This window comes from Apodemus sylvaticus, chromosome 6 (assembly GCF_947179515.1).
Source record: "Apodemus sylvaticus chromosome 6, mApoSyl1.1, whole genome shotgun sequence".
Taxonomy (NCBI): Eukaryota; Metazoa; Chordata; class Mammalia; order Rodentia; family Muridae; genus Apodemus; species Apodemus sylvaticus.
In genome coordinates, this window is record NC_067477.1 from 63,553,824 (window position 1) to 63,787,256 (window position 233,433).

Genomic DNA, 233,433 nt, shown 5'->3' on the forward strand with positions numbered 1-233,433 from the left:
TATTTTACTTGACTTCAGGTGATTCAGATTCTGTGTGGCAAAGTGATTCAGCCATGGCCTTATCTAAGAGCACTGCGATCTCATGGCATGGGGCTAGAAGGAAGCCACTGGCGTGCAGGCGTTGGCCACAGTGCCAGTAAATATCTTCAGCAGCAACGCCATCACAGCACTGGTTCACTGTGAACCAGGAGCCAGGCTTCGACAGGAGGTGGAACCCCACACCAGTGGTTTAGCAGGAAGGAAAAGAAAGCACTTGCCTTAAAACTCTGGCCTGTGCTCTGTCCAGAGTCCTCTAAAAGAAGCTTGAGAAGCTATGGCCAATTCCAGAACCCACATGGCGTCTCACAATTAGCTGTAATTGCTAACAATTAGCAGGGACCACCTTACATGTGGTGCACGTGATGCACCTATATTCTCTCTCACACACACACACACACACACACAGAAATAAAAAATTTTTTTCTGTGTTAGGGCATTTGCCTCTATTCTTGTTAGTAACTTAATGCACGTAAATTGTAAGGCCTAATGTAAATTTTTTAAAGACTTATTTATCTTATTTTTATGAGTACATTGTAGGTGTCTTCAGACACACCAGAAGAGGGCATCAGATCCTATTATAGATGGTTGTGAGCCACCATGTGGTTGCTGGGAATCGAACTCAGGACCTGTGGAAGAGCAGTCAATGATCTTAATGACTGAGCCATCTCTCCAGCCCCAGGAATAAAATCTTAATAAATAAATAAATAAATACATACATACATACATACATACATACATACATACATACATAAATACATAAATACATAAATAAAATAAAGAGTATCCATCTGTTTTGTTTGATTTCTTTCTTTTTTTTTTTTTGGTTTTTTTTGGGGGGGGGGTTGGGGTTTTTTTGTTGTTGTTTTTTTCAAGACAGGGTTTCTCTATGAATCCTTGGCTGCCCTGGAACTCAGTAGACCAGGCTGTCCTGGAATTCAGAGATCCTCCTGACTCTGCTGGGAGAAGTCAGAGACCTCAAACCAGACCAAGGACTCACTGCAAAAAGCATTTGCAAGTAAAGCAATTGGAGCAAAATGGTATATACACTGTGTGATTCACTGTGACTCATCACAGCTTCCATGGTGAGATGTTTTTGTTGTTGCTGATGCTGTTGTGCTATGCTTTGTTTTGTTTTGCAGGGGAGATTGCAAGGACAGAGGGCAGACATGGTGGGACAGGGAAATAAGTGGGATTGGAATTCATTATGTAAAATTCACAAAGAATCAATAAAAAGTTTTTAAAAGGTAGGGGGTTGCATGGTGGACTTACCTTGAAATACTTTCCCCCAAAGTCTGACACCCTGAGTTCAATCCCTGGAAACTATTCAAAGGTGAAATGAGAGAACTGATTCCACACAGCCATCTTCTGACCCCCAACACACAAGCCACAGAGCACGCACGTCAAGCACGTATAATGATGATAACTTAAAAACAGTTGTAAACTACTACTCAACTTTCTATTTAAACTCGATTTATCCCTGAAGTTCCTCAGACAGAATCAGTCTCTCTCCTAACTGAAATGTTCCCCTCTATATTCTTTATTTTCTACCTTGTAAATAACTGGATGTGTACTTCAACTCTAATAGATTGGCATATATTTGATGTATAATATCAAATGTAATATATTTGATTCAGTGGGTTATGTATCTGCCCATTAGTATTGATTTCTTTTAAATCAATTAATGAAAGTAGAAAATCAGTCAAGGTATGGTGGCACACACCTGTAGTTCCAGCCCTTGGAAGAGGAGGAAAGAGCATTTCCATTGTTACTAGGGTCAGATCCTGGACCCTAATAACCCTGACAAGCCAGGCTTGGCCATTTTTCTCAGTAATCCAGTTAATAATAGTAAATACCAGAGACAGAAGTTTCATTCAATGTAGTTATGTTGAAAAGAAGAACAAAAGTCAAGTTGTTATGGGGAAACTATACTTCCCTCTGTGGAAGTGCTTATTTCATTAATTAAAATTTTTGAATATGCACGCAGAAGGAAGCAACCACATTCAACCCTATTAAAAAATGGGGTACAGAGTTAAACAAAGAATTCTCACCTGAAGAACTTCGGATGGCAGAGAAGCATCTTAAAAAATGCTCCACTTCATTAGTCATTAGGGAAATGCAAATCAAAACAACCCTAAGATTTCATCTTACACCAGTCAGAATGGCTAAGATTAAAAATTCAGGAGACAGCAGGTGTTGGAGAGGGTGCGGAGAAAGAGGAACACTCCTCCACTGCTGGTGGGGTTGCAAATTGGTACAACCACTCTGGAAAGCAGTCTGGCGGTTCCTCCGAAAACTGGGCACCTCACTTCCAGAAGATCCTGCTATACCACTCCTGGGCATATACCCAGAGGATTCCCCACCATGTAATAAGGATACATGCTCTACTATGTTCATAGCAGCCCTATTTATAATTGCCAGATGCTGGAAAGAACCCAGGTATCCCTCAACAGAAGAGTGGATACAAAAAATGTGGTATATCTACACAATGGAGTACTATTCAGCCATTAGAAACAATGAATTCATGAAATTCTTAGGCAAATGGATGGAGCTAGAGAACATCATACTAAGTGAGGTAACCCAGACTCAAAAGGTGAATCATGGTATGCACTCACTAATAAGTGGTTATTAACCTAGAAAACTGGAATACCCAAAACATAATCCACACATCAAATGAGATACAAGAAGAAAGCAGGAGTGGTCCCTGGTTCTGGAAAGACTCAGTGAAACAGTATTTGGCAAAACCAGAACGGGGAATTGGGAAGGGGTGGGAGGGAGGACAGGGGAAGAGAAGGGGGCTTACGGGACTTTCGGGGAGTGGGGGGGGCTAGAAAAGGGGAAATCATTTGAAATGTAAATAAATTATATCAAATAAAAAAAATACTCAAAAAAAAAAAAAAAAAAAAAAAAAAAAAAAAAAAAAAACAACAGAGCAGACAAAATGTAACTTTCTGCAGTCGCTGGGAGAAGGGAGATGGGAGAGAGAAAGAGAGAGAACCAGGTTTGGAGTTAAGCCGGCATGTTCAGCAGTGGAGGTCGGCACGAAGGCAAGTAGAGGAAGTTCCTGGTGGTTGCTTTAGAGAGTGTGGCGGAAAGCTCAGAATGCCCAGAAAAGCACACCTGGCTTTGGCCAATACTTGAAAGAAACAGATGGAAAGAAGGAAGCCTGTATGGTAAATGCTTTCTGCAAGCCACTTCAGATAACTGCATCAAGGAGAAGGGCTTTTGGGGAAGGAAAAGTATGTTATCTCACTAAGGAAATAATTATTCCTCCCCTCACCCCAATGTGTCTTCAGATGAAGCAGATTTCCTGGTGTGAAGAGGGCAGAGTGCATTCCTGGACAGGCTTAGCTGTGTTAACTCTTTTTTTTAAGATTTATTTATTTATTTTATGTATATGAGTACCCTGTAGCTGTACAGACGGTTGTGAACCTTCATGTGGTTGCTGGACTTGAATTTAGGACCTCCGCTCTCACTCTGGTCAAACCTGCTTGCTCTGGTTGACCCCTCTCACTCCGGTTACCTTGCTTTCTCTGACCCAAAGATTTAGTTATTATTATATGTAAGTGCACTGTAGTTGTCTTCAGACACACCAGAAGAGGGTGTGAGATGGTATGAGCAACCATGTGGTTGTTGGGATTTGAACTCAGGACCTTCAGAAGAGCAGTCAGTGCTCTTAACCACTAAGCCATCTCTCCAACCCTGTGTTAGCTCTTTTTTCCTTTTTTCTTCCGTACTTGTTTTTTTTTTATTTACTACGTCAAGAAGAATTAGGACTCTTATGGTGATCAAATAAACGATGGCTTATATAATTCTTTTAAATGCTGCATTACATTAGATACTCCTGTATTTAATCATTCACTTCTTCAGTCAACAATTGCCCATATGGGCTTTCTGTGTTTTAGGTACTAATACTACAGCAATCAAGAAACCCATCTCTTTGCCCTTCTAGACCTGTCTTCCTCCTAGAACCAGATAATACCTAGGAGTTCTAGAAAGTGAGAATGATGAATAGAGAAGATACTTTGATCCTTATTGGAAGGTGGATCAAAATACCCATTGCTCACAACCAAACATTGGAGACTAACCATAGGATCCCCAATGGAGCAGCTAGAGAAAGGACCCAAGGACCCGTGTTAACTCTTAAAAGGAGGAGACCAAAGTATAAATGCTTTTAAGTAGTTTGAAAAGTCAGGTCCAATTTGGGTTTTATTCTCTGGCCAGGAAGAAGTAGCTTTGCCTTAATAAAGCCCCAATCCCCCTACCTTTTAACATGCTAAATTAAATCCTGAGGAGGAACTTCCACTTCCAACCAGAAAGGGTAGGTAAGGCCCATCCTCAATGGACTCTTGGCCTCCTAACACCTGTCGAGCTGCCTAACAGTGACCATCATTGAGGTCACGTCCTGAGGGCTAGGTTTAAGCGGAGGGCAACAAGTATGCATGACTAACAATCCTGGTTCCCACTGGCACACCACTCTCATGCTTCTGGTGTTGTCTGCCAGGCTTCTAACAAGTTATCAGCACTATGTGGAATCCCTCAGTGCTGGGAGAATCAGGGCCCCAGGGTTTTCCTTCTCCTAGTACAGGAGTCCCAAGCAAATTCCAATTTCTTTTTCTTTTATTCAATAAATTATTTAGTTACAGTTCAAATGATATCCCCTTTCCTTGATTCCCCCTCCCCAAAAGTCCCATAAGCCCTCTTCTCTCCCCCTGTTCCCCCATCCACCCCTTCCCACTTCCCTGTTCTGGTAATCCCCTACATTGCTGCACTGACCCTCTCCAGAACCAGGGGCCACTCCTTCCTTCTTCTTGGACATCATTTGATATGTGGATTGTGTCTTGGGTATTCTAAGCTTCTAAGCTAATATCCACTTATCAGTGAGTGCATACCATGAGTGTTCTTTTGAGACTGGGTTACCTCACTTAGGATGATGTTCTCCAGCTCCATCCATTTGTCTAAGAATTTCATGAATTTATTGTTTCACTATTATGGCTGAATAGTACTCCATTGTGTGTGTGTGTGTGTGTGTGTGTGTGTGTGTGTGTGTGTGTGTCTGTGTATATCCACATATATATATCACATTATTTGGTATCCATTCCTCCATTGAGGGACATCTGGGTTCTTTCCAGCTTCTAGCTATTATAAATAGGGCTGCTATGAACATAGTGGAGCATGTATCCTTATTACATGGTGGGGAATCCTCTGGGTATATGCCCAGGAGTGGTATAGCAGGGTCCTCAGGAAGTGTCATGCCCAGCTTTCTGAGGAACCGCCAGACTGATTTCTAGAGTGGTTGTACCAGCTTGCAATCCCACCAGCAATGGAGGAGTGTTCCTCTTTCTCCACATCCTTTCCAATACCTGCTGTCTCCTGAGTTTTTAATCTTAGCCATTCTGACTGATGTGAGGTGAAATCTCAGGTTTGTTTTGATTTGCATTTCCCTAATGACTAATGATGTTGGACATTTCTTAAGGTGCTTCTCAGCCATCTGAAGTTCTTCAGGTGAAAAGTCTTTGTTTATCTCTGTACCCCATTTGTAATATGGTTTTTTGGTTTTCTGGGGTCTAACTTCTTGAGTTCTTTGTATATATTGGATATTAGTCCTCTGTCAGATGTAGGGTTGGTGAAGATCTTTTCCCAATTTGTTGGTTGCCAATTTGTCCTTTTAATGGTGTCCTTTGTCTTACAGAAACTTTACAATTTTGTGAGGTCCCATTTGTCAATTCTTGATCTTAGAGCATTAACTATTGGTGTTCTGTTCAGGAACTTTCCCCCTATGCCCATGTCCTCAAGGATCTTCCCCAGTTTCTTTTCTATTAGTTCCAGTGTGTCTGGCTTTATATGGAGGTCCTTGATCCACTTGGAGTTGAGCTTAGACAAGGAGATAAGAATGGATGAATTCGAATTCTTCTGCATACTGACCTCCAGTTGAACCAGCACCATTTGTTGAAAAGGCTTTTTTCCACTGGATGTTTTCAGCTCCTTTGTCAAAGATCAAGAGACCATAGGTGTGTGGGTTCATTTCTAGGTCTTCAATCCTATTCCATTGATCCACCTGTACCAATACTATGCAGTTTTTAACACTATTGCTCTGTAGTATTGCTTGAGGTCTGGGGTAGTGATTCCCCCAGAAGCTCTTTTACTGTTGAGAATAGTTTTAGTTATCCTGGGTTTTTTGTTATTCCAGATGAATTTGAGAATTGCTCTTTCTAACTCTATGAAGAACTGAGTTGGGATTTTGATGGAAATTGCGTTGAATCTGTATATTGCTTTTGGCAAGATGGCCATTTTAACTATATTAATCCTGCCAATCCATGAGCATGGAAGATTTTTCCATTTTCTGAGGTCTTCTATGATTTCCTTCCTAAGAGACCTGAAGTTCTTCTCATACAGATCTTTCACTTGCTTGGTTAGAGTCACACCAAGATACTTTATATTGTTTGTGGCTATTATGAAGGGTGTTATTTCCCTAATTTCTTTCTCAGCCTACCTATGCTTTGAGTATAGGAAGGCTACTGATTTGCTTGAGTTTACTTTATAACCAGCCACTTCGCTGAAGTTGTTTATCTGCTGTAGGAGTTCTCTGGTGGAGTTTTGTGGGTCACTTAAATATACTATCATATAATCTTCTTCCTTTCCGATTTGTATCCCTTTGACCTCCTTATGTTGTCTAATTGCTCTAGCTAGTACCTCAAGTACTATATTGAAAAGATATGGAGAGAGGGGGCAGCCTTGTCTAGTCCCTGAACTTCAGACCAATTTCCCTTATGAACATCGATGCAAAAATACTCAATAAAATTCTTGCCAGCCAAGTCCAAGAACACATCAGAACCATCATTCACTATGATCAAATAAGCTTCATCCCAGGGATGGTTCAATATATGGAAATCCATCAATGCAATCTACTACATAAACAAACTCAAAGAAAAAAACCACATGGTCATTTCATTAGATGCTGAAAAAGCATTTGACAAAATTCAGCATCCTTTCATGCTAAAAGTCTTAGAAAGGACAGGAATTCCAGGCCCATACCTAAACATAGTAAAAGCAATATACAGCAAACCGGTAGCCAGCATCAAACTAAATGGAGAGAAACTTGAAGGAATTCCAATTTCTTAGAGTTTGTTTTCTCAATAGTCTGACAGCATAAGGGAGGACACAGTGGCTGCTGTCAGGAAGGTTACAGGTAGATCAGGATTTCAAGGTCATCCTCTACTATGGGGTTAGTTTCTTGGAGTGACAACACACTTGACTAAAACAACTTAAATAGGGAAAGGTTTACTTGAGCTCACTGTTCCATGGTCCAGTCCATCATGGCAAGGAAGACATAGTAAGAGGAGCCTGAGGCAGCTGGTGACCTGTGTCCCCAGCCAAGAACCAGAGAGTGACTAATGCTGACATTCAGCTCACAAGCTCATTTTTATTCAGCCCAGGGCCTCAGCTCATAAAATGATGCTACATACATTTAGGGTGAAAGACTCTGCTTCAGTTAACATACTCCATTACAGACTTGCCCAGAAGTGATTCTAAATTCTATCAAGTTGACAAGATTAACCATCAAAGCTACATGGTGAGTTTTGATACTAGCTTGGGCTATAGGAGACCATATCCCCAAATACGAGGGAAAGGGTGGGGGTACAGGAAGGAAGGAGGGAAGGAGGAAGAAAGGGAAGATGGAAGGGAGAAAGGATGGGAAGAAGGAAAGAAAGAGAGAAAAGAAAGGAAGGAAGATGGAAGGGAGGGAGAGAAGGAGGAAGGGAGGGACAGAGGGAGGGAGGGAGGGAGACCATGTGGAAGTCCATGATTCATGTCACCACCAGAGGTTATGGTCAAGGAAGCTTCTTTTGCAGGGGCATCAGTGACTGCAGACTCATAGCTGAAAGTGAGAGGCATTGAAAGCTTCTGTGACAACCCTCTAACTCCCCCCACAAAAAAAGAGAAGCAGTCTAGATGTGAAGTCATTGACGAGAGTCATTAAAATTGTGATAGAGATGCTGAGGTGTAGCTCTCCACAGCTGATGGCTTCTGGCGGAGGCACAGAGGGAGGACTCAGTTCTCATTAAGGGTTGGCCACTGGGAGTTTGACCAACTCCAGTAAGCATATGGGCAACACAAATTGGACTTAGTGTGTTTTTTTTCTTTGCGGGAAGTACACGGATGGGAGGGTAGACCTGAGAGAAATGGGAGCAAGTGTGATCGAGGTACACTGAGTGAAATTCCCAAATAAATAATAAATATACTGCACTGGAAATAAAAAAATACGTGCACCACCACACCCAACAAGAATAAAATAAAACTTTTAAAAATGGCCATAATAATAGTATTTAACTAGTGAGACTTAATATTTATAAGACATGAATGATGTGTTTTATATAGTGAGACAATCACTGTGCTTCATGCAAGTGTTCTTAAGAAATAAATAGTAGATGTTTCCAGTAGATACCAGACTTGGTATACATTCTAACTCTATACATTCAATAACTTGGTATACGATGCTGGGGCTAAAGAGCTGAAGATTGCTTCCCACTGCCTTGCTCCCATGGTGTGGCCCGGCACTGTGGCAGTGTAATCTGCTAGAGCAGCAGCAACAGGAGCTCCCTAACTTGCTAGACTATGCAGAAGCTGGCAGGTGTCCTGCTGTCCCTGTGTAACCTGCCTCACCCTGATTGTGGCAAAGGCATAATCACTTAATAGTGGCTTTAAGAACCAGTCCTAGCGGCAGGAGAGCAGCACAGTGGGTAGAGGAGAGATAACTCAGCAGTTAAGAGCAGCTGTTGCTCTTACAGAGGATCTGGTTCAATTCTCAGCACCCTGTAACTCTAGGTTTAGGGAATCTGATACTCTCTTCTGATCCCTGTGGGTTCCTACACACATATGAAGTACATACATGCACTCAACACACACACACACACACACACACACACACACACACACACACACGAAAAACAAAGTAAATGTTTTTAATTATTTACATCCCAAATGCTGCTCCCCCTCCCAATCCCTCTCTCACAGAGTCCCTCCCCCATCCCCTCCTCTCCTCCTCTGAGAGGGTAGCCCTCCATCCCCCCTCAGTATCTGCCCACCCACCCTGGAACTTTTAGTCTCTGCCATATTGGGCACATGGTCTCCCACGGAGGCCAGACAAGGCATCCATGAAGACTGAGCTGCCATCTGCTACGTAAGTGCTGGGGACCTTGTTTCAGCCCGTCTATAATTTCTGGTTGGTGGGTAGACTCTGAGAGCTCCCAAGGGGTCCCCCTTTGTTGACTCTGTTGGTCTTCCTGTGGGGTTCCCACCCCCTTCATCTACTTCAGTCTTTCTCCTCACTCTTCCATAAGTGTCCCTGACTTCCACCGTCTAAGGCTTGGCTGTGCGCATCTGCATCTGCTTCAGTCTGCTGCTGAGTAGTAGATCCTCTCAGAAGACAGTAAATGTTTCTTAGGAAAAATTAATCCTGGAAGTTCAACCTGGAATCTGTAAGCCTCTAAACACTCCATAGTGAGTATTTGCTTATACACTGTGTTTAATTCTCCACAACTGAATACCAAGTAAAATTCTATTGTCACTATTCTTCTGAGGAAATTTATAGCTGGGTAGATGGCAACTGAGAGGCAGCTTGAACCCTGAATATTTTAATTAAGGTAACTGTAATAGAAAGGCACCAAGCAAACTGATTATGGAGGTGTTAAAATTTGACATCATAATTTAAATGAATGTATTTATTGTATGTATATGAGTGTTTTGCCTGTGTGTGTGTCTGTTCACCACATACATGCCTCATGACTGAGGAAGCCAGAAAAAGAAACTGATAGATTCCCTAGAACTGGAGTTAGAAGTGGCTGAACCACCATTTGAGTGCAGGGAACTGAACATAGATACGCTGCAAGAGCAGAAAGAGCTCTTAACCACTCAGCCATCTCCCCAGCTCCCTGATACCCCTATTTTAAAACTTGCATAAAATCCTTCAGACTTAGATTAATAAAGTCTCATGCCACTGCTTTGCTAGATAGACTTTGTTATAAGTATACATCCGGATTTTTTCCTTATAAACATTTTCAAGGAATACTGTGTGTCTACATGCGTTTACAGGTCCTGGATGGTCAAGTGCTGGGTCGAAAGTCCACAAGCACAGGTGAGAGGACTCAGGCTTGATGCTGTTCTGCGTGAATTAGCTGTTCTTTTTCCTCTCTTCACTCTGCACGATGAAGTTCTCTGGAGGGTGCCCTCCACCTTTAATCCTATTTCAAGCCTGGCCTTCAGCAGTACACAGCAGATAGACCCTGTGTGCCCTCTCCATGGTTCTGACCTCGATCATCCTGTGATTATTTAGGTGAACATACAATAGCCATAAAATAGACTCTGTAAAATTTTTGTGACAGATTGTCTGGTGGCAGAAAATATTTATTGAGTGCCAGAGGTATAAAGCATGCCAGGTTTTTCAGATACACATCAAAAAAATAAAAAAGGGGGAAAAAGAATCTGGTTCTGCTCTTAACTCACAGGCGGCCATTCCACTTCTGAGTGTTTCTGCTCACTTGTAATGTCACTGGGATCAAACTAAACAACAAAAAGGCAGACACAGACCTTAATCTGAGATTGGTTTCTAAACCTATAACACAAAACCCATCTAAAGTCCTGGTTCATATAATAAGTACGTACACACACACACACACCAGAATAAAATAAACTTCCTGTGGACATTTTTCTGACAAAAACAAGTACTATACTATACTTTGGATCTTAGCCAAAGGACCAGGACGCAATCCCATGGAAAACATCTACAGCTAATATCTGCAGTCGATTTAGGTAATCCAGGTGGAGCCCCTAGTCAAAATGAATCTAAGCTGCTTGGGTGGGGGCCTCTAGGGGAAGGTGGGGTCATGGGGGACTAGATCTAAAGAAAACTGTATATGCGTGAAGTGCTCAAAGAATAAATAAATAAAATTTATTTTTTAATGTCTAATGGTACACTTAAGATTTGGATTTCTCCAAATGTAAATGCTGCAGACGGTGGCTGGAGAGATGGCTCAGTAGTTAAGAGCGCTCACTGGTCTTTCAGGGGATGCAGGTTTGGTTCCCAGTACCCGTATCAGGTGACTCATAAGCACCTACAACTACAGTTCCAGGGGATCTGATATCCTTTGTCCTCTGTGGTATCTGCGGGAATATGTTACACATAAACACTCTAAGGTACACATACATACAAATAAAGATAACAACTGAAAACAAACACTAAATGCCACTAAAGTCATCAGGTAATAAGTATTTGGTGGTTAAAGCCTCCTTTCTTTCTTTCTTTCTTTCTTTCTTTCTTTCTTTTAAAAGATTTATTTACTTATTTTATGTATGTGAGTACACTGTCACTATCTTCAGACGTGCCAGAAGAGGGCATCAGATCCCATTACAGATGGTCGTGAGCCACCATGTGGGTGCTGGGAATTGATCTCTGGGAGAGCATCCCTCCAGCCCCTGCACCCTCCTCTCTAATACTTGAAAACACAGGTTACGTGAGTGAGGCAAATACAGCACAATGCCAATAAGACTAAAATCTAAGTGACGGATTCCATTTTCTTTCTTTATATTGAATTTTTTCTAAATAAAAGATTGGGGCAAAGGGAAGATCCCTGGTAGCAGACAGTCACAATTTACAAATTGGCAGAAATCTTAAGACCACATTTAAGTCACACAGTCGAAGGACCATGAAGGAAAAGACAAATATAGATGTCATCGATGATAGAGATATGCAAATAAGAGACTTGCAACAGGTCTTCGAGTGAATTTGGACTCGTTTTCGAGGAGCACAGAAGATAAATGGAAGTGTGCAGAACATTAACAAACACTACTATTATAATTCAGAAACACACTTGCAGCCATTAGCTGCAACCAGCACTGCCGCCGTGGATGAAGAGTGGGGAGTCTTTATAAAAGTATTAATTGTTGGCATTTCTTCTAGGCTCCACCCCAGTTACCTGGCAACAGCCAAGTGTGCCTGGACTCACTATAAAAGGGGCTGCTTGCCCCCTCCTCACTCTCTTGCCCTTGCTCTTCCTCTCCTATCCTCTTCCCTCTCTGTCCCTTCTCTCCATTCTCCTCCCTGCCCCCTACTCCTCCCCGCCCCCCCCCCGTTCCTCCCCTGCCCCCACTGTTCATGGCCAGTCTCTCCTCCCTCCCCTCCTCCCCCTCCTCCTCTCCCTCCTCTTCCTCTTCCCTCTTCCTCCTCTCTCCTCTCTCCTTCTCTCTCTCTCTCTCTCTCTCACTCTCTCTCTCTCTTCCTCCCTGTCTCTGTCTCTGTCTCTGTCTCTACTACGCCCTCAGCTACCCTCCCCATACCCTCTAAATAAACTCTACTCTATACTCTACCATCCTCCTGTGGCTGGTCCCTCAGGTGGAAGGGATGCCTCAGCACGGCCCAGAGGCACCGCCTCCCCCACACCCCACCCCCCTCCGTACCCTATCGCGCCTTCACCAAACATATCCCTGGCTTTTTTGTTTCCCCCTTTTTTATAAAACACAGCATTAGTTAGGAAAACAATTGTTTTGATTTGTGTTTCAAAGTAATAAACTAAGACCACTGCCATCCAGAGAGGAAGGACTGTGCTACCTATGGGGCCCTCTGCCTCAGAGCACCTTGGCTTTGGGAAGAAAACCAGGGAAAGACAGAGAGGAAAGGAGAGAGGAGGGGCCTGAGAAAAGGCCAGGAAGAGAAAGGTGGGTGAGGGAGGGGTGGGAAAAGGAAAATCTAAGTTCCTTGGCGGAGCAGTGGGAAAGAGGAGATATCCAGACAAAGACTGAAAGAGAAGAATGTAATAAAACTCGGTGGTGACAGGTGACTTAGGACCAGGAGAGTGGCGGGGCCGCGCAGTCCATTAGAGGCTGCTTCTCGCTGCTGTGAAATCGCTGCCGCTATCCTTTTCCCAAATCTGCACAGAAGGCATTTACACTCATGAATGTTTTATGTGAAAGGGCTTTTAGCGGACATCAAGCAGGGAGCTCAGTATGGTTTCTGGGTTAGAGCAGTGCAGAAATCTTGAGAAGGGCTTCAGAGTCCCCACAGGACTTAGAATGGGGCTGTCCAGGCCAGTTTTTTGCGGCTCTCTTGGGAACCCAGGAAGAATGAGAAGCGAGCGGGGTGGGGGGGGGGGGGGGTTGGAATCAGACATCACCTTATTCTAGGAAAGGCTGATTTGCAGAGAGGAGAATTTCAAAAGCTCTTTTTCTTATCCATCTTTAACCCAGAGGACCCTCGTTACCAGGCTTGGAATTTTCAGAAAAGCCGGGCCCGGCTTTTTCCGTGAGGTCACATTGCCACCTGCTGGTGTTTGTAAAGCAGTACTACCGCCTTCCTCCTTTCTATAGGAACACAGATTTGCCCATTTTATCATCATATGCTGAGGTCTGATTCTTCCCCGCTTCTCATTCTTCCTGGGCTCCCAAGAGAGCCGCATAAAACTGGCCTGGACAGCCCCATTCCAAGTCCTGTGGGGACTCTGGAGCTCTTCTCAAGATGTCTGCACTGCTCTGACCCAATAACCATGCTAACAACAACCTTTTTCCTTTATATATATTTTAATAAAAATAGGGTTTTGCCACTTCTCGAACCCTTCCCTACAGTCCTTCCAACCCCTCTCACACCTCCCTCCCTCTCAAATTGGTGGCTTTTTCCTTTGATTATTATTGTTACATATATTATATATTCATTCACAAACATGTAACCACATACTGCTGAGTCATTTTCTCTCATTTATGCGTCTATGATTTCAGGTCTGAGCACTTTGTATTGAAAAACCAATTAGGCTTCCGGTCTGGGCCAGTGCCCTGAGCAGACTTGGGCACAAACTATGCAGCCAGTCCCATAACACCCAGAGGAAGCTCCACTCCCAGGTGTTCTAACACGCCCAGGATCATAGGATCAGAGGTGAGGAGAACCCAACTTCTGTCCCATCCCTGGGAGTAACTTGGACCAGCAGGACTCAGGCACACATGAACTCCACCAGACCAGTGGCATGGGTTCCTTCGGGTCTGGGCCGGTGCCCTGAGCAGACCTTGGGCACAAACGATGCAGTCAGTCCCACATTGCCCAGAGGACGCTCCACTCCCAGGCACTTTAACATGCTCAGGACCACGTGGGAGTTTGGTCACACTAAGATCTCAGGGTCTCAGAGGCAGCTTGACTCCTAGGGGCTCAGACACACCCGGGGTTTCAGGATCACAGGATCCTAGAATCACAGGATCACAGAGATAGCTTGACTCCAAGGAGTTCTGACACAACTGGAACACAGGAAAGACAGGATCCAGTCAGATATAGTGAGGGCAGGTAGCACTAAAGATAACCAGATGGCAGGAGACAAGTTTAAGAATATATATCATCCTAAGTGAGATAACCCAATCACAAAAGAACACACTTGGAATACAGTCACTGATAAGTGGATATTAGCTCAGAAACTCTGAATACCCACGACACAATTCACATATCAAATGACTCCTAAGAAGGAGAAAAGAGAGGTCCCTGGTCCTGAAAAGGCTTGTTCCAGCATTGTAGGGGAGTACCAGGACAGAGAAGTAGGAGGCTGGGTGATAGGAGAATGGGCAGAGGGAAGAGGGCTTAGGGAACTTATGGGGAGGGGGGACCGGGAAAGGGAAAATCATTTTGAATGTAAACAAAGAATATTGAAAATAAAAAGTTAAAAAAAGAAAAAGAAAAAGAATATAAGCAACAGAAACCAAGGTCACTTGGCATCATCAGAACCCAATTCTCCCACCATAGCAAGTCCTGGATCACACTGAAAAAGCAAGATTCAAATCTAAAATCACTTCTCATGATGAAGGACATAAATAGCCCCTTAAAGAAATAGAGGAGAACACAGGTAAATAGGTAGAAGCCCTTAAAGAGGAAACACAAATATTCATTAAAGAATTACAGGAAAACACAATCAAAGAGGCAAAGGAAATAACCAAAACCATCCAGGATCAAAAATGGAACTAGAAACAATAAAGAAATCACAAAGGGAGACAACCCTGGAGTTAGAAAACCTAGAAAAGAGATCAGGAGTCATAGATGCAAGCATAAACGACAGAATACAAGAGATAGAAGAAAGAATCTCAGGGGCAGAAGATACCATAGAAAACATTGACACAACAGTTAAAGAAAATGCAAAAAGCAAAAGTTCCTGACCCAAAACATCCAGGAAATCCAGTACACAATGATAGGACCAAACCTAAGGATAATAGGTATAGAAGAGAGTGAAGATTCCCAACTTAAAGGGTCAGTAAATATCTTCAACAACATTATAGAAGAAAACTTTCCTAACCTAAAGAAAGACATTCCCATGAACATACAAGAAGCCTACAGAACTCCAAATACACTTGACCAGAAAAGAAATTCTTCCCATATAATAATCAAAACACCAAATGCACTAAACAAAGAAAGAATATTAAAAGCAGTAAGGGAAAGGGGCAAGTAACTTCTAAAGGCAGACCTATCACAATTACACCAGACTTCTCATCAGACACTATGAAAGCTAGAAGATCCTGGGAAGACCTCATACAGACCCTAAGAGAACATAAATGCCAGCCCAGGCTACTATACCCAGCAAAACTCTCAATTACTATAGACAGAGAAAACAAAATATTCCATGACAAAACCAAATTTACACAATATCTTTCTACAAATCCAGCCCTACAAAGGATAATAGATGGAAACAACAACACAAAGAGGGAAACTACACCTTAGAAAAAGCAAGAAAGTAATCTTTCAACAAACCCAAAAGAAGATAGCTACACAAACATAATTCCACCTCTAACAACAAAAATAACTGCAAACAACAATCACTTTTCTTAATATCTCTTAATATGAAAATTAATATTACCAACATATCCTAATCGATTGAAATTTAAAAATATGAGGAATTAGAAATTTGTGGGATGTCACCCAGTGGCCTCTCTAATTTGGTAATTGGAGAGATATGTCCAATATTGTACAATCCATATACACTTTCTGCCTGTTTGTACTTGACAGTGTCATACTGTATACCACATAATGGTCTTGAAATCATGCTTCTCCTATCTCAGCCTAAGTAGGATTATTTATTTGTGGGGTTTTTTTGTGAGACAGTGTTTCTCTGTGTATCCCTGGCTGTCCTGAAACTCACTCTGTAAACCAGGCTGGCCTCAAACTCAGAAATCTGCCTGCCTTTGCCTCCCAAGTGCTGGGATTAAAGGCGGGTACCACCACCGCCAGGCAGGATTATTTAATTGATATTTTTACGCTATGCTGTGGCTTTCAGAACAACTTACATATTTCAAATTTATTTATACATCCAAAAGAAACACAGACAATTAATTTGGGAAGTGGCTTGTAAGAGAACAATAAAGAGTAAGGCTGCATGTTTTGCTTGATATTTATAGTCATTGAATCAACTTTAATGAATATGACTTTATAAGTTACTCTTTTTCTGAGATGAATGCTTTTCAAAATCATTACAGTCAAAGAACCAGAATTTTACCCTTACCTAATGTCTGTGCCACCCTCCAAGCAGAACCATTGTTCATTGAAACAGTCGATGAATGACTTCATGGATAGGCCATCTTAATACACACACCGTTTCTTAAATGAATGTAACCTGTTTCCTGTGGTCTGAGAATGATGATAATGGCAGGAAATCTGTGTCCAAATAATTGTAGAATTAATGAATTGATGCAGTAGAACTGTCAACTCTTAACTTAGCTACTATGGAGGTAAAATCTGTTGGCGATATGAGGGACATTGAAGCACAACCCTATTACAATGAACTCCAATGTCTAAAAATTGTTCTTAATTTGGGTTTGTGCCACAGTAAGAACCAAGATTTTAAGCTTTACTACAAAACAAACAAACAAAAAGGCTTTATCTTTTTATGTTCATTTAATAACATGTCCATCATTTTTATGATTGGCAGAAAAAATAAATATTGTGTTGAATATTATAATAAAATAAATTTAAAAAAGGAAAACCAATTAGGGGACTGTAATCCCTCCTCTCTCTCTCTCGGCAGTCATTAGATGACTACAGGTCTGTGTCTAGAAGTTGGACCCCTTGAGACTTCCCCCACTTCAGTGCTAGCATGTCTAATGGTATTGTCATTGTCCGGGTCCTGTTTAGGCAGCTATTTCTAGAAGACACAGTCTCATAGGAGAGTCCCTGGTCCTTTTGGGTCTTACATTCTTTCTGCACAAATTTCTTAGTGTTCTTTTGGCCTTAGATTCAGGATCTGTGATGTAGACATGTCAGTTGGAACTCAACTCCCCAGAGTCCATTGGTCTCTGCATTGTGTCCTGTTGTGGTTTTCTGCATTGATCTCCATGTTCTATAAAGAGAAGTATATTTGATGAGAGACAAGAAGTACACTTACCTGTGGGCATAAGGTTAAGTTTTAAGATAGGTTCTCTTCTAAGATCCATGACCTCACCATCCCGGGGTTGGTTAGCTAGGTTTCTAATACAGGGAAATATTTCTCTCCCATAAAGTACTATACAAGCTGACAAAGTGGAAGAGAAATTAATAATCCTATCCAGTTCTGAAGCCTATGAATTACAATGACCAGCAAGGCAGGAAAGCCCTAAAGGTACAATACTGGTCTGCATGTGTTGGCTGTAACCAACAACTGAGTGTAAGGTCTACTACAGCAATCTTTTTTTCCTAAAAGTTTTGTTTCATTTTGTTTTGTTTTGTTTTTGAGACAGGGTCTCTCTATGACCTGGGTATCCTTGAATTCACTGTGTAAAACAGGCTGACAACAAACTGTCTCCATATGACTACCTCTGTCTCCAGAACACATGCACCACTGTACCTGGCCACTAACAGCTATATTAACACCTTGGCTTTCAGTATTCAGGGACCATTTCACTCACCCCTGGACAAGTGGCTCCATCGGCCACTGTGAGCCTTACTCGATCCCCTGCTTACGGCTCCTTTAGTCCATGCAGTATACTATACTATACTTTATTACAGTGCCTGCCTCCCATAACTGGCTCATAAACTCCTTAATATTCTGATTGTACTTTTTCTGCATATACATCCCTCACCATCTCCACAAAACATGCATATGGAAGCTGGCGAATAAGTATCTAATAAATAAAAAAATGAGTAACATTGAATTAGAGCTTAAATTGGCTATGCAAACTCTATTAATAAAATGTTAAATTAATTTTTTATTTTCTGTTGAAAAAATTCACACATTATAGTCTCAACACAGTTTTGTGGACCCCTACTCCTCCCAGATCCTTCTGACCTGCTGGCCCACCCACCCCACTCACCTCCTCTCTCTCTCAAACAGGCAAGAAAACAAAACAAAACAAAAAAATGGGATAATAAAAATCCCCTGTGTACACAGTAGCTTTTGCCCTATATACATTTTACAAAATCTTTATACATAAACTCAGAATAAAGGACAAATATGGACTCATCTTTGTTGCCTTTTTCCTATTAACGTATGACTGTATGTATGCTGGTTCAAGTGTCGTTGTGTGCATGCTCATAGAGGCCGGAACACACCTTGGCTGTCCATCTTTACGCTTGTCTTCTCAGTGGGCTGAGTAAGCATGACTGTCCGCCGGGCGAGCGCTAGGAATCTACCTGCCTGTCTCTTCCTCTTTTTCCCTGAGATCCTCGGAGATGCTACTATGAAAGCTTTTATTCTGCACGGATTCTGAGGGTAGAAACTGGGTCCTGGTGGTTACATGGCTAGCATTTTACCAACTGGGTCATCTCCAGCTGCTATTAGCATATAGCTTATAAGCTCTTAATTATCACAAGACACTCTAAAACAAAACATTGATACAGTCTGATGTCAGTTTTCAGAAGAAATAGACTAAGTAAATCAAATTTATTTGATAATGCATCGGTATCATTCAGATTCAAATGAACATTAGAGGTATATTATTGGATTTATTCATATTATTTGCATAACACAGGATCACAAATAGAGTCAAAGGTGTGATCTACTGAAATCCCCATGTTGATCCTAATGAATGTTAGGGTCCCCAGGCATCTCTTAAATATGATTTCCCAGTATGGAAAAAAAACATATGTGACTTCAAACCAACCTCCTGCCTGCTTTAAACGATTTGGGCTGACATGGTCTCTTCCTCAGAGCCATGCGCAGTGATCAAGTAAGAGCAAGGATGGTGGGCAAGAAATGCAGGAGGTGGGAAGCCAGACTTTGTGAGGCAACATGTTAAGCAAGGCAGACAACCTATAACAACTACTACAAAGGAGCAAAACCTGAGTCCTTCATATTCTTCTATCTGCCACAGACTCTGCTTTCTGTCCTTCCCACTTTCTTAAGGTGAATTTCATCAATTGCCAGGTGGGTTCTGAGACCTTAATGCATAATACATAACCCATCTCCTGCACTCTTCCTTTTTTCTCCTCTACATAAATGTGACATACCAATTTTGTTCTGTCTTAGGGGGTCAAATCATGTTTCTGAGGAGTCCAGGGATATATCCTAATTTCTTCTTCCCTTTACCACCAACCTTCATTTAAAACACCACACACACACACACACACACACACACACATACTCTCATGTACACACATACTCATACACACACATTCACAGACACATGCACACACACATTTTCATACACTCACATACACACACACACAATTCTGGTGCCACAATTCTCTTCTCCCTTTATGGCATAATTCTGTGAAATTTTCACTCTTCTGGGTTCCTATCACTTTCCCCTAAGTTAATAACTTCAATTTACCATATTCGGCTAGTTCTTGCTCAGTTCCTGGAGTTTGGGGGAACAGTGACTGCCTCAATTCACAGTCCTATCAGGTCCAAAGCTTCACATTCTTCTTGAATTACAGATCTTCTCGATTCCTTCCCTGGAGTCACTTCTGCCTTCCACATTTAAAACAGAAGTAGATGTACCAACCAGCTCAACACTCATCTCATTCTCTCTTGACATGTTCTTCCCTGGAGAGCTCATTCATTATTTTTATCCTTCCTCCCTTGACTGATGTAGCAAAGACTGATTAGAGGACACCGGTATGACAGGTACTTCCTTAGAGCTTGGGACTCTGCGGTGGATGACATTGACAGCATCCCCATTATCAAAAGCTACCATTCTGGTGTGTGTATCTGTTAGCGGAAGGGTGGGAAATGACAGACTAAACAAATCGAAAGGAAAATAAGCAAAAAGTTATCAAAATAAGCTTTACAACCGATCCTTGTCATTAGAAGGTAATAGAAAGTGAGCTTCCCCACAGCTGGCATCTACCAGCCGCAGAGCGTCTAGACGGGGAGCTTGCCAATTGAACTTTCTGTGTGGAGTAAGCTCCGAGACTCCAGGGAAGACCCCTAGCCTGAGTGGGCTCTACCTCACAGCCAGATTGTACAGGGTTCTCAAAAGCCAGAGGCCTTTAAAGCGAGGAATCATAACTGGGAGGAAAAAAAAAATCTAGCAATCTACATGCTGCAAGGAGAACAGCAACCAGCAAAAGACATCACCATGGCAACCAGAAGAGCCTTGGGACAATATGCAAAATTGAGAATCTTGCCTTCCTCCAGTCATAAAGAAATAGAAACAGCCTTAAACCACGATCCCAGATGCTGTCTAAGGAACAGAAGCTATCTGAGAGTCTGAACAGGCACTAGGCATTCATGACAGGAAATGTTTACATTATCTTATGAGGCTAAATTTCAAACCTGATTAAATGAACTTCCTGGTATGCTTATGCTGTTACTATTTTTTTTAATCTCCCATGTTTCCAATGCTCTAGCAGTTTGAAAATTGTAAGTGGCTTAGAGCAGCAGTAGCAAATTTCCCCACATGTAAGAGTTTTAAGACAAAAAGGCTTATGGTATGTGTCAGTCTCTAAACCGGACCCATATCTTGAGTTTCTTATCAACATTTCTAACAAACTGCTGGTTTAAAATACATCTCTCAAACTTACAGAGACTGTCCCCTAAATTCTATGCCTCAATTAAAATGATCTTTAGCCCTAAATGATGATATTCACCTATAACCTCAACACTTCAAGAAGCTGAGACAAAAGGATTATGAGTTCAAGGCTACCCGGGGATGTATATTGATAATCATATGTCAAAAAAAAAAGATAACAAAACAAGTGCATCCATGAGCCATTTAATCAGATTAGCAACAAAGTTAGAATCTTCAAAATGTCACAAACCTGGCCTGACTTTACACATAGATACTATTTACATACCTTCTCACCAATACGCTGCTAATTAAGAAGCCTTAATTCTGTCATAATTCCAGGCTTCTTAACAAGAGGGTGGCTTGTGGAGGCAAATACAAAGTAAGAGGATCACTTTATCACAGGTTCACACTCACCAGAGAGCATCCTGCCGGGAAAGCAGAAGGCATTTACTTAGAATATCAACCAATTGACTTCATCCACTTCTGTAATTGGCCACTGTAGTGCCAGCATAACGAACAACGTGGCCATGATGACAGGGATGACGTCTACGCAAGGACCCCAACATAATGAGCCCCCCTCAGGAAAGATGGACTAGCTCTTAGTATGGCATATTAGCCATCCTATCAGTAACAGAATCCAAAATTTACCACCCCACAGGACCCATTCCTTCAAAGAGAACATACAGTTAATGGGAAATGTATTTTACTGGGCACTTTTCCACTCTGGAAGGGGCAGCGGTTCATCTTGACAAAAAAAAAAATATCAGTACATATTACAATATGAATTTGCATTTATAGCCTACAGAGACTTAATCAACACTACCATCTGGAAACTTACTAGTTCACTTTAACCACACCTCATATAACCTTGCCTCAAATCAAGATAGTCTATTGGTAGCAAGGGAAATGTGAATACTTGAAGACAGGTCCCACTGGTCCCATCTCACTCAGCCATTCAGAAGATGTCAGCACGGCACAGCAATGAGAGAGCATCCTGATAGCATGATAAGGCACCTCCCAGGAGATGCCATATGAGAACACAAGGCCCTTATCCAACACAAAGTCATAACCCCAAGCAATAACCATAACATAGTGACTACTTCTGCAACAAAGAAAGTGCATGGAGCCAGGAAATGAAAGGGAGAAGCATGAGTGTCCCCAGAGCTGTCATCCTCAGAAACCCACATCATCCCTATCTCTTTTGCCATGAATGAATCCTGATCAATCCCACCAAAGAAAAGAGCCCATTAATATTTACCACTGTTACTTGATCATGTCAAGAACCAGAGCCAAGAAACCAGCCAAGTGACTCAGTCACTGTTTAGTCTGCATAACTAGCTTGATTGTTAGAAAGAGGCCAGGTTCTGTTACCCAGTGAGTGCAGAAAAAATAAACATTGTATCACCCAGCTGATGAACATAGTGTTTGTCACATGAGGATGTGTACAAAGAGTATCTTATTACACTCTTTTGCCAGGAAGCCATTAAACAAGGATGGACTCAAATTCACAGAGATCAACCTGCTTCTTTCTCCCAAATGCTGGGATTTTGCCCTGCTTTCACCTGATTTTGACAACAAATGAAGAAAGTTAACAGTTAAGAGTCTTTGGAAAGCGAACAAGAGTCTCAGTTATCCAACATGTGAATCACCTGGACCAGTAAAGATAAATTTACAGCCAGTCAACATAAATAACAAGTACTATATTCATGGCCCCGAGATGGACGTGTACTGAAAGATTGAAGTAAGTCCTTAACTTCCACTTGTATTTCCAGAAAGAGACTGATAAGGCTTGAATATGGTTTGAGTACCCTCACCTCAGTGTTAAAATCTAATATCCATTGTAAGATACTTAGGCTTTAGAAACTGTGTTGAAAAGATGGCCACTCAGTAGAGTTCTTGCATATAAACATGAGGACCTGAGATTGATACCTAGACTCCACATGAATAAAAATACCAGTCATGGTGACATGTGGTTTTAATCCCAGATCAGGATAGGCAGAGGCAGGTATATACCAAGAACTCATTGGCCATCCACTTATGCATGCATACACACACACACAGAGAGAAAGAGAGAGAGAGAGAGAGAGAGAGAGAGAGAGAGAGAGAGAGAGAGAGAGAGAGAGCACTCACACACACAGGCACACACACACACACATGCACACACAAATGTTCACTTGAACACATGCTAAATCCTGGTGTCTGTAGGAAGAGGTCAAGAGACTAGACAGTTAAATATGTACACCTTGTCCCATGCTGTATGATCCTCTGTAGTACCCCAGGATTCTGTCAACAAGATGTAGCCCTGAACTTCTAGAACTGTGAACCAAAATGAACCTCTTTTCTTTATAAATTACCATGCCTCCAGTATTTCATGGTAACCATGGGAAACAAAGACAGATCAAGCAAAATTTGGGGGGGGGGGGGGGTCTGTTCCCAGATGGAGTGAATATATTTTGTAAAACAGGCAGATAATGGCAAGAGTGTACCATCTAAGGGACTCTTTCTTGGTGGCAAAAATATTATGTGTGACCTGGGCGGTGGTGGTGCACACCTGTAATCCCAGCACTCTGGGAGGCAGAGGCAGGCGGATTTCTGAGTTCGAGGCCAGCCTGGTCTACAGAGTGAGTTCCAGGACAGCCGGTGCTATACAGAGAAACCCTGTCTCAAAAAAATCAAATCCAAAAAATCAAACCAAAAAAAAAAAATTATTATGTGTGAAAGCTCACAACTTATACTGTTCCCCATTAAAATAGGGACATTAAAAGTGCCTTCCATTAAAAGGAGTTTCCACAGAAAAGTTAAAGTCCCCCTTTTTAGGGGAGGTCCACATCAGTGAGGGATACCAGAGCCCAACCTCCTTGCCTCCATTTGCAACAGCTTGGGATGCTCAGCCACAGATCCCCACGGCCTGCTGTGTCACACTCAGTGTACTGCCTGCCAGCCCTGCCTTGCTATGCTCCTCAGGTGTTTTTCTCTGAAAAGTGAGCCCCAGGAAATGCCCACATGCACGCTCTTCCTGTCCATTCGGCATGCTCCGTTCATCTTTGAGCGTGTTCTTGCTTTCTGTCACATGAAAACAATGAGCATCGTCTTCTTGTCTTGCCCTAGAATGGGACATTTTTGAAGTAGTGCCCCTGAGTTAAAAGAAAAATAACGTAAGGGAAATTGTTGAATGTAGGTGAAAGTCCTTTTTTTTTTTTCTTTGCTTGAAAGTTCAAATTTGAAGAGTAAAGGGAAAAAACAGCTTCTTTACGGTTTATAATAAACATTTGCTAGTGGTAAGTCACTAACCAAAGACTTAAAACAGCGTACATATTTTCTACAACTATTTCCTCTTTTTATCTTCATATAGTCTACACTAACTACTAAATAAACCCTTTCCTCAAGAAGTTGCTTTTGACCGGGCAGTGGTGGCACATGCCTTGAATCCCAGTACTTGGGAGGCAGAGGCAGGAGGATTTCTGAGTTCGAGGCCAGCCTGGACTACAGAGTGAGTTCCAGGACAGCCAGGGCTATACAGAGAAAACCCTGTCTTGAAAAACAAAACAAAACAAAAAAACAAAAAAACAAAAACAAAAACAAAAAACAAAAAGAGAAGTTGCTTTTGGTCATGGAGTTTTATCACAGTGATAGAAACCCTAAGATGCTCCATATACATAAGCAGTAGAATATAATTCAGTGTTAAAAAGAAAAGCTACACAGCCGTGGAAAGACAAGGAGGAAAACTAAGCACATCTTGCTAATGGAAGTAAGGCTCAAAGACAGAACAGTGCACGATGCCAAGCGCTCTGGGAAATGCCAAATATGGAGACAATGAAAACATCTGTAGTTGCCAGACTAAAATCCAAGCATGAGCCCTGTGGGTTTACTGTGATAACATGTCTGGATAAGAAAACATATCACTCTAGTGAGTACTGTTGATATTGTGGAACTCTAGGGAAACAATGAGGTCATGGGGTATATTAAGAAATTATCTGTACTTTAAGCTCAGCCTTGTTGGGAACCTAAAATGTTCGTTGCAGATAAATGCATGGAACTAGGAGGGAAAAAAATAGATGAATGAGGAAAGCCAAATAGCAGAAACAAATGTCCCATGTGCTCTCTCTCTAGTAGAGCCTAACTTTGAATCCTGAAATGCACATGTTTAACCGGAAGCACCTATAAACACCAAAAACAAAAAGTAAAAGTAAAACTAAATATCAGGCATCTGGCAGGGTGCTGCAAATAAGGGGTATACAGAACATAGGCGTCAGGCAAAGGAGTGGGGCATGGAGGTGGGGCACACACCTCGTGTCCCCAGGCTGCTTTGCTAGAGGAATTCTTCAACTGAGGTTCCCTCTTCCCAGGCTTGTCAAGTCAACAACCAAGATTAGCCATCCCACATGCTGTTCCCTAAACATCTGTTTTTAAGATTTATTTTTATTATTTTTAAGTGTGTATGTGGGTTTGTGCTGTGTGTGTGTGTGTGTGTGTACATGAGTGCAGGTAACCACAGAAGCCAGGGGTGTTGGAGCTCACTGGAGCTACAGGGTCCTCATGGTTATGAACCACCTGACCTGGGTTCAGAGAACCAAACTAGGGTCCTCTGAAAGAGCAATGCATGCTCTCAACGTCTGAGCCACCGGTCCCGACCCTCCCTTCACATCTTCTCACATCTGGGTGAGGCCTTAACTAAAGGCTTACAATCACCCTCTCAGCTTCCTACTATGCCATAATTTCCTGACAACACCATAGCTTAGATCTTCCACAGCCTTTTCTTAATTTTAGAATTGTCTTGCCATCTGGAGGAACTGGAAAATAGAAAGTTTTATTTTCAAACCCCACCAAGTCCTAGCTCCTTTATATTTAACAATTCCTTCTTTAGCTCATCCCTCTCTTCCTTGGCGCATCTCTTCCCTATATTTCTCTGTAAGCAGCAAGAAGTCAGACCCCTTACACTCTTTCCCTGGAAAGAACCTTAAGAAATGTAGTGTAGCCACGCCCTCTTGTCACAGCACCATGTCGGGAATGGGAATGTCGCTGAGCCTTCTGCTTTGGCATAGTCACCTGCTTTTCTTTACGCTTCTCCACTTCATTCTAGTCCTTTCCAACAGCCTCACCAAGGCCGCTCAAGTTCCCTGTCTCCCTAATGCTGCCTCACTTCTGCCCGCACTCTTGTCCTGTCCAGCCTCTGCCTGCCTTGAGTTCAGGCATTCCAACACAGAGCATTCCAATTCCAGTTTCTGTGTCTACATGAAATTTTTCTTCCAAAATTTAATAGCTGCAGTAGTTACTTTTCACCTCCTTGTAGCTCTAATATCTGATAGGAACAACGTAGTGTAACCAAACAACCCTATTAAAAAATGGGGTACAGAATTAAACAAAGAATTCTCACCTGAAGAATATCGGATGGTGGAGAAACATCTTAAAAAATGCTCAACTTCATTAGTCATTAGGGAAATGCAAATCAAAACAACCCTGAGATTTCACCTTACACCAGTCAGAATGGCTAAGATTAAAAATTCAGGAGACAGCAGGTGTTGGCGAGGATGTGGAGAAAGAGGAACACTCCTCCACTGCTGGTGGGGTTACAAATTGGTACAACCACTCTGGAAATCAGTCTGGCGGTGCCTCTGAAAACTGGGCACCTCGCTGCCAGAAGATCCTGCTATACCACTCCTGGGCATATTCCCAAAAGATTCCCCAGCATGTAATAAGGATACATGTTCTACTATGTTCATAGCAGCCCTATTTATAATTGCCAGAAGTTGGAAAGAACCCAGGTATCCCTCAACAGAAGAGTGGATGCAAAAAAATGTGATATATATACACAATGGAGTACTATTCAGCCATTAGAAACAATGAATTCATGAAATTCTTAGGCAAATGGATGGAGCTAGAGAACATCATACTAAGTGAGGTAACCCAGACTCAAAAGGTGAATCATGGTATGCACTCACTAATAAGTGGATATTAACCTAGAAAACTGGAATACCCAAAACATAATCCATACATCAAATGAGGTACAAGAAGAATGGAGGAGTGGCCCCTTGTTCTGGAAAGACTCAGTGAAGCAGTATAGAACAAAATCAGAACAGGGAATTGGGAAGGATTAGGTGGGAAAACAGGGGGAGGGAAGGGGGCTGATGGGACTTTCGGGGAGTGGGGGTCCAGAAAAGGGGAAATCATTTGAAATGTAAATAAATATATCAATAAATTTTAAAAAAAGAAAAAAAGAAAAAAAGAAAGAAACAACGTAGTGGGGTGGAGGTGGTGTAGGAGAGATGGCTCAGCAGTTAAGAGCATGTGCTGCTCTTTCAGAAGACCAGGTTCTGTTCCCAGCACCTACACAATGGCTCACGACCACCTGTAACTCCAGTGCCAGGAGATCCAATGCCGTCTTCTAGTTTCTATGGATACCAGGCATTCACATGGTACTCAAACAAACATGCAGGGCCTCACAAAAATAAAAAAATAAAGCCTTCTTAAGAATTGAGCAAAAAGGTTTATTTGTCTAATGGGTTCATAAGGTCCTTTGTAGTCAGAGAAACAGAGTGGAGCAGCAGCAGTCGTGGGTGGTAGGTGGCCGGAAGCATGTAGAAGTGGATTATCCACATTACAGCATGCAGGACGCAGAGGAAGCAAGCTAGAATCTCCGAGGACCCAAGTGACCTGTTGCCACCTGCTAGCCTCATCTACCAAACGACAAACAGTAAAATAGCTGGGGAGCAAGCGTTCAGAACCATGAGCCTGCGAAAGACATTTCATACTCAAACCATGACCACAGCTCAAAGAAGTCCTATTTCTTAAGTTGAGGATCTGCAATTTCTTTACTCCAAAAGTCCACTTCAGTACCAGAGTTGTGACTACAGCAGTCCTAGATCCCACAGCGGCCTAGAATGTGGCCCACAGGGGTCCAGAGTTTATGGAGGGACTGAGGTTTTTACTTAAATGGCCCAGAGTTTTCCAAAAGTTCTGACTCCAGCCCCCGCCAGTACACAAAGTTCAACATGTAACTAGGGTTTGCCTCCTCAACTTCCCTAGTGATTCGTGCACACCTCTGCTCATGATTCCAGGGTCACCTAGCCAACATCAGATCACCCTCACCACAGAATCAGTGATGAGCCTCTCCAGTCTTCACAGATGAACTTCACAAGACTTCCCTGTGGGAAGACTCACAGGAAACAAAGCAACCAACCAGAGCAGAAGAAGTTAAAACCGAAGACAAATCAATCCCAGCAGATGCACAAAACATAAAAGAAACACAACTGCCCACCAGACCCATCCTCAACGTCCCAAATCCCCTCTAACAGAATTACCTTATTGTTGAGTGTAGTTTTTTGCTACCCCACCTTAACTCCATGGACAGACCGTGCTACCAGCTCCTACCCAGAGAACATTGGATCTGCAGATGAAAAACACACACATTCACAGCTGTTAATTTCAACTTGCCTTATTGACACAATTGCTGGGCACCCCGAATCTTCCTTGGCTAGAGTGCCCTTCCCAGAACTCCCAGATCAGCACCCAAAATCTGCCCTCAACTTCAGTTGCTCAGTCACCTTCAGTCCCAGCTCAGCATCCCCGACCTTCCACCTGTAGAAGCCGTTCATGGCCATGCCACACGAGGCCTTACATATCTCACACACAACATCTTATATAGCCTCTAGTGGATAACCCACAGTTCTTTCTTCCTTCACCTTCTATTTAACTTGTATTAGAGGGATTTCCTAACCACCCTTCTCAAACAAGCAACTAAGCCCCAAGCACCCACCGTGATCTGCCTCCTCCATACTTGGTACCTCGCATGCCTTTGCTTTCTGTCTGCGCTCAGTGGAGAAACACTCTGTGAGGGCAAGAATGTCTATTTGTTGGACAGTCACTAACTCTTTGTCTTTAAAATGAGAGAAACAGAAGTTCTAAAAACTAAAAAAGATGAATGGGATGTTGAACAAGGACACAGTCTTTCAAGCAAGAATACCATTAATGCCCCTGTGTCCATTTCCCATTTATCTCTTGGAATGTTCTTACTATAAACCCATTACTTACCTCCTTTTAAAATGATGTTCTTTGTGATTAATGTACTACGTTGCAGGTCAGTGATATCTACACACAATGCACTGATCAAATTCTGCATCCCCTTGTCCATCCTCCCCAGCACACAGATACTTTCCCGATCTCTAGTAATTGCTTATATCATATTGACTTTTCCTGCCCACATGAGAAAAATAGAAGTGATACTTATCATCCCCCGCCTGGTTTATTTCACCTGATATAATGTCTTCCAGGCTCCTCCATTACTGCCAAGAACGGGGTTCTCTATGATGGGATAATCTTTCCTTGTGAGTATATGTCTCAGAACTGAGCACAATCTGTCATTCTCCTGGTATATTTATCACAGTTCATCCGTTTTATAGTTTTTTCCATGTGATCTTCACAAAAACGTGAGGAAGTAGACATCAAGCTTATCAGTCAATGTTCCCCAGCTATATCAGTTGAATTCAAAGAGTTAAGTCACCCAGTGTCCTGGCCACCACTTCTCTACCACTCCAGGTATTTTTAATTACCTGTGGAGCCAAAAACCCACACAGCCGTGTTTCAGCCCGTAATTTCTAAGTCATACAATCTGAATGAGAATATAGCACTGTTATATCCTACAAGGTTGGCAGAGGATCCTCATACACACACCAATTAATGATTACTTCATTACAAAGTTCTACCAAATATCATTTCCTTGCCTGGAATGTTGTGATGGGTTTCAAAGGTATGCAGGATGCTGTTTGCCATTCAAAGCCTTTGATCAATGGTCCCATGTCGTCTTTCCAGTCACTAAACACAGACAAAGCTGGGCTGGACTGCCCTGGCTCCTGGGCCAGGTCCCGTCCTTCTGCTCCTGCGGCTCCAAGTGAGGTAACGCCCATTCCTCCCCCACACCTCAGTCCAGGATCACATTCCTCCAGGGGTCAAAGGCCAGATCAGAATCAGGACATCCAGAAACACTATACATAATTTCTCCTGCCCTGTGTTTGAGGAGCTAATGTTTCTGTCACATCCACTGTCTCGCCTCACTCAACCAGCGAGAGAAGACGCAACACACGAACTCTTCCTTAAGCAGTTTATTCAGGAACCTTGAACAATCTTCTGACTTCTGACTTCTTCTGACTTCTGACCCCCGGGAAACACCCATGCAAAGCTGAAGAACCCCCTAGGCAGCCAACCCATGTGAGCCACGTGGCGGAAGCAGATAGGTCCACATATGCGGAAACAACTGTAGATCAACAGCCACAACCAAATAAGGAGTTGTTTACCACAGAGAACTCTCTCTGTGGCACAGGAGAAGGCGGAAACGGGCACCATCTTTAAGGTGCAGTACTGCACAGCTCTCCACAGTTCTCCCTTTTTGTTTATAAAGCACAACAGGCAAGAGTAGAGGTCTGATCTCTGAAAATCGTGTCTAGGACATTGTGCAGATGCCTACTCAGATGTCATCCATCCAGCAGTCATCAGACCCGCCCAACACCTTTTCTCAGAGTTTAGGTGTTGACCTGCATGCAATCAGACATGCTCTTCTCTGACCATAAGCCATTGGCCGAGAGTGCAGTGCTTAGCCTCGCATCCTGAGCATGTAGATCAGGCTTTCATGGTGGCTAACCATGCCTGCGGGGACTGTCCTGCCTCAATGGCTGTAAAGGCTTGAATGATCATAGATGTGTAGCGTTTTCGTGTGACTCTAATCTTACAAAGACACCACAGGCAGACAAGGGAGACTAGCACTAGGAGTCCTGCCAAAGCCCCCATGCCCACCCATTCCTTCAGATGATTCATAGCAGAGGCCATCCATGCCGATGTTCCCGATGCAAAGGAGATGACCACTCTGGTTCAATTCACATAAGTCACTGCCAATCTCAACTCCTTCAAGGTATCTTCAAATTCAAGTGACCAATTCTGCAGAAGAAAGCTGGACAGAGACTTAGACAAGTTTGCTACTCTTATAAAATTACTGTATTGTAATCCCTGCATTTTCCACTCACAGCCCAATTGAGCCAGTTGCCAAAGAGTATCAACTTGCTCTTGCACCAGATCAATGCGCTGACACGCGGTCATCAAGCCGCCCTTGACCTGTGCATTAAGAGACGTTTGCAAGTCCAAGGCATGAGCTATATTAGCAGATAAATTATTTAGAGTGGATGCTGTCTGAATCGAGCTTGATAATGCCACAGCTGAGACAGTAGCTCCAACCGCTGCCGTTGTAATGTCAGCAACTATGGCAGCGGTGATGCCAAAGTCTCTTTTTGGTCTCAGCAAGGCCATACTGCTAGGTGCCTCCACCAGAACAGGTACGTACCGAGGCATCCGTGTGACTATAGCTAAGGGATGCGAGCTAGCATTCCAGCAAAGTGTATTAAAGCACGTACTATTGGTGCAGTTCAACCATTCTCTGTGCAACTACCATTTATACCACACAACAGCCAGGAATCAAAAGAATTAGTAGTATGCATATAAACAGGGTCTTGATTGGTAAAATTAATCCTGGGAAAAGTGCTGTTAAAGCAAGTACTTATAGAAGGAGAAAAGGAAAAACAATCTGCCACTACCCACACTACATCTCTGCTTTGACAACCCATCCAGGGAAACCCGCCGTCTCCCCCAATATCTCCCGTACAAAAGGGGGCCCACATAGGCTGCAATGGGACTGAAGTATTTCCAACTTTGCTAGGACACCATCCTGATATCCAAGAGGCATTTACTGAAAATTGGCTGGGAGACCAGGGAGCCTCAAACCACCCTGCTGACTGATTATAAAGCTGTATACAAGCAAATGTTTCAGAAATATTACCAACCAGGGCAAAACATAGGCTTCCCTTCAATCTCAAATGTCTATCTCTTTCAATGGGGCTAATCTGCCTATCCAAAGGTAAATATCTAAAGGTAAATACGGCCTGCCTAAGCTTCTATTATTAGCAAAAAAGCGAGGGAAAACACCAGCATTATACATCACCGGTATTGACTTCGGGAATACCGATAGGATTCCCCATCTCGGCTCCGTCGTCCCCATCTGTATCAGTAGTGGGAGGATCTGGAGGGCCACGAGCAGGGCTATCCTCATGGTGAACTCTCCTAGTCAGACGCTCTGGCACCCACACGGGATCTTAAGGGGAAGCAACCCACGGGGGTTGACTCCAAGGCCAGGAGGATGATGGTGAATAATGCATTGAGGGCAGTCAAGAACCACCTGCCGAGCATCTGCTCGAGAAATGTCAAACACCTGTGCAGGATATCCTGTCTGCTGATTTGCAAATCTGCCCTGTCCTAGCAGCATGTCTCTATCCCAAGCTTGATTACAGGATGCTTGATTGGCGGCAGCTTGCTCATTAGCATACTCAATTAAAAAAGCTTTCCAGTCCAGATATTGTCCCGAACTCAGACATGCACGAGCCAAGTTGCTCCAATCGCCGGGCATCATGCAATGTCTGTTGAGGGCTTCAACCTGGGCCATTGTAAAAGAAGCCGTGATGCCATAAGTATGAACTGACTCAGCCAACGACTTAATAGTCTTAAACTCCAAGGGCTCGTGATACCTCTGCCCTTGGGAATCTTGAAACACAGGGTATGCAAGCTGAAACTCGATGCAGACTTGCTTCCAGGTCCCTGGACAAAAGGACCACCCCGAACATGTAGCCTGGGGCGGGTTGCTCCACCTCCGAATATGGCGGCGGAGCAGTGGGTACACAAACATTCGCCACCCCGGCATCTGTCCAAGATTTTTCTTTCTCCTTTTTCCTTTCCTTCTTCCTGATCTTAGTCCTCTCTATTCGTTCAATGAGGGCCTGAATTTCCTCATCAGAGTCTGTAGCTTCCGCGCTCTCCAGATCTTCGAGATCCGGGTAAAGCTTAGCCTTCTGCTTTTCTCCCTTCTCACTGTTGGTCCTTTCTGATCTCTCTTCCTGTAACATCTCTAAGGCCGTCTGCCCGTTCTCAACTGCCTCACTGCACTTTTGATCCTTGAGACAGCCTTTTATTAACCTCCAAACCAGGCAGACACCACCTTTTAATGTCTCCTGGCTCCATGCAAAATCAACATCTCTTCCCAACTTATCCCAGCAAGCAATCATTAGGTTTCCAGATACAGCGAAACAGGGTGCAACAGTATCACATTCATTCAAGAATGTCTCCAAAGTACTTCTTTTCAGCTTCAAATTCTTAGAGCGAAGCAGCTATTTCATGGGACCATTTGCTTGGAAAATTGTTTTCCAACCTTTGACTCTTAAATAGTGACTGTCTTTGTCACTGAAGAAGGTTTCTTGTATGCAGCAAAACCTTGGGTCCTGTTTACGTATCCAGTCTGTTAGTCTATGTCTTTTTATAGGGGAATTGAGACCATTGATATTAAGAGATATTAAGGAAAAGTGATTGTTGCTTACTGTTATTGTCTTAGTTAAAGGTGAAATTCTGGTTGTGTATCTTCTATTGGGTTTGTTGAAAGATTACCTTGTTGATTTTTCTATGGTGTGGTTTGCTGCCTTGTGTTGGTATTTTTCACCTATTATCCTTTGCAGAGCTGGATTTGTGGAAAGATATTGTGTAAATTTGCTTTTGTCATGGAATGTCTTGTTTTCTCTGTCTTTGGTAATTGAAAGTTTTGCTGGGTATAGTAATCTGGGCTGACATTTATGTTCTCTTAGGGTCTGTATGACATCTGTCCAGGCTCTTCTGGCTTTCATAGTCTCTGGTGAGAAGTCTGGTGTAATTCTGATAGGTCTGCCTTTATATGTTACTTGACCTTTTTCTCTCACTGCTTTTAATATTCTTTCTTTGTTTAGTGCATTTGGTGTTTTATTATGTGTCGGGAGGTATTTCTGCTCTTGTCCAATCTATTTGGAGTTCTGTAGGCTTCTTGTATGTTCATGGGCATCTCTTTCTTTAGGTTAGAGAAGTTTTCATCTATAATTTTGTTGAAGATATTTACTGGGCCTTTAAGATGTAAATCCTTGCTTTCTTCTACACCTATAATCCTTAGGTTTGGTCTTCTCATTGTGTCCTGGATTTCCTGGATGTTTTGGGCTACAAGATTTTTACATTTTGCATTTTCTTTGACTGTTGGGTCAATGTTTTCTAAGGAATCTTCAGCATCTGAGATTCTTTCTTCTATCTCTTGTATTCTGTTGTTGATGCTTGCATCTATGACTCCTGAATTCTTTCCAAGGTTTTCTATATTCAAAGATGTCTCACTTTGTGATTTCTTTATTGATTCTATTTCCAGTTTCAGATCCTGGATAGTTTTGTTCATTTCCTTTACTTATTTGTTTGCTTTTGTTCCTGAAATTCTTTAAGGAATTTTTGTGATTCCTCTTTAAGGGCTTCTACCTGTTGACCCATATTCTCCTATGTTTCTTTCAGGGATTTTTGTGATTCCTCTTTAAGGGTTTCTGCATGTTGACCCATGTTCTCCCATAATTCCCTATGGGATTTTTGTATTGCCTCTTTAAGACAATACCTGTTGACCCATGTTCTCCTGTATTTCTTTAAGAGATTTTTGTGTGTCCTCTTTAAGGGCTTCTACCTTTTGATCAATATTCTCTTGTCTTTCTTTAAGGGATTTTTGTATTTCTACCTGCTGACCCATGTTCTCCTGTATTTCTTTAAGGGAATTATTCATGTCCTTCTTGAAGTCCTCCATTAACAAGATGAGATATGATTTTAAATCTAGCTCTTGCTTTTCTGATGTGATGGGGTACGCAGGATTTGCAATTGTGGGAGAACTGGGTTCTGATGGTGCCATGTTGCCATGGTGCCTTGTGCCTTGTTGTTGATAATGATCTTGTGTTTGCCTTTGGCCCTATCATTATATCTGGTGTTAGCTGGTCTTGCTGTCTCTATCTTCTCTGTCGTGCTGGCCTGTGTTTCTGTACTCCTGGGATTCCTTTTCTCTCCAATGCTCTGAAAACAGCTGGTTCTCCAGGAAGTATCAGGTGATGGGGTTTTTCCTTTGGCAGACTTGGCAAGGATCGAATGCCCTGCAGGCTACTATTTCTCAAATGTTCTGCTGCTGCCGGATTTCAAATGCTCTTCTGATGCTGGTTCTCGAATGCCCTGCTTCTACTAGTTCGAACGCACCTACTGGTGCCAGTTCTTGAATGACCTGCTCCTGCCAGTTCTTGAATGCCGTGCTCCTGCCCGTTCTCTAGAAAGTATCAGGAGGTAGGCTCTTCCCCATGTCATAAGGGACACAGTTCAAATAATCTGCTCCTGCCAGTTCTTCAGAGAGTATCGGGAAGCAGGATCTTACCTGTGTCAGATGTGGCACGGGTCTCTGAGAACAGGACTCCCACTAAGCGCGGGACTCCCTGCAGATCAAATGCTCCCTTGCAGGATAGGTGCCCAGGCATCTATAGAGCTGCCCAGCTCCTATGTGCAGAAGGAACCCAGGTGGACTCAGTCAACAAATTCTTACCTGGCAGGTCCTATGCTTGCGTTGAACATAAACCAAAAACAAAACAAAACAACAACAAAAAAAGACAATCAACCAACATCTATAAGTTGCAATAGAAAGGATCTGGGGGAGATTTAGTTGTTTGTTTTTTAAAGTGAGAAGGAAAAAATGTTTCATATGATCCTGAGAGAGGTGAATGCATGGTGTATGACTGGAAAGGGTATCACTGTGATAGCCAGAGGGAGTTCCCCCAGTATTCTGTATTTCTAAGTCACAGCCACACCTTAGAGGAAGAAGGATTGACCCTACTGTCTAGGAAGTCTACCAAAACTCAGTGAGTGAGGCCTGCAGTTTTATGAAGAGATTGGAATGGTGGACAAAAGAAGAACTCAGTCTCAGTCTCTGTCTCTGTCTCTGTCTCTGTCTCTGTCTCTCTCTCTCTGTGTGTCTGTGTGTCTCTCTCTCCTCTTCTCTCCTCTCCTCTCCTCTCCTCTCCGCTCCTCTCCTCTTCTTCTCCCTCTCCCTCTCTCCAGCCCTGCTCCTCACTTGACCATACGTTAATCTTAATTTCTTAGTCCAAAACACCAAATGCCAACAATATGACCTCTGTATTAAAACTACTACGTTCTCTGCTTGAAGAAACTTTATTTCACATTAGCGCTTTTTAGAAGAGATGGAGACAACATTTAAGGAAAGATTATTACTCTATAAAATAAATTTTCACACCAAGTCTTTCTTTGCTGTCAGATAAATCTAATGGGACTCCCATGTCTGAAAGAGTCACAACAGTGACAGAAGGTGCCATCAGTCACTATGACTCAAGCTTCCAATAGAATCACACAGAGAGGATTTCAAGCAGACACATGCATAGATAATTGGGGGAAGTAACGGTTTCTCACAAACAAATAAACCCTAAACATTATTCCCAATCACATAAACCTTTCTCATATCTAGAAAACAAGCTTGATGAAACTTGAACGTAATCTGGTTTGGTCTGGGTTCAGGCAGCTGTAGCTGAGTTCCTGGTTCTCTCCTTTAGTGTTTCAAGGCTGACATGACTACTATTCATGACTGGTTTTCTGATTTTTACTCCTACATTCAACCACCTGCCTGTCTTTCTGTATCTGGTAGATACAAGACAACAACCTGTAAGAATCTCATCATTGAACAAACAGCCCCTGCATCTAGGCAGACAAAAAGGAAGCTTTCCGGAGGAAACCAGCCTGGCTACAGCTAGAATGAGAGCACACATTCCATAATCCGAAATTCTCGGAGCACCAGCAACATGTCACATGGAGTTGCACAGACCCACCATTTATAAGGTTGCCACATGCTTCACACAGAAGGAACAGCATCCCTCTTTAGACTTTTCAGAACTAATGTACATCATTCTCAGCTCAGAGACCTGAGTCCAGAATTAGAGGAAACAGCAAAGTCTTACTTCTCAATTTGCTTCATTAGGCTATTTTTGAAATTTGAAGAACCACATTTTTATTATTTATTTCTGTAGCTTCATTTGAGATACTTTTTAAATAAACATGTTTTTAAAATCTCGATACGGAAGGGAATGTTTAATGTTTGTTGTAGTGGTAAATGCTAGCTCCAACCTTGCATTCTAATAAGCCTCAAATCCCATTTTCTTTTTGTTCTGGTGAGACAGAGACTCCTCTGAAGTGATGGTTAGCAGCAGAAAGGAGGTCCATTTTGTCTCACTCCGTGACTCAGTGAGTTCCAGCTTGATCCGGAGATTCTTATGATTTGAAAATGTAAAGTTCCCCACAGGCTCGTTTTAAAATGATTAGTGCCCAGCTAGTGATGCTGTGTTGGGAGATTATGCAATCTTTAAGGCTAGCCTAACCTTTAATCCCAGCACTAGGAAGGCAAAGGCAGGTGGAGCTCAGTGAGTTCAAGGCCAGACTGGTCTACCAAGCTCCAAAGCCAGGCTACACGGAAAAACTCTAGATAGATAAATAGATAGATAGATAGATAGATAGATAGATAGATAGATAGATCCTGGCTGGAGAATGTGGGTCACTGGAGGGCATGCCTTGTAACCTGGCCAGGGATGCAGACCAATAGCTCAATAACTCCAGTCAGTCCAGCCCATGGGTCCCAAGGCCAATTTTCCCAATTGTGATAGACATTATCCCATCAACCATGAGCCAAAAGAAGTCCTTCTTTAAGATTTCAAACTGAGCCTCCTTTGGGACCTATGATCAAGAACCAATCACAAGACATACAAGACTAGACGCTAGGTTAGCAGACAGAGGCAGTAAGCTTCAGAGACAATTACTTCAGTTGAGTAAAAGATACTTAAACTAGTCATGGTAGATAGTCATGGAACAAGAGGACCAGACAGAGGCGAACTTAGAAGAGCAGGTGACTAGAAGCTCAGCTGAGAGAGTCTACCAGGAGGAAGCTACACCCTCTGGAGCTGATGTGTTCAGTGGTAACCAGAAGAAAAAGTCCCAGGACTGGACAGATGAAGGCTCAGCAGTTAAGAACACTGGCTGCTCTTCCAGAGGACCTGAGTTCAAGTCCCAGCACCCACATAACAGACCAAAACTGTAATTGTAGTTCCAGGTTATCTGATTCCCACTTCTGGACTCCATGGGTACATGTACACATGTGGTTCACAAATATGTATGTATACCAGCAGGAGACTCATACACATAAAAAAATTTAAAGGAAAAAAATTATTAAAAAAAAAAGAGAGACAGTGTTACAAATCAAATCAATAGTGAGCTAACCAGATACCAGATAACCCAAACATTTCCTTTTTGTTTGGGAACTGCTTAAATGAAGTCAGGCTCAAAAACTTCATGTCTCGAATATTCATGGTGTATTCTCTCTCTACAAGCCTGGTCATTGCAAGTGCCATTTAAATTTTTCATGCTTGAACTTTGCTTTTGTTATAGGATATTTTATCTCCCTATGAACACCAAGGTTATGTTATTTTACTGGAAAGCTCTGTTTTTCATTGTGGTGTGGCTCAGCGTTAGCATCCATCTTGATTCCAAAAGCTTTTTGCTTGAATATTTTAAACAGGATTAAATAAAGTCGACCATAGGTGAGGCAGAGCAAGAAGCCGGTGACGGGCAGTGAACATAGCATTATTGAGAAAAAAAAATTGAGAGTATGAGGGGATCAGTAGGGGGATAGGGAGACACACAGGAAGCAGAAGGGACATTTAGTTGGAAGGAAATTTTCTGAGTTGATGTGAGAGAGAAGAAAGTGGGGGGGGGGGGGCGGCTTTCTCTGCCTCTCTGAGCTAGCAGGCTTTTACCCAGCATCTGGCTCCTGAGTCTTCATTAGTAAAGTTGAACAACTGAGATTTTGTTGAAAAAAATAAAAAACATGTTTTAAGATTTAGATTTTGAAATTAGTTTGCTGACTAATATGCTATTGCCAACTATATCCTTAATAAGAAACCAAATTAGATAAAAAGTACAATAGAGAATAACTAATGAAAGCAATTATTTTTAAAAAGAACTGTCTTCATCCTGTTCTCTACTTTCCCCTGTCAGTATCATCTTAGGCTTAACCTACTTTTCCCACCTCATTATTAAATTTCAGGCATGAATTCAGAGACCTAAGACTAAAATAAAATTGATATAGTCATTGTTCCTGGGAAGTAACTCTTATTTTACATTATAAACTGTTAGTTGTGACAATGTATACATAAGACTACTATTTCAACTATCGCAAGTGCACTGTGTATACTGTTTCAGCGCTATTTATAGAAACCTGCGCATCTTCCCAAACTGAAACTGAGAGCACTCACCAAATACCAAATCCTCATTCCCCCCTCCTCCATGAACTAATTACTTAAAAGCTGTCCCTTCCATGAATTACTGTTAAGTTACTATTTCTATATTCTCTAACTTATTCAATTTGCTACCAGTGTAAATAAATATGGATTGGATGTTCCTTTTATATATGGAACTAGCCCAGATGCCAAGCAGGGTTGACGCATATTTATAAAGAAGGCTGCACGATTTTCCATGATATCAGTTGGTTTCCTGGGTGACAGAGTCTTGTTGCATCATATTCTTTATCTTTCATCCAAATTCCAATTAAATGTGCAAAAGGACACAAGCTGTATTTTCATCTCAGAGGTTATTGGAAAGATATGTCAGTCTGACAATTTAAAATAAAGATTGAAATGAAATGTTGCTTTCTTTCATTTCATCTCAGATTTTGAGGACTTAAATGAATATATTTGAAAAATTATTAAATATGAAAGTGATGGTAGCTTGATTATTCTTAAGACCTGAGTAAATTCGTACGGCTCTATCTACTTAGGGCTGTCCTGATTTTCTTTCTTTCTCTCTGTCGTGCTCATTTTCACTTCTCTCTTCCCCTGACCTGTAAGTTCACAAGTTTCCTATGGTTTTCTCCATTACCCTTTTGTTTGGAAATCTCACTTTTTACTGTCTCAATTATCTCTCTGTGGGAGAAAAGTATTTTTATAAGTCAACATTTCTTAGCTTTTGACTCACAATTCTGCGTTTTAAAAGTCCTCAGATATGATCTACTATTACCTAAAACAAAATGCTTATTATTATACTCAATTGTTTTTCTATTAACTCTGTGCCCAACCCATCCACTGATTGATGGATGATGGGCTGGCTAGTCTTATGTCAACTTGACACACAAACTAGAGTTCTCAAAACAGAGGAAAACTCAGATGAAGAAATGCCTCCATAAGATCCAGCTGTAAGGCATTTTTCTTAATTAGTGATTGACGAGAAATGCCCATGCCCATTGTAAGTGGTGCCATCCCTGGGTTCTCTAAGAAAGCAGACCAAGCAAGCCATGGGGAGCAAGCCAGTAAGCAGCACCCCTCCATGGCCTCTGCATCAGCTCCTGCCTCCAGGTTCCTGCCCTGCTTGAGTCCCTGTCCTGACTTCCTTTAATGGTGAGCAGCAACATAGAAGTGTAAGCCAAACAAACCTTTTCCTCTACAACTTGCTTTTTGGTATTTTGTCACAGCAATAGAAATCCTATCAAAGACAGATGGAAGGATGAATGGTTGACTAATACTTGGGATGGGCTCAGAGCCTGACACACACTAAGCCTACGCTCTCTTACCACTGAGCTCCTGAGACCACCCCCTTCCATAACGCTCCCTGTCATTATCCACGTTTTACGCTTCATGGCAATTCTCTTCTATTCAAAGGGCCACCAAATCCTTTTCTTGCCCATTTCCACAATATTTTGCAATGTTAAGTAAAAAAGTTGCTCATTACAGCCAGAAGATAATAGTAAAAAACAGCACTTAGGTGAAGTTCTCAAAGCAGAGCCCTCCCTGTAATGATCAAAGCAAAGAGTTTTGATTAGAGATCTCGTACATAACCATATGAGAAAGATGTCACATGATAGAGAGGCGCATTCCTCAGTACTCACAGCTGGAAGTCATGCTAACCCCTACATAGGTTTTTCAAAAAAAGCAGGCAGACCTGTCCCAGAGCAATCAAATGGACCATCCCAATGATAACAGTGAGTAAATGTTACTTAGATCGCCAAGAAGGAATGAGTTTGGGAACTGTTTTAAAGAAGTTCTTTGAGGTTTTCTCAGGAAGGCCTTATCTGAGACAGAAAAGTGATAAAGGACTATTAATGATTAACAGTAATTCTAAAATGTGAAGCTGTTCTCTTCCCCCATGGCACAAACATACATAATTGCCCATAAAAGTACCTGGCTAGTTGCTACCACCATCCTCCCCACAACCTTTACAGGGCCTGGAGGCTCATGTCTAGCCCATTGCAACAGTTGTCTACCAACATAATGTTTTCTTTCTAAAATATTTTTATATACTTATTTTATGCTATGTGCGAGTGTGCCTGAGTGTGTGTGTATATATATATATATATATATGGGCACCACATATGTTCAGGAGATCTTGGAGGTCAAAAGAGGCATCAGACCCCCCAGAAGTAGAATTGCAGACAGTTGTAAGCCATTGCGTGGGTGCTAGGAACCAAATGAAGGTCTTCTGCAAGAGCCACAAGGACTCCTAACCGCTGAGCTGCCTCTTCAGCCCAACAAAATTATTATTTAGCACTTACAGCACTTTCTTACAATTCTTATATGAAAGTTTATCTTAGAATATAGTTGATTTGTATTTCATCAATGTCTATTTCACGTTTGTTACCTTCCCTCCCCCCACAAAAGCCATGTATCAGTAGTTGGTACTCAATTTATTGTGTATATGTGCCAATAATAGTATTTTAACCATCATCTCTTTCATGTCTATGTACTTTGTACAACATTGCCAGGTTCTTTCATCATTAAGCAAATATTTGAGTGCTCATCACGGGCGTCAAGGACTCTTGACATTAAGGATATAGCAATCAAGAAATACAAAGTTATGACCTCTGCTTGCCTGTATTTTAGCGAAACAGAGGACTGATAAACTGGCAAAATACATGGTGTCCTAGGTGATGACAACTAGAAAAGAAAAATAAATGAAGCGATTTGCAGGGGATGTAGCTAGAGGTAGAAAGCTTCCTTCCCTAGGATGCACAAGCTCCTGGATTTGGTCTCCAGCACCTCAGACACTCAACACATAGGCTGTGTCAAGGGCAGGGGTGTGATATTCTTATCAGGTAGTACAGAAAAGCCCTTCTGCACAGATGGCATTTACATGAAAGCATGGACGAAGAGTTCAGTAGATTGTGGGGGAAGAGTCTTCCAAGCAAATTGTCAATGTAGTTGAAGAAAAGCTTTTGTGAAATCCATGTGGACACATTCTCAGAGCTGGAACAAGTTTTAGAAATGTGATTATCTCTTGATGTTTTGTAGCATGGTTAGATTCACCTGGTAGAAAGTCTTTGCCCTCCAGGCTGAAGAAGTTCTTTGATCTGGTTTGTTTTCTCTTCAATTCCTCTGGTCTTGAACTGTTCTATTCATTTTTCATCCACTGCTTGAGTCTTCAGAGATTTCTTTAAGGGATGTATTCATTTCCTCTTTAAGGACCTCCGTCATAGTCATAAAGGCTTGTTTAAGGTCGTTGTCTTGTACTTCAGCTGTTTTGCAATAGTTGGGACTTAATGAAGACATTGTCCTGGCTGTTAATGATTGCCTTTCATGCTGATATCTAGGCATCTGGATGTGAGATTATCCTTATCTAGGTGCTGATCTCTGATCTTGAATTTGTTGTGTGAGTGTTTGTGCCGTGGTTTCTGTTTCCTCTCTGGTTCTTAGGAAAGTATGGTGGCTGTGTGCTACCTGATATGGAATTCTTCTGAGATTCTGATAGGTGTTGCCACCGTGGGTTCCAGATAAAATGTGATTTTGGATAATGAGAGATACTTAGGAATGGGGATGGCCTGTGTGTGTGTGTGTGTGTGTGTGTGTGTGTGTGTGTGTGTGTGTGTGACAAAAGTAAATGCTAATGTATTGTCACATAAAATGACCATTAAGCTAGACTAGGGATAGAAAATACATGTCATTCATATGACAAGTTTCTTTTTTTATTTTTTAACCACGATTACAAGTCAGACACAATAAGGAAAAAAACACACCTCAAAACCTTCCTCAACATAGTACTATTGCTGGAAATTACCAGGGACTTTCATCTGGGGTGTCTGTCTTATGTTATTTGGAGTTCCTTCTTAGGATTCCTACTCTGCTTAATATAATAATTTAAAAACATATTCAAAAGGAAGCTTGAGGACAATCTTATTGAAGTTAAAAATAAAAACTATAGGGACAGCTCAGCAGCTGCCTGGGGACTGAAGGGGGGAAGAGAAAACATGGGTTTTGAGCTAGGCGTGGATGCTAGCAATGGAGTCAGAGCAATCACCACAAGGCAGAAACAGAGGGTGGAAAGGAGAATTTGGAAGGAGAGTGAAAAATGCCAGTGTCCAATAAAGCATGCCCAGGATATGGCAAGTAGTTAAAAGAGAAAGAGGAAAAAGAGCAAAGAAAGAAGATTAAATATATGTTGGGAAGAGGAGCAATTAAGGGTCCAGTATGTCCATGTTTGTCTTCAGGGTATTCACACAAACTTTGGTCTTAAATAGAAAAATAATTAGGATGGGAGAGAGAATGCATAATTAAATAGTCCTGGTCAAGGTGTGGTCCTCACTTTCACTATATTAACTCAGGTCCTGCCAGGTGGCCCAGAAGTTACTAATCACAGATATGCCCACAGGAACTAACTTAGCTTCTTTCCTGTTCCTGCACCAGAGATGCCGTGAGGTACAGTTCAAAGTATAGTTCATCATAGTGAGGAAGTTGAGGCAACAAGGGCCTGAAGCAGCTAATCGTCGTAATGTCAGTCAACACAAAGCCAAGAATGCTTTCAGTACTCAGTTCGCTTTCTCCATTTTACATCGTCCAAGATTCAAGCTAGGCAATGATGCTGCCTAGAGTGGACAGGTCTCCCTGCTTCAGTTAATGTAATGACAATTCTCCCAGAGGGCCATCTCTAGGGATTCAAGAATCTGTCAAGTTGAAATTAACAGAACAACACAGGCACCAATCCAGTTCTGCCAAGATGATCTGCCCCAGGGTGGCCTGTTAAGGCCATATTTGTTCAATATAGAATTATAGGCATCTTTGCTTAAAAAATAACTGAGCCATAGTATCTACTGTGAAAGAAGGATTTCAGAGTGACTGTAAGGCCTCACAGTATCAGTTCCGGAAAAAAAGCCCTTGTTCTCTCTCTCTCTTTTTTTTTTTTAAGATTTATTTATTTATTATATGTAAGTACACTGTAGCTGTTTTCAGACACCGGAAGAGGGCCTCAGATCTCTTTTCGGGTGGTTGTGAGCCACCATGTGGTTGCTGGGATTTGAACTCATGACCTTTGGAAGAGCAGTCGGTGCTCTTACCCACTGAGCCATCTCCCCAGCCCAAGCCCTTGTTCTCTTAATCTTTATTTCTATGTCCATCTATCCAAAGAACTGCATAACGATCAAATGTTCTAAGTTCAGCTTATTAGACAAAACCAGAAATATATAGATCTAAAGTATCCAACCAAATCAATTAATGATTTGTGACCTATGTAGTCCTAAGATAACTGGAACAGATTCCCTCAGCAATTTCAACCAAGGCATAGAAGAAATTTGCTCATGAAATTAGAAACTGTAGCTAGATCTAAGAGAGTTGGAGTTGGACCAGCAGTTAAAGAGTCCTATGTAAAATAAATTAGGTAAATTGTTTGAAGAGGAAACAGAAAAGCTCTGGTACACTGAGAGTTGGACAGAGAGTGGTTGCTATGAACCAGTAGCAGCATGGGGATGTTCTCAAAGCTTCCTATTGTATCCAGGAGAAAAAGAAAGAGGAGAGGATGAGCACAGAGCGGAGGGAGGGAATATTTTCAATACTTCAACTCATTTAGCAACCAAAGAAATCAAATTGAAGTGACTACTTCGAGACCCACCCTTGTTAACCAAAATCATTAATTTTTAATTATGTATCAAAAATTCTTTGTGGTTTAATAGGAGACCTTAAAAATAGTGAAATTTGGGTTTTAACTATATATATATATATATATATATATATATATATATATTAGATATTTAATCAATAAAATGTACCTCTGAAGCTGGGCGGTGGTGGTGCATGCCTGTAATCCCAGCACTCTGGGAGGCAGAAGCAGGCGGCTTTCTGAGTTCAAGGCCAGTCTGTTCTACAGAGTAAGTTCCAGGACAACCAGGGCTATACAGAGAAACCCTGTCTTGAAAAAAACAAATCCAAAAAACAAAAAGCAAACAAACAAAAAATGTACCTCTGAAAGTATCTATCCTTCTCAGTACAAGGTTCAAAATCAACATATTTGAAAATAGTCATACAAGATAAACTTTTTTTTTCTTTAAATTGAGTGTGGAGGGTGGAAAATTATCTCTGGAGTGAACTTAAATGTAGGAATAAGCCAGACAGAAGAATAAAAAGGCATGCCACCCACAGGCTTCACAATGCTAGGAATTTGTAATTCAATGTCCTAAAGACCAACTCTTGTATGTCTGCAGAATATTTTTAATGTGAATCAAGCATCAATCAAAAGATTTCATCTCTTTAATTTTTTTAATTACTCCTGAAAAACTATGAAACCTGGTGTGGTAGCTTGAATAAAAATGGTCCCCAGCAGCCCAGAAGGAGTGGACTGATTAGGAGTTGTAGCCTTGGGGTGTAGCCATAGCCTTGTTGGAGGATTTGTGTCACTGGGGGCAGGCTCTTAGAGTGGCTCACTGTCTCTTCCTTCTGCCTGCAGATGCAGATGTACAACTCTCAGTTACCTCTCCAGCACCATGTCTGCCTGCATGCTACCAGCTTCTTCCCCTGATGATAATGGACTAAATTTCTGAACTGTAAGCCAGCCCCAATTAAATGTTTTCCTTAATAAGAGTTGCCTTGATCATGGTGTCTCTTCACAACAATATAAGCCCTAACTATGACCCCTGGGAACCCAGAGGTTGCCTCATTACTAGTAAAATTCCCTTCCAAAAAACAACAGCTTCACATCCCGTATAGGACTCAGTTCCCTCAATGCTTCTGCCCAGATTTTTTTTTTGGGATACAAGATACCAATCCCTGTTTTGTTAATGTAGACCTTCTAATTTCCAAATGTGTGCAACCAACTCATAAGTGGCTTACACGGGGCAGGTTCAGTTACATAGCAGCAACCAGAAATTCGCTATACCCAAACCAAAATACAAGCTGTGGGGCTTTTAACGAAAATGAGAATGGTTCCCACATGTTCATATATTCTAATGTGTAGTCACTAGGGAGCAGAATTGTTTGAAAAGGATTAGAAATGGCAGTCTTGTTAGAGGAAGTGTGTCACTAAAAATGAGCTTTGAGCCTCTCTCTGTATGTGTTTCTGTCTCTGTCCCTGTCTCTGTCTCTGTCTCTGTCTCTCCCTAACTCTGCTTCCCACCATAATAATCATAGACTATGCCTCTAAAACTGTAAGCAAGCCCTGAATCAAAAGCTTTCTAGGAGTTACCCTTGTCCTAGTACAGCCATACCCTACTACGGCTGTGTTTCATCACAGCTGTAGTAATTGTTAAGACACCAGCTATAGGCCGTTTGTCCTATTTAGCTAACCACTCTCTAAAGGCAAGTTCTCTTCAACTCTTCATTTATTTTCCCTGTAATAGAATCTTACTAAAAAACTGTTTCCATCTTACAGACTAGGGAAGACAGCATATTCAAATTGTAAGATCTACTTTCACGGAAGATCCCTGTGCTTGTGAGTCTTGCAATTGGGCAGGGTCTTATTATGTAGTCCTGGCTGGCTAACACTGAGGTTCAAACTCACAGAGTTCCACCTGCTTCTACCTCCAAGTATTAAAATTCTTTTTTTATTAATTATTTTATTTATTTACATTCTAAATGTTGCCCCCCTTCCTAGTTCCCCCCTTCCAAAGTTCTTCACCCCATCCACCCTCTCCTTTGCTTTTGAAAGGGTGCACACACACACACACACACCTCACCCCCACTAGCATCTCCCTTCCCTGGGGCATCAAGTTTCTACAGGATTAAGCACATTCTCTCCCACTGAGGTCACACAGGGCAGTCCTCTGCTACATATGTGCCAGAGGCCAGTCCATGTATGCTCTTTGGTTGGTGGCTTGGTCTCTGGGAGCTCTGAGGGGTCCAGGTTAGTTGATACTGTTGTTCTTCCTATGAGGTTGCAAGCCCCTTCAGCCCCTTCAATCCTTCCCCTAACCCTTCTATAGGGGTCCCCAACCTCAGTCCAATAGCTGACTGTGAGCATCTGCATCTGTCTCAGTCAGCTGCTGGTAGAGCTTCCCAAGAGGACAGCCATGCTAGGCTCCTGTCTGCAAGTAGACTATGTCATCAGTAATAGTGTCAGGGTTTGGTGCCTGCCCCTGGGATAGATCATAATATTATGAGTTGTGCCATAATAATAATAATAACTCATAATAATATTATATAATATTATGATATTATGGACTGGGTCACTGGATGGCCTTTCCTTCAGTCTCTGCTCCATTTTTGTTCCCACATTTCTTTTATACAGAAACAATTCTGGGTCAAACATTTTGAAGACAGGTGGGTAACCCCATGCTTTAACTGGGCATATGCCTGGCTACCTCTGGGTAAATTTATTAATGCACTAAGAGATAATTTGGAAGAGAGTCATGTTGTCTTCACCTGCCAACATCATCTAAGATGATAAACTTGCTCAGGGGAAAAAAAAATTTCAAAAAATGCTTGAATTTCGGGAATTATTTTATCAGTAACATATCATAAAATGAATTCTGTCACAGCCAGTTTTTTTCTGTTATAAAATTTCCCATGATTCAGTAGTGTGAGAATTATATTTAGCTTAAAACAAGTTGCCAAATTTAACCAATAATGGGGAGAAAATCCTAATTACCTAACTGGGAAAAAAAAAAGCACTAAACTTAGCATGATTTAAAAAGAAGCATATAAAATCCCTGAATTCTAAAATTGTCTTATGGAAAAATAAGACAAAACAACTAACTAATGCATCTCTACAAAAGTTACAAGAAAAAAATAGACCCACTGTCTGCCAACAGACAGGTAATTCAATCCAACCAATCTACCTGGATAAGACGGCCCTAACAACCACTGGTTGCCTGGGATTCAAATCCAAATAAGCATGTGGTTGCCATGGTGACGATATGCCTCTTTTGGAACCTGGAACTCAGTAGTACTAGGTATTTATGAGCTTCATAACACCAGTGCCTCCTCCCACACTCTGAATCATAGCACAGGCTTTATAACTTCACGAAATCTGATTTTATACTGACTTCTGTAACTCAACAGTGTTCCTTTAGCAATATAATGAGTACATAAATGTCAAAAAAAGATCTAGTTCACTTAATGTGTTAAGTGCACATACTCAGCAGACAATTAATGTTAAGAGTATTGCCTTGATAAGTTCTGTGGCACTATTGGGAACTGCTATTTTCTTATTGCAACTGTGCATGATTATATCTTATTAATTCATCTCTTAGCTTATGATTATAGGTATTCTTATCTCTAGTAAGGTAATAGGTATTCCTATCTCTAGTAAGAAAGTAAAAATTCAAACATAACACCTAGAGGCACTTTTAAGCAAAATATCTTTTATTTAAATAGCATTCTTAATTATTAAAGCCTAACCCAAGAAGGCATCATATTGCTAGTAAAATACTAAGGAAAAAGATATCAATTACAAATCAGTATATTTGTGTTCACAGTTTTTTATTTATTTGTTTGTTTGTTTGTTTGTTTATTGAGACAGAGTTTCTCTGTGGAGTCCTAGCTGTTCTGGAACTCACTCTGTAGACCAGACTGACCTCCAATTCAGAGGTCTGCCTGCCTCTGCCTCCTGAGAACTGGGATGGAAGGTGTGTATCCCCACCACCCATGTTCACAATTATTTTATGTATTTTGGTGCTGTGCATCTACTAGCAGCCAATAATACTGTGCTGCTACTTCTGAATGTTCTTTCGCTCAGTTGCTAGTTTGAATTGAAGAATAGCATATTCTAAACTGAACTGGAAACAATCTAAACATCTATCAGTTACTGAATGGACATAACCAAAAACATGCAGAAAGGAATACTACTTACAACGCAAAGGGATGTGTGGCATATTATGAGTGAACTTCAAAATATTGTGCTAAGTTAAAGAAACCTGAGAGTCATATATTGTATAATTCCATCTGAAATGTCCAAAACAGGCAATGTAGACAAAAAAATGTACACAATGGTCTGGGAAATGGTTGAAGTGAGGATTAGCCAAATATGGAACCTTATTAGTGGAATGAAAATATTATGAGTCATTTATGGTAATGGCTGTATCATTTGACAAAATTACTAAAGATCGTCCAGTTATATACACTTGGAATAGAAAGTTTTAGGGCATGTAAAATATATCTCAATGAAAAGGTAGGTGTATGTTTTTAAGAGCTGAGGACCAGAGCTGCAGAAATCCCTTCCTGGATAAAAAAGCAAAGACCAAACAGGTTAAGCAACATGTTTAAAGTTCACCCAGTTCCATCACAACAGCAAACTCAGAAAAAGAAGGCTGAAACTCAGTCTCACCTTTCCACTCATTTTACTGAGACTGCTCAAGGATTTTTTTTTTAATTTACTCCTGCGGAATGAATTTGTTCTTTCATATATATTTTAATTCATTGCTCTGTGTGTGTGTGTGTGTGTCTGTGTCTGTCTCTCTGTGTCTGCCTCTGTGTCTGTCTCTCTGTCTCTGTCTCTCTCCTTCTTTCTTTTCTTTCTCCATAATCCCTCCTGTTCTTTGCAGATGACCTTCCAAAATACATGCTCTTTGGTTTGGTTTTGTCATCACTGTAGCATGGTGGGCCCACTGTCTGTTATGCAACTGAAGGCAATAACTGTTCCTCCCCCAGAATCCATCAGTAGTCAAGGGTAGGATAGGGAGAGAAATAAAAAAATAAAAAAAATTATAATTACAAAGAAAAGTTTATTTGAAAGGCGATTCTGCAAGTATCAGAATTTGAGACTCAATGGTTGATTCAAATCTATAAAACATTCATGAATAAATTGTAATATGCAGAAAAACCAAATCCAAGAAAAATTCATCTGACATCTTCCAGGCCTCAAAATGGGCAATAAATGTAATTAAGCATTTTTCTGTCTTTTCAGTGTTAGCTACATTCAAGGTTGTTAATTGTTACTAATTTTGTTTTGGATCTTTTTTTTAATGTTACTAGTTTTTGTTTTTAGAGAAAGCTTCTTAAGTCTACAAAATAATACAAACTAATAACTGTAGATACAATGACAGAAAAGTATGTTACCACCATTTGAACAGTGATTTAGGCAAGAATCATGAATTGTTGTCAGACCTACTAAGTGTATGGCTAGAAGAAGAGAAGGACACTTAAACAAACAAAAATATTTCCCAGATTATTTAATGGAGGAAAATAAAATTTAAAATCACATAAAGAAATGCAAGTGTATATGTTCATAGCAGCCCTATTTATAATAGCCAGAAGCTGGAAAGAACCCAGGTATCCCTCAACAGAAGAATGAATGCAAAAAATGTGGTATATCTACACAATGGAGTATATTCAGCCATTAGAAACAATGAATTCATGAAATTCTTAGGCAAATGGATGGAGCTGGAGAACATCATACTAAGTGAGATAACCCAGTCTCAAAAGATCAATCATTGTATGCACTCACTAATAAGTGGATATTAGCCTGGAAAACTGGAATACCCAAAACATAATCCACACATCAAATAGGTACAAGAAGAACAGAGGAGTGGCCCCTGGGTCTGGAAAGACTCAGTGTAGCAGTATAAGGCAAAACCAGAACAGGGAAGTGGGAAGGGGTGGGTGGGAAAACAGGGGGAGGGAAAGGGGCTTATGTGACTTTCGGGGAGTCGGGGGCCAGAAAAGGGGAAATCATTTGAAATGTAAATAAAAAATATATCGAATTAAAAAAAAAAAAGAAATGCAAGTGTAGCCCTTAATTGGATCCTGGTTTGTGCAAAGCATCTATAAAACCTATTTTGGGAAATAATTATAATTTAAATATGGAATGTTAGTAAATACTCAAATATTTTTGCTACCTGTGATGTCACCTTTGCAATCTGTTTTTATAGAGGTTGTATTAGTTAGGGTTTTCTAGAGTCACAGAACTTGTATCTATTCCATATATAGGAATTTACTAGGATGAGTTACAGACTACAGTGTAACTAATCCAACAATGGCTAGCTGTGAATGCAAAGTCCAAGAATCTAGAAGTTGTTCAGTCCCACAAGGCTGGAAGTGTCTCAGCTGGTTGTCGGTATGCTCTGGAATTCCAAGGTAGGCTCCAAAACCAGTGAAGGAATGAATGCGCTAGCAAGAGAGAGCATTTAGCCAAAGAGCAGAACCTTCCTTCTTCCAAATTATGTAGATTCCAGCAGATGATGTGGCCCAGATTAAAGGTGTGACTTCCTGCCTCAAGATCCAACTCAGGTTTATCTTCTGCCTCAAAGGTCCCAACTAGAAATGAATTTAACCACTTCAAACCAAGCAGAGTATCTTTCACAAGTGTACTCTCCATTTCTGGATTGTATTTCATCCCAGATATAGTCACACTGGCATCCAAGAATAGCCAGAACAGAGGTGTGAACTAAAGTGAGGCTCCAGAAGTCTGTGGCTCTAATACTTCAATCCCTTTGAAACTGAAATTCAAATCCAAGTCTTAGTTTCCTAATGTACTGTTACCACTTAATGTTCATTGAATGCTTATAAAACAGTAATTACATAGAATTTTACAGACAAGGGTTCAAAGAAGTGACCTTGGTGGAATACATTTCTTATTCAAAGTACCGAGTTGATGTAAATTTAGAGGTAAAAGGACACTATTATCTGTAGCTTACTAGGTTCGTGACACCAAACTGTATAAAAAATGTGAACGGAAGGTCTGTTGTCCTATCATAGGGCTAAAACATTTAGAATAGCTAGTTCTTTAGTGTGTTCCAACGATTTGAAGCAGCAGACATAAAATCTCTTAACCCTTTAGATATCCCTGCTACTTACAATTTGAGTGAGCTACTTCACATGCTGAAAACTTGAAGGGCTATTTTTAAAATCCCTTTCTTTGAGGGCACCAAACTAAAGAAAAGCTGTCCTCTCCAACTTTTTTTAGGGATATCATATATTAAAATAGTCACTTTATTTAATTCATGTTACTTTTGTATACAGGGGTGTGTTTTTACAGACTACACTGATACACTGACGATCTGTGTCTACAGCTCTCTTCAAAAACACTTCAATGACCTTAAGAAACTGAAAATTAAAACCTGTCTTAACTTCCTAATTTGATGTTACCACTAAATGATCGTTAGCTATTAATAAAACATACTAATTATACAGAACTTTTTAAGACAAGGGTTCAGAGAGCCTTTAAGTCTGGGTACCAGCTCTAAAGATAAAAATCGTTAGCCATTTTTTTCCTGCCCCTCTAAATACGAAGGGTGGCGCTGTCGTCACTCGTTCCGCATTGGGGCGTGTGCGGCCTCTGCACGTCGGAAGAGGAAGGTCCGCGTGCTGCCACGACCCGCCTTTCGGTAGCCGATTTTGTCCAACTCTGAACAAGATGGTAAATGACCCGGCATGCGGGACCTCGGGCACCGCGACCACAGCCCAGCGAATGAGAAAGCGTCGGGACTTCGCGCAGCACGCCGAGGATCCGCCACGAGCACGCTGGAAGGTCCGGACCTACCCGGCAAGGGACGCCCTGAGTGGCTCCGCCCCCCACGCAGATAGCCCCGCCCCGGATCGCTGATGTCATGGATCACGTGCCACGCGATCCAGGCAACCAGGAGCTCCCCGGTTCCGGAAGTCTCGCAAAGCCGCGCCAGGCTCCGCCCGTCGCCGCTGACGTCACTCTCAGTCCCTACCACTACCGTGCCTCCGCGTCAGGGTACGGGGAGAGCCGCGGTTTCCTCAGAAGCAGCGCGGCCGTCTCCGGGCTTCTGGTCCGTTCGAGAGAGGATTTTGAGGTTGCTGAATGGGCTAGCTGGGGAACACTTGCGTGTGGTACAGAAAGTCGGCGGCGCGCTGGCTTCCCCGCCCAAGCTTTTCCCCCTCTCAGCCAGTCGTCCTGCACTTGGTTCCGCCGAGGTGCACGACGGTTCCGCCCCCTTCTTCCTTGTCATTGATGTTGTTGTTCTTGTCAGTGCCGCAGCCCCGACCGCCGGGAGCGCGAACCCGAGCCGGGGCCGCCCGGGTGGTGCGGTGGCGGCGGCGGCAGCGGCTGCGGCGGCGGCAGCTGCGCCGGCTTCGGGGGCTGCTGCGAGGACTGCGCGGGCGGCCGGGGACGAGCGGCCGGCGGCGGAGCCGGATGGCTCTGTGCGGGCAGGCGGCCGGCGCCGCGTCGCTGCCCAGCGAACTCATCGTGCACATCTTCTCCTTTCTGCCGGCGCCCGACCGGCTGCGGGCCTCGGCCTCCTGTTCGCACTGGCGGGAGTGCCTCTTCTACCCGGCGCTCTGGCCCCAGCTCCGCATCTGCCTCCGCGTCTCGCCGGCGGAGCAGCCGCGGCTAGAGTTCCTCATGCGCAAGTGCGGCTGGTTCGTGCGGGAGCTGCGGGTTGAGTTCGCCGCGGAGAATTATCTGAGCGGAGGCGGCGGCCCGGGCGACGGCAGCGGCGGCGGCGGCGGCACCGACACGGGCACCGGAGGGGAAGAAGGTGAGGCCCTGCAGCTCTCCTCCCGCTGGCTGGAAGTACTGCGCATCTACTTGGAGCTGGTGTTGTGCGTGCTGCTCAGCATCCGGAACAACAGGTAGGCTTGCGTGGGGACCTCGAGGGTCTCCTCTTCCGCTCGCCCTGGGAGGATCCTGTGGGGTGCGCTGGCCGGCTCATGGCCTTGTGTAGGTGCAGCTACCCGTCCTGGCCCGACTATTTCCGGAGACAAGAGGTGATAACGGGACTTGGCGAGACACTTTATCAAACGCCGGTCCTGGAGACTCTCGGGCGTGCTTTCATTCATCCGTTCTTAGCCATGGGATAGAGCTACTGGGCAATGGCATTATCTTATGCGTGGGAAAGTTGTGAGTTAAGACAAAATAAGATGGTTTTCTGATTCTGAATTTGACCAATGGTGATAAGTAATTCATAGTGACAAGGTGAGTAATTTTCCTGCTGATGTCCATGATTACAAGAATTAACCTTTAACAAGTCTTTAACAGTCCTTTCCTTACCTGAAACAGTTTTATTAGCCTGGGCCACTGCCTGAAGACTGGGAGGAGTGCTAGTTAAAATCATTGAGGAAGAAAACTGTCAGACTTGAAGCTGCATCCCATGTACCACCAGACTGAACTCATTCCCAATGAGTCACACAAAAGTAACACAACATAACTTGGGGTAGGGTAAAGGAGCTGGGCAGACTGTGGGGGGTAAGTATGAGACTATCATTTTGCATCAGGATTTTACTATAGATTTTTCTATAGTCCACCTAGAGGTTATAACCCGTATTTGGACTCCAGGGCAGACGCTGTATCCTAATCAGTATTTCCCTTTTTGTCCTATGAAAGTCTAATGCCTGGCAAACCGTATTTATATTTTCTGTATCTGGATATTTATTCCATCCTTACAATGACACTCTGAATTTGGAAGAAAAATAATTGCAGCAGTTTGCAAATAACTTAGTGATTTGACATTCCAACACTACTAGGGTCAAGGCAGAAAATATTGTCCCCCTTTAGAGACCAGAAATGGGTGCTTAATAGGTCAAGCGATATACACATTGTTCTATGGCACTGTTTTTCTCTAAGCAGTGTCCTTGCTTTTACAATCAATATCCCACCACTTTATGTTAAATAGGGTTGAGAATAGATTGTGATTAATGCTAAGCCATATGTCTTATTATAGATTACTTTTTTTCATGACCTATAATTAAATCAGGAGTTTAAGCAGGGTGGTGATGGCACATGCCTTTAATCCTAGCGCTTGAGAGGCATAGGCAGGGACATCTCTGACTTTGAGGACAGCCTGGACTACAGAGTGAGTTCCAGGACTCACAAGGGTTTCACAGAGAAACCCTGCTTTGGATAGGTTAAACTGTAAGTATTATAGCATCACATTGTGTGTGGAAGCCAGACATGCTACAGCTCTGGAATCCTAGTAAGTGGGAGCTAGAGGCAGGGAGCTTAGGGGCACAAGGTCATCCTCTTCAGCATAGCAGGTTCAAGGCCAGCATGAGCTCTGTCAACTCCTGTGTCAAAAACATTGTTTCTGGGAACATGGTTCTATTTTTCCAGGGCCCTGTTTCCTAAGCTTTCACATGAAGTCATTCTACTTCCTTGCTTTGATTTTATTTGTCAAGATAACTAAGGCTAAAATTTTTATTAATCATGTTGGGGGCTTTCTCCCAAAGTTGAGCATAGCTAGAGACCATCTGATTTGTTCTGGAATCAACCAGCCTTGCAAAACTTAAAATAAAAAAAATAAAGGCAGGGAGGGAGGTCATAGTGCCTTTGATTCAAGTAAGAACTTCTCACAGTGCCTAGTTCTTTTCAGTATTTTAATAACCTCTAATAGCATGTATACACAATAGTACAATAGTACATTTTATCTTTAATTCTTTTTCTTTTATCCTTACCATTTAAGTTTCTGTCCTGATGTACTTGTTTGTGAAGCCATATATGTCTGCTCTTGTGAGTCTGCTATCACTTCTCTGCTAACAACTGTCAGTTCTCCATGATTGTAAGGTTTTCCTATCATTTGCTATAGCACTTTGATGCTTTGGTAGCATGTTCATTATGTATGTTTACATTATTTGTACTAATGCTGTCTCTTTTAAAATTAAAACATGTTGGACTGGGGTGTAGCTTAGTTGATAGGTGCTTTTTCTGGTATACAGGAAGCCCTGGCTGGGTTTAGTTCCCAGCACCACTTAAATTGACATTGGTAACACACACTTGTACTTCAACACTCAGAAGAAGCAGAAAAATTTGAAGTTCAAGGTCAATCTTGGCTTTATAGCTAGTTTAAGGCCAGGGCAGAATATACAAGACCCTTTTTAAGACAAAAAACAAAAAAAGAGTTTATATGTTTGAAGATAAGTTAATAATCATCTTTATTTTTGGAACTGTCTAAATACTCTGATACTGGATGTATTCAAATGATAATATAAATAAGACTTTTTCTTAAAGCTTTATCAAATTAAAAACATTTTAAACTGACTTTCCTATTCACTAACTTTAGTAAAGCCTGTAGCTTTTTTTTTTTTTTAACTTTTAGTGACTCTTGTGATTCTATGATTAAAAACTCCAAACCTAGCCGGGCGGTGGTGGCGCACACCTGTAATCCCACCACTTGGGAGGCAGAAGCAAGCAGATTTCTGAGTTCAAGGACAGCCTGGTCTACAGAGTGAGCTCCAGGATAGCCAGGGCTATACAGAGAAACCCTGTCTGGAAAAAAACAAATCCAAAAAACCAAAACAAAACAAAAAAAACCAAACAAACAAATCCTCCAAACCTAAAACAGTGCATTAACAATGTCACTTAGTAGCTTTTGGTTGGTTTTTTTTAGTGTTGAAGTACAGGTGTGTTCTACCACTGCCAATTTAAATGCTGCTGGGAACAGAATTCAGCTTCCTGTATGCTAAAACTTAATAACTAATGAGAAGTACAAACATTTTATATTCTTTTATTTATAATGCTCTTGCTTTATGATTTCTGCCATTATTTAAGCAGAAGAATATGAATTATACTGTATCAGACATTCTGCTCCCAAGCCGTACACAGTTCATAGTTATTTTGAGTTTCTTCCATGTTTGTTCATGCCCCACAGGAAAAGAACTGAAATGTTGACATAGAGTTGTGAGGTATAATCAGTGTTACTGATCCTCTGAGAAAATAATGCTTGGTTTGGTTTGGTTTGGTTTAATTTGAATTATGAATACTGTCAGAATGATTATGACTGCCATACTGGTATTGAATGTGTTAAGAACAGATGATAATCAACAATAAAGAGTGCCTCTGCCAATAAAACACAGGGTTTCAGAAATCTGTCTCTAAAGGAGGCAAGACCTCCTGCTTGTCTAGAACTGCAGTAAGAGCTCATTAAAATGGTTTCTTTGGTTTTTTTGTTGTTGTTTGGGTTTTTGTTTTTCTTTTCTTTGGTGGTGGTGTTTTTTTCTTTGTTTTTGCTTTTCAAGACAGGGTTTCTCTCTATAAACCATGCTGGCCTCAGACTCGCAAGAGATCCGCTTGCTTCTGCCTCCAGAATGCAAGCAGAAGGGGTTAAATGTGAGCCCCACCACCTACAACTTAAAATGTGTGTTAAGTGGGTTAAAATTCTACCACATTCAAAACAAGTTCAGAAATACATTTGTAGCTTTTAGCCAAGGTGTCATATTTAGTCTTGAAATGCTATATTTTTACTTAAGAAAAATGAAAACTAAGTTATCTGTAAGGTTTGGGATAATATATAATAGGCTCACTAATTAAAAAATACTCTCTTTAGGAGCATTCCCTGAATCTCATGTATCCTGGGCAGGTGTAGTTTTTTAACAGTAGATGTTGACATGATATTGTATAATTAATGTTTATCTTCTCTGTTTACACATTGCATGTAAGCTTTTCTGAATTGGAACGGTGCTTTTTTTTTTTTAAAGACTAAACATTGCACCAGGCCAGAGAAGTTACATGAGTTTTGTTCTTTGCAATTCTAGGCTTTGCCGCTCCTTCCTAGTTGGTAGACTGGCTACTTCTCCTTCATTATCCTGTGTGGCAGACAGCTTCTCTTATTCCTATAACATATGTTTCAGTTAAATTAACTGATGAAAAGAAAGAGTTGTTAGACTTGGTGGTGTGTGTCTTTAATTCTAGCACTTGGAAAGTGGATGCATGTGGATCTCTGTGAGTTTGAGGCTAGCCTGGTCTATAGAGTGAATTCCAGGACAGTCAGGGCTACATAAAAAGAGCCTGTCAAAAAAATAATAATTTTGACTACTATTTTGAAGGTTTCAGTCTGTTAACCTATTTGTTGGCTCTAATATTGTTCTGTCTGTCCAATATGGTACCACTAGTCACATAAGTTTATTTAGAATTTAAATTAAGTAAAAACCATTCAAATGTTGACTCATCCCACCGTGCTCATGTAAGCAACCCTATTTAAATGCCTGTGGGCAGTTGTCCTGTTGCTTTCAGACCTATTCCATCTTTTAAATTTTCCACCACCATCCAGAATGAATGTTCAAGCCTACTTTAACCATGGACTTTGAGAATAATCAACATCTAAATTTCAGCACTATCTCATTAAAAAAAAAAAAGTCCTAATTCAGCAAACTTGAGCCTCACTTTTCTTGAAAGAAAATGTTCTCCAGCAACTAACAGATACTGTACGAGACAGCTTTCATTTTGATGAGCTCAGTGATTATATACTTGCTTTAAATGGCTCATTATAAAATAAATAGAATACGTAGGGACTGACCAATTCATACTGCCCAAGAAGTAGAGCTGATGGAGAAAATAGGTGAGTCTGTACATTCCCAAACAACTCCGTACCTTAAAATGATGCAGTAACGGAGTTCCCCAAAGATAACTTTAAGATGACTGTGAATAGAGGTTAATCAAACTTGCCAGGAGAGCTAAATGAGAGTAAATGCTCAACCTTGCTTTAATCCTTCTTCTACTTGATCTCATTTGCTAACTAACCTCTGGGACCATAGGCTCTGCCATCCACCGGGCAAAATTTGTTTTAAACTTGTTTCAAGCTTTGCTGAGCTTTTTCATTTTCAGAGTTTCCATAAGGGAGGGATAGTGTTGAGTGGTTTTTAGAATCTCCCTTGGCTGAATTTCTTATACAAGTTGTTGAAATTTTCATCCTGGTCTGGAATTGGCTTCCTTATTCCTGTTTGAGTCTTCTTTTCATCTTGAATATGTTTAAAACTAAATGCTTTTAATTCCTTAACATTTCAACCATTTTGTTATTTTTGACTCAATTATTGAGGAGTGAACTTTTAAAACATTTATATTGCCTTTATATTTTTTATGTTTCTTCACTGCAAATTTGTACATCTATTGGGATCTGTATCTTTTACATAAGGTCTTAGTCAAAGGTTTCTCTTGAGGAGTTAATCCTCAATGCCTCTCAGAGGAGAGAAAGCATAGTAACAGCAATTCAGAAGCAGCTGATACTTAATTAAAAGCATAGAAAAATAAAAACAAGGCCAAATGTTGAGAATTCTCTGTATCCCATTTTTAATTCTGTTTAGCTCTGTACCCCATTTTTAATAGGGTTATTTGGTTCTCTGGAGTCTTAACTTCTTGAGTTCTTTGTATATATTGGATATTAGCCCTCTATTAGATGTGGGTTTGGTAAAGATCTTTTCCCAGTCTGTTGGTTGCCATTTTGTCCAGTTGACAGTGGCCTTTGCCTTACAGAAGCTTCTCACTTTTATGACAACATTTGTCAATTGTTGATCTAAGAGCATAAGCCATTGATGTTCAGTTCAGGAAATTTTCCCCTGTGCACATGTGTTCGAGGTTCTTCCCCACTTTCTCCTCTGTTAGATTCAGTGTATCTGGTTTTATATGGAGGACCTAGATCCACTTGGACTTCAGCTTTGTACAGGGAGATAAGAATGGATCAATTTGCATTCTTCTACATGCTGACTCCAGTTGAATTAGCACCATTTGTTGAAAAAGCTGTCTTTAATCCCAGCACTTGGGAGGCAGAGGCAGGCAGATTTCTGAGTTCGAGGCCAGCCTGGTCTACAGAGTGAGTTCCAGGATAATCAGGGCTACACAGAGAAACCCTGTCTGGGAGGGTGGGGGGGAAAGAAAGAAAGGAAGGAAGGAAATGCTTTTTTCCACTGGATAAGTGTAGCTCCTTTGTCAAAGATCAAGTGACCATAGGTATGTGGGTTCATTTCTTTAATTCTATTGATCTTCCTGCCTATCTCAGTATCAATACCTTGTGGTTTTTATCACTGTTGCTCAATAGTATAGCTTGAGGTCAAAAATGGTGATTTCCCCCAGAAGTTCTTATATTGTTGAGAATGGTTTTTGCTATCCTGGGTTTTTGTTATTCCAAGTGAATTTGCAAATTCCTCTTTCTAACTCTATGAAAAATTGAGTTGGAATTTTGTTGGGGATTCCATTGAATCTGTAGATTGCTTTCAGCAGGATTACCATTTTACTAAATTAATCCTACCAATCCATGGGCATGGAAGATCTTTCCATCTTCTGAGGTCTTCTAAGGTCTTCGATTTCTTTCTTCAGGGACTTGAAGTTCTTATACAGACCTTTCACTTGGCTAGAACTTCAAGTACTATATTAAATAGGTAGGGAGAGTGTGGGCAGCCTTGTCTTGTCCCTGATTTTAATGGAATTGCTTTGAGTTTCTCTCCATTTAGTTTGATGTTGGTTTACTGTATGTTGCTTTTTATTATGTTTAGGTATGGGCCTTGAATTTCTGATCTCCAATACTTTTAACATGAAGGGATGTTGTATTTTGTCAAATACTTTTTCAGCATCTAATGAAATGATCATGTGGGTTTTTTCTTTCAGTTTGTTTATATAGTGGATTACTGTTTATATAGTGGATTACGTTGATGGATTTCTGTATATTGAACCATCCCTGCATCCCTGGGATGAAGCCTACTTGATCATGGTGAATGATTGTTTCTATGTGTTATGGATTTGGTTTGAGAGAATATTATTATACTTGCATTGATATTCATAAGGGAAATTGGTCTGAAGTTCTCTTTGTTGAGTCTTTGGGTGGTTTAGATATCAGTGTAACTGACTTCATGGAGAGAATTGAGTAGTGGTCCTTCTGTTTCTGTTTTGTGGAATAGTTTGAAGAGTATTGGTATTAGGTCTTCTTTGAAGGTCTGATAGAATTCTGCTCTAAAACCATTTGGCCCTGGACATTTTTGGTTGGGGGACTTCTGTTTTTGTTGTTTGTTTGTTTGTTTGTTTGTTTGTTTGTTTTTCAAGACAGGGTTTCTCTGTGTAGCCCTGGCTGTCCTGGAACTCACTTTGTAGACCAGGCTGGCCTCTTGAATTCAGAAATCCACCTGCCTCTGCCTCCCAAGTGCTGGGATTAAAGGTGTGCACCACCGCCGCCCCGCAGTTGGGAGACTTCTATTTCCCTAGGGGTTGTGGGACTGTTTAGATGGTTTATCTGATCCTGATTTAACTTTGATACCAGATATTTGTGTAGAAAATCATCCATTTCATCTAGATTTTACAGTTTTGTTGAATATAAACTTTTGTAGTAGGATCTGTTATTAAGTATCCCTTTTCATTCCTGATTTTATTAACTTAGATATTGTCTCTGTGCCCTCTAGTTAGTTTGGCTAAGGGTTTATCTATCTTGATTTTCTCAAAGAATCAGCTTCTAGTTTTGTTGATTCTTTGTATAATTCTCCATTTCTACTTGATTGATTTCAGTCCTGAGTTTGATTATTTCCTGCTGTCTACTCCTCTTGTGTGTATTTGCTTCTTTTTGTTCTAGAGCTTTCAGATGTGCTGTTAAGCTGCTAGTGTATGATCTCTCCAATTTCTTTATGGAGGCACTCAGGGCTATGAGTTTTTCCTTTTAGCACCAATTTCATTGTGTCGCATAAGTCTGGATATGTTGTGCCTTCATTTTCATTAAATTCTAAAAAGTCTAATTTGTTTATTTCTTCCCTGACCAAGTTTTCATTGAGTAGATAGTTGTTCACCTTCTTTGTGTATGTGTTCTTTCTGTTGTTTTTGTTGGTTTTGAAGACCAGCCTTAGTCCATGGTGGTGTGATACAATATGTGGGATTAATTCAATGTTCTTATGTCTGTTGGGGTTTGTGTCCAATTATATGGTCGTTTTTTGAGAAGGTACTATGAGGTTCAGAGAAGAAAGTATATTCTTTTGTTTTAGGATGAAATGTTCTGTAGATAACTCTTAAATCCATTTGGTTCCTAAGTTCTGTTAGGTTCACTGTGTCTCTGGTTACTTTCTGTTTCCATGATCTTTGGTGAAAGTGGAGTGTTAAAGTCTCCTAATATTATTGATGAGGTTCAATGTGTGCTTTGAGCTTTAATAAAGTTTCTTTTAAAAATGTGGGTGCCCTTGCATTTGGGTCATAGATGTTCAGAAATGAGAGTTCATCTTGGTGAATTTTTCCTTTGAATATGTATTATCCTTCCCATCTTTTTTTTTGGTAACTTTTGGTTGAAAGTCTATTTTATTCAATATTAGAATGGCTGCTCCCAATTGTTTCTTAGGACCATTTGCTTGGAAAAATTTTTTCCAGCCTTTTACTTTGAGGCAATATCTGTCTTTGTCACTGAAGTGTGTTTCCTGTATGCTTAATTTCCTCCACAACTTTGTTGTGGCTTAAATGTGAATGTCCCACAGAGGCTACTGATTTGTCTGAGTTAATTTTATATCCAGCCACTTTGCTGAAGTGGTTTATCAGGTTTAGGAGTTCTCTGGTGGAATTTTTGGGATCACTTAAGTATACGATCATATCATCTGCAAATAATGATATTTTGACTTCTTCCTTTCCAATTTGTATCCCTTTGACCTCCTTTTGTTGTCTAATTGCTATAGCTAGAACTTCAAGTACTTTATCGAATAGGTAGGGAGAGAGTGGGCAGCCTTGTCTAGTCCCTGATTTTTAGTGGGATTGCTTCAAGTTTCTCTCCATTTAGTTTGATGCTGGCTATTGGTTTGCTGTATATTGCTTTTACTAAGTTTAGGTATGGGCCTTGAATTCCTGATCTTTCCAAGACTTATCATGAAGGGGTATTGGAAAGCCAAATGCTTTCTCAGCATTTAATGAAATCATCATGTGGTTTTTCTGTTTATGTAGTGGATTACGTTGATGGATTTCCATATATTGAACCATCCCTGCATCCCTGGGATGAAGCCTACTTGATCACTGGGCCATGGGCAGCTCAGTGGCAGTGCACTTGGTTGAACACATGTGAGGCCCAAATTGAATTCCTAGTACTACAACAATTCAAAGCATAAGCCTGGGGGTGGGGGGGAGGCAATTAGATTTAAGCCACAACAAAGTTGTGGAGGAAATTAAGCATTTGACATACTTAGAAACATTTACACACAAGCCTTAGTCAAGAATAAAGAAATTCAGCCGGGCTGTGGTGGAACACGCAATTTAATCCCAGCCCTTGGGAGGCAGAGGCAGGCAGATTTCTGAGTTCGAGGCCAGCCTGGTCTGCAAAGTGAGCTCCAGGACAGCCAGGGCTACACAGAGAAACCCTGCCTAGGAAAACAAAAACAAAAACCAAAAAAGAAAAAGAAAAAAGAAAAAAGAATGAAGAAATTCTGGTAAAAGACTGTAGTTGAAGAAATGTTTAACAATTAATTCTGCTATGTGGCCATCAAATTCAGCATGTAGAATTTTTTTAGCAAAGAAATTCTACTCTGTTCACCATCTTTAGCCCTAAGGAAACAATGACCTGACCCTAGTTTGTAATTTTATTTCTATTATGAATAAAGTTGCTGTGGGCTTTTGAATCTAATTCTAGCATGAATATATGCTTTTATTTCTCTTGGGTAAGTTCTTCCAGTTGGAATTATTGACCTGTATTTTAACTCTAGCTAGTTGATAAACTATTTTCAGTGTATCATTTTGCACTCTCAGTAAAATGTGCACACTCAGTGTGAGATCCAGTTGTTCCATATCTTTGCACACACTTGGTGTTGTGAATCTTTGTAATTTTAGACATTCCGGGGCAAAACCACATTCTTACTGTGGTTTTAACTTCCTCCCTGATAAACATCTTTCATATGCAATTCATCTTTCATCTGTGTTGGTTGCAATGTTCCTTCAAATGGTTAGAAAAGTATTTTACAGCTGAAATTTAAAACTGTAAAGATTTTTACAGTTTTTTAAAAACAATTCTTTGACTTATCTATATGTGGTCACAGAACTGAGAAAGGTTTTCTTTATATTACTTAAGTATATTTCGTACAAAAATAACTTTGGGGCAGTCCCCATTTTTTTTTTAGCCAAGTTACCTAGTGAAGAGACACCATGACCACAGCAACTCTTATAAAGGAAAACATTCAATTGGGGCTGGCTGAGATGCTGAGAGTTCTGTATCTGGGTCAGCAGGCAACAGGAAGAAAGACTAGGTCTGGGGTGGGCTACTAAAGCCCCAAAGCCCACCCTCAGTGATATACTTACTCCAATAAGGCCACACCTAATCCGTGTCAAGTAGCTCTACTCCCTAAAGACCAACTCTTCAAATACATGAGCTTCTGGGGGCCATTCCTACATTCCTTTTGAGAAGTTTTGGTTGGTGGTGGTTGGTTTGGTTTGGTTTGGTTTGGTTTGGTTTGGTTTGGTGTGGTGTGGTGTTGTGTTGGGGTGTGGGTATGGGTGTGTTTTATGGGGGGGGGTGTTTTGGTTTGTTGGTTTGGTTTAGTTTAGTTTGTTTAGTATTGGAGTGTGGGGTTTGGGGGGTGTATTCGTGTGCGGATGTGTTTTATGGTTTTTGTTTTTTTGGTTGGTTGGTTGGCTGGTTGGTTGGTTGGTTGGTTGGATGTTTTTGCTTTTTGAGACAGTTTCTCTGTATAACAGCCCTGGTGGTTGTCCTAGGACTAGCTTTGAATACTAGGCTGGACTTGCATGCACAGCCTGCCTCTGCCTCTCTAGTGCTGAGACCAATGATATGCGCCACCACCTCCAGCTTATTTGAGTTCTTATGATTGACATCTCTTATAACTTAAAGTGTTTCTATTCCTAGTATGCATATTATTTGCACAAAAGGCCAATGTGAGCTGAGTATTTGGATTCAGTCACTGTTTTCTACAATCAGTAAAGCTTGAGTACAACAAGTTTTTTTACTAGGTCCACCTCCTTTAACATGTATGCTGTTTCTCCACACTGTAGCTGAATATGGATAGCAGTCGGAAGCACATTGAGATTCTAAGCAAGTCAGAAAGTGGAAGCTCTTCTAGATTGTCCTCTCTACATATTTTAGTATGAATATGTATTATTAAACATTTAGAAAATAATTTTAACCATTTTCTCCTATAGGAACCTCCAGAAGTTTAGTCTTTTTGGAGACATAAGTGTTGTACAGCAGCAAGGAAGTTTGTCCAGCACATACCTCAGCAAGGTAGATCCTGACGGCAAGAAGATTAAGCAGTAAGTTATACCGTCAGCTTTACCAGGCCTTGTGTGAATTATCTAGCTCCTTTCTAAAAATCACAAGATTGTGTTTGTTTTTCCTGCAAATATATGGTGCTTGGCAATTAAGTACTTAACCCATAACCATATGAATGCAGTATGGGCCTGGCAGACTACCTGTCATTCTAACCTTGGAAAGCAGAGAGACCCGGAATCCCCAGAGCAAGCTGAGCAGCTGACTAGTCCTTTCAACAAGCTCTGGTCTGACTGAGACACCCTCAGACTCACATGCACACATTCGCCCATACAGAGGAAGGGAGGGAGGGTGGGTAGGTGGGTGTTGGGGTAGACTATATGTCCTAGAAATGTCTTAGCCATACATTTTAGTGATAGTTACATGACACCATGTCATAAGTCTTTTAGAATAAATCATGTAGCTTGCTGGGTAATTATTGGGGTATAAATTCTTAATATTTCATGTTATATTTGAGTGTTTTGCCTGAATTTGTATATATGCAGCACATTTATGTCTGGTTCCCACAAAGCTCAGAAGAGGGAGTTAGATGCCCTGGAAATAGTTGTTGCAGGTGTTATAAGCCACTATGTGGGTGCTGGGAAATGAACCTGGATTCCTTGCAGAAGAAAGTTCTCTTGTACACAGTCCCTTACTGCTATTTTGAGGTGTTAATTTTTCACTTGCTTTTGTTATAAAATAAGTCATATATCATCAGTCTTTTCTTCCATAATATTAGTTAAAAAAATACTATTTTCCTAAGAAGCATTTCTACATTTTTAATATATCTTATTTATTATATTGTAATGTGAATTTTATTGCATTTGTAGGTTTAATTAATAGAAATCAATTATTAAGAAATATGTATCTCAACATTGAATGCCATGTATTGCCCATTTTTAAAAGTCACCATTAAAAAATTGATGCTGAGTACTAGTGACAAAATTGTGACATTTTCCTTGTAGAATTCAGCAGCTGTTTGAAGAAGTACTGAGCAATAGTAGGCAGCTAAAATGGCTCTCCTGTGGGTTTATGCTGGAAATAGTAACCCCAGCGTCGCTGTCGTCTCTGTCTAACGCAATTGCCAACTCCATGGAACACCTGAGTTTACTGGACAACAGCATTCCTGGCAACAGCACTCTGATCACTGCAGTCGAACTAGAGCGGTTTGTAAATCTGCGCTCACTCGCCCTGGATTTCTGTGACTTTACAGCTGAGATGGCAAGAATCTTGAGCGATAGCAACCATGTGCCTTTGCAGCGACTGTCTCTTCTGGTCCACAATGCTTCAGTGATGCTCAAGTCATTAGACAACATGCCAAACGATGAGCACTGGAAAGCCCTGTCACGAAAGAGCTCCAGCCTTCGGGTCTATCTAATGGTTTTTGACGTTAAAAGTGAAGACATGCTAAAGATTCTGAAACCCAATATACCACTTGAGAGGGTTCACTTTGACAGCTACGTCACTTGTGTCTCAGGGGCTATTGTTGATCTTATATCCAGGCAGTATGATAAGTTCCTCACCCATTTTATATTGATGAATGATATGATTGACACATCTGGTTTTCCAGATCTTAGTGACAACCGAAATGAAGACCCATTGGTTTTATTAGCATGGAGGTGCACAAAGCTCACCCTTTTGGCAATTCATGGTATGTGGTTTTGTTCACTATAATGTGATATTAACATCATGCCTAAAATATTTTATGCTAGGAAATATATCAAAAGTGGAAAGTTGTAGCTCAACCTTGCTCTGTCTGTGCATTCCTCTAATGCTTTCTCCTGCTACAGCTAAGGAAATAGTCGTATCTACCTGCCGTGGATCTATTTGTTCAGTCAGAAGATCCTAAATTACTTAGCACAGAAGGAGGGAAAGTATGGCTTTTATATGTACAGTCTCATCCTTTAGGTTCTAGCATTGGTATATTTACTATACTGTTGAAATAACTATTGGTTAGCTACATGTTTATTTCCTACATGTTATTCATCTTAGTGTGTGAACTATTCTCATTTGAATGGAATTACTATGTTGATAAATTAAGAGAATAGTTTACTTCAAAGGCAGTTAAAAAAATAATCTATGAAAATGACTTAGCCAGACATGGTATCACACATCATACACAATCTTACTTTTTGAGGATCTGGTGTAAGATTGTCATGAGTTTGAGAGGCCAACCTTGGCTACATAAGTGAGTTCTATCCCTTCCTGAGCTACATAGTGAGACCTTGTTTAAAAATAATAACAAAACAAGCAAAGAATATCTTAAACTCTCTATGCTATATCTCTTACATTGTTTTTGAAACCATTTTTCTTAGCTTACAGTTGTGATTTTTCACATCTTCATAATTGGGCCATGCATTACAGAGAGTAGCAAGAAACAGATGCATACTAAAAGCAGTAAGGGCTTCCTGGGGGGAAATGCTCACTGTGCAAATGTAGGACCAAAGTTTATATCCCACATAACAGCCAGCCACTTTGGTGGCAACCTCAAATCCCATAGTCGGGCAGGGAGAATCCCGGGGCAAGCTGACTAGCTAGACTCGCCACCTGAGCTCTGGCTCCGTTTCCAGATCCTGCCTCAACAAAGTATAGAGAACAACCAGGGGAGACTCCCAGTATCAGCATGGGGCCTCCATAGGCAGGCCTATTCATATTTACCCACAGACGTAAACACATATGCATACACGCTTATATAATACACACACACAAAAATGTATGAAATAAAATGGGGATCAGCAAACATCGAGTTATTTAAAAGTTAATTTAAACCTTTTATTACATTTTTTTCTTATTTAGAGATGATAGGTAAAGCTTGCCCATCATCTGTCCCACTTATCCTTTCCTTTCCCAGAAGTGACCTCTGTTCTGGAGAATTCCATAACTTCTAATAATGAACAGTTAACTTTAAAGTTTCAAGTGTCATAAACTTGAGACTATGACTGTGAGACACCATAAAGACTAGTCTTTACAATAATAAACGGCAGGCTACTATATATTGTTAATAGAGACTCATGTTGGAAATGAAATTTGTTCCTTGTGATATGTCATTATTCAAAGTTTAAAAAGTTTTATTTACATACTTTAAATGTTTTCTCTTTTGATGAATGTTATACATCACTTAGTAAGTCACAGTTCTGTGGTGTTCCTAAAGATAGCATACATGCCTAGATAATCGTGTTTCTTTATTCTCAGTGTGTTTTAAGGGGAAAAGACAACATGGTAAATAGAAATGTGACGCTTCACAGAAGTGCTTACTGAGCAAAGACTAACTTACCCGACAGAATGGGCCAGCCGAGAATGACAGAGCCTTTGCTTGTCTTTAAGGTTACACCGTGTGGGCACACAACCTCATTGCCATTGCTCGGCTTCGTGGCTCGGACCTCAAAGTGCTTGAAGTCACCGAAGAAAGCATTGATTTTGACCAAGGTGAACTGGCCGACCAGGACGTGGATCCAGTACATAACCTTATTGAGCAGGTATCACTGGGCCTTGGTCAGCCTTGGCACGCAGTCTTGGACATTGAATCACTCAGTGTCTTCACTGAACCAAATCGTCATTTTTACAGAGAGATGCAAAGCTTCAGCGAAGACGTTTAGCTTTTTTAAAATGTATAATTCCTGTGGCTACATATGCAAGTAGGGTCCCATTATGTTTGGTTTTTTTCATTAGTGGAAACTAATCCTTTTGTGCTGTGTTTAATCAGTATTAGCTTTATAGAACTATAAATGTATATTCTACTTCTTGATCAAAGAACGTAGTCGGGTATTGGTTTTAGAAGTTCAAAGTGACACTGTATAGGGCTTTCACGGTTAATGGGATTGTTAGCAAACCTTAAAGACATACAGCCAATGATTAGCTGAGGTTACTGGCTAACTGTTTTTCACTGAGTTACTCTGCCTTTTTGACATTTTTATTCTTTGTTTGTCAGAATCCAGAGCTCAGGAGCCAAATATTTTTATACGTATCTATATATATAAATATCCATAGCCTGGTGGATTTGTATGCAATGCACTGCATCTATGTATTCTGATAGCATCTCATTGATTTTTGTTTGAAATAGAAGGAAAGGTAGTATCCCAAATGAGTTATCTTTAACAGAAAGCTAAGTTTGACTTTTATTACCTATATAATAATTGATATTGCCAATTACCATTCTGAATTTCATATAGTATAAGTTAGACATTGCTTAACCCCTTTTAAATGTATTTACATAGACATGAACACGCAAATTGCTGGATTTTTTTAAAATATATCTGACATGATTTTTTTCATCTGTTACATTCAAGTTAGCTTGTTTAGCCCAGATTTCAAAATGGTAGAGGAAGAAAGGAACTGTATTCCAGGGAAACCTGAGGCTAGGTCAAAGCACCGAATTGTAAATGCACAGGCTTGCAAACTAACATTAGTCGTGAAATCCCTAACAAGTCACTGGATTCTCTCTGTCAGCGCAAGTGTCAGCTGCCAAAGAATAGATTTACATGAAGAAGTGCCCACATGCTGGCAGGGGCTGACCAGCTTTGGCCAGCCAGATACTGCTAGATTGTAATATTTAAGGTCGAATTTCGACCTGTGGTACACAGCTGTGCTGTGGCTCAGTCAGCAACCTCAGAACTCTGAAAAAAAAAACATAAAAAAAAGAAAAAAAAGAAAAAAAAACATGCACCTGTTTCACTGTGAATAGTGAATGTAAAGGAAAGAAAGGAAAACCAAAAGCTTGTTCCATCACAGGTATGAGCTGCTATGATACATGAAGAACATTCCATGAAGTATGTTTTAAAACCTTGTTATATCTGAGAGGCTTTAAAAGCCAACTTAACTGTTTCAGGGCAACCGCGGTACAGACGTGGTCTCTGTGAGACTTCCACCTGACCCAAGTTTTAAGTGGTACGAATGTTGTGCATTTAATGTTAAGGACAGTCTGCAATAATAAAGTAAGTAGCCAACGTGGGTGCCCAGCAGTGCTGAGACCTGGCTGCTCTAGTGTAAGCTTTGGAAACACAATTTATGCAACAGATGTCCAGATATGATTCTATTTATGGAAAAAGTTTATATGTTTTACAAATGGTTTTACCATCTTATATTAAATGACCTTTTGACAGGTGTGCACTGTTTTGTCTCCAGTGAGCACATACCATGCGGATTTTATATGTACATCAGTAGTGTGAATCCACTGGCACAGTGTGTGTAAATGCCAGATGTGGTGAGATTTTATCTTGTATATGTGATCAGATAAAATAACTCCTGACAGAAACTGTAAGGAAACCAGCTGAATGTTTGACCTGATGACTGATGTTGTATGGTTTATGTTAAATGTATATTCTTTTAATCAATGAATAAAGCATTAAAAAGTGACCATTGTCATCTAGTTTATTGTATACAAAATGCTCAAAGTGTCTATGTTTAAATAAAAAGCTTAGGCTGCATGGTTTAGAGATTTTTCTTTCACTTTTAGAAAATGCAAGCTTGCTGGGCAGTGGTGGCGCACGCCTTTAATCCCAGCACTTGAGAGGAAGAGGCAGGCGGATTTCTGAGTGTGAGGCCAGCCTGGTCTACAGAGTGAGTTCCAGGACAGCCAGGGATACACAGAGAAACCCTGTCTTGAGAAAAAAAAACAAAAAAACAAAAAGGCAAGCTTAAAAAGATAAAAACCCAAGCACTATGGCACACTCCTATAATCCCAACTCTTGGAAAGTGAAGATAGGAAGATCAAAAGTTCAAGCTCAATGTCTTAGTTACTTTTCAATTGCCCTGACAAAACTCCATGATAAAGGCCTTTTATTAAAGAAACTGTTTAATTGGTCTTAAGGTTTCAGAGGGTTAAAGTCCATGATGGTGGAGGAAAGGCAGGAACATCTGAGAATTCACACCTTGAACCACAAGTTGGAGACAGGGTTGCTGTGAGAATTAAGTAAGAGAATGCTTACCCAAGCACTTAAAGCAGTACTTCACACACAGTCAATAATGCATAGGTGTCCAGGATACTTCCTAGTCAGTTTTACCAGAATTTCTTCATTCTTGACTAAGGCCGTTCTTTTAAACACAAACTTGATCATCTTGTGTGTAAATGTTTCTAAGTATGTCCGAATGCTTAATTTCCTCCACAACTTTGTTATGGCTTAAATCTGAATGCCCCCCACCCCCAGGCTCATGCTTTGAATTGTTGTAGTACTAGGAATTCAATTTGGGCCTCACATGTGTTCAACCAAGTACACAGCCACTGAGCTGCCCATGGCCCAGTGATCAAGTAGGCTTCATCCCAGGGATGCAGGGATGGTTCAATATATGGAAATCTATCAACGTAATCCACTACATAAACAGAGAAAAACCACATGATGATTTCATTAGATGCTGAGAAAGTATTTGGCTTTCCAACACCCCTTCATGATAAGTCTTGGAAAGATCAGGAATTCAAGGCCCATACCTATACATAGTAAAAGCAATATACAGCAAACCAATAGCCAGCATCAAACTAAATGGAGAGAAACTTGAACCAATCCCACTAAAAATCAGGGACTAGACAAGGCTGCTCACTCCCCACCTGTTCAATATTGGGAATGAAGTAGCTTTTTCGTTTATGCTGAACTCTTGAGCTTCAGTTTTGGTTCTAAAAAGCAAATTACAAAGACATGCTTCCTGAAAACAAAAATGAAAACACCAGCTGTAACTGCTTTTTAGGGTTATTTTGAAAAAGTAGGAAATAATCATATGCAAAAATAACTTTCTCCTTACATCCAGAGATGACCGCTAGAGGTATCGGTAATCCTGGTTACCACTCCAGCCTCACGTGGCATAAGCATCTGTCCAACAGTTAACCAATGCCCCTGTGGCTTCTGAGCTCTGACAGGAAGAAGGCAGCTTCCAACTGCTTACTATTTGCATGCAAGACAAATCCTCTAGGGATAAAACTCTTTGCTTTAATCAAGACATGTGCTTCACAGGTGTATGCATAAAGGAGTGTTACATCATTTTTAGTACATTTATAACCTAAGATTCTCCGATATCTTTTTTCCAAATAAAGACTGATTTTTTTCCCTAAATAAAACTAATCACAAGGCTAGACTTGACTCAGCATTTGAGAGCTCCCACAGCTCTTGTAGAGAACTCCAGTTTGGTTTCTGCAGCCTTATCTCACAAATGCCTCCAGATCCAGTTCCAGAGGATTCAACACCCTTTGGAGTCTGCAGGCACCTGCACATTCATGGTACACATAAATTAAAAAGAAAAAATGTACTATCAGTCACTTCGTGCACTTAACTGTCCCTTAGGTAAGAGCTCTAGCTCTCTGTCCAGTCACTTTGCCCATTTATACATTCAAATACTGCCAGAAAAGCAAGAGCCAACCTTGGGCCTACTAAAATTTAAAATAAAAATAAATGCGAGTGTTGGACATTATGCAGATGAAATACTGTGTAGCCTGAAAGTATGGCACCTTCTTGAGAAAATAATACACTTGAGGGGAACTTACAGAGGAAGGCAGGGTAAGGAGCAGCCCGGGAGACCAGCTTTGGGCAATACAGTTCATGCTACTACATGCTGGAAAGCTTTCAAATTCTTACAAGAATACTCTATTTTTCTCCACCGAGGCTAAATCTGTCTTAACAAGAGCCTCCTCCCCTTCCCCTCATCATAACACACAGTTTACGGTCTTCAAAGCTTGTTTGGGGAAGGGGGGCTCTCAAAAACAAAAACAAAAAAATTTTCTAACACTCCTACCAAGTTCTGTGAAAAGAGATATGAAAAAACCAGGTGGTTTAAATTCTGAAAACTACATCTAAAGTTTTTTCTAAACAGGCTTACGGTGAACCTGGGACTACTACTGCAGATGCAACAATTATCAACAAAGTTCACAAAACAATTTTATAGTTTCCTAATCATATATGTTCAGGATATTTGATTACACTGTGAATCCCAGGATTGCATTCTTTACTAAAAAAATTAATGTTTCTAGTTGTGTTGTGTCTCAGTCCTTAGCACACACCTTTAATCCCTCTGGCTGGAATACAGACTCACCTTTAGCACACATCTTTAATCCCAAACTGTGAAAAGTAGATAGTTTGTAAAAGGAAGTACCCATGTTTGAAAGTGATGTCTAATTAAGTGGCAAAAAAAGTGATGAATCAAAGAAAGATTTGATAGAACAGGATATTCCCAACTCTCAAGAGAGAGAAAGGAGGGGCTAGTTAAGAGAGAAGAGCACAGAGAAAGGGGATGAAGGCTATTTTACTGGGAGAGTTTTACAGAGACAGGTCGCAGAGACCAGGCTAGACACAGGTGAAGGAGCCAGAGAGTGAGACGGAGCCAGGAGATTGGAAGGGATGGCTGGAGTTAGAGTGAAGCCACGCAGAGCAGTCAGCTGAAAGAGAAACCAGACTACATCAGTCAGCTTTTGAGAGTTTGAGTCAGAATGTCTGTGTTGAACCAGCCAGCCAGAGATCAGAAAGAACAAGAGAAGATGAATGTATTCAGCACTAAGTATCAGAGGCCAAAAACATTCTTGGCCTAGACTAGATTACAGCGAGACTAGAAGCTTCCAGGACCAGCCCTAGGTTAGCAGACTGAGGCAAGAAGCTTCCAAGATGACAACCATAATCAGGCAAATTAAGATACCTTTACCCCTATCTACAAATAAACTTTTAAATGCTTTTCAGCAAACCTACTACCAAAGAATATAATTTTTTCTGACCCAAATTCTCACAGATTCCAAAAAGTCAATACAAAACACAAAGTGTACGTACAAAGTATTACCTCTTCTTTTTTTTTTAAATTTTTAATGGTGTGTATGTGTGTGTACATGCTCAAGGAGGCCAGAGAATCAGATCCTGCGGAACTGCAGTTAGAGAAGGTTGTGGATAAGATGACATGGACACTGAGGACCTAATTCAGGTTGTCTGCAAACGCAGCCTGCGTCTTTAACAGCTGAGCCATCTCTCCAGCCCTAGCTCCAAGAAAGGTTAATTACAACTGCCTTTACAAACTAATGTCACACCAAGCGGTGGTGGCACATGCCTGTAATCCCAGCACTCTGGGAGGCAAAGACAGGCAGATTTCTGAGTTCAAGATCAGCCTGGTCTACAGAGTGAGTTCCAGGACAGCCAGGGCTACACAGAGAAACCCTGTCTCAAAAAAAACCAAATCCAAAAATAAAAAAATTAAAAAAAAATAAAAAAAATAATGTCACACAACATGAAGCTTATAAAGACTATGTAACCAAAAAAAAATGTATAATGATCTAAACAAATATGTAGTATGGACCTAAATTCATGGATCTATATTCAAAATACATTTGAAAGATAAAGGCCAGAAGAACATCACCTTAAGGTGATGGAGGCACCACTCCTAACAAATGCTTCCTGTTGTTTCAGCCATTGTGGACCATTCTGCAAGGATTATATATTGCTTTTCTGTTTAATTTTTTAAAGTAAGGTTAATCAGAGAAAGTTACACATAAAATTATACATTCACACTGGTCAAAATAATGACCAATTCGATAGCTTGAGCTTTATCACTTCAATTAGTCTATGGATAAAAGAAACTAAAATGTGTCCCTGTTTTAAACTTTTGTTTGTTTTAAACCCTTGATACTTAAGATCAAACCTATAATTAGGCCAAAAATTATGTCACTGGGAGTCAGAGGAGGAAACAGAAACTTAGTATGTGATTTCCATTGTGCTGAATTAACACATAAATTATAGATTTCTTGACTTGCAAATTTTAGGTCAAATATGGAATAATTATGATATATTTTCTGCACAATAAATATAATAGCATACGTGAAAATATAAATACATAGCTAACAGAAAGTAAGATACCGGTCCAGGGGGAGAAAGAAGAAAAGTGGGTTTAAACAGATTCAAAGATATCAAGCTTACAAAGGTATCAACATAAAACTTAAATGATACTGAGCAGTGGAAGTGTGACGGAGAGAGGGGGGAAATGGAAGAGCAGTCGGTGCATGCACTGTGGAGAGGCGGGCCTGGAGAAGTGGCAGTGACAGATGCAGGTAACAGTGACAACTAAGGGCTGCATGGCTTGCAGTAGCCTAGAACTTACGCAGATGCAGGCTCAGCCCCACCCCAACCATCCCCAACACACTACAACACCACAGGATCACCTGGCTCTAGGCAGCTACAAAGGCCTGAGATGTGGATTTTGGATTTGACATTCCTTAAAGGATCACCATGACCTGAGATGCCACCAGATGGTGGTGGTCCATGCTGCTGCCTCAGGCCAAGATGAAGCCCAAGACCCATATGGCCAGTACTGACTAAAGGCTTGGTGGTGTGCAGAGGGTAGGAGGGAGTATTGATGTGAATGGCCTATGTAGCCACCTGTGGCCATGTGCAGGCCCAGAATCCATGCCATTGCTGGGGGATGTCAGTGAGCAGTCAGTGGTCCTGATACACGTTGCTATGGCACCACGAGGAAGTCCCTAACCCATGCCTCAGCATGAAGCCTGTTGAGGTCCTCGGGCTGTGCTGCTATGTTGACATGAGTGGCCTGCACTGCCACCTAGGGCCATGTTGATGACGGTGGTCAGTCAGGGCTGCCTCTGAGAGCCTTGCCTTGGTTCATGGTCCTGCCGCAGCTGGGTGTTATGTTCGTGTCTGTGCCGTTGCCAGAAACCATGTGACAGCCCACAATCCAGTGCTGCCACTGACAATAAAGTGCAAGGAAGCTACTTTTGTGGTGATATGGGTGACAGCACGGGGGCAGCTGTGAGCTGGGAAGTGGTGTGATGGGGTGTATGTTGTCAAATTCAAAATCGTACATTCTTACTCCACAGAAAGAACACACAAACTGGTAAGTGTGCTCAACTGAGTAATAAAGTGAGAATGATGAAGGAGAAGTATGTGTTCTTTTTTTTTTAATTTTTTTTATTCGATATAATTTTTTATTTACATTTCAAATGATTTCCCCTTTTCTAGCCCCCCCCCCACTCCCCGAAAGTCCCGTAAGCCCCCTTCTCTTCCCCTGTCCTCCCTCCCACCCCTTCCCACTTCCCCGTTCTGGTTTTGCCGAATACTGCTTCATTGAGTCTTTCCAGAACCAGGGGCCACTCTTTCTTTCTTCTTGTATCTCATTTGATGTGTGGATTATGTTTTGGGTATTCCAGTTTTCTAGGTTAATATCCACTTATTAGTGAGTGCATACCATGATTCACCTTTTGAGTCTGGGTTACCTCACTGAGTATGATATTCTCTAGCTCCATCCATTTGCCTAAGAATTTCATGAATTCGTTGTTTCTAATGGCTGAATAGTACTCCATTGTGTAGATATACCACATTTTTTGCATCCACTCTTCTGTTGAGGGATACCTGGGTTCTTTCCAGCATCTGGCAATTATAAATAGGGCTGCTATGAACATAGTAGAGCATGTATCCTTATTACATGGTGGGGAATCCTCTGGATATATGCCCAGGAGTGGTATAGCAGGATCTTCTGGAAGTGAGGTGCCCAGTTTTCGGAGGAACCGCCAGACTGCTTTCCAGAGTGGTTGTACCAATTTGCAACCCCACCAGCAGTGGAGGAGTGTTCCTCTTTCTCCACACCCTCTCCAACACCTGCTGTCTCCTGAATTTTTAATCTTAGAAGTATGTGTTCTAAAACTCCAGGATGAGAAGAACAGGGAAAACAGGACAGGCCATGCAAAGTCTTTCTCTACGGTCCAGAGAGCAGAAATACCTCACAACATTAATGTTCCCATTAGGATCACACTGCTTTGCCAGAGAATGTTTAAGGTGCTGACCTTTGACACTGAAGAAGCAACCCACCAAACAAGTGAAAGCCACAGCGGAGCACACCCGTGTGAGATGTGTCAGGGCCCACTCTCTCCTTTCACTGGCTCTCAAAGACCAAGATCTCAAACACAGCCTCTGAAGACTCTTGAACCCCGGCTCCGAGTACAGACTCACTGCCTAAACAGCTGTTACACCCTGGCAACTCTCTCAACACGGCCCTCAGAAAACAGTCACCATCTTACAAGTTAAGGGTAAAATGAGAGCCAGGCCTGGTGGGCCCTGCCTCTATTCCCAGGACGCCTTTCTTCCCAGCACTCAAGGGAGGACAAGAAGTAGGCGTTATCTCTGAGTTCAAGCCAGCCTGGTCTACAGGCCGAGTTCCAAGGCAGGCAGTGCTACACAGAAACCCTGTCTCAAATTCACTAATGAAAGAGACAGTTAAAATGAGAGAAATTAACCAAGGAAGCCAGTCAGTAGGGCCCGCATGGTGTGGGGGGGGGGGGGGCTTGCTCTGTGACCCTGACAACCTGAGCCCTCAGAGCATACAGCAGAAAGAGGTTAACCTTACAGTGCTCCGCTGCGTGACAGTGGATGCCTGCACACCGCCCTCCCCACATTGTTTTTAAACTGATAAAAAAGAAAACTAGTCAGTGGACCAAGTTTAAAAAAAAATGAAATTCAATATTAGACAATATCTGGTTTTTGTTTGTTTTTTTAAAACTATCCATATTTAAGTTTTTAAAGTCTAGTAATTTGTTTTGGGTTATTCATATCCAACTGCAAGAACTAGGGTACATATTTTTTAAGATAATCAAATCAGAAAGATCATCAAATGCTTTACTTTTTTAAATAAAATTTAATGCATGCAGGCGTTTTCTCTATATGCATGTCTGTACACTACATGCATACCTGGTACATGTTGAGGTCAGAAGAGGCCATTGAGCCGGGCAGTGGTGGTGCATGCCTGTAATCCCAGCACTCTGCAGAGGCAGGCAGATTTCTGAGTTCGAGGCCAGCCTGGTCTACAGAGTGAGTTCCAGGACAGCCAGGGCAATACAGAGAAACCCTGTCTCAAAAAAAAATTAAATCAAAAAAAAAAATTAAAACAGAAGAGGCCATTGAACCGCTGGAACTAGAGTTACAGAGGGTTGTACTGCCCAACTTGTGAACCAAATCCAAGTCCTCTGGAAGAGCAACCAGTGTTCTCAACTGTTGAGCCACTATCTCTCCAACCCCAAGTGTTTTATGTCTGAACCACTGAATTATTGGTACAGGTAAAAAGGCTAATTTATGGAACCATATTATGGACAACGGGCGAGTTTTATTAGTATCAATACCAAACAAGACTTTAAATCAATTAAAATTTTATTTGATTAAAGTTACTTTTACATTGTCTACAACCATGGTGAACACATTCCTGGTATAAAGACACAGCCTTTTGAGTTTGAGATATCCCCAACTATAAGATTACATATATAAAACTACCATAATTATTAATGAGGTAATCAAAGTAAAATAGTTATACTATCTAGAATAAAATAAAATGGAAATAATTTACTCATAAGATTCATATTTAAATCATCTTTATTTACAAAATACTATCCTGAGAATTATAATCCATTAAGCTTCAATTTGAGCAAAAATATAATCACATAAGTAACAGCAGTTACTTAAACTGAAAATGAGAAGGAAAAGACTGGCGGCGAGACCAAGGCTGTCAGGCCTCCTGTGTTCCCGGAGGGTCAGCTGCGGGCTCTTTTGAAGGCGGAACCAAGTGTGGGGGGAGCTCACTTCTACTTTCAGGATGTGGGGGAGGGGGAAAGAACCCAGCCCTTGGGGGAAGGTAAGGCGGAAAGCCCCTTGGTGCGTACACAGTTCTCCCTGTTCAGAGAGTAGAAAAAGATATTGCAAGTTTAACTGAGTGCTGCACACTTGTTAAACTACCAGCTCCAGGAGCTAGTATGACATTCAAACACTCACAGCAGAATACCTGATCTCGAGAATTAATTTTGCCACTGAAAAAGTATACTTCTTCAAAAACATAGGATTAATAAGAGGAGCATTAATTTCAGGTATGTTGGTTCTATCTTAGCAGCTACACAAGATTTTGATACACTCAAGACTTTAAAACCTTGATATTCTACTAAAAATATTTCCTGTAATGCCAAGGCCACCACAAAACTTCCCAAACACAGGTCATGCTGACTTGCCTTGACCTCGAACTTTAAAGCCAGTAATGAGGTCAGAGAGCACCTACCCAGGACAACTAAGTTGGTTCTTGTGTAGAACCTGAAAACAGGATTTACTGTGTCGGAACCTGGGTTCCAAATGGTAACGTATGTTGTAAAAGCAATAAATTACTTTTATTTTAAAATATAAGTGTATTAAGGAATTTTCATTAAGTTCAACAAATAACTAAACATGATCATAGATTTTTAAATAAGTATGATCACTTAGGAACTATTTATGAAAAAGACTTTACAACATTTTAGTCAGTAATCTTAAGACTAAAATATAAGTAATAATTTAACTAATCGCCACAATACATTTCTATTAAATGAAATACACATAATTTTAATCTTAAAACTGCTTGTAAATCCAGTGGTTTTCTGAACTATCACAATACAGTTAAAATTAAAAATTAGCTACGGTGGATGGAGCCCGGCTCCCTTTGATGCTGGACTAGAGCCTGGGAGCTATATGAACCCTCTCCTCCCCTGGTGGTTCTGGTTAGCGTGTGTCACAGCAACAGGGACCAAACTACATGTAAACCCCAGATAAACTGTCACATGCGTGAACTATCAAAACGCCTACCTGGGACCGCAGCAAGTGGTGGGCCAGGGAAGTCCCTTGGTAGAAAATAGTCTCGAGGAGCTGTATAGACGTTTCCTGGAGGCGGTGGGGGGAAAGAGGGACCCCTTCTCATGAACTGGCTCCTTGGATCCATTGGAAACAATGGGTCTCTGACTGGGGGAAAAGGTGGTGGGAGGAAGCCGCGGCCAGCTGCTTCGCTCTCAGCAGGAAGAGGAGAGTCAGGCACGTTAGAGTCCTGTAACACATTGTCAAGCTGCAGTCAGTAAAGTGTTCAATTCACAGCTCCTGTCCTGGGAACATTAGGCATAAAAGAAAGTTTGTAGGCGCCTCCGCTGAAGGTGGGCCAAGGCTCTCCCGAAAACTGCCAACAGACTCAGGTTCCAAGCCGGCTATGAGCTGCCTGCTAACATATATTTTTACCAACTCAACAGAAAACTGGTAGTTAGTAGTCTACCTAGCTCAACTAAACCTCAAGTATAGTACAAGCATATCAAAATAGACACTTAAAAAGATAAAAACATGGGCTGGAGAAACGGCTCAGTGGTTAAGAGCACTGGCTGCTCTTCCAGAGGTCCTGAGTTCAATTCCCAGCACCCACATGGTGGCTCACAACCATCTGAAATGGGATCTGATGCCCTCTTCTGGGGTGTCTGAAGACAGTTATGGTGTACTTACATATAATAAATAAATCTTAAAAAAAAAAGATAAAAACACTGTTGTCAAACACCCATGTAAAAGAAAATGTGAGATACTGATTATTTTGAAGATGAGGAGGGAAACAAAGGGGCGACGAGGTGTAGGAAGAACCAGCCAAGTGAACAGAACTGGGGTCGCGGAGAGCAGCTCTAGGACCTGCCAGAGACCTGGGAGAAAGGAGGCTCCAGGGAGTCTCTGAGGGGGGCTGTAGCAGAGACTCCTACCGTGGGGGATATGGAGCCTGAAGCGGCCACCTCCTGGAGCCAAGCAGGAACCCCAGGGATGGGATAAGGCCACCAACCAACCTGGCACAGAATGTGTCCTGCCTACAAGAAGTGCACAGATAAGGACTGAAAAGAGACTGAGGGAATGGCCAAACAATGACCAGCCCAACTTGAGACCCATCCCATGGGCAAGCACCAATCCCTGACATTATGCGTCATACAGGAACCCAGCACAACTATCCTCGGAGAGGATCCACTCAGCAGTGACCAAAACAGATGCAGAGACCCACAGGCAAACATTAGATGCAGCTTGGGAAGTCTTGTGGAAGAGTTGGGGGAGGACAGAGGGACCTGGAGGAACAGGGATTTCCCAAGTAAACCAACAGAATGAACTAACCTGGACCCTTGGGGGTTCCCAGAAACTGAACCACCAACCAAAGAGCAAACAAGGGCTGAACCTCCTCACACATGTAGCAGATGTGCAGCTTGGTCTTCACGTGGGTCCCCCCAAATTGGAGTAGGGGCTTTCCCTGCCTCCCTTGCCTGCCTGTGGATCCTGTCCCCTAACTGAACTGTCTTGTCTGGCCCCAGTGAGAGAGGATGTACCTAGTCCTGCAGTGACTTAAGGTACTAGGGTGGATTGGGCACCCAGTGGGGACCACTACTTTCTCAGAGATGGAGGAGAGGGGGGCTGTGGTGGGGTGAGGGGATTAGGAGGAGAGGGGTCCTGTGGTGTGATCACGATATAAAGTGAATAAACTAATGGGAAAAAAAAAGATACTGATATTTTCAAAATGACCAAAATCAATGTGCTATTTTAAAGCTAAAATGTACTTTAAGATTCAAATAAGATTTCAAGGAAGAAATTCTAAAATTATGTTCAGCTAGTAAGTAAGGTGGCTTAAAAATCCATCTGAAAGTCATGCTGTTGTTTTTTAAAGTAGGGGACCTGTCAGGTTTCTTCTTGTTTTTTTTAAATGTTTTATTCACCATATGTGTATAGGTATTTTGCCTTTATGTAGGTCATGCACAGCCATGTACAATTCATAGAGGATAAGAATGGGGCTTCAGGGGCTGGTGAGATGGCTCAGTGGTTAAGAGCACAGACTGCTCTTCCGAAGGTCCTGAGTTCAAATCCCAGCAACCACATCTGTATGAGATGACAACCATCTGTATGAGATCTGATGCCCTCTTCTGATGTGTCTGAAGACAGCTACAGGTATACTTGGATATAATAATAAATCTTTAAAAATAATAAAAGAATAGATCCCCTGGGACTGGAGTTAAGAATGGTTGTGAGATACCATGCAGTTGCTAGGAATCACACACAGATCCTCTAGGAGAACAGCCAGTGCTCTCAACCTGTCAGCCCTTCTCCAGTCCATTATCCAGTCTTTTGAGACATTTCCTTATATAGCCCACACTGACTTCAAATTCACAATCCTCCTGCCTCAGCCTGCCAAAATGTCAGGATTACATGCACCACCTGGCTTGTGATTTGTAATAATTCACCATAGGGGAAAGAAAACCATAGCCAGAAAGGGAACAGTGTTAATCCTAAGTAGAAGTATGGTCTACAGGCAGTGGTGGCGCACGCCTTTAGTACCAGCACTTGGAAGGCAAAGGCAGGTGGATTTCTGAGTTCGAGGCCAGCCTGGTCTACAGAGTGAGTTCCAGGACAGCCAGGGCTATAACGAGAAAACTTGTCTCGAAAAAACCAAATCCAAAAAAAAAACCCACCAAAGTATGTTCTGATAATATATTGATGTCACAAAGGAGAACAGTTCTAGCCTTATTCTACCAAGACCAAGAAACTGGTTATGACACATGGGTAGAATTCAATTTTCAATACTTACACCAAGATTATCTTTGGTATCGTTTCCACTGGATTCCATTTCTGAGGATACTGGCCCATCTAGGCCAAAAAAAAAAAAAAAAAAAAAAAAAAAAAAAAAAAAATTAAAGCAGGAGAACAATTCCTGAGTTCTTGCTTCCATTCCTAGACTATTTACAGAACCAGATGACACTGTTGTGTCCCCTCCCGTTGCTGGCCCAGGAGAACAACTTGATATGAGTATTCCATATTAGGGTCCCAAGAGCAGCCTGCGGCCTGTGGAAATTTCAATAGAACAGACATTCTTTTGCCGTGCTGTAATGACCTTTCCAGCTGGTTGCTCCCACAGCCTCCTAAGGGAACTTCTGGGGATGGCACCCAGCTTCCTGTCTTTGTGTTTGCCCTCCTTTCCCTCAGTATACAATATATATTTCTGTTGTAAAAGTACCCTTAAGGTACGCAGTGAATGCAAAATGAAATCTTAACTTCTGAATTTTGTTCTTTCTTGATGCTATGTGCTTTGGGCTAGTGTGTGTACACACACTTCCTAGCATCAATGAGCGCTACAGTGCTAATAGAAGAGGCCCCAACAAACAGATCCAATCTACTGAATACCAAATGGGTAAATGAGAACTGATTAAGGATATGAACCCAAAGTATTTTTCTGGTAATCTCTTATATATCTATCCACTGTCATCTGGCCACCTAATATCCTCGACTGCAAAACAGGCTATGTGTCAATGGACCAATAAGACATAGTTATGGAACAGAGACAGGTTTATATCACGGGGAGATACAGCAAACCCTTACCATGGAACCCAAACTAACCTTCAACATTTTTTTTCTGCTTGTTACTTATTTTTTATTTAATTTTTTTACTTATTCATTTGTATGGCATGACTGTAGTATGATACAACAAGGAAGGTGGAAAGATGGCTCAGCTGCTCTTCCGCAGGACCTGGGTTCAATTCCCAGCACCCACAGAGCAGCACTCAACCATCTTTAACTCCAGTTCTGGGAGATCTGATGGCTTGTTCTGGCCCTCCACGGGCTTCAGGCATGAATGTGATGCACAGAAATAAATGCAAGCAAAAACAACCTCACACATAACATAAAAATAAGTAAACTCTTTTTTAAAAAAGACAAAAGGAACTACAAACAGGGGAAATTCAGGAAAGAGATTCTGGCCTTCAGAGCTCTCTGAGGTGGTCACTCTATCAGCCTTCGGTCCAATGCCCAGTCCTCTAGACTGGCAGTTTAACCATACACAAGCATCCATTCACCTGCACACGCACACGCAAGCGCGCACACAATATTTCTTACCCACTTTATCCAAAGAAGGCATATTGTAACTTCTGAGTTCTGCTGGTCCAGAGAGTCTACCAGAATTAGAATAAAACCTATCTTGTCTTTGTGGAGCTTGATCAGAATATGGTTGGCCTAGAAAATATTTTTTTTAGAATATCTTCATTAATTTTATGTTTAGACATTAGACTTAGACATTTCCTCTGCATCCAAAAACTAAAAACAAAAACTGTGAACCTATATTACGGATAAGCACTAGTCAACAATTTAAGAAAAGTTACCCTTACATACTTTGACACGTTAGAATTTGAATATTTCAATTACTGAGTAAATGGCAAAGAAAATGCTGAGCAGACACTCAGTGAGAAGGAAAAGCAGAGAGTCACAGTTGTCACCGAGGGCAGAAAGCACTGCAGACATCATGTGTTCTCAGTTTCACTAAGTTCAGAATTTCCGTTTTAGCATTCGGATGGGGAAGGGGTTCGTGCACTGTGTATTCAGATGCTGATTTCTACGCCCGGACACCTGGCTGCAGTGCAGGAAGATGGCATGGCCAGGTCTTAAAGTTATGTACAAATTGTTTTCTATCACCTCTAATTGGTTAACAAAGAGCTGATCAACCACTTAGCTGGGCAGAAGAGACAGGGTGGGACTTCTGATCCTAGTCAGGGTGTCCTAAAGGTGACCAGAAAGGGACCACAAGAAAAAAAGGAATAGAGGTGGACCTGGGGAATTCGCCACGAGGTCTCGATGGAGAGCAGCCACAAGGACACACATGGAGCGGAGCAGGCCAGGGTAACGCCAGACGGCAGAGCAGGGCACACGCTGGGCAGGAGCAGCCAAGTCGGTTAGGCAGCTCAGAACCTGCCCAGCTTAGTGCTCCCAGCTTGATAATAAAAAATAAGTCTTTCCTTCAGGAGCTAAAATGGGCTACAATGGGCGTAAAACACACAGGGGTGAAGAGAATTCCCCCCAAAATTACATTTCTAGCATTTATTCCAAACTGAAGGAAGATGTTATCTCAACTGGTAAGCAGAAGATCACAGCTCAGATGAAGGGCATCTGCACACTCACATTTGTGCACTAACTACAAAACGAGGGCCTCTGCGGCCACGGTCCTTCAGTCACAGGGTGGTTTAAGACAAATGGTGATTTAGAATGGCAAAATGAACTCTTAATTCCTAGCGCAACTCAGCACTCTGAAAGAAACAACAAGGAGTCTATTTCAGTCCTGAGAGGTGATGGTAGACTTACTCAGAATGGTATGAAGATATCAACTCCAGACTTTGGAAACAAAGAAAGTGGGCTATGCAGTTCTCAGTGTGTACCCAGTAGTCTTATGCCAACCTGACACAGCTAAAGTCACCTGAGAGAAGGGGATCTTAGTCAAGAAAATGCTTCCATAAGATCTGACTGACAGCAAAGCTGTAGGGCATTTTCCTAATTCTGTGATCAATGGAGGAGGGCCCAGCCCACTCTGGGTAGGGCAGTCTCTGGCTAGTAGGCAGCACTCCCCTCGGCCTCTGCGTCAGCCTCCAGACTCCTTCCCTGTTTGGGCTCCTGTCCTGACTTCCTTCAGTGATGGACTATGGTGTGGAAGATAAAGCCAAATAAACCCTTTCCTCCCCAAGGTGCTTTTGGTCATGGTGTTTATCACAGCAGCAGAAACCCTAACTAAAATACTATCCTACTAGGACATCAACAAACAGTACCAATGGCCTCCCATGACCTCACTAGGCAGTGGTTCATAATATGAAGTCCTAGAACACAGCTTTGGCTTTGTCACTCCTCTTCTGATTTAACCACATGAGATGGCCTAAATCCTCTCTCCTGCACAAAGCCAAGGAAACCACTTAGATGAATCAGTCAGTAGAGAAAATGGTATTTAATGAGCTCCCAAGAGTAAGGGGAGGTGACTAAGGAACGGTCTAAACCCATTTATACTACCGTTCAGATCTTAGCAAACAGCTAATAGAGCCTTATATCTAAACAGAATGCCCCCATTTTCTTCAAACATGGGATTAATTAGACAGAAGAATTAAGTGGAGAAACCTAAAACAACTCATCCTTAATCAGGCCTCAAGAGAACACATAAGTGTTTTGCTCAAAATATCAGAAACTCAAGACTTTTTTTTTAACAAAATATATACATTTTGCCTTCTACTAACAAAAGCAATCTGTTCCTTAAATCTGGGGTCTATTGTGTGTGTGTGGTAGGTATTGAACAACATATTAGTCTTAATATAGTATATGATCTTAGAGTTCAATTGTGATAGCAATCAGTAAACACAATGTGGCTGATTCTTTTAAACATTCATTTAGTGTGTGTGTGTGTGTGTGTGTGTGTGTGTGTGGATTCAAAAGACAGTTTTCAGGAGTCAGCTCTCTCTCTCTACCATGTGGACTCCAAGGACTGAACTTGGATTCAGGCTTGTTGGCAGGCACCCTCAGCTCCTGAGCCATCTCACGGACTGTGTGGTTGGTGTTGTAATAAAGGAATATGCAAGTAACAGGAAAAGCAGATTACCAATCATAATGGGAATAATCATTCCATGGGGTCAGAGGGCTTTACTAAATTTTGTTGATTATGACAGCTAGATCATCATCAGCCCCTCTCACTGAAGGTGAGCAGAATCCTGCTGTAGGACAGAGAGAACTCAAACTGACCTAGAAGCCTTCCCCACAGGCTAGCTTTCATTGTGCTAGAGGTGCATGCAGTCCACAGGACAGGAAAAGTCACCAATGGAAGCACTCATGGCTTGTGCGTACTACAGGAATGGCCTTCCAGGGAAGATACACCCACTGGCCCAAAAGCGCCATGACTCCTTTGGGAATGACCAACCACTTCCTGGTTGAACTTAGGGCCTGCTTTACAGAAGGGAATTCATGAAAAGTACTGCTCAAAGGTTTGTGGCTGGGAAGGTCATGTCCCTAGACGGGACCTACAGATGTTTTGCTAAGTGGATAGGTTATCAAAAAGAGGCTAAGCCAAACATGGTTCCAGTCACATGGCTCTCTGGTGGGGTAAAGGGAAGCAGAAGCCTCATCCAAAACATTAGCCAGCCATCCCTGGTGAGAAGGGATTGTCCGTCTTAAACTAGGACAGACCTAGTGTTCACAAAAAAAAAAAAAAAAAACCAGAATTGCAGGTTTGGGGAGAGGGATTCTTAAGCAGAAGTCAGCAATATAAAGCAATCCTATTCTGCCACTCCCTAATGAGTTAGAGGGTGAAGGCTGAGCACCATCTTGAAAGGGAACCTACATAAAACAGAGCTAATTTGGGGGACCAACAACAGAGATCAACCCAAATCAAGAAGCCTGAATTCAATCAGCCACAACTAGTGTTAGAAATCCCTGGAGACAGCTGACAAGCTGAAAATCGCATAAGCAAAAGGCTCAGCGCAGGCCCACGTGGCAGGAAGCTCGGCCCCTGGGCCACAGTTGGCTCTTCAGAGCCGCAGTCTGAGCACCTGAAGGTGAGCTCTGTCCGTGCATCCACAGATGCAGCCTGTCTACAGGACTGTCCACAAGCCACACCTGGGAGATCTGGACGGGAGAAGCGGGGCCTGCACCTGCACATCGCTCAGGAAGGTGGCTGCTTCCTTCCCTCCCAAGGAGGAGACACCCGCCAGCCGGAACACTGGTCACCTCAGACAGTATCATCTGGGGAGTCTCAGGAAAGACGGGAGGACCTGCCCAGGCTGCAGAAGGACTGCTAAGAGTTCAAGCAGCAGCAGTAAGAGAAATTCAACAACTATGTTTGTGAACATGTATATATTTTTTGAAATCTCAAGATATATAACTAAATTCTGGGCAAGAAATGTTGGCTAAGATAACAATGGAAATTTTCACTTTTTAGCTATACATCCCCCACATTACTCAGACTTTCAAAAATAAGCATTATTACTTTTATAACCAACAAAAACAATTGGAAAAAACTTCTAATGTGAACCATCACCTCCTAATATTCTTTATAAAAGACTTATTTCTAAAACGTATATGACCTTTTAAGATAGGACTGTTGTTTTACACACCTGGTGGTGGATGGGCTGTCATCCTGCGATCTTGCTCCCATGGAGGTGACAGGGACCTGTCAGAAGGTGCTCTAGGAGCATCAGATAACCTGTCGTAGCTTGAGTCTCCTCTTTCAGTATTCATTTGATGGTCCAGAAGGTTCTCAGGGCCTCGTGAGCCTAATTAAACAAAATACAAATCTACCTTATCTCAAGAAGTGTCACCAAAGACCTACTGTCAAATAAAATCAAAGCACTTTTTAAAAGTAAATACTAATTCAAACAAAGTTTCCCTAATATACATTTAGATTATAACTATCAAAACCATTTCTAAGAAACAGGAAAAATAATTCTACAATTTACATAAACAAATGCTTATGAGCTGGGTGTGTAGCTCAGAGATTAGAGTAGTTGATTAGCTAACACAAGGCTACCATAGCATAAAATGAATAAATAAATAAATATCCAACAACACTTGCCTATAAAATGCATCTTTAAGCATTATCAACATCAGCACTTTATAATTACAGCTGGTGGTTAAATAAATACTAAATCTGAAAACTAAGGCAGAGAAAGGAACTTGTAAAGACTTACACTAAGCAAAAGGACAGAAGGTTCTGTAGCTCAGGCTTGTTATATAGCAGCTATCTTAGGCTGCACGGCTATCTCAGCCACTCTTCTACTAACCAAGCAGGTTCAGACAACTTCCTCGGAAGTGTACTACACTAAAAAACATTAAGAGGCCAAAACTTGTACTAGAAGTTGTAATCCGAATTTCTAATTCTAACCTACTATGATTATACATTCTAGAAAATTCCCACATCTTTTTTTCTAGCTTGTTCCCCCTCCCTGGTTCATGAGAAGACTAGGAAGGGAGAACACCCAGGAGTCCACCGGACTGAGCACATCTGGACTAAAGCACACAGACCTTAATGAGAGACTCAAAAGACTCTCTTCAGCACTTGCTACCAGAGGACCAAAGTCATAAGCCAAGAGTCTACCAGGTAGACATTGCAAACCTAAAAATACAAAAGCTTAAAGTGTTTAAGAACAAGTTATATACAATTCACTCTCTAAAAATAAATTGTTTTCCTTATACACAATCTTATTCAAGCTTTCAAATTTCAAGATACCAAGAGGAAGTAGAAGGAGTCACACTTTCCTTTCAATGGTCATAGGAACCCTGATCCAAATCAAGATTTTAAGCCTGTAGGTAACTTACCAAGAACTTCTGTAGCTTTTTGAATAGACAGGAAACAACTTTGCGAATAATCTAAACACACTGTCACTTAAAAGCAATTAAGTAGAAGAGGAAAGTACTTAAACAGGAAAAAAAAGAGGAAAAGTAATTTTTACTCTAATTTCAAACATGCATTTGACTACAAGCAATCCTTGACTTATGCAATTCAACTTCCAGTGAATTAGTTTAGCCAATTAAATCCTATTTCTAGGGCACTATGCTGCTACCCATATGTGTTGTGCAAAACTAACTTTGTCTTAATGAATATTCTTCTCTTAATGAAACGTGATAACACTGTACAGGAAATATCACAAACCACAAAAGTGCAATGGCAAATACGTTATGTGGCTGGCATCAGTTGTACTGCTATAGGTATGTAACATGACATGACATATATTTCTGTAAGTTGAAGTGTAAATGGTGGTGGCACTGACTGACAGCCCTAAGACCAAATCTTACTGTAGACTGTAAATTTCAAAACAAAGCCACATTCTGGAGCACTTAATACAACCTCCTAGGGCTCCGTGCTTATGGCACAGTCACTTTCCCTAGAATTTCCAGTTCAAAACCAACACAAGCAAAGCTCTTCCTTTTTTGTTTGTTTGTTTTTGTTTTTGTTTTGAGAAAGGGTTTCTCTGTGTAGCCCTGGCTGTCCTGGAACTTACTCTGTAGACCAGGCTGGCCACGAATTCAGAAGCCCACCTGCCTCTGCCTCCCAAGTGCTGGGATTAAAGGTGTGTGCCACCACCGCCTGGCTGGCAAAGCTCTTCCTGAGGTGAGCCATGGCTGGCACCCAATTCAAGAGCTGAGGCATGAAAACAATTCTACATGGAACAAACTGAGGGCCAAGAAGATAACAAAGAGGAAAAAGGCGGCTTCACCTGCATCACTGGACACTGGGAGCCTCGGAAACTGGTGCTCTCGCCAAATCCAAAGAATAACGTTCTAAAATATGTGCAATGGCGTTGGGTTCAGCAGAAGCCCTGTCGCCTGGGAGGCTCTGCAGATGCGTGGACTCAGTATGAAATGACATGTTTCGTTTAGCTTGCTGGGTTTTTTTTTCTCCTTTGTTTCTGCTTCACGTTTAGTTTGTTAAATCACTTACATAAATGGTTAGAGACATTCATTAGTAGTTCATGTACTTAATGTAGCTATGGAAATAAAGCAAGATGGTACGGGAACAATGCAGACAACCCTGGCTTAGACTCTTAAAGTGTTAATTAAAAGTTAGGTCTCCTGAAAAACACAATTTATGCTGGCTATACTACTATATCTTATGTCTGTGTGTGTGTGTGTGTGTGTGTGTGTGTGTGTGACTACAAACCTTCAGGGCTGAGCATTATAAATCTAAACTCTGCAATATACAATGCTTCGGAATTCACAATTTTTTAAATACTACACCCAAAGAGGCTGGCATTCGGAGTACTCTGAGATTTCTGTATTTTCAGAGTTGAAATGGCCACCTGCACTACACTGTTTGTTAGAGATGGGATGGTCATCTGCATAACACGGTGTGCTAGAGACAGGTGGCCACTGTGGTGGTTTGAGTATGCTTGGCCCAGAGAGTGGCACTATTAGGAGGTGTGGCCTTGTTGGAGTAGGTGTGGCCTTGCTGGAGGAAGTGTGTCACTCACTGTACGGGTGGGCTTTGAGACCCTCTTCCAAGTTGCTTAGAAGATAGCCTTTTCCTAGCTGCCTTTGGAACAAGATGCAGAACTCTCAGCTCCTTCCCCAGGGACCACATCCAAGTGGAACACTGCTGTGCTTCCTGCCTTGATAATAGACCAAACTTCTGAACCTTTAAGCCAGCCCCAATTAAATGCTGTCCTTTAAAAGAGTTGCTTTGGTCATGGTGTCTGTTCACAACAATGGAAACCCTAAGACAGCCACCTGCACTACACTGAAGTCAGTGTTGAGACGGTCATCTGCACTACACTGTGTAAGAGAAAAACATATCAGAATAAGGAGTTTTGTTTTTTGAAGCAGAATCTTATTATGCAGCTCTGAATAGCCTGGAAACTACTATGTACACCATGCTAGCCTCAAACTAACAGAGATCCTCCTGCTTCTGCCTCCCAACTGCTGGGATTAAAGGTGTGGTGCCACCATATCTGGTCAAATATTCTCTACCCAGTTTAAAAAAAAAAAAAAGCAAATCTCTGATAAGCACAAGGAATGCCTGTATGTTCCAAATGTCTATTTATAGATTTGAAAGGTAAGTTGAGATGAAAATATAAAGTAAGGAAGGAATTTAGAGTAGTAAAAATGTTTAAACAAATATACCTCTTCCTCCTCCCCCTGGAAGCAAAGGTGAGAGTCTGAGTGGACCTTCCAACAATGTTGGAGGAGAGAGAAAAGCTCTCGTTTCAGATGGAGGTCGGCCCAGTGGTGAGGGACCATATGGGGAGTGCTCTGGAATAATTAAAACAGGAGATATAAATGCATATCCAGTTAGCTGTACCAAAACGTGAGAGTCCCATTTGGCAACTGCCGTCAGGTTACCCTACTATCAGTGTAAGTCTAATATGTGCCCCAAACACTACACAGGATTAAATAAAATAAGGAGCCTGGTGCTTTTAAAGCTTTTCAACAAATTAAATATCAGTCAATTAAAAACATTAGATTGTATATCCAAATGCTCAAAACTTGAATTGTCACCTTTATAGTTATATATACAGGTAATATTATTCTGATGTTTTTAGAGGTTTTATTTTATTTTTAGCTTTACACATATGTTTGTCTGTGTGGGTGTGCACATGAAAGTGGCAACAGTACAAGGCCAGAGGCAGTGGGTCCCCTGGGCTGAAGGTAACCAGGACCATGAGTTAGTCGATGCTCATGTCCTCTGAAGAGAGCAGCACATGCTCTTAACAGCTGAGGCATCTCTTCAGTTCTGAGAGTTATGATTTTTAAAATGTGAAGGTGTTTCTGTCTGTGTTGAATGTCATTATTTTTATCTGTGCAATGCTGAGGGCAAGCTACTAGCTCCCAGAGAAATATTATGTGGTTAAATAGATGCCAATGTTCAGAACACATGGTGCATAAAAACCAACCAACAGACAAGTCCCAAACAAAACAAAACATTAGCTTATTGTAAGTAACAACACAGGTTATACAAGGATGCTAGCGGTCCTTAGGGTTACAGAAAGATTTAGGGAGCATGAAGTTGGAGTGCTTTTTTTGTTGTTTTGTTTTGTTCTGTTTTGTTTTTTGAAACAGTCTCATTATGTGACACTAGAACTGGATATGTAGCTCAGATTGGCCTTAGCCTCAGAGATTAGCCTGTCCTTTCCTCAGAGTGCTACACCCAGATGGCTTGGGATTTTGATATTCCTTCCCAATATTTCAAATGAGAAGACTTATAATATGCAAGTGCATGATTTATGTCAGAGCAAGACAGGCCATGTTCAACCATGAAACATTTTAGTAAAAGTCAGAATTCGAAAGTAAATAAACACATAAAATACTCCAAAGAATCAGAGTCACTTTTGTATTCTTATAAATAAAAGATTCCATTACATACTATCATGCATCCAATAAATTTCTCTGTATTCCGGATGACCAAGCTTAATCTTAATCACTATTTGTGGTTATGCTTCCAAAGGTCAAAAAACAGCAACAAAAAATGAACTTAAACCTCAAGAAATGCACACTTCAAAGTCTTATAAAGTGTACCTGTTACACCCTAATAGTTTACAGGAAGATCTCTCGCAGCACGGCTCACCCCCTCCGATGCCCGCACTGGGTCACACTAAAACCCCCTTACGTACTTGTCCCACTCCGAACTTTGCTATTACTTGAAATCTACATTAATCTGATATTTTAGAATGTAAGACATATTTACATTTTAATGAAAGTTGATTTGATGACTTCCAGAGGTTATTAAAAGTAGATTCCACCTATGAAGATTTCTTTTCATTACAACACGAATTTAATTCCGCTTCAATTAAAATTACTCTGAAAATGTTTAGCTCAATAATAAATGAGCAGAGATACCAACTGCCTCTTTAAAGGGCTAACCCTCCCTGGGATAATTATAGTAATGACACTTTAGGCTAAGGTTGCCCCAACTAAGTAAATACCTCAGGAATTTCTAGAAGAGCTAATTCTCACTTTAATCAAGCAAATTTCCAAGTATTGTTAATATGTAAACAGTCACAATGCCATCCACTTAAGTATTTTTCATTCATTGTCTCAAAAATTACTACTGGGAATTTTTATTAAGAGCACTGGGCTTTTCAAGGAGTTAACAACACTAAATATCTGTCATGAGATCTACTGAAAAAAGGGTGCTACCAATCATTTTCATTATTGCTAACAAAACAAAACCCAGAAACATAAGAGTTAATGAAATCGTTTCAAATAGAATACTGGCTACAAAATCCAAAATACTGTTAAGTGAAAATGTTAACTTACACTAATGTATACTATATATACAATATATATATATATAAAAGATATATAATATGTATTTCAAACAAGGGGTTTAAAAAAAAAAAAAGACTACCTCTGCCAAATGCTGTATTTGGAACATCAAGTGCATAAGGATCTTTTTCTAAAAGTTCAAATTTAAACTCTGTTTCAGTTAATCTGTAAACAAAGAACAAACATCTCTAAGTTACTCATCCAAGAGAAACACATTTTAAGCAAAGGCCACTTCACTTCCAACCAGCTACTCTCCTAAGCTCAACATCTGCAGACAGAGAGGGCCTGACAGTGCTCGCCCAGACGCCTGCCACAGCCCCGCGCTGACTTGGGGTGACTTGGTCTTGTCAGAGCCCTGATGTTGGGAATTATTTGGCTCTTTACAATTAGACTGGTGAGTGCTACCTTGAAGAGCCCACATTTCTGAAGCAGGAGAACCATTCAAGATGAACCAATGCAAATATATCATTTTATAACTAAGGAAACTGAGGCGGGGAGTTTAACTGACTCATTCTAGATGAAAAGGCCAGGGCTACAGCACAGAACCCTCCCCGAGTCACCTACACTGCCCTTGTGAAACTGGAAATCCCACTGAATGACTCTACTACTATTTCTAAACTTTGTGTCTTTAAATGTCACATTTTTAAACAAATGTTATTTAGTTCGCGAACCTTACACCTAGAGTAATACAACGTTGGGACTTTAATTTCTGAGCTACAAGCCAGCAAACAGAAACTAGTTTTTAATGATGTTAAAAGTACAGTTTGGCAGGCAAGTCCAACACTCCAGAACACTGCAGCCACCCTGAGAAAAGCATTACTTGTCCCCTTTATTCTTTCTTTCACTTTCTTTCTGTACAGCACGACTCCCATAAACCGCAACCCGAGGACTGAGACAATGAACACTTTATCCCTCTCACAGTGAAGAATGATGAGGAGCTCTAAGCATCACTGTGCCAGAGAGGCTTCCTTCCCTTCACCCACTCTCTTTTTCTGTCCACTCACACTGGTATAATTTTGTTTTATTGGATATTTTCTTTATTTACATTTCAAATATTATCTCCTTTCCTGGTCCCCCCCCTGACAAAACCCCCTATCCCATCCCCCCTCCCCTGCTTCTATGAGGGTGTTCTCCCACCCACCCACCCACCCTGACCTCCCTGCCCTAGCATTCCCCTACACTGGGGCATTGAGTCTTCTCAGGACCTCTCCTTCCATTAATGCCCGACACGGCCATCCTCTGCTACATATGCAGCTGGAGCCATGGATCCCTCCATGTGTACTCCTTGGTTGGTGGTTTAGGCCCTGGGAGGTCTTTAATTTTTTTTAAGTTATACTTTTTACAGTATAACTTGTAAACGTGTCTTGACAGTGCCACTGTAGTAGCCCAAAGAAGTATTTCAAACAAACAATAAATAAAACTTCACACCTAGTCAAACTAACTAGACACTTCATAACGTTCTGTGGGGACTACGATTTTTTATTTATTTTTATATACATATTATATAATATAGAAACTATTTCTGGCTTTTAGAGTATTCCCACAAAGATACTTACTTTTGTCTGTTGTGGGCATTTTCTTTTCTTAAATCATTGAGATTTCTTTCAAGAGTCCGAGCTGCCAGCTTGAAGAAAATAATACATTTGAAAATATTTCTAAATAAACTTAAATCCCAGAGCAACATAAATATCAGCATGGTAGCATATAATATCATAACTGGAAATAGATAGGAGTCTGTATCTATTAAACTCAATGCCAACCATTTTAAATTTGGAGAATTAATTCAAAAGTGGAATGAGTTTCATGCCAGCCAAACCATGAACCTGGAGCATTACCATACAAAGGTAGAAAAAAATCTAATAAATAGTCTATAACCACCAATCCTTTAAAAGAAAAAAAAAAAAAAAACCTCTAATTTCTTTTTTCTTTTCTTTTTTTTGGTTTTTCAGATTTTTTTTTTCCCCGAGACAGGGTTTCTATGAATAGCCCTGGCTGTCCTGGAGCTCACTCTGTAGACCAGGCTGGCCTCAAACTCAGAAATCCGCCTGCCTCTGCCTCCCAGAGTGCTGGGATTACAGGAGTGCGCTACCACTGCCCGGCTGAAACACTCTTTCAATTTTGCTTTACTTAAAAACTCTGAAACAACATTAGAACTGAGTGTAGCCAATGAACAAACTAAACATTCACAGAAAACAACACTTAAATATAATTTAGTACTAGCAACAAAGATTTTTGTGTAAATTATTTTCCAATATGTGATCATAAAATCAATTTTGAACAAAAATGATTACATCAATATATTACACCAATAACAACATTAGCTAGTAAAATGTAGCACTTCACTGAACTGTTTTCAAATTTTATTTAGATTTCTGTGTCTGAGCACTCTGGTTGAATGCAGCCTAAGTGGAATTCCTAGAATTAGGATCCGCTTGCTGTGTGTGCACGCATATGAGTGGAGGTGTACCAAGAACACAAGAGGACGTCGGATCACGGGAACCAGCACTACAGGCACCTGGGCGCCAGCTGACATGCTCGGAGCCAGATGCAGGTCAGGGCCTCCGGAAGGGCAGCAGTGCTCTTAACTGCTGGGCCACCTCTCCAAACCCTGGGATTCCATTACAAGGAGTTTATAATTTATGTGATTTTTATTACTAAGTGTATTCAGAAAGAAAAGTACAAATAAAATACAAAATAAAAGATAATCACTTCTCAGTGCATCCTGTGGTCTCTAATACCATTTTCATCACTGGTAAAATTAATAAAATTAATAGGAAGTGATTATTTTTTAAATACTGTCGGTATTTCTCCCTAATCTAAAATGACCAGTATATTTTCTGAAAGGAATTTGACAAAGGGTTTTAGGAGGACTTAAAACTTACCCAATTATCATGTGCTTTTTTTTCATGAGAAATAACCTAAAAAATAAAGTTATTAAAAAATTTTAAATTAAAAAAAAATTCATTCCCAGCACTAAAATTTAGTGCACAAGCTACAAGCTCAAGCTGCCCCAACATCTCTAAAGAAGTAGTTCAAGTATTTGAAAATACACTTTCATGCACACACATGATCTACTGAACTCTTAAAAACTCAATGTAAGTTTTTGTAAAGCCAGCAAACCACATGTGATAACTTGAGTTCCCAAGGAGCAGATAAGGAGGCCAGCATGTGGCAGCAAACATGACAGACATTTATTTGGACTATATAATCCTCATGCCCAAAGATAGAAAAAACAGTTCGTAATTTTGATTTCAAAATCTTTAGCTCCCTGGAACTCTATCACAGGCTCTTGAACTCCTACAGGGGGGGGGGGGGCGCGGGGGGGGGGGGGACGCTGTAGTCCTGCTTCAGTTCTAGAGTCAAACTGTTTTACTGTGTACACGACTGAAGTCCGGCACATACCTGCCCCTGGTAAGAATGAATTGTTCTCTCCAGCTCTTCTTCAAGATCCTTGGCACGCTGCCTATAAGGAACAAGTAATTACTCCACTATGGTAACATAAAGAAATGAGAACACGCGACTACAAACGTATAGACAGGAGTGGTAGTGTGCGCCTTTGATCCCAGCACTGGGGAGGCTGGCCTCAAACTTCTGCCTCCTGAGTGTGGGATCAAAGGCATGCCACCACCAAAGCAGGTTTCCTGCCTTAGTTTTAACCTCAGTTAAGCCTTGTGGGTACCACTGCTTGGGTGTGGCTAAAACAAAGTCACACGAGGATTTATACAAAAAACAAGGTCTCACCATGTATCCTAGCCTGGCCTTGAGCAAATTTATAATTTCCTCTCTCATCCCAAGTGCTGGAGCTACAGGCACATGCTTCCATTCTGGCCCTTAGGTTTTCATTTTCAGGATGTAAAATCCTGAGAGATGAACTCAGATGCCTGTAATCTTAGCAGAAGTCCCAGGAGATGAACTCTTAGAAGGCAAAATATGACTTACTGCCTTCATGAAACAAAGGAAATTTCTCTGTTAGACAAAATGCAAACTTACTCTTCCCAGAGTAACAAGAAGTCCCAATCCGATTCAGAGCACCGCTTTGCTTGCCTCTGTCTGCCAGACATCCTGTTTCCTTAGATCCACTGAGGACTGCACCGAAACGATAGCTAAGTAACGATGCTCAGGCATCTAGTATGACTGGCTCGCTTCATGGCTGACTGAATGCTAATCTGTGTATATTCTTCCCCATTTGAACAAAGCCATTTGAGCTTGAATTAACTGCTCTCTCCATTTTCCTTCTGCAAGAAGGGTCTCACGTAGGCCAAGGTGGCTTCAAACTCATTATTTAGCCAAGGCTGGCCTTAATGGTGTAATCATTCTGCTCCACCTCCCAGTACTGGGATTGCAGAGCAGGATAATGTGCATATGCCACCATGCTTGGCATTAATAACTATTTACAAACTTCCTGATAGTCACATAAATGTCTATATTCAATGTGAGACTTAAGGATCAAATCCCTGAAAAGAAAAATTTCCCTTCTTATTTTTTTGGATATCTGCAAAATACAAAAAAAACCTCAATAAAAAGTAATAAAATAAAAATATAAGCTGCTGTTGCTGGTGGTACATGCATGTAGTCCCAGCACTCGGGAAGCAGAGAAAGGTGAATCTCTGATTTTGAGGCCAGACTGGTCTATATAATGAATTGGAGGACAGCCAGGGCTACACAGAGAAATCCCATCTCAAACAAACAAACAAGCACCATCATTCTAGTTACTGCTTCCTGCTGCAGAGTTCCCTAACAAGAACACGTGCTTCACACCTGCATGTCTCCAGCTCCTCGGTCGCGTGGCTGATTTTCTCATCTACTTTGGAAAGTTTTTCTTCTTTCTCTAATCGGTAATTTTCTTCTACTGTTAATTTCCTTAAAACAAAGATAACAACCAAAAGTTATCAAGTGAGATGGGGAAGGACACTTCATATTCATCAAAGGAAAAACCCACCAAGAGGAAGTCTTAGTTCTAAACATCTCTGCCCTAAATGCAAGGCCACCCACATCCATAATAGAAACTTTACTAAAGCGCAAAACACACATTGACCCTCACACATCAATGGTAGGAGACTTCAACACCCCATTCTCACCAATAGACAGGTCATCAAATCAGAGACTAAACAGAGACACAGTGAAACTAACAGAAGTAATGAACCAAATGGATTTAACAGATATCTACAGAACATTTCACCACAAAACAAGAGAATATACCTTCTGCTCAGAACCTCATGGGACCTTCCCCAAAATTGTCCATATAATCAGACATAAAACAGGCCTCAACAGATACAAGAAGACTGGAACAATCCCATGGATTCTATCAAATCACCATGGACCAAGGCTGATCTTCAAAAATAACAAAAACAGCAGAAAGCCTACATACTCATGGTAAGTGAATAACTCTCTACTCAATGATAACTTGGTCAGGAAAGAAATAAAGAAATCAAACTTTATAAAATTTAATGAAAATGAAGACATAACATACCCAAACTTATGGAACACAATGAAAGCAGTGTTGAGAAGAAAACTCTTAGCACTAAGTACCTTCATAAGAAACTTGAGAGATCCCATACAAGCAACTTAACAGCACATCTGAGAGCTCTACAGCAGAAAGAAGCAAACACACCAGGTAGGATTGGTGGCAGGAATAGTCAATCTCAGGGCTGAAATCAACCAGTTAGAAACAAAGAGAATGATATAAAGAATCAACAAAACCAAGAGCTGATTCTTTGAGAAAATAGAAAAGACAGGTAAACCCTTAGCCAAACTAAGTAAAGGGCACAGAGACAGTATTCAAATTAACAAAATCAGAAATGAAGGGAGACCCAGCAACAAAAACTGAGGAAATATGAAAAAATCATGATATCTTACTACTAAAGCCTACACTCAACACAACTGGAAAATCTGAATGAATGGATGATTTCACCCAGAATGGGAAGGGGGAATAGGATGAGGAACTGTGGGAGGGGAGAGTGGAGGGAAGCCAATGGCTGGAATGTAAATAAATAAAATCATTTTAAAAACAAAAAAAAACTGAGTATTTTGTTTCCTTTAATGTAGCAATACATATGACCAACTACATTTTTAAAATCACACGAGAATTGATACATCCCACAATGCAATTGTCATACACTACTGCAAAGGCCACCTGCAAAAGGGTCTGTGTATTCTGACATAAAATTCAGCATTATAAACCGAAGATCATATTTTGTTCCTTACATTGCTACTACTATTAACAGTCTCAAGTGTTTTATCCAATATGAATATTAACTTGACGTTCTAGCTAGAAAAATTAGACAACAAAAGGAGGTCAAAAGGATACAAATTGGAAAGGAAGAAGTCAAACTCACTATCTGCAGATGATATGATAGTATACTTAAGTGGCCCAAAGAACTTCACCAGAGAACTCCTAGAGCTGATAAACTTCAGCAAAGTTATAAAATCAATTCAAGCAAATCAGTAGTCTTCCTATACTCAAAGGATAAGCAGGCTGAGAAAGAAATTAGGGAAATGACACCCTTCACAACAGCCACGAACAATAAAGTATCTTGGTGTGGCTCTAACCAGGCTGGCTTCTTAATTCACAAAGACTGGCCTGTCTCTGCTTCCTGGGGGCTGGGACTAAAGGTCTATGCAATCACACCTGCCCCATAGTTTTAACTGGTAGTAAAGCAAAGGCCTTGGCTCCAGGCCTTATGATTACGCTAACAGAATAAAGAACACCAGCAAAGACTGGACTATTTTTCCTGGGACACAAAAAGGGCATGAAGGACAGAGAACCTAACAGTCATATACTGTGTATCCACAGATTGCTGAGAAATACACCAAGAAGCCACTGCCTTACTCTGTGGACGTGTACTTACACAACCCAAGATGGCTAACAATCAGTGGGTGGCAGTGTCATAAAAGTGTCATCATGAGACAGGCAGTGGTAGTGCACGCCTTTAAACCCAGCACTTGGGAGGCAGAGGCGGCGGATTTCTGAGTTCAAGGCCACAGGGCCTATGTATTTAAATCTGAATCTAAAAAAAGAAATCCAAAAATTACTGAGCCAATATTATATCCTATACAGGCAAGACTCAAATCTACCATTTTAAAAGTTCTACCAACAGCCTCTTTCCTACCTTGAAGAACCAGTGACATAATTCAATTTAAGTAGTGAGTATCTTCAGAACAGAATATATAGTAATTGGGGATACAGAAGTTGTGATAGTTAGTTTTTTGTTAACTTCTCACGAGCTATAGATATTAGGGAAGGAACCCTCAACTGAGAAAATACTCCATAAGACTGAGCTGCAGCCAAGCCTGCGGCCTTTTCTTGACCAGTGACTGATGGCTCCATGTGAATGATGCAGTACAGCGGTTGGAGGTAAATGGGCGTGACCAACAATCCAGCATCATCTCAACAGACATTAATATCCTCTACCACTTTTCAAATATATAGCGTGGATTTTTGTTATCTGAGCTCATTTTATTCTAAGTGACCATAAATTGTTAATTAGCAAATACTGGGGCCACTTTTCCTGGGGATAATGTAAGCTTACCGTTCTGATAGCCTCTCTTCACAAAACAACTAAATAATACACAACTTTGTTTTATGTATGGATATTTTATTTAAAACTTGCCAGGGGCTAGAGAGATAGCTCAGTGCTTAAGAACACTCACTACTCTTGTATAGGCCCAGGTTGTTCCCAGCACCCACATTATCGACTCACAAACATCTATAACTCTAATTTCAAGGGACCCAATGCATCACCAGCCCTTAGAGGGCACCAGGCACACATGTGCCACACAGGCATACATATAGGAACTCACACATACACAGAAAATAGAAATAAATATTTATGGACTAGAGAGATTGTTCAGCAAATTAAGAAAGAGCCCACACTGTTCTTGGAGAGGATCTGAGTTCAGTTTCCAGAACCTATGTCTAGTAGCTCGTAACTGTGTATATCTACAGTTCCAGGAAGAATCCAACACTCTGGCCTCTGCAGGCACCAGCACTCATGTGCACAGACACACACACATCTGCATAATTTAAAATATTACACTCTAAAAAAATAAATGAATAAAAGCTACATCTGTGGCAAACCCCTGTAATCTACACACTTGGGAGTGAAAGCAGGAAGATCAGGAGTTGAATTGAAGTCATCTTGACTAGATACCAAGGTCAAGCCAGCATGTTGTCACATGAAACAGCCTCACAAAATAAAAGATGTCTTATTTTATATATATTGTAGATTTCTTAACATTAAACTCACAGACAACAGCACTGTAAGTTATGCCCAAACAGAATTTATCTGATACATGGTATTTTCTGCACAAAATACATCGTGGCCTTCTTACCATCAGGAACACTCAACAGCACTCAAGCACATGCTTGGCTCTATGCGAACAGTTAAGTCACCACATAAATGACTCTCAAGCACTGGGCACTCAGTAATTGCAAGAAGGGTACTAGTTTACGGACTGAGGACTGAAACAAGTTGCTGTGTTCTGCTTACACTGGAAAACTCAAATCCTTTATCATTCTCAGCATATCCATGAAAGGCCATGAAAGCTCTGTAGGAATAGGCTTTTTAAGGTTACAAACAAATTTAACAAGAGACCAACTTTACATCCAGAATGTATGAAGGATACGGACTTCCAACTTTCATTAACTTCCTAAAGGAAAATGAAAGTCTGCTAGGTTTCTCTTCCTGTCCCAGGCACTTCGGGAGCCTCGGTTTACCATGCAGACACAGACAAGTCCAAAAACCACACCACACACAACCAGTCCCACAAATGGCACAGAAATGGCATCAAGAAACCCCAGTCACAAAAATATGAATCTCTTAAGAGGGTTGACCCCTAGTTCCTGAAGAACATGCACTTTGCCAAGAAGCACAAGAAACGGCCTAGAGAAGATGCAGGCCAACAATGCAAAGGCAGTGAGTGCACATACAGAGGCCATCAAGGCCCTTATGAAGCCTCAGGCCATCAAGCCCAAGATGCCAAAGGCCCCCAGCTGCCTGGCTTTCAGTGCTCACCCCAAGCTTGGGAAGTAGATTCAAAGCTACATGGCCAAGGGGCATAGGCTCTGCCAGTCAAAGGCCAAGGTTCAAACCAAGGCAGAGGCCATAGCTCCAGCTAAGGCCCAGGCTTCAGCTCCAGCTCAGGCTCCCAAAGGTGCCCAAGCCCCTGGGAAGACCCCATGGAAAAGGCTCCTGCCAGTGTGAGGACAGATGGACTGCTGGGGCACACACCTACCTACACGCTATTTGCAAATGACCAGTGTTCTATGCTGTTCTTACAAATAAACTTGAGGCTAAAAAAAAAATAGTCTGCAAGGTTTCATAATGAAAAATCTGTGCTAAAATTTGTACTTGAAAATCTGCAGTCTCCGGATCAGTACCTAAAGAGTCTTCTCTCTATCTCCATCTGGGCACCATTATGAGCACTGAGGATACATATCTGTATGTTCAACAAATATCAATAGGAAACCTACCATTTTCCTCCCAGTTTAGGCACTGGGAATATATACAAAAATATGGTATTCCTCACAGAGTTTAAATTTATTAGCAGGTGGAGGACACACTTGATGCTCAGGTATTGCTTTAGTCAGGGCAGCCACAGAAGCAAGTCTAAGGTACAGCTGAACCTAGACCCAAATAAAACAAAGGCTCAAACCATACAAACACAGACACAGAACACCAACCACTGAAGGCAAAAGCATACAGAAAAAAACCTTAAAATACAGACGTGCTTGACACCCCCAAACTCAAGAAAGCCAGAGTCCACAGAGAGCAACAAAGAAGAGAGAAACAGAATAAGCTAAGAGGTAGCCAGAAGGCAAGTTACAGCAGGCACTGATAGGCAAGATGACGAATCGCAGTAAATCTGTTTAAATGTACTTAGGAGGATCCAAGGACAGGGTATGGAACCACAATTCATGTTTTCAGTTATTCTGTGATCACAGAGAAAAGACAGCATAGGAAGTTAAGGTGTAGAGATGACATTTATGAGGCCACTGTGACAATCCAACTACTGCCAATGGCACTTTAACCAGAGCACAGAGGGGGAATGCCATCACACCAAGGATAGAAAGGCTGAGATGATGAATATGGGATACAAAGATGGCACGTCAGGATGACTTGAGCAGCTGCCTTGAACACAAGGCAAATGACACTGTCATTTATTAACTAGAACAAGCACTGAGCAAGACTAATTTGCACAGGAGAAAGGAATCAGTTTTATACACATCAGGCAGTTCCATCCAAAGACATCACTCGGATTTCCCGAGCCCACTTATCAGTATTAGTTTAAGGCAATAATCTGATAACTGTTTACTAGGCATTAAGGAAGATTTTGTGAGATAGCTTGGAAATTCAAACATCATTTACACTTTCTTCCATGAAGAAAAACTTGTTTCAAGATCAAATAACATTCTTAAAAGTAAATAGTGCATAATTCCAATTGAATTAATAATTTCCAATAATCATAAGCTTTAATGCTATAAATACATACCACTTCAGAGCAGCACTTTTAAACATGTGGATCATGACCCCTTTGGGGGCCACACATCAGAGATTTACATTACAATTCATAACAGTAGCAAAATTACAGTTATCAAGTAGGAACAGGATACTGTGATGGTTGGGCCAGCACAGCACGGGAACTGCATGAAGGCCACGGCACTGAGAAGGCTGAGAACCATTACATCTTTACTTTACAGCCAATTCAATGGAGTTACCCAGCACTTCTTACCTGTGAAGTTTCATTTCATTTTCTTGGTACAGCTCAGTTATTACTTTCAGTTTCTGTTGAAGTTTCTGGCTCTCACTTTCAAACTGTGTCTTTTCTGACTGCAAAGATGCTTGTTTAGACTCAAGACTTTTGATATGCTCTAAAGAAATTATTGAAAAGTCATAAGGGAACAAAACTAAAAGAATTTCATAAAAATAAAACCTATTAGAAACAGACCAGACATTACTTCCCGCCCCTCCCCCAATGTGGCTGTAAACAATTACTAAAAAAAAAATAATAATAATAACAAACCAAACTTCCTCCAGCAACAACAGAAAACCTGTAGGATGTTTCTTTGCCAAATTGCTTTTCCCTATTTAACTGAGATGCTACACACTGTTTTAAATAGTTAATACTATTAATATGAAGTTCTCCAAAATCTTCAGCACTCTAATTCTAGCATTTGAATCTCAGTCTGAGAGGCAGTAGCTTCTGAAGGAAGGCTCTAAGGACGAGCGTTTCAAAGGCAAGCATTTCTGCTCAGCATTCCCTATTTCATATGCTGAATATCTGCTCTAATCTAATGAAAACATCACCTCAGTTACACTGAAGTTCAGGCTGGTGGAGACAGCTGAGTGGCAGAGCCCATGCCTAGAATGCACAAAGCCCTGGTGTGTGCAATCACAGTACCATAACCACCCAGCCCAAATGTTACACATGCTGTAACTCAAGCTAGCTGATAACAAATGCTCATCTCCAGTTTCGTGAGAGACCATCTCTCAAACAAGATTAAGACTGGAAAGAATAATAATGACTTTAACTTTATTTCAAGAGCTAAGCTACCTAAAAGAATGGCCATGAAAATGTGGAGATGGCAGAGAGTAAAGTACTGGCCACACGAGCCTGAGGACCAGAGTTGGGATCCCCAGTACCCACATAAGAAAGAGCAGGGCAGCAAACTGAGCCTGTAAGCCACAGGAGGAGGCAAAGCAGGATCCCTGGGGCAAGTCCCAGGGTTGCAGAGGGACCCTTTCTTCAACAAACAAGGTGGAAAGCAGCCAAAGAAAATACTGTGCATCAACCTTTGTCCTCCATACACACACACACAAGAACACATGTAAAAATGTAAAGGAACAAGCCAACTATACTATATAACTATATAAACTATATATCCTGTATAAATCAGCACACCACTACTTTTTCAATACAATTACTTCAATTCTGAACATCTCTAATATTAAGGGACCATGACGAGAACCTCAGTTCTAATTTCATCTAAGATCATTTTCCAAAACATGTGTGAATATACTCGGCCTCAAACGATTCAAACTGTAACAAACATGGAAGAGCTTAATAATTAAATGTGATGGTATGTAATTATTCTAAAACAACAGTTAATTATACATACATACCAAAAAAAAGTTTATGTAAATACACAAATAGTAAATGATACATGTATAGGGAAAACGTGAATCACTTTTCTGAAAATTTTTATTATCCATATCAGAAAAAAAAAATGTCCATCTATGCTATCAGCCAATTCTAAAGTCAGTCACTTAGGAAAGAAATCAATGTTGGGTATTCTATCCACTATAAATGAATCACAATACCAAAGAAATAGAAAAAAAACCCACAAATTCTTTTATTTTTATCTACTCTAGCTCATTTGTCTCATACTTTATTGTACTTAAAACTTAAAAAAAAAAATAGTGTGGTGGTGAGGGGCAGGGGGACATGCCTACATGGTCAAGGAGTCAAAGGTCAGAGGACAACTAGCAGGGGTCAGGGGTCAGTTCTGTCCTTCAATTGAGAACTGAACTCAGGTTGTCAGGCTCAGCAGAGAGGGCCGTACCCTCTGAGCTGCCTCACCATCCCACATATTTTTTATGAGGGTACTGTACAGTCTAGGCATAGTACTCATGAGCATATATACACCCTATCATATAGGAGGCTCGGAGAGAAGGGTCAGGACTTCAGGACAACCTGGGGTTACATAAAAACAACTCCAAAACAAAGATTGTTGTAAATGATTTCAGTGAGGCAGAGACTAGGAGAGAGAGACTATTAGAAGGAAATGCTCATACACAACAAAAATCAATTAATGAAAGTCTTCATGATACATTGAGTAGTTGGATTAAGAGGAACACCATGCACATTCACAGGTCTCCACTGGAGGACTAACAGACTGCGGGAACACGGGATGACTGGCGCTCCCTACGAAGGCACATTTGTGAGAGAGAGCACAAGGCCTCTCCTCTGCGGACCTTCCAGGCTCTCAGGAGTCTTTTGCTGATAGCAGCATTTTTTTCAAAAGTCAGACTACCATTTTTTCAGGTCAAATAAAAATGTAACTACTACAATCATTTTGTACAGAAATGGTAATTTTTTAGTAATTTTATATCCAGTAGTTTAATCTTTTCATATATTTTACTCGTTTAAAAAAGCTTTTGAAATTCAGACAAGGACCCATTTTGTCCCTTCCTCATCAGATCTCCGTGCAGGTCTTGACGGCTATAAAGGGACAAAAGGGTGCACTGATGCTGGCCTCCCAGCGATGTAGTCTCTCTCGTAGAGAGCACTGGTCCAGATTCAGACAGGTCTGACTGCTGTGTGTAAGACCGAATAAGCTGAGAATTAAAGAGAAAAGCTCAGGGCAGCTGGAGCAACGGCCGGCTAAATGCTCGGGTATTTCTTCCTTGTCCTCACTGAGCAGGAATTTTTGTTTGTTTCTGGTTTGTTTCATTTCAGCTATGTAACCAGTAAAGGGGCCCTTGTCAGCAGTCACTGGTCTACAGTTAGAAACATGCAAGGAAAGACCAGGCAGGAAGTAAGCAGAAACTTGGCTAGTGCTGCATGATTTACACACATGCAACTGGATCAATAAAGACAGTTTTAGAAAGTAAGAAGGAAAGAAAATATAGATTAGAAGAAATAAAATAAAAAACTGCCTGTGGCCCTATATTCTGAGTTAACCAGGGCAGGCATATGAATATGACCATACATTCTATCTAGATATAAAAAAATGAATTCTTTAACAAAGTAAGACATGACATGACATACTAAATTTTTAAACATTCCAAACATAACTGATAGAATTTACTTTTCAATGTGAACACTTACCAGCAACATTTCTTAATATTTTCAAAACAAAAAATTATTTTTATAGATTCAATATTACTCCTATACATGCTAATAAACTGTGTGTGTGTGTGTGTCTATGTCTGTGTGTATTACACATATTAAAGTAGTAGATCATACTAGTTCCACTACTGAAAATCAATTTCACAATTGAAAAAAAATCATAAATAAAAATGTTCAATTAACATTGGAGGGGCATTCAACACAGGTTCCTAGCTGTCCTGGAATCAACTTGAAACTTTTTAACAACTAAAACTATACCAAACCTCTAACACTATGTTTAATGAAAATGTTTAAATGAAAATGGCCCCACAGGCCCCCAAGCCCATAGGGAGTGGCACTATTAGGAGGTATGGCCATGTTGGAGTATGCATGTCACTGAGGGTGGGCTTTGAGGTTTCAGATGCTCAAGGCCAGGACCTCTGCCTCAGCCTCCTCCTGCTGCCCACCAATCCAGAAGCAGAACTCTTGCTCCTTCTCCAGCACCATGTCTACCTGTGCACTGCCATGCTTCCCACCATGATCACAGTGAATTAAACCTCTAAACTCTAAGCCAGCCCCAATTCAATGCTTTCCTTTACAAGAGCTGCCGTGGCCATGATGTCCCTTTCACAGCAATCTAACACTGACTAAGACACACTGTAACCCACAGTCTTACATGCTTTAAAAATTATTTCATAAGTATAAGAAACTGAAATGCCTTTAGCAATAACACAAAAACTCAGAAGCAATTCATTCTCTTTAGGAGGTATACACATTGAGAAGAATCTTACCTGTAAGGTCTTCTTTTATTTGATCCACTTCAGATAACTGAGTATAAATTTGATTTCTTTCTCCTTCCAAGGCTTTTAAAGAAGCATTTAACTTTAAAACAGGAATGAAGAAAAAGCAATAATCAATTACACACCACACACACGTCTCCCGACATACCCCACACTGCTCCGCAGTGTTTCCACTGGAGCTGACGTAAGCAGCCTTCACACTACATTATCTGGACTTCTCACACAGATTACCTAAGAACAGGTAGAGGAATAAACCAGAAAAAAACAAAGCTATTTACTTCACAAAATAGGACATGGAGCTATCGGGGTAAGAAAATAATAAAACCAGAAGAAAAACAACACACAAATATGAAATTAATAAACATTTAAAAATATTTTTAACTGAAGGAATTACTGTAGAACTTGAAATTTTCTAAATTCTAAAATTATGTGAATTTCTAAAGCTAATATAAAAGCAATTAATAAAGAAAATCCTGCCTGGCAGTGGTGGCGCACACCTTTAATCCTAACACTTAGGAGCCAAAGGCAGGTGGATTTCTGAGTTTGAAGCCAGCCTGGTCTTACAGAGTGAGTTCCAGGACAGCCAGGGCTACACAGAAAAACCCTGTCTTGAAAAAAAAAAAATCCTAATTTCTCAAAAAACCTTATATGGCAAAAAGTAAAACCAATCTTTAAATTAGTTACTAAGGAAATATAGATTTAATCCCTACACCAGGGCCTCTTTCCCATCTTTGTATTTACACAATACAAACCTTAGCTGCATAAATCAGCTTCTTCAAAGCTCCCTTTGGCTGATTATCTAAGTGAAAAATGAAACCATAATTACTGAAGATATCCAAATGGACTCAGTATCCCCTCAGCCAATGTTACCACCCCTCTTCTTGCCACAGTAAACAATCTGGAGCTGAGCTTAGTACCTCCTGCCAGCAATCCCAACACTCCAAAGGCTGAGACAGGAGTATTACCATGAGTTCGAGGCCAGTCTGGGCTACAAAGTTAATTCCAGGCCAGACTGAGCTTTAGTGAGACACTTGTCTCAGAAAAACATTAGCTAAAATAAAAATAATAGTTTGTATAAAAGTGACCTACTTTCAGGAAGCTAGACCTTAAAAGCAATCAAAGTACTAACTACAGAGTTCCAATAAGAACTCAATATTTACCTAACCATTGGCCACAGACTAACTACTCTTGGATTTTTATAGCATTACAGCATCCAACATATTAGTGAAATAACAGCTCTGAATAAAGTAATATTAAGCATAAATTCTATTAGAAAACTATTTCTTACATGATAAGGCATACATGAAAAAGTGCAAATATAACTTCATTATAGTTCCACTTCTCTGTCTTAGCAGTAGCCTGTGTAAAATACTATCCACTCTCACCACCTCAGGGCTAGATTTTCTAGTAAATCTTTCTCCACCTCCTCAGAGCTGGAGCCGCCTTCTGCTTTGTCCATTACAACAACTTTAAACTACACAGCTATTACGTGTCATTCTGCGCAGCATGAGGAGGCCTCACTGCCTCACCACTTTCTCCCTGACACGTGGACCAGGACGTGGCTCATTTCTCAGGTTGCAGGCATCCCAATCAGACCATTTGCTCCACACTGGGAGCGCCATGGCCTCGCAGGGTACTGTCATTACTGTCCTGTTTGTTATCGCTGCCCCAAGCCTGACTGGTTATGTAATAAATTATCCTTCTAACGGTGTGTAAGGACAGGAGAGGGCACCACACACAGGTCTCATCAGCTAGGCGCAGTTACAGGCCTCTACTAGACAACTTGAAAACTAGGCTCTGTGAAGACTACTTTATACAACAGGTTGGGGAGCCAAGAGGCAGGACTTTAAGAATCACCAATGGGGCAAATTAGGTCTAGGGTACATGGACCTTCCTGATTATTTTTATCATTATTCTGTAATTTTCTCAAATTAAATTCTAACAAGTCAAGAGAAGTGGCTTAAAAATACCGTAAATGGCTAAATGAACATCAGTTTTCTCAATACCATAACATAGTAAGCAACGGTAGTAAGTTTGTGGCAAACAAGATAAACTACCATAACTGTCTAAAGCAAAAAGGCTTCATGAATTTATTCTGACGCCTATACAATTAGCAAGAAAGTTAGGCACCAGAGTGGTTATGATCCAAATCCTAATGTCATTGTAATGGGAGACATGACACCCAGGACAAAGCAGAAGGGGGCTCCAACACTGAAGAGGTAAAGAAAGATTTACTAGAAAATCTAGCCATGGGGTGGTGAGAGTGGACGACACTTCACCATGTACAAGGAGCGCAGCACACATGCGCGATGCAGACGGAGCAGGAAGCCAGTCACCACACCTAAGGGAGCAGTGTTCTCTAGGCCACTCTTCACGTCCAAGTCCAGATTACCATCATCTGCTATGTCTTCTCCAAGCACAGCAGCCCAATCCTTCATCTTTAGCAAGTTCTTGATCAGAGACTGAGTGAACAAACAGAAAAACAGAAGGTAAGAAGGTAAGCATTTGCTAACAGCTTTACAATTTAGAAACGTATAGTAGTCTAACAATCAATCCCAGGCCAAAGAAATGGCTCAGTAGGTAAAGGCATCTGCCCCTAGTGTTGACCTGTTTGAACTCAGGACCCACATGAAAAAAGAGAACTGACTCCCAAAAGCTGTCTTCTGAATGCTACACATATCCCACACATACGTATATAAAAAAATGAAATCTAAAATGTAATAAAAAATTTTTAAATCAATCCACATAAATAAGTCCTCATGTGTTCTAATGCCTGCCATTAAAATATGCTAATAGCTGTTTGGTTTGTTTTGGTTTTTAGCTATAACATTTATTGACTATTAAACCTTAAAGAATAAAAAGCTTGCCAAGCATGGTACTACATCTTTAATCCCAGCACTCGGAAGGCAGATCTCTGAGAGTTCTGGGCCAGCCTGGGCTACAAGGTAACTAGTCTTTTAGCTAGGGCTATATATAGTTTTGATTTTGTACCAAAAAAAGAATGGAGGGAAGGGAAAAGGGAGAGAGAGAGGGAGGGAGGGAGGGAGGGAGAGAGGGAGGGAGGAAGGGAGGGAGGGAGAGAAGAAGGGAAGGAAGGGAAGGAGGGAGAGAAGAAGGGAAGGAATAACAGGAAGGGGTGGAGTGGAGGGAGAGAGATAAAACAGAAACAAAGGAGGGAGAGAAAGAAAACCATGTCCTAAATCTACAGTATTTTATAACGGCTCTTTCTTGCTACACATCCTTTCTGACTACAAACAGTAAAGTCTTTCCTCCTGTGCCCCCCATGCTCTTGAGGACACAGGTGCACATGCAGTCACAGGAGCATGCGACAAGAAGAGGGCATCAAGAAGGGAAGACAAGTGTCTTCTCTGTGCTCTAGCGTATTGCCTGAGTCAGCACCGCTCACAGAGCCACAACTCTACAGAGAAGCTACACCACTCAGCAAGTTCTAGGAGCCACTGCTCTACCCCAGTGCTGGGCTCACAGGTACACACAGCCATGCATCTTGTGCGTGGGTGCTCACAGGTCCTCAGCCCCGCCCCACAGGATCACATGCCCTCTTCTAACCTCAGGAGGCACCCGCACACATGGCGCTCACTTTCTGACGTACACACACAAATACAGATTTTGTTTTAAGTTTTATTTTTAAGAGTGGCCATTAACATGTGGAGGTAAGAGTTGTGTAGTATCAAATCTCTACAAGATCTATAAAAAAAGATCACGGACCTTCTTGGACACAGTACTCACATGCACACACCTATATACAGACATACAAATATATCCAACTAAAAAGAAATAAACATCTCTGGCTAGAGATGGCTCAGCAGTCGACGGCAGATATTACTCTTGCAGAAGGCCCAAATTCAATTCTCAGCACCACTTCTGGCAGCTCACAACTTCCTGTGACCTCAGCTCCACGGGATCGAACACCTCTAGTCTCCAAGAACACTGAAGCTCACTTGTACATACCCACAAAAAGATATCAACATAATTAAAAACAAACTTAGCCACAAATTCTTGATTTATTCAACTAAATAACTAGCTAAAGAGTTCAACTCACTCATACACACACACACACACACACACACACACACGCGCGCGCGCGCGCGTGCGTGCACACAGTAATTTCAATAGCACACTGGAATTTCTCCAACAGTAATTTTGTTTCTGTTTTTGTTTTTTGAGATAGTTTCAACATGAAACCCTTGCTGGCCTGCAGCTCACAGAAATTTGCCTGCCTCTACTTCTCCCTTCCCAGTGTTAGGATTAAAGATGTGCAACACCATGCCTGGTTCAGCAGTGCTTTTTTTTTTTTAATCTTCTGGAATAAGGAACGATTTCTACTAACAGTAACATCACTTCTGAGCCTAAAGGCCAAGATCAGGAGTGACGTAAAAGCAAAGCAACTCCAACCATGTATTCCTCTTAAAGGCCCACCTAAAACTACTTGCCCGTCTCTTTCCTTCCTTTGGGGTTTCTGGCACAAATAAAATGGCCTCCGTGTCTGAGTAGTGCTGAGGGCTCACATCCCCATCCTGCTCTATTTAGGAAGAGTCCTAAGCTTCTTAAGGACTGTTTAGATGGAGGAAAGAACAGTCACCACTCCGCATCCACAGGGACAATTCTGTGTCTCGTTAAATTCAGAGTTAGGAAAGTTAGAGTCAGCTATACAGCGAAATGTGAAGAAAACGAAACCTAGAGTCTCTTGAAAACATTTTTCACTTATTTCCAGATTGACTTATTGAGGTAGGGGCAGCATTATGTGCCGTGACATGTCCATGAAGATCTCTTATGAGTTAATAAAGAGGACAATTTATGAGTTAATTCTCTCTTTCCACGCTGCGAGCACTAAGGATCGAATGAACTCAGGCTGCCAAGACTGGACAGCATGCGCTTCCACCCACTGAGTGCTCTCAGTGGCCTGTGGGAAGTCAATCACTGAGTTCCCACGGTTAGAGTGAAGTTCCAATTAGTTACACATGTGAGCCGAGATCGTATGTATGCAGCTGTTCTTATGCACAGCGTCACGGACACATGCCAAAACAAGCCTTTGGGATCAGTCCCTTCCTTTCCACCTTGTTTGAGACAGAGTCACTCCACTGCCCTGTGGAAGCCAGGCTAGCTGGCTCAGGCGTATGGAAAGTCTCTAGACTCTGCCTCTATCTCTCTACTACAGGGCATAGGCATTAGATACTGTGCTATTGTATCCGGCTTTTACCTGAGTTCTGGGAATCTGAACTCACAACATCAGGCTTATATACAAGCCTTTATCCAGTGAGACACCTCCCCAGACCAAATTTCAATTTTTAAAAAGTTTTTCTATAAGCGCATCTTCTCCCTGAGGCCAGTCCAGGCAGTCCTCTGCTATATTATGTGCCAGGGGCCTCAGACACACCTGTGTATGCTCCTGGTGGGTGCCTCAGTCTCTGGGAGCTCCCAGGGGTCTGGGTTAGCTGAGGCTGCTGCTGTTCCTATGGGGTCACCCTCCCCTTCAGCTTCTTCAGTCCTTCCCCTAATTCAACCATAGGAGTCCCTGACTTCAGTCCAGTGGTTGAGTGTAAGTATCTGCTTCTGTCTCAGACAGCTGCTGGTAAGGCCTCTCAGAGGACAGCCATGCCAGGCTCCCTACTGTAAGCATGTCACAGCACCGGTAATAGAGTCAGGCCTCGGTGCTCCCTCATAAGATGGATCCTAAGTCCGCCTAGTGGTTGAACATCCTTTCCTTTAGTCTCCACTTTTGTCCCTGAAGTGGTTTTAGACAAGAACAATTCTGGGTCAGGAATCTTGAGGCCCCAGAGCTCTAAGAAGGAGACCTGGTGGGGTGGGGGAGCATCCTCTCGGAAGCAAGGGGAAGAAAGAATGAGGAACTGTGGGAGGGGGGATGAGAGGACTGAGGACTGGAATATAAATAAATAAATAAATTTTAAGTTTTTATATAGATGAAAGTAACACCAACTAGTAGAAATACAAATAATATTCAGTCAACTCACAAAAATGACAAACTCAATGTCTCAAAGTCTTTTCAACATCTTCTTAGCAGCAGATGTCAGCATACCAAGAGAAAATTAAAAAAAAAACATTTTCTTCTTTAATGATAAATACCAAGCTAACATACTGGAGGGACACAGTCTGGGAACTGACACATTTATGCACCTTCAAGAAGCACTTGAATGGTGACAAGAGACACGACAGCAGTAAAAGCTGTTACAGTATTTGAATTTCCAGGTATAAACTGCAGCCAAGCAGTCCCAGAGTGAAGGGATGTTACCTCAATCTGAGTCTCCTTCTCACTCAGAACTTGTTCCGCCTGTGCTCTGGACTCTTCCAATGTCACTTTCTGTTTACCGAGATCACTCACTTGTTCTTTGATTATTTCAGCTTCCTGTAAAAGCTGATATGAAAACAGTAACATAAGATGTAAAAGTCAACATAATGCTTACATGCATGTATTTAAATACTTAGACTATCATTAAAAGCTATTAAGAAGGTAGGGCTGCTGCTTTTAGAAGGGCGCCAGATATGGCTCCTCTTTATAAAGCACGCTTTTGTTGGTTGGCTTTGGTTTTTTGAGACACTTTTTCTACATAGCCCTCACTGTGCTGGGACTTGCCCTGTAGACCCAGATGGCCTCAAATTCAGATATGAACCTGCCTCAACCTCCCAAGTCCTGAAATTAAAGGTGTGCACCACCACCACCCACCTATAAAGAACTTTCTCAATAGAAGAGTGTAAAATCACAAATATTCTTCAAATGATTTCCAAAGTAAATTTTTATCCAATACGAGGTCTTTGACACATACTTATCTGTGTGTGTCCAGTCGATTATTTTTATGGTTGAATCCACAGAACAAGCCACATCTCTCACTTACCTTAAGGATAATCTTTTAGTCACTAGGATATTTTGTCCTGAAGATAGGTAACCTTTACGAAGACTATTATCTAGAACAAATAGTCTACAGATAATTTCAGCCTAAACTAAAAGATTCATGATAAGATTTTACAGGGTGTAGGGGAGGTACTTATAATTATAGCATGGAAAATTCACAACTGGCATCTCCACCAAGTTTCCTAAAATCTAAGATGATAGATCAAAGATGGAAAAGGAACAGGCATCAACCCAAAAAGGAAAAAAAGAGGAGGAAGAGGAGGAAGAAGAAGAGAAAGGAGGAGAAAGAGAAGGAGAAAAGAAGAGGAGGAGGGAGAGGAAAGAGATGAAGAAAAGAAAACTAGAGAAATAGAAAGAAGGCAGAGAGACATCATTGTGATAAAAGACTCCACAGGCAATAGAAGAAACCAAAGCAGAAAAGGTAAAAAATAAGATGTGACACAACCCAGAAAGGCTCATGGTCTGAAGGCAGAATAACAGCAGGATTGTGGAAAGTACAAAGGGAGAAGGGGGACTGAGGAGACCGCTGAGCAGTTCAAAGCACTCGGCACTGCTCTCAGGAGGATCCACACTCAGTTCCAGCAGCTGCACTGGCCCTGGGCTCCATTCTTCCTTCCTCCCTCCCTCCCTCCCTTCCTGTTTGTCTTCTAGAATATGCATATGCACATCCTCTCATTGTATGTCCTTCTTGATTTTACACACACACACACACACAGAGTCAAAAACAGTTATTTTTTGGAAATATGGAACGTGAGATTCCGGGAGAACTCAACCAGACAGGAAGGCACGAGTAACACACAGAAAATCTAAGAGCTGAGGTAGAAGCCAACTTGCCGACCTCGCTGACTGCAAGACTGCTAGAAAAAGCTAACTCCTCCCAAATGGAAACTGATGCCGAATTACCTCTATGGAAACAATCTTCAGATACCAATAACTAGGGAGCCTCTAAGAAACACCTTAGCCATGTCACAATACAGAAAAAGCCACCGAGGACACTCTCAAATCTTCCCATTGGATTGGGACTGCTTCATAATTACATAAACAGCCCTGAATCCCGAAATGTCTGAAAATAAAAAGTGAACCTTTGAGGGAAAACAGAAAATAAATGCAAAAGAAACAAGGCAACAAAATGAACTGAAAAGCACTTGAAAAAAATTTCAATATCCTCAACAATGAAACAGGAGAAAAGCATATCAAAACAAAAAATACATTAAGTGGTGACGCACAGCTTTGATCCCAGTGCTTGGGAGACAGAAGCAGGCGGATCTCTAAATTCAAGGCCAGCCTGGTGTACAGAGTGAATTCCAGAGCAGCCAGGGCTACACGGAGAAACCCTGGGGTGAGGGAGGGGTTAGGCAATGGTATTAACAGAGTGTGAAGCAAACAGAGCAGGAACAAAAAAGGCAAAAAGGACCCCAGTCTACACAGCAGGCAAAAAGGACCCCAGTCTATACAGCATGTGACTCTCAAAACCAAACGTGAAAGAGAAGACAGTACAGCAATGTCAAACTTGTACGAGAAAGAAGCAGCAGCACAACTGAGGATCATCAAAATATCAGAAATGTGAAAGGCAGCCAGGAGTAGAGCGGCTGCACAGGGGTTAGGGTCACGCCCTCTTCTCCCAGGTCCTGAGCTCTGTCCCCACACCCACCTCAGGCTGCACACAACTGCTTACAACTCTAACTCCAGAGGAGCCAACACCCTCTCCTGGCCTCTGATAACACCTTAATCTTGACCACATATATGCACAAACACACACACACACACACATACATGTAATTAAAATAATAATGAATTTAAAAAATGAAATCTTTTTTTAAAGTGAAAGATAAGAATTTTCAGCTACAAACCTCTTCAAAATTACTTCCAGTACTTCTTTATCTGAAAGCTTAATCAAAACAACTACTAAAAAGCAAGTCTTTGATATAGGAAATAGAACATTTAAGACAAGAGAAAACAAGATTTCTTAGCAGCTGAGTGAAGGGAAGCCTCAGGCCAACAAAAGGCCAGCCAGTCGATCTAGAGAACACCTTAACAGACCAAGAGGATCTACGGTCCCAAGAAATGGCTTCACAAAGACAATGCAGGGTGAGAGATGGCGCAGGGCTTGAGTGCCTACCGTTCTTGCCCAGGACCATGGCGGGGTTCCCCTCACATAGATCAGTGGGCTCATAACTACCTATAACTCAACTTCTGTGAGGGATCTGATGCCTCGGGCCTCCAAAGGCACCTGCACATGTGTGCATATAGCCACACTCGAGACATACACATGAGCATATAGAAGAGGAAGAGAAAGAGACAGCAGCAGACATAGTAGTATATACCTATAAAGCCAGCAGTTAGGAGGCTGAACACACAGGGAGTTCTAGGCCACCCTAAACTACACTAGGAGACTGTCTCCAAAAAGAAAAAAGAAAAAAAGAGAGACAAGTTTAAATGAACAACTTAGCCAACTGCATTACATTTCCATCTCTCAAACATAGGGGAAAACATTACAAATATGTATCAAAGAAAACCAAGCAATTATTAACAATAGGAAAAATAAACTGTTGTCAACACAGAATATATACTCAAGTCCCAGCATGTGCTGAGAGACAACTGTTCAGAGACTCTGTGCACTATTACTCTGGGGAGATGAGTAAACACACTTGCCACCGAGCATGAAGACCCGAGTTCAAGTCCCCAGAACTCACCAAGGCACACACAAAAGAAAAAGGGCAGAGACTACCTCAAACAAGGTAAAGGCAAGGACCGAGACCAAGCCACAACATGTGCACAGTAGAATTCTCACAAAACACACACACATACACACATACACACACACACACACACACACACCATATGCATATCATAGGAAGGAAGGGAAAGAGACAGAGAGAAAAACATTGGTGGGGGAAACAAGACAGAAGAGAGGGTGTATATGTAGGAGTGCCTGGGGGCAAGGGGATTATTTTATGTGCCCCAGAACTACTTCCTTTAGGCCCCAAACTGGTACTATGTTAACTCTTACTAATATTCTCTACTGAGGGTTGGTGTTAACTGCTGTTTGCTGCAGTTATCAGAATGCTGACTGCCTTGGCTTATTTCTTTCATGGGAGAAGACAAAGAAAGACTTTTCAAACCTTTACCAGAGATACAAAGTATGCATGGGAAACTGCCCTGCCCCTGTGCTCTTCAGCAAATGCCCCTCGTGATGTGACTCCATTAATGGATCAGTTGTGAGTTTGCCCTGAACATTCAAAATCTATAATCAGTATCTAAAAGAGTCTGTAGCGGCTACAAACCTGTTTCTGGCTTTCCTGAAGCTGAGAATTTTCATTCGAGGCATCCTTTATTGCTCCCTTGAGTCGCTCTTCATTGATTTCAAATATTCTAAAGGTTGTTTTGGCCTAAGCAAAACAAATACACAGTTTATAACAATTCAACAGAACACCTCAGGTTTATACATTCTCCACAGAACACAGAACTTAAGCAAAGGCCGAAACACATCACTATTAACAGCAGAGGCAGACACATGATGAAGCAAACAAGGCTGGCTGAGACCCAGGAGACAGGCCTAGGCCTACCACTCATTCATGTATGTAACCACGTAACTCTTGGCCAGTTATTGAACCTCCCATGTACCGTGCAGTCCATTCTGTTAACTACTAAAGTAGAAAGATAGAAAAGTCCAATTTTAGACAGTGCTTTACTGGTTTGTCAAGTACTCCCAGCACTGCTTGTACTGCCTAAATGCTAACTAAGCATGATGTCACTTGCTACCTGGAGCAGAAGGGCCTGGAAAAGGGGCAGAAACAATGGGTCATTGCCCTTAGCAACCTGCTGCCTGCCGGGTACACTGCTGTGAAGTCGAGCCTGCCTGCCTGCCTGTCTGCCCCACCTTGTGTTACAGATGAGCCTCGGCACAGCAGCCTTTCAGCTGTCCTGGCTTCTGGTGACAGTTTCTCTCTTCTGCGCTCACTGACATTAGAGTGCTTATTCCAGAAAGAGAGCCACAATACTCCTTTCCTCAGTCTCCTCTCCTACACTTCATATCGTAGGAAACAATTTGTGTTTACTATTAAATGTTATACAACTTCAAGAGCGTTCAGATATGGCCACAGTTTAAAGCTGTCCAGTAAAAGCATTACTTTCACTAAAGTAACTGAAGTTTAAAAAGATGCATATTAAGATTCCCCTTATCTCAAATACTATTATAATGTTTTTGTTTTGTTTTTGTTTTTGTTTTTTGGGGTTTTTTTGGATTTGGTTTTTTTCGAGACAGGGTTTCTCTGTATAGCCCTGGCTGTCCTGGAACTCACTCTGTAGACCAGGCTGGCCTCGAACTCAGAAATCCACCTGCCTCTGCCTCCCAGAGTGCTGGGATTACAGGCGTGCACCACCACCGCCCGGCTTAATATGTTTTATCGCCTAATGTGATGAATATTTTTTGTTGTTTGGTTTTGTTTTTCTAAGACAGAGTTTCTATGTGTAGTCCTGTTGTCCTGGAACGTGCTCTGTAGACCAGGCTGGCCTTGAACTCACAGAGATCCACCTGCCTCTGCCTCTCAAGTGCTGAGGCAGTGATTAAAAGTATGCACCACCACAGCCTGGAATGATGGGTAGTCTTGATTATAAACTTAACTATATCTAGAACTAAAACTCAAGCAGACTGGGTATACCTGTGAGGGATTTTTCTTAATTAAACGATTCGAAGTGGGAAGAACCACCTTTAATGCAGATCTTGATCACCTTTATCAGGATCTTTTAAGGTGGAAAGCACCACCTTTAATACGGACCAAATCCTCGGATGGCAGCCTATATAAAAGACACTGAAGAAGGAAGCCTTTGCCCTTTATCTGCTTGTTCTCCCACTCTCAATGACAAGTCCACTCCGTCACTGGCATTAAGCCTAGTGCTTTAGGATTCAGATGTATACTGAAGACCAAGCTAGATATCCATCCCCATAGAATGAACAACTACTGGGTTCTTGGGCATTTCATTGGTAGACTGCCATTGTTGGACTAGCTGGACCACAGCCTGTAAACCATTCTAATAAATCCCCTTAAAGACGTGGATGGATGAATACATAGATAAAATGAGAGAGAGAGAAGGAGAGATGACCTATTAGCTCTGTTCCTCTAGAAAACTCTAATATACCTAATAAAAATATCACGAAAATGTAAATGTGACAGAACAATTAGAGTAATTCAACTTACTTCTGCTACTTGTGATTTGAGAGATTTTGACTCATCTTCTAGGGACTGTATCTTTTTGGAAATATCAGCCATCTGGAAAAAGAGTGTCAGTCTGTAAGTATTTAATAAGTCCAATTAGCTTCAACACAACATGTCTTTGTTAGGTGTAGTGTCACATTAACATCAATAAAAGTGAGAGCTCAACCACGGGTGCACTGTCAGCTTGCTTACTGTCTCCTCTAAAGGAGTTTACGCAGCATGCAATGGTACGTCTCACTGCCAACGGACCATAGCACTCTTCAGGTTCAAGAGGAGCATGCTAATATCATATTTAAATCATCTCACACACATCAAGATTTTCCTTACACCAAAATTTAAATTAGAAAGTTATGTTTTTAACACATTTCTAACTTTAAGAAAATATTCTTCACTAAGTATATGATTGCTCAAATAACATAGTTTATGATACTTTCACAGCAAATATGGAAATTTTCTATACAAATCTGCAAGAGCGGCAAGTGTAGGGGTGTCTACACTTGTAATCCCAGCAGGTAGGAGGCAGAGGCAAGAACATCGTGAGCTTGAAGCCAGCCTGAGTTACACAGTTATACAGACTGGGCTATATTCTAACACCCTGTCTCAACAAATGAAAACAGTTTAAAAAAAAAAAAGGAAAGATCTCTGGTAACATGTAAAGAATTAGAGCTAACATGACCAGTTAGAGCTGGAGATGCCATCCTCTGTGGCCTTCTAGATTCTATTGTTTATGTGTGTGAGGTTTTTCCTTTCATTTTCTTTTGCTTTGGTTAGACTTATTGCTTGGTTGGTTTGAGAGTTTGATTTATTGATTTTTGTTCATGTACATTTTTGAAGATAAAGCCCCCTCTCCTTACACAGCCCAGACCAGCTTGGAACTCCTGCCTCTTCTTCTGGAGTGCTAGGATTACAAGGATTACAAGTTTATGTCACTATGGCTGGCATGCATGTAATACTCTAATCAATATCATGTAAATGTATAAAATTCAATAACCTTCTTTTCACACAAGACTTACCAACTCATCTTGTTTGGAATGTTTTGCTCTCTCTTCTTCTAGCTCTTTCTCTAGGAGAAGTATTTCATCTTCAAGTTTAGATTTGGATCTTTCCAGATTTTCATAGGTTGCCTAAAATAGAAAGCCAACTTTAACAGCCAGACATAAGAAATTTTACTAAGAGTAAAATTAGTGAGTATAATCAAACAGGTTTATGACATTATATATGCTTGCTAATATTATGAGAAGAGCAGGTCTAGCAGTGGCCAGCAACGCCTATGAGAGTGTAAGCATTTCAGGCTCCCATCAGCCAACCGAGCGAGAAACACAGGCGGCCCACTCCTAAAGGGATTAATACAGTTGCAGTCCAATAAAACTCTTATTTAAAAAAAACAGGTAGAAAATCCACTAAGCACAGTTTGTCAACCTAGTTCTAAAGCATGTTTAAAAGCGTGTTACGGGGTAAATGGCAAGTTAAATTTAATATAAAAAATAATTAATTTAAAAATCAAGACGACATAATCATACTTTCCATTGAATGACATATTTTTGTAATCTTTTTAATTTAAAATGAGTAATTATTAGATTGGTCTAATTGAATTTTAAATTCTGTAATTAACATACCTCTGATATTTGTGATCCTTCAACAAACTTGTTAAAAAGAAGAACAAAATCAAAATGTGTTTCAGTAGTTTAAAAGACTATTTACCTACAATCTCCCCAAATTTGACTATTTCACCATAGGACTTCTGATTTCAATCAAAATTATTCTACTGCTTTGATTTTTACCTTAAAGTCAAATGTCAAACTCTGTAAAACTTGTATTACATTATAATCTGTGTCCAACAACCATCACATTCCTACAAATGCTTTTAACTACTAAAATTAACAGTGTATTTTTCTAAGATATTCAATTTAGCCAAATCTCAACTCATCTGACTCATAATTCACATAAATCTGTTGTCCTAACAACAAGCTGCTGTGTTTATATTGCCTGTAACACCAAGCTTGAACAATGTTTGTCTTTGTTACCCAGTAGCAATTTTTCTGTTACCACACATGCAAAACAGCTTTTAAAACTCTTTGTGTTTTGGCTTTTGACTGGCTTTGGTGTTTTTTGTTTGTTTAGTACAGACTTGGCAATCCTCCAGCATTAGCCTCCCAAGGGTCAGGGTGGCAGGCATCCCTCACCTGCCTAAATTCCTTCCATTCTGGAAACTAACACATTCCCATTGGGATAGCACTTACAACAGAGGCTCAGCAAGAATGCACAGCAACTACAAATGTTCTTGGGGATATTCATAGGTAACAAATAAAGAAAAAAACTTAAGGACGCAGACTTTCTACTGAGGACAGACAATGACAGACTTGCCACAGTGGAACAAACACATAAGCCAAAGGAACAAGGTCTGTTTTCTATTGTCGCATCATTATGGGCAGGCTGCTTCCACCATGCAGGCTCACAACTCACGTTTTACAACACTTCCATCTGAAACTCACACTATCACACCCTAATCTGTCTGCTAGGCTGAAAACTGTCATCGCGTTAACTATGTCTCTCTCCTAAACTCCCCATTCAGTGACATCATGTGAGTGACTGAAAACTCATGAAGGAGTATTTATAATACAAAACTCAGGAAGTGGACTGTACACAGGGATTAAACATTTACCAGCATGCCACTATTTACAATGTAAACCTCTGGTCTAATCCTAGACAATGCCTACTATCATGGGATGACAAAAAGGTAACATGGTCACAACTTATTTATTTATTAACAATTTATTTTCTTCTGCTATGCTCAAATTTGTTAAAGAGTCCTATGTCTCCTTCCTGGAGCAAACAATGTCAAAAAAGGAACCATCTCTTCAATGCATTCTTAGGAGTACAGAATAAAGAATTTCTTCCTATAAACCTATAAACTGATAGATTCTGATAAACTGATTATATATCCCTCAAAACAAGTTATTGTTTTTAAATGTTTTATGCTACCTACAAATGTTCTATTTCCTCCAATTTTTCTGTAAGCTTTAAGATCCTGATACATCATATTTCTCAGAGATAATTGTTTTTGAGATGATAACATATTTTAAAGTTTGCTATTTAATAAGAATCTTTTCCCTAGCTTTTAAATCATATTTGTTTGTTACCTCCAAACTTTGTGCTTCTGTTGAGTCCTTCTCAAAGCTGGCCTCCTTTAAAGATGACTCTAAGCCTTCACACTGAATGAAACAAGGCAACACGTAAGTAAAAACTGCAAACTGTACCCCAAAATGTATCTCAGTAGATGCCTGGGAAGCAGACTCTGAGCTTAGTTTTACAATCCAACCACTATAACAATCAAAACCAAAACCCCTAACAAGTCACAACCACCAGGTTGGGCAACATATGAAGAACTTGACACCTATGACTAGCCAAGTTGATCCAAGTCAGCTGGGGTAAAAACTCTAACACCAAGAACAGACTAAAGAGCATCCAGAGATGTGAGTTGTCTGTTGTCCCCTGAACAACAACAAACTTGAAAATATTGAGAAATACTGAACTTGAGAAAAATAACAGCTTCTCAACCTCTTCAGTAGAGCAGTGTGCAGTAACTGGTCACCAGACATTTATATCATGACAAGACAAGGAAGGAAGATAAAATTTTTAAAAGACAGAATAATCAAGGAATGAAAACTAGGGATAATTAAATATAAAACATTACAAGATTAAAGTGAGGACTATGTTGCTTCTAATCAAGCCTCCTACTGAACAACAGCTAGATAACACATCAAAAGACAGAACCTGTCTGAAGGCCTCAGAGAACTATTTAAACAGTAAAGATATTGGAGGAGAGAGACCTGCAGAAAGGCAAGCCCAGTGGTTCACACTTCTTTCTCCTTATAAAAGAGACTCACTCACACAGGCAGGGAACTAGGGAAAATTGTAGGAGAATTAGAAACCACAAAGAAACAGTGCATATACTTCAGGACCTGCTAAGTCTGATGAGCTATAGGCCAGGATCCTGTGCTTGTCTGAATATTTCAAAAAGGATCATTTTGGTAACTAGTGCAAAATTCTAAGTACTCTTCTAACAAGTGGAACTTAACACTGCTCTCAAAAAGATTATCTGCCTAATGGTGGGCTTTCCCCCTGGCACCATCAATGTAATCTATCACTTCACCAGACCACAAGAACACAGATCAAGAGAATGTTGAACAAAATTCAGCATCCATTTTTGACTAAGACTTACACACACTTATGTATAAGAGGTGAGTCCCTCATCATGATAAAGGCCATTTATGAAAACTCCAGCCAACTAATGGTGAGGAGCTGAGAGCAGGGTACCAGTTGGCTGACACAGTGCTGGAAGTCCTACTGAGGACAGTTAGACGTTATCTCTATTGCAGACAGCATGTGAGATGGCTATCTTGGTTATCAATCTGACTACTCTGTAATCAAGTAAAACACAAGCATCTAGGCACCCCTTGATCTGACTGGATCATCGGAGATGGGAAGACCATCCTAAACCTAGACCATACCTTCTGGTGGCAGCTCATATTTAAAAAGGGCATGGAAAGAGGAAACGTTTGCTTTTTGCCAGCTGCCCTAGCTGTCCCTGGCAAGTTCATTTGTCCTGATGCTGAGGCATTCCTTGATGGTATTAGAACCTACTTCTTCAGGATTCCAAGGTACATGAAAGACTCAGTTATCTGGCCCAGAGGACTACACAGATTCTGTGCTTTTCTGATGGGAGACAGCTATTGTTGCACTAGCAGGGCCACAGCCTGGGAACCACTCTAAGAAGATCCCCTCTCAATGTATATAGATTCATTTATTAATTCTGTTCCTCTAGAGAACCCTAACTAATATAACATGTTAAATGTAGAGAGACCTCTAAGACTGCCCCCAAAACTACAAGTCCAACAAAGCAGCAGATAGTCCATGACAAATAATGAGTCAGTCAAAAAGATACCAACAGCCTCGATGCACAGTGGTAGTTTAGAAGTGATGTTTGGGAGGCCAGGACTCTGGGTACAAGAAAGTCAGGATAACAACAATACAGAGGAATAAGAGGCACAGACAGGAGAAGTGAGACTACCTGGAGTTTCCTGCACACGCACATCCAGGCACACCGTGACATAGCAGCACAGAACCCTGCCAGGGAGGTGCCCATTAAAGAGTGCAAGCAGACATCCAAATCCAAGGCTGGCCTCAGTGAGGAGAGAGGACCAGAGCACGCCAGTGATAGGGAATCTGAGCGAGAGCCTTGCCACTGTGCAGAGGACCAGGATTCGAACTCAGGACCGACCATGGCAAGCTCTAGCTTCCAGACTGAATCTACCAGCAGAAGAGACCAGCTCAGCAAAACACAGACATAAAAGTGCCAGAGATGGGGCACAGGACGCTGTACAACTTCAACAAGCCTCATTCTCCAGCCCCTGCTACTGCCCCATGGAGCAAGAGAGTCCTTGGAACCGGGAAAGCGCCTGCAGAACTTAGAACAATCCAGATGGGACCAACAGCGCCAGCAGCACAGTCTGTGGAGACGGCAGAAGCTAAGGGATGCCCAATGCCCCAGCCCAGGCACGCCAACGAGGAACTGTACAAATCACAGAAAACATGGGTAGTACTGTTGTGCTGGAAGGAGCACTGACGAAGAACAGAACACCCCCATTTCTTTTTATGCATCTGTGTTATTAATCTTTAATTTTAATTATTTATACATAATCCTTAATTTTTTTACTATGAACACTTTTATGCTATAGGTATTTGGTTGGTATGCGGGAACTGGCATCTTGGTGGGAAAGGCTATATCTTTTTTCCTCTAAATCAAAGGCACACTATTTTCTCTATTTCTTTTCATACCTCTGACACATATGCTTTCCTTCTTTCCTAATGTCCCCTCTGCCCCATTCCCAGGTCCCCTTCCATTTTAAATACTCATACACAATATTTTCTCTATTGCTTTTCATACCTCTAACTCCTTTAATCCCAGTACTTAAAGAGGCAGAGGCAGGCAGTTCCAAACCAGCCAGGGCTACATAGTGAGACCCGATCTCAAAATAAGAACCTGCACTTTGAGAAGGCCTGGGTATTTCCTGAGGAGTGCTGTGTCTGTATTTGTTTGGGGAGCGTTGTCTGCCTTCCAGAGTGGTTGCATCACTTTACATTCCTATGAGTGGAGAGTATTCCCGCTTCCCTGCGTCCTTCTGAGTGTGTGAGGCTGTGCTGTTGTCAGCGCACTGGCCAAGGGGTGCCATGGTCTTCACCAGGCTCTGCTTGGAGGCTAATGACACCAGTGTCTTTAGTTTATCTGCCCCTTGCCAATAAAGTTTACCTTCTTCTCTGCAGGAAAGTTTATTCAGTCTGTTTACCTGTTACACATATATTTCTTTCTTTCTTTCGTTTTTTTAACAGAGCTGAGGACCGAACCCAGGACCTTGTGCTTGCTAGCGCAAGATAGCGCTCTACCACTGAGCTAAATCCCCAACCCCCATATATTTATTTCTGAGACAGCCTTACCAGTATCCCAGGCTGCCCCCGAATCTCCACCCTGCTTCATCACGCTGAATGCAGGCATTACAGTGTGTGCTGCCAGCTTCAGACATCCTAGATACAGAGCCGTCACTAGATACATGATAATACTGTGCTTGTCTCCTTTCTTTCTCTTTTGAAACAGTCTCCTATTATAGCCCATGTTGTCCTTGAACTTGTAGCTAGCTCTTTCTGCCCCAGCTTCCAGAGTGCTGGGATTATTGGCATAAGTTACCATTGGTAGCTGTCTCCCCCTCCCTCCCTCAATACCTCTCTCTCTCTCTCTCTCTGTTTTTTTTTTTTGGGGGGGGGGGGAGACAAGGTTTCTCTGAGTCTTTGTGAAGACAGTCCTGGCTATCCTTCATGACCTTTTTCATTTGGGCTTTGTATTAGCTTGCTAGGACAGATGAATCTCTGTGAGTACAAGGCCAGCCTGGTCTACAAAGTGAATTCCAGGACAGCCAAGGCTACACAGAAAATCTCTGTCTTGGAAAAAAGAAAAGAATTGTCTAGAAAAACATCCTATAGAGACAGAAAGCATGTAAAGTGGGAAACGCATATAAAGTGGGAAAACTGGGTGAAGAGTAGTGACAAAAATTTAGAATTTCTTTGGGGTGATAAAAACGTTCAAAAGCTGAACTCATGGATTGCTCTCATGGATATCCAAATCTGTGAATATCACAAAAGTCATAAATATCCAAATCTGTGAATATCACAAAAGCCATTCATCTATTTACTTTGAAAAGGGTATGAAATTTCACCATGAAGCCTAAGATAATCTCGAACTAGTAATCCTAGCATAATCAAATTTGTAATGCTTTGAAAATGCAGGGCTTATGGCCGTGTATCATGTGATTTGACTCGAGTCAACTGTGCTGTAGAAACTGCATCCCACAAAGCTGTGGGGCTAAAGGAATCCCAGGACTTGGAAGGTGGAGGCAGAAGGATCCATAAGTTCAAGGTTGCTCTCAGCTATATAGAGTTTGAGGCCAGCCTGGGCTACATGAGACCTTGCCTTAACAAAAATGGTTAGGGAGAGCTATAGAGGTGGGTCAGTGGACAAGAGCGTGTATCCCTCTTGCAGAGGGCCTGAGTTTGGTTCCCAGTAACTACATTATGTGACTCACAAGTTTCTGTAACTCAAGCTCCAGGGGCACCTTCTGGACTCTGGACTCAACATGTACACACACAGACACACACACACTCACACACACACACACACACAAGTAATTAGAAATAAATAATAATAAAAGAAGATATCTGGGAGTAAAAACTGCTGTAAGCCTCAAAGATAATGTAGTTTTAAAACTGAAGGAGGGGCTGGAGAGATGGCTCACTGGTTAAGAGCACTGATTACTCCTCCATAGAATCCCAGCACCCATATGGCAGCTCATAGCTGTCTGTGACTCCAGTTCCAAAAGATCTGATATCTTCTTCTGGATTCTGCCGACACTACACGCACATATGACACAGACATACATGCAGGAAAAACATCCATATACATAAAATGTAAGAAAAGAAAAGAAAAGAAAAGAAAAGAAAAGAAAAGAAAAGAAAAGAAAAGAAAGAAAAGAAAAGAAAAGAAAGAAAAGGAAAGGAAAAGACAAGACTATGTCAGATATGTTTACCTGGGCAATAATAGTAACACATGCCTTTACTCTCAGCACTTGGGAATCAGAGGCAAGTGGATTTCTGAGTTTGATGCCAGACTATGGCATCTATGGAATGAGTTCCAGGACAGCCAGGGCTACACAGAGAAACCCTGTCTCAAGAAAACAACAACATGGGGCTAGAGAGATAGTTCAGCAGTTAAGAGCACTGATTGATCTTCCAGAGGTCCTGAGTTCAATTCCCAGCAACAACATGGTGGCTCACAACCATCTGTAATGGGATCTGATGCTCTCTTCTGGCGTGTCTGAAGACAGCTACAGTGTACTCACATATAATAATATAAATAAATCTTTAAAAGAAAAAAAGAAAGAAAACAATCAAAAAAAGACTTTAAAAAGCATATACAAAAAAATGGACTATAGTCCACAGATAAGAATTCAACATTATAAAAATGTTTACTCTATGTGATGATTTATATATGCTCAGCCCAGGATTGGCAGGATTAGAAGTTGTAGCCCTGTTGGAGTAGGTGTGTCACTGTGGGTGTGAGTTATAAGTCTCTCATTCTAGCTGCCTGGAAACCAGCATTCTGCTAGCAGCCTCCAGACGAAGATGTAGACCTCTCAGCTCCTCCTGCACCAGGCCTGCCTAGACAGTGCCATGTTCCTGCCTTGATGATAATGGACTGAACCTCTGAACATGTAAGCCAGACCAAATTAAATGTTCTTTTTAAGAGTTGCTTTGGTCATGGTGTCTGTTCACAGCAGTAAAACCCTAAGATACTCTGAAACTGGGTATGGTGGCATATGTTTATAATCCCAACACTCAAGGAAGATCACTTATAAATTTGAGGCCAGCCTAGTCTACAGAGATAGTTCAAGGCAGCCAGGACTACACAAAGAAAGCCCAACTCTTAAGTCTCAACACCTCGGAACATGTCTGTTATTTGGAAACTGGTTAAAATGAGGCAGTTAAGATGAGCCTAACCTAATATGACTGGTATCCTAAGAGCGTATCAGGACAGAGGGAGACACAGCAAGCAGGTAGTTCTGGCAACAGGTCAAGGGACAGGGGCAGAAGAGGCAAAGCCTGCCTACCTCAATCTGGGACTCCTGTTTCCAGAACTGTAACGGAGTTCACTCCTAATTGTAAAGTGGCATTTGGTCACAGAAGCCCTAGCAAGCTAATATAATGCCTAAATGACAAAAGTAAATAAAGTCTCTACAGGATAACAAGTAAGGATGCCTTCACATCCTTGATAGGCAAAAATCTCTTTAAGCAGGAAGCAAAAGACAAAAACAAAAAACAAAAACCAGACAAATTACACTATATTAATTCTAAACCTGTTTTCTTAGACACCAAACAAAACAGAAATATAAGTCACAGAAGATATTTGCTATCCATATTAATTTGCAATCCAATCTGACAAAACTTATAAATAATAGATATAAAATGTTAATTTTTTTTGTTATTTTCTCTTGTTTTTCAGAGCTGAGGACCGAACCCCATGGCCTCCCACTTGCTAGGCAAGTGCTCTACCACAGAGCTAAATCCCCAACCCCAATATAAAATGTTAAAAAACAAAAACAAAACCCTGCTTCTATATGACATAAAGGGGAAAAAGTTATAAGTGTCTTTAAAAGGGCAGAAAAGGGCCAGCAAGATGGCTCAGTAGTTAAGGAGCTTGCAACCAAAACTGACAATTTGATTTCAATTCTGGGACCCAGACAGGAAAAGGAGCAAAGTGACACTCCCACGAAGCCTATGGCCAACCACACAGGCACAGGCACAGGCACAAGCAGACACACACAATAATAATAATAATCAAGGTTTTAAGAGTGAAAAAGACTTAAAAAGGCAACTTCATCAAAAGAATATCTAAATGACCAATAAACAAATGAAGGTGCTGCCCTTAGGCAGGGAGGAGCCGGCTACGTGACAAGCGAGGAACTCAGAACTCGGCTGAGCCAGAGCTCTGGGGGCGTTGAGTAATCCACGGAGAACCTCTGCGTTCCAGACCCTACACCACCATCATCCTCAGACGCAGCTCGCCTTACCTCCTTTTGAACAGAGCTGACTTTTTCAAGTAGTTTACATTTTTCTTCAATTAGTGCAGAAAGCTCAAGAGCGAGTTTTTTTTCTCTCCCTGAGAAAGAAAAAGAAAATCACTGTGACTAAACTGTTTTAAGTTTTTAAATTATATACAATGATGAGCTCTCAAATAGAAAAATAACAACTTACCCACGTAAAATCGGCTTCGAATCTGAAACAAAATTTTAACAAAAGTATATTAAAACAAATATACCTTCGAGTAAATCTATTTGACGTCTACTCCTAACTTCGGCCTTCCCATGAGTAAATTACCCAGGGCCATTTTACTTCTGATGAAAGCACTGCGACACACTCAGGTCTCCCACTGAAGACTCACACTGTGTATCTTATGAAAGGCTCTGAGGCAGCCTCAGTCTAAAGACACCTGTTACTTCACTCAGACCCATGTTTCCCACACACATATTTGGCCCTAACACAAAGCAGTTCAAGGGCCCTATTATTAAGACTCCTAATGCTAATAGTCAAAATAAAACGGTCTAAGAAATCCCACGGGGCTCTAGGCAGGGACCAACGCTAAACAAGCTTCCACAGGCTTCAGCTCTTGGTGAAGGAAGGAGAAATCCACTTGTGACAGCCCGGGGCTGAGGCAAAAGGACCAAGGGAAACAAACAAAAGAAAGATCTATACCACCTAGGAAAGACAGAGAGACAAAGAAGAGAAAATCAAAACAAGATATCCTGGGATGTATGTAAACATATAGGAAAGGCAACAAGGGGCAGAGGGAGGGCACTGGAAAACCATGAAGAAATCAGAAATGGAGCCAAAAGAACAAGGACCAACGTCTAAAAAGAAGTCTCAGAAAGAAAAGGATATAGTAGGACTCCCTCATTAAAAAATAATAATAAATTGAACTATAAGAATAAGCAATACAACAGGGTCTGGGACAGGGGTACGTCTGCAAGCAGGGGATGGGGAATTAACCATCTGTGGCCTTTTTTTTTTATTCTAAATTGGGAGATAGATACATCTGCTGGCTTTTATACTACTAAAAAGAAACACAGACCAAAAGAGGAGGAGGGAAAGGGGGAGGAGCAGGGGGAGGAGGAGGAAGAGGAGGAAGATGAAGAGAAGAGGAGGAAGAGAAAGGAGGAGGAGGAGGAGGAGGAAAGAGGAAGAGTGGGGTTTGGTACTAGTGTGTATGATCCCTACCAAGAATCCTTTAAGAATCCTTACATATAAAAACATTCCTATGAATCTATATTCAGTTTCTAATAACCACATATTACCCAGAATACTATGACCTAAGTTATTTCTCTGAAATAACAATGAAGTTTCTCGATTCGCTATTTAGTCTAAAGGCAGCTGAGGGCTGGAGAGACGGTCAGTGCTTAAGAGCACTTGTTACTCTTGGAGAAGCCAGGGTTCAACTCCCAACACCCATAGTCACAACCATCTGTAACTGTAGTTTCAGGGGATCCAACGCCCACTGTCACCTCCGTGTGTACCAGGCACACGTGTGACACACATAAACCTTTAAAAAAAAAAAAAGCACGTGAGAAAACCCAGAATGGAAATTCTCTTAGCACGCAGCGGTTACTTACCGATCGGAAGCCTCTCCACAGAAACAAGACAACAGCAAGCAGTCCAATGGTCAGCACACAAACTGCCAATTCCAGTGAAAACCCATTGGGATTAAAGTCTGCTCTCATATCTTCAGGCAATGCTGCCACAACCTTAAGGCAAAGGAAGATGAGCCTGTAAGCATCTTCCACAGCACTTTACGAGGACAGGTACGGAGGCTGAGGTCCACTCCGTGAGTAGGAACCAGGCTGCCGTATCACACAAAGCATCTCTGCCTCGGACACTGCAACTCACAGTTGCTCTCACTGTGTGGAACAACGGTTTTCAAGCAATTGAGGAGTTATGAAGAGATTGATCAGAGCTTAACTCAGAAAAGGTACAAGGATACGGAGGGTGCCAAGAAAAGATCAGTCAGTGGCGGTGGGGGGGAGGGGTGTTCTTGATTTCGAACTCATATTTTATCTATGCACTGGGGAAAAGTAGCTTTCATTCACCTGATGTAACTGTCATCTCAGCCTTACTGCCTCAGTCTCCTAACCTAGGCCTAGTCCTGGAAGCTTCTAGCCTCCAAACAGTCTTATCTAGGCCTAGAATGTTTCCAGCCTCTGAGACTTGCTGCTGAATAAGCTCACCCCTTCCTATTTCTTTCTGATCTCTGGCTGGCTGGTTCAACTTAGCCATTCTGGCTCAAACGCCTCTCCAAGATGACTGAGTGAATCTGACTTCTCTCTCCATCTCTGACTGAACTGCTGTTTGGCCTCAAACTACCTTTAGCAACACATCCTAATCTTCTGGCTCCTTCGTTCTCTGGCTTGTTCTGTCCACACAGGTATCTAGTTTGTTCTCGCTCAACAACTGTCCCTGTACAACTGTCTGTGAAGCTGCCTTCTTCACCTTTTTTCTCTTTGCCCTGCTTTCTCTTAAATAGCTTCCCTTTCCTCTCCTCTGGTGAGAGGTGGCCATATCCTGGGTTGGTTTTTTTGTTTTTTTTTTTTTTGAATTTGGTTTTTTCGAGTTTCTCTGTGTAGTCCTGGCTATCCTGGAACTCACTCTGTAGACCAGGCTGACCTCGAACTCAGAAATCCACCTGCCTCTGCCTCCCAGAGTGCTGGGATTACAGGCGTGCGCCACCACCGCCTGGCTGAGTTGGGCGTATCCTATTCTGTCAAGTCTTTCTCTGGTTCTACACTTTGTCTGCCAATCAATTAGACAGCACTTTTCAAACATGGGTGTTTCATTCTAGAAACTAACTTTACTTTCATTGTTTGGGATTAAAGATGTGCACTAAGGGGCTGGAGAGACAGCTCAGCAGTTAAGGGCACTTAAATCTTAAGGAAAAAAAAATGCACTAAGGGTGTGCCTGTATTCCAGCCAGAGAGATTAAAGGAGTATGCTAAGGCTGAGCCAAACTACAACTAGAAGCAGATTCTTTTTTCAGTAAAAAAAAAAAAAAAAGCCCTCAAGTTTCACAGTGTAATCAAATATCCTGCAATACATTGGGTTGGGTTTGACAAAAAACTTCCCTACAGGAGAGACACCTAGATTTCCAGTTTGCTGGGTGGGAGCAGGGAGAGTAGCAATAAAACAACTGCTAGAGCTCCAAATCCTTCCCTCCCTATCTCTCCTTTTTTTGTTCTTTAGATTTATTTATTGTTATATGTAAGTACACTGTAGCTGTCTTCAGACACACCAGAAGAAGGCACCAGTTCTTATTACAGATGGTTGTAAGCCACCACGCAGTTGCTGCGATTTGAACTCAGGACCTTCAGAAGGGCAGTCAGTGCTCTTAACCGCTAAGTCATCTCTCCAGCCCACATCCTATCTCTCCTTACCTTGAGTTAAAATAATGTAGTTTGATCACAAAGACATATATTCAGTAGAAAGCAACTATTCCTACCATCTCTCCTCAAAGCCCCTGACAATATAAGCCAGGCCTCACTACATTCCTTCTGAAAGGCTTTTCCACACCACTTATAGCTCTTTGAAAAAGAACTCAATGAATGCCCAAGTTTGATTCTTTTCAGTCATCAGCACAGACCAGCTAGACCCTCCAAAGACATTCCCCTTGGGAGCCTGACAAACACACAAACAAACAAACCCTCTAATAGTTAACTCTTTTTAAAATCTGTTTTTAGCTATTGTGTCTACACAGACTCCTTCCAAGTTACTATCTAGTTTATTAACATAATATTACAAAAGCAAGTAATATTATATCTTTTTTTAATCCCTGTATCTTCTTCTTTTTTCAGCTGTGACTCCAGACAGGATCCAAAGAGGAGGTGTGGCGCCTCTTCTCCGGGTTTGATGGAGAGTTCCTTTACCCTTCTGTGTTAGCCTCTTAAAGTACAGCACCAACCTTAAGAGGGCACAGGAAAGGGTGAAAAGCCTTTTATCCTACTTCTGTCTCTCTCTCTCTCTCTCTCTCTTCTTTACTTCAGACACCAAGGCACAGAAATGTGGTCTCATACCCACAAGCAATGGTAAGGAGCATCTGCTTCCAGGATCACAAGGGCAGACACTCAAGAAAAGGCAACTCCTGCTGCCATCCCTCCCTACAAGAGGACACTGCTGCTCCTGAAGCTCTCTTCCGCACCAGGCAGCCCAAGGCTTGCCCTGATTACACAGTTCACCTCTTCCTTTGTCAGCTCAAACCTCTTCCTCCCTCAGTGGCCCCAGATTGTAACTGGTCATAAACAAGTAGTGTGACAACTGATTAAAAAAAATACTTTAAGAAAAAAACTGTTACAAAGAACAAAGAAGGATATCATGTGATGACAAAAGTCAGCTCAGTCTTGAGATAAAGGTTATATTTTACTCAACAAAAGAACCACAAAATAAAGGAAAAACCGGATAATTTGTCAATGGTCGTTAGGGATTTCAAGATCTCACTTTCAGTGAGTCGGCATAAAAAAGAGGACTTGAACAACACTACAAACCAACCAGGCCTTACACACTAGGAAACCACCACACAATAGCAGAAAACATTCTCAGCTGTACACACAAGGGTCTTCAGAACAAATCCATACATCAAGCTAAAAATAAACCTCGATATACTTTTTAAAATATAAAATCACCCAGCCCAGCCCAGAGAGATGAGTGAGTGAGCAGCTAAGTCCATTTCCTGCTGCTGCAGAGGTCCAGAGTTCATGACCTTCCACAGCCCAGATCATGCAGTTCACAACCGCTCGCCTGCCTGTAACTCCAGCTCTCGGGATCTGATGCCCTCCTCCGGCCTCCTCGGACACCTAAAACTCACACATGCACACACAGACACCCACAGACACATAATTTAAAACAATAAAAAATTAATTAATTCAAATCTTGAGAAGTGTGATCTCTGATTATAATAAACTGAAATTAGCCATCAAAAACAAAGGAGGGGCTGGTGAGATGGCTCCGCAGTTAAAGGCATTTACTTGTTGTTCCTGTAGACAAAACAAGCTTTGGTTCTCAGCATCCATATGGTGGCTCACCACTATCCACAGCTCCAGTTCCAGCATCTGACCCCTCTCTGACCTCCACCAGACCACACACAAGATACATGGTGGACAGACACGCATGCAAGTAAAATGCTCAAGATACATAAATGATTTTAAAGGTTTTCTAAAGAAATCTGAAAATTTTACAAACGTGATAAAAGATAATATACTACTAAACCACAGGTCAATGAAAACTTAGGTCGTGAGAGGAATTATTTTGAGTTTAGGCACATTAGTACCACAAGTCCATGTGACAAAGTCACTGTCACGTAAGCCAGGCTAGCCAGCCCATATGCTTCTCAAGAGGCTCCTGCCCCTCCTCCCACAATCCAGTGGAGATCAGCCGGGGTTAGAGGTGCGGAGGCTGTGTCCAACATCTAATGTGGGTTGGGGGAGGATCTATACTCAGGCCGGCCTTGTGCTGCTGGTGTCTTACCCACTGAACCATGCCTCCAATCCAGCTAGGGAAATTAGAAAATATTTCCAGAAGCTGCAGAGATGGTTCAGCCGTTAAGATTGCTGACTGTTCTTCCAGAGGACCCAAGTTCAATTCCCAGCACCCACATGGTCCATAACTCAAGTCTCATGGAATCTGACACCTGGCATCTTCAGGCACTGCAAACATATTGGTGCATAGCCATATGTGTAGGAGCAAAACACCCATACACATAAAAAAAAAAAAAAATTAAACAAAAATAAAACTTTCAGATTAAATTGAAAAAAAGTAACACAACAAAACTTAAAGTATGCATTAATGCAGTGCATAAAAGGGAAAATTTATAAGTGTAAAACCTTTTTAAAAATGTTACGGGGCCAAGAAGACGTCTCAGCCACCTGACAAGTGATGTTGATAGAAAACCCACAGCTAACACCATATTAAAAATAAGAGAAGGACTGCTCCCTAAAGCCAGGAACAAATACATCAACATGGCCCACTGAGCCTCAAAAGAATTGTGCAAAATCTGACATCTCCCCTCATATCCGTTATTACTAAGCTTATCAAAGCCAAATACTGGTAACTGTTCCCTGTGTAATATATGTGCACACTGTGTGTGCATGCACAAGAAAGCCAGAGATTGACAGAGATGTCTTTCTCCATCTTAATTTTGCTAAGCAAGGCCGCTCACCCACTCTTTGCTAAGCTGGTGACCAGTGAACCCCTGGGATCCCCTCCACACACCTCCACCCAGTGCTAGAGTTAGAGGCCCCGCAAGCCTAACCTTTACTGTGCACGTGGGCTCCAACTCCAGGTCTCGCCTGCACCGCGAGTCCTTTACCCACTGAGCTATCTCCCTGGGCACTAATTGTTGATTTCAATGAAGGGAGAAGTGTATGATTTGAAATGATCTCTCATCTACAATATGATTCTCTTCCCATAAACCCCAATCTCAATAACTTAACTGACGCAGCCAGAAATTTAGGACTTCTAGATTCTCCCCACAACCCACCCCTCTCCACAAGTAATCGAGAAAGTTATACCCATCCCAGCTCTTCTTAGTGCCCCATTTAGGACCCAACGTCTGCATCCTTACCGTGGTCATCTCCCCTTCCTGTTTTGACCTTTGTTCCCTGACACCTGGGCTCTCCCGCACCCCACAGCAGTCCTTGGGACCCTCGTGTGTCTACAGCAGGTGTCATTTCCTTGACTCACTTCACACTCTGAGCAGCAGAGCTCCTGTACACGTCAGTTTAGTTATTTGCTCGGCCTTTAAGACTTTCCAACTTGTCAAGAGTATACAATCTCTCCGCCTCCTCGCTTTGCTTTGCATCTATAAGCAATCGGTTTCTACTATGGAGTAACTGTGTGTCTTCTTTCCTTTAAAAGACAACAGGATGCGAGTGACAAAATCCTTAGTTCCTTTAGAACTTCCACGGAACTTTCTCATTCACGGGCGGGTGCACTCATTACACTACGCTTGGATAAATAAATGAAACACGGGCATGGCAACACGACTTTAAATTCACAAAATAAGAAGATATTCCGAACTGGTTAATCAGAACTGCCGCAATATTTAAATGGTCTTTAAAAAAAAAAAATACAATGCAGGTTTCAAAAACTGTGTGTGTGTGTGTGTGTGTGTGTGGTCCCAAAACATTATCAATAACAACAAAACACCTGCAAACACTAAAGGAGAAAAACCTCCACACCTGATTACAAAATAAAACAGAAAAAGTGCACTTCGGTTCCTGAGCGTTCACTATCTCTAGAGTTTACACGAACACCTTTCACATTAACAATGCGAAGAGGAGGAAGAACGCTACGGTTAATGCATTTCAGAAGGGCATTCTTTACTGGGGAAATATAATGCAGAATTAAAATCTCAGTTCCGGCCCCAGCTTAGGCGCCGCTTAAGACAAGAAGTTTCATCACTAAGAAACTCCAGTTTCCGGCAGTCAGAAGCACCACGTGTAACTGACCCCTGTTCAAAATAAATGACGTCCAGTCGACTGGCTTTGGGATCGGGAACGAAACAGGCTCTCCTTTGGGACGTCCACATTGCCTTCCCAATCTCCGGGCCCCTTTCCCCGCTGCGAGCAGCAGCCGAGTACAGGCCGGCCGGCCGGGCGCGCTTGAGCTCCGGCTTCCCTGCCGCAGCTGCTCCGCCCCAGCGGGCCCACGGCTCCCGAGCCCAGAACTCACCCTGCGCAGCTGCTCCAGAACCCGCCGCGCGCAACCCGCCGCCGCCCCGGGCCCCGCCATCTCCGCGCCCACAGGCGGAGGCCTCGCAGCCGGCCCGCCGGCCAGCAGCAGGCCCGGCGCGATCGGCGCAGCGCTGGGAACGCGAACGCACCAGCGGCCGGCGCGCACCACTGCGGCCCTGCGGGGGGAGGCCGCGTCGCACCCCCGGCCTTGGTCTCGCCGGCGCGGCGGAGACGCCCCCTCTCCTGCTCGAGCTCCGCGGCCACGTCCTCGCCCGAGCTTAAAGGGCCCGCGCGCCGCTCCCGGGCCTTCGACCTCCGAGCGCGAGGAGCTGGAGCGTTCCGCTGCCGCCTTCCACCCCGAGACCTAGCGCGCAGGCCCGGGATGAAAAAAGTCCCGCCTCCCTCACCCTAGCTCCCAGTGCGCCCACGTCCGCTCCTCGGGAGCCTGAGCCCCACATTGTCGTACCCCGGGGGACCCCTCCGTCACAGAGACGCCGGCCTCCGCCATAATTGTGAGCCAGAAAAATGGCCCGCGGCGCACGAGCCGGCGCGTCCTGCTCTGCCAGTCCGCACTTCGGACTCTGGACACGAAGGCGATCGGGTCAACTGTGTGCTCTGGTCAGAGTTTAACCTCCCCTGGGCAAGCACACGTCGGTCCTCCTCGGCCCAGCGTTCAGCTTAAGGTTCGCTCGCTCACCCAGATCCACCGGGTGGGCGCTGGCTCGGCGTCCCAGGCTGAAACTGCATCAGCCCGGGCACGGCGGGCCGAATCAAGCCGGTGCGGGCTCCTGCTCGACGCGAGGAGTTCGCAGGGAAGAACTCGGGTCGGGATAGCAGCTTGCCCTCTAAATTTAGGGCCCTATTTTTAGAGACATTGCGCGAAGTACTGGGAGAGAGGATTTGAAACGAAAGGTTTAAAAGATAACCTATCTCTAGGACTTCTTTACCTTCACCATCATTCTTATCCAAACTAACCGCAAGTCTTCACAGAAGAAACTCAAAAAGGAGCAGCCTCCCAAGAGAACTTAATAAAATCATAAACCTTTGTAAATTTCCCTTACAGTAAACACATCACTTTCGTGCCATGAGCACTCACACACAAAATCAGAAACAGCCACGATTGCAGGCTGTTTTCGAAGACCGAAGGAACGGAGGCCTACTTTGTCCATACTCAGGGTTCTTTGCCACATCACCCTAGGGAGTTTCAGAAACTGCTACTATCAGGAGATAGCAGAAGTTGCTCAATACTCCCGTTTTTTAAGGTAGTGCCCAACTTTTGTACATGTTGGACTGTGGAAATCAGCTTATATGAATACAAAAGTCATAAAAAAAGCGTGCTTAAATATTTTAGAAATGTCAGATGTTTAAGGTTCAGGTAGGATACTATATTACTCAAATAAAAATTTTACAGTGAGTCTTAGCATATTTAACAGGCTCTACAATCTTATGGGGCTTTTAGGATTTGTAAACAGAAAAGAAAAAAACCTGCTTTGCTCAGCCTATGTTCCTTATGTTAATCTATGCCCCTTTCCAAAAGTCTAGAATAGTCATCATCCCAAATGCTAAAAGCATAAATGAGACAAGTGAAGTTTTAAAAAGAAGAAAAAAACCCAAGCATACCTATAGCAAAGATTTCTCCGTAGCAAAAACTAGTAAACTTAACAATCACTGCAAATTCCCAAATCTAACTTTTGAATGCATTACAGTTGTGTAGACACTTACCTCGTCACCCAGACCTTCTGATGCCATTTCTTAAGATGTTCATATTAAAATACCCAAACATGTAACTAAACCTCTCCTGAGTACTTCATATCCTTGAGAAAGAGTCCAGATTCTACTACCTTCTGCACTCCTGTTTCCACACACAGTGTGATCCTGATTTGACTCCAGAGGGGTGCTATAGGTGGGGCTGTGACTACCAACCTGTAATCCAATTTCACGGACCTCATAACTTGTTCAATAGACGTGTGCACACATGCCTGCACATAGGTATTTTCTTAAATATCACACATTAAAATCCACAATTGGAAAGAAAAATCCTAAGATTGTAACTGCTGAAACGCTGAATATTTTATTCTAGTCTATTCATATAGAGTTCATAATTTCTACCAAGGGAACAATATTCAAAGACTGTTTTCCATAAGTAAAGTTGAGATTTTATTATCTTATAAAGGACCTGCTTTCAAGGAAAGGAACAAGTCATTAGTGTTCATAACTATGGGAAAACATCCAGGGACACTAGACACTTGCTAACCAGAAAACCTAGTCCACAATCTAGACCCTGGTTTCCCTCATGAAGGCCCTATGTCAAAGCCTTAAGGGCTAGCTGCTCCCACTTAGGTAGGCACTGGTGTTACGCACTAAGCACTCCTCTCTGGGAAGGAAATCAACCAGTTGTGCCACATTGCTATTCTCTGAGTCTGTAATGTAAGACTTGTTCTCAGAATAGATTGAATCGGGAGCCGCCTGTTCAACGGGAGCTGGGAAGTTTCCTTGCTTATTACTAAGGAAGCATTGGGGGGAGGGAGAGTAGATGGGTGTTAGAACTTCAAGAGGCTCTTCAGCTATAAGATAAAGTTGCTAAGAAGTTGTATTGACTTCTATTTCTCAAGTGATACAAGAAAAAGGTACCTACATAATCTACCTGAAATACTAATTACTTGAAACAATCACCTCAAACAATTAGAGAAGAAGAAAAAGAACTCTCACTCAAAATTAACTGGAAAATTGCTCTAATTTTTTTGTTTTGTTTACTGAAGCCTTTCAGATCTTTGCTATATGTGTGTCAAAGTTGTGCCCAGATTGCTAGAGTTCAGGTGTCTTAGAGACTCTTCAGAACATCTAATCTAATGATTACAGGTTGATGGCCCAAGAGCAGACAAGCTGTTGAATACACCTAACGCAGTTGAAGAGTCTAAGTCTGCATTCCTCTGCCAGGTCAGGTTGAGCTCCAGTTTGCCACACTAGAGCCATCTAGACTACCATCTTTCAGTGTTCAAGAGACTCCAGAATTTTTAAATGAATTCACATTTTAGACATTGACAGTTGGACTGAGGCAGGGGAGGGTGTGTATGTGAATGTGTGTGTGTGTGTGTGTGTGTGTGTACACGTACTGTTTCTTGTTACCATTGTTTTCAGTGCTGGGGAATTACACCCATAGCCTTCTGTGACCCAAGCAGTTTTTCTCCTCCACTGAGCTACATCACCAGCCCAACAATACCTTTTAGTAGTCCTGGAACTTGCTCCGTAGACCAGGCTGGCCTCAGACTCAGAGAGACCCACCTGCCTCTGTCTCCTGAGTGCTGGGGTTATAGGTGTGCATCGCCACCATCCAAGCAAAGATATTTCAACCGAGAATTGAAGGTTTCATTCTGGCTATTTAGTGGTCATCATTAGTACTAGTTTTTCTCCTAACCTAACTGACATTTGTAATCATCTTTAAGACTGAGTCATACAAAAAAAAGTACTGATCTTTCTGGATCTTTTTATTTTATAATATCTACTTTCTAGAACCAAACAAAGAAAATTAAATGAGAAAGAGCTTCTTAAAGAAACATGATGAAGTCAGGCATGGTAGCTCACACCTGTAATACCACCACTTGGAGGATGAGGCGGGAGGATCATAGCCGCAAGACTGAGAACAGCCTGGGCCTCAAAGAGCACTTCAGACTGAGACCCAGTGGAAAGAAAGGAAGGACAAAAGGAAGGAGGGAAGGAAGGAAGGAAGGAAGGAAGGAAGGAAGGAAGGAAGGAAGGAAGGAAGGAAGGAAGGAAGGACAAGAAAAGAAGGGAGGAAGAAGGGAGGGAGGAAGGAGAAAAAGGAAGGTAGATTCTAGGAGGCGGTGGCACATGACTTTAATCCCAGCACTCAGAAGGCAGAGGCAGGTGGATCTCTGAGTTTGAGGGCAGCCTGGTCTACAGAGCAAGTGGACAACAGGGCTACACAGAGAAACCCTACCTCAAAAAACAAAAAGACAAAACAAAAAGGAAAGAAAGAAAGAAAGAAAGAAAGAAAGAAAGAAAGAAAGAAAGAAAGAAAGAAAGAAAGAAAGAAAGAAGGAAAGAAAGAAAGAAGGAAGGAAAGAAAGAAGGAAGGAAAGAAGGAAAGAAGGAAAGAAAAAGAAAGAAAGAACGGGAAGTTAAGGAAGAAAGAACGGGAAGTTAAGGAAGAAAGAAAAGGAAATATATAAGTCGGTTTCCATAAAAGTCGTCCAGTTAGTGGTGCTACCATATGCTTGGTCAGCTAGCTACAAATCTTGTAGTGATCTTACTTTTCTTTTTAATTCTTGCTATAACAAATCAATTATTACATCAAATGACCCCCTTCTACAAGATCTACCCAAATGGTTCCTGCACTCATTTCAGCCACCACCACCACCACATGTTGGGCCAGAGTTTAAGCGTGTGGCCAGGGAACCAAGTCGAACTCATACACTGTTTTGGCAGACCTATACAGCATCGTTTGGTTTTAGGTAGAGTCTTAGTGTGTAGCCTTGGCTGGTCTGGAGCTCTCTAATTCATAGAACTCACAGCGATCCTCTCACCTCTGCCCCCAAGTGCTGTAACCAAAGACCACACCAAGCTGGCATTATGTTTTTAAGATGAATATTTGCGGGCATTGAAAAATGAGACAAAGGCCAGGCATGGTAGCAGAAACCTTTAATCCCAGGACTTAGGAGGCAAGGGTGAGTGGATTTCTAGCAGTTTCAGGCCAACCTGATCTACATAGTGAGTTCTAGACAGCCAGAGATTCATAAAGAGACCTTGTCTCAAAATAACAAAAGCTGAGAACGAAGTTAAACTCCCATTATGATGATGTAAAACTCTTCTTAATCTGATCCTCTTGTGCCTATGAAATCTTCCCTATTCCATCAAGATGAATCACCTCTGTATATTCTGAAAAAAAAAAGCCACGTTCCCTTCTACTCTATGAGTGTTAAAAATGCCATTTCCAGTACGGTATGCACATCTTTTCTTGCTTTTGCAAACTCTAACGTTCCTTCAGTATTAGGTCAAATACGCTCCCCCCCAGGACTCTTTCTGGCCTCCTTCGCCCACACTTTACCTACTACACTGCCTCAGCCACCTCCTGGGCAGACCCTGTGGTAGTAGTACCCTCTGACTATTATATGCCAATATTACAAATATTCTTTTTCCTACCTACATTTTCCAGTGAACTCCCAGAAAGCAACGTACCAAGTGAACCACAGATGAAATGCCTCCTCGATTAACTTGGAGGTAACAGTAAAAAAGGTTTCAAAAGATTTATGTGCTAAATACTACAGTGAGGTCCTGCCGGAAGCCTATATCTCATTCAATAATAAATTTCTGTTGTTTTGTTTTTGCGCTTTGATTTTTAGGTTTTCTGTTTGTTTGTTTGTTTGTTTGTTTTTTGAGACAGGGTTTCTCTGTGCAGTCCTGGTAGTCCTGGAACTCAATCTGTAGACCAGGCTGGCCTCAAACCCACAAAGGTCTGTCTGCCTCTACCTCCCAAGTGTTGGGATTAAAGGTATGTGCCACCACCACAAGACTAACAACATTTTTTAAGACACATCTATTTTTACTTTATGTGAGTGGTTTGCCTGCAGATATGTGAGTGCTGGCACCAGAAGAGGGAGCTGGATCCTCTGCAACTGGAGTTACAGATGATTGCTGTTAAGGCCTAGGTGAGGGTTGGAGAGATGGCTCAGTGATTAAGAGCTCTGACTGCTCTTCCAGACATCCTGAGTTCAATTCCCAGCAACCACGTGGCGGCTCCACAGCAATGGGATCTGATGCCCTCTTCTGTTGTGTCTGAGGACAGTGACAGTGTACTCACAAACAAAATAAGTAAAATCTTAAGAAAAAAAAAAAGGTCTAAGTGAAATGTTAAGGCCTTGGTAGCTATTAACTATTAATTGTGCTGTTACTAATGTCATAAGGAAGCTTTCTCGTGTGCTGTTCCTAAGAAACGTTCTCATGACCAAGTTGATTGTATATACTGTTATGTTCTGTGCTCTTGAACTTCACAACAGAAGCCAGTTAGAACTGCTTCGTACAGTCAGCCACAATAAGCGTGGGCCAGGACCAACCACCCAGCAGCACTTCCTGCGCCTGTGAATAAGTTTTTAAGGCATATGCTTTGATAAGCTGCTCCTGGGATGAATCCCAATACCTGCTCAGAAACCATTTGGAACAAGACTTCCATTTTGAGTAGGGGTTGAGTAAAGTTTAAGTTCCCAAGACCTTCCTGGGAACTGACATCCTCCTTGGCAGAAGGAGGCATGTACATGGGTAACTGACATCCTGATTGACAAGTTAAGACATGGATGTTAGACAAGGCAAGTCCCCTGCCGTAGCTGAATACCCCAACCAATGGGAGAAGGATAACTGTACAACAAAAAACATGTTTCTAAGAAAATCCCCTATCACTAAACCCTGATTGGTGGAATAACTTGGCACAGATGTTTGTGGATTTCAGGCTTAAAAGCCCTGTAGTATCTTAAATGAAGGATACGGTTCAGCTCCCAAGTCTGACCTATGGCCCTGATTGATCGATCAGTCCTAGGGTGTGTGCTCAGTAAACCATACCCATCTGACTGAGATCTGTGTTCACGTGGTTTGTGAGGCAGCTCCTGAACCCCAACAATTACTTGGGGTGCCAGGAATTGAACCCAGGTCCACTGCAAGAACAGCAAGTGCTTTTAACCACTGAGCCATCTCTCTAGTGCCCTCTCTCTATTTTGAGATGGAGTTTTACTATGTAGCACCAGCAACTCCCACTCAGTCCTCTTGTCTCTACTTCTCAAATGCTGGTATTGCAGGATCGCAGCACCACAGCTAGCTGATAACCACATTAGCAACAGGTGGGATATGTGAGCAGAATTTGGAATTTTTGCTCTAGTGAAGTATTACAGTACTAGCTGGGTTCATATTCTCGTTACGCCACTTCATTTGGTACTAACAATTGCTCAAGACTCTTTAAGTCATACTATTTCTAATTAACTCAGTATAATTTTCCCAAAAGAACAGAAAATTATTACTCAATAATTTTTAAAAATCCTGATTGGGTGTGAGATATGTAGCACACGCCTTTAATCCCAGTGCTTGAGAGGCAGAGGCAGGCAGCTCTCTGAGTTGGGGGCCAGCCTGGACTACAGAGTGAGTTCCAGGACAGCCAGGATGCACGCACGCACGCACGTGAGCGCGCGTGCACACACACACACACACACACCGACATACAAAGAGCACTAAAGAATGTAAATGAAAATTTAAAATCCAACTTACACTTTCTAAAAGAATTTCAAGTGGTGAAAGAGCGGAGCTCACGAAACCGTAGACATCAATTTGAAATAAATACTTCAGAAGCTGAAACTCCGCAGCATGCTCTGTTGTAGAAATAGAACATATTACCACATGATGTATCATTTCTTAATTTAATGTATTCTTCAGTTGGTGAATTGGAACAAAAAAAAAGTTTCTTACCTCTTGGAGAAGCCAGCTGAGTATCACCGAGCAAGGCATCTTCCACAGAGCCGCCTGTTTGTCCCACAAAGAGCTCCTCAGGGTCCGCCCATGAGTTTGAATCTTCCTCATTCCTTTTGAAAGATGAGGACTTGAAATGTACCCCTTCATGGACTCCCACAGGTGATTCCATTTCAGAGTCCGTATCTACAAATACGTAAAGAGAAATGTCTTTTCTAACATACTTGTTTTGTCACGGGCTTCCGTTTATTTTCTGAAGTTATTGTTTGAGACATCGTGGCAAGTATGTCATTTGATGAAAATGCACAGAACATTAGCTATGACCCATACAAGTCCCCGCAATAGTATGACAAACGACCACAAGCTTTGTCTTAAGTAATAGAGTTCATTCTGTTAGACTTTTGGAAGTCAAGTTTTTTTTGTTGTTGTTTTGTTTTTGTTTTTGGTTTTTTGTTTTTTTTTTTTGGTTTTTTTTTTTTTTTTTTTTTTTTTTTTTTTTTTTTTTTTTTTTGGTTTTTCGAGACAGGGTTTCTCTGTATAGCCCTGGCTGTCCTGGAACTCACTCTGTAGACCAGGCTGGCCTCGAACTCAGAAATTCACCTGCCTCTGCCTCCCAAGTGCTGGGATTACAGGCATGCGCCACCACTGCCCGGCTTTTTTTTTTTTTTTTTTGGTTTTTCAAGACAGGGTTTCTCTGTGTAGCCCTGGCTGTCCTGGAACTCACTCTGTAGGCCAGACTGGCCTGGAACTCAGAAATCCGCCTGCCTCTGCCTCCCAAGTGCTGGGATTAAAGGTGTGCGCCACCACCGCCCGGCTGGAAGTCAAGATCTTAAAGCCTTAGTTGCTGAACTTCATGCCTTCTGGAAACTTGGAGGAGAATTCAAACGCTGGCCTTCCGAAGTTTCCGGAAGCCTCCCTCATTCCTCGCTCTGTAGAGCCACTTTCCATTCGCCAGCAGTGACACATCTTCTCGCCTCTTACACTGCCCTGCTCTCTTCTCATGAGAAACCGTGAGGTTATGTTGCACCTAAAGAGTAGCGTCTAAAGTCCTTCCCGCTTGTGAAATAGCGTGCTCGCAGGCTGGAGGTTAAGACAGAGGCTTGGAGGAGCCCTTACTCAGATGACCACATAGTACTGGACACCTTGGCCAAGGAAGACTTAAAAAAAAAAAAAAAAAAAAAAAAAAAAAAAAAAAAAAAAACTTGTACTCAATCAAGCAAGCAAATATGTTTTTTTAATTTAAAACTGGTGCCAGGCTCTTAGCTTAGCTTCTCTGTGGTACTTTCTGAATATAACATCACAGTTCTCACATCCTTGGGGACATTCCCCTTATTAATGTATTTTAGTGACTAAGCAATCATTTTTCTGTTTACTCATGTACATTTTCTCTTTAAAACTAGGATCTGTACTGTGTATGTCTCCAAAGCCTTTAGCTTAAGTCTTAGGAAATGAGCACTGACTGGATCACTTTTTAGTGTAGCAGGTAAGGGCTGTGTGCACTTTAGAGAGACTTGCCAGTTCGCTGGGCCTATTTGGATGTTTCCCGTTGGCGTGAGGCTGATAGGTGAATGAGTAAATACAAGTTAGGTTGGTGTAGCAGTGCGAGCGCAGTGTGGGCCTTTCTCTCTGAAGCACAGTGCGGGAGCAGAGAACCTGGTTACCCTTTGATTCCCCTTGCACTTTGCAAACTGTTGCTCCGCAGAGGTGTACCTCCCTTGCCCCCTAAGCAAAGCAAGAACTACTACTGATTGTTAGTCAGCTGTCTTTATATGTGTGCTTCTGTGACTTGCATCACACAAGAGTCTTAAAAAATTCACAAATTGCTACCTTTTAGCTCTGAATGTTTAGTATTCTGGTGGGCTTACAACAAAACAAACTCACAGTCATTTGAGAATTTTCATGAAATATTTAGCTGAAAACATTTTATAATTTATGAAAAAAAAATGTGTTTCCTTAAGAAAATTTTACATATGTGGGAGACATTAACTGCCATATTTGAGTTTTAAATTTAAAATACTGAATTTTAAATTTAAAATAAAGCTACGTATTTTTAAATGAAATGTTTAAAAAATAATGGCGCCAGGCATGGTAGCACAGGTCTGTAATCCCAACATTTCATAAACAGAGGCAAGAGAGTCACAAATTCAACATCAGCCTGGGTACACTAGCAAGAACCAGGCTTAAAAAAAAAAAAGGAGCTAATGTAACATCAGCTCTCTTCTACTGTATAAGCTCATGACTAAGAATAATAAAAAAGGTCTCGTTAAGATTTCCTTCCTCGGAAAGTCTCAGGGCAACAGTGTAGGGAAGTGGGACAGGGAAGAGGGAAGGGGGTGCATTGGGGAAGAGGGCTTATGGGACTTTGGGGGGGATCCAGGAAAAGGAAAACCATTTGAATTGTAAATAAAGAATATATCGAATACAAAAAAAAAGATTTCCTTCCTCAGGCTGACGAGAAGGCTCAGTGAGTAAAGGGGCTTGCTGCCAAGCGTAACAAGCAGTGTTCAAGCCCCAAGATCCACACGGTGGAAGCAGAGAGCCAGCTCCTGCAATTTGTCTTTTGATTGTCATGCATGCACCATGAAACTTACATACAAATACATACAGAGACATGCACACCTATAAATAAAAATAAAATATTTTAAAAATAATAAATAGCCCGGCAGTGGTGGTGCACACCTTTAATCCCAGCACTTGGGAGGCAGAGGCAGGCGGATTTCTGAGTTCGAGGCCAGCCTGGTCTACAGAGTGAGTTCCAGGACAGCAAGGGCTATACAGAGAAACCCTGTCTCAACAAACAAAGAAAGAAAGAAAGAAAGAAAGAAAGAAAGAAAGAAAGAAAGAAAGAAAGAAAGAAGGAAGGAAGGAAGGAAGGAAGGAAGGAAGGAAGGAAGGAAGGAAGGAAGGAAGGAAGAAAATCATTCATCCATTCATTCCTGGGGTTGGAAGGATATTTCAATGGTTAAGAGCACCTTTCAGAGGACTCAGTTTCCATTCCCATGCCCCACATCACGGCTTACAACCACCTGTAACCGAATTCCAGGGGATTCAGTGCCAGCTTCTGGTGGTGCACAAACATATACACAGGCAAAACACTTACAGAAGTAAAATAATAAAGTTAGTTTTTTTAAAGATTTATTTATTTATTTATTAAGATATTTATTATATGTGAGTACACTGTGGCTGTTTTCAGACACACCAGAAGAGGGCATTAGATCTCATTACAGATGGTTGTAAGCCACCATGTGGCTGCTGGGATTTGAACTCAGGACCCCCGAAAGGGCAGTCAGTGCTCTTAACCATTGAGCCATCTCTCCAGACCCCATAAAGTTAATTTTGTAAAAAAAAAAAAAAAAGATTTCATCCAGGAAGCAGAGGCAGGCAGATCTCTGAGTCTGAGGCCACTCTGTGTGTACAGAGTGAATTCCAAGACAGGACTACACTGAGAAACTGTCTGGAAAGAAAAGAAGATTTTTTTCCTATTAGAAACATTTATACAAAAAAAGATACAATATGTAGACATCACTCAATGAAACAGAGTTTTCTTACTTTATCTGTTAGAGAACCAGACAGTCGGAATGACAAAATTTATTGACAGTCTCTGCAGGGTGCTTAATATCAGTTGCTAATTCTAATTAGTAAATCGAACAAATAGTTACACCAAGAAAAGCCATACTGGAACTTACAGTGATTGGTTTCCAAGTCCCAAACCTGATGGAACTCGATCCCACTGGATTGTGTATGTAATAACATAAACCATTAAATATAAAAGACCATGGACCCAAGGAGGAAACAAGGAAAAGACTGGCAGAGATAAAACCACCACATTCTGGAGTTGCGTGTTGGCTCTGTACATGGAAGATGCTGACGTTATAAAGATATAAAAATAGCAGCTATGAGACCCAGGCTGCCGTGAGTTTGCACACACAGATGCTTCTTTTCTCTTTAAGCCAAGTGTAGCAGGAGGCTGCGCTGAGACATAAAGTTAAAAGGGATGCTAAGCTGTATGTCAGACCATCTTGGCTGTGAACACTCCAGGGAAAGAAAAGCTCACACGAGAGTATTGCTGGCTTTGGTGATTTCAGAAGGTTCACACACTACTTCAGCAGGACAAGAGAGTCAAATTACGGACGCAATCTCAGCAAATGATGGAACTTATCACTACTTTTTCCCCTCAGAAATTAATTAGATCTTTTAAAATAAAAATCAACCAAGCAGCCTCTATAATCAAGCACTTATGATGATAAAGCTGGAGATTGCGAGTTGCGAGTTCAAGGTCCCTGGGACTCACAGTAGCACAACTGTCCCCACACATACACAGATATATACAAAATAAATAAACAAATGAAAAGAGAAAATTTAAGCAGAAAAGGGTGTGGTGGTGAGTCCAAGGAGGTAGTGGGGGTGGATTTGATCAAGGCATATTACATACAAGTATAAAACTGTCAGCCTAAATTAAAAATATTTTGAAAGCATGTTGTCTTTGGCATAGAAAAAGAACTGAATGTTCTTCCAGAGACCAAGGTTCAGTTCCCAGTATCCACAGGGCAGTGCACAAGGAACCCAATGCCCTCTCCCGGTTGCCTCAGGCACCAGGCACGTGTGTGATAGACAGACAAAGATGCAGGCAAAAATACTCAGACATAAAAATAAATTAATTTTCTAAAAGCATGTTATCCAACTGACAATTGGCTATAAAGCTATTTTTTTAACACTCAGAAAATAGGGTCTGTGGTTTTGTCTAAATCCTTATCCTTCTTTTAAGGTTTTGTTTTTTTGTTATTTGTTTTCATGCAAAGCAGATATTTTAGGCCAGGGCTAATGGCACAAGGGTGTCAGCCCAGGTACCTCGGAGGCTGGGGTGACTAGGAGGCTGAGGTAACTAGGAGACTGAGGTACCTAGGAGGCTGAGGTAACTAGGAGGCTGGGGTGACTAGGAGGCTGAGGTACCTAGGAGGCTGAGGTACCTAGCTGATCAGGAGCGTGATCGCAGCCTTCGCTGCACGGGAAACTCAAGGCCAGCATAAGACCCTGTCTCAAGGACAAGAACTAAAAGGAATAATCTCAACACTCCAAAGGCAGAAGCAGTTGCATCTCAGTGAGATCAAAGCTAGCGAATAGTGGGTCCCACGTCACCCAGGACAACAGTTAGACACTGTTTCAGAAAACAAACAAATAAAAAAAGTAATAAAATAGCATTAAATATTAAAATAATAAGTAAAAAGATGATTGGAGATAACTCAGCAGTAAAGTGCCTGCTGAGTGAGCCGGGGTTCAATTTAATCAAACACCCTGGTTTGTTTATGAGTGGAGGATCTACTTTCTGAAACTTAAAAGAATTTCTGAATATTTTCATCAGAGTTCGTCAAAACTGTTGTAATTTGTACTTGACTATTTGTCACGGGCTCATTTTTTCTTTCTTTTTTTGGATGTTTTAAAACAAGATCTCATATAGCCTAGGCTAGCCTTAAATTTGTTTGACCGCTCATGCATATGATATATATATATATATATCATATGCATATGATATATATATATATATATATATATATAGAGAGAGAGAGAGAGAGAGAGATATCAAGTTGGTCTTGAACTCCTGATACTCTTTACCTCCAACTCCCAATCGCCGAGGTTGCAGGGGCATATCACCCCCATGCCAGGGTTACAGGGGTTATCACCATGCCCAGTGTGTCAGGCTTTCTTCTTTAGAAAATTTACCAGAATTACTGTTTAAAATGATAAAACTTAAAACACTTGTTTTTCAAGATATTTTGAAATCAACAAGTTAAGTTGTGACAATTTTTTTTTTTTTTTTTTTGGTTTTTTGGATTTTTTTTTTTCGAGACAGGGTTTCTCTGTGTAGCCCTGGCTGTCCTGGAACTCACTCTGTAGACCAGGCTGGCCTCAAACTCAGAAATTCACCTGCCTCTGCCTCCCAGAGTGCTGGGATTACAGGTGCGCGCCACCACTGCCCAGCAAGTTGTGACAAACTTTTATCTATCAATCTTTTGCATAATAAATAATTGTATTGGTGATTTGGCATAATCCATCAGGACTCTCATTTTACACAAATTCTTTTTTCTCTTCAAAGTATTTTTTAAATTTAATATTTGACAGTTTTATACATATATACATTTGGGACATATTCTCCATGTATCAGTTTTTTTAATCTTGTATATTTCTAGATTTGATATTGCTTTGTTTTGATGTAGTCTCTTTTCTATCCATGGTTCTGATCACCTTTTCTACAATGCTTTTTTGGGACGTAAGAAGTTCAGACTGAGGGAGTGTCCTTTATAGGGAACCATCAATAGCGTAGGTCTTAGTGTTCACAGTTATGCACCATTCTCATTTGGGAAGAGAGCTAAGTCTAAACATCCATGTCATACCGGCTGCTCACAGTGGGCAAGTAGAATGCTTGTTTTTTGGAAAAATATTGAAATATTAACATACAGTTCTTGAAATTCAGGAAAATTTATTGATTCTAATGCAGATGTGTTTCCTTCTGACTGCATTTTTGGCTAGGTCAGTAAAGGGTTTTTTGTCATTCTAGGGATCAGTTATTTCTGTATTATTGATCAATATTTTCGGAAGGTTCTAAAACTCCTTTCTTTTTTATTCTTATTTATGTATATGTATGTATTCCTTGTTCTCTGTATATACATGCAGTGTCCCAAGAGTCCAAAGGGGTGTCATATCACCTGGAATTGGAGTGCCAACTGAGCTGCCCAACATGGGTGCTATGAACTGAACTCAGGGCCCCAGAACAGCATCAAGTGCTCTTAACCACTGAACCATCTCTCCAATCCTTTTCTGGGTTTCTCATCTATCCATCACAAGCAAACACAGAATATGGCTGAGAGCTACATAATGCAGATCTTCACTTAACATATAACCCACGAGGTCAGGTGTGGTGTGAGCCTTTAATCCAAGCACTTGGGAGCCTGGTCTACAAAGCGAGTCCAGACAGCCAAGGCTATTATAGAAAGAAACCCAGAAGGAGGAGGAGGAAGGAGGAGGAGGAGGAGGAAGAGGAGGAACCCCAAAACAAAACAAAACAAAACAAAAAATGTGAGAGGTTTCATTGTTTGTTTGCTTACTTGCTTGTTTGTTTCTGTTTTTGAAATAGCGTTTCTGTATGTAGTCCTGGCTATCCTGGAACTCACTACATAGACTAGGCTGGCCTCCATCTTAACGAGATCTACCTGTCTCTGCCTCTGTCTCCAAGTGCTGGGATAAAAGGTTGCAGTGTCACAACTGGTGCAACCCATGCGGTTTTAATTACAGAAGTGGCTAAATAGAAGTGCTAATTCTGATATTCATCCACTGATAGTCCTCTGGTTTTTATTTTATGTGTATAAATTGTTGTTTGCTTGTATAAATGTGTGCCATGTACATGACTGGTACCTACAGAGGCAGAAATAGAATACTGCATCCCCTGGAACTGGACTTCTGGGTGATTGTGAGCCCTCATGTGGATTCTGGGAATTGACCCAGAGAATCGGCAATCATTCTTCGCCCCTGAGCCATCACCCTAACCCCACCTGAAGTTCTCTAAGACATACTACACTTAGAGAAAACCTTTCTCATAGTGCTTCTTACGAAAACAAAGCAAAATATAACTGCAGGTAGAATAACGTATTATTTAAGAATACAAACTAGCTGGGTGTAATAAAGCTCAATCTTAATCCCAGCACTGGAGGTAAAGGAGGCACATCTGTGAGATCAAGGCCAGACTCATTAACATAATGAGACCTTGCCTCAAAAAAGAAAAAAATCTACACTATTTAATTATTGAAGTTGCCTTTAGCTTAGGTTTCAAAGAAAACCATACACATGTGATTCTATCAGGGATGTCTAAAAACTGATTGTCAGTAAGTGAAATCCTTATCTACCAGAATGAAAAGCCAACAGATACTGGATTAAAATGAATTAATCAATGTAATATGATCTAATAATTTTATTTAGAAAAATGAGAGGAAGAAAAACTAAATGGACTTCAAAAACATAAGCAAGAAAAGAGGGGGGGCTAGATAAATGGCTCAGGACTTAAGAGCACCGACTGCTCTTCCAGAGGTCCTGAATTCAATTCCCAGCAGTCACATGGTGGCTCACAACCATCTGTAATGAGATCCTATGCCATCTTCTGGTGTGTCTGAAGACAGTGACAGTATATTCACATACATAAAATAGATAAATCCTTAAAATAAAATATTTTAAAAAAGAAAAAAAAAGCTAAGATCAGTGTGTCAAAGCTAAGAATAAAGATAGAACAGAAATTGCTTTCACCTAAAAAAGGCCTTGACCATATTATACTTTTAATTCTATTTACATACTATAGCTCTCTGATAATGAAAATATATTGTGAATATCTTAAAATTTTGACATAACATCAAGACATTGGAAATCATTCTTTTCCTTAGGTTTTCTTTTATAAGTTCCAGAGAAAACCAAATAATGGATAAGAATAGTTGTTGTTGGCTCTTGACTATTTTTTAAAACACTCACTTTTTTTCATTTTAGAGTGCATATGTATTTGGTGTGTGTGAGTGTGTGTATGCGGAGGCCGGAGTTGGCATCTTGTGTCAGCCTCGGTTGCTCTCCTTTTCCCTGAAGCAGAGACTCTCGGGGAACTTGGAGGTCCACAGTTCCAGGTTGGCTAGCTCGCCAGCTCTGTCTCTGCCTTCTGGGTACTGAGGTCACACGCAGCCACCACGCCCACCCTGCTTTCTAAGTGTTTGGGGAGAATGCCAATTCATCCTCATGTCTGTGCTTCAGGTGCTGAATTCCCTGAGCCATCTCCCAGCACGAACTTTCTCATCTGATTTGTTCTTAGAAAAATAAATTATCTTAATAAATATGTTAATCGGTCTTTTCATACTAACCTGACAGACTGTATCTGCCCTCCAACATCATGGGATTTTTCATGCTTCCTGTGGGAGAATTTTCAGTGGAAAGTTTTTCAGTTTTGTCATTTTCTACTATATCTTCTTGATCCAGCTTCTGTTTGGAAAATGGTAATTCTGTGTCCTCTGGGAGATTCTGGAAGCCCCAAGGATTATCAAAGAACTTCTTCAGATACTGCATAGAACCAGAATCATCTGTCTTCTCCAGGGCGCCTTCCTTACCTGCTTGGTCTTCTGTTTCCACAGTCACTATTTTCCTTTCTTGTTCCTTTTCAGGGTCAAAGTCACTTCCTACAGCATGTTGGAGGTTATCTACCTCACCATCTTCATTTTCCCCATTGTTTGAAATAATTTTGTCTTCATCAGCATTTGTAAAGCCTAGCATACCAAAACCAAAGTAAAACCAGCTTGGACTGAGAACAGAGCTATCGTTAATGACTGTATCTTCCTTGTCTGTTGGTATTTCTCTGCAAGGAGCTGAGGCTTCTTCATCTGGTAAAACAGAGCTGGGAACATCTTGTAATGGTGGATTGCTTTCTTTGGACAATAACTCAAGTCCTGCATCCTCATTTCCAAAACCTAAATAACTTGTAAATCCACCGCCAAACCAACCAGAGGCTTGTGGTTGGAGAACGCTCTCGGACTCAGATGCTAGATCGTACTGTTCCTCTGGCACTGAACTGAATTCTGAGGTCTCCAATTTTGGCTCTTGCTCAAGTTCCACTTGGGGTTCGACACTGTGTGATTTCTCCAGGGCACTATCCTCTTCTAGTGCTAATTCTTGTGTAGGTTCAGCATCTGGTTCAAACACCTTCTCTTCAGCTTCTTCTGTCCCCAGACCAAACCATCCTTGCCTTTCTGGTGTACTGAGGGATGCCAAGGCTTGGTCAGAGTCTGCAGTGTAACCCTGCTCCCCTCTGCCCTCGCTTCCAGCCCCTTCCCAGTCCTTCCACTCATTGGAAAATCTGAAATCATCAGGAGTTTCTGATGCTGAAATTTGGTCTTCCAACAAAGTCCCTTCAGAAGCTGCATGAAAGTCAGGTTCTGGCTGAAAATCACCTTCATATATATTATAGTTTGAGTCTTCATCTTTTTCATATGGGTACATATATTCTTCATCATCTTCACTGTTTAATTCACTCTGTTCACTTCCAAATATGTAGCCTTCGCCAAGAAGACAAAGAAAGTCAGACTCCTAAAAGACAAAAAAAAATCATAAATGTCTCTTCCTGAATATTTTAAGATGGAGGACTATAGCCAGGTGTGTTGTTTCACACTTGTAAGCCCAGAATTTTGAATACTGTGCAGGAAGAATTGTGAAATTGAGACTAGCTAGTCTATATAGAAAGACTTTATCACGGCCTGGAGAGATGGCTTAGCAGTTAAGAGTACTTACTGCTCTACTAGAGGACCTAAGTTCAATCAATGCCTAAAATGTCAGTTCCAAGCCCAGTGGTGGTGGCGCACACCTGTAATCCCAGCACTCTGGGAGGCAGAGGCAGGCAGATCTCTGACTGGTCTACAGAGTGAGTTTCAGGACAGCCAGGGCTACACAGAGAAACCCTGTCTCGAAAAAAAAAAAATCAGTTCCAGGGGATCCAACACCCTCTTTTTGCCTCCCAGAGTAATTGTATACATGTGGCATATGTGTTCACATATACACACAGAGATGTGTAAATAAAAATAAGAATATTTTTTAAAAAAGACTTTATTTCAAAAAATAAAATAAAGTAAAAGGATGACTATAATTTTCCCAGAAATATACAGCTAGTTTAACCCCAGAGCACAAAGTAAAATCGGGCCTCTGAATCTCAGATAATGCACCACAACTTTCCTCTAAGGGTTAATGATATAGACCTAAAAATCTTAGAGTATGCTTTTATTTGTTAACAAATATTTGAGAGGCATAGATTACTGATACTTTGAGTATATTCCACAAATAAATTGGGATGCGCAAGCATACATGCAGTATCCTTGCACCTCCTGAGTGTCCTAGGCGAGCAGAAGCATCTGTGCAGTAATCTGAGAGCACGGGCTATATTGCTTAAATGTTTTTCCCCAAAAGCATATATTGGAAACTTGATGCAGAAGTCTTAGGAGATGGACCATTACGGTCAGTGATTGGGCCATGAGGTCAGTATGGATGGATAAAAGCTGTTGTTACCATGGGAGTGGCTGCATTATTCCAGGCAGGATTCTTCATCAAGGGATAGTCTCACCTCTTGCTCTGCTAAGCTTTTTCTCACTCTCTTTCCTTCCACCACAGAGTCATATAACAAGAAATGTCCCTCATCGGATGTCAGTAGTTGATAGTGAACTTCCTAGCTATAGAGGTTTGAATGAGAATGGTCCCCACAGACTCATATATTTGAACTGCTCATTAGGTAAAGGTGCCTATTAACTAACTGTAGAAACCCACATAGTAGAAGGACAGAATCAACTCCTGCAACTTGACCTCTGATCTCCACGCATGGGCAAATGCACACACACACACACCTGATACTTGTATTTGAGCACATATATACCATCATGTTCATGTAGAGGTGAGTGACTTCTCCCCTTCCACTTTCTCATGAATTCCAGGAATCAAACTCAGGTTCCCACGCTTTATGCCAAGCTCCATTACTGACTGTGTCCTCTCACTGCCTCCCATTTTGTTTTATAAATTGCAAACTGATTATACCATTTCCCCCAATCTATATAGAGTAATAATTGGCACACAAAGAAGACACACAGTAACTGCATCTAGTTTGATGAGTTTAGATAAACCCACTGTTGTCATCATGACAGCAGTTCTCAACCTGTGGGTCACAACCCCTTTGTGCTCTGAACAAATCCTTTCCTGGGGGTTACATATCAGATATCCTGCATATCAGATATTTATATCACAGTAGCAAAATTACAGTTATGAAGTAACAATGAGATAATTTTAGGACTGGGGGATCACTACAACATGAGGAGCTGTATTGAAAAGGTCACAGCATTAGGAAGGTTAGAAGCAGTGATCTAGGAAGATACTCCAAAAGTTTCCCTGAGAAGCACTAATATTTTAAGCTGTTAAAGGGTGAGAGAAAACTAGATAGGTGATTGCAGTGCTGTCCCAGAGCAAGAGTCCTTTCAGATCCCTGGGCTAGTAAAGAGTTGGGACATCTAAGAACAGTCCAAACGCCAGTTTGCCCAGGTGTGTGTGCATTGTGAAAGAAGAGTGACACAGGACAGGAAGAGTGACAAGAGCAGGACCTGTAAGGCCAGGACGGACTGAGTCTAGGCTGTATGCCAGCCAGGTCCAATAAAAATTAACAGAAGTGGGCTGGAGAGACAGCTCAGAGGTTAAAAGTACTGACTGCTCTTCCAGAAGTCCTGAGTTCAATTCCCAGCAACCACATGGTGGCTCACAACCATCATAATGGGGTCCAATGCTCTCTTCTACTGTATCTGAAGACAGCTACAGTGTACGCATATACATAAATCTTTTTACAAAAAGTAACCTTATATTCATAAAATAATCCAAAACATTGCTCCACAATCATGGCAGATATGTGAGAAATAAATGAATTGACTCATAATATAATAAAAAAGTTAACAGAAGGAATGATCTGGCATGACCTTCTTTGTTTCTATAAGAACCATTGCTATTCACAGGCTGGGCTTGAAAGGAGCAACATGGGATCAAACAGTTAGAAGACTACTATAGCGCTCAAGGAGCGACCATGCCTAGCTACTGACATGGCTTCAAGAGCAAAGGTGTTTGCCATGCAGGCCTGGGACTGTCAGTGAGAGCCCTACAAGGACTGAGAGAGAAAACTGACTCCACAAAGCTGTCCTCTGACTTGCACGGGCTCGCCTCTTGCCCTCAAGGTGCACACTAATGCACAATGATCATTCCATGAGATAGTGACAGAGAGAGATAGATGGTTATGCCTAGGATAAGGTCTACAAGAGTGAAACTACAGAGAAGAGAATTGCTATAGATAAAGTGTCCAGAAGTGCTGGGGCCAACTACCCTGCAGCAAGTGGACAGCTAATCCCAGTACCAACAGACAGTGTGTGGAAGCAAACAGTTTCATTTCATGATGACCTTATACGTGGTAAGACCTGGCATCTGAATTAAAGTGGCAAGCCAAATTCATATATTAAAATATCACTTTCTGATGCCCAACTTTAACACTTTATTACTAAACTCAACATTATCTGAAATTCATTCAGAATTCCAACGGCAGCAGAGCAGAGGCCAGAAGGACACACATGTGCATGGACAATGGACACACACACACACACATACACACAAGTAAAGAGTAAAATTTAAAAAAAAGAATTCCAACAGCAAATGGCTGGAGAGATGGTTCAGGTGTTATGAGCAACAGCTGTTCTTCCAGAAGACCTAGACTCAATTTTCAGCACTCACAGCTGTCTATAACTCCTATTCCAGGGGATAGGACACACTCTTCTAGTCTCTCTAGACACTAGGCATACATGTGGCATACAGTCATACATGTAGACCCTCATACACATGAAATCATAACATAACTTAATTTAAAAGAAAACAATAGCCAAAGTGTTTGTACAGATGTGAGACCTATGAAAGGTGGGAGGAGAAGTAACCTTTGGTCCTAGCAGGACAAAAGTATCAGTGGCTGTATCTAATAATAGTCACTGCATCTGTTCTGTGGCCTTTGTACGCTCTTTTCCAGGTTGTGCTACATTGTGGGCACTCACAACTCCTAGTTTTCATGTGTTAAAATTTAAGCATTCCTACAGCCTCAGTAAGTGGCTGAGTCAGCCTTTAAACTTACACTTTCTCCAGAATTCACACTTTTAACCACTGTACTCTTTTGCCTGTTACTTGTTCAGAAAAGAAAGTCTTTAACGTTCATCAAGTCTATTTTATCTCATTGTGTTCACATACCCAAACAATGCCAAGAACAAGTTCTTAATAACTGTCACTTGCATTCAAGGGAGGTGCACAAGAACTTTTAAACTCAACTAATTGCTGAGAATGAATTTACTCACTTTAGTTGGCATTTCGACTTCTTCAGATATGAACACCTCTTCAATTTCGACTGCATCTCTGGGAAAAAATCCAAAGTCTTTTCCTTTCTATCAAAACAAAGAAGAAAATTTTTTAAAGGAAAAGTGATTGAAGCAGAGAAAGCAACTGGGCATTATTTTGTCCTGAGGCCTTGGCTTTTACCTATATTAAATCATAAAACATTAATTGGCTATCAAAATACCACCTAAAAATCATGAGTGGAGACTGTGGATATAATTAGGTGATAGAGTACTTTCTTAGGTCCTGGGTTTAAACCCCGGTGACCTACAAACCTACAACAATAACAAGAACATGAGTGAGGCCCTATTGTTGTGTTGTTTGACAGAATAATATTAACTTAAGGACAGGAGGAGCTAAACCGTAAAATACCACAGCTGCAAACTTGAAAACTGTACTATATACTCCTGTTATTCTTTGTTTGTGTGTGTGTGTGTGTGTGTATGTGTTTCTTTGTAGCCTTGTCTGTCCTGAGACTCACTGTGTAGACTATGCTGGCATCAAACTCACAGAGATCTGACTGCCTCTGCTTCCCAGGGGTTGGAATTAAAGTCGTGCACCACCACTCCCGGCAAGATTTATATATTTTTATTTTATGTATATGTGTGTTTTTCCTGTAGTGCCTGTGGAGACTTGAAGAGACTGTCAGAAGGCCTAGAACTGGAATTACAGACAGTTGTGAGCTGCCATGTGATTACTGGGAACCAGGTCTTCTAGAAGTGTAGCACATGCTCTTAAGCGTTGGACCATTGTTCCAGCCCATTCCTCTCCCTCACCCCAGTTCTCTAGAACCTTCTTTGCCTAGGTTATGCATATTTACATGTTTAGATCTGAGCTATCAAAAAGTAACAACTCAAGAGACAGTTCAGGAAGACAGAACTATAGCAAACTCAGAGTTGTCAAGATGTCACATTCAAGAAAGGGATTTAGACTCCCAGAAGTGGCAGACAGATTTCTCAAGGTAGTTAAGGTTCATGTGTCACCAAGGGAAGATGCAGTTCCTTTTAGCTTTTCTGGGCTAACCTGGTAAGAGATTCTCTTGACCCAGTTCAAGTACGTGTAGGATGTTCCCCGTGAGTGAAGTCGGCATTCAACCACAGAAGCAGAGCCCCTCTTATTCCTATTAAAGTTTCACAAACATATTCTGTCTTCTGATCCAACACCATCACATACTAAATATGATTTTTCTAGCTCTCCAGTTAGTCTTCATTTACAACTATTTGGAAATAGTCTTTGAATCCACAGTGTTAGTCTTTCAACATTTATGAGCACAGACTAACCAGAGAAGCAATTAAACTAAACATTTATCCATTAAACACCGTTTTATGAATATAGAATTATTATTTTCATACTTAGTAAACAAATAAATCAAAATTGTTTTCCTTGTTTCTTATGATATATACTCTGTCATTTTCTTATACCTGCATCAGATTTCTGCGAGGCTTTCAAAACAGAGACAGGTATTTTAAAAAACATCCCAAAAAATAAGGCGAAATCAAATCTGATGCGGTAAAGGTTTAGTTACACGTCCCCTGCTGGGAAGAGGAAGGTTTCAGATACAGTCTGCGCCTTCAGATGGGTAGTGTTGTACACCAGCAACATCAGCCTCAGCCTCAGCTACAGACAGTGGGAGTTTATGGATGGCCTGAGCTACGCAAAACTGTCTCAAAAACAAGGCTGCTCATTCCATCAGTGAGCACAGAGGCTACATTATGGGAGAACCTGATGTACACACAGTATGAGAACTACGTGAGTCTATCAGGTTGGCCTTGTCTATTCAGCTTGGAACTCATCCATCACGGCACACCATCATTACAAAACATAATACACAGATAAAAATTTTTTCAACTGAAAACATGAATTATTATCCCAAGAGATAGTTTGGCCTTCTTTTACTTTGGCCAAATTAAAGGATCTCCCAGTTATTATTTTATTTTCCATGAAAAATTTCATGGAAATTTTCCCTACTGTACCAACCTTTCTGCTGACCCATCCAACACACCTCAGCCCTCTCTCTGTTCAGACAGAAAAGCTTTGGAATCTGATGAACTAACTTCCCAGTCTCTCTCAAAGTCGGTCGCCAATAGCACAGAGAAATGCTGTGGTTGCCATAACGTACGGCAGCACTCCTGATAGTCTTCTAGATAAATATGACCTCTAGGCTGAAAATCACGTGTGTTATGTAAAAAATAATTGCAAGGCCCTCCTTTAGCTCTCATCTCAGGCTATCTCAAGCTGTCTTTCTCAAAAACCCCTTCTTTAGAAATTTTAGAGCAATCACTAAAACTTGTGATAGTTTGTTTTTTGAACCCTGGATGATCTGTAACTTGCTATGTAGATCAGGCTGGCTTTGTACTCACAGAGACCTCCCAAAGGCTTGAATTAAAGCCATGCATGTGATCTTTTTTTTTGTTTGTTTGCTTAAATACAATGAGAGTGTTAATATTTATACAGAGCTTTGACGTTGTTAAATAAGAGTTCCTTTAAATGATGACACTTACCTAACAGCGAGTATCCTTGTCTGCACTGGACATTTAGTATGCATTTAGTTCTTAAAACAAAATACTTACGCTTCCTGCCCACAAATCTTCTCTGTCTCCTCCAAGTTTAACATAAACAGATATCTCCTCTCCCGTAGTGAAATTCAGGTACCGGCAGTCAGGTCCTGTGTAATCTCTCAGGGCTAAGACTCGGCTGATCAAAGCTATATAGACACATGAAGAAAGGCTCACACTTTAAAATGTTATTGCTTCTCATTTGCTTATTTCTAGACAAGGTCTTGCTATGTATCCCAGGCTGGACTCGAACTTAAAATCTTCCTGCTTCAGCTTCTTCTGCTGCTGCTGCTGAGATTTTAGATATATACCACCATAATATTTAACTTCTCCATCTATTTTGCCTTCTTTTAATCAATCCTTTAAGTTTTGAAATGAGAGGTGGGCCTACTGGCTCACACTTGTAGTCATAGCACTCATGAAGCTGAGAAGAAGGATTTCAAGAGTTTGATATATTTCTATAATAATAATAGTTTGAAATCCTAGCTTACTAATACTGGCTATGTTCTCAAAAATTAAAATAGACTTTCCACTATATACAAATTCAAGCTCAAACTTTTTTGGCATTGTATTGAAGATTATTCACAACCTGATGCCACTTACCTATTTTTTTTAATATTTACTTATTTATTTTGTGTATGTGAGTACACTGTCGTTGTCTTCAGACACACCAGAAGAGGGCACTGGATCCCGTTACACATGGTTGTGAGCCACCATGTGATTGCTGGGAATTGAACTCAGGACCTCTGGAAGAGCAGTCAGTGCTCTTAACTGCTGAGCCATCTCTCCAGCCCCACTTAGCTATTTTTTAAGTTTAAATTACATGTACGTGCACGTGTGTGTGTGTGTGTGTGTGTGTGTGTGTGTGTACTTTTGGGAGTGAATCAAACTCGGTTGTCAGGCTTGGCAGCACGTGCCTTTCCCCTCTGACTCACCTCACACGTTCTCCCTTATTTCATTTTACATTGTAAAGATGGTTTTATATTACTTTTATTTTATGTGTTTGAGTGTTTTGCTTGCATGTGTGTATGTGCACTGTATGTCAGCCTGGTGCCTGTGAAGTCCAGAGAGTGTAGTAGATCCCCTGACCCCTGAGCTGTCGGCTGCCAAGTGGGTGCTGGGAACTGCACCTTGCCCTCTGAAAAAGCAGTCAGCACTCTTAACTGCAGGTCGCGCTCTCTGAAGGGCCTGTCCTTCCCTATTTTAAGCAACCTCTCCTCGCACACACTCCAGCTTGCAAATCTGCTGTTCTCTGAGTGAGTCATTACTGTTCTCCGGTGTGTAGGAGATTCTGGCTCTCTTTCTGGTACCTTTACATTTCCTAATCATATTTTCATCTTGTTGAATCCTCAATGCATATCTATAGGGTAAATCACCCCATTTCATTCTAACGATTGAGCCTTTAGCTGAAGTTTAGGGGCTGATCATACAGCTCTGGTTGCCTAGCTCCGCCCTGAGATTTTCTTTCTTTCTTTCTTTCTTTCTTTCTTTCTTTCTTTCTTTCTTTCTTTCTTTCTTTCTTTCTTTTTTCCTGCAACATCGTGGTCCTTATTCTACGCTTCTATTTCTATTCTACCCTCAGTCAGACCAGAAAAAACCACCTCTCTTCACGCTTAACTCAGGTGCTGAATCCTGCCTTGAGTCCGACCTCCAGCATTATCTGTCATTATTACAATTGTAGCACGCTTGTTCCTCCTGGATTTGTTTTGTTGTTATTAAATAAGATGAACATTCCTACAGAGAAAGAAACTGCTTACATTTCATTTTATTACTTTTAAAATACATTATATTAGAGCACATACCCCGAGAGACATAGCAGGCCCTCAGTAACTCTGAATCATGTATGATTGATTCAGCCCTTCGATGCCTAAAATAACATGAATATCATATAAATATTGCTAATGTGCAAAATGTAAAAACATAAATCCTTCAATAAGAGTCAAAATTGTGGGGGCTGGAGAGATGGCTCAGCGGTTAAGAGCACTGACTGCTCTTCCAGAGGTACTGAGTTCAATTCCCAGCAACCACATGGTGGCTCACAACCATCTGTAATGGGATCCAATGTACTCACATACATAAAATAAATCTTTAAAAAAAAAAAGCCAAAACAGACCCTTTTTGTGGGAAGGAGTGGATGGGGAAACAAGGAGATGGAAGAGGGCTTATGGGACTTTCGGGGAGTGGGGAGCCAGGAAAGGGGAAATCATTCGAAATGTAAATAAAAAAATACATCGAATAAAAATAAAAAATAAAATAAAATAAAGAGTCAAAATTGCATTATAAGTTACTACGAATCTGAATTTCTGTTGGACTCTAAAGATATCAAAGTGCTGATGTAAGGCAAACTGGGGGAGCATAGTCACTGCAAAGTACCATGGTAGCAACCTTCTCTACATTGTAAATGACCTTTCCAAAAGGCTAAGAAAAAAATGATTACTCATCAAAACGTCATTTGTGAAATTTTTACATTTAAACTAGTCATATTTTGCATTTTGAAACGCTGTCTCCTGGACACGACTGTTGCGTTCACAAATTCACAGAAGCTGTGGTTGCCTACAGAAGACCTCCACAAGATCAAGCCATCACCATTCCAAAACAGAGCAGGGAGGGGCTCACAAGCCCGTCAGCTGCTGGAGGAGGAGGAGCCAGGAGAAGGAGCCAGGAGGAGGAGGAGCCACGGAGACCACGTGGCGCTTCACAACCATCTGAAACTCTAATTCCAGGGGGTCTAGCATGTCCTTTTCTGTCCCCTGCCAGCACCAGCACATGGCATGCCGACATACATGCAGACAAAATACTCACACATAACAGCTCTTGGGAGGTAGAAGCAGGCGGGTCTCTGAGTTCAAAGCTAGCCTGGTCTACAGAGTACATTTGAAGGCAGCCAGGGGAAACTCCGGGGGAAAATACTCAAATATAAACTAAAATGAACTTAAAAAATTAAAAATATATGAATTAGGATAGAGGATGCTGCAGGACCTGCAGGTTGGGAGTGGGATATGGATAGACATGATCAAAGCACATCTAAATGTATGAATTGCCAAAAATGAATTAAAATACTATTAAAATATAAGAAGCAGTTATTAGAGGAAAAATTAAAGGATCTTTGCTATAAAATACCATGTAGTTGGCAGAGCATGCTAGTGCAACCCTTTAATGTCAGCACTTGGGAGGTGGGGGCAGGCAGATCTCTGCCAGCTCTATGTAGAGAGACAGGAAAGAAAGAAAGAAAGAAAGAAAGAAAGAAAGAAAGAAAGAAAGAAAGAAAGAAAGAAAGAAAGAAAGAAAGAAAGAAAGGAAGAAAGGAAGAAAGGAAGAAAGGAAGAAAGGAAGAAAGGAAGAAAGGAAGAAAGGAAGAAAGGAAGGAAGGAAGGAAGGAAGGAAGGAAGGAAGGAAGGAAGGAAGGAAGGAAGGAAGGAAGAAAAAGAAAGAAAAACAGAAGGAGGAAGGGAGAGAAGGAAGGAAGGAAAAAGGAAGGAAGGAAGATTAGTAAACGTACATGTTTTTTACTTATAAAAATATATTATTGGGGGCTGGAGAGATGTCTCAGTGGTTAAGAGCACTTTTGTAAGGAGATCTGACGCCCTCTTCTGGGGTGTCTGAGACAGCTACAGTGTACATATATATAATAGATAAATACATTTTTTAAAAAAATACATTATTGGAGCTGGAGAGGTGACCCAGCAGATGGGAACACTGGTGCTCTTCTAGAGGACCTGTGTTCAATTCCTAGTACCCACACTGTGGCTCGCGGTCATCTGTGGCTCCAGTCTGTGCATTTGGAACACTCTCTGGCCTCTGGGGCACCAGGCACACACCCAATGCCTTTACATGCATGAAGGCATACACTAATACACATAAAATAGAGGTAAATAAGTCATTAAATATACATATAGGTCTTAGACATTTTGTGCTTCATATATATATTGTATTTTCATATATATTGTATTTTAATTTACATTTTGCAAAATTAGAAATAGTTTTCATATTAAGATAGGACTTATTTTCAGGAACTCTAAGATGAGAATACAATATTTTTTCCTGTTGTTTTATTTTGAGACAAAGAATTCATTCTGTAGATCAAGCTGGCCCAGGGGGAGAGATGGCTCAGCCATTAAGAGCATTGACTGCTCTTCCGAAGGTCCTGAGTTCAAATCCCAGCAACCACATGGTGGCTCACAACCATCTGTAATGAGCTCTTCCGGTGTGTCTGAAGACAGCTACAATGTACTTACACATAATAAATAAATCTTTAAAAAAAAGATCGCGCTGGCCTGGAACTAGAGCTCTGCCTACTTCTGCCTCCTGGTGCCATTATACCTGGCAGAATAAAATTATTTTGCAGTTATGTAGATACCAAAAAATTAAGTTCTTGGGGCTGGGGACATGACGAAGTGTTTAAGAGCCTTTAATGCTCTTGCAGACTCAGGTTCAGTTCCCAGCATTACATGGAAACTCATAACTGTTTGTAATTCAAGTTCCAGGGAATCCAATGCCCTCTTCTGGATTCTGTGAGCACTAGGCACATATGTGGTGTACGAATATTCATACATACATACATACATACATGCAGGCAAAATACCTATATATATACATATATATATTAAAAATAAATAAGTTTTTAAAACAAGTTCTTAAACAACAAAGTAGAAATTAACTTCTCTTCATAGAGACTTAAGAAAGTTTAATATTGAATGTTATACATCACACACACACACACATATATATTGGAACACTTATTTTAGCATTTTTATATAATAAACTGACACAAATGATTAACATTTGATAAAATTTGGACAGCTAAACGGTTTTCAAATATGATGGTTTGAAATAAAAACATTTTGAGGGAAACTCACGAGAATCAGAAAGTTCTGATTGTGAAATAGAAACTAAAGCATACAAGCTTCATCCACAGTGAATTAACAAATTGCCTGATGGCTTTCTAAACAACTCAATCATCTTAAAAAAAAAAAAAGGTAAAAAGCTGCTTATTTAATCTTTGACACACGGATTAATACCACCTATGACACATTTCTATCAGTCTTCTATTTGTCTTTAAGTTTATAATTATGTTAAAGTATAAATTATTAAATGCGTTAAGTTTATAATTACGTTGACCCAAAATGCTTTGCTTCTAGAGCTCCCTTTTTCGTATCGAGCTATACTTTATAATTGAAATAGCTCTCACTACTATTAATTTGTTGACTTTTCGTCACACAAGTCCACAGTAAGATTTAATGTGATTTTAGAACACATTTGTGTAAGAGGGAAGAAAAGCGAACTTACTTTCACATTCCAAGTCACCACATTTTTTAAGGTGTGCCAGCAACTTTGTACCCTCCAGACACTTTGCCAGAGAAACAACCAAAAGAAGGAGTCTTTGAACACTGACTTCCGCCATGCCTAACCAAGCCACCAAGGATCCTGAGTAAGCGTTAGGCGGCAGGCATGCCAGAAAAACAGCCGACGTGATGCTCCCTTCGGCAGCGGAAGAGGAAAAAGCGAAGTGTTCTTCAGTCCCTTTGGAACTACATTTTCCTGATGGTGCGCTGGCTCAGCTTCAGGAATTAACACTCTCTGGTTCAATCTGCAGAGTCAGGTAGCCGATGATACCGAAGGGCTTAATAATTAACGGGGGTTTTTAGCTGGACCAATGTGTTATAAAGTAGCCCATGTGAAACTGACTCACTTAAAGGCACCCTGTCCTCAGTAGGACAGTTCTTAAGCGTCCATGGAAAGGGATTTAAGCTCTGCCATAGTTTTCAGGCAGATGAGTCAACAAGCACAAACCAAATATTTACTGCATGCAGATTCTAACTTCAAAAGAGAAGGTATAGAGCCAGAAAATAGCTCAGTTAATAAATACCCTAACCATGAAGCCTGGTGACCTGAGTTTAATATTACCTAGGACCCACTTGGTAAAAGGACAGACCTGATTCCAGAAGTCTCACACACACACACACACACACACAGACCAACTGACAGACAGAAAGGGTATATGTGTAACAGTAAAAGTAGTTTTAAAAGTTAAATGCATAATCTAAAATGAATTTATTGTTTTGAAAAAACTTTAAATACATAAACCAGAAATAATTGCCATACATGTGACATTAAAAAGAAGATATGTAGTTTAAAAAATGTATGTTAAAAGCATGATTTTGAAATATAATGAAATTATCAGAAAAACTATTCCTTTAGGTATATTAAATCATCTTCATTGTTTTGAAGTCATAATTACAATAATAGTTAAAACATAACAACTACTTACAGCCGGGCGCACGCTGTAATCCCAGCACTCTGGGAGGCAGAGGCAGGTGGATTTCTGAGTTCGAGGCCAGCCTGGTCTGCAGAGTGAGTTCCAGGACAGCCAGGGCTACACAGAGAACCCTGTCTCAAAAAACCAAAACAAACAAACAAACAAACAACAAAAAAACCCAACTACTTACTATGATCCACATATTATCTGAAGTGCCAGGATAATGTGAATAGATACTTGATGTGATCTCAACTTCAGACCAGCTCTCTGGGACCAGTGACATTATCACCCTGATATCTGCAATTAAGCCACAGTAGAGACAGGCTAAGGTATCCAATGTCATGAAGTAAAATGTAAAGGTAGTTATTGTGGTAGAACAACACACAAACTACTGTGTGTTTTTTTCTGTTGTGGAAAAACAGAACTAGAGAATTATTCCACACGTTTAAAATTACACATGTATTTATAAAGTGGAGGGAAAGTGAGATGAGAGAATTCTGAAAATGTTACCTTGAAGAGTGGAAATATGATTTCAGGATGTATTCTCCTTTAGAGATATCCGTAGTAAAAACCAGTAAGCATCTGTCATTTAAAAATAAGTTATGAAAATCATTTGGTCATTTGAATGTTGCTGTTGCTTTAAAAGGATCAAAGTCCTATATTGGGAAATTTTGTTTAAGGAACAAAATCTGAAGGTCCTTGGGTCCCAATGTAGCACATTCCACTCTAGTGCCAGACAGAAATAAAACAAATATTCATCACACCTGTATGCTAACAGAACGGTGTGCTGCCTGCTGGTTTGTTTATGAGTGGGAAGTCTGTTCTCTCCCAGATAGCAATTTTACATCTTCCCAAAAAATTCAGTGCAACACGCACTTGAGGGCCAGGTGTCTTACAACAGAGCACTCCATTGTTGTATACACAAACACACACACACACATAGTAGATCAGTTTCTTGAATACCTTCATGAGTCTGCAATATTATTGGTGATGAAATTTAAATAGAAATCAGCTCCTCTGGGCCAGGTAAAACACATGACTTTAATCTTGGTACTCCGAGGAGGCAGGATTTCTGTGAATTCCAGGTCAACCTGGTCTGCACAAGAGCTCCAGATCACCAGAAAGAGAGAGAGAGAGAGAGAGAGGAGAGAGAGAGAGAGAGAGAGAGAGAGAGAGCAAGAGACAGAGAGACAGAGATCCATTTTCGAGAAGTTATTTGCATGATTTATTTTATCAAAGTCAATATTAGAAGCTTAAGAAGCGGTTCATCTGTGAAGAGCATACGCTGCTCTTGGAGAGGAATCAGGTTGAGTTCCCAGCATCTAGAGGCATACTCTGAGGTTTGTCACCTCTGACCTCTGAGGACACCTGCACCTCCTGTGAACACATCTACACATAGACACATAATTAAAAATAACAAAAATAAGCCAGCAGCAGTGGCATATGCCTTTAATTCCCACATTCAGGAAACAAGGATAGGCAGATCTCCGTGAGTTCAAGGCCAACCTGGTCTACAAATCGAGTTCCAGGACAGCCAGGGTTACACAGAGAAACCATGTCAAATAAGCAAATAAATAAATAAATCTTAAAAATCAAAACCAATAATAAATTGGGAACACTGAAGCAACTTTAAGCATCATTGGTGTTTATATTCAACACTAAAGCCTTCATTAGTCAAATCCAGAATTAATAATGTTTTAAATTAACAGTGAACATGTGGGTGAGATGGCTCACTCAGTGAACAGTGAATGAGGTGTTTGTCCTGCAAACCTGATGGCCCGTGTTTAGATAGGTGAAAGAAAGGAGCTGACTCCATAAAGTGTGACCTCCACACGTGCCATGACATGTATACGTATGAAAGCATATGTGTGGGCCTGTATGAACAATCAGAGTTGATTCCCACAGGGTGGAAGGAGAAATCCAGTTCTGCTAAATTGTCCCCTGACCTATTGCACTCACATATACACACCGTAAATGTAAAAGCTGCTTTTATTTCCTCAAATGAAGTGATGTGATCAGAGCTATACCCGAGCTTGGACTGAGCCTAGAGTGTTTCCTTCTCTGTTCTATCCCTTGGCCTAGCCTTGGAAACTTCTAGATTCCATACACTCTTCCAGGCTCTGTCTGCTAACCTAGGCCTAGCATGTTTCAGCCTCTGAGACTTACTGATGAATAGGTTCACCCTTGCTAGTTCTTTCTGAACTGTGGCAGGCTGGTTCAAATCAGCTGTTTGGGCTCACAGCTCCTCTCCAAGCTGACTGATTCAAACTGACTTCTCACTGAATCGCTGTGCTTAGAAAAAAAAAACTGCCTTGGGAGGCAGAAGCAAGCGGATTTCTGAGTTCAAGGCCAACCTGGTCTATAGAGCGAGTTCCAGGACAGCTAGGGCTACACAGAGAAACCCTGACTCAACAAACCACAAAAAAATAAAATAAAAATAAAAATAAAAATAAAAAAAAAAAACCTGCCTCTGAATTCCACGAACTGAACTGTACTACTGACTGTGTGAACTGAACGGAGTAGAACTGAATGAGTGAACTGAGTTTAACTGCATTCAACTGAACCGCGCCAGACTACACTGAATGAAACTGACCTGACCTGACGGCTGCTGCATTGTCTGAGATTAACTGAACTGCACTCTCTGGGCTGTGCTCCCTGCCCCCCCTCCCAACATTTTCTTAAGTCACCTCTTTCACCTCTCTTCTCCTGAGAGCTGGGTGTATTCTATCTCTGATTCACTCTCTCACATCTTTCTCTGATTTGTCATGTTGTCTGCCCCTCAACTAGGCATCACTGTTTTAGGATTAAAGGTGTGTACTAAAGATTCTCTGCTTTCCAGCCAGATCACACAGACCTAGAAGGATGTGGTCCAAGCAGCCATGTTGTTGGATTAAAATTCAGAGGGGGGCGGACAGACAGACAGACAGACAAGCTGGCAAGACGGCTCTCTTGCTACAACCCTAAAGACCTGAATTTGATCCCTGGACCCCACATAGGGTAAAAGAAAGCCAATTTCCCTTTCAAATTGTCCTCCGACTGCCACGTACACACATTAGCTCCAGGGAATGTACACGTCCAGAGGGACACACACGCAAATAAATGAAAGTAAATAATAAAATGTAATTTAAAAGAGGTGGGCGAATTTCTGAGTTCAAGGCCAGCCTGGTCTACAGAGTGAGTTCCAGGACAGCCAGGGCTACACAGAGAAACCCTGTCTCCGGAAAAAAAAATTAAAAATTCCACATTAAGCCAGGCAGTGGTGATATGTGCCTTTAATCCCAGTAGAGGAAGGCAGATCTGAGTTTGAGGCCAGCTAGTCTGTAGAGAGGATGGCCAGGTCCACACAAAGAAATCCGTCTTGAGAAAAACAAAAACAAAAACTCTAAGTGAAAAAAGAACAATAAGAGCCCAGCAAAGTTTAAATTTGTCTATTGAGCCGGGCGCAGCCGGGCGTGGTGGTGCACACCTTTTATCCCAGCTTTCGGGAGGCGGAGGCAGGCAGATTTCTGAGTTTGAGGCCAGCCTGGTTTACAGAGTGAGTTCCAGGACAGCCAGGGCTACACAGAGAAACCCTGTCTCAAAAAAAAAAATTGTCTATTGAATGCCATAGAAAAAAATATAAGCAGAGAAAAATACTCAGAGAGAGACGGGTCTGCTAACCTTGTGCACCCACCCTTGGTGCTCTCAGTTTCTGCTGAGATCGTGACTTAAAGAAACCAGAAAATGTAGGATAATGTTGATTAATGATCTCTAACAGAGCCAAGTGAAGAGGCAGAACACGGGGAGGACAAGGGGGTTTAATTTAAGAAACTACTATAAATAACAGCTATATCAACTTAGTCAGCTATGGCTAACCATTGGTGCAGTGTGTAGATTACATGTATCTATATTCACTTACAAAGCCAACACTGAAGAAGATGTCATGGTAACAAAATGCAGCCGTTGGAAGAGAACCTGCTGTACAAAGCTAAAGACTGAATCATCCAAGACACACATCATAGCCTACAGACAAAATTACAGAACAGCCTTTCCATAAGAACATAAAGACATATTCCTAAGGGTTTGAATTTTATCAAGTGGTGGTATTATTGCCCGTTCCATATAGTATTTGCCTCCTTTCTTAATATCTCATATTTCCTAAAGTAAAAACAAATTCCTTAAACTATCCGCCTGTCACTCTGGCAACTTATAAAGTAAGTTCAGTCAGAAGCTCCTCAGAGTTAGCAGAACTCAATAAACCAAGGTCCAGGCATGCGTACAGAGCTTCTGTATAGAGACCCCATAGTAGGCAGGTATGTAGTAAGTGGAAAGGCCTAGGAACGACTTAGAGATAAGCTGGTGTGGAAGACATGGAGGCGGAGGCTCTGGTCTCCTTTCCTCCAGGTCAGACCTTCTGCCCAGCTTCCAGTAGGCCAGACAGTCTCCTGCAGGGTGCTAAGTCAAAGTCTGCCTTGTCTACAGGGAGTCGTCTCAGCCGAGATTACCACCTCCCACACACACCCAGCTGTTCTAGAGCAGCTACGCATAAACAGGGTAGTAAAGGGCAGGATCATTTTTCATCCAGTGCTTCCTGTTGACTAAGCCATTACAGTTTGACATGTGTGTGTGTGTGTGTGTGTGTGTGTGTGTGTGTGTGTTTTCCTGCTTTCTTTCCCTTCCTTTTGAGGAAGTGAATCCCTTGAGCCCCAGACTTCATCTCAGCATCTGCTTCTAGAAAGCACAACCTTGGAGCCCATAAAACACAGAGAAAGAGAGACAAGAGTAGAGACCTTTCACACACATTTTACTCTGTCTTTAGTGCTAGTCCCTCCATGACTTCCTTGGGTGCTTTCTGTTGCTCCAGTCCAGAGTATAATTCTACTCACCTTTTTGTGTTTTGTTTCTATCAATAGGGGTTCTACCAGGTAACAAATGGACATGCAGATAGATGTAGGCGCTGATCTGTGGCGATGATTCACAAAGGTATAGTCTGGGTTAAAGGGAAGCAACAGGGATGTAACCTCCTCAGGATGGAATTGTGACCTGATGGGGAGAGTGACAGGAGAGGCCTGCCCGGCAGGAGAGGCCTGCCCGACAGGACCTTGGAGCCTTCAGTGAAGCTCGGTTGACAGAGCCTCGCTCTTCTGTCCTGACAGTGCTACCACGGACCCAAACCAGCAGAGGACAGCAAAGGAAGGAGACCTTTGAAGCAGCTGTGGAAGTCTGTATCCTGGAGGCAGAGGGCACAATGACAAATTGAAGAGTAGATTAAAAGGGACATCTGAGTTCGAGGCCAGCCTGGTCTACAGAGTGAGTTCTAGGACATCCAGAGCTACACAGAGAAACCCTGTGTCAAATAAATAAATAAATAAATAAATAAATAAATAAATAATAAAAATAAAAATAAAATAAATAAAAGGGACAAAGAAGGGCTAAAGAGATAGCTCTGCAGTTAAGAGCACTGCCTGCTCTTCCAGAGGTCCTGAGTTCAATTCCCAGCAACCATATGATGGCTCACAACCATCTATAATGGGATCTGATGTCCTCTTCTGGTGTGTCTGAGGACAACTACAGTGTACTCATAAATATAAATAAATAAATCTTCAAAAAAGGGGGGGGGGACAAAGAAAACACAAGTACATCATTATCCCTTTACTATGTACTGTCCAGACCCAAGACAGCCTTGAATTGTAGTGATTTTTAAGTGTGTGTGTGTGTGTGTGTGTGTGTGTGAGGGCATGAGGGCATGCATGTAGAGGTCAGGACAACTTTCGGAAGTCTGTTCTCTCCTTGCAACATGGATTTCTGGGATCAAATCCAGGTGTTTTGTGTGGCAAGCTCCTTTACCCCACTGAATCATCTAACTGACCCATCACTCATCTTTAACAGTGACTTCTCTCCCTACTTCTAGCTTATAGAACAGGCCATGTAGTATAAAATACACCCGTCTACCTCAAGCACCTCTAAGAGTCAGAACCTCACTTTGTTCTTGGATCTGAAGGGAAATGGCAGACCTGAAGAGTCTGCTCCTTTGGGGCCTCATTATGGCTGTTTGTGACCTATCTCATCTCTTCTAAAGGAGTAATCCGATTTTCGAAAAGGATTTATTTATCTGTATTTTATGTGTGTGAGTGCTTTTGAGTGATCATATGGATGTGCACCATGAGCAGGCCTATTGCCTACAGATTACAACAGAGGGCTTGGATTCCCTGGAACTTGAGTTACATCATGAACCATCATGTGGGTGCTGGGAACCCCAGCTCCTCCCCTCCCCCACCCCCATCTTCTGAAAGAACAGCACGTGCCCTTAGCTGCTGAGCCAGCTCTCCAGTCCACAAACTTGCCTTTCATTATAATTATACCTCTTAACATGTTCAGGCTCCTCCCTGCCCCCCCACCCCCCCACCCCACCCCCCGACATTATTCCCTAAGCAATATTACACAGCAACTATCTTCACAACATTTATATTGCTTTAGGTGTTAAAATTTAGACATGATAAAGTATATGAAAGAAGCATATATGTAGGCTATCTATAAATATTGGACCTTTAATTTGTGGCTTATATATAAACTATTCTCAGTTGGAGAGGGAGGATCATAGAACTGGTTCCAAGGGACCTTTGTATAATCAATAAATTTGAAGGCTGTGCTGGGGATGTGGCTCAGTGGTAGAGCCCTTCCTTACACAGCATATACGAAGTCCTGAGTTCAGTTCAGTATCACAAACACAGTCTCACATGCACGCATACATAGAAAACACAAAGGCGGGCAGAAAAGACCAGGGAAGTATATAAAAGTCAGAGAGTAATGCAGGCGCACAGGGACCATAATGAGCCATGGAAGGGTAGAGGGTGGGTGGTTTTGTGTGAAAAGGGAAAGCATATAAAGTTGTGAGGAAGGAGATAGGATTTCTTTGTTTTTTTTCTTTCTTTTTAAGTAAAACAGCTGATGATTTTATTTTCATATTTCTCAAAATAAGTGAAAACTGACTTTTTTTGTATCACTTCTCCCTCCAAAAGTATTCTCTCTTTTGGAAGGGAAGGGAAGTTTCCTTGTCCTGCATCTAGTAAACACTCAGGCTCAGCACCAAGATCTCTCGGTGAAACAGAACAAGAAATACAAAACAATAAAGAGCGCTTCTGCTCTGATCTGTCTGGCCAGGTCATGCCAGGCCATGTGGGCACCATGATAGCTCTCATCATTTGAGGCCAGGGCATCATGGGCATGTGACCTCCCATGGCGGTCTCATCCCAGCAGCTGGTCCCACAGGGGTCATCCTAGGAGGAGGGGGACCCATCATTGGCCTCATGGAAGGGCTTCCCATGTGGGGTGCAGGCATCATGCCAGGCCAAGGAGGACCCGGGAGACTGGGGCGGGGCATGTGGAGGGTGCAGGTGGGATCATGGCCCCTGCAGGCAGAGGAGCAGAGAACGGAGGAAAGAGCTGGAGGGATTGTTCCTTGTTGAAATGCAGCCATTGTTTGTCAGTCAGGCCCTGGGCCTGCTCTCCTGTCCATTTCTGGTAATAGTCTTACACATTCTCTGCGTTTCTGACCACTGCAATGTGTTTTCCTCACAGACGGAAAATCGTGGATAAGAATCATTTGGTTTTTTTCTTTTTCTTTTTTAAGATTTATTTATTATATGTAAGTACACCATAACTGTCTTCAGACACCAGAAGAGGGCATCAGATCCCATTACAGATGGCTGTGAGTCACCATGTGGTTGCTGGGATTTGAACTCAGGACCTTTGGAAGAGCAGTCAGTGCTCTTAACCACTGAGCCATCTCTCTCTCTCCAGCCCTTTTGTTTTTTTTTTTTCTTAATGATTAATTTATTTTTATTTCATAAGCACTGGTGTTTTGTCTGCATGTTTGTGTTGTTGGATCCCTTGAACTTGAGTTACAGACAGTTCTGAGCTGAGCTGCTGTATGGACGCTGGGAATTGAACCTGGGTCTTCTGAGAGAACAGTCAGTGCTCTTCACCACTGAGCATCTCCCCAGCCCTGTCCCCACTGTCTTCATATAACTGCTTTTCTAGACTCTACTTATTCTTCGGGACTCAAATAAAACCACATAAATACCAGCACTTAATATTTTTTACTCAAATAATGCAAAGATGGATGAATAAATGAGTATATTGTGTCCTGGGAGTAAGTCATATCTCATGACTAAATAAAATTCTGCATTCAGTTGGATGGCCCCACTGCTGTTTCACAGTTTAAAAAAAAATCAAGTCATCTTTTTAATTACATTTTTACTTTTATAAAACGTGTGAATGCCGGGCAGTGGTGGCGCACGCCTGTAATCCCAGCACTCTGGGAGGCAGAGGCAGGTGGATTTCAGAGTTCAAGGCCAGCCTGGTCTACAGAGTGAGTTCCAGGACAGCCAGGGCTATACAGAGAAACCCTGTCTCGAAAAACCAAAAATAAATAAATACATAAATACACAAATAAATAAATAAATAAATAAATAAATAAAATAAAATAAAGCGTGTGAACAAGGGCTGGAAGCTCGGCTTAGTGTGAGAGCGATGCCTACCATCTCTGGGGTCCTGGGGATGGGCGTTTTGAAGGCAGTCTCTCACTTTGTTTACCCATTGGCATCAGAGACAGATCTCACCCTTGGACGGCAAAGGCTTTACTGACTCCTAGGCTACATCCTCAGCTCTGTACAGCTTCTTTAAGAAAAAAAATACAAACTAAAAAAGAAGACATCCCTTAACATTTATACCTTCTAATAATTACATATTTTTAATTTGTAAAATTTGTTATTTTATGTGTATGGTATTTTGCAAGCATGTATGTGACTGTGTAACACACATGTGCCTGGTGCCTGTGGAGGCTAGGTGAGAATATCCACTCCCCTGGAACTGGAGGTGTGAATGATTGTGAGCTGTCATGAGGGTGCTGGAAATTAAACCTAGATCCCCTGGAAGAGCAGCCCCGCTCTTAACTACTGAGCCATATCTCTGAGCCCTAAATTTTATGTATTTACATATTTATATATGTATGTATTATATATTTTTATTTATATATTATTATTTAGTATGTACATGTTTGCCTGCACGTATGCCTGTGTAACACTTGTGTGCCTGGTACCCTTGGAGGCCAGAGGAGAGCATCGGATCCCTTGGGACTGTAGTTAGAAATGGTTACGAGCCAAGGCGGGTGCTGGGAATGGAATCCAGGTCTTTGTAAGAACAGCGAGTGCTCTGAACTGCTCGGCCGTCTCTTCAGCCCCCATCAACTTACTTTGAGAAAGGTCTCATGCATCCATGTTGGCCATGAACTAAATATGTAACTGAAAGGAACCCTGAGCTTCTAACCCTCCTACTCCATCTCCCACATGCTGGAAGTACAGACATATGCCACCACTCCGGGTTCCTGAGGCGCTGTGGATGGAATCCGGGGTTGTGTGTGTGCTCAGCAAGCACTCTATCGATGGAGCTAGACCCTCAGCTGGAAAAAAGAGCCACTCTTCTGAAACATTATCACATAGGGAGTAGAGAGATCACTCAGTAGTTTAGCATCAGAGAAGGACTGGGCTCCATCCCAGCAGCTATGTATGTGGTGGGCCACAACTGTCTGTTACTCTAGTTCTGGGGGATCTGAGAACCTCTTCTGGCCTCTATGGGAATCAGGCACTACATGGTACCCATATATACATGTAGGCAAACACTCATACACATACAATAAAGGTAGAAATTTTGCCCAGCAGTGGTGGCGCACGCCTTTAATCCCAGCACTTGGGAGGCAGAGGCAGGAGGATTTCTGAGTTCGAGGCCAGCCTGGTCTACAGAGTGAGTTCCAGGACAGTCAGGAACAGAGAAACAGGAACAGGTTTCTCTATGCAGAGAAACCCTGTCTTGAAAAACAAAACAAAAAAATAGAAATTTCATTTTTTTCTGAGTTATATACTGAATTCTTAACTCTGCCTATTCCGTTCACAAGGTATGTGAATCCTTTAGCTAAGTTGAAAGATATTTATTGCATAAGATTGTTGAAAGCAAAATGGATATATCTTTGTGTCTTAATCTTGGCAAGATTAAACTCCAATAAAGACTACCTTTGAGCCCTCAAATTAGTTCAAAGTTGAGAATGCTCCAACAGATTTTTTTTTCCGTTTTTGGTTTTTCAAGACAGGGTTTCTCTGTGTGGCCCTGGCTGTCCTGGAACTCATTCTGAGGACCAGGCTGGCCTCAAACTCAGAAATCCACCTGCCTCTGCCTCCCAAGTGCTGGGATTAAAGGCATGAGCCACCACTGCCTGGCTCCAATAAATATCTTCTGAGGCTTTTTGTCCTCAGTCAAGAGTCCAGTCGATCCCGCAAGTCTGACAACATACCTAATTGCTTAAATATATTATTTTTCCAAAAATAATTTTCATAACCCCATACTTGTCCCCGAACACTACCAGGCAATGGTCCTGTCTTATGTCTGAGCCCTCCTGCTAGCTTGGCTCCTAAAGGGCAGTGGGAAGAGAGTGCGGTGGGAGAGTTAGAGTTAGAGAAAGCACCTTGGTACAGGCACACACCTGTGCCTTCCACTGCCAGCAAGACTGAGGCAGGAGCTTTGCTTGGGGTGCAGAATAGCAAGACTTCAACCTTGTGAAAAAGAAAAACAATGGGAGAGACACATAGGCCCCAGTGAGGGCTGAAAGAGGTGCCCCTGGGCGCCAAGATGTGCTCACTGGCCTCTCACTGCAGTGGTGGGAACCAGCGAGCTTGGCTCAGCGCCCCCAGCTGAGCTGTTGGCACAGGTTTCTTACAGGTTTCTTGAGAGCAAAACATCCCTCGGCTTAGCTCGATTCCTGCCTTCCCGCAGTGTGGTAGGGACTTCCCAGGTGCCTGACCTATGGCTATGATTGTTTTTTCCTGTTCTCTTCCTTGGCCTCTAGTATATATATTGCTGGTCTCTCAGTAAAGCTTTGGCATTCTCCTTACAGAATGACCCGTGTCTGTGTTTTCTGTCAATCCCCCAGGCCTACGCCCGATACTTGGTACCGTGGCAGCTCGGGCGCTGTCACTGCATAGTCTTTGAGAACAGAAGGCACTGGGAATTCACTGGATCCAGCAGAGAGTACCCTTATTTAAGTACTGAAGCCACTATCTACAAGATAACACTAGCCAACCACATTACTACATACAAAACTAGTTGGGCTTTTTTGTGTTTGGTTTTTAAAGGGTTACTTTCATTATTTGTAACTATGTGTACATGTGTGTAGAGAGGGGCTGGGGAGGAGCACAAGCACCTGAGTGAAGAGGCCAGACGGGGTGGATCCTATTGAAGCTGGAGCTACAGGTGGTTGTGAGCTGCCTGACAGAGGTTCTTCTTCAAAACCAGGGCTTGCTCTTCACCCTGAGCCATCTCTCCAGCGCCATACAAGCCCGTTTATCAAAAAGAAAAAAGCAAAACAAGCAGACAGTCTGCATGTGGGGCACAGGCCAGGAGTCACTGACCTCAGCTTGGAGCGTGAGGCTGGCCAGCTCCAACTACACAGCAGCGAGACGCTGCCTTGAAAATCAGAACAAAACAAAACAGCTCCAGTTAGCCGGGCATTCTGGTGCATCCTTGTAGTCATCCCACAACCTTAGGTGGGAGGCAAGAAGACTAGGGTAGCAGGGCTATCCTCAGCAATATAATGAGTTTGAGGAGAGTTTAGGTTATAGAGCTGTCTCAAATTAAAAATAGAAAAACTAAAAATGCATGAATAAATAGGCTTCATTAACAAAATTAGCTTTGGTCTATTATAAGAGATTTTAAAGAGTCAGAACTGCTTTTGCTTTGTGTTGGTTACTTCCCATAGCTATGATAAAATAAATCACCGTGATTAAGGCAACTTCTGGAAGAGTTTATTTTGGCTTACAATAGCAGATAGAGAGAGTCCATCATGGGGTGAAGGCATAACAGTACACTGAGGCAGGGCGGCAGGCACAGGAAGCTGGGAGTCCCCATCTTCCATGGCAAGCAGGAAATAGAACGAACTGCGACAGAGGTTTCTTAATCTCACAGTCAGCCTCCAGAATCACCCTTCTTCTGGAAAGGCTCTACTACCCCACCCAGACAGCAGCAGCAGCAGCAGCTGGGGACCAAATGTTCAAATGCATGAGCCCAAGGGATGCACTCTCTTTTTTTTTTTTTAAGAAGTTTTTTTTTAAAAAAAAAAAGATTTTATTTTTATTTATTTTATGAATATGAGTACACTGTCTCCGTCTTTGTACACAACAAAAGAGGGCATCTGATTCCATTACAGATGGTCATGAGTCACTGTGTGGTTGCTGGGAATTGAACTCAGGACCTCTGCAAGAGCAGTCAGTGCTCTTAACTGCTGAGCTGCTGAACCATCTCTCCAGCCCCAGTACTTTCTCTCTTTTCTTTTTTTAAATTCACCCCCCCCCCCGCCCCAGACAGGGTTTCTCTGTATAGCCTTGGCTGTCCTGGAACTCACTCTGTAGACCAGGCTGACCTCGAACTCAGAAATCCACCTGCCTCTGCCTCCCAGAGTGCTGGGATTACAGGCCTGTGCCACCACCGCCCAGCCCCAGTACTTTCTTTCACACTACAACATGCCTTATTCTTCTTATTCCCAAAATAGCAAAAGAAAAAAATGTCTTTTTGTGCTACTGGAGACTGAACCCTGAGGCCTGGCTCCCCTTCAGCAACATGCTCTACCACTGAACTAATTACCCAGTCCCCTTCCTTTTTCTGCTTTTTACTTTGAGACAGGGTCTTGCAGAAGTTGCCCTAGTAGATCTTAACCTTACTCTCTAGCCCAGGCAGTCTTTGAACTTTCAATCTTCCTGCCTCAGCCTCCTGAGTCACTGGAATTACAGGCTTGTACTGACCTGGCCTCAGAAAAACTGACTGAATAACGTGACCACCTGGGAGAACTTAAGAGCAGAGTAGTTTAAGACAGTTCAGTTGAATGGTGTCATGTGTGTGTGTGTATGTGTGTGTGTGTGTGTGTGTGTTTTAGCCCAGGTTCACTATCAGCACTGCAAAAGCAGATTATTTGGTCTAAATATCCAGTTCCCAATAATCGTCTGTGAGGACTTAACTACAGCCTCACAGAGCTATGCAAGACTGGTTACTGGTTACTCCCTCTCAATAACAATTTGTGAATTATCATCCTGGAGGGCACATGAACTATTTCCAAATATAATTTTGTTTGCTTGCTTGCTTTGAGACAAGGTCTCATTCTTAGCCCAGACTAGCCTAGATCTTACTATGTAGCCCAGGCTATCCTGGGACTACTTCAGCCTCCCAAGCGCTGGCATTATAGCCATGAGCTACCATATTTCCATATTGTTGAACCAGGTACATTTTATGAAATATTTATCTGCTGACTGATGGATATGTATATATTTCAAATCATAATGAATACATAGAATTGGACACAAACTTACCTATGTGTTTCAATAATTAAACAACTCCTAAAAAGTTGTTATTACACCAGGCATTTTAATTGCAGCACTCAGGAGTCTGAGTCAGGCAGATGTCTGTGAGTTCAATGCAAGCCTGATCTACATAGCTAGTGCCAGGCTAGCCAAGGTTACATAGAAAGATTCTGTCTCAAAAAGAAATCATTAAGCCAGGCAGTGGTGGCGCACACCTGTAATCCCAGCACTTGGGAGGCAGAGGCAGGCGGATTTCTGAGTTTGAGGCCAGCCTGGTCTACAGAGTGAATTCCAGGACAGCCAGGGCTACACAGAGAAATCTTGTCTTGAAAAAACAAAAACCAACCAAACAAAAAAGAAATCATTATTGCTTTGAACTAAAGTACAATAAGAGATGTTATAATAATAATCCTCAAAACCTCTGTAATTTAAGACAAAAAAAAAGCTCATCTTTTATTCCCCAAGTTAATCAGGGTGTTTTTCTGTGGTAACTTTCTTCTAGGTAGTAACCTAGAGATCCCAAATATTTCCATTTTGTGAGTTTGCATCCTAGATCATTCGGCCTCTGAAATCACCACAAAAGTGAAAGAGAAAATGAAGAAAGCCTTGTTTGGACTTTCATGGTCCAGCCTGAGAACATATCCCCTTTACCCACAGACACTACAGATCCCAATCACGCAGCCACAAGCTCACTAGGAAGGGTAAGGCAAGTGTCCAGGCAAGAGAAATGCTCGCTCGGCCTTATTTAAACTAGCTGCTCTCATTACGCCGCTGAAGTATGGTTCCAGCAGATATGTACTGCTAGTTCTGAACCAGTCTTACTGAAATATGTAGAGCACTGATTGCTGCAGAAGTTCATTAACAGTCATGTCAGGCGATGGTGCCACACACCTTTAATCCCAGTACTTGGAAAGCAGAGTCAGACAGATCTCTGGGTTCAAGGGTATCCTCTATAAAGTGAATTCCAGGATAGAGGAACACAGTCTTTTTTTTTGGGGGGGGGGCGGTTTCGGGACAGGGTTTCTCTGTGTAGCCCTGGCTGTCCTGGAACTCACTCCTCTGTAGACCAGGCTGGCCTCGAACTCAGAAATCTGCCTGCCTCTGCCTCCCAAGTGCTAAGATAAAAGGTGTGCACCACCACTGCCTAGTGAGGAACCCAGTCTTGAAAAACAAAAACAAACAAAAACAAGTAAATTTTAAAATGATAAACAAACATTACAGTGTAATTTTGTTCAAAGTGGTTACAACTTTGAATAAAAGGTTATAATGCTAGATAACGTCTAGGACAAACTGTTCCACCCTGCCTGATCAGAGGTGAATCATATGCTTCTAGTCTTAGCAGAAGTAAAGTCTGAAAGATCTTTAGGAAGGCTGAAGAGTTCCAAAGGTTAAATGACTAAATAGAAAATTATCCTGCAGCCCAACCCTAGAAATAAGCCAGACAGGACTAAGGACAATGTGCTTGACATCTAGAAAAAGTCATTTTGGGGCTGGAAAGATAGTTCAGCAGTTAAGAGACCGGCTGCTCTTCCAGAGGTCATGAGTTCAAATCCCAGCAACCACATGGTGGCTCACAACCATCTGTAATGAGATCTGATGCTCTCTTCTGGTGTGTCTGAAGACAGCTACAGTGTACTTATATATAATAAATTTTTTAAAAGAAAAAGAAAAAAAGAAAAAGTAATTTTGCATTTGCTCTGGGATATAGAATTATCAAACTATAAAGTTTTAAATTAGCATCGTAAGGCTGGCAAGATGGCTCAATGGATAAAAAGTGCTAGCTGTCAAGTCTAAGGACCTGAGTTCAAATTCCTAGGGTCAGATGGTAGAAGTAGAGGACCAATTCCCAAAAGTTGTCCTCAGACCTTTACACATGCTCTGTAACATGAATACACACACACACACACACACACACACACACACACACACACACACGAAATGAATAAAACTTTAAAACAAGGTGGAGAATGATCGAGGGAGATACCTGAAATCTCTTGCCTTCACTCGTGCATACATCCCACATACACATGTACATGCATGAGTACACACACACACACACACACACACACACACAATTACTCTCAGCTACATAGTGAGTCTGAGGCCAGCCTGAGATTCATAAAAAACTGAGATCCTAAAGGGGGAGGGGCTGTTTGCATGTGTGTATTTGCACTCGTGCATGACTATCCACAGACTATCCACAGAAGCCAGAAGGTAGTGTCAGATCTCTTGGAACTAGAGTAACAGGTGGTTTGAGCCACTGTGTAGGTACTAGGAACAGAATCCAAGGTCCTCTGCAAGAGTAGCAGGCATTCCTGACCACTCAGCGTTCCCACAACCCAAAGATTGTTTCTTATTTATACTGGGTGATGAATATGAAGTTAGATTAAACAGCTGGCCTTTGCCTAAGCCACCGAGAATCTGATGTGGAGCATCCAGGCTTCTGTGCCTATGACAGCATAGACTGGGGAACTATAATTAAAGACCACACCTATGGCTCTCTGTGAGCTTGTGTCTATATATAAGTAAATAAACTGGACATACAATGAAAGCACAAAATTTCTATTTATAATACCAAATGCATGCAAACTCTCTGAGGAACTTAATGTGAAAACCAACCAAGGTTTCACACCGTCTACGAGTGACAGGACATATGAGGAACTGAGTCTCTTTCTGTTAAGATTCGACCAACATTCTAAAGATGGTAATTATTTGTGGGAAAACTCTACAAATTAGGGTCAAAATCCACCATGACCAGATAGTCTCTGGACTCCAAACACTATGGAAGACTGTCTTCATTAGCAGGGCTTCTCCTTCTCTGTCCTTGTCATGGGGATTCTTAGCCCTACACAGGCCTCTGCCTGAGGAATTTCAGTAGCCTCAATTAGATTACAGGATCATTTTCCTTTCTCCTGAGAAAGCCTGTGCAGCCAGCACCTGAGATTGCTGAAATGCTTCCCCAATGCTAATGAGGAATTCCAGGTACTTAAGCCCCCAGCCAATGGCTTTGCCCATCCCGGATGTTCCTATCCTCAGTCCCCTAAAACTAGGCCTTGGATCACCGTAAGTTGATCTGCCTCCTGATAGCTGTATGGTGCAGTCATTCACCATACATATTCACAGGGCTTCCATTCCTTTAACATCTCTGCTTTCTCTGCCCTTATGGATTGAGTCAACTGTCAATCCACCAGAGCAGTGAGACCCACAATCATTCACAAATGAAATTTAAAAGTTAATACAAGCACAACTAAAGCTAACAGTAAGTAGTTTTTAATCCCAGCACTAGGAAGGCAGAGGCAGGCAGGTCTCTGAGAAAGAGGCCAGCCTGGTCTATAGAGTGAGTTCCCGGATAGCTAGGGCTACATAGAGAAATCCTGTCTAGAACAACCAAAATAAATAAAAATAAATCTTTTTGGTTCCTGGGAAATTATCCTAAAGTTTGCATTAAAGCTAAATATAAGGACTAGAGAGATGGCCTAGCAGTTAAGAATGCACTCTGCTCTTGCAGAGGACCAGACTTCAGCACTCATGTCAGATGGCAATCAACTGTAACTTCCAACTTCACAGGGATCTGACATCTCTGGCTCCTTGGGCAGTTGCATGCACTCATGTATATATAACCACATACAGGTGCACAGACACATATAATTGAAAATACTTTTGTAAAAAACCGAATGTTGGATAAAAGTCTTAGTGTACTAGTGGAATGCTTGCCTAGCATGCAGAACACTGCACACACACACAGAGATAAAAGATATCCACATCTCAAACTACCTGGTTTTTTAAAATTATGCATGTGTGTGTGTGTGTGTATAACATGTAGACATGATGAACATGTGTGTGTCCCTCTGCATGGCAAATATGTGGAGGTCTGAGGACAAGTTTTAGGAGTCAGCTCTGTCCTTTGTTGAGGGTTTCTCTATTACTGCTGTGAAGTTTTTACTCCAGGCTACTTGGCCCTCAACCTTCCTGATGATCCTTCTGTGTCCTCCTAATTGAGTATGGGATATAGTACGGTGATTATAGCTGCATACTGCAGCTTCTGGCCTGTTTTCCCTGCTTGAGTAGGTTAGTTCAGGAGGTTGTCAGGTTGAATATGTGTGGCAAGTGCTCTGACCTATTAAGCCATTTGCCAACACAACTTGGGTTTTAACAAACTGGTTTTTAACAAAGGCACTAAAATCAAACATTGTGGGGGAAGAGCTCTTCAATACTACTGGGAATATGTAGAATGAAATTAGACCCTACTTCTTACCATATACAACTGGGCATGACAGTTCATGCTTTTAATCTAATATTCAGGAGTCCAAGACAGGATGTACTGTGTGAATTCAAAGCCAGCCTTGTCAACACAGTGAATTTCATGCTAGCCTAGAATACAGAGTGAAAATCTATCCCCACCACTTCCACACATACAAAAACACTCAAAACCCCCAAACACCCAAAACAAAAAATAAAAATTCAAGGTGGACCAAAGCTGAAAAATAGAATTAACATCAAGAGTTCTACATAGCACAGTAGGGCTACTGTGGCTGACAACTAATTATATTATTTCAAAGGCTAGTAGGTTTAAGCATTCCCTACATAAATAACGTTTGTGATAACTGATATACCAACTACCCTGAACCATACTTAACCCTTCTGTCACCCTTCTGTTCAGGTGTTACAAGCATGTACTATCATATCCAGTTCTATCTAGTATAGGGATCAAATGCAGTGCTTATATATATGTAGGCAAGCCCTCTACCAAGGGAGTGGCATTCCCAAGCCCTATTATCTTGTGGTTTTACAGTATGTACATATGTGTGCAGAAAATATGCACAAGTGCAGGGGCAGAGCCCAGAAGCACTGGTCCCTCCAGACCCAGAGCTACAGTCATAAACCATTGTGATGAGAATCAAACTAGGTCCTCTGGAAAAGCAGTATATGCTTTTAAGTGTAGAGCCATTCCCTCTAGCACCTGTACGATCTTTTTTTTTTTTCAGATTTATTTATTATATTATATGTAAGCAAGTACACTGTAGCTGTCTTCTGACACCAAAAGAGGGCATCCGATCTCTTTATGGATGGCTGTGAGCCACCATATGGGTGCTGGGATTTGAACTCATGACCTTCGGAAGAACAGTTGGTGCTCTTAGCCGCTGAGCCATCTCTCCAGTCCCCTGTATGATCTTTTTAATGAGTCTTCTACACCTCAAAAACTAAAGTTAATAAACACCAGGTTGAAAGGGTATGAAAACAATCTCCTCTACATTTAGTAAGACCATCTATATGTAAGTTTCCAATTCGCCTCAAACGTCTCTAGATGCCTTTTTAGGTATATTATATTTTTATACATGGACCTATCAAACAACTGAAAATAATTTAGAAGCTAGTCTAAATATTTTCAATGTAAATCTTCAAGTTCATCAGAAAATGTTTATAATTCCACTTTGAATCAACTTAGGAATACTTTTATGCCTACCATTATATCTATATAAAAATTTCCATGATAATCTTCAATGCTAACATGTTTTTCTACAATTTTATCAGAAATATTTTCTACATAAATCTTCAATTCTATCATGTTTCTATTCCATATTTTAATTAATTTAGCAATGTTTTACATGTCTACCACTTTACTCTTTAATTTTCCATGAAAATTGTAAATTTGAACATTTTTTTCTATGTATCTTTTCTATTTTATCTGAAATATTTTCCATGTAAATCTTTAATTTTATCATAAGATGTTTTTACTTCCCTTTTCAAGAAAAAAAAATAAAAATAAATTAAAAAGGTATTTTTATACATGGACCTACTATCAAACAACTGCAAACAATTTAGAAGCTAGTTTATAAAGCCATATGCTACAAATAACCATATCTTGAATAAGTATGATACACCTGCAATCAGAATATTGAGGTCTAAGAGGACATGAATGGGTCAGTTCCATTCACTGCTTTGCACTAAGTTTCTCTATGATCTAAGCTTATTATTAACAAACACATGCTACTCTTTGGTAAAAAGGAAAGAAAGTGGAGGAAAGGGGCAATGTGACCTGGGAGTTGTTCCTCGCTTCCATTCCCATGATGGCCACGACTAACTCCAAGGCACAGAGAAGTGTTGCTTCTATATGGAGTGCCATTGCCCACCTAGAATTTAGGACTATCTACTAACAGAAAAGGGATTTCAAAGTCTGTTAATTCCCATCACAGGGACTAATGTAAAACTCTAGTCATTAAAGGTAAAAAATAGATATATGGGTTGGGGGTTAGAGTTCAGAGGTAAAGTTCCTGCTTCACATACTTCAAGTCCTGGGCACTATGAAAGAGAAGGGAGAGGGCATGGTTATGCTTGAGTTTGACAGTGGAGATAGTATCATTCTACTTTTCTTAAAATTCCATGTTGAATATCTTACACATATTAACTATGCTTTAAAGACAAAACCTTAAAATATCCAGAAATGGGAGCTTAAAATTTTAGCTTTAATCCTAGCACTTGGGACATGAATGTCAACAAAAAGGCAGAGTTCATAGGGCTCTAGCGGAGGACCTGAGTTTGTTCCTCAGCAGCCACGAGCAGCACCTGACTCCACTCCAAGGGCCTCATGCCTTCTGGCTCCCCAGCGCCTGCACACACCCACAGACAAACATTTAAGTAAAGCATGTTATGTTACTGAGCACTTCCTGGAGCTCCCCCAGCCTCACCTTCCTTAATAAATCTATGTGCTATAAATTAAAATGGGGAGGGCTACTCTGCCATTTTTAATCTAGTCATTCCTTTACCAATCTGTTTCATTGCATAGCATGAAGCATTTTGCCAAGTATAAGTTGTTGATTAAGCCCGTCTTGGTGTGAGCATGCTTATGGATGTAGGTGGGTCACCTAATCCAAGAAAAGGATTTTTTTTTGGTTTTTCGAGACAGGGTTTCTCTGTGTGGCCCTGGCTGTCCTGGAACTCACTCTGTAGACCAGACTGACCTTGGACTCAGAAATTTGCCTGCCTCTGCCTCCCAAGTGCTAGGATTAAAGGCGCAAGAAAAGAATTTTTGCTTTAACACATGGGTGGTTCAGACACAAAACTAAATGAAGATATTTGTTCATTTTTCACTTAAACCATTTACTTATAGACAATATGCTGAATATTTAATGTCAGGCTAAAACTACAATGTTAAAATAGCCACTGTCATTTAAAGGCTCTCATATGCATCCAAACGTTAATACAAGTACTAATCTTAAACAGTCACAAGTCTAAGCCACATTTATTTGCACATATATAGTAATGGGCAACAGATACTCCAGGTCCATACAAATTTATAAACAACAAAGTTAGTAATCACTTGGTACACTTGTGTGTTATCTTGTTTACATATTCAAGTCTAGGTGAACCTCCTTCATTGTGTAAACTTCCATACAATACTTTCTTAAACAAAAATTCTTGAAAACACAGATTGGCGTGGTTCAGTTACAGCCAACAGAAAAGACAAGACCACAAAGTCATAAACCAAGTTTAGAGGATTTTGTACCCGCCCCCCACCACCCAGGAGGTGAGAACTATAACAGATTACACACTATGTTGTTATCACACAAGTAGCCGAGGACAAGAGAAATGTTGTTCTATAATCATGAAATGACAACCAAATCATACGGTTTAAGTTATCCACCAACTAAATGGTTTAAATGAAAAAACAGAAATGCTTAAAAACTGTAAGATAGGAAATAATTAAATGCTTAAAAAAAAAAAAAGAGAGAGAGAACTATTCCCCGTCAAAGCTGTAAAAACCTGGTAACTGTTTTCAGGCAAATCAAAGTGATGAAACCTTCAAAAACATCCTAATCATGTTCAGTATCTTGTGACAAAAACTGAAAATGATATAAAGGTATTTATTATACAAGTGTCAACAAGGACATCCCAAAAATAAGGAAAGATGCATATTTATTTCTACAAAAGCAATGTATGATACAGAACATAAAGGAACAGTTTAAAGATTTACCTATTAAAATATACAGATTCTGACTGAAGATAATAGGGTATTTAAAAAAGATGACAAAGGATGTTAATCTTTTTTTATTATTATCATTTTTACATATTTTGGAACCTCACATAATTTTGATAAATAACTCTTACAAAATTATGCAAAAAGTACAAGAATGTCTGGTAAACAAACAGTCTGTATTTTCCAAAAAGAATTTTTACAACATGCAATTCTTAAGGCAGCATCCTCTTTACAAGGTAATCCTTTTATTCATCAAGAAATCTTCTGCTGCAAAGAATAGGCTAAGCAAGCCTGGCTTCTTCATTAACGCCTTTTGTCTTTCCTGTCTGATTTTCGGTCTCTTTCACTTCTTGACGATCTTTTGCCTGATCGACTACTCTCTGATATAGACCTTTTTCTGTCAGATCGGGAATTCTTATCCTTTGATCCTTTTGTATCTCTACTACTACCACCTTTTGAAGACTTGTGACTTCTTTCTAGTCCTGAAGTATCCCTTCGCTTCCGGTCCACGCTCCTTCTGTGCTTTCTATCTCGGTTATGTCCTCGGCCCCTACTGCGACTCCTACTTTCACTGCTACTGCTAGTGCTGCTGCTGCTGTCTCTGCTGCTGCTCCCACTTGTGCTGGAGCTGCTACTGGAGCTGCTTCGACTACTACTGCTGCCACTGCTGGAGCTGCTCCCACTGCTGCTACTAGTAGAGCTGCTACTGGAGCTGCTGCTGCTGCTGCTGCGACTCCTACTCTTGCTGGTTTTATTCCTTGCTCGCCCTCTGCTTCTGCTCCTAGTCTTATTTTTGCTTTTGTTCTCTGAATGAACTGTCAAGACTGGCTCTACAGGCACCTCAGGGAGTTTTACAGACTCTACAGGAAAATCCTTCCGCTCAGGTAGTAGATTCCCCTGCTCCTGAACAACCTGAGGTGGAGGCTGCAAAACAGCTAATGGCAAAGTCTCAGGCTGACAGAGAGGCTGGGACTGGAGTACAGGCTGGGGCTGAGAGTGGGGCTGAGAGTGGGGCTGGCTCTGGGGCAGGGGCTGAGGTGGGGGCTGAGGCTGAGCCATAGGCTCAGGTTGGGGCTCAGGCTCTTTATCTTCTTTTTCCTCTTTTTCCTCAGACTCCTTTTCCACTTCCAGAGAATTAATATTCTCTTTTCCAGGAGAAAGAGATTTACATTCTTTATCTGGCTCAACATCAAATTCCATCTCTGGCTCCAATTCCTTGCTAGTTTCATTTTCTGAAGGCTCTATACTTTCAACTTGATTCGTTTCCATAACTTCCTGCTCAGCAATTACATTTTTGACACTTTCAACCATCTCTAGCACATCCATAACTTCTTCTGGCTGACTATCCTGCTGCTTCTCACCTTCTCTTACCTCAGTCTCCTCCTCCATCTTAACCTCCATTTCCTGCTTTTGCTCCTCCTCCTCCTGTTCTTTTTCTGCATCGCTATGAACTATACCTGCTTCCTTCTCCTCTTCCTCTCCTGCCTCCTCTATTTCTACATCATTGTGCTGATTACCTGTCTCCTCCAACTCTTCCTCTCGCTGAGCCACCTTACCCTCTTCTTGTTCCGCCTTCTGTTCTTCATTACGCACCACCTGATGCTCTTTTTCCTTCATTGATTGTCTTCTAGGCCTAGCCTCCATTTTATTTATTTGTTCTGCAAATTCGATGCGTCTACCTTCAAATAAAGCTAAACAATAAAAATTTATATGTGTAAAATTTATGACAGTTAGGAAAATTCAAAATATCAATTTTATACCAGGTCAAAACCGGTCCCTGTTGCCTAGTCATTTTTTTGAACCTCTCAGGTCTTGCTTTAGGGTGTAGGGTTGAGAACTGAACTCAGTGGTAATGCAAACATCCATAAGACACCTCAGACCTAGGAATGCTATTCACACAAACCTAGACAAAACCTGAGCGAAAGACAGGCACACCTTCTCTGCTGAGTCTCATGCTAGGTGGAGCTTAACAACCCTCTTTAAGGCAGAGCCATTGTATAGTTAACTGTTCTGTTCCCAGGCACAACAAAATGTCCACAGCCAATGCCTAGCCCTCCATGTGAATACCCAATATAGACTTATGTTTGTTTTGCCTTATTTCCGTATCATTCTTCTGTGTCTAAGATTTTAAAACACAAAAATCTTTGTTTTTAGCAACAACAACAACAACAACAAAAAAAACCCCATGTCTTTTTAAGATTTAATTATTTATTTTATGTGGACACTGTTTCTGTCTTTGTATACACCAAAAGAGGGCATCAGATCCCATTACAGATGGTTGTGACGCACCATGTGGGTGCTGGGATTTGAACTTCTAGAAGAGCAGTCAGTGCTCTTAACCGCTGAGCCATCTCTCCAGTGCCCAAAACACAAAAACGTTATACAAAGTCTTAAAAATGAGTTTCAGGTTAAACTCAATTATGCAGGAAATATTCCTGAACTCTGACACCACTATCAATTTCAGGAATATCAAAAAAACAACCACCCAAAACAGAACTATAAAATTATTTCTTAAAAACGGGCATATGTGAATATATGGTCTTACCACTAAGAAACATCAATAGACTTCACATACTTACCATTCATTTTTCTCTGTGACTCTTCTATTAGCTTTTGGGTAGCTGGACACATTCTTCCAGGAATATAGAATAAATGGGGCTTTGTCTTGGTTCTTATGTACTTAATAATCTTAGCGTTATGCTCATTCCATTCTTCTTGCTAAAGAAAAGGTGAAAAGGTCAATGCTTTGTAAACGTGAACAATTATCTAATTCAGGATTTAAAACAGTGCTTACCAGCTGCGCAAGCTCAACCTTCTGTTCCAGAAGCCGCAGTTCTGTCTGTTTAGCACGTCTCTCCTCAAATAGTTCTCTCCTCTCATTTTCAACCTGCTTTCTCTCTTCTTCAGCCTGAACTTCAAGTTTTTGTTCAATTTCCTGGCGTCTCTTTTGCTAAAAGTAAGTAATCGTCTTTAGTATAAGTAAAAGATAATCAAGGTTTATTTAGTTCAAATTTAATTACAATAAAAACACACACACACACATCTTGCTTACTTGAAACTTAAACTTTACTATGTACATTTACTTGTTTGTTCGTTCTTTCTTTCTTTTTTGGTTTTTCAAGATAGGGTTTCTCTGTGTAGCCCTGGCTGTCCTGGAACTCACTCTGTAGACTGGTCTTGAATTCAGAAGTCCGCCTCCCAGGTGCTGGGATCAAAGGCGTGCACCACCACTGCACGGCACTTGTATACTTTCATCATGTTATCTTCCATTTAATTTGAAATTTGTATTAAGGTCTGCTTGCAATTTGTGTTTTGGGAAATGGTGACTGAGGCATTTTCTCACAAATATCTAAATTTTAAAGTCACTAGTCACAGCATTCTATTGCATCTTAAGTTTCCTTAATAAAATTTCACCTAGGTTTTCCCGGAATCCATCCGTCCCCACCTTACCAACACTGGGAAAACAGTGCTCACTACCACTTCTAGGTTCCATGGGTTCTGGGGCTGGAACTCGGGTCCCTCATATGTGCACGATAGGCATTTTACAGAAAGCACATGAGGATCTTAAACTATTTTTTCCAATTAACAAGATGTGACTCAAGTTTTAATCTGTTTTTCTTAAATAGACTCTCATGTGGTTCAGGCTTGCTTCTGACTTTGTAGCCAAGTCAGCCTCTCACTCCTAAATATTATCTATATGAGCAACAACTAGCTTTTGAGACAGTCTTGCTAAGTAGTCCAGGTTAGCCTCAGTTACACTTCTGAGATTACACGCACATACTACCAAACCTTGTAGAAGTCCTAATTTAGCAAGTAATTAGTTGTATTTCCCTCTCTCTATTAAAAGAAAACATTTCTTCAAACATGAGATACACACCAGAGTATAATATGTACTCAGCAGCTCAGAGTACATATTGCTCTATCATGAGAACAGAGTTTGGATCTAATAGCCATGTTAGCAGCCTGGCTATCAAACACACATAACTCTTACTCCAAGAAGCTAAACACCCTCTTCTCACTCCTTGGGCACAAACGTGTGAGCATGTGTCCTTGCTATGTCACACTGTCACACACTCACACATGCACACACATACACACACACTAAAAATAATAAAATAGTGTTTGCGACTTTTTGTGGTGTTGAGACAAGGTCTCACCATGCTTCACCAGCATTACTGCTCACTACACATCCCAGGCAGACCAGGAACTCTTGGTTCCTCCATCTTGACCTTCTGAGTACCGAGATCTATAGGCGTGTATCATCACAACTGTTTGGGTAGTCATTTCGTATTCTCAAATTGAATGCTCATTACCCTCCCACTCTAGCTGAATCAGAATTTCCCTTTCTGTTAGTTTCCCTACAGAAGCAGCTCCAGAGACAAATCTGTAGCTGTACTAAAATAAAGGTTTATAGAAGCAAAACTAAATACACTGTAGGGGGCAGCCTTTTCCTTCAGGAGTAGTATGGATTGCTTTGGGTGTGTAATAAAACTCAATTACAACTCTTGAGCAGGGCCAATGTCCGTAATTCTAGGATGTAGGAGTTGGGAGGCAGAAAGACCAACTGTTCAAGCCTGGACTACATGAGGCCCTATTCCAAGAAGATTCCAATGCTAGTATGATGGACACACATAGGTACGTACGTACATACATACATACCAGATAAATAGATGTAATTAAAAAGAAATCCCTGGGCTCTCCTCTTTCATCCATAGGCACTGTACACATAGGGTGTACAGACAGACAGACAGACACACACACACCACCCATTCACATAAAGTAAAGGCAAAAGCATACTATAAAGCCAGGCATGGTGGCTTACGCCTTTAATTCCAGCACCCAGAAAGCAAAGGCTGGCAGGTCTCTGTTCAGTCTGAAGTTAGTTTGATCTACACAGTGAAACCCCCATTTCAAAAACCCAAAGGTGGCTAGGAGGTGATGCTGGTGCATGCCTTTAATCCCAGCACTTGGAAGGGAGAAGCATCTACAGAGCTAGTTCCAACACAGCCAGGGCTACCCAAAGAAACCCTGTCTCAGGAAAAACAAAACAAACAAAACAAACATCAAAAGAATCCCAGCACTTCTAAGGTAGAGGCAGGAGCACCCAGAGTTCAAAGTCACCCTTAACTACATTGTGTATACCAGATTATCCAGAGCTTCACATCAAAAGCCTTTGTCAGGAAACCAAAGAGATGGGGCTGGAGAGATGGCAAGAGCTAACTAACTGCTCTTCCAGAGATCCTGAGCTGAATTCCCAGCAACCACATGGTGGCTCACAACCATCTGTAAAAGAGACTTGACACCCTTTTCTAGTGCATCTGAAGACAGCTACAGTGTACTTACATATAATAATAAATAAATCTTTTTTTAAAAATGATTAAATATTTAAAAAAAGGAAAAAAGAAAACCAAAGAGAACATTCAAGCTCTTTAAAAAGAAAAAAAAAAAAACATTAACCTATTTGGTAATGAGTAAATGAGGGAAAAAAAAACCAAAAAACAAAAAGCACCAATACCCGTTCAGTAGCAACAGTAGATTCTTGTTTAAACTTTTGAAGGGTGCCCATCAACAAGCCAAATATTCGTCGGTTCCTAAGAAACAGAAGAAGAAAATCAACGACTGCATGATCTACCCCAAACTCAACACTTTCTAAGAGATCCTATAAGCATCTCACTATGTGTAATTTCCCTTAATGCTCTCTCTGACATGGTGAGCAGGTACCTTTGCTTTCCCTTTTCATCCATGTTTTGATCCTGGATAAGGTCTCTACGTGTGCGTTCTTTGGAGGTAGCTACAACAGAAGATTGCAGTGCTGGCTATAAAAGAAAAGAAAATATCAGTGATTTCCTGCACTTGGATAACAAGCTTTTCAAAACACACTAAGAACTGTGTTGGTCCTCTAATATTTAATTTCAATACCTTTTTAACATCATCGTCTTCTGGGTCACTTTCCTGGCGTGATTCTCTTCTTGTCCGACGCTCCCCACCCAGCCTAGCACAGGAAAAATAATCTAAATGACCACTACAGAATAGAAGGCATAATCAAAGGTGAATGAGTGTTCAGGCATAATCAAAGGTGAATGAGTGTTCAAGGACCCATCTCCAGAAAACATTCTATTTAGTTTACATTTCATTTACCATTTTCTTGTCACTGGGGGAAAAAAAAAAAGGAAGCAAGATGCTCCAAACCAAATTTTTTGCTCTCTTATCATAGCCAAACATTTCCTGGGTGTTTGAAAGTACAAAACAGAAAGTGTTACTTCTTCCAATCTCACTGACTTTTGTAAAAAGCTGGCTAGCCCAGTTCAAATAAATACTAATGACACAGAAATATCCGTAGTGTCCTAGAAAACAAGGTACATACTGATACTTCAGACATCTTTGAAAGCATACCTACTGACTGCCCCTTCCAAGTCTCTCTGTTTGGCTGGGGGTCCTCCTCCACTATCTGAGAATCCACGCCTGCAATGAAAAACATCCAACATAAAGCTCGAGAAAAATTAGCTAAACTGGTGTTCCAGTTAGAGAATCTAGAGGTTAGATTCCAGGTTAGGGAATTTAGGTGATTTCATAAAAAAAAAAAAAAAAAAAAAAAAAAAAAACCACCAAAACACACACACAAATGAAGCAAACTTAAGCAAACAATTACATCAAAGAATTGCCTTCTTCTCTCACAGGGAACAACACCCTACCACCAATTACATTCTCCGATGTCAAAAAGCCTTTACAGAACTTAAAAACACAAATAAGTTTATATGAAACTGTTCTAATTAATATTCTCCAACCTCTACTTCTGCAATACATTTATTAGAAACATAGCAGTTAACACCTACGAAAGACCTTACCTTAGCAATAAACTACCTCGTCCTCTACCTCCACCAGGACCAGAAAGGGCCAGCAATCTGGCTTGGATGGGCCTAAAAGAGAATTATAATCAGTGGAAAAGTCCTATGTAGACATATGAATGAGACGGCATCATATAACTTCCACAGATGTGGTACATCCTAAGGAGAAATGAACACCAATAATTCTAAAAAGACCGTTTCAGAGCCACTTCTTCGAAACGAAAAACTTCAATCCTCTTTCTTGTTTCCCCAAGACCAGTGTGAGGAAAGACCAGTGTGAGCATGTACCTCGAGACTGCTACATACTAATAAGGCTGATCAGGTCCTTTCTGCCAACCTCAAGGGAAGGACACCCAGGCCAGCAGGGAGAGGCAGCCACCGCTTGCTTCCCTCGGTGGTCTCGGGTTTGACCCGGGTTCAGGGCCGCAGCGGTGGAAAGGGGCTTTGTACTGCAGTTCCGGGCCTGCAGCGCCAAGGGCGGGAAGCCGTGGTCTCGGCCTTCCCAGGGGCGCGGAAACCATGCCGCGCAGCTAGGCTCGCCCTCCATTCGCAAGCACTAGCACCCAGTGCCCTAGGGCGCAGGCATGGCGTCTCCCCGCCTAACGGAGTAGACGGCTCGGCCGCCGCCCGAGAAACAGGCCCCCTGACCCCAGTCGGCCCACAACCGGCCGGCTGCCCTCTCTTCCCGGTTCGCCCTGACCCGAGAAGTGCCTCGCCAACCTCTCAGGTTCCGTCCGATCCGTACCTCACATCATTCGGGTCCCGCCCGGTGAGCTTGCGGATATTCTCGTCCACATTCTTGAGGCTCTCTTTGGCCTTTTCTAGCTGCTCCTGCAAAGCTCTCACGGCGACCGCCATCTTCTCTCTGCAGCAGGCTTCGTGACTGCTCTACAGGCCGCGCAGCGCCGCACCGTGCGCGCCGCTACACGCGGAAGGACTGACAGCGCGTCCCAGCCAATGACCGCAGGATTTTTTTCAGGCCTCAACCACCCAAGGACCGGAAGGGGAAGCAGCTTGCAGAACCGTGATTCTGGACCAATGAGAAGCCGGCAAGTCACTCAGCCCCTCCCCCCGCCACCTGCGGTGGTTGTGCTCCAAAGCTTGCGCAGAGCCTAGAGGGATTACGTCGGTGTGATAGGTCCAATCTCGGGGGTCTGCAAAGGCATCCCCCTTAAACATGATATGTCTCGGACTTCATAGTGATCTTAAACACTTACTAGCACCTATGAGACGGAAGCAACTATACATTCCTATTTTCCTTCCCCAAGAGATTTAATTAGAAAAGGGCTTGGCAAGTTATGGTTGCTGCGCATGCCCAGAGTGCAGGGACGCGCAGGCTGCCTTCCATTAGTGAACGGAAACTCCAGTCTTCATCCTAACAGCTAATAATTATTGTGGACACTGAGATTCGCTTTGCATGCCTTAGTCGTTAAAAAACTAGAAACGTGAATGAGATAGTTCTTAATGATACGGAAATTGAGGCTGAGGACAGGTCAGATCTAGATTAAGAGGCACTTTATATTCTGATCCTGAGCAAAGTGTTTCTAGCAGGGCCTAAAGCCTGCTGGTATAATAATGGATCTGGGGAAGTTGCCAGTATTTTCCTCTGTGTTTTCTACATTCCATTGCCCTACCTGCAATGCCAATATGGAAGCTGGTTTTGTACTTGAAATAGAGGTAAGCCTTTTAGTTCAGAAAAATGTTACACAAATACAAAGGTCAAATCCTTACAAGTTTGCTCCCTGAAAAGGAATGACAGTTTTTGTTTTGTTTTTAGTAACAGTAACTTGGTGTTACCCTGTATGCTATTTGTGTGGAGGCTCATAACTGGATAGGTGAGGAAAAATTTCATTATCTTATCAATGTTACAGCACCTGTCATCTACAAAACGAATAGCATGACAGCCAGGGATATGCAGAAAAACTCAGTCTCGAACAAAACCAAAACCAAAACCAAAACCAAAAAAAAAGAAAGAAAGAAAGAAAGAAAGAAAGAAAGAAAGAAAGAAAAGAAAAAAAAAAAAGCCAGGTGGTGGCACATGCTTTTAATCCCAACTCTTGAAAGGCTGAGGCAGGTGGATCTCTGTGAGTTCAAAGCCAGCCTGATCTACAGAGCCAGTTCCAGGACAGCTGGAGAACCCCATCACAAAATACCCTGAGAGAGAGAGAGAGAGGGAGAGGAAGGGAAGGAAGAAAGGGGGAGGAAGGGGGAGGGATGAGTTATTTGTATATATAAAAGACAGGATCTTTTAAATTTTACTATTATTTTTCGTGTATGGGTGTTTTGCCCTCATGTATGTCTGTACAACTACATGCATGCACGATGCCCTTAGAGACCAGAAGTGGGGGTTGGATCACTGGAACTGGAATTATAGACAAGGTTAAGCTATCATGTTGGTGCTGGAAACTGAACCCAGGTGTCCCCCTCCGCATCTGCATATATATTTATAATACATATCACACACACACACACACACACACACACTTAGGAATAAAATAAATGTTTGGCTTTGGAGAGATGACCCAGTGGTTAAGAGTACTTGGCTGTTCTCCAAGAGGACCTGGGTGTGGTTCCTAGCACCCACAGGACAGCTCACAGCCATCTATAACTCCAGTCTAGGGAACCTGATAACCTTTTCTGGCTTTCATAAAGACCAGACACACAAATAGTACTTATATACACATGCAGGCAAAATACCCGTGCACATAAAAAGTAATTAAAAATTAATATTTAAAAAATGTTATGAAACTCCTCCAGGCTGCTCTGAGAGTGGGTCTGTGTCTTACATCTGTCCCTTCACTGCTGAAAATCTCTGCTTTGCTCCCCAAGTGCTGTGATTCTAGGCCCACACCAGCATGTATGGCTTTTTGCTGGAACGTTTATGTTTGATTTATGTGATGAATGACATAAATGAATTTAAACATTAGAAGAGATTATTAGGAAAACAAACAAACCCATGTAGTAGTATTTCTAAATAACAATAATTCCAAGTTCCTTAGAGAGATGTGCCTAGACAGATTTCAGGAAAAATATCCTTTAGGTTCTCTCTCTCTCTCTCTCTCTCTCTCTCTCTCTCTCTCTCTCTCTCTCGTATTGGGGAAGCTGGGGTAGGAGGTCCTACAGCAACCTACAGAATAAAGGATATTTCTTACTTCTGCAGACTTTAGAGCTGTGGTCTCAACCTTCCACGTAGGTCGCCTAAGACTAACAGAAAACACAGATATTTAAATTACAGTTTATAACAGTAGTAAAATTACAGTTATGAAGTAGCAAGAAAATAACTTTATGGTGGGAGGTTCCCTCAGCATGAAGAACTGTATTTAAGGGGTCGTATCGTTAGGAAGGTTGAGAACCAATGCTTTCGAGGGGAGGGGGTCCCTGAGCTTAGCAGTTTAGTGATGGTAATAAATAGAATATAAGGTCATAACCCAGGTTGCCTAGGGCTGGAGCATCAGTGAGTCGGTCCTATTCTTCTGCTCTGCAGTGGAGTGTATACACATTATGACTCCAGGCAGCACCAGTGATCCATTTTTTTTATTCTGTGAAGAAAACAACCTGTGAAGGGCAAGGGAAGGAAAGGGTTATTTTGGCTCACAGTTTGAGTGCACACTCCACCATGGCAGGGAAGACATGCTGGTAAGGCCCTAAGGTGGCTGGGCCCTTTGCAACAGCAGTCAGGAAGCAGACAGGAATGAATGCTCAGCTCAGTTTGGAACCCCAGCCTTTAATAGCATAACCCACATTTAGAGGAGGGTCTTCCCCACCTCAATTGCCCCCATCTAGAAACCCACGGACAAGTCCAGAGGTTTGCCGCCTAAGTGATTTTAGATCCTGTCAAACTGATATTAACCATGACACCTACTATTATTACAATTATAGAACTGTCATCTGAAAATTCATTTGAAACAATGTAACATTGGGTTATTGTAACCAATTTGAGAAGACTAATGTCAATAAGAGAGACAATGAAATAATTGGAAGAAAAACCTATTTCATGAATTCCCAAGCAAAGAAGCAACTAATCACATAGCTGGCAGAGTAGTACTGAGAGTCCAATGTAGAAGGAACATTAGTGGCTGGAGAGATGGCTCAGCGGTTAAGAGCACTGACTCTTCTTCCAGAGGTCATGAGTTCAAATCCCAGCAACCACATGGTGGCTCACAACCATCTCTTCTGGTGTGTCTGAAGGCAACTGCAGTGTGCTTACATATAACAATAAATAAGAGCCCGGCGGTGGCACACGCCTGTAATCCTAGCACTCTGGGAGGCGAGGCAGGCGGATTTCTGAGTTTGAGGCCAGCCTGGTCTATAGAGTGAGTTCCAGGACAGCCAGGGCTACACAGAGAAACCCTGTCTTGAAAAAAACCAAATCAAAAAAAAAAAAAAAAAAAAAAAAAAAGGAACATTAGAAGCCATGAGTATGACCAGTGCAGGCTGGACCTCCAAACAACCAACCAAACACAAACAAACAAACAAACACAGCCAGACTAATCAGTCTCCGCAACACCAACATATTTGCTTAGCATGCAGGAGGCCCCGTGCCAGGCGCATGGTGTACATCTGTAATTCTAGAATGTAGGAGTTGGAGGCAGAGGGATCAGGAATTCACCACCAGCCCTAATACAGGGCTGATACAGTTAATACAGGATGAGACCCTGTGTCAAACAAAACCAAGTGAAAATTGAAAGAATCTTAAAAAGTGTGGCATGACCAAGCATGCATATTTGAACCTGTAGAAATTGCTCTAGCACAGACCCTTGTGTACATCGTTTTTTGCAGTGGCCCCTGTAAAATCTTCAGGCTCTTTTTCCCCTGCTTTATTGAGGCAGGGTTTCTTTGTGTACCCCTGACTGTCCAGAAACTAGCTCTCTACACCAGGCTAGCCTCAAGCTTAAGAGATCGTCTTCCCTCTGCCAGCACTTTTTACCTAGTCCTCGTAATGACTATATTTTCCTATCTAAGTGTATCTTGTGGGTTTTGTTCTTATACCACTCCTAATTGTCCCTTAAATCCAACTCCCCCAAATCTTCAAAGGCAACATGGCTTTTTAGGCTTTTTTTTGTTTGTTTTTGTAAACTGCGTTTAATACACCGAATTCTGATCTGCTATTTGTAGTCTGAGGAGGGTTTAGAAGCAGGTGTGATGGTGCAAACCTTTAAGTCCTGCACATGAGAAGCTGAGGGAGCCCAAAGTTTGAGGTTAGATTGAGCTAGGCTGGCATTGAACTCAGGGATCTGTCTGCCCCTGCATCCTGAGGCCTGGGACTAAAGGCTTGGCTACCACCAACCACCTGGCAAAAAAAATAAAAATAAAAATAATATATATACTTACACATATACATGTGTATGTATTGTATTATGTAATATATATGTATACACACATATGTATGTATTGACAGAGGTTTCTTTCTATAATTTATGCTGGTCTCCAACTTAAGGCCGTCCTCCTGCGTCAGCTCCCAGGGTGCTAGGATTATATGCATGAACCACCACGCCGGACATTCAAGTCAGGCCGTTGGTTCTTTACCCTCTAGCCCTATGCCCCTCGACCCTGCCCCATCCCGGAAAGCACCAGCCCACCTAGCGTCGAGCAGGGCGCCGGAAGTTGCTCACCCGAGCCCGGAAGTTGCTCAGGCTCCACGCCCTGCGCTGTAGTGTTGGCCAGGTGTGTGGGGCTGTCCCAGGGTCTCAAGGGCCCAGTGGCGGCGGCCCCGGGGAGGGGCGCGGTCCACAGCGGCCTTCCGCGGCCTTCGGACCGGGGCTGGCCGCTGCACACCGCGAGCGGCGCGGGCCACCGGCGCGGGCTAACGGGAACCTCGGGGCCCGCACTCAGTGGAGCCGACTCGGCGCTGGAGGGATCGGCGGGAAATGGCGGACGAGGCGTTGTTTTTGCTTCTCCATAACGAGATGGTGTCCGGAGTATACAAGTCCGCCGAGCAGGGGGAAGTGGTGAGTGACGCCACGCACCCCGGGGTCCTGCGGTGGCTCCTGCTTGCATTCCTCGCCCGCCCCGCGGCCGTAGACGCCCAGTAGGTTAGACGGAACTGGTCCACGAGAGGCATCCCGCGGGATGGAATCTGTCGGCTCTTCCTCCGAGACGGAATCCTTCATCCATTTCTGTGTTGTCTTCTGTTTGGTGTGTTCGTGTCCGTGTGTTCCTCTGAGTGCATGCTACAGAATTTTATTCTTGACCTTGTTAAGATTTACCTAGAGTCTAACTGCAGAGCTGATTTTGACATCCCTGCTTAATTTTCCTGCTGCTCCCAACAGCTTTAGAGGCCCACTACAGACTATCCCAGCGAGACTTTTACACTTTCCTCATCTCCTGATTCAGGATACCTCTCCACACAGCACCAGGGCCAAAGCCTCATGAACCTTGGAGTTAAAGCAAGGAAACTTTGCAAGATTTTTAGCAATAATTATGAAACCACTTAAACTAATTGTTTAAAATACTTGGTGTTCGTTGTGTCAGCGCTGGTTTTAGGACTTTGGTGTTACTAGTGAGTGGCACAGTGGCCCCATCCTTTTGGAGGTTACGTCGAATGTGGGAGTTCTTATTCCCTCGTGGTTCTTCTAGAAAACAGTAAGCATGCCTAGTGCTTTACATTTATGTGTATGGGTATTTTTCCTGTCTGTATATCTGTATATCCTGCATACCAGTTGCCAATAGAGACCAGAAGAGGGCTTCATATTCCTTGGAACTGGAGGTACAGATAGTTATGAGCTGCCCGCCATGTGGGCACTGGGAATTGAACCCAGGTCTTCTGGAAGAGCAGCCAGTACCACTCTGCAGCCTGCCTAAATCCTATTCCTAATTACACCCATCTGCAATAGATCACCCATAGGTTACAGCATTTTTACTGTGTTATCATTGGTATTTGCCTAAAGCTGTCCTAACTTTTAGTCTCTTCCCCAATACAGAAAACTAGTAATATATTCCTTTATCTTTTATCATGAAATCCCATCCATTTTTTTAAATCTTCCTACCTTTTATTGACTATTTTTTTTTAAAGATTTACTTATTTTATGAGTATGCTGTAGCTGTCTTCAGACACACCAGTAGAGGGCATCTGATCCCATTACAGATGGTTGTGAGCCACCATGTGGTTCCTGGGAATTGAACTCAGGACTTCTGAAAGAGCAGTCAGTGCTCTTAACCGCAGAGCCATTTCCCCAGCCCCCTTTTATTTACTTTTTAAGTGGGTTAGCTCAAAATAAGGTTCTATTCACAACAAATCCTTTTTTTTTTTTTTTTTTTTTTTTTTTTGGTTTTTGAGACAGGGTTTCTCTGTGTAGCCCTGGCTGTCCTGGAACTCACTCTGTAGACCAGGCTGACCTCGAACTCAGAAATCCACCTGCCTCTGCCTCCCAAGTGCTGAGATTAAAAGCATGCACCACCACCGCCCGGCCAACAAATCCTTTTAAAAATTAAGAAGAAAAAGATACCCAAAGATTGTGATTGGTTTACATATTGAAATGTATTTCTAGTTAGCAGGGAAAACTGAACAGAGAGCAAAGATTATGGTTATTACTGAGAGAAGGTTTCATCTTGTATATCTGGCTGGCTTTAACTCCTTTTGTCCGTCAGGCTCGCCTTGAACTCAGAGATCCTGTCTCTGGGATTAGAGGAGCGCTGGGATTAAAGGCATTCACCACCACAACCCCTGGAATTAAAAAAGAAAAGTAGTTACTTTCTGAGGTGATTTTCCTGTTGCAGTGGTCTCTGTGACTTCCACTACAGCATTCTGTGGCCAGAGCCAGAGGTGTTGAAGGTGACAGTGACGGTGCAGCCCATCACCCTCCTCTTCAGAGACCTCAAAGTAGACCTCAGGACTCCGGCTCTGCTGCATGAGCAATGAATATGCAGCTAGAGCAGGTAGCGAGCTGTTACTGCCTTTGATGAGTACACGGAACTCCATCAGATGATGCAGAAAACATCCTCAGAGGCTAGAAAACAGCAAGGTCTCATCATACTCAGAATATCCGTCTGCTACAGAGTGTTTCCAACTAGAGATGGTCGAGGAATCCAGTGGGTGAGAAGGCGATGCAGTGTTTTTAAAGGCATCTTCTATTGGGGGCACAGTCGGAAACACTTATGCATACTGTTTTGGTCCTTATATTATGATCAGGTGACAGTAAATGCTGTGAGATTGTTTTTGTTACTTTCTTTTTTTTTTTTTTTTTTTTTTTTTTTTGATTTGTTTTTTTTCCGAGACAGGGTTTCTCTGTGTAGCCCTGGCTGTCCTGGAACTCACTCAGTAGTCCAGGCTGGCCTCGAACTCAGAAATCCGCCTGCCTCTGCCTCCCAGAGTGCTGGGATTACAGGCGTCTGCCACCACCGCCGGGCGTTTTTTTTAAATTTAAAACAAACCTTTAAAAATTTTTTATTTTGGGGCTGGGAGAGATGGCTCAGCGGTTAAGAGCACTCTTCCAGAGGTCTTTAGTTCAATTCCCAACAAAATGGTGGCTCACAGCCATCTGTAATGGAATCCAATGCCCTCTTCTGGTGTGTCAGTGACAGTGTGCTCATATACATAAAATAAATAAATCTTTTAAAAATTTTATTTTATTATGTGTGTATGGGTATTGTCTGTGTACTGATTTTGTTCCTAGTCCCTGAGCAGGACAGAAAGGTGGTGAGAGAACTTGCTGGAGTCAGTTGTCTGTTTCTGTCACGTGGGTTCCAGGGATCAATGCAGGTTTTTGTCTTGGTGTCTGTCTGTCTGTCTGTCTGTCTGTTTGTCTATGCATCATATCTATGGCTGGGGAGGCCAAAAGAAAGCATCAGATCCTCCAGGACTGAAGTTACAAATGATTGTAAGCTGTCATGTGGGTGCTGGGAATTGAACCCAGATCCTCTGGAAGAGCAGCCAGAGCTCTTAAAGGCTAAGTCATGTATCTTAGTTCCCTGCTGGTGTTTTAAGCTCAGGGCAGTTCTATTAGCTGTAAAGAGAAAAACACCAGGACAGGCAAGCTGTGTCAGCTGCTGCTAGGAGAAGGGAACTGAAAATGAGAGAGAGCACCAGTGCTGGTTCTAGTGGAAGTGGACAGTCACATAGCAAGTGGAGAGGGGGCTTCAGAAAACTGAGAAAGCCCTGAGTCCCAGGGAAAGCTCACTTGCTTTTGGCTAGTATCTAAGAAATAGATAAGAAAAGTTAAAGAAAAGCTTCCAGTAACTTAGAAAAGGGCCAGGCTGTCTGGCAGGAGCGCCACAGGGCTACATGCTGCAAGTGCCTGCCTCATTTTAAAAGCATACTTTAAAATTTTTACTTATTTATTTTTTGTGTACAAATTCTATTTTTGTTTGTTTGGTTTTGTTTTTTTATCCCCTGCTTGTATGTGTACCATGCCTGGTGCCTGAGAAGGCCAGAAAATGTCATCAGATCCCCTGGGACTGGAACTACATGTTGTTTTGAGCCATTATGAGATAGTTAGCAATTTAACCAAGGTCCTCTGGAAGGACAGTCAGTGGATTTAGCTGCTGAGCCATTCTCTTATCCAGTGTACACACACACACACACACACATATGTATGTTTTATATATATATATATGTATATACATATATATATATATATACATACATACATTATTTGTATGATTCTTGGCAGGATTGTATGTCATTCTAAAAATACTTATTTGTGTGTATGCACCCATGTGTTATGACACACATCAAAGGGCAACTTCCAGGAATTGATTCTTGTGGGTCCTAGGAATTAAACTCAGGTTTGTTAGGATTGGTTGTAATCAGTCTTTACAGGCTGTCCTAATTAACTCTAGACACAACCTAAAGTTATCCAAGTTTCAAACCTGTATTGAAGAATTGCCTAGATTAGACTGGGCTGTGGATATGGCTGTGGGGAAGTTGTTTTTAATTGATGCAGAAGAGTCTAGTCCATTATGGGTGGCTCAGATAGTCCTGGGCTGTATAAGAAAGCTAGCTAGCCTGTGAATGAGCAAGCTGGAAACTATTTCATCCATGGTTCCTTTGCTGAGTCCCAGCCTCGCTCTCCTCAGTGGTTGACTGTGACATGGAATTGTAAATGAAGTGGTCCCTTTTCCTGCTCTACATTCTTTTTGGGCATGGGTGATAAATCATATGATTTGAGTTTTATGTTAAACTGTGTTTCCTGATAATGAATGTGTTCCTGGATGATTCTACAATAGATTGTGTCTTCTGCCATCAGGATTCCTTAGTCTAAGCCTGTGGTTCTTTGTCTAGGGTTGAGGCCTTGTGAGCCTTCCCTCTTCCACATTAGCATGTCTACTGGTGTCATCCTTAGGTCATGTTTAGGCAGCCGTGTTGGGACTTCACAGGTGTAGCTTCTGACATTTCTAGGAGACAATCTCACAGCAAACTTCTGTTGATCTGGCTCCTAAATCTTTCTTTCCCACTTTTGTCAATGAGTCTTAGGTGCAGGAGTTGTGTTGTAGGTGGATCCCTTGATACTGGGCTCTACCACTCTGCATTTTGAACTGTTGTGGTTTTCTGTGATGATCTTAGTCTGTTGCAGTTTCCTTGATGAGGGGTGAGAACCACACTCCATATCTAAAGATTTGGAGTGAGAAGCCTTAGATGAGAAGGAATATGTGTTGCTTGTCTTTCTCATTACTTCCCGTCACAGAGTCTTACTGGGTGGAGAGTTTTACTGGGGGGAGAAGTTGGGTGTGGCATTTCTTATAATCTTTCTGCTTCCTCTTCTGCAATGATTCCTCACTCTTAAATGGGGTGAGGAGGTATCTGATAGAGGTAGAACTCCTGTGCAGTGCTGAGCAATAGGCAGTCTCTTAATCTCCTGGTGACCAGAGTGAATCTCTGTTAGTCACCATCTCTACAGACAGGAACCTCTCCGGTGAGGGTTTGTGAGATGACTTAATTTAGGAATATAAAGATGACACATTAGGAATTTGTTTAATACTATGCCCATCTAGCAGAGCAAGAGTAGTGGGTTTTCCCCTAGGAATTAATTTAAAAGAAAAAATTTTGAGGTCTTTGTAGACTCAAGATAGCAATTGAAGGAACTCTGGCCTGCTTAAGTGTGCCAAGCACGGCTCTGGCAGGCCTAACCCTTCTCCCCAGTTCCCTCTGCCTTGCTAAAAGCTGGTAGATCACATTCCTGAGGCTAGCCCCCAAGGCCCATTCCCTTATTGGGCCAATCCTCCTTCCTGAAGCTGTCTATCAAGGAATGAAGTCCAGCAATCAAAAATCCCCCTTTGGCTCACCTAATTAACATGTCAAATCAAAATGAAACACTTCATCCTAACATGGGCTTTCCCCTGGTACCTTTATAAACCACCATTTTCCTGTGTGCTACGTCTGTCTCCTCTATCCAGAGACAGTCCTTTGCTCCAGTCCCCTTCAGGACAAATACCCCTGTCCCCTCTCCCTTGCCCCTTTGTCCCCTTTCTTTTGTTACCTTTCTCCACTCCCTCTATCTCCTGTCTTTGTCCCTTATCCTGTCCTCTGTCTCTCTGGGGCAGATAAGGCTCCTTTGTGCTGAGACCTTGGTCTAAGAACTTGGTGTTGGGGTCCTGAGCCTATGCTTTTCCTTTCAGGAATCCCAGGTCTGATGTATACTTAGCAGAGATGTTTTTCTTCTTCTAGTCCACCCCCTACAGGTGGTCTCTTCACACTGCTGATTGTTATGCACAAAGCCTTTGGTTCATATGATCTCACTTGTAAGTTCTTAAGATTAGTTCCTATGCTACTGGAATTCTTTTCTGAAAGGTCTTGTCTCTGATTATAAGAGTGTTTTACTTTAGTAATTTCAAAGTTTCAGATTTTTACATTAAGGTCTCAAATACATTTGAGCTTATATTTTGTGCAGAGTGAAAGATCTAATTTTATTCTTCTACCTGTAAGCATCCAGTTTTTTCTGGGATTCCCTCCCCACCTAGCTATTAGGGATTATACCTAGGGACTTAACATTATTCTCCTGCCTTGGCCTCTTTAGTGTGATCTACTGGCGTGTGCTACCACTCCTGGCCCCAGAGCCTGACATGCACTAGGTTAGTATCTGTCATTGAGCTATATCCCTAACTTTGTTCACCCGTGTATGTTTTAGGTACATTTATGAAAAACCAGCAGTAGCTGTGTGAGTTTGTTTGTGGGATTGGCCTGTGTGTTTGTGCCAGAATCATGCTGTTTTGTTACTGTAGCTCTGGAGTGTGATATAGAAATCAGATGTTGGGCTATCTCCAGCATTACTCTTTCTGCTCAGGATGTGTCCCTGCCATCCTACCTGTTACAGGGATGGCTGGCATACCTAGTCCCTACCCTAAAATACAGCCCAGGGTCTGAGCTGCCCTTCCTCCAGAGGCTCTTCCCTGTAGAAACCAATCATTTTGGTTACCTGGCCTTTTCTGGTCCACCCTTTACCTTCTGGGCCTCCTGGTCTGGCTCTCCCCCTCCCCTTCCCTTCTCACATGGCCCCGCTCAGGGTCCTGTTCCCTCTGGCCTCTCCAGGTGACCCTGCCTCTGGCTGTGCTCTCCCTCACCAGCGGTAAACCGCCACCACCATCCCTAGAGCAACCCTTCCCTTCCCTTTTCTTTCTTTTTCATTTTCATTCAGGATCTTGTGCAAGTTTCAGATTTGCTTTGCCTAGTTCTGTGAAGATGCTGCTATAATTTTGGTAGGGATTGGATAGCGGCTTTCACAGAATATATTCTAATCCATGAGCATGGGAGGTACTGCTGTCTAGTGCCTTCTTTTTTTCTTTGGTTCTTTTAACTTAAATTTTTATTCTTTGAGAATTTCATGCATTAGTACTGTATTCAGTCATTTCCATCCTCCTTTCCTCTCCCAACTTATCCCATGTCCCTCCCCACTCTCTTTCAAATTCATGACCTATTCTTAATTGTTATTGTTAGACACACACACACACACACACTCACACACTCAAAAATATAGCCTACTGAGTCCCTTTAGTGTTTGTATGTGTAGTATTTAGGGCTGACCACTTGGGATTGAATAACCTATGTAGGCCTCCTCCCTGAAGAAGACTGATTCTCCCTCTCTCTGCACTCATTAACTGTTCAGAGCTCTTTATTTAGTGGTGGGGCCTTGTGAGATATCCCTTGCCTTTGTTGGCATTTCAACTGGTGTTGGCATTGTGTAGGTCTTGTTTAGGTGATTATACTGTGGAGAGTATATGACTGCGGCTTCCCTGTCATCTACAGGAGACGCAGTCATTCCGGTTCTCAGGGTCTTGCCATTTTTCTGCCCTCCCCAATTCTGATATATTCCCTGAGCCTTATGCATAGGGGTTGTAGTGTAGATGTGTCAGTTGGCAATGGGCACCTTACAGTCAGCTTTCTGTGTTTCACCTGTTATGGGATTCTTAATAGTCTCTGCTGCAGAAGAAACTCTTATCTGTGGATGGAGGGGTAAGTATTTAGAATGCAGTTAGAAATTATGCTGGGTTAGGGACGTGGCAGTAGTAGATTCTCCTCTAGTGTTCATGATCTCTCCAGCCACTTCCTCTTGAACAGGCCTTATGTCCAATTACATGACTGCAGGTTACCCCCAAGAAGTAAGTGACACCATTTTACTCTTGGGGACATTCTGCCCTTCTGGTCATTGTTATGGGTCACAGGCATCACAGCTGGGAGGACTGTTAATTGCTCTTCTCTGTGGTAGTTAGCATACCACTTTTGGATACTGCAGGAGTGGTAGCTAGTCTTCATGAAGTGTGTTGTATCTTTAGCAATTGAGTCTTACTTTAAATTCTGGGAGGCAGCCAAAGACAAGAGCCTATACTATTTTGGGGACCTCTCGAACTCCCCTTAGCAACAGTAGAGAGAGATTTCCCGCATCTGGCACTGATGTTTTTGTTAGATAGTCTGTGTCTCTGTGGGAAGCAGTATCCCTAAAGTGGTGTACCTTCATTCAAACATGTATAAATGCGTGCATGTGCGAATGTCATCTTGAATTTATATTTTAGCATTTCTTCTTCTTCTTCTCCCCCCACCCCCCACAGGGTCTCTTTGTGTAGCCCTGGCTGTCCAGGAACTCACTCTGTAGACCAGGCTGGCCTTGAACTCAGAAATCCACCTGCCTCTGCCTCCCAAGTGCTAGGAATAAAGGCGTGCGCTTATTTTAGCATTTCAAAATTGTCATTAGATATACTAGCAGAAGACTCCACTGATAAAGGTGCTCTCTGCCAAACCTGAGAACCTGAGTTGGATTCCTGGGACCCTCGTGGTTGAAGTAGCAAACCAACCCAGTTTTTCCTCTGACTCCCACATGTGTGTTTTGTGCACATACAACACACACACAGATACATGTAAGACATGTTTAGGGCTGTTAAGTCGCTTACTTACAAAGGAACTGTTGAAGTCCTGGGACTCAGGCTGGGAAGAGAGAAGTCATGCTCCGAGGCTGTCCTCTCCCTTCCCCCTGTGTGCCGTGGCTGCCACCCTACTGTCCCACACAGTGTGCTGTGTCCACCTGTGTGCCGTGGCTGCCACCCTACTGTCCCCACACAGTGTGCTGTGTCCACCTGTGTGCCGTGGCTGCCACCCTACTGTCCCACACAGTGTGCTGTGTCCCCCTGTGTGCCGTGGCTGCCACCCTACTGTCCCACACAGTGAGTCCTTAGGGTTAGCGGCAAGTGCCTGTGCTTGCGGAGCCATCTTCCTGTCCTCTGATTTCTGTATTGCTATTTTAAAATATGATGGCTTAAAACCTGAGAGGATTCAAACTGCTTTTTGTTTTGTTTTGTTTTTTAATAGGAAAATGGACGGTGTATTACTAAGCTGGAGAACATGGGGTTTCGAGTGGGACAAGGACTGATAGAAAGGTGAGCAGTATGGATTTGAAAATTTTCTTCCAGGTAGGTTATGAACATAGAAGATCCATTTCAAATCATTACCGAGAACATATTTTAATTTCCAGTTTTTAATTTTTATTTTTATAGTTAATAGATTGAAAATTATTATTAAGAGACTGCTAGTATATCAATAGCAGATCATGCATTTTGTATGCACAAGGCCCTGAGTTCCATTACAGAAAATAAAATTCTCTTTAGACCTGGTCTTAGCTAAGCTGTTATTCTTGTTTTATTGTTTTTGCTTATGGACATGGCCTTGCCGTGTAACCTAAGTTGGCTGCAGACTTAACCACTCTCCCATCATTCCCTGGGACTGGGATCATAACTATTCTCTACTGCGCCAGCTCCAGATTTTATGCGTTAGCCATTGAGGAAGAACTGTTTTACATGTGTAAGTTTTTAATGAAAGTATTAATATATAAAGATACCTATTTGCAATCTCATTGCATTTTCTGCTTTTGGCTTAGTAGATTTTTAAAATCTAAATGGAATTTGTTTAATTGGATAGGCATAGAAATGTGTGTTTATGGGTCAGGGTTTTTTTGTTTGTTTTTTGAGGCAGGGGTTTTCTGTGTAGTCCTGGCTGTCCTGGAACTCACTCTGTAGACCAGGCTGGTCTAGAACTCATAAAGATCCTTCTGCCTCCGCCTCTTGAGTGCTGATACAGAGGCACACCACCATCACCTCACCTGGCTGGATTACTTTCTTTTCCCTGAATATATAAATAGTTAAATTTTATATTAGATAAATTTTACATAAAAATAATCCAATAACTTACCTTCTTTTTTCTTTTCTTTTCTTTTTCTTTTCTTTTTTCTTTTTTCTTTTTCTTTTCTTTTCTTTTCTTTTCTTTTTTTTTTTTTTTTTTTTGAGATAGTCTCATACTGTAGCCCAACCTACCCTGGAACTCATGTAGCCCAGATTGGCTTCAAACTTGTGAAGAGCTTGTTCAGCCTCCATGGAGTTTGGATTATAGGCCCAAACCACCACACTCACCTAAGTCTCTTTTGCTGTTCATTCAATAGTCTGAGTTTAACTGGAAGTTTGACTGGCTGATAACTAATAGGCTCTTGAACACCATAATTATATAAAGGCTCCAAATGCGCTGAGGTGAAATTGTCTTCACTTGGTGTTTATCACTGTATGACTGTAAATAAATGTTTAGAGCCTGTAGGATTTAGAAAGTAAATTTCTTTTCCCTGAATATATAAATAGTTAAATTTTATATTAGATAAATTTTACATAAAAATAATCCAATAACTTACCTTCTTTTTTCCCCTCTTGGAAGAGAAGAAAAAAAAATTTCCTCCTTTGTTTTCTTTGTGAGAAATATATTGTATTACTTCTAGTTAATCTTCTTAGGTTTACGAAAGATACTGCAAGGTTCAAGGATGAATTAGACATCATGAAGTTCATATGTAAAGATTTTTGGACTACAGTATTCAAGAAACAAATTGACAATCTGAGGACAAATCATCAGGTATTTAGATAAACCTTTGTGCTGTTGTTTCTAAGACCTATTTTTTAAAAGTCACTAAATGTGAATGTCCTTCACGTCAGTTACTGACTTAGCCATTGTTGCGTGTGATGTGTGTGAGTGCAGTTACTTGCTGGCACAGTGAGGTAGAGGACAGCCTGCAGGAGTTGTTTCTCTGCTCTAGGTTCCAGGGATCCAGTTCAGATTGGGAGGCTTGTGCACAGTGCTTTTACATGCTTTTATCTTGGTTTATAGTCAATTATTTAAATTAGATTATTCTGAGGATTTACTTTGATGTATATGCTTGCGTGCATAAAAGCACTTTGTGTGTTCAGTGTCCAGAGTAAGGTCGGATCCCTTGCAGCTGGAGTTAGAAAAGGTTGTGCGCTTCAGTGTGTGTGCTGGGTGCTGAGCCTGGCCCATTTGCAAGGACAGCAAGTAATCTTAGGAGCTGAGTCATCTTTCTTACCAACACACTAGAATTTTTTTTTAATAACTTTATGTTCTTCTAATGTTCTTGAGAAGTCAGTCATTAGCTCTGGTAGGGTAAAGTAAATAAGGAGGAGAAGGCAGCAGTTATCAGGAACTATAGCTGTTTCTTTTCTCTAGTTTCATAAGTTGTGTTCAAATTTAAAGTGTAGGCTGGGCAGTGGTGGCGCATGCCTGTAATCCCAGCACTTGGGAGGCAGAGGCAGGCGGATTTCTGAGTTCGAGGCCAGCCTGGTCTACAGAGTGAGTTCCAGGACAGCCAGGGCTATACAGAGAAACCGTGTCTTGAAAAAAACCAAATCCAAAAAAACAAAACAAAACAAAAATTTAAAGTGTAGCAAATGGGGCTGGAAAGATGGCTCAGTGGTTATGTGCATGGATTGCTCTTGCAGAGGATTTGAGTTTTGTTCCCATCCGCATGACAAGTGTCTTAGAGCCTCCAGAAATCCCAGATCCAGGGTTCAATCTATGTGTATGCATGCACATATACATATAAACACATAATTAAAAATAAAATAACTCAGGGCTGGAAGATGCCTTAGCGGTTAGGAGCACTGACAGCTCTTCCAAAGGTCCTTAATTCAATTCCTAGCAACCACATGGTGGTTCACAACCATCTGTACTGGGATCCAGTGCCCTTTTCTGGTGTGTCTGAAGATAACTACAGTGTACTCATATAAATAAAAATAAGTAAATCTTTAAAAGAAAATATAACTCTCTGGCAGTGGGCAAAGAGACATCTCATTGGTGGTGGTGTTATAGACAGGTACCATTTGAGGAATTTTCTGAATTCAAGTTGGCAGGAACATCATTCTTGGCAGGGATTAAGTAAAAAGTGTTGAGAAAGAGGTCAGTCTGGTTTAAGCCTGAATAACTCATTGACTTCATGTTTGTGCCATGCCTGGGCTGTGAGTATAGACGGACCAAACAAGGTCCTTTTAGCATTACTGAAGGGTCCCTGTACACAGTTCTTCATTCCATTGGCCAGAAATGATACAATGGGTTTTCTTTTCTAAGGTATATTTCCCAATAAAACTGTCAGAACTGGGGGAAAAAATCTTTAGAATGTAGCATATGTCAGAGTAATTGGTTTAGGCTTCACTCTTTATCATTTGGGTGTATGGTGGAATTCAGAACTATAGTTATATTAAATTTATGTCTATAGAATTATTTCTAAAGTCTAATTCATAGAACACACTTAACTCCTAAATAACATGCTCTGGTTTGACCGGAGAGATGGCTCAGTGGTTAAGAGCTCCTTCTGCTCTAACAGAACCTAAGTTCAGTTCCCAGTAGCCATGTCAGGTGGTCACAGCTGCCTGTAATTCCAACTTACATCTTTCTCATCTCAGTGAGCAACTACACTGCCTCACACACCCTACACAGACATAAAGACACACACAAACAATTCAGAAAAGATGAATCCTGACTGGAGAGATGGCTCAGCGGTTAAGAGCACCAACTGCTCTTCCACGGTCCTGAATTCAATTCCCAGCAACCACAGGGTGGCTCACAATCATTTGTAATGGGATCCGTTGTCTTCTTCTGGTGTGTCTGAAGACAGCTACAGTGTATGCATATACATAAAATAAATAAATAATTCTTTTTTAAAAAAAGATGAATCTTAAAAAAGAACTTGCTTAGGTATGCAGTAGTTGGTTTATATCCTATTTATTGATTGATTGCTTGATTGATTGACCTACTTACCTACATAGCTAAACAGAGACTCAATCTGTAGCTCACTGTTGACTCTGTGATAGAATCACAGACATGGGAAACCCCGCCTGCTTAGGGTGAGGTGGTTTTTAAGGACTCCAGGTGACATTGACTTTGATACTACTTTTGTATTTTCGAAACAGGGCATATATGTACTTCAGGACAACAAATTTCGACTACTTATTCAGCTGTCTGCAGGAAAACAGTATTTAGAACATGCATCCAAGGTATTTAATGGAATTTTGGTTTTGTGCTGAAAAAAAGGAATTACAGGGAAAATTATAAAATCACAACAGATTCAAATTAAACATAGTAATTTTAGCAATTTATTGAGAAGCCTGAATTCTTTTTTGTTTGTTTGTTTGTTTTTTGTTTTTCGAGACAGGGTTTCTCCGTATAGCCCTGGCTGTCCTGGAACTCACTTTGTAGACCAGGCTGGCCTCGAACTCAGAAATCCACCTGCCTCTGCCTCCCAAATGCTGGGATTAAAGGCGTGCGCCACCACTACCCAGCGAAGCCTGAATTCTTAAGTATATGTTTTTTCTTCAAGGAAAGGGAAGTTTGTGGGCCCCCTCCTTTTTTAAAGAATTATTTTTTATTTTATGAATATGAGTATGCTGTAACTATCTTCAGAAATACCATTAGTAGACATCAGATCACATTACAGATGGTTGAGAGCCACCATTTGGTTGCTGGGAATTGAACTCAGGACCTTTGGAAGAGCAGTCAGTGAACCATCTCTCCAGCCCCAAGTACATGTTCTTAAGTAACCTTTTTTAAAAGCAGACCATTTTTTCCTATTTTATTTTATTTTATTATTTTATGTGTACAAGTGTTTTTGCCTCCTTTATTATTGTGTGTCTGATGCCTGAGGAGGTGATGAGTGAGTTTCCATTGGGGTGCTGGGACCATGGGAATTGAATGAATAATAAATGCACTTAACCCTCCAGCTCCCTCTTTATTTTCTTAACCCACATGGTAAAAATTCAAGTTAAAACTGTATTTAATAAACTGCTTAAAATACTTAAAATTACTTTAAAATAGTAATTTTAGTTATACCATTTTGTTTAAGCCATTCCTCTGCAACTGAAGACATGGTGACCATCAGCTCCTGTGTATCTGAGAGAGGCAGTGGAGACCAATAAGAGAAACACTACTTCTGAGTGCCAGGAGATGTAGACTTGTCACTCAGTCTTCAACATGATGTGCTTACCTCAGTAAAGATACTCAGACGTGCAGACATTACCTGTGTAGAAATAGTTACCTCAGAGTTTAGCATCTTCTTTGGTAGGCTAAATGTGTAAGAAATATAATTGTTGCTGGGCACAGGTGGCGCACTTCAATCCCAGCACTTGGGAGACAGAAGCAGGCGGATTTCAGAGTTGGAGGACAGCCTGATCTACAGAGTGAGCTCCAGGACAGCCAGGGCTACACAGAGAAACCCTGTCTCGGGAAAAAAAAAAACAAAAACAAACAAACAAACAAACAAAAAAAGGGCTGGAGAGATGGCTCAACAGTTAAGAGCACCGACTGCTCTTCCGAAAGTCCTGAGCTTAAATCCCAGCAACCACATGGTGGCTCACAACCGTCCATAATGGGATCTGATGCCCTCTTCTGGAGTGTCTGGAGTGTACACAGCTTCAGTGTACTTAACATAAATACATAAATCTACCAAAAAAAGGAAATGTAATTGTCATTTTTTCTAAAAGTTTATTTTACATTAAATATATCTGTATTTCTATCCTTTAATCTCACAGAGACATCAATGAATAAACAAATAGACTAAAGAAAAGTAACAGATTTCAAGTTTTTGCGCTTTGACTTGTTTTTTTGTTTTTGGAGGAGAGGCAGAATCTCACTGTGTGGCCTGGCTAGTCTGAAACGTGCTATAGACCAGGCTGGCCTTGAGCTCAAAAGAGATCCTCTGCTCTGCCTATGTCACCATGTCTGTCAGAAAAACACATTTTAATATATGGGTTCCTTCAAAAGAATTAAAATATCTAGGGAAATACAATTTGCTATTTATCTGTAAATACTTGCTCATCCCTCAGTTTGTTATTAATTTTAAAATTACCATACAAAATAGGTTTCACGGTTCCTCTCCCATGAATACTTGGTTCCTGTTGCTTCTTCTCGCCCACTGCCTCGTACGTCTGCCTGCCTTGTGCTGACCCCTACTTGCTAATAAAAAGTAGCCTGCCTTCTGCCTTCATGTCTCATGTGTACTAGTGCCCTCTTTTTTATTTCCCTCCCATATCAGAAATTGTTTGCAGATATAGTTATGTTTTTATGGTTAATATATATATTTCATTTTTTTCTTTTTATTAATCACATTTTACTATTTTTAGTTCTCATTTAACTTTGGGATAGCTTAGTTTCTTCAGCTTTGAAGAATAAGTTAAAAAATTTTTTTCTGAGGACGGGATTGATGATTCAGTAGTTAAGAGCACTTACAATATAGCCCAAGCTGGTCTCCTATTTGTAGTAACCTTGCCGGAGCTTCTCCAGCGCTAAAATATCCGGCAAGCATCAGCTTCATAGCTGTGCTGTAAGACTTTTGTGTCACTGGGCAGCGGTGGCGCACGCCTTTAATCCCAGCACTTGGGAGGCAGAGGCAGGCGGATTTCTGAGTTTGAGGCCAACCTGGTCTGCAGAGTGAGTTCCAGGACAGCCAGGACTATATAGAGAAACTGTGTTGTTTTCTGAGACAGGGTTTCTCTGTGTAGTCCTGGCTGTCCTGGAACTTACCCTGTAGCCACTGCCTGTGCTGACAACACCTGGCTTAGGCTGTCTGTTTTAAACAAGATGAAATGTTTTGCTGGCGTATTTTTTCAGTTTTTTTATTGGGTTCCTATACCTCTGTATCCCTTCACATGATTGTTTCACTCTAATCCCTTCCAACCTCCCAACACTAGGTAGGAGAGAAAGGTTAGAGGGGAAAGGGGCGTAGACCCCTTTAGACTACTTCTTGCTGATTAGGGAAGTTAAGTTCCTTAGGGCAAGTCCATTCTTCATCATCAGGATATCTCCAACACCTTCCTCTTTTTGCTCACTTGACTAACTACAAACAGGAGCAGCAGCTTCCTGAACACCCATCCCACCAGGGGTAGCCACTGCAGGTTCTTAAAAGTTCCAGCGTAAAACTATCTGCAGCTGGCAAAACCATGCCCTTGCTAGTGAACGAGGCAAATCATAATCACCTGCTGGTGAAGCAGCCTCTTATCCACACTTGGGATTAAAACAAAGATATTCACATACCATGACTGGGCTTTTAAAGAAATGAAAACTCTCGCTACCATGTTTGGCTGTAAGAAGCTGGCTATGGTAACACATTCCTGTAATCCCAGTACTTGGGAGACAGAAGCACAAAATAGTGAGCTTGAGGCCTGACTGACCCACATGAGACTCGGTCTCAAAGGTGGAAAGGGGAAAAGGGAACAGAGAGCTCTTTGACTAGTCAGCCGCATTGATAGGAAGGAGAAACAAGCAAGAAATTGAGGACGCTAGAGTGATAAAGAAAGAACTGGTTAAGTGTTGCACTGCAGGGTCTAGTTACATCCCTGTGCACAGCATGTGTGCTATAGTTACAGTTAGATTGAACCCTAACAGTTCTTTCACCACACCTCTGCGCTTCCTTTCTTTTTCAGTAGAGGTTTGTGGTGTGAGGACTCCCTATATGTTGCTCAGGTTGGCTTCCCGTTCTTGCCTCAAGAAATGCTGCTCCTTCCTGCCTCAGCCTGAGTAGTGATAGTGCAGGTGCCTGCCACCATTGGCTTTCCACGCCTTTTTTTTTCCACTTTGGTTTTTTGAGACGGGGTTTCACTATGCAGTGCTGGCTGTCTTAGAACTCACTATGTAGATCAGGGTAGCCTCCGACTCACAGAGACCTGCCTGCCTCTGCTTCCCGAGTGCTGCGATTGAAGGCAGCTTCTCAGCTGCTCTTCCCGTGCCTTGGCTCCTGCTCTCGCCTCCTGTAGTCCCTCCTTCTGCTCTCCTTTATAAACACAGCGGACGTTTGGTGATGCCATAACTTAAAGCAGCTCCGTGTTTAGCAGTAGCATCGTCGTTTTAATAAACCCTTACTTTTTCTTCCTCTTTAGTATCTAGCATTTACGTGTGGCTTAATCAGAGGTGGCTTGTCAAACCTGGGAATAAAAAGTATTGTAACAGCTGAAGTCTCTTCAATGCCTGCCTGTAAGTTGAATTTATTTATCTTACATGTACATATCATCGTTCTCTTTTAAACCTAGAGGAGACTAAAAATGCTGACACTTTTGACTTTACTGTCCTCTCTCTCACATTTATCTTCTCACTCAAGCTACTAACCAACTGCAAAAGTGAGTTGACTTTCACTGTATTACTTTTCTGCCCACTGACAAATTAGTAATGAAATACCCAGAATCACCAAGCATGGTGACTCACACCTTCAATCCCAGCATTCAAGAAGCACAGACAGGCTAATCTTGGGGAGTTTGAAGCTTGCCTGATCTGGTCAACATACTGAGCCCCAAGCTAGGGCTACGTAGTGAGTGAGACCCTTCTCAAAATAGAGAAGGGGTGGGGGGTAGGGAGAGAGAGAAAGGAAAGAGAGATAGGATGTAGGAACGATACCTCCTCAGAAAACAGATAATTATGCTGTGGGATAGACTTTATTGAATATCTTAAGGACTGTGAAAGACCTGACATAGCAAGTTCTTTGAGTGAAACTACTTCCCAAAGGGAAATGAGTATGCTTGTTTTCCTTATGCCTGAAAATTGAAGAATGGGTCTGTTCCTTTTTTCAGGCAAATTTCAGGTGATGATACAGAAGCTGTAGAAAGAGGCGGCAACTCCTGGGCGGAGCACTGCACATCCTGATTTCACCTCCTCGTTGGCTATCTGCGTTGGAGCAAACTGTTGTCACCAGAGTCACATAGACCAAATCAAAGTAGATACAGGTCCTTTGACTGACAGAAACTAAGTGAACTGTTCAGAGCGATTTCTGAGAACTAGACACCAAGATGCAAGGCTCTTCATTTTAAGCATCTTCATTTCCATAGGGTGATAAGCATTTAACCATCAATTGGGAAGTGAAACTAGGGGTGTGTTGAATTGCTGTATAAAAAAAATGCACCAATCAGAATAGTTTGTGTTCAAATGACCAAAATTTGAAGTATAAATCTTTTATTTAAGAAAACAAACCACTATGTTAAATTAAGCTTAATTTTTATTGTATTGCTTATAATTTATTTCTCTCAATTCATATACTTATGTAAGGATCTCATTTATACATTGTGTATATATGTGTATATATAAATATATGCATTACTGTCTAAATTGCTTGAAAGTTTAATAGAATTCAGTTCTTGAGTCCTCCATTGATTTAATCAAAGTGAAATGTAGATTAGTTTAAATGTGAATTTGGCAACTCTGTTGCTGAAGAATATTAGGGGTATGTGTGTGTATGTGTAGGGAAAATGAGCGGGACCCGGCTCGCGTACCCGTGTACCTGCAGAGGGAGGCTGCCCGGCTAGCAGGAAAGGTCCTTGCCCAGAATGTGGGGCCGCTCTGACATGGGCCCCATGTACCTGTAGAAGAAGTCCTGGGTCCTTTCTGGTGACTGGAGACACCTAGGTCTATTCCATTGCTCCACATGGCAGGTTTTGATAAGAGACAGCCTGTGGTTTTTAAGCTTTATTATAGGAAATTAGGAAACGGAAAAGAGATGGAGAAGTAAAGAGAGAAAGAAAAGATAGAGGGGTGAGAGCTGGCCATGACCACATGGAAGGTGGGGAGAAGAATGGGGAGAAGGGGAACGGGGACAAGAGACGAGAGTATAAGGGCAAGAGAGCTAGGACGGGCCCTTCTATAGTGGGCTGGGTTACCTGGCTGTAGCGAGGTGACTGTGGGGGTGGAGTCCAGCCAGAACACTAGGGGCCTGGCCCTTTGTGATGGTCACAGGATTATGGAGTTGAGTCAGGAGTATGGAGTTGGTGTCAGGAGCCTAAGTGTCTGGGAGCATTGCTCACAGTTCCGTCTCTTGTAGAATATTCTACTGGGTTTCTGGCGTAAGCCTTGCTCAACCAAGCCCCAGACTGCCTTTCATGGTCCCACATCTGTGCACACAGGCATAAGTGCAGGTTATGTGCTTCGTGAGAGTGTAGTAGGCCAGGTGAGGGTGTTGGATCCCTTGGAGCTGGAGTTAGAGATGATGGAGAGCTGCCTGATGTGGGTGCTGGGAACTGTGGTCCTCTGCAGGAGCAGTGTGTGCTCTTCTGCTGAGCCGTCTCTCCGGCCCCTACTGTTCTGTTGGTGAAACTTAGGTTGATTCCTGGCTGGGCAAGTCTAAATTCTCAGCACCACCATTTTGTTCACAGCCTAAATGGGGCTTGTTGTTTTTAAAAAGCAGTGCTATTCTGCCTGGTGAGGCAGAATTTCAGTGTGAGTTTAAAGTACTGCGCTCTTCTGACCAGTGTTGAGATGTCTTCATATGCTCAGTGATCATTTGAGAGCTGTGTGCTCGCTTCCTTAGTCAGTGTATGTTTTGTTAATTGTAGCCAGAAGGAAACTTCTTTTAGTAGAAACAAGGGTTAAGTTAGTCAAGAGATAATAAGGAAGACTGATATGGTTTTTCTTGAGGTTATAGCAAAGTTAAAAGGTTTACATATAAAATTAAAATCATTCGGTACTACAGAAAATATTAGGTTACTTTTATGAACTTCTGGTAAAGGCCTTTCCAAAGCAAAAGTAGAAAAATGGTAAAAGAAAACAGCAAAAAGGCTAAATTAAACATCCATATTAGTTAGGTTTCTACTGCTGGGATAAAAACTATGACCAAGAGCAGTTTGGGCAGGAAAGGGTTTATTTGGCTTAAATGCCGTGAGTCACAATCTGCTGAGAGAAGTCAAGTCAGGACTTGAAGGCAGGAACTGAAACAGGGCTGATGTTTACTGGCTTGCTCCGCCCACCTTCGAGAGCCCAGGACAGCCTGCCTGTCTCAGTCAGGGTTTCTCTTCCTGCACAAACATCATGACCAAGAAGCAAGTTGGGGAGGAAAGGGTTTATTGAGCTTACACTTCCACATTGCTGTTCATCACTAAAGAAAGTCAGGACTGGAACTCAAGCAGGCTAGGAAGCAGGAGCTGATGCAGAGGCCATGGAGGGATGTTTCTTATTGGTTTGCTTCCCCTGGCTTGCTCAGCCTGCTCTCTTATAGAACCCAAGACTACCAGCCCAAGGATTGCACCACCCACAGGGGCCCTTTCCTCTTGATCACTAATTGAGACAATGCCCCACAGCTGGATCTAATGGAGGCACTTCCCCAACTGAAGCTCCTTTCTCTGTGATAACTCCAGCTTGTGTTAACTTGACACACACAACCAGCCAGTACTCTGCTCAAGGGTGGTACTGCTCACAGTGGGCTGGACCCTCCTACACCAGTCATTAATCAAGATAACGCTCCACAGACTTGCTTACAAGCTAGTCTAATGGAGGCATTTCCTCAACTGAAGTATGTTCTTCCTATATGACTCTAGCTTGTGTCGAGTTGACAAATCTAACCAGCACATTTTTTCTAAAATGCTAGGAAAATAATAACCAAATGCAAGAGTAAAGTTGGACATTACACTGATACTATATATAGCAGCCAACTAAGATGGATCAAAGACTTAAACAAAGAAACTGAAAACTTGGCCCTATGCTGTGGTTCTTTTGATAGTGTACTTACTTGCCTAGTATTCATGACGCTCCAAATCCCACCACCAGAAATGAATAACGCCACGCTGGCAGTCCCAGCATTCTGTAAGTAGAGGCTGGGGGATTAGAAATTCAAGGTCATACTCAGCTACATAAGACTTCTCTTAGCCAGGTGGTGATGGTGGTGGTGGATGCCTTTAATATCAGTGCTCTGGAGTCTGGAGGGTCTTTCTGAATTTGAGACCAGCTTAGTCTACAGAGTGAGTTCTAGGACAACTAGGGCTACACAGAGAAACCCTGTCTCAGAATATCCCCCCCCAAAGCCCTCAAAAACAAAAACAAACAAACAAAAAACACAGAGAGAGCAAGAGAGCCCATTAAGCCTCTGCTACAAAACAACAAAATTACCCTGAACTTTTCTAGAAGAGAAAGAAAAAGCACACAGAAGTAGAAAGATGAACAAGCTCAAAAGCTGCATGGTCAAGGCCTTGGAGATACGCAGATAAGCAGCTCAATAGATGGAAAATATTGCAAGTATTTGAAGATACATAACTAATACAGAGCTTCTTTAACTCCCTGGGCAGTGGTCACAGACAGGTAAGTGGCCTGTGCTCCGTGTGTAGGAACAATCCTAGTCCATCTGTGTGGCTAATTTAAAAAGACCTGTAAGTAAGGGCGTGGTGTTGGGAAGAAGAAGGGTAAGAGCAAAAAGGGTAAGAGAGGAGTATGGGTTCAGTATGCCCCAAATACATTACACACGTGTATAAAATTGTCAAAGCATTCTCTTCTTAAAAAGGCCTCCTATGGGACTGGAGAGATGGTTCAGTCAGGAGCACTGGTGGTTCTTCAGGACCCGGGTTCAATTCCCAGCACCCACATGACAGCTCACACCTGGCTATAACTCCAGTTCCAGAGGAACCCTCACACAGACATACATGTGAGCAAAAGACCAATGCACATAAAAATAAATAAGTATTGGGGAAAAAAGGAGTTCCTACAATTCAGTAGCAGAAAACAGCCTGATTGAAAGTGGCTAGGACTGAGTAGATATTTCTCAAAGAAGGAATACAAATGACCAAATAAATGCATATGAAAACATGCTCAACACTGGAATGCTCAACAGTGCAAAGGAAAATGCAATCAAAACTGTAACATATTACCTTATAGTGCTTAGGATGACCAGCACTATGGGATGATGTAATGTATACTTAATATACATATGCATGTGTGTGTATATAAAACAAATGTTCCTGACAATGTCCAGTCATTACTTCCCTTGATCCTTTATGTAATGTTAGGATGTAAATTAGCAAAACTAGCTGCTATGGAAAACGAAAAGGGAAGAAAATTACAAGTTTTTATTTTCACTAATCAGCCTTCAGAGGCCTTTGGCTGTACTCAGATACACATGTTGAGTAGATGCTGGACAGTGGTGGTGTACACCTTTAATCTCAATATTCAGGAGGCATAGGCAGGTTGGTTTGAGGCCTGCCTGGTCTCCACAGTGAGTTCCAGGTCAGCCCAGATTACACAGAGAAAGCCTGTCTCAAACTAAAACAAACAAAAAATAGGTTTTTTTTTTGGGGGGGGGGGGGTAAGACGAGATCTTAAAAAAAGATTCAATTTAAACTATGGGTGTCTGCCTGTGTGTAGTTGTGTGTACTTGAAGGGATGTGCCTGGAAGTGAGAGGCATGGGATAGCCGAAGCTGGAGTTCCACATGATGAGAGCTGCCCTAGATGGCTTCTGGGAACTGCAAGCACTCTCGACCACTGAACCATTTCCCCAGTTCAAGGAGCTCTTAAAGGTCCTTGGCAGCTTATGTTTCCTCTGTGCTTGGCAACAGCACGTGGTGGCAGACAGTGGGGTTCAGTCACTTGCAGTGTTAACAGCCCCATGCAGGTCTCGGGGACTTCGACTCTGTGTTAGAGATATTGTGCACACACGCGCATGCACATACATATACACACATGTATATCCGTCATATACTGGCCATCCTAGGTGTTATTAAGTATATGTTATGGTTTTGTTTGCATTTTCCTGAGCAGTGTTGCGCATTCCAGTGCTGAGCATGTTTTCATGTTCATTTGGTCGTTTGTATACCTTCTTTGGAGGAACATCTATGCAGTTGTAGAGGTTTTCAATTAGGTTGTTTTCTGCTAAGGAGTTGTAGAAAGTGGGGATTTTACAGTCTTTGGCTGCAGCTGGTCTTCCAGCTTACAGGCAGGCCTAGGTTACAGGATTCCTTAGCCCTTCCTTAACAACTGTGAGCGCACTCGTGAGTGCGCTTGGGCTTTTCTGTATGCCTAGAAGTTAAGATCCCTTAAACTGTAAATAATGCTATTGGCCCAGGTTCTTAGACTGTGACTTTTTTTTCTTGTCTCACAGTCCAAGCAGACTTGAAATTTAATTTAGTCAGGGAGACTTCCAAGTGCTGGGATTATAAGCATATACTTTGCACTCATATTAATCAAACTGCCATCTGAATTAAGCTAGCACGTGTTATTCATGTCTTTATATTTTTCTCTCTTTCTGGAAACAAAGTCTTGTAAGTCTTTATACCAAAAGACATGCCTGAGATGCCCAACTTATCAAGAATACATTTTGATCTCCAGTCTTTCTTTTAACCAAGAATATTCCCCAGAAGGGATGCACCGTTCCTGGAGGTACTGCAATACCAGGTTGATGCGTGGAGTGGACGGAGCAAGCTCCTATTCCAACTCCTAGCTCCAAAAATCCATTTAATATATTGTCCTCAGATAGAGGACGTATCAGATATTAAACTGATAAGAACAGATACTACACTTGATCTTAGCCAAAAGGCCGAGAAGCGATAACAGATTCAGTCCGCACAGCAGTGACCTGTGCCTGGGAGACACATTTCCATCGTGGTGACCTCTCACAACCCTTACTTCCTGCCTTCCTCGCGGCTCCTTCCTACTACAGTCCGCGTCCGCGTCCTCCACTCCCCACTCCCTCTCCAGCACCCACAGCTTCAGCTATAATTTGCACGACCCCGCTCTCCCGGCGTTCCTGTGCGCTCAAGTCCATTTTGATTTGCATATCTCACCCTCTCTCCAGGGGCGTGGCGACGTACGCCCAACCTAGCGGAAAAACTTTCTTGATCTCAAAGTTGCAGTACTAGATCAGGCAGCACAGGAGCTTTTCTCTTGATCTACGTAGTGAGCTTATCTAACCTGCTTATACAGTCAGAGAAAGGTGTGTTTAGAGTAATCACAGCCATGGAAGCTGTGTTGGTCTCATTGGCTGCCTTGTGTCTTTAGTACTAATTCACAGCTCTGGGGTTTATGTTTGGACCAATCAGAGCCTTGCATTTTTAGCATCAGTCACAGTAGTCGTTTGTTAGACCAATGGAAAAGTGTTCCCTCTCTAGCTTAGGCTGCATGGACATCTAAAGGTCACTGAGGCTTGTGATAGCGACATATCTTATGTAAATTGTTTCAAACAGCCTGACTGATACTTTGCTTTTGGGAGCAGAGGCAATCGTCTGTAATAGTTGTGTATGATTTTGAAAAGTATTTTTTTATTTTTTGAGATTATAATCATATCATTTCTTCCTTCCCATTCTTCCCTTCAAACCCTCATGTCTCTGCTCTCTTTCAGGTCCATGGCCTCTTGGCTTCTTCTTCTTCTTCTTCTTCTTCTTCTTCTTCTTCTTCTTCTTCTTCTTCTTCTTCTTCTTCTTCTTCTTCTTCTTCTTCTTCTTCTTCGGCATCTGAGGGGCTGGAGAGATGGTACAGCAGTTAAGAGCACTGACTGCTGTTCCAAAGGATCAATTCCCAGCACCCACATGGTGGCTCACAACCATCTGTAATGGGGTCTGATGCCCTCTTCTGGTGTGTCTGAAGACAGCTACAGTGTACTACTCATATATGTAAAATAAGTAAGTAAATCTTTTTTAAAAAGGCATCTGAGGAAGCTGGTGCTGCCATATGGGTAGTCTAACGCTTGACTGATCATCCTTTTGCTCAAGACAGCCAGGGTGGTAAGGCAGAATCTAACAGACCTTGACCATCCCCAGGTACTCAAAAAGATGTTTAGGTTGTTACCCCAAACACTGACACTAGCCTTGGCCCTGAACCTAATTTTTCTTAATTATAGAAACTCCATACTCTACACCCATTGCAGATATAATAGGTGGGGCATCCTGGTATTTCGCTCAAGGGTATAATGCAGTCCTTTCTGTATGAAAGTTCACTTAAGTGTATTTGGACTGATCACTCTTGAGTGTTTAGTATTTCATTGACATCCTACCCGCCTCTTGTCTGGACAGTCTGGGGAGGTCGGTCCTTTACAGTAACTCCCCTGCCTCGAGGATAAACGATATCTATCCAAAAGAATTGGAAAGAAAGCCCCTGAAGCAGTCATTGCCATGTTTACTACATTTCTCACAAGAACCAACTGTAGGTATACAGGAGTGAGGACACAAAACAGATGTGATCTATACATATGAATTTTCCACTGAGCTTTTTTAAAAAAGGAATTCCTGGGACTGTGGATCTAACAGAGTTGGCTGAGAGCTTGCTTGTCTAGTGCATGAAGTGGGGTTTCACCCCAGCACCATAAGCTGAACATGATGGTGCACATCTTTCCATTGCTTGGTAGTAGGGTCAGGAGGATCAAGAGTTCAAGGTTGTCTACCTGTATGCAGCAGAGACCAGCTTCATCTTCGTGGGTTTGAAACCAGCCTGTTCTACCTGACACTTAAACTAGGATGAACTTTGCAAGTGTATGCTAAATGAAATTAGCCACTCACTCTTTCCATTAAGATTGTAAATCCAGCCACACTGACAATGAAAATTAGTCATCAGCCGGGCGGTGGTGGCACACGCCTGTAATCCTAGCACTCTGGGAGGCAGAGGCAGGCAGATTTCTGAGTTTGAGGCCAGCCTGGTCTACAGAGTGAGTTCCAGGACAGCCAGGGCTATACAGAGAAACCCTGTCTTGAAAAAACTAAATCCAAAAAAACCAAAAAAAAAAAAAAAAACCAAAAAAACAAAAACAAAAACAAAAAACAAAACCAAAAAAAAAGAAAAAAAGAAAAGAAAAAAGAAAAGAAAAGAAAGAAAATTAGTCATCAAAAACTCCAACCCTTAACTTGACAACCTGATACATTAATAAGATTTTATCATCCTAAAGTCTTATTTTTGTTCAATAATACAATGGGGGTTGGTGGAGGAGTAACCGGGAAGTGGGATCTCATTTAGATGTAAATGAATGGAATGATTAATTTAAAAAAAAAAGCAAAATGCACTTAATCCATTTCTACAAATGCCCATAATTGTTCCAAAGTTCAGTCAGGCTCCTGAGACTCAATGAAATCTCTTATGAATTCCATAAAACACAAGTTATACATTTGTAACATGTCACAGTGTAAATATTCCTATTCCAAAAGGGAGGGATGGGGACAAAACCATGAAAGATGGGACCAAAGCAAGACCCAAATCCAGCAGGGCAAATATCCTCCACCTCCACGATCAGTACCTGGGGAATCATGGATGCTCTGAAGAACTTGGGTAGCTTTGATTCCTCAGTTCTGGACACCTACAACATATTCTAACTTCTCTTGGGCAAGCTCCACTCCATGCCTGTGACTCCGCTCAGTTGATGTCCTACGGTCCTAGCATGTACAACATCACTGGATCCACTGCAACTTAGACCTCTCAGTTTCTCGTACTGACTGATGATCCTGCCACCTATTGCTTAGCCTTAGTCTGGAACCTTACACACAATTACTGGTGCATGCCTGTAATCTTAGCATTCAGGAAGTGGAGGCAGGAAGATCATTAATCTGCCTGGGCTATGGAATAAGAATCTGTTCAAACTAACAAACCCTAAAACAATCCAGGTGTAGAGGCACATGCCTGAAATTCCAACACTCAGGAGAATCGGGAATTCAAAATTCTCAGCTACATAAGTATGAGGCCAGCATGTGGTACATATACGAGATACTGTCTCAAAAGATTAAAAACAAAACACAATAAAAAATAAGTTTTGGAGCTTGGAATGGTATTGCATGCTTATAATCCCAGCATTCAGGATGCTGCAGTGTGTGGATGATATGAGTTTGAGGCCAATATTGGTTACATATCTTGCTGGCTAGTTTTATGTTAACCTGACATAAACTATAATCCATCAGAAAAGAGGAAACCTCAATAGGGAAAATGTCACCACAAGAACAGGCTCTGAGCAGGCTGGAAGGTATTTTCTTAATTAGTAAGATAGGTGGGACATCTCTGGACTGGTGGTCCTGGGTTCTGTGAACTGTGAGCAAGCCAGGAGAAGAAAGCCAGTAAGCAGCACTCCTCCATGGCCTCTGTATCAGCTCCTGCCTCCAGAATTCAGCCCTTCTTAAGTTCCTACCCTGATTTCCTTAGATGATGAACTGTGTGATGTGATATGGAAGCACAAGCCAAATAAATCCTTTCCTCCTAAGTTGCTTTTGGTCATGGTGATTCATCACAACAATAGTAGCTTTAGCTAAGGCAGAAATCGGTATCAGGAGTGGGGTATTGGTGTGACAGACCTGACAATGAATTATTTAGGAGGATTATGGAAGGACTTTGGAATTCTGGGGATAGAAAAGACATGATTTTTCAAAGTGTGGTGAGCTGTTGTGTGAGAGCTTGGGAAATAAGAGTATTGAGAGAAACTCAGACAATGGAGACCTGGCTTGTGAGGTTCCTGAGGGAAGTTGGAGAGTTACTTAAACTTTATCTGGGCCATTGCATACTTTGGTTTAAGAATCTGTGGTTCTAGTTACCTGGGGCTGAAGAGCGGTGATGGTTACAAGATATCAGAACCACTAAAGTGAAATGTTTGGTTTGCTGGGACACTTGATGCTGGTTAGCTGGAGCTGAGGAATTAGCAGTGATTAAGAAGAGATCAAGGAGATGAAACCAGCATCATTGAAATGAAGTGTTCCATTTGTCAGTACACAGAAGTTGTGTTCCAGAGATGGCCAAGGGCATCCACGCTGGCAGCTGAACTTGATAGTGTCAGACTCACCCAGGTGGTAGTGGTTTAAAATGTATGGAAGGATCATGGAGAGCAGCTGAGAATTGGCACCTTGTGGAAGGGCAGGCGTCCTTGAAGAAAGCTTGGGAGAGGTTGTTGGTGAAGACACAGCTCAGTTGCAAGACCCCAGCACTTTGAAGATGCCAGTGCCTTTGAAGATACCAGTGCCAAAAAGAACAGCAGCAGCAGTAGAGTGGGGCCAGCCTGAGTTCAGAAGACACTCTGTGTGGGTTACAGTGGGCGGAGTCAGAGAAGTGACCTAGGCCCCTTGGAGGAGCCCAGAGTTGGCCATAGACTTTGGAAACTGAATTATTTACACAGCTGGAGTTTGGTTTTACTTTGTTCATATTATGACCATGGCTCTTCCCTCTTGAACTGTCTTTTTGACTTTTATAGGAGCCCACAGTTTCACACGTTGGGTTTTTTTTTTTTTAAAGATTTATTTATTTTACATATAGGAGTACATTGTAGCTGTCTTCAGACACACCAGAAGAGGGCATCAGATCCCATTATAGATGGTCGTGAGCCACCATGTGGTTGCTGGGAAATGAACTCAGGACCTCTAGATGAGCAATTGGTGCTTTTTTTTTTTAATTATTTTAAAGATTTATTTAATATTATATGTAAGTACACTGTAGCTGTCTTCAGACACACCAGAAAAGGGCGTCAGATCTCATTATGGATGGTTGTGAGCTACCATGTGGTTGCTGGGATTTGAACTCAGGACCTTTGGAAGAGCAGTCAATGCTTTTAACCACTGAGCCATCTCTCCAGTCCTACAATTGGTGCTCTCAACTGCTGAGCCATCTCCTCAGCTCTAACTTTTTTTTTTTTTTTTTTTTTTTTTTTTTTTTTGATTTTTCGAGACAGGGTTTCTCTGTATAGCCCTGGCTGTCCTGGAACTCACTCTGTAGACCAGGCTGGCCTCGAACTCAGAAATCCGCCTGCCTCTGCCTCCCAAGTGCTGGGATTACAGGCGTGCGCCACCACTGCCCGGGCTAACTTTTTATTTTTTAAAAGACCGACTTTTAAGGTGAATTTGTAAGACTGTGGGATGTTTTGGTTTTGAGATAGGGTTTCTTTATATAACAATCCTGGCTGACTGGACTGGAATTCACTTTGAAGACCAGGTTGCCTCTAACTCACACAGATGCTGCCTCTGGCTCCAGAGTTACGGGATTAAAGGAATGTAGCACCACACCCAGCTTGACTGTGGGACTTTCACATTTGTAAAATGCTTTATATTATGATGTTAAAATTAATGTGTGATGTTCGGGATAAACAAGAAAGAAAAGATTGTGGCTTAATAGTGATGCATGTCAAGTTGACAAGAGGTTGGTTGTACTGGCTAAAGGTAGACAAGGAAATCCTGTTTTCAAAAGCCAAAACAGAATACACAACACGCACGCGCACACACACACACACACACACAGAGAGAGAGAGAAAGAGAGAGAGAGAGAGAGAGAGAGAGAGAATTATGTTTGATGATAGAAAGTTTCATGAAAATGTTTGAAGAAGGAAAAATACAGTACACGCCATAGGAATTAGTGAATATTGCTTTTATAAGAACATTTATGTTTATGCTCTAACTCAGAAATTCCATTTTTTTACCAAATTAAGCTAAGAAATTAAGGATATGAAAAGTATGTTATGTATTTCAGGAATTTCGCTAGTTAAGTATTAGTTAGTGACACTTGATTAAATAATTCTCCCCAAAACTGTGCAGCTGTTAAAAAAAAAAAGATGAAATGGATTTACACAGCCACATGTAAATTTGTAACAAACAAACGAGGGACTGTAGAGATGGCTTAGAGTGTGTCTTAGTTTCTTCTATTGTGACAAAACACCATGACCAAAGCAACTCATGGCAGAAAGCACTCAGTTGGAGTTATGCTTTCAGGAGGTTAGAGTCCATGGTGGAGTGAGGACAAGCAGCAGGTGCTTACAGCAGCAGCTGACTGCTCACAAGCAGGAGGCAGAGAGAAAGCGCTCTGAGAATGGTTTAAACTTCACAGCCTTCCCTCAGGCAGTGACACCCCTCCTCCAACAAGGCCATGCTGCTGCCTGTTCCCACACAGTTCCTCAACGAGGAACCAAGCACTGGAGTCTGAGGCCAGTCTCATCCAAACTGTGACAGGCTAAAGCGCTTCACCAAGGCTTATGATCTAATCCTTGGGACTTACATACTGGAAGGAGAGCATCAACTCCCATAAGTTGTCCTTTGATGCCCGCGTAGGCTTGCTCGTACACACACACACACATACACACACACATACACACACACACACACACACACACACACAGGAGAGGGGTAGGTAGAAATTTAACAAAGAGTTGTTACAGAACATTGCAGTGTGTAAATATACATATAGTTATCATTGCTTCAGGCAGGAAAGTTACAAATAAATTGTAGAGTAATTCTCTGAAGCTTTTGACATTTACTTTTATGTTTCATGGGTGACGTATTAGGTTTTCAGTTGCTTGTTAAGAGACACCATGAACAAGGCAATTCTTATAAAGAAAAGTATTTGATTGGGGCTTGCTTGCAGTTTTTGTTTTTTATATTCTTTTTTTGGTTTTTTGAGACAGGGTTTCTCTGTGTAGCCCTGGCTGTCCTGAAACACTCTGTAGACCAGGCTGGCCTCCAACTCAGAAATCCACCTGCCTCTGCCTCCCAAGTGCTGGGATTAAAGGCATGCACCACCACTGCCTGTAGTTTTTTTTTTTTTTTAAAGACTTATTTATTTTATGTGTATGAGTACACTGCAGCTGTCTTCAGACACACCAGAAGAGGACATCAGATCCCTTTACAGATGGCTGAGTCACCATGTCGGTGCTGGGAATTGAACTCAGGACCTTTGGAACAGCAGTCAGTGCACTTAACCACTGAGCCATCTCTCCAGCCCCATTGCTTGCAGTTTCTTACTAAAGAGGCTTAGTCCATTATTATCAGGGTGGCAAGCATGATGGCACACTGGCAGACATGGTGCTGGAGGAGCTGAGAGTCCTAAATCTGGATCCACAGGCAGCAGGAAGAGAGATAATGGGACTGGGTTGGGCTTTTGACAAATTTCTTCCAATAAGGCCACCTGAACAATGTCACACCTCCTGCTGCCAGTCCTTAAGCATTCAAATCTGTGATTCTAACCTCTGCAGTGGCTATTAATTACCTCCACAATAAGTGCATTTCTGTTGTTCTGAGACCTGGGTGATGGGGGTATGGACAGTTCCAGAGTCCTGAGGAAATCAGCAAGGTTATTGTGCAAAGGCCTTGTGATTCTAAATGTTTATTTCTATTTATCTCCAACACTTGAATATTCTTATTTGGTCCATTATCATACCAAAGTAAAACATGTAAATGGTTTCTCATTTCTGTTCAGAGTCCTCCAGGTAAACTAGATATGGCCGTTTCAAATTAATTCATAGAAATGACTTCTTGCAGGGATAATTTCTCATGTACTGTGTGAAGTATCACCTGTCAATAAATATCTGATGGCCAATAAACTGAAGCAGGATTAGAAGATGGGACATCTGGCAGAGAGAGAAGGTGGAGGGAGAGGGAAAGGGAGAGAGAGAAAGGGAGAGAGAAACTAAAGAGTTGGGTGGGAATTTTTGCCTCCAGGGCTTTGGAGGAAGATGAAACTGAGGAGAGGTAACTAGCCATGTGACAGACATTGACTAGTATAAACAGGTAAAATAAGTTATGATCTAGTGGGCACAAGCCTACCTCATTTATGGCCTAGGCATTTATTAAGTCAAATATAGCCTCTGAGTTGTTAGGGCTTGGATGGAAAAGCCTGTGGTTAGTTTCTCACTTCTGTTCACAATCCACTGTTACAGTGTTTGGGAAACTGAGGCATGGATTCATACACGTTTGAGGCCATCTCAGGCTACAGAGTTGCAGGCAATGCTGTGATACAGAATACCACC

At 41.7% G+C, this 233,433-nt stretch overlaps 4 protein-coding genes, 2 non-coding genes and 1 pseudogene across 19 annotated transcripts; 2 read left to right on the top strand and 5 right to left on the bottom strand.

Annotated features, from left to right (window-relative positions):
• Positions 1 to 52,920: 52,920 nt before the first annotated feature.
• Fbxo33 (F-box protein 33) lies at positions 52,921 to 70,316 on the top strand. The gene is made up of 4 exons (XM_052185786.1): positions 52,921 to 53,633; positions 64,858 to 64,968; positions 65,929 to 66,614; positions 68,288 to 70,316. Exons 1-4 carry the CDS (start codon positions 53,011 to 53,013, stop codon positions 68,557 to 68,559), a joined length of 1,692 nt encoding a protein of 563 aa, XP_052041746.1. The 5' UTR covers positions 52,921 to 53,010; the 3' UTR covers positions 68,560 to 70,316.
• A 7,732-nt stretch (positions 70,317 to 78,048) lies between these two features.
• Mia2 (MIA SH3 domain ER export factor 2) lies at positions 78,049 to 167,295 on the bottom strand. Of its 14 annotated transcripts, XM_052185787.1 has the most exons (30): positions 167,116 to 167,289; positions 161,845 to 161,978; positions 159,238 to 159,324; positions 154,207 to 155,422; positions 145,322 to 145,507; positions 145,124 to 145,224; positions 131,756 to 131,887; positions 130,344 to 130,365; positions 130,160 to 130,248; positions 123,125 to 123,196; positions 121,601 to 121,627; positions 120,998 to 121,108; positions 119,967 to 120,038; positions 118,053 to 118,157; positions 114,151 to 114,273; positions 110,224 to 110,344; positions 108,635 to 108,681; positions 107,874 to 107,964; positions 103,984 to 104,122; positions 98,011 to 98,112; positions 96,655 to 96,715; positions 96,135 to 96,170; positions 94,809 to 94,876; positions 93,335 to 93,417; positions 91,111 to 91,239; positions 87,609 to 87,767; positions 83,593 to 83,709; positions 82,292 to 82,350; positions 79,516 to 79,750; positions 78,049 to 78,582 (listed from the first exon to the last, which is right to left on the bottom strand). In XM_052185787.1, the coding sequence occupies exons 1-30, from the start codon at positions 167,228 to 167,230 to the stop codon at positions 78,419 to 78,421; spliced, it is 4,203 nt and encodes a 1,400-aa protein (XP_052041747.1). In that variant the 5' UTR covers positions 167,231 to 167,289; the 3' UTR covers positions 78,049 to 78,418. The 14 variants fall into 14 exon arrangements, with proteins under 14 accessions (XP_052041747.1, XP_052041750.1, XP_052041748.1 ...); XM_052185790.1 differs by lacking the exon at positions 91,111 to 91,239 and having other exon boundaries at positions 167,116 to 167,295; XM_052185788.1 differs by lacking the exon at positions 121,601 to 121,627 and having other exon boundaries at positions 167,116 to 167,287.
• LOC127688261 (small nucleolar RNA SNORA26) lies at positions 133,983 to 134,104 on the bottom strand. The gene has a single exon (XR_007978656.1). It is a non-coding gene; the product is annotated as a small nucleolar RNA SNORA26 (small nucleolar RNA).
• Positions 167,296 to 173,175: 5,880 nt separating the features above from the next.
• On the bottom strand, positions 173,176 to 184,476 carry LOC127687932 (U1 small nuclear ribonucleoprotein C-like; annotated as a pseudogene).
• A 4,208-nt stretch (positions 184,477 to 188,684) lies between these two features.
• On the bottom strand, positions 188,685 to 197,237 carry Pnn (pinin, desmosome associated protein). Its single transcript, XM_052185802.1, has 9 exons — positions 197,027 to 197,237; positions 196,282 to 196,353; positions 195,830 to 195,898; positions 195,356 to 195,428; positions 195,158 to 195,252; positions 194,952 to 195,027; positions 192,231 to 192,386; positions 192,016 to 192,154; positions 188,685 to 191,127 (listed from the first exon to the last, which is right to left on the bottom strand). The coding sequence occupies exons 1-9, from the start codon at positions 197,137 to 197,139 to the stop codon at positions 189,740 to 189,742; spliced, it is 2,181 nt and encodes a 726-aa protein (XP_052041762.1). The 5' UTR covers positions 197,140 to 197,237; the 3' UTR covers positions 188,685 to 189,739.
• Positions 197,238 to 201,924: 4,687 nt separating this feature from the next.
• Positions 201,925 to 220,108, top strand: Trappc6b (trafficking protein particle complex subunit 6B). The gene is made up of 6 exons (XM_052185804.1): positions 201,925 to 202,229; positions 211,013 to 211,080; positions 212,473 to 212,590; positions 214,936 to 215,019; positions 218,893 to 218,986; positions 219,577 to 220,108. Exons 1-6 carry the CDS (start codon positions 202,149 to 202,151, stop codon positions 219,606 to 219,608), a joined length of 477 nt encoding a protein of 158 aa, XP_052041764.1. The 5' UTR covers positions 201,925 to 202,148; the 3' UTR covers positions 219,609 to 220,108.
• A 5,001-nt stretch (positions 220,109 to 225,109) lies between these two features.
• On the bottom strand, positions 225,110 to 225,300 carry LOC127688209 (U2 spliceosomal RNA). The gene has a single exon (XR_007978620.1). It is a non-coding gene; the product is annotated as a U2 spliceosomal RNA (small nuclear RNA).
• Between the last annotated feature and the right edge of the window lie 8,133 nt (positions 225,301 to 233,433).

Excerpts from the sequence above, each read along its gene's own strand:
- Fbxo33 (XM_052185786.1), top strand. The coding sequence starts at position 53,011 with ATGTTGTTGTTCTTGTCAGTGCCGCAGCCCCGACCGCCGGGAGCGCGA. Across the intron at positions 53,634-64,857 it reads CTCAGCATCCGGAACAACAG|GAACCTCCAGAAGTTTAGTC; the intron begins GTAGGCTTGCGT and ends TTTCTCCTATAG. Across the intron at positions 64,969-65,928 it reads GACGGCAAGAAGATTAAGCA|AATTCAGCAGCTGTTTGAAG; the intron begins GTAAGTTATACC and ends TTTTCCTTGTAG.
- Mia2 (XM_052185787.1), bottom strand. The coding sequence starts at position 167,230 with ATGGCGGAAGTCAGTGTTCAAAGACTCCTTCTTTTGGTTGTTTCTCTG. Across the intron at positions 159,325-161,844 it reads AAGATTTGTGGGCAGGAAGC|AAAGGAAAAGACTTTGGATT; the intron begins GTAAGTATTTTG and ends TTGTTTTGATAG. Across the intron at positions 130,249-130,343 it reads TCGAAGCCGATTTTACGTGG|GGAGAGAAAAAAAACTCGCT; the intron begins GTAAGTTGTTAT and ends TTTCTTTCTCAG.
- Pnn (XM_052185802.1), bottom strand. The coding sequence starts at position 197,139 with ATGGCGGTCGCCGTGAGAGCTTTGCAGGAGCAGCTAGAAAAGGCCAAA. Across the intron at positions 196,354-197,026 it reads CGGGACCCGAATGATGTGAG|GCCCATCCAAGCCAGATTGC; the intron begins GTACGGATCGGA and ends ATTCTCTTTTAG. Across the intron at positions 195,253-195,355 it reads AAGACGATGATGTTAAAAAG|CCAGCACTGCAATCTTCTGT; the intron begins GTATTGAAATTA and ends TTTCTTTTATAG.
- Trappc6b (XM_052185804.1), top strand. The coding sequence starts at position 202,149 with ATGGCGGACGAGGCGTTGTTTTTGCTTCTCCATAACGAGATGGTGTCC. Across the intron at positions 211,081-212,472 it reads GGACAAGGACTGATAGAAAG|GTTTACGAAAGATACTGCAA; the intron begins GTGAGCAGTATG and ends TAATCTTCTTAG. Across the intron at positions 218,987-219,576 it reads AGTCTCTTCAATGCCTGCCT|GCAAATTTCAGGTGATGATA; the intron begins GTAAGTTGAATT and ends TCCTTTTTTCAG.